The sequence below is a fragment of the Panulirus ornatus genome, chromosome 15, assembly GCF_036320965.1.
Source record: "Panulirus ornatus isolate Po-2019 chromosome 15, ASM3632096v1, whole genome shotgun sequence".
Lineage (NCBI taxonomy): Eukaryota > Metazoa > Arthropoda > Malacostraca > Decapoda > Palinuridae > Panulirus > Panulirus ornatus.
Genome location: NC_092238.1, coordinates 21,989,517 through 22,197,466, shown reverse-complemented (window position 1 = coordinate 22,197,466; position 207,950 = coordinate 21,989,517). Strand labels below are relative to the sequence as shown.

The 207,950-nt window shown below is 41.7% G+C and overlaps 2 protein-coding genes across 7 annotated transcripts; both read right to left on the bottom strand.

Annotated features, from left to right (window-relative positions):
• Positions 1 to 38,238: 38,238 nt before the first annotated feature.
• Sfxn1-3 (Sideroflexin-1-3) lies at positions 38,239 to 122,813 on the bottom strand. Of its 6 annotated transcripts, XR_011713758.1 has the most exons (10): positions 122,696 to 122,813; positions 114,141 to 114,293; positions 110,452 to 110,619; positions 107,480 to 107,578; positions 93,298 to 93,373; positions 83,435 to 83,520; positions 70,037 to 70,164; positions 64,296 to 64,426; positions 39,852 to 40,036; positions 38,239 to 38,918 (listed from the first exon to the last, which is right to left on the bottom strand). XR_011713758.1 is itself a non-coding variant. In XM_071670549.1 (9 exons), exons 2-9 carry the CDS (start codon positions 114,287 to 114,289, stop codon positions 38,859 to 38,861), a joined length of 951 nt encoding a protein of 316 aa, XP_071526650.1. In that variant the 5' UTR covers positions 114,290 to 114,293; positions 122,696 to 122,813; the 3' UTR covers positions 38,239 to 38,858. The 6 variants fall into 6 exon arrangements, 5 of the variants coding, with proteins under 5 accessions (XP_071526650.1, XP_071526646.1, XP_071526647.1 ...); XM_071670549.1 differs by lacking the exon at positions 64,296 to 64,426; XM_071670545.1 differs by lacking the exon at positions 70,037 to 70,164.
• A 4,634-nt stretch (positions 122,814 to 127,447) lies between these two features.
• Positions 127,448 to 172,391, bottom strand: LOC139753622 (globin-like). The gene is made up of 5 exons (XM_071670238.1): positions 172,321 to 172,391; positions 166,033 to 166,230; positions 155,150 to 155,255; positions 135,611 to 135,730; positions 127,448 to 129,705 (listed from the first exon to the last, which is right to left on the bottom strand). The coding sequence occupies exons 1-5, from the start codon at positions 172,389 to 172,391 to the stop codon at positions 129,556 to 129,558; spliced, it is 645 nt and encodes a 214-aa protein (XP_071526339.1). The 3' UTR covers positions 127,448 to 129,555.
• Between the last annotated feature and the right edge of the window lie 35,559 nt (positions 172,392 to 207,950).

Here is a 207,950-nt window from a genome sequence, read left to right as displayed (position 1 = left end):
TTGTCCCAGGCAGGAAAGGCCAGTATTCTTGCTTGTAAACAAGAAAACATGTCTACAAAATAAATTTCAAGACAGTCTGGCGGTGTCAACTTCATCACTTAAACACTTTTTCTTCCTTCTAATGTCATCCATCCACGAAAAGTTGGGTCTGGTCAGCTTAGTCTGACCAATGAGGCTTCTGATAACCTGATAGAGATGGGTTTTTCAACACTTCATGCTCATCAGGTTATCAATCTTCTTATTGGTCTTCCTATTCTGAGCAAACCCAGCTTTTTGGGGAGGGATGATGTCAGAAGGAAGAAAAAATGTATGTCTGCATGGTGCACTTATCCTTGCCAGCATGTCTTGAAATCTCACCTGTAGACATATTTCCTTGCTGCCAAATAAGAATACAGGAAGAGCTCTTCAAGAGATGGAGCATGCACTAGAGTAACCAGAGGCCAAAAGAAAGAGCTGGGTAAAATGCTAGTTAGAGAGGATATCAAGAGGTACTGGTATAATGTTAGGGTGGTGGTAATTGGAATAAACCAACCAAAGTGACAGCAAGGGCCACTTGTTGAAAAAGAAAGATCAGAAGATGGGGCCCCACAGGTGTAGAAATATCTCCTGATAATGTACAAAATAGGTAATTGTGGGCCATTTCTTCCTAAAACAACTTCTTAGGACCCATGGTCAGCTACTGTAGAGAAAATATATCACCCAGAGCAGAAAAAGTGAGAGTATCACTTAACATGTTGATAATGAATAAATGCTACATCCTTCCACTCTTTATACCGTTGGGTAACTGAGATGGCAAATTACGTCATCTGTCTTCTAAGGCTTGTTGCCAGACAGGATATCTCCATTATAAATGGGTAACAGGAGTATATTTTGTGAAGAAAACCTGGTGCATGAGAGCTTATATCAAATGGTAATGATTGGATTTTTTTTGCAAAGACTGTACTATCCGTTATTTCTGTTTACATTCAAACACCAAAATTTACCACAAATTAGTGTCATTTTAGGTACAGCTTTACCCAAAGTGTAGGAATGAAGGGTCAGTGGCATGATGTAGTGACTGAGTGGATTTCTTTGGCTCACTGAAATGTTCATATGAACTGTGAAAAGAATGAAGTGTTGCATTTCATATATTTCAGTAACTCTGCTTTTAAGGTGTTGCACATTAGGGATATAAATCATTTTTACACAAGAGTAGTTTGTGTGCTGATGCATTGGTTATTATCTATTGTTGATCTTTCATCTCTGCTTTCCTATTTATATTGTTGCCATAACCATTCACCACATACTCAGGGGCATGCATGAGGCAGCAACCACTTTCTGCCTAGCTGCTTCATTTCTTCATACATAGGGATAACCCCAGTTATCGGGATTAGGATTTTCGTCCAGATTAGGTGCAAATTTTGATGATCCCGATCACTGGCCAGATAGTGTGATTAACTGAATTATGCATGTCTTATATCTCCTGAGAACACATTTGAATTGCTTTAGGGTTTACACCTAAACCACTTGTGAATTATAAAATTGGCCTCAGTGATTACAGAGTAATAGTGGTTGTTGACATCAGTACTGGCAGCTCTTTTTATCCAACAACTTTCTGCTCTCTCTCTACAGCCTTCAGTGAGCCCAGGTTATTATGTGCAGATTAAACCACAGCAAGTTTTGCTTCCCTGTTAAAGGTTATTCATTTGTTGAGATGTAAAAAGTGGAAGTGACAATATTATCAATACATTTTGTGAGAATTTGAGTAGACAGTCATATGCAAATGGAATTTTTTTTTCAGTTTGTGTTGTATAGGAAGTCATGTGACCACAATGCTGTGAAAAATTTTGTAAAATGTAAATGTCAATAGTAAATGGTGAACTTAACCAGGATAACCTGCATCCTGCATACTGTACACATATATCCTGGTATTTGAACAGTGCTGTCACCATGGTCCATTGTTAGTGAGCCTTCAGCACTTGGATAAGATGAATGCTAAGAAATAAGGAGTAGAAGAGGGTTTGATTCCAAGACTGAGGACTTACACTGATTTTTGAATGACCATGGACTGAAATGGTCATGAAGCAGTTTCTTGCCAGTGCTATTTACGCATCATTGACCCCTTCCCCCCAAAAAGTACCAGAATGAATTCTACAAATGAGGCAAAGTAATGCAATCCATAAGGAATTTGAAGTAATATTTATTAATCAACACAGATTAATGAAGTTAATCACATATCAAAACTGAATACTGTTGCTCATTATTTCAGTGTGTTGCATAATTGACTTTCCTAAGGTAGTTAAAACAGAATTCCTCAGCATAGTGTAAAGGTTAGCACTAATCTAGGGAGAAACACAAGATTTGTTGTGATGTCTGTTGTTAGATCAGGTTCCTGGATGTTGGTGCCTGAAGCCCAGAGTTGCTGACCTTGATTAGCAGTCTCATTCATGGAAAATATTAACAAGACGGACTACCTCATTCTTGCACACTGTTATTGGGCCATAACTACCATACTTGTATTCTTATTTGAAGAAATGGGACCTTCCTACATACTATGATGCATTTTCTTTCCCTACTAAGGAAGATATTTATATACTATCTTGATAGTATTTTATATAGATGATTTATAGATTAAGCGTATATAACTGAATTTTACTCAGTACAGAATTCATTTTATCATAAGTATTATTCAGATATGTGGGTGTTTTTGAATCTATTGGATGGAGAATTCTTATATATGTATATAATCATTTATATATTTATTCATTATACTTAACCACCGTAGATTTATGTGCTGAAAAAAGACTGATGATTGGGAATACCTGATATAAAAAGCGAGATATACATAAGTATACTTATGTAAGTAGGAGAGATGGCCAGAGAGCGTTATTGGATTACGTGTTAATTGACAGGCGCGCAAAAGAGAGACTTTTGGATGTTAATGTGCTAAGAGGTGCAACTGGAGGGATGTCTGATCATTATCTTGTGGAGGCTAAGGTGAAGATTTGTATGGGTTTTCAGAAAAGAAGAGTGAATGTTGGGGTGAAGAGGGTGGTGAGAGTAAGTGAGCTTGGGAAGGAGACTTGTGTGAGGAAGTACCAGGAGAGACTGAGTACAGAATGGAAAAAGGTGAGAACAATGGAAGTAAGGGGAGTGGGGGAGGAATGGGATGTATTTAGGGAATCAGTGATGGATTGCGCAAAAGATGCTTGTGGCATGAGTAGAGTGGGAGGTGAGTTGATTAGAAAGGGTAGTGAGTGGTGGGATGAAGAAGTAAGAGTATTAGTGAAAGAGAAGAGAGAGGCATTTGGACGATTTTTGCAGGGAAAAAATGAAATTGAGTGGGAGACGTATAAAAGAAAGAGACAGGAGGTCAAGAGAAAGGTGCAAGAGGTGAAAAAAAGGGCAAATGAGAGTTGGGGTGAGAGAGTATCATTAAATTTTAGGGAGAATAAAAAGATGTTCTGGAAGGAGGTAAATAAAGTGCGTAAGACAAGGGAGCAAATGGGAACTTCAGTGAAGGGCGCAAATGGGGAGGTGATAACAAGTAGTGGTGATGTGAGAAGGATATGGAGTGAGTATTTTGAAGGTTTGTTGAATGTGTTTGATGATAGAGTGGCAGATATAGGGTGTTTTGGTCGAGGTGATGTGCAAAGTGCGAGGGTTAGGGAAAATGAGTTGGTAAACAGAGAAGAGGTAGTAAAAGCTTTGCGGAAGATGAAAGCCGGCAAGGCAGCAGGTTTGGATAGTATTGCAGTGGAATTTATTCAAAAAGGGGGTGACTGTATTGTTGACTGGTTGGTAAGGTTATTTAATGTATGTATGACTCATGGTGAGGTGCCTGAGGATTGGCGGAATGCGTGCATAGTGCCATTGTACAAAGGCAAAGGAGATAAGAGTGAGTGCTCAAATTACAGAGGTATAAGTTTGTTGAGTATTCCTGGTAAATTATATGGGAGGGTATTGATTGAGAGGGTGAAGGCATGTACAGAGCATCAGATTGGGGAAGAGCAGTGTGGTTTCAGAAGTGGTAGAGGATGTGTGGATCAGGTGTTTGCTTTGAAGAATGTATGTGAGAAATACTTAGAAAAGCAAATGGATTTGTATGTAGCATTTATGGATCTGGAGAAGGCATATGATGGAGTTGATAGAGATGCCCTGTGGAAGGTATTAAGAATATATGGTGTGGGAGGCAAGTTGTTAGAAGCAGTGAAAAGTTTTTATCGAGGATGTAAGGCATGTGTACGTGTAGGAAGAGAGGAAAGTGATTGGTTCTCAGTGAATGTAGGTTTGCGGCAGGGGTGTGTGATGTCTCCATGGTTGTTTAATTTGTTTATGGATGGGGTTGTTAGGGAGGTGAATGCAAGAGTTTTGGAAAGAGGGGCAAGTATGAAGTCTGTTGGGGATGAGAGAGCTTGGGAAGTGAGTCAGTTGTTGTTCGCTGATGATACAGCGCTGGTGGCTGATTCGTGTGAGAAACTGCAGAAGCTGGTGACTGAGTTTGGTAAAGTGTGTGAAAGAAGAAAGTTAAGAGTAAATGTGAATAAGAGCAAGGTTATTAGGTACAGTAGGGTTGAGGGTCAATTCAATTGGGAGGTGAGTTTGAATGGAGAAAAACTGGAGGAAGTGAAGTGTTTTAGATATCTGGGAGTGGATCTGGCAGCGGATGGAACCATGGAAGTGGAAGTGGATCATAGGGTGGGGGAGGGGGCGAAAATTCTGGGAGCCTTGAAGAATGTGTGGAAGTCGAGAACATTATCTCGGAAAGCAAAAATGGGTATGTTTGAAGGAATAGTGGTTCCAACAATGTTGTATGGTTGTGAGGCGTGGACTATGGATAGAGTTGTGCGCAGGAGGATGGATGTGCTGGAAATGAGATGTTTGAGGACAATGTGTGGTGTGAGGTGGTTTGATCGAGTAAGTAACGTAAGGGTAAGAGAGATGTGTGGAAATAAAAAGAGCATGGTTGAGAGAGCAGAAGAGGTTGTTTTGAAATGGTTTGGTCACATGGAGAGAATGAGTGAGGAAAGATTGACCAAGAGGATATATGTGTCGGAGGTGGAGGGAACGAGGAGAAGAGGGAGACCAAATTGGAGGTGGAAAGATGGAGTGAAAAAGATTTTGTGTGATCAGGGCCTGAACATGCAGGAGGGTGAAAGGAGGGCAAAGAATAGAGTGAATTGGAGCGATGTGGTATACCGGGGTTGACGTGCTGTCAGTGGATTGAATCAAGGCATGTGTATGGGGGTGGGTTGGGCCATTTCTTTTGTCTGTTTCCTTGCGCTACCTCGCAAAGGCAGGAGACAGCGACAAAGCAAAAAAAAAGAAAAAAAAACTTAACCACCGTCTCCCACATTAGTGAGGTAGTGCAAGGAAACAGACGAGGAAATGGCCCAACCCATCCACATACACATATGTATATATATAAACACCCACACACACACATATACATACATATACATGCAAAGACATATATACACATGTACATATCCATACTTGCTGCCTTCATCCATTCCCATCGCCACCCTCCAACACACGAAATAGCATCACCCCCTCCCCTCCAGTGAGGCAGTGCCAGGAAAAGACAAAAAAGGCCACATTTGTCCACACTCAGTCTCTAGCTGTCATTCGTAATGCACAAAACCACAGCTCCCTTTGTACATCCAGACCTCACAGACCTTTCCATGATTTACCCCAGATGCTTCACATGCTCTGGTTCAATCCATTGACAACATGTTGACCCCGTTATACCACATCGTTCCAATTCACTCTATTCCTTGCACGCCTTTCACCCTCCTGTATGTTCAGGCCCTGATTGCTCAAAATCTTTTTCACTCCAACTGTCCACCTCCAATTTGGACTCCTGCTTCTACTTCTTCCCTCCAACTCTGACACATATATCCTGTTTTTCAATCTTTCCTCACTCATTCTCTCCATGTGTGCAACAAAAATCCTCTTTTTCAGTCTTTCCTCATTCATTCTCTCCATGTGTGCAAACCATTTCAACACACCCTCTTCTGCTTTCTCAACCACTTTTTTTTTTATTATCACATATCTCTCTTACCCTTTCATTTCTTGCTCGATCAAACCATTTCACACCACATATTGTCCTCAAACATTTCATTTTCAACACATTCTCCCTTCTCTGTACAACCCTATCCATAGCCCATGCCTTGCAACCATATAACATTGTTGGAACCAATATTCCCTCAAACATACCCATTTTTGCTTTCCGAGATGACATTCTCGCCTTCCACATATTCTTCAACCCTCCCAGAAGCTTCACTCCCTCCCTCACCCTGTGACTCACATCTGCTTCCATGGTTCCATTCGCTGCTAAGACCACTCCCACTCTAAAACACTTCCTTCAGTTTTTCTCCATTCAAATTTACCCCCCAATTGACTTGTCCCTTAACCTTACTGAACCTAATAACCTTGCTCTTATTCCTGTTTACTCTCAACTTTCTTCTTTCACACACTTTACCAAATTCAGTCACCAACTTCTGCAGTTTCTCTCCCGAATCAGCCACCAGCGCTGTATTATGATTGAACAACAACTGACTCACTTACCAAGCCCCCTCATCCACAACAGACTGCATACTTGCCCCTGTTTCCAAAATTCTTGCATTCACCTCCCTAACCACCCCATCCATAAACACATTAAACAACCATGGAGGTAAATATAGTGCATAAGACAAGAGAACAAATAGGAACTTCAGAGAAGGGGGCAAATGTGGTGGAAATAACAAGTAGTGATGAAGTGAGGAGATGAAGTGAATATTTTGAAAGTTTGTTGAAGGTGTTTGATGATAGAGTGGCTGATATAGGGTGTTTTGGTCAAGGTGGTGTGTGAAGTGAGAGGGTCAAGGAGAATGGTTCGGTGAACAGAGAAGGGGTAGTAAAAGCTTTGTGGAAGAAGAAAGTTGGCAAGGCAGCGAGTTTGGATGGTATTGCTATGGAATTCATAAAAAAGGGGGTGACTGTGCTTTTGATAGGTTGGTTAGGATATGCAACATATGTATGGATATTGGTAAAGAGCCTGAACATTGGCGGAATGCATGCATAGTGCCATTGTACAAAGGCAAAGGGGATAAAGTGAGTGTTCAAATTACAGAGCCATAAGTTTGTTGAGTATTCCTGGAAAATTATATGGGAGGGTATTGATTGAGAGGGGTGAAAGCATGTACAGAGCATCAGATTGGGGAAGAACAGTATGGTTTCAGAAGTGGTAGAGGATGTGTGTATCAGGTGTTTGCTTCGAAGAATGTATGTGAGAAATACTTAGAAAAACAAATGGATTTGTATGTAGCATCTTTGGATCTGGAGAAGGCATATGATAAGAGTTGATAGAGATGCTCTGTGGAAGGTATTAAAAGTATATGGTGTGGGAGACAAGTTGCTAGAAGCAGTGAAAAGTTTTTATCAAGGATGTAAGACATTTGTAAAAGTATGAAAGAGAGGAAAGTGATTAGTTCCCAGTGAATGTCGGTTTGCAGCAGGGTTGTGTAATGTCTCCATGGTTGTTTAATTTGTTTATGGATGGGGTTGTTAGGGAGGTGAAGGCAAGAGTTTTGGAGAGAGGGGCAAGTATGCAGTCTGTTTTGGATGAGAGGGTTTGAGAGGTGAGTGAGTCACTTGTTGTTCGCTGATGATACAGCGCTGGTGCTGATTCGTGTGAGAAACTGCAGAAGCTGGAGACTGAGTTTGGTAAAGTGTGTGAAAGAAGAAAGTTAAGAGTAAATGTGAATAAGAGCAAGGTTATTAGGTACAGTAGGGTTGAGGGTCAATTCAATTGGGAGGTGAGTTTGAATGGAGAAAAACTGGAGGAAGTGAAGTGTTTTAGATATCTGGGAGTGGATCTGGCAGCGGATGGAACCATGGAAGTGGAAGTGGATCATAGGGTGGGGGAGGGGGCGAAAATTCTGGGAGCCTTGAAGAATGTGTGGAAGTCGAGAACATTATCTCGGAAAGCAAAAATGGGTATGTTTGAAGGAATAGTGGTTCCAACAATGTTGTATGGTTGTGAGGCGTGGACTATGGATAGAGTTGTGCGCAGGAGGATGGATGTGCTGGAAATGAGATGTTTGAGGACAATGTGTGGTGTGAGGTGGTTTGATCGAGTAAGTAACGTAAGGGTAAGAGAGATGTGTGGAAATAAAAAGAGCATGGTTGAGAGAGCAGAAGAGGTTGTTTTGAAATGGTTTGGTCACATGGAGAGAATGAGTGAGGAAAGATTGACCAAGAGGATATATGTGTCGGAGGTGGAGGGAACGAGGAGAAGAGGGAGACCAAATTGGAGGTGGAAAGATGGAGTGAAAAAGATTTTGTGTGATCAGGGCCTGAACATGCAGGAGGGTGAAAGGAGGGCAAAGAATAGAGTGAATTGGAGCGATGTGGTATACCGGGGTTGACGTGCTGTCAGTGGATTGAATCAAGGCATGTGTATGGGGGTGGGTTGGGCCATTTCTTTTGTCTGTTTCCTTGCGCTACCTCGCAAAGGCAGGAGACAGCGACAAAGCAAAAAAAAAGAAAAAAAAACTTAACCACCGTCTCCCACATTAGTGAGGTAGTGCAAGGAAACAGACGAGGAAATGGCCCAACCCATCCACATACACATATGTATATATATAAACACCCACACACACACATATACATACATATACATGCAAAGACATATATACACATGTACATATCCATACTTGCTGCCTTCATCCATTCCCATCGCCACCCTCCAACACACGAAATAGCATCACCCCCTCCCCTCCAGTGAGGCAGTGCCAGGAAAAGACAAAAAAGGCCACATTTGTCCACACTCAGTCTCTAGCTGTCATTCGTAATGCACAAAACCACAGCTCCCTTTGTACATCCAGACCTCACAGACCTTTCCATGATTTACCCCAGATGCTTCACATGCTCTGGTTCAATCCATTGACAACATGTTGACCCCGTTATACCACATCGTTCCAATTCACTCTATTCCTTGCACGCCTTTCACCCTCCTGTATGTTCAGGCCCTGATTGCTCAAAATCTTTTTCACTCCAACTGTCCACCTCCAATTTGGACTCCTGCTTCTACTTCTTCCCTCCAACTCTGACACATATATCCTGTTTTTCAATCTTTCCTCACTCATTCTCTCCATGTGTGCAACAAAAATCCTCTTTTTCAGTCTTTCCTCATTCATTCTCTCCATGTGTGCAAACCATTTCAACACACCCTCTTCTGCTTTCTCAACCACTTTTTTTTTTATTATCACATATCTCTCTTACCCTTTCATTTCTTGCTCGATCAAACCATTTCACACCACATATTGTCCTCAAACATTTCATTTTCAACACATTCTCCCTTCTCTGTACAACCCTATCCATAGCCCATGCCTTGCAACCATATAACATTGTTGGAACCAATATTCCCTCAAACATACCCATTTTTGCTTTCCGAGATGACATTCTCGCCTTCCACATATTCTTCAACCCTCCCAGAAGCTTCACTCCCTCCCTCACCCTGTGACTCACATCTGCTTCCATGGTTCCATTCGCTGCTAAGACCACTCCCACTCTAAAACACTTCCTTCAGTTTTTCTCCATTCAAATTTACCCCCCAATTGACTTGTCCCTTAACCTTACTGAACCTAATAACCTTGCTCTTATTCCTGTTTACTCTCAACTTTCTTCTTTCACACACTTTACCAAATTCAGTCACCAACTTCTGCAGTTTCTCTCCCGAATCAGCCACCAGCGCTGTATTATGATTGAACAACAACTGACTCACTTACCAAGCCCCCTCATCCACAACAGACTGCATACTTGCCCCTGTTTCCAAAATTCTTGCATTCACCTCCCTAACCACCCCATCCATAAACACATTAAACAACCATGGAGGTAAATATAGTGCATAAGACAAGAGAACAAATAGGAACTTCAGAGAAGGGGGCAAATGTGGTGGAAATAACAAGTAGTGATGAAGTGAGGAGATGAAGTGAATATTTTGAAAGTTTGTTGAAGGTGTTTGATGATAGAGTGGCTGATATAGGGTGTTTTGGTCAAGGTGGTGTGTGAAGTGAGAGGGTCAAGGAGAATGGTTCGGTGAACAGAGAAGGGGTAGTAAAAGCTTTGTGGAAGAAGAAAGTTGGCAAGGCAGCGAGTTTGGATGGTATTGCTATGGAATTCATAAAAAAGGGGGTGACTGTGCTTTTGATAGGTTGGTTAGGATATGCAACATATGTATGGATATTGGTAAAGAGCCTGAACATTGGCGGAATGCATGCATAGTGCCATTGTACAAAGGCAAAGGGGATAAAGTGAGTGTTCAAATTACAGAGCCATAAGTTTGTTGAGTATTCCTGGAAAATTATATGGGAGGGTATTGATTGAGAGGGGTGAAAGCATGTACAGAGCATCAGATTGGGGAAGAACAGTATGGTTTCAGAAGTGGTAGAGGATGTGTGTATCAGGTGTTTGCTTCGAAGAATGTATGTGAGAAATACTTAGAAAAACAAATGGATTTGTATGTAGCATCTTTGGATCTGGAGAAGGCATATGATAAGAGTTGATAGAGATGCTCTGTGGAAGGTATTAAAAGTATATGGTGTGGGAGACAAGTTGCTAGAAGCAGTGAAAAGTTTTTATCGAGGATGTAAGGCATGTGTACGAGTAGTAAGAGAGGAAAGTGATTAGTTCCCAGTGAATGTCGGTTTGCAGCAGGGGTGTGTAATGTCTCCATGGTTGTTTAATTTGTTTATGGATGGGGTTGTTAGGGAGGTGAAGGCAAGAGTTTTGGAGAGAGGGGCAAGTATGCAGTCTGTTGAGGATGAGAGGGCTTGGGAAGTGAGTCAGTTGTTGTTCACTGATGATACAGTGCTGGTGACTGATTCAGGTGAGAAACTGCAAAAGATGGTGACTGAGTTTGGTAAAGTGTGTGAAAGAAGAAAGTTAAGAGTAAATGTGAATAAGAGCAAGGTTATTAGGTACAATAGGGTTGAGGGACAGATAGAACCATAGCAGCGGATAGAACCATGGAAGTGGAAGTGAGTCACAGGGTGTGGGAGGGGGCGAAGGTTCTGGGAGCGTTGAAGAATGTGTGGAAGGCGAGAACATTATCTCGGAAAGCAAAAATGGGTATGTTTGAAGGAATAGTGGTTCCAACATTGTTATATGGTTGCAAGGCGTGGGCTATAGATAGGGTTGTGCGGAGGATAGTGGATGTGTTGGAAATGAGATGTTTGAAGGCAATATGTGGTGTGAGGTGGTTTGATCGAGCAAGTAATGAAATGGTAAGAGAGACATGTGGTAATAAAAAGAGTGTGGTTGAGAGAGCAGAAGAGGGTGTATTGAAATTGTTTGGTTACATATAGAGAATGAGTGAAAGAAGATTAACAAAGAGGAATTATGTGTCAGAAATAGAGGGAACGAGGAGAAGTGGGAGACCAAATTGGAGGTGGAAGGATGGAGTGAAAAACATTTTGAGCAATCGGGGCCTGAACATGCAGGAGGGTGAAAGGTGTGCAAGGAATAGAGTGAATTGGAAGGATGTTCTCTATTGGCTCAACGTGCTGTCAATGGATTGAACCAGGGCATGTGAGGCATCTGGGGTAAACCATGGAAAGTTTTTGTGGGGCCTGGATGTGGAAAGGGAGCTATGGTTTCGGTGCACTATACATGACAGCTAGAGACTGAGTGTGAACGAATGTGGCCTTTGTTGTCTTTTCCTAGCGCTACCTCTCATGTGTGCAGGGGGAAGGGGGTGTCATTTCATGTGTGGCGGGGTGGCGACGGGAATGAATAAAGGCAGCAAGTATGAATTATGTACATGTGTATATATGTAAATGTCTGTGTATGTATATATTTGTATACGTTGAAATGTATAGGCATGTATATGTATGTATATATGTATATGTATAGAGTGGCTGATATAGGGTGTTTTGGTCAAGGTGGTGTGTGAGGTGAGAGGGTCAAGGAGAATGGTTCAGTGAACAGAGAAGGGGTAGTAAAAGCTTTGTGGAAGAAGAAAGTTGGCAAGGCAGCGAGTTTGGATGGTATTGCTATGGAATTCATAAAAAAGGGGGTGACTGTGTTGTTGATTGGTTGGTTAGGATATGCAACATATGTATGGATATTGGTAAAGAGCCTGAACATTGGCGGAATGCATGCATAGTGCCATTGTACAAAGGCAAAGGGGATAAAGTGAGTGTTCAAATTACAGAGCCATAAGTTTGTTGAGTATTCCTGGAAAATTATATGGGAGGGTATTGATTGAGAGGGGTGAAAGCATGTACAGAGCATCAGATTGGGGAAGAACAGTATTGTTTCAGAAGTGGTAGAGGATGTGTGTATCAGGTTTTTGCTTCGAAGAATGTATGTGAGAAATACTTAGAAAAACAAATGGATTTGTATGTAGCATCTATGGATCTGGAGAAGGCATATGATAGAGTTGATAGAGATGCTCTGTGGAAGGTATTAAAAGTATATGGTGTGGGAGACAAGTTGCTAGAAGCAGTGAAAAGTTTTTATCGAGGATGTAAGGCATGTGTACGAGTAGTAAGAGAGGAAAGTGATTAGTTCCCAGTGAATGTCGGTTTGCAGAAGGGGTGTGTAATGTCTCCATGGTTGTTTAATTTGTTTATGGATGGAGTAGTTACGGAGGTGAAGGCAAGAGTTTTGGAGAGAGGGGCAAGTATGCAGTCTGTTGTGGATGAGAGGGCTTGGGAAGTGAGTCAGTTGTTGTTCACTGATGATACAGTGCTGGTGACTGATTCAGGTGAGAAACTGCAAAAGATGGTGACTGAGTATGGTAAAGTGTGTGAAAGAAGAAAGTTAAGAGTAAATGTGAATAAGAGCAAGGTTATTAGGTACAATAGGGTTGAGGGACAGATAGAACCATGGCAGCAGATAGAACCATGGAAGTGGAAGTGAGTCACAGGGTGGGGGAGGGGGCGAAGGTTCTGGGAGCGTTGAAGAATGTGTGGAAGGCGAGAACATTATCTCGGAAAGCAAAAATGGGTATGTTTGAAGGAATAGTGGTTCCAACATTGTTATATGGTTGCAAGGCGTGGGCTATAGATAGGGTTGTGCGGAGGATAGTGGATGTGTTGGAAATGAGATGTTTGAAGGCAGTATGTGGTGTGAGGTGGTTTGATCGAGCAAGTAATGAAATGGTAAGAGAGACATGTGGTAATAAAAAGAGTGTGGTTGAGAGAGCAGAAGAGGGTGTATTGAAATTGTTTGGTTACATATAGAGAATGAGTGAAGGAAGATTAACAAAGAGGAATTATGTGTCAGAAATAGAGGGAACGAGGAGAAGTGGGAGACCAAATTGGAGGTGGAAGGATGGAGTGAAAAACATTTTGAGCAATCATGCTGGAGGGTGAAAGGTGTGCAAGGAATAGAGTGAGTTGGAAGGATGTTTTCTATTGGCTCAACGTGCTGTCAGTGGATTGAACCAGGGCATGTGAGGCGTCTGGGGTAAACCATGGAAAGTTTTTGTGGGGCCTGGATGTGGAAAGGGAGCTATGGTTTCGGTGCACTATACATGACAGCTAGAGACTGAGTGTGAACGAATGTGGCCTTTGTTGTCTTTTCCTAGCGCTACCTCTCATGTGTGCAGGGGGAAGGGGATGTCATTTCATGTGTGGCGGGGTGGTGACGGGAATGAATAAAGGCAGCAAGTATGAATTATGTACATGTGTATATATGTAAATGTCTGTGTATGTATATATTTGTATACGTTGAAATGTATAGGTATGTATATGTGCGTGTGTAGATGTGTATGTATATGCATGTGGATGTGGGTGGGTTGAACCATTCTTTCGTCTGTTTCCTTGTGCTACCTCGCTAACGTGGGAGACAGCGACAAAGCATAATAAATGAATAAATATAAATATATTTATATTTATTTATCTTATTTTGCTTTGTCGCTGTCTCTCATGTTAGCGCAAGGAAACAGATGAAAGAATGGCCCACCCCACCCGCATACACATGTATATACATACATGTCCACACACGCAAATATACATACCTATACATCTCAACATATATATATATATACACACACAGACACATACATATACACATGTACATAATTCATACTGTCTACCTCTATTCATTCCCATTGCCACCCCGCCACACATGAAATAACAACCCCCTCCCCCCCTCATGTGTGCGAGGTATCGCTAGGAAAAAACAAAGGCCACATTCGTTCACAATCAGTCTCTAGCAATCATGTAATAATGCACCGGAACCACAGCTCCCTTTCCACATCCAGGCCCCACAGAACTTTCCATGGTTTACCCCAGACGCTTCATATGCCCTGGTTCAATCCATTGACAGCACATCGACCCGGGTATACCACATCGTTCCAATTCACTCTATTCCTTGCACGCCTTTCACCCTCCTGTATGTTCAGGCCCCAATCACTCAAAATCTTTTTCACTCCATCTTTCCACCTCCAGTTTGGTCTCCCACTTCTCCTCGTTCCCTCCATCTCCGATACATATATCCTCTTGGTCAATCTTTCCCCTCTCATTCTCTCCATGTGACCAAACCATTTCAAAACACCCTCTTCTGCTCTCTCAACCACACTCTTTTTATTACCACACCTCTTTCTTAACCTATTATTACTTACTCGATCAAACCACCTCACACCTCATGTTGTCCTCAAACATCTCATTTCCAGCACATCCACCCTCCTGCGCACAACTCTATCCATAGCCCACGCCTTGCAACCATATAACATTGTTGGAACCACTATTCCCTCAAACATACCCATTTTTGCTTTCTGAGATAATGTTCTCGACTTCCACACATTCTCCAACGCTCCCAAAATTTTCGCCCCCTCCCCCACCCTATGATTCACTTCTGCTTCCATGGTTCCATCCGCTGCCAAATCCACTCCCAGATATCTAGAACACTTCACTTCCTCCAGTTTTTCTACATTCAAACTTACCTCCCAATTGACTTGACCCTCAACCCTACTGTACCTAATAACCTTGCTCTTATTGACATTTACTCTTAGCTTTCTTCTTTCACACACTTTACCAAACTCAGTCACCAGCTTCTGCAGTTTCTCACATGAATCGGCCACCAGTGCTGTATCATCAGCGAACAACAACTGACTCACCTCCCAAGCTCTCTCATCCACAACAGACTGCATACTTGCCCCTCTTTCCAAAACTCTTGCATTCACCTCGCTACCAACCCCTTCCATAAACAAATTAAACAACCATGGAGATATCACACACCCCTGCCGCAAACCTACATTCACTGAGAACCAATCACTTTCCTCTCTTCCTACATGTACACATGCCTTACATCCTCGATAAAAACTTTTCACTGCTTCTAACAACTTGCCTCCCACACCATATATTCTTAATACCTTCCACAGGGCATCTCTATCAACTCTATCATATGCCTTCTCCAGATCCATAAATGCTACATACAAATCCATTTGCTTTTCTAAGTATTTCTCACATACATTCCTCAAAGCAAACACCTGATCCACACATCCTCTACCACTTCTGAAACCACACTACTCTTCCCCAATCTGATGCTCTGTACATGCCTTCACCCTCTCAATCAATACCCTCCCATATAATTTCCCAGGGATACTCAACAAACTTATACTTCTGTAATTTGAGCACTCACTCTTATCCCCTTTGCCTTTGTACAATGGCACTATGCAAGCATTCCGCCAATCCTCAGGCACCTCACCATGAGTTATACATACTTTAAACAACCTTACCAACTAGTCAACAATACAGTCACCCCCCCTTTTTTAATAAATTCCGCTACAATACCATCCAAACCCACTGCCTTGCTGGCTCTCATCTTCCGCAAAGCTTTTACTACCTCTTGTCTTTTCACCAAATCATTCTCCCTAACCCTCTCACTTTGCACACCACCTTGACCAAAACACCCTATATCTGCCACTCTGTCATCAAACACATTCACCAAACCTTCAAAATACTCACTCCAAGTCCTTTTCACATCACCACTACTTGTTATCACCACTCCATTAGTCCCCTTCACTGAAGTTCCCATTTGTTCCCTCATCTTACGCACTTTATTTACCTCCTTCCAAAAGATCTTTTCATTCTCCCAAAAATTTAATGATACTCTCTTGCACCAACTCTCCTTTGCCCTCTTTTTCACCTCTTGCACCTTTCTCTTGACCTTCTGCCTCTTTCTTTTATACATCTCCCACTCATTTGCATTATTTCCCTGCAAAAATCGTCCAAATGCCTCTCTGTTTCTCTAGTAATCTTACTTCTTCATTCCACCACTCACTACCCTTTCTAATCTGCCCACCTCCCACGCTTCTCATGCCACAAGCATCTTTTGCGCAAGCCACCACTGCTTCCCTAAATATATCCCATTCCTTCCCCACTCCCCTTACCTCCTTTGTTCTCACCTTTTTCCATTCTGTACTCAGTCTCTCCTGGTACTTCCTCACACAAGTCTCCTTCCCAAGATCACTTACTTCACCCCAACATTCTCTCTTCTTTTCTGAAAACCTCTACAAATCTTCACCTTCGCCTCCACAAGATAATGATCAGACATCCCTCCAATTGCACCTGTCAGCACATTAACATCCAAAAGTCTCTCTTTTGCGCACCTATCAATTAACACATAATCCAATAACTTTCTCTGGACATCTCTCATACTTACATACATATACTTATGTATATCTCTCTTTTTAAACCAGGTATTCCCAATCACCAGTCCTTTTTCAGCACATAAATCTACAAGCTCTTCACCATTTCCATTTAGAACACTAAACATCCCATGTACACCAATTATTTCCTCAACTGCCACATTACTCACCTTTGCATTCAAATCACCCATCACTATAACCCGGTCTCGAGCATCAAAACTACTAACACACTCACTCAACTGCTCCCAGCACACTTGCCTCTCATGATCTTTCTTCTCATGCCCAGGTGCATATGCACCAATAATCACCCATCTCTCTCCATCCACTTTCAGTTTTACCCATATCAATCTAGAGTTTACTTTCTTACACTCTATCACATACTCCCACCACTCCTGTTTCAGGGGTAGTGCTACTCCTTCCCTTGCTCTTGTCTTCTCACTAACCACTGACTTTACTCCCAAGACATTTTCAAACCACTCTTCCCCTTTACCCTTGAGCTTCATTTCACTCAGAGCCAAAACATCCAGGTTCCTTTCCTCAAACATAATACCTATCTCTCCTTTGTTCTCATCTTGGTTACATCCACACACATTTAGACATCCCAGTCTGAGCCTTCGAGGAGGATGAGCACTCCCCGCGTGACTCCTTCTTCTGTTTCCCCTTTTAGAAAGTTAAAATACAAGGAGGGGAGGGTGTCAAGCCCCCACTCCCGTCCCCTTTAATCACCTTCTACGACACGTGAGGAATGCGTGGAGGTATTCTTTCTCCCCTATCCCCAGGGATAAATATATATATTATATTTTTTCATACATATTTGCCATTTTCCATGTTAGAGAGGTAGCATTAAGAACAGAGGACTGAGCCTAAGAGGGAAGATCCTTACTTGGCCCCCTTCTCTGCTCCTTCTTTTGGAAAAGTAAAAACTGTAGGGGAGGATTTCCATCCCTTCGCTTTCTCCCCTCTTAGTTGCCTTTTTCAACACACACAGAATACGTGGATAGCATTTGTTCTCCCTCGTCCCCAGGTATATGTATATTTATCATATTTATCATACTTGATCACCATTTCCTGTGTCAGCGAGGTAGCACCAGGAAACAGACGAAGAGTCATCCTCCACTCATATACACATGTATATATCTAAATGCCCATACATGCACACATACATAAACATACATATCAATATATACACACATACAGACATATACATATATACACATATTCATACTTGCTTGCCTTCATCCATTCTGGTGCTACCCCCTCCTACACACACACACACACACACACACACACACACACACACACACACAGGAAACAACATCGCTACCCCCTGCTTCAGCTAAGCAGTGCCAGGAAAACAGACAAAAAAGGCAACACTCATTCACACTCAGTCTCCAGTTGTCATGTGTAATGCACCAAAGCCACAGCTCCCCATCCACATCCAGGCCCCACAGACCTTTCCATGGTTTACCCCATTGACAGTATGTCAACCCTGGTATACCACATCAATCCAATTCACTCTATTCCTTGCATACCTCTCACCCTCCTGCATGTTCAGGCCCCAATTGCTCAAAATCTTTTTTTACTCCATCCTTTCACCTCCAGTTTGGTCTCCTGCTTCTCCTTATTCCCTCCACCTCTGACACATATATCCTCTTTGTCAACCTTTCCTCACTCATTCTTTCTATATGTCCAAATAATTTCAACACACCTGCTTCTGCTCTCTCAACCACACTCTTTTTATTGCCACACATCTCTCTTACCCTTTCGTTACTTACTCGATCACCACCTGACACCACATACTGTCCTCAAACATTTCATTTCCAACACATCCACCCTCCTTTGTACAACCCTCTCTACAGCCAATGCCTCACAGCCATATAATATTGTTGGAACTGCTATTCCTTCAATTGCTCCGAGATAATATTCTCTTTCCACACATTATTGATTGCTCCCAGAACTTTGCCTCCTATCCCACCCTTTGACTCACTTCCCCTTTCATGATTCCATTCACTGCTAAGTCCACTCCCAGATATCTAAAACACTTCACTTCCTCCAGTTTTTCTCCATTCGAACTTACATCCCAACTAACTTGTCCCTCAACCCTACTGAACCTAATAACCTTGCTCTTATTCACATTTACTCTCAACTTTCTTCTTTCACACACTTTTCTGAACTCAGTCACCAACTTCTGCAGATTCTCAATCGAATCAGCCACCAGTGATGTATCTTTGGCAAACAACTGACTCACTTCCTGGTCCCCTCATCTCCAACAAACTGTGTATTCATCTCTCTCCAAAACTCTTGCATTTACCTCCCTAACCACCCCATCCAAAAACAAATTAAATAACCTTAGGGACATCACATACCCCTGCTGCAGACCGACTGTCACTGGGAATCAATCACTTTCCTCTCCTCGTACTCATACATATGCCTTACGTCCTTGATAAAAACTTCTCACTGCTTCTAGCAGCTTACCTCTCACACCATATACTCTTAAGACCCTACCATATGCCTTCTACAGATCCATAAATGCTGCATACAAATCAATCTGTTTTTCTAAGTATTTCTCATACAAATTCTTCAAACCAAACACCTGATCCACTCATCTACCATTTTTGAAACCCCACTGCTCCTCTCCAAACTGATGCTCTGTATATGCCTCTTTCCTCTCAATCAATACCCTCCGATACAATTTTCCAAGAATACTCAAGAAACTTATTCCTCTATAGTTTGAACACTCACCTTTAACCCCTTTGTCTTTGTACAGTGGCACTTTACATGCATTCTGTCAATCCTCAAAGACTTTGCCATGATCCATACATGCATTGAATATCCTTACCAACCAATCAACAACATCGTCACCCCCTTTCTTGATATAATCAACAGCAGTAACATTGAAACCTACTGCCTTGTATGATTTCACCTTTTGCATGGCTTTCACTACCTCTTCTCTCTTCACTAAAGGATTCCTGACTCACTTCTCATACCGCCCCAACCAAAACACCCTACATCTGCAACTCTATCATCAAACACATTTAACAAACCTTCAAAATACTCACTCTATCACTACCTGTTATCATCTACCCCTTGCCCCCTTCACTCATGTTCCCATTTGTTCTCTTGTCTTACGCATGTTATTTTCCTGCCTCCAAAACATCTTTTTGTTCTCCCTAAAGTTTAATGATACTCTCTCACCCCAACTCTCCTTTGCCCTCTTTTGCAGCCCTTGAAGCTTCCTCTTGACCTCCTGCCACTTTCTTATACATCACCCTTTCATTTGCACTACTTCTTTTTAAGTATATTCCAAATGCCTCTCTTTTCTCTTTCACTAACAATTTGACATCTTCATCCCACCACTCACTACCCTTTCTAATCAGCCCACCTCCCACCTTTCTCATGCCACATGCATCTCTTTCACATGCCATCACTGCTTCCCTAAATACATTCCATTTCTCACCTACTCCCCTCATGCCATTTGCTCTCACCTTTTGCCATTCTACATTCAGTCTCTCCTGGTACTTCCTCACACTATTCTCCTTTCCAAGCTCACTTACTCTCTTCTCTCTGACATTCTCTCTCTCTTCTTTTTTGGAAACCTCTACAAATCTTCACCTTCGCCTCCACAAAATAGTGATCAGATATCCCATCATATATGTCCCTATCAGCACATTAACATCCAAAAGTCTCTCTTTTACACACCTATCAATTAACACACAATTCAATAATGCCCTTTGACCATCTCTCCTATTCATGTACATATACTTATGTATATATCTCTCTTTTTAAATCAGGTATTCCCAGTCACCAGTCTTTTTTCAGCAAACAAATCCTCAAGCTCTTCACTATTTCCATTCACACTGAATACACCATATACACCAATTATACTCTCAAATGCCAAATTACTCACCTTCACATTTAAATCTTCCATCACTAATAACTGGTCTCATGCACCAAAACTACTGACACACCCACTCAGCTGCTCCCAAAACACTTGCCTCTCAAGATTTTTCTTATCATGACCAGATGCATAAGCACCAATAATCACCCATCTCTCTCCATCTTTTTTCAGTTTTACCCACATAAATATAAAATCTTATCCCTGGGGATAGGGGAGAAAGAATACTTCCCACGTATTCCCTGTGTGTCGTAGAAGGCGACTAAAAGGGGAGGGAGCGGGGGGCTGGAAATCCTCCCCTCTTGTTTTTTTTTGTTTTTTTTTAATTTTCCAAAAGAAGGAACAGAGAAGGGGGCCAGGTGAGGATATTCCCTCAGAGGACCAGTCCTCTGTTCTTAACGCTACCTTGCTAATGCAGGAAATGGCGAATAGTTTGAAAAAAAAAAATATAAAATCTACTTCCTTACACTCGATCACACACTCCCACAACTACTGCTTCAGTAATGCTACTCCTTCCTTAGCTCTTGTCCTCTCACCAACCCCTGAATTTACTCCCAAGACTTTTCCAAACCATTATTCCCCTTTACCCTTGAGCTTCATTTCACTCAGAGCCATAACATCTAGGCTTCTTTCCTCAAACATACTACCTATCTCTCCTTTTTCTCATCTTGGTTACGTCCACACATATTCAAACACTCTAATCTGAACCTTCAAGGAGGATGAGCACTCCCCGCTTGACTTCTGTTTCCTCTTTTATGAATTACCTTCTTGCCCCAGGAGTCCCTTCTGTCCTTATGAGGCTCCCACAGCACTAAGGAAGCTAGCCATGACCTGTGGTCAGGACCACAGGTTATGCACTATTGTGACGTATGCATATCTGTTTGCATGATATCTGTTTGCAGAAAGGGCAGGACAATTAAGTCATAAATGCTGAATGTCTTCTTTGTGATAAATGTATCATGGGCATGAAGGGTCTTGAGGTATGCTGAAATGGTGTTTCCAATGCTTTATTGATGGGTGATGTCTGGGGAGCGTGGTTTTTGATAGGTGCATGCGTGGTGGGTTGGAGTTTGAGACTGATTTGGGGGCTGGTTGTATAGTGCTTGCTGGGTTATTTCAGTGTGTATTTGTTTTGTCTGAGATGCATTTGTTGGGGATGGGGTAAGCTTTTTTTTTCTACTTGGGGGTTGGTGGTTAGTTATAAAGTGTTTTGGGCAGGAGGGGTCTATCGCAATTGCATAGATCTGAGTGCTGAGCATGTTGAAACAACTGTATTGGAAGAACCTTTGTTCCACTGTGAAGATATTGAGTGTTTGTGGTTGCTGGGCAGTCAATTATTGTTCTAAGTGTACCATTATGTTTGGTGTGCAGCTTTGTTATATTTGCTTTTGAGAGGGTGGAACACCATGTAGATGAGGAACAGTTTAAAGTGGAATGGATGAACTGTTTTTATAGGATGTTGAGGGATTCTTTTTTGTCCAAATCTTGTGCCAGATAGTGTTCTGGAGGTGTTTAGTTTGTGCATTGCTTTTTTGGTAATACCATTGGTGTGGGGAGTAAATCACCACCTAGAATGGGTGGTGATTTCTAAAGTGGGAGAGAGAACCCATTCAGAGTGATTGGAAGGTGTGAGCTGGAGTCTGTTTGGGGTTAAAAGAGTGACTGAAGATTTCTGTGATGCTGACATTCTGTTCTGGATGAACCATCATTCCAGTGTGTAACATAGTGCTACATGTTTGATGTTGCTACTGTGGTTTCAGGTTTTTGTGATTTGATTGTGAGGTTGTCTGCATATGAAGGAACCTTCATGGTGAGGTTTGCTTGAGGTAATGGGGTGCCATATAGGAGGAGATTGAAGAGGTGGAGGATGAATTGCTCCTTGGAGAACCCCATTGTAGAGTTTTAAGTATTATATTGTGAATGACTCTGGCATGGTAGCTAGCTATGAAGTTAGCCAATCACTTTTTGTCATAGTTGTGACAGGTGGTGTCAAGTATTTTTTGCATTTTATATTTTTTGTATGTATACATGTACACTTACTGACTTCCAGCTATAAAGTTGACGTATCACTTTTTGCCATTGTTGTGTAGGTTGTTGACTTGTATTTTTTGTTCATATACAAATACACTTCCTGACTTCTTGCAAGAGTTGCTTCTATATTTATGATGCTCTTGCACTGCTCAGGAAGTTGCACTCATGGGGACTCCTTCTCTTGAATATTATACATTCTTGAATTCATGTATGCTGTCTGCATTAACCATGTCCTTACTCATTCTATTCCATTTACCTACCACTCTTATACTATAAAAGTACTTCTTTACATTTTTAACAAGTTTCCTGCTTAATTCATGTTATGTCCTTTGGTTGCTCTAGCTATCCTTACCCCCACAAATAACAGTTCACTGTCCATTATTGTTTGTTTAGAAAACTTAAATGTTATGATCAGGTCACTCCTTACTCTTTCAAATTTAAAGCCTGAAGCCTTTCCCTGTAACTTGGCTCTCTTAATTCTGGTGTCATCTTTGTTACCCTCCATTGGACCTTCTTTGTGTTTCTATAGTTGAGGTGACAAAACTTGTGAAGCATACTCTAATTTTGGCCTTATGTATGATACAAACAGCTTGCCAAACATTTTCTTATCCATATACTTGAAGCTATTCTGATATTTGCCAGAAGACTGTTTGTTGCTTTTACTGTTCTCCTAATGTGGGACTCTGGTGATAGGTTAGGGATGATGCTGACTGCCAAGTCCTTCTCACACACAGAATGATGAAGCTTATGCCCTTCAAGGTTCTGTGTGAGAGAACTTGGGAGTCTGCATCATCCCTCACCTATCATCACATTCCCACATTAAGGCAGTGGTAAAGTAGATAAGCTGTCTTCTAGCAAATATCAGAATAGCTTTCAAGTGTCTGTGTGCACCAATGTGCAGAGAATGCAGACAACTGAGTAGTATGTGCTTGGTGTCTTCATTATGGTAGTTGCACCATGGGCATGAAGGTTCTTGGATTATGTTGAAATGGTGTTTGTACTGTTAAAGGGATAGGTAATGTCCAGAGAATAGATGGAAATGTGTGACTCATATATGTCTGAGGAGTGTTCCTCCTGATGGGTTGGAGTTTAAGATTTTGAGTGCTTGTCAAGTTTTCAGTGTATATGTGATGTCAGCGTTATATTTGTTGAGAGCCGGGGAGATCTGCAAGTAAAGGTTGTGGAAGGGCAGGGCAGGGGTTTCCTTTTTATTTCTACTTGGGACAAGTTATTAGTTAAGGAGTGGTTAGGGTGGGAGGGGTTTTGTACTGTTGCATAGAACTGAGTGCAAAGCAAGGTGAGGTGGGATTGAATTGTGTAGGTGTGGAGTATTTGTGGTTGCTAAGCTGCCAGTGATGTTTCTGAATGCACTGTTTTGTAAATTTTGTAGCTTTGTTATATTTGCTTTTAAGAGGGTGGAAGACCAGGCAGGTGAGGTGTAGTTTAGTTAAGCAGATGACTTTTTTTGTAGAGGATGTTAAAGGGTACTTTCTCTTGTCCACAATTGGTGCCTGTTAGTGTTCTAAGAGCATGTAGGTTGTGGGTTACTTTTGTGTTGATGTTACTGAAGTGGGAATTGAATGTAATGTGTGTTATATATGCGATATATGAAATGCTTCGAGTTTTGTTTAGTGGGAGTAATTATCCATTCTAGGTGGCCTGAGGGTGTGAACTGGGTTCATATCCATCTTAGGTTAAAAGAGTGATTGAAGAGATGCAGATAATCTGTTCTTCATGAGCTGCTTTTCCAGTTTTGTAATGAATTGCCACATGTTTGTTGTTGCTACTAGTGTCAAGATGTTATGATGTGATTTTGCGGTCATCTGCATATGAGAGGACCCTCATGGTGTGTTTTGCTAGAGGTAATGGGAGGTTGTGTATGAAGAGACTAAAGAGGGTTGGAGAAAGAATCGCTCTTTGGGTAAGTCTGCTACAAGGTTTATGGTTATTTAGAGCTGAAGGCACTGTGAATGACTGGCATGGTAGCCAGCAATAAAATTAGCCAACAACTTTTTATATTGGTGTGGAATGTAGTGTCAGTGTTATTTGTGTGAGGATGAACTGGAGACAGTGTAAATGCTTTGTTGATGTCTATTGCCAGTAGTTGTGGTTGGTTGATGCTATCAAGGATGTATTATGTGTAGTCAGTATGTAGAGTAGTGGTGGAATGTTTGAGTCTGAAGCCATGTTGTGTACAGAGAGTGGGATATTTTGATTCATTCTCTTGTGTATCAGATTTTCACAGAGTTTGGATACTGAATACACAAGTGATACAGGGTGGTAGGAGGAAGGGAGTTGGGTGGTTTGGAGGGCTTTAGGAACACTATCATGTCTGCATGTTTTAAGTGTCTGCAAGTTTGGTATTTAATGTTTTGACTGTTGGCAAAAACTTTTTGTTTTTGTATGCCTATCTAATATTTGTGGGAATATGTTTCGACTTCTTGCAGATTCACGGTTAGGTTTTCAATTTTTCACATTACTAGCCTCCATCAGTTACCATGAATATTATGTACTTTGTAACCTATCAAAGTGTTTTACTTGTGTTCTGATGTCTTCTCTCTAGTTCATGCCTCCTAAAAGTGTGTACTACAGTGTTAGATGTAAGTGTAATATAAGAGCACACAAGAAGACTGTATAAAAGGTGGCAAAAGCATTCACTAGTAGAGGCAGACACAGATGGATGTGTTGGGTCATGTGGAGTTTTAGTGGGAGTATAGAGATGCTAGTACTGCTGGATTTACTGGTGTTAATTGATGGTGCTAATTTCTTATTAGTACTACTTTTAGTGCCTGTAATTTTCAAATCTTTGAAGGGAACTGGTAGTGGCAGTAAGGATTTTAGAGAAAGTCAGTTGCTAATTGCTAGCTCGTCAAAACCACTTATACTTAAATTTAGTTTGCAAGTTGTGATCTTCATTATAAGAATGGAGGCAGCACTACCTGAGCTGATCATGACACCAGCATGAGGAGGCTGTAAACTATAAATTGTATGTCCACTGCTCTGCATATAGTGAAAATTTTGTTGTTTGTTATGGACAGAATGTCACTGCATATGTCTAGTGTGTATATGTAATAGCTGCTTTTAATGTATGGGAAGGCAGTTGTAAACTTGTAGGATCCCATCTCTTGAACTTTCTCTACTATCAAACACATTCTTAAATTTATTTATGCTTTTTGCATTAACCATGTCCCCAGTCACCTTATTCCATTCATCCAGCAATATTATAAAAATAATTCTTTACATCTTTTTTAATTTAGTTATCTATTTTGCTTTGTTGCTGTCTCCCGCGTTTGCGAGGTAGTACAAGGAAACAGACCAAAGAAATGGCCCAACCCACCCCCATACACATGTATATACATACACGTCCACACACGCAAATATACATACCCATACATCTCAATGTACACATATATATACACACACAGACACATACATATATACACATGCACACAATTCACACTGCCTTTATTCATTCCCATCGCCACCTCGCCACACATGGAATAACATCCCTCTCCCCCCTCATGTGTGCAAGGTAGCCCTAGGAAAAGACAACAAAGGCCCCATTCGTTTACACTCAGTCTCTAGTTGTCATATAATAATGCCCGAAACCACAGCTCCCTTTCCACATCCAGGCCCCACAGAACTTTCCATGGTTTACCCCAGACGCTTCACATGCCCTGATTCAATCCATTGACAGCACGTCTACCCCGGTATACCACATCGATCCAATTCGCTCTATTCCTTGCCCGCCTTTCATCCTCCTGCATCTTTTTTAATAAGTTAATTAATTTCATGTGTTGTCTGGTTACTCTATCCCTACATCTCTCAAAGAAGAGTTTACTGTCCACATAATTGGTTTTAAAAACTTGATGGTTGTAATATGGTCACCTCTTACACTTCTCCCTTCCAAGATGGGCAAATTTAAAGTTTCTAATCTTTCCTGAAACTCGCCTATCTTAATTTTGGTACCATCTTCGTTGCCCTCCTCTGGACCTTCCCTATTAGCTCTTTGTGTTTAATTAGGTGATGACTAAACCTGGAAAACATGGTTTTATGTAGGACATGAACAGCTTGTTAAAAATTTCCTTGTCTTTGTACTTAAAAGCTATTCTGCTACTTTCCACCAGACACTTTCTCCTAAACAGAAATATTCTCCTAATGACAGGTTAGGGTTGTCAACTCCAAAGTCCTTCTCACACACAGAATTCTGAAGGTTATTCCTTACTAGGTAATAATTATAATGAGGCCTTCTTTCACTTTGTTGCATCTTCATTACTTTACATTTATTTGAGTTGAATTTCTTCAGTCATGGATCAGACCAACTGTGAAGTCTGTTTAGATCCTCTTGCAAGTTCAAGTAATCTGCCTCACTTTTCACATCCCTGATGACCTTTGCATCATCTGCAAACATATTCAGGTGGGAGTCCATACCATCAAATAAGTCATTTACTTAAATACAGAAGAGTAATGGTTCCAGAACAGAACCCTGTGGCTATCAGCTGGTCACCTCAACCCATTTGGAGAGGGCTCCTCTGACATGCATCCTTTGTTCCCTTATATTAAGATAATCTATCCATTGAAAGATTTTTCCCCTTATTCTTACCAAGTGATCCAGCTTAATCAGTCTCCCATGTGGAACAGTATCAAATGCTTTTGGTGGCCCAAAAAAACCAATACACACAACTTTCAATATTGTGTAAGACAGAGCTCATTCTCTAATAGAAATCTAAGAGGCTTGTTACACATAACCTCCTTTCCCTAAAACTGTGCTGTCTCTCACTGTAGAAAGTCATACATTTGCTTTTGAATCATCTTTTCCAGAACCTTACAGACCACTCTCTTCAGTGAGACCAGTCTATTATAGATCAGTGCCCATTCCTAATATATTTTCTTGTGGGTAGGTATGAAATTTGGCCTTTTCTATCCCCATAGCACTTTGCCTTTCCACTGACATACTGACCAGTATTTCAAGAGGTTTACCAAGCACATCTGCACAAATCTTCAGCACTGTAGTTGAAATTCCACTAGGATCATGAGCCTTATGTGGGCCAAGACCTTCTAGTAGTCAGTTAATATCCACTTTAGGTATGTCAATGTTTCATAAAGCCTCCACCCCAGTTATTTTCGTCATGGCTGTTGTGTCTTCTACTGTAAAAACACTATTGAACTTGTTATTAAGTTCATTTCATATCTTTACATCAACCTCAACAATTCTTCCCTCAGAGTCCCTTAGCTTGATTAACTAAAACTGACAACTGACTACTGATGAATATATGGAAAAGGTTTGGATTTTCCTTAGCCTTGTTCACAATATCCTTTTCAAATTTTCTTTGCCCTTCTTTTTTATCCTGGTATACCAGTGCTAATCTCAACGCTCCTTGCCTTCTGACATCTTCTATTAAACTATTTTTTCCTCTTTCTTAAAAGGTACCCACATCCCTACTTCTTCACTATAACTTACACAGTACCTCTGACCACAAAATCCTGATTCCTAGCTACTGAACTCGAGTTCCCAATCTATATTACCAAAGAATTTTTTGAGGTTTCTGTAGTTTGCACAATTATATCTCCTCCTCAGCTGTTTCCGTAGTCTACCTGCTCAAGGAAACACTACAAGTGAAAAGTCATCTTTGGTGAGGGCGCAAAGTCTTGTCAAAGTACTTCTCATTTCAAAGAAGTCTACATTTCCCTGCTACTGGAAGTGGCATAGCCCTAGGCTGCAGGAACCTTTAGAAAGGTCCCGAATAACACCAGGACTCTTTCATAGAACTTGGTCCTAAGGTAATTGTAAATAAATAAATGTATCCTCTTTACGTCATACCTCTGCTTATTTAAACTTTGTAGACTATGATGTAAATTTATGTGCTAAGGACTTATAGACTATAACATATATTTATGGTCTGTATTTTGCACCTGTGTTTAAATAGATAAATGTGGTATAGGCATCATAAGTTGCTAAACATCATTATCATTCTGAACTGCCAATGCACACTCAATGCAGGTATTACATTTGTCAATTACCTGAGAGACAGGGTTGTAATGGAATATATTACTTTTAATTAAAAACTTCAAATTGACAATGATGAAGAGGTTCAACAAAATGATATAACAAAAATAATAATGGTTCTGAATCTTACAAAATGAATATCGAGTCTAAAGACAATAGTGAGGATGAAGAGGGAGCACCTTACCCTGTGCACATGGGTGAATGAAGTAATTTGAAGTGGAATTCACAATGAATGTTATATTCCTAATCTATATAGTTCTGATGCCACAACAACAGGAATCAAAGCAGCATGTTTATTTATGGAGAACTACAGTGCCAATGACTGTTTTGATTTTTCTAATCCTGACCTAATGGATATACTTTTGATCAAAACAAATAGTACCATACTAAGATTGTGAGAGATGTGGAGCTTGCTAGAATGTCTTCAAGGTGTAAATGAAAAAATGCAAGTGTTAGTGAACTGTATGTTTCTTGCATTATCTATGCTTATGAAACTTATATACACTGTAGCACAAACCCTCTAATTCAGGTGGAAATTCAAGGAAAAACTACATCACATGACTACAGCCCTTTTTCTTAGTACATTGCTGTTTGTAGACAATAATGTTAGCTGGGGAGGAGATACACTTTTCAAGATAAGGCCTGTATTGATTAATCTGACTTAGATAAATCAATTATTTTTTTCATCCACTCTAAAAACTTGGTGCTTGACAAATAAGAAACAAACAAAAAGATAGTGAGGAAAATTAGTGAATTTACAAGCATATGGATTGTCAAATTATATAATACAGTGGAAAATATGACCATATAATTATGAGCAAATGAGAGTTGGGGTGAGAGAGTATCATTACATTTTAGGGAGGATAAAAAAAGATGTTTTGGAAGGAGGTAAATAAAGAGGAGGGGGCAAATGGGGAGGTAATAACAAGTACTGATGAAGTGAGAAGGAGATGGAGTGAGTATTTTGAAGGTTTGTTAAATGCGTTTGATGATAGAGTGGCAGACAGAGGGTGTTTTGGTCAGGGTGGAGTGAGAGGGTCAGGGAGAACGGTTTGGTAAACAGAGAAAAGGTAGAGAAAGCTTTGCGAAAGATGAAAGCCAGCAAGGTGGCGGGTTTGGATGGTACTGCAGTGGAATTTATTAAAAAAGGGGTGATTGTGTAGTTGTTTGATAGGTGAGGATATTCAATGTATGTATGGCTCATGAAGTGCCTGAACATTGGCGGAATGCATGCATAGTGCCAGTGTACAAAGGCAAAGGGGATAAAGGAGAGCGTTCAAATTACAGAGACATAAGTTTGTTCGAGGATTCCTGGGAAACTTTATGGGAGGGTATTGATTGAGAGGGTAAAGGTATGTACAGAACATCAGATTGGGGAAGAGCAGTGTGGCTTTAGAAGCGGTAGAGGATGTGTGGATCAAGTGTTTACTTTGAAGAATGTATGTGAGAAATACTTAGAAAAACAGATGGATTTGTATGTAGCATTTATGGATCTGGAGAAGGCATATGATAGGGTTGAGAGAGATGCTTTGTGGAAGGTTTTAAGAGTATTTGGTGTGGGAGGTAAGTAGCTAGAAGCAGTTAAAAGTTTTTACCAAGGATATAAAGCATGTGTACGAGTAGGAGAAGAGGAAAGTGATTGGTTCCCCATGAATGTTTGTTTGTGGTAGGGGTGCATGATGTCTCCATAGTTGTTTCATTTGTTTATGGATGGGGTGGTTAGGGAGGTAAATGCAAGGGGCAAGTATGCAGTCTTTTGTGGATGAAAGGGCTTGGGAAGTAAGTCAGTTGTTGTTCGTTCAGGATACAGTGCTGGTGGCTGATTTGGCTGAGAAACTGCAGAAGTTGGTGACCGAGTTTGGTAAAAGTGCGAAAGGAGAAAGTTGAGAGTAAATGTGAATAAGAGCAGGTTAATAGGTTCAGTATGGTTGAGGGACAAGTTAATTGGGAGGTAAGTTTGAATAGAGAAAAAGTGGAGGAAGTGAAGTGTTTTAGATATCTGGGAGTGGACTTAGCAGCGGATGGAACCATGGAAGTGGAAGTGAGTCACAGGGTGGGGGAGGGCTCGAAGGTACTGGGAGCGTTGAAGAATGTTGGAAGGTGAGAACATTATCTCGGAGAGCAAAAATGGGTCTGTTTGAAGGAATAGTGGTTCCAACAATGTTATGTGGTAGTGAAGCATGGGCTATAGATAGGGTTGTGTGGAGGAAGGTGGGTGTTGGAAATGAAATGTTTTAGGACAATATGTGGTGTGAGGTGGTTTGATTAAGTAAGTATAGGTTATGAAAGGGTAAGAGAGATGTGTGGTAATAAAAAGAGTGTGGTTGAGAGAGTAGAGGAGGGTGTGTTGAAATGGTTTGGTCATATGGAGAGAATGAGTGGGGAAAGATTGACAAAGAGGATTTATGTGTCAGAGATGGAGGGAAGAACGAAAAGTGGCAGACCAAATTGGAGGTGAAAGAATGGAGTGAAAAAGATTTTGAGCGATTAGGGCCTGAACATACAGGAGGGTGAAAGGTGTGCAAGGAATAGAGTGAATTGGAACGATGTGGTATACTAGGGTCGACATGCTGTCAATGGATTGAACCAGGGCATGTGAAGCATCTGGGGTAAACCATGGAAAGGTCTGTGGGGCTTGGATGTGGAGAGGGAGGTGTGATTTCGGTGCATTACACATGACATCTAGAGACTGAGTATGAATGAATGAGGCCTTTTTTTGTCTTTACCTGGCACTACCTTGTTGTAGGGGGGATGATATTTCATGTGTGGCATGGTGGTGACGGGAATGGATGAAGCCTCTAAGTATGAATATGTTATCCCTGGGGATAGGGGAGAAAGAATACTTACCATGTATTCCCTGCGTGTTGTAGAAGGCGACTAAAAGGGGAGGGAGCAGGGGGCTGGAAATCCTCCCCTCTCATTTTATTTTTTTTCAAATTTTCCAAAAGAAGGAACAGAGAAAGGGGGCCAGGTGAGGATATTCCCTCAAAGGCCCAGTCCTCTGTTCTTAACGCTACCTCGCTAATGCGGGAAATGGCGAATAGTTTGAAAGAAAGAAAAGGAATATATATGTACATGTCTGTGTACGTATATGTATGTATACGTGTGTGTATGGGTGTTTATGTATATACATGTGTATGTGGTTGGGTTGGGCCATTCCTCGTCTGTTTCCTTGCACTACCTTGTTGACACAGGAGTCAGCGATTAAGTATAATAAGGAAAAAAAATAATAATGAGCATATGCAAAATTAATTTATAGAGTTGTGCGCAGGAGGATGGATGTGCTGGAAATGAGATGTTTGAGGACAATGTGTGGTGTGAGGTGGTTTGATCGAGTGAGTAACGTAAGGGTAAGAGAGATGTGTGGAAATAAAAAGAGCGTGGTTGAGAGAGCAGAAGAGGGTGTTTTGAAGTGGTTTGGGCACATGGAGAGGATGAGTGAGGAAAGATTGACCAAGAGGATATATGTGTCAGAGGTGGAGGGAACAAGGAGAAGAGGGAGACCAAATTGGAGGTGGAAAGATGGAGTGAAAAAGATTTTGTGTGATCGGGGCCTGAACATGCAGGAGGGTGAAAGGAGGGCAAGGAATAGAGTGAATTGGAGCGATGTGGTATACCGGGGTTGACGTGCTGTCAGTGGATTGAATCAAGGCATGTGAAGCGTCTGGGGTAAACCATGGAAAGCTGTGTAGGTATATATATTTGCGTGTGTGGACGTATGTATATACATGTGTATGGGGGGGGTTGGGCCATTTCTTTCGTCTGTTTCCTTGCGCTACCTCGCAAACGCGGGAGACAGCGACAAAGTATAATAAAATAAATAATAATTATTATTATTATACTTAGTCGCTGTCTCCCGCATTAGTGAGGCAGCACAAGGAAACAGACGAAAGAATGGCCCAACCCACCCACATACGCATGCATATACATAGATGCCCACACACGCACATATACATACCTATACATTTCAACGTATACATATATATCTATATACATACATACACAGACATACACATATATCCATATGTACATATTCATACTTGCTGCCTTCCTCCATTCCCGTCACCACCCTGCCACACATGAAACAGCACCCACCTCTCCCTGCGCATGCGCGAGGTAGTGCTAGGAAAAGAATTTATTGTGTTGAAAGTATGTGGAACTGCAAAGTATGCATAGGTATGTGTATATGCACCTGTGAATATGAAAACTGTGTGAGGTATGGATGAAATAAAGCATTTCTGGAGAAACTTGAATGACTAAAAATACGTTTGAGAAGGAGAGGAAGGTGGTTGTAAGGAGTAATATGAATGCAAAGGTGGGATGTGATGAAATTTGTGAGATAGATGGTAAATGGGGAAGTGCCCGGATTATATGAGAATGGAAGTTATCTTGTGGATGACTGTGCTGAAAGGGGTTTATTTCCTTCAAATACCTTTCTTTCAACACAAGATCATTCACAAGCATACATGGATGAGAAATGATGGAAGAGAAGAGCAAAAAGGTGTGACTTATTATGTGGTAGTAGATGAAAGGCTGAGAAAGGTTGTGGTGGATGATATAGTTGTAAGAGGATTCTTTGAAGATCGTGACTATTTTGCAGTTCTTGTTGAGGCGAGGATCGAGAGGAAGTGGAGGTATGGTGTAAGGAAGAATGGAGAGGTGAAAGTGTTGGCAGATGAAGAATCAGAAACCATTCAAGGAGTATGAAAAAAGGGTGACTGAAAGTTTAGATAAAACCAAAGTAAATGTAGGGGTTATGTGTGAATGAAGTGTTTAAAATGTTTTGAGAAAGACCCAAAGGTTGTAGTATTAGTAGATGGTTATATGGTTGTGAGATATACAAATAAAAGTGTAAATGCATGGTGGACAGATGATAAAGGAAATGCTATGGAAGAGAAGAAAAAGGCATATCAACTGATCGAAAGTAATGTAGCAGTGGAAGTTCAGCAAGGGAGGGAAAAATATAAGATGTATAAGTGGAATGTTAAGAGGCTGATACAGGAAAGCAAAAGAAAAAGTAGATGAAGACTTTGGAAGAAAGTTGAGTGAAAAATAAGAAATTTTACAAAGAGGAAGTGAAAGAAAAAAGAGGTGAATGTAAGTGTGGAAATGAGAAGCTAGAAAGGGTAGTTGCAGAAACAAAATGAGGAAGTGAAAGGAAGATGGAATGAGCATTTTGAAGAACTGATGAATGTAGGAGGTGAGGTGGCAGTTGTTACATGCATGGGTATGGAGGATGGAAGGAAAAGGATACAAGTTCAGGGCCTATAGTGAGAAGGGAGGTATAAAGGGTGATAATTAGGTTGAAGGTGGGAAAGGTACCTGGAGCAGATGGGATTACAGCTGCAATGTCAAAGTATGGAGGAGAAATAGTGAAAGAGTGGATACATTTGATATGTAATTTACATTGTGTCTGAGGACTGGGTGAGAGCCGTCATTGTTCCTCTATTCAAAGGAAAAGGTGCTAAGGGTGTATGTAGCAATTATAGGGGAATTAGTTTGTTAAGCATACCAGGAAAAATGTATGCAAGAGTGTTATCTGATAGCGATGGACGTGGCTGAATGCAGAATGAGTGAGGAGCATGGGGTTTTTAGGAAAGGTTAGGGTGTGTTAATCAGATTTATGGGGTAAGAATGATGTGGAAAAGTATGTAGCAAAAGATATGAAGCTGCATGCAGCTTTTGTGGATCTGGAGAAAGCTTAATACAGAATCGAGGAATGCTTTAAGGGTTGTGTTAAGGATATAAGGGGTATGGGGACAACTGTTGGCGGTGTAAAATCCTTCTATAAAGGAGCAAATGCATGTGTAAGAGTGGATGAAGAGTTGAGTGAAAGTTTTGGTATACATGTGGATGTGAGGCAGGGCTGTGTGAAGTCACTATGCCTTTTTAACATATATATATATATGGATGGAGTGATACAAAAGATGAAAGAAAAACAAGGGAAAAAGGATGTACAGACCAAGTATGGTGGCTAGTGACAAGCTTGTTTGTAGATGATAATATGTTGTCTGCTGAGACTGAAGAGGAGTTGCAGAAGGTTGTAAGTGTGTTTTCTGATGCAAGTAAGCATAAGTGATTGAAGGTAAATGCAAATGAAAGTAAAGTCATGGTGTTTGAAAGGAAACACAGTGAAAGTATATATTTTGCAAAGCCCTATAGAATGAGAAAAGAAATTGTACTAAACTGTGTTATAGATATGGGAGGAGAAAGACTGGAAGGTGTAACAGAATTTAAGTATTTGGGAGCTATCTTGGGTAAGTTTGATGATAAGGAAGGAGAGATAAGGGATAGAGCAGTACAGGGTATAACAGTCACTTAGTTCCTTAATAGAATAATGAAGGGTAGAGGTGTAAGTATGAAGTGAAGAAAGGATTAAGGGACAGCAAAGTCCTCTTGATCCTGACATATGCCACTGAAGCATGGACATGGCACACGGTCAAGAATGAGTTATTTCAGAAGAGCATGTGGTATGACTAGACGGAATGAAGAAAGTAATGAAGGGATGTAGGAGAGATTTGGTATGGCAAGGAATGCAAGGTGAATGAATAGTGGAGTGGTAGAGTAGGAAGATAATACTTTATGGTGGTTTGGGGACATGGAAAGAATGCAAGATGGGAAGTTTACAAGGAGAGTTTATGATAATATGATTAAAGGGGTTGATGTGAGAAGAAGACCACCAGTGACATTGGGAAATAGAGTGGAAGAGTATGGGAGAGAGAGAAATGGGAGAAGAATGCCCAAATTGGTGTATGTGAGAAGGCATGCAAGGAGAGGGATTAGTGGAGACTTTTGCCATGGCATCTCCTTGATGGGAGTTCCCATAGGGAACAGGCATAAGAGATACAGATATATGCAGACAGAAAATATACAACTTAGTAAAGAAAAAACAATAAATGGTAACAATAAATCTATTGCAAAGGTAGTATGTTGGTGAAAATTCACTTCAGCAACATTCCTTCTTTCTTTATAGAAATGCCTAATACTTTGTTAATGCAAAACTTACTTGGCAAATGCATAGTACTATCTTTGGCAGCTCATACATGTGGTGAGCATGAAACATTATTATATTTCTCTTGTAACCTATTTCCTTCAATTCTACTAGAAAAAAAATTAAATTTTGAAATTCCCCAATTCTCAGTCTAATTGGTGGGGCCTTGGGAGGTGAGTCAGTTGCTGTTTGCTGATGACATGGCTCTGGTAGCAAATGCAAGAAAGAAATGCCAGAATCTGATTTCTGAGTTTGGGATTATGAGAAAGGAAAGAGTTGAGAGTTAATGTAAATAAAAGTAAGGTTACTAAGTTTAATAAGAGAGAGAGAAGTTGGTTGGAGTGTGAGTCTGATGAAAGGGACTTTATTAGATACCTGGGAGTGAATTTGACATTGGATAGATTCATGGGAGCTGAATTGCCATGCACTGAGAGTGTGGAAAGAGAGGTCACTGTCTTTGAGGGTAAAAATGGGTATGTTTGATAGTACAGTAGTTCTGACAGTGTTCTATGGATGAGAGACATAGGCCCTAGAAGTAAAAGTACAGAAGAGGTTGCTTGTGTTGGAAATTAAATGTTTGAGGACAATTTGCAAAGTGAGGATGGTTGATCATATAAGAAATGGTTGGGTATGAGATTGGTGTGGTCACAGGAAAAGTATGTATGAGAAAGTTGAAAAGCTGTGCTGAAATAGTTTGAAGATATAGAGAGGACGAGTGCAGAGAGGCTGACTTAAGATGCTATGCATGTTGGGCTTGGAGGGAAAAAGATTGGGGGAAACTGAGAGTGAAGTTCAAGGATGGAGTGAGAAACGCTTCTAACGTTTGGAGCCTGAATCTACAGGAGGGTGTGTGGCATGTATGGGACAGAGCAAACTGGAGCTATGTGGTATACAGTGGGTGATGTGCTGTCAATAGGCTGAACTAGGGTATATGAAATTGTTAGAAAATACCACAGAAAGGTCTGTGGGGCTTGGCTGTGGAACAAATGGAACCATTCTTCATCTGTTCATGGCACTACCTTGCTATGTGGAAAATGGCAAGCAAGCATGAAAAAAGAATAAAATACAGGTCACTGGGGCTAATCAAACCCACGTGCCATCAACAAAGGGAGTGGACCGTGCATAAGCTTTTATCTTCTCTATATTCTTGTTCTCATGGTAAATATAGCCAACTGCAACTCATGACCCACATCCATCCGATGCTCATCTTCCCTGGCCAGCATTATCACTTGCAATTTAACTTCCAATGTGATATTTTACAGGACGCTTTGGTCAAATTTCCAGCACTAACACTTATAAGCCTTTTTACAGACATTGTTTAAAATGCTATAAATTGTTTTTTCATTCTTTTTGTAAAATTTTCTCCAAAAGAGCACTATAACAAATCAATAACCTATGGGTTTGCACCAATTGGGGTCCCAGTGTATTTGCTAGCAACTTGTAACAAAAGAGTGTCATTAAAAGTAACACCTGCCACTGAAGACTACTTGAGGGAAAAACATGCTAACTTCAACAGTAACATCCTATTAAGAGTGTCATTGAATCTGCATGATTTGTATTTAGATGTCATCGATACTAAAGTCTTTGGGTTAAAAAAGAGCATTGAGATACCTTAGCATTAATAGGAAATAGTGTAATTTGTCTAAACAATCTCTGCTTGGATGCTACAGTATTAAAAAACAGCATATACAAAGTTTAATGAGTAAGAGAAATGTAAAAGGGAAGTCCAGCAACAATAGCTTAATGCCAAATTTTGATATGAGGATTTTGACATAATTTAATTAGGGAATGATTCTTGAGTTATTAACATCACAGTTGAAGCTACATGTAATGAAACTGATTAGGAATAGATCAAAATGCCTAAAGTGAAAGCCAAAGTGTCAAAAGTTAACTTCTAAGAAAACTTCTCTCAAGATAATGGTTTAATGTTTTGGCAGTTTCCAAGACTAGAGATGACTGAGTAGAAGGTTACAGGTCTTGTAGCATGCTGAAAAGATTTCCAAGTGGCAGGTAAATATGCAGTAGGCAGAAAGAGCACAAAACGTGTAGAAAGATTGAGGATAAATCTACAGGATTATTTCTTTAAAACTTGTAAAGAATTTCACTCAGGCCATGAGCTTTGTTGAGTACCAAATATCAAGTATGAGAATGTAAGTCAGCCATAGACTTTAAGGAGCTAACCTTTAGGTTTAAGGGGTGAAAGTGAACCAAGAAGGGAAACTATTATTTGAATCATGGAATTAACTGTCTTAAAAACATTGAATAAAGGTTTATCTTGAAGGATTATAATATGCAATGATTACACTGCATGCTATTATAGGTATATCGAGAGCAATTAAAGTTAAACAGACCTGCCCTAGTGAAAAACTATAAAGCACCTTTACATGTGTGGGAGTTTGTTTTACATGAACAGAATGGACATGGGTTGAGGATATGGGAGTAATCCAAGAGATTGTACGTACAAAACCTGATCCATATAACAGAGTTGGCAATGGATTTTATGTATGATTAAGATACACAGAGAAATCTGTCACAGAATCACTTTTAATGCCACTGGAGTAGGTGTGAATGAGTTTTGAAAAACAAACTTTATGTATAATGTTTCTTTCTCTAACTCCCTAGATATCTTTTAATACCTAACTGCCTTCCCTTCTTTAGTAAAGTAGCAATAGGAATATATAAACAGTGGCCTTATTTGCATACATCCAGTTTGTTGCTGTCTTTTACAGTGCATCAAAAACAGATTATCATTTACAGCCAAACCCAACAGGCTACACAAGGTTTGCCTTGAATGCTTTTATATGCTCTGGTTCAGCTTATTTATCTACATTAATAAGTTGCCTTTGGTGAGCTTTTAACAAATACAAGGATTTACAATTCTGTTACTTTATGACTAAAAATTACTGAGCACTTGGTTTTATAATTTCTGTGTTAGACAACATAATCTGTATATTAATGTAAGGAAAATATGAACCTTACTTATGTGGTAAAAGATAACTCTTCCCTGTAATGAGAATTTACCATAATTTACATCTTTGCAAATCAATGCCTTACATTAGTCACGTATATACAATATAATATTCCTGGGCAGTACATTGTGGTACATACAATGTTTAACACTGTATGAATTAGTAGTAAAGGGGAAAAAATGTGAAAATTCCTTTTATTTACCAATACAACACTAATAAACAAAATTACCCATTTACAATACTGTAACTTACACAATTTTGCATTCGGGAAACATGAGTCAAGTGAGTTTCAACTGAGGAAAAGCTCTCATAATTCTTACAACACCTGCTATGTGGATTCTCTACAGCCCCTTGTTGTAATATACAGTCTTAGGCATACTTGGATTTTGGTGAATCTTATCCTGGAAACAAAAAAGATAATTAGCAGAGATACTAAGTGAAAGGGGCTAAGCGGAGGAAAATAGATGACAGGAAGGTAGAGAGAGGTGAGAAAGGGGAAGGTGGAGGATATGGAAGAAGGACATATGGACAAGCTGACTAAGAGGGTATATTGTTTGTATTTGGGAAATGAGTAAGTATTGTGGTAGGAAGTAGTTGGTAGGCAGCCATCGATCAGGGAGGTATATTACCAGTATTACCCACCTGAATATCAAAAGGGATATGAAGGCTGTGTAGTGAGCCAACACTTCAGTGATGATCAAGTTGAACTCCTCTGACCCAGGTAGCAGTCTTTTCTTTCTACCTCACTCATGAATGGACTGCTGACATTCTGTCCAAAAACACACAATCTCTCCTTATACATAACACCTGACAACACTTCACTCACAAAACTCATTCTTCATAACTCTATATTTTCCTGTGGTGAGCACTATGTGCTAACCCTGCCATTTGGTAAAATGGTAGGAGCAATATATAGTAACAGAAAGGAATATTAGGCAGGAGTATTAGGTAGAAACATTAAGTAGAAGTAATGGGTAAGAATATCAGGCAAGAGCATTACATAGGGTAGTATGTTGGAACATTCAGCAGGAACATTAAGTACACTCATTAAGTAGTAGTCAGTTGGAATATTAAGTAGGAACCTCTAGATAAACTGCTAGAGTTGCCCTGTGCAAGTGACCTGTTAAGGGTGAGGCAAGGCTAAAAAGCAGTATTTGAGTTCATCAGTTATGGAGACTCTTTTGCTGTGGCCACTCCCTTGAGGGAGTCCCTGGAAGGAATGGGCTTTGTTGATATAGACAGACAACAAAAATTATTGGTAGAGTGATTTCTAATTTTCACTATGATAATTAATGCTGCAGATGAAAGCAGGCCTGTCCAAGCAGATTACTCACCTGTACCTCTGGCTCCAAACTAGACACAGCAATTGATGACTTCTGTGGGAAGAGTGCACAGCAAGCTGGGGTGGCAAATGTGAGGCACACACCACATAATGCTACTTGTAATGGGGCAGCTATCCATGGCATACGACGCAATGTGCCTCGCTTTTCAAGGATATTCATCACAATTGGTGGCAACACTGGAAGAACAGTAAAACTCTTAGTGCTTGATGAAAAGTCATACTGTAAGAAATTCATGGTACAGTATGTAACTTGTTTAGCGTCTACATCTAAATCATCTATTTCTATACTGTTTGTGCTTTTCCACACTGAAGGAGATGAGTTGCATATGCAGACTTTCCTAAAACATTTTGGTTGCATAGCATATCTACATCTCTAGGTGTCAACAAATATTAAAAGTATTTGTGCTGGATTTATGCATGTTGGTAGGGATTCCATTCAGGTGAATCAATTATTTTGGTTTATACAATAAAGAAAACAAAGTGCGGGTAATAATGAAGGTTGCCTGAGCAAATATACATTCTTGATATTCTTGTGGAAATAAGTAGAGAAGTTTTAATGGGAAAACAAATTTACAGAGATTACAAAAGGCAGACATATGAGGGCACAAAGCATTTAAAAAACAAGGTAAAGTTTGTGAGTATGCATTAATATGGATGATGAACATGGCCAAAGAAAATAATCAACAATGGGAGAAGGGGCAAATCCTCAGCATCTCCTACAGTCATGCTCTAACTACACTGAGACCTCATACAGCAATGGCTTGTATAGCAGCATTTCGCAGTTGTGACATATGAAAATCCGGGTACAAATCCACTTACGACATGTAAGCCTTAATATCTACTACCTGTAAACTGAACAATTTACCACAGACACTAACTCGCCCAGGCTTGCTAGTATTCCTTTGCTCAACGTCTGTTCTGTATTTACCACCCATTTTTTCCAGAATTTTTTCATCTGACATTAATCAGTCTGTGAGATTGGTACCAACATACTAAAAAATTTGAAAGAACTGTGAAGAAAAAATATAAAAATACAATTCACCATATTACTACCTGAGTGTAAATAAGCTGAACATTCAGCCAAGCACTAGTTTCTCTTGCTAGTATTCCTCTGTGATAGCTATTCGATCTCTACTATCCATTTTCCCCATCATTTTTTGTGATTATCTAATGATTATCAGTTCGTGAATAGGTAACAAAATATTGAAGGAAAATCACCGATTTCTCAATCTTGTGTCAACATGCATCAGTCTTTGGCAATTTTTGTATTCTTTTAGTCAATATAACAAATGCATTTATCCAACATGAATGACTGGTTATGATCTAATTTGAGTTTAACTGCTGGCTTATTCCCATATTTGTTGATGGATCAACAGCATCCCTCGGTTTTCTATCCTGTCTTGCAATATTCCTCCTTTTCATCAATAATTTTCTTTTTTCAACAGATAACCAAACTCATATGCTGATGACTCAAAAATGCATTCCTCCACTTCCTTCAAGTCTGCTCCATCTTCTATTGTGTGTTCTGCATCTCGTCTCAACAGAAATCACTTCATAAACTCAGACTTGGACAGGATATCTCTGTGGGACAGATGCAACCTGGTTAAGTTTAATGCCCCCAAAAGCAATTCCTACCCATCTCTCTAAAACCCCCTCACGCCTTTCCCATCTCTTTAGATGGATCTGTAGTTCCAGCATTCAACACAAAGAACATTCTTGGTATCACAGTAACCTCTAGCCTTTCTTGGAAGCCTCACATTACAAAAATATCTAAGTTGGTCCTGATGAATTTGAGAGTCCTGTACAGATGCCATAATGTATTTCCTTCTAAATATTTGCTCTGATTATACAAAGGATTGATCTATCCTTGTACAGAGTACTGGTCTCACATCTGGGGAGGTTCTGGCTCTACATATTTACCATACAGAGTCAAGTCTAGTGCAAGTTCTAGTCTCCCAGTCTGACCTTGGAACTTGTCCCAACTGTCCTACACCACAATGTTGGTTCACTTGTTCTCTTCTACAGATATTGCTTTGGTTTCTGCTCCCAGAAGTTGGCTGCTTGTATGCAGGAGTGTATCCATGGGGAGCAATGGGGGGGTGATCCCCCCCCTTGAGATATAGAGTGTACAGTACTGTACTGTGCAATATACTTGACGACAAAGGGGATTTACACAGGCGACCAATGTGTAAAATGTGTAAAATATTGAAGGAAAATCACCGATTTCTCAATCTTGTGTCAACATGCATCAGTCTTTGCCAATTTTTGTATTGTGATTTACACAGGCGACCAATGGAAAACTTTTGTCCATTTCACCACCTTCCTAAAATAATGATGTACGTTTATCATCTCTATCAGCAAAAGCACATAAATTTGTTTCATCAAACAAGACTCCCTTGATCACTGCTACCAGCTGCTTTATGTTCTCAAACAACAAATTTGTTTTCATTCAATAATGGTCACCAGTCTCATAATAAACTCATTTCTTTACAAAAGTTTCAATCAGTATGATTTATAGCAGTGAATGAATTTAACATCCAAATAACTTAAAAAATGCTAGGTTCTCTAGTCTTTCTTTCTTTCAAACTATTCGCCATTTCCCGCTTTAGCGAGGTAGCGTTAAGAACAGAGGACTGGGCCTTGGAGGGAATATCCTCACCTGGCCCCCTTCTCTGTTCCTTGTTTTGGAAAATTAAAAAAAAAAACGAGAGGTTCTCTAGTATGTGCCCTTATATATCACTCTTACTTTGAGTTTATCATTATCTTGGCATGTTAATAATCCCTGCCAACCTACACCCACCCCTGGATCAAATCTTGTATGTGCAATGCTCTTACTGTTAACAAAACCTTGTAATATTCGTAAGCCTGTGCATCACATGCCTACTGCATGACCCCTAGCAGCTCAAGGGAAAGCTGCTGTGAAATCTTTTTCTTCCCTACATCTTGAAGCTCTGGAAGTCCCTTATATCCTTTCAAACAAATCTAACTTGAGACTGAGTGAACAAATGTGGCATTTGTTGTCTTTTCCTAGTGCTACCTTGCGCGCATGCAGTGGGAGGGGGTTGTCATTTCATGTGTGGCGGGGTGGTGACGAAAATGAATAAAGGTAGCAAGTATAAATTATATACATGCGTATATATGTATATGTCTATGTATGTATATATACATATATATATATATATATATATATATATATATATATATATATATATATATATATATATATATTTTTTTTTTTTTTATCCCTGGGGATAGGGGAGAAAGAATACTTCCCACGTATTCCCTACGTGTCATAGAAGGCGACTAAAAGGGAAGGGAGCGGGGGGCTGGAAATCCTCCCCTCTCAATTTTTTTAATTTTCCAAAAGAAGGAACAGAGAAGGGGGCCAGGTGAGGATATTCCCTCCATGGCCCAGCTCTCTGTTCTTAACGCTACCTCGCTAACGCGGGAAATGGCGAATAGTTTGAAAAAAAAAAAAAATGTATATTTTTTTTATTTTTTATTTTGCTTTGTCGCTCTCCCGCGCCTGTGAGGTAGCGCAAGGAAACAGATGAAAGAAATGGCCCAACCCACCCCCACACACATGCACAAACACACACGTCCACACACGCAAACATACACACCCACACATCCCAACGTACACACATATATACACACACAGACACACACATATACACACATGCACACTGTCTGCCCCTACTCACCCCCATTGCCACCCCGCCACACATGGAATAGCATCCCCCTCCCCCTCATGTGCGCGAGGCAGCGCCAGGAAAAGACAACAAAGGCCCCATTCGCTCACACTCAGTCTCCAGCTGTCATGCAATAATGCCCGAAACCACATCTCCCTTTCCACATCCAGGCCCCACAGAACTTTCCATGGTTTACCCCAGACACTTCACATGCCCTGATTCAATCCATTGACAGCACGTCGACCCCGGTATACCACATCGATCCAATTCACTCTATTCCTTGCCTGCCTTTCACCCTCCTGCATGTTCAGGCCCCGATCACTCAAAATCTTTTTCACTCCATCTTTCCACCTCCAATTTGGTCTCCCACTTCTCCTCATTCCCTCCACCTCCGACACATATATCCTCTTGGTCAATCTTTCCTCACTCATTCTCTCCATGTGCCCAAACCATGTCAAAACACCCTCTTCTGCTCTCTCAACCATGCTCTTTTTATTTCCACACATCTCTAACCTTTACATTACTTACTCGATCAAACCACCTCACACCATATATTGTCCTAAAACATCTCATTTCCAGCACATCCACCCTCCTGCGCACAACTCTATCCATAGCCCACGCCTCATAACCATACAACATTGTTGGAACCACTATTCCTTCAAACATACCCATTTTTGCTTTCCGAGATAATGTTCTCGACTTCCACACATTCTTCAAGGCACCCAGGATTTTCGCCCCCTCCCCCATCCAATGACTTACTTCCGCTTCCATGGTTCCATCCGCTGCCAGATCCACTCCCAGATATCTAAAACACTTTACTTCCTCCAGTTTTTCTCCATTCACTCTTGCCTCCCAATTGACTTGACCCTCAACCCTACTGTACCTAATAACCTTGCTCTTATTCACATTTACTCTTTAACTTTCTTCTTTCACACACTTTACCAAAATCAGTCACCAGCTTCAGCAGCTTCTCACGTGAATCAGCCACCAGCGCTGTATCATCAGCGAACAACAATTGACTCACTTCCCAAGCTCTCTCATCCCCAACAGACTGCATACTTGCCCCTCTTTCCAAAACTCTTGCATTCACCTCCCTAACAACCCCAACCATAAACAAATTAAACAACCATGGAGACATCACACACCCCTGCCGCAAACCTACATTCACTGAGAACCAATCACTTTCCTCTCTTCATACATGTACACATGCCTTACATCCTCGATAAAAACTTTTTCACTGCTTCTAACAACTTGCCTCCGACACCATATATATATATATATATATATATATATATATATATATATATATATATATATATATGAAAAAGGAGAGATAGGTAGTATGTTTGAGGAAAGGAACCTGGATGTTTTGGCTCTGAGTGAAACGAAGCTAAAGGGTAAAGGGGAAGAGTGGTTTGGGAATGTCTTGGGAGTAAAGTCAGGGGTTAGTGAGAGGACAAGAGCAAGGGAAGGAGTAGCACTACTCCTGAAACAGGAGTTGTGGGAGTATGTGACAGAGTGTAAGAAAGTAAATTCTAGATTGATATGGGTAAAACTGAAAGTTGAAGAAGAGAGATGGGTGATTATTGGTGCATATGCACCTGGGCATGAGAAGAAAGATCATGAGAGGCAAGTGTTTTGGGAGCAGCTGAATGAGTGTGTTAGTGGTTTTGATGCACAAGACCAGGTTATAGTGATGGGTGATTTGAATGCAAAGGTGAGTAATGTGGCAGTTGAGGGAATAATTGGTATACATGGAGTGTTCAGTGCTGTAAATGGAAATGGTGAAGAGCTTGTAGATTTATGTGCTGAAAAAGGACTGGTGATTGGGAATACCTGGTTTAAAAAGCGAGATATACATAAGTATACGTAAGTAAGTAGGAGAGATGGCCAGAAAGCGTTATTGGATTACGTGTTAATTGATAGACGCACGAGAGAGACTTTTGGATGTTAATGTGCTGAGAGATGCAACTGGAGGGAGGTCTGATCATTATCTTGTGGAGGTGAAGGTGAAGATTTGCGGGGGTTTTCAGAAAAGAAGAGAGAATGTTGGGGTGAAGAGAGTGGTGAGAGTAAGTGAGCTTGGGAAGGAGACTTGTGTGAGGAAGTACCAGGAGAGACTGAGTACAGAATGGAAAAAGGTGAGAACAAAGGAGGTAAGGGGAGTGGGGGAGGAACGGGATGTATTTAGGGAAGCAGTGATGGCTTGTGCAAAAGATGCTTGTGGCATGAGAAGCGTGGGAGGTGGGTTGATTAGAAAAGGTAGTGAGTGGTGGGATGAAGAAGTAAGATTATTAGTGAAAGAGAAGAGAGAGGCATTTGAACGATTTTTGCAGGGAAAAAATGCAAATGAGTGGGAGAGGTATAAAAGTAAGAGGCAGGAGGTCAAGAGAAAGGTGCAAGAGGTGAAAAAGAGGGCAAATGAGAGTTGGGGTGAGAGAGTATCATTAAATTTCAGGGAGAATAAAAAGATGTTCTGGAAGGAGGTAAATAAAGTGCGTAAGACAAGGGAGCAAATGGGAACTTCAGTGAAGGGGGCTAATGGGGAGGTGATAACAAGTAGTGGTGATGTGAGAAGGAGATTGAGTGAGTATTTTGAAGGACTGTTAAATGTGTTTGATGATAAAGTGGCAGATATAGGGTGTTTTGGTCGAGGTGGTGTGCAAAGTGAGAAGGTTAGGGAAAATGGTTTGGTAAATAGAGAAGAGGTAGTAAAAGCTTTACGGAAGATGAAAGCCGGTAAAGCAGCAGGTTTGGATGGTATTGCAGTGGAATTTATTAAAAAAAAGGGGGTGATTGTATTGTTGACTGGTTGGTAAGGTTATTTAATGTATGTATGATTCATGGTGAGGTGCCTGAGGATTGGCGGAATGCTTGCATAGTGCCATTGTACAAAGGCAAAGGGGATAAGAGTGAGTGCTCAAATTACAGAGGTATAAGTTTGTTGAGTATTCCTGGTAAATTATATGGGAGGGTATTGATTGAGAGGGTGAAGGCATGTACTTAGCATCAGATTGGGGAATAGCAGTGTGGTTTCAGAAGTGGTAGAGGATGTGTGGATCAGGTGTTTGCTTTGAAGAATGTATGTGAGAAATACTTTGAAAAACAAATGGATTTGTATGTAGCATTTATGGGTCTGGAGAAGGCATATGATAGAGTTGATAGAGATGCTCTGTGGAAGGTTTTAAGAATATATGGTGTGGGAGGCAAGTTGTTAGAAGCAGTGAAAAGTTTTTATCGAGGATGTAAGGTATGTGTACGTGTAGGAAGAGAGGAAAAGTGATTGGTTCTCAGTGAATGTAGGTTTGCAGCAGGGGTGTGTGATGTCTCCATGGTTGTTTAATTTGTTTATGGATGGGGTTGTTAGGGAGGTGAATGCAAGAGTTTTGGAAAGAGGGGCAAGTATGCAGTCTGTTGTGGATGAGAGAGCTTGGGAAGTGAGCCAGTTGTTGTTCGCTGATGATACAGCGCTGGTGGCTGATTCATGTAAGAAACTGCAGAAGCTGGTGACTGAGTTTGGTAAAGTGTGTGAAAGAAGAAAGTTAAGAGTAAATGTGAATAAGAGCAAGGTTATTAGGTACAGTAGGGTTGAGGGTCAAGTCAATTGGGAGGTAAGTTTGAATGGAGAAAAACTGGAGGAAGTAAAGTGTTTTAGATATCTGGGAGTGGATTTGGCAGCGGATGGAACCATGGAAGCAGAAGTGAATCATAGGGTGGGGGAGGGGGTGAAAATTCTGGGAGCCTTGAAGAATGTTTGGAAGTCGAGAACATTATCTCGGAAAGCAAAAATGGGTATGTTTGAAGGAATAGTGGTTCCAACAATGTTGTATGGTTGCGAGGCGTGGGCTATGGATAGAGTTGTGCGCAGGAGGAAGGATGTGCTGGAAATGAGATGTTTGAGGACAATATGTGGTGTGAGGTGGTTTGATCGAGTAAGTAATGTAAGGGTGAGAGAGATGTGTGAAAATAAAAAGAGTGTGGTTGAGAGAGCAGAAGAGGGTGTTTTGAAATGGTGTGGTCACATGGAGAGAATGAGTGGGGAAAGATTGACCAAGAGGATATATGTGTCAGATGTGGAGGGAACGAGGAGAAGTGGGAGACCAAATTGGAGGTGGAAAGATGGAGTGAAAAAGATTTTGAGTGATCAGGGCCTGAACATGCAGGAGGGTGAAAGGCGTGCAAGGAATAGAGTGAATTGGAATGATGTGGTATACCAGGGTCGACATGCTGTCAATGGATTGAACCAGGGCATGTGAAGCGTCTGGGGTAAACCATGGAAAGTGTGTGGGGCCTGGATGTGGAAAGGGAGCTGTGGTTTCGGTGCATTATTACATGACAGCTAGAGACTGAGTGAGAACGAATGGGGCCTTTGGTGTCTTTCCTAGTGCTACCTCACACACTTGAGGGGGGAGGGGGTTGTTATTCCATGTGTGGCGAGGTGGCGCTGGGAACAAATAAAGGCAAACAGTATGAATTATGTACATGTGTATATATGTATATGTCTGTGTGTGTATATATATGTGTACATTGAGATGTATAGGTATGTATATTTGCGTGTGTGGACGTGTATGTATATACATGTGTATGTGGGCGGGTTAGGCCATTCTTTCGTCTGTTTCCTTGCGCTACCTCGCTAACGCGGGAGACAGCGACAAAGCAAAATAAATAAATAAATACATATATATATTTTTTCATTTTTTCATTCATTTCAAGCTAGAAGTTTCAGTTTTCTAAATTGTTTCTTACATTTTTCATATGTATATATATGTATGTGTGTGTGTGTGTGTATATATGTGCGTATGTATGTGTATGTGTGTGTATGTGTATATGTATATATATATGTATATTATCCCTGGGGATAGGGGTGAAAGAATACTTCCCACGTATTCCTCGCGTGTCGTAGAAAGCGACTTGAGGGGACGGGAGCGGGGGGCCAGAAATCCTCCCCTCCTTGTATTAACTTTCTAAAATGGGAAACAGAAGAAGGAGTCACGCGGGGAGTGCTCATCCTCCTCGAAGGCTCAGAGTGGGGTGCCTAAATGTGTGTCGATGTAACCAAGATGTGAAAAAAGGAGAGATAGGTAGTATGTTTGAGGAAAGGAACTTGGATGTTTTGGCTCTGAGTGAAACGAAGCTCAAGGGTAAAGGGGAAGAGTGGTTTGGGAATGTCTGGGGAGTAAAGTCAGGGGTTAGTGAGAGGACAAGAGCAAGGGAAGGAGTAGCAATACTCCTGAAACAGGAGTTGTGGGAGTATGTGATAGAATGTAAGAAAGTAAATTCTCGATTAATATGGGTAAAACTGAAAGTTGATGGAGAAAGGTGGGTGATTATTGGTGCATATGCACCCGGGCATGAGAAGAAAGATCATGAGAGGCAAGTGTTTTGGGAGTAGCTGAATGAGTGTGTTAGTGGTTTTGATGCACGAGACCAGGTTATAGTGATGGGTGATTTGAATGCAAAGGTGAGTAATGTGGCAGTTGAGGGAATAATTGGTATACATGGGGTGTTCAGTGTTGTAAATGGAAATGGTGAAGAGCTTGTAGATTTATGTGCTGAAAAAGGACTGATGATTGGGAATACCTGGTTTAAAAAGCGAGATATACATAAGTATACTTATGTAAGTAGGACAGATGGCCAGAGAGCGTTATTGGATTACATGTTAATTGACAGGCGTGCGAAAGAGAGACTTTTGGATGTTAATGTGCTGAGAGGTGCAACTGGAGTCTGATGTCTGATCATTATCTTGTGGAGGCTAAGGTGAAGATTTGTATGGGTTTTCAGAAAAGAAGAGTGAATGTTGGGGTGAAGAGGGTGGTGAGAGTAAGTGAGCTTGGGAAGGAGACCTGTGTGAGGAAGTACCAGGAGAGACTGAGTACAGAATGGAAAAAGGTGAGAACAATGGAAGTAAGGGGAGTGGGGGAGGAATGGGATGTATTTAGGGAATCAGTGATGGATTGCGCAAAAGATGCTTGTGGCATGAGAAGAGTGGGAGGTGGGTTGATTAGAAAGGGTAGTGAGTGGTGGGATGAAGAAGTAAGAGTATTAGTGAAAGAGAAGAGAGAGGCATTTGGACGATTTTTGCAGGGAAAAAATGCAATTGAGTGGGAGATGTATAAAAGAAAGAGACAGGAGGTCAAGAGAAAGGTGCAAGAGGTGAAAAAAAGGGCAAATGAGAGTTGGGGTGAGAGAGTATCATTAAATTTTAGGGAGAATAAAAAGATGTTCTGGAAGGAGGTAAATAAAGTGCGTAAGACAAGGGAGCAAATGGGAACTTCAGTGAAGGGCGCAAATGGGGAGGTGATAACAAGTAGTGGTGATGTGAGAAGGAGATGGAGTGAGTATTTTGAAGGTTTGTTGAATGTGTTTGATGATAGAGTGGCAGATGTAGGGTGTTTTGGTCGAGGTGGTGTGCAAAGTGAGAGGGTTAGGGAAAATGATTTGGTAAACAGAGAAGAGGTAGTGAAAGCTTTGCGGAAGATGAAAGCCGGCAAGGCAGCAGGTTTGGATGGTATTGCAGTGGAATTTATTAAAAAAGGGGGTGACTGTATTGTTGACTGGTTGGTAAGGTTATTTAATGTATGTATGACTCATGGTGAGGTGCCTGAGGATTGGCGGAATGCGTGCATAGTGCCATTGTACAAAGGCAAAGGGGATAAGAGTGAGTGCTCAAATTACAGAGGTATAAGTTTGTTGAGTATTCCTGGTAAATTATATGGGAGGGTATTGATTGAGAGGGTGAAGGCATGTACAGAGCATCAGATTGGGGAAGAGCAGTGTGGTTTCAGAAGTGGTAGAGGATGTGTGGATCAGGTGTTTGCTTTGAAGAATGTATGTGAGAAATACCTAGAAAAGCAAATGGATTTGTATGTAGCATTTATGGATCTGGAGAAGGCATATGACAGAGTTGATAGAGATGCTCTGTGGAAGGTATTAAGAATATATGGTGTGGGAGGAAAGTTGTTAGAAGCAGTGAAAAGTTTTTATCGAGGATGTAAGGCATGTGTACGTGTAGGAAGAGAGGAAAGTGATTGGTTCTCAGTGAATGTAGGTTTGCGGCAGGGGTGTGTGATGTCTCCATGGTTGTTTAATTTGTTTATGGATGGGGTTGTTAGGGAGGTAAATGCAAGAGTTTTGGAAAGAGGGGCAAGTATGAAGTCTGTTGGGGATGAGAGAGCTTGGGAAGTGAGTCAGTTGTTGTTCGCTGATGATACAGCGCTGGTGGCTGATTCATGTGAGAAACTGCAGAAGCTGGTGACTGAGTTTGGAAAAGTGTGTGGAAGAAGAAAGTTAAGAGTAAATGTGAATAAGAGCAAGGTTATTAGGTACAGTAGGGTTGAGGGTCAAGTCAATTGGGAGGTGAGTTTGAATGGAGTAAAACTGGAGGAAGTGAAGTGTTTTAGATATCTGGGAGTGGATCTGGCAGCGGATGGAACCATGGAAGTGGAAGTGGATCATAGGGTGGGGGAGGGGGCGAAAATCCTGGGGGGCCTTGAAAAATGTGTGGAAGTCGAGAACATTATCTCAGAAAGCAAAAATGGGTATGTTTGAAGGAATAGTGGTTCCAACAATGTTGTATGGTTGCGAGGCGTGGGCTATGGATAGAGTTGTGCGCAGGAGGATGGATGTGCTGGAAATGAGATGTTTGAGGACAATGTGTGGTGTGAGGTGGTTTGATCGAGTGAGTAACGTAAGGGTAAGAGAGATGTGTGGAAATAAAAAGAGTGTGGTTGAGAGAGCAGAAGAGGGTGTTTTGAAGTGGTTTGGGCACATGGAGAGGATGAGTGAGGAAAGATTGACCAAGAGGATATATGTGTCGGAGGTGGAGGGAACAAGGAGAAGAGGGAGACCAAATTGGAGGTGGAAAGATGGAGTGAAAAAGATTTTGTGTGATCGGGGCCTGAACATGCAGGAGGGTGAAAGGAGGGCAAGGAATAGAGTGAATTGGAGCGATGTGGTATACCGGGGTTGACGTGCTGTCAGTGGATTGAATCAAGGCATGTGAAGCGTCTGGGGTAAACCATGGAAAGCTGTGTAGGTATGTATATTTGCGTGTGTGGACGTATGTATATACATGTGTATGGGGGGGTGTTGGGCCATTTCTTTCGTCTGTTTCCTTGCGCTACCTCGCAAACGCGGGAGACAGCGACAAAGTATAATATAAAAAAATATAAAATAAGTTTGTTGAGTATTCCTGGTAAATTATATGGGAGGGTATTGATTGAGAGGGTGAAGGCATGTACAGAGCATCAGATTGGGGAAGAGCAGTGTGGTTTCAGAAGTGGTAGAGGATGTGTGGATCAGGTGTTTGCTTTGAAGAATGTATGTGAGAAATACCTAGAAAAGCAAATGGATTTGTATGTAGCATTTATGGATCTGGAGATGGCATATGATAGAGTTGATAGAGATGCTCTGTGGAAGGTATTAAGAATATATGGTGTGGGAGGAAAGTTGTTAGAAGCAGTGAAAAGTTTTTATCGAGGATGTAAGGCATGTGTACGTGTAGGAAGAGAGGAAAGTGATTGGTTCTCAGTGAATGTAGGTTTGCGGCAGGGGTGTGTGATGTCTCCATGGTTGTTTAATTTGTTTATGGATGGGGTTGTTAGGGAGGTAAATGCAAGAGTTTTGGAAAGAGGGGCAAGTATGAAGTCTGTTGGGGATGAGAGAGCTTGGGAAGTGAGTCAGTTGTTGTTCGCTGATGATACAGCACTGGTGGCTGATTCATGTGAGAAACTGCAGAAGCTGGTGACTGAGTTTGGTAAAGTGTGTGGAAGAAGAAAGTTAAGAGTAAATGTGAATAAGAGCAAGGTTATTAGGTACAGTAGGGTTGAGGGTCAAGTCAATTGGGAGGTGAGTTTGAATGGAGAAAACCTGGAGGAAGTGAAGTGTTTTAGATATCTGGGAGTGGATCTGGCAGCGGATGGAACCATGGAAGTGGAAGTGGATCATAGGGTGGGGGAGGGGGCGAAAATTCTGGGGGCCTTGAAGAATGTGTGGAAGTCGAGAACATTATCTCGGAAAGCAAAAATGGCTATGTTTGAAGGAATAGTGGTTCCAACAATGTTGTATGGTTGCGAGGCGTGGGCTATGGATAGAGTTGTGCGCAGGAGGATGGATGTGCTGGAAATGAGATGTTTGAGGACAATGTGTGGTGTGAGGTGGTTTGATCGAGTGAGTAACGTAAGGGTAAGAGAGATGTGTGGAAATAAAAAGAGCATGGTTGAGAGAGCAGAAGAGGGTGTTTTGAAGTGGTTTGGGCACATGGAGAGAATGAGTAAGGAAAGATTGACCAAGAGGATATATGTGTCGGAGGTGGAGGGAACGAGGAGAAGAGGGAGACCAAATTGGAGGTGGAAAGATGGAGTGAAAAAGATTTTGTGTGATCGGGGCCTGAACATGCAGGAGGGTGAAAGGAGGGCAAGGAATAGAGTGAATTGGAGCGATGTGGTATACCAGGGTTGATGTGCTGTCAGTGGATTGAATCAAGGCATGTGAAGCGTCTGGGGTAAACCATGGAAAGCTGTGTAGGTATGTATATTTGCGTGTGTGGACGTATGTATATACATGTGTATGGGGGGGGGGTTGGGCCATTTCTTTCGTCTGTTTCCTTGCGCTACCTCGCAAACGCGGGAGACAGCGACAAAGTATAATATAAAAAAATATAAAATAAGTTTGTTGAGTATTCCTGGTAAATTATATGGGAGGGTATTGATTGAGAGGGTGAAGGCATGTACAGAGCATCAGATTGGGGAAGAGCAGTGTGGTTTCAGAAGTGGTAGAGGATGTGTGGATCAGGTGTTTGCTTTGAAGAATGTATGTGAGAAATACCTAGAAAAGCAAATGGATTTGTATGTAGCATTTATGGATCTGGAGAAGGCATATGATAGAGTTGATAGAGATGCTCTGTGGAAGGTATTAAGAATATATGGTGTGGGAGGAAAGTTGTTAGAAGCAGTGAAAAGTTTTTATCGAGGATGTAAGGCATGTGTACGTGTAGGAAGAGAGGAAAGTGATTGGTTCTCAGTGAATGTAGGTTTGCGGCAGGGGTGTGTGATGTCTCCATGGTTGTTTAATTTGTTTATGGATGGGGTTGTTAGGGAGGTAAATGCAAGAGTTTTGGAAAGAGGGGCAAGTATGAAGTCTGTTGGGGATGAGAGAGCTTGGGAAGTGAGTCAGTTGTTGTTCGCTGATGATACAGCGCTGGTGGCTGATTCATGTGAGAAACTGCAGAAGCTGGTGACTGAGTTTGGTAAAGTGTGTGGAAGAAGAAAGTTAAGAGTAAATGTGAATAAGAGCAAGGTTATTAGGTACAGTAGGGTTGAGGGTCAAGTCAATTGGGAGGTGAGTTTGAATGGAGAAAAACTGGAGGAAGTGAAGTGTTTTAGATATCTGGGAGTGGATCTGGCAGTGGATGGAACCATGGAAGTGGAAGTGGATCATAGGGTGGGGGAGGGGGCGAAAATTCTGGGGGCCTTGAAGAATGTGTGGAAGTCGAGAACATTATCTCGGAAAGCAAAAATGGCTATGTTTGAAGGGATAGTGGTTCCAACAATGTTGTATGGTTGCGAGGCGTGGGCTATGGATAGAGTTGTGCGCAGGAGGATGGATGTGCTGGAAATGAGATGTTTGAGGACAATGTGTGGTGTGAGGTGGTTTGATCGAGTGAGTAACGTAAGGGTAAGAGAGATGTGTGGAAATAAAAAGAGCGTGGTTGAGAGAGCAGAAGAGGGTGTTTTGAAGTGGTTTGGGCACATGGAGAGAATGAGTAAGGAAAGATTGACCAAGAGGGTATATGTGTCGGAGGTGGAGGGAACGAGGAGAAGAGGGAGACCAAATTGGAGGTGGAAAGATGGAGTGAAAAAGATTTTGTGTGATCGGGGCCTGAACATGCAGGAGGGTGAAAGGAGGGCAAGGAATAGAGTGAATTGGAGTGATGTGGTATACCGGGGTTGACGTGCTGTCAGTGGATTGAATCAAGGCATGTGAAGCGTCTGGGGTAAACCATGGAAAGCTGTGTAGGTATGTATATTTGCGTGTGTGGACGTATGTATATACATGTGTATGGGGAGGGGTTGGGCCATTTCTTTCGTCTGTTTCTTTGCGCTACCTCGCAAACGCGGGAGACAGCGACAAAGTATAATAAAAAAAATAAATAATAACATATATATATATATATATATGTATACGTTGAAATGTATAGGTATGTATATTTGCGTGTGTGGACATGTGTGTATATACATGTGTATGGGGGGGGGTTAGGCCATTCTTTCATCTGTTTCCTTGCACTACCTTGCTAACGCGGGAGACAGCGACAAAGTATAATAAAAAATATAGAAATAAAAAATATTTTCAAAAGGTAGATTTTTCATTCCTCCAAACATGTAACAATATTTTTCCCTTTTATGAACCCTTTTATATTTCAATTAAAACCTGGCCTGTGTGTGGATTTCTGTTCATGACTGGATTCTTTTACATAATGAAAAAGTGTCAAATATGAAAGAAATGTAAAATATCTTCTGAAAGAAATGACTGAGTAGCATATTGTTTTTAAGCTATATTGTTTCACATATTTTTTTTTTTTTCATACTTTTCGCCATTTCCCGCGATAGCGAGGTAGCATTAAGAACAGAGGACTGGGCCTCTGAGGGAATATCCTCACCTGGCCCCCTTCTCCGTTACTTCTTTTGGAAAATTAAAAAAAAAACGAGAGGGGAGGATTTCCAGCCCCCCGCTCCCTCCCCTTTTAGTCGCCTTCTACGACACGCAGGGAATACGTGGGAAGTATTCTTTCTCCCCTATCCCCAGGGATTCTCCCCTATCCCCAGGGATATATACTTCCTACAAAAGAGTTTGATACAGATTTTTTTCCCCTTAAGAATTTAGCCAACCTATACTGCATTAAAACTGCTCATAAAATGACTGATTGCATGGTGACAGGAATATCGCCTCTGCTAAGTGGGGACAGGGTGTAGTCTGCTTTCCATTTATTGTACTCATATTGAGAATAAAAACTTCAGTATCTTTGTATGTAAACAAAACAGCACATTGATTAATCAGACAAGCATATCAACAGCAACCAAAGATTATACTTCCAGATCTACCAGAGGAATTGATATTTCATCAACTAATCTTTTTCCTCCAAAACAATTTATGCATATATTATGCAATTTACATTATTTCAAACACTTTCACAGCATTACTTTTTTCTAGGGGGAGGGGGTCCAGGTATTATCTAAATATCCACTGAAAATTAGAAGTCCTTGTTTGATATTTATTCATAATTTGTAAGTTAACTTTATCTACATTTTTACAAATATGATATTAGAAACACTTTGAAATCACCAAAAAGACATTAAAATTGCATATTTTAGGAAAAGAAAATGTGGATTTTAAAAGTTGGAAAACAGTTTCTCTCTGAGACAAGATCTCATAAGCATGAGAGATATTGAGAATACATGGGTCAGTATTCAGCCAACATCCTTACATGAATGACCAAGGTATTCACAACCAATGCTTGTTTAATGGGTCTGCCCTCAGCCAATCAAAAAATGCCACAGGGCTTTCATAAATTTGCAACGCCAACAACTACCAGGAGCTCATATTTCACAGATTGTGAGCACCAACTCAAAGTGGCCATTTAAGGTCAAGAGAAATTGTTTTTCAAAAAAGGAAGGGAAAATTAGGCAGGGTACAAAAACCAGAAAAAAATGCTTTTAGGGCAGAGTCTAAGAATGAGAAGAATTTTCAACAGTCAAAACCTACATTTTCCTCCTTATAGTCTAATCTATGAGCAGAAAAGCATACCTATATAAAAGAGGGGGTTGGAGAGAGAGCTTCTAAGACAAGAACTAATCCTACAGTGAAAAGAAAGAACCCTTCATTGGTTAATCAAAGGAACTTTGAAAACTGATTCTCTTCAAGGAGGAATCCCATAACCATGCAGGGCAAGTCACTCATCCCCAAACTAAAGTACTATTTGACAAAGGTGGGAGAAGAGTGCCAAAATCCCTTCCACAAAACCTTTTGAACAAAAGGATCTGAGAAAGCAAAGGAATACGCCATCTTCTCACAACATGTGTACTAGCATTCAGCCTATTATCATAAATGAATGAAACAGTCTGAAGTTCATGTAACAAAAGTAAAATACATTATGAATTTGTCTTCACAGTACAAGGGCCTGCTAATCTTTTGCACTGTTCTGATAGCATTTGTACTGTTTAGCAGTAATAATGGCATCAGACATTAAAAAGCATTTGACACTGTTCCATAACACCTCCTCACACAAACAGTACTTAATGTCACCCTCCATAACAATAACAAAATATGGTTGGCCAATTTAACAGTTGGCTACCATTCCAGTCACTCAAAATGGCTTCACTTCTACTCATACATATACATACACATGTACATATTCATATTTGCTCGCCTTTATCTATTCCTGGTGCCACCCCACTCCACAGGAAACAGCATTGCCACCCCCTGCAACAGTAAAGTAGTGCCAGGAAGCATATGAAGAAAGGCCACATCCACTAACATTCATTCTCTAGCTGTCATGTGTGATGCACCGAAACCACAGCCCCCTCTCCACATCCAGGCCCCACACACCTTTCCATGATTAATCCTGGAAGCTTCACATGCCCCAGTTCAGTCTATTGATGGCACACTGACCCCAGTATACCACACTGTTTCAATTCACTCTATTCTGTGCGAGCACCTTTCTGCATGTTAACTCAAAATCTAATTCACTCCATCCTTCCACCTCCCATTGGGTCTCCTGCTTCTCCTTGCTCCCTCCATCTCTGATGAATACATCCTCAAAGTCAATCTTTCCTCAATCATTCTCTCCATGTGTCCAAACCATTTCAACACACCCTCTTCTGCTCTCTTAACCACAATCTTTTTATTACCACACCTCTCTCTTACCCTTTCATTATTTACTCGTTCAAACCACTCACACCACATACTGTCCTCAAACATTTCATTTCCAACATATTATGTATGTGTATATGTTTCAGAAGTAGTAGAGGATGTGTGGATCAGGTGTTTGCATTGAGGAATGTGTGTGAAAAATACTTTGAAAAACAGATGGATTTGTATGTAGCATTTATGGATATGGATAAGATGTAGGATAGGGTAGACAGAGATGCTTTGTGGAACGTCTTAAGAGTATATGGTGTTGGAGGTAAGCTGCTAGAAACGATGAAAAGTTTTTACTAAGGATGTAGGGCATGTGTATGAGTAGGAAGAGAGGAAAGTGATTGGTTCTCAGTGAAGGTCGTTCTGTGGCAGAAGTGTGTGATGTCCCAATGGGTGTTTAATTTGCTTATGGATGGGATGGTTAGGCAGGTAAATGCATGAGTTTTGGAGAGAGGAGCAAGTATGCAGTCTGTTGTGGATGAGAGGGCTTTGGAAGTCGGTCAGTTGTTGTTCGCTGATGATACAGCGCTGGTGGCTGATGTGGGTGAGAAACTGCAAAGGTTGGTGACTGAGTTTGGTAAAGTGTGTGAGAGAGAAAGATGAGAGTACATGTGCATAAGAGTAAGGTTATTAGGATGTTAATTGGGATGTAAGTTTGAATGGAGAAAAATTGGAGGATGTAGAGAGTTTTAGACATCTGGGGGTGGACATAGCAGCGAATGGAACCAAGGAAGTGGAAGTGAGTCACAGGGTGGGGGAGGGGGCAAAGGTTCTGAGAGTGATGAAGAATGTGTGCAAGGAGAGAACATTATCTTGGACAGTAAAAATGGGTATGTTTGAAGGAATGGTAGTTCCAACACTATTATAGGTTGCGAGGCTTGAACTAAAGATAGGGTTGTACAGAAGAGGAAAGATGTGTTGGAAATGAAATGTTTGAGGGCAACATGAGGTGTGAGGTGGTTTGATCGAGTAAGTAATGAAAGGGTAAGAGAGATATATGGAAATAAAAAGAGTGCGGTTGAGACAGCAGAAGAGGGTGTGTTGAAATGTTTTGGACTTATGGAGAGAATGAGAGAGGAAAGACCGACAATAACGCTTTCTGGCCATCTCTCCTACCTACATACGCATACTTATGTATACCACATCATTCCAATTCACTCTATTCTGTGCGAGCACTTTCTGCATGTTAACTCAAAATCAATTCATCCATCCTTCCACCTCCCATTGGGTCTCCTGCTTCTCCTTGCTCCCTCAATCTCTGATGAATACATCCTCAAAGTCAATCTTTCCTCAATCATTCTCTCCATGTGTCCAAACCATTTCAACACACCCTCTTCTGCTCTCTTAACCACAATCTTTTTATTACCACACCTCTTCTTACCCTTTATTATTATCGTTCAACACCACTCACACCACATACTGTCCTCAAACATTTCATTTCCAACATATTATGTATGTGTATATGTTTCAGAAGTAGTAGAGGATGTGTGGATCAGGAGTTTGCTTTGTAGATGTATCGTGAAAATACTTAGAAAAGAAAATGGAATTTTATGTAGCATTTAGGATCTGAGTGGAACGCATTTGATTGAGTTGAAGAGTTGCTCTGTGGATGGTATTTAGATTCTTTGGTGCTGCGAGGTTAGTTGTTAGAAGCAGTAAGAAGTTTTTTATCGTGGATGTAAGCATGTGTAGGTTCAGTGAATGTAGGTTTGCGGAGGGGTGTAGTGATGTCTCCATGTTGTTTTATTTGTATATGGATGGGGTTGTTAGGCTGCGTGAATTCGCATTGTCGTTTCGGTAAGGGGGCAAATATGCAGTTTCTGTGTGGATGAGAGAGCTTGGGATTGTGTCAGCTTGTCTGTTCCGCTGTTGATACAGAGCTGGAGGGCTGATTAATGTGGAAAACTGCTGAGCTGTGTCTGAGTTTGGTAAGTGGTGATAGTAGAAAGTTGAGAGTAAATGTCAATAAGAGCAAGTTATTAGGACAGTAGGGGTTGAGGGTCAAGTCAATGGGAGGTAAGTGTGATGGAGAAGAACTGGCGGAAGTGAAGTGTTTTGATATCTGGGATTGAGGATTTGGCAGCGGATGGAAACATGGAATGCCAGAAGTGTGTCATAGGGTGGGGGAGGGGGCAAAAATTCTGGGAGGTTGTAAAGGAATGTGTGGAAGTCGAAAACTTTATCTCGGAGAGCAAAATTGGGTATGTTTGAAGGATCTTGTGGTTCCTACAGTGCTGTATGGGTGCAAGGCGTGGCTATGGTTTGAGTGTGAGGAGGAGGGTGGATGTGGCTGGAAATGAGATGTTTGTGGACAATATGTGGTGTGAGGTGGTTTGATCGAGTAAGTATGTAAGGGTTAGAGAGATATGCGGTATAAAAAGAGTGTTGTTGCGAGAGCAAAAGAGGGTGTTTTGAAAATGGTTTGGTCACATGGAGAGAATGAGAAAGAGAGATTGAAAAGAGGATTAGGTGTCGGAGAGTGGAGGGATCGAGGAGAAGTGGTAGACCAAATGGAGTGGAAGGATGGAGGTGTGAAAAGACTTGATGTGATCGGGGCCTGTACATGAGGAGGGTTGAAAAGGAATGCAAGGAATGAGTGAATTGGAATGATGTGGTATTCCGGGGTCGACGTGCTGTTAATGGGATGAACCAGGGCATGTGAGCGTATGGTGTAAACCATGGAATGTTCTGTGGGGCCTGGAGTGGAAATGGAGCTGTGGTTTGGTGCATTATTACATGTCAGATAAGAGACTGTGTGTGTGAACGAATGTGGCCTTTATTGTTTTCTCCTATCGCTACTCCACACATGAGGGGGGGAGGGGGTTGTTATTTCATGTGTGGCGCGGGGGCGATGGGTGGCGTGTGATTAATAAGGGCAGACAGCATGAAGTAAGTACATGTGTATATATGTATAGATCTGTTGTGTGCATATTTTTGTATACGGTGAGATGTATAGGTATGTATATTTGCGTGTGTGACGTGTATGAATATATATGTGTATGTGGGTGGGTTGGGCCATTCTTTCTTCTGTTTCCTGTGCTACTTCGTAAACGTGGGAGACAGCGACAAAGCAAAGTAAAAATAAAAATAAAATATTATTATATATATTTATATGATATATATATTATACTTTACCTGTAGGCAGGGGTGCCATGATTGTCTCCATGGTTGTTTAATTTGTATATGGATGGGGTTGTTAGGCAGGTGAATGCAAGAGTTTCGGAAAGGGGGCAAATATGCAGTCTGTTGTGGATGAGAGAGCTTGGGAAGTGTCAGTTGTTGTCCGCTGATGATACAGCGCTGGCGGCTGATTCATGTGAGAAACTGCAGAAGCTGGTGACTGAGTTTGGTAAAGTGTGTGAAAGAAGAAAGTTGAGAGTAAATGTCAATAAGAGCAAGGTTATTAGGCACAGTAGGGTTGAGGGTCAAGTCAACTGGGAGGTAAGTGTGAATGGAGAAAAACTGGAGGAAGTGAAGTGTTTTAGATATCTGGGAGTGGATTTGGCAGCGGATGGAACCATGGAAGCAGAAGTGAGTCATAGGGTGGGGGAGGGGGCAAAAATTCTGGGAGCGTTGAAGAATGTGTGGAAGTCGAAAACTTTATCTCGGAGAGCAAAAATGGGTATGTTTGAAGGATTAGTGGTTCCAACAGTGCTGTATGGGTGCAAGGCGTGGGCTATGGATAGAGTGTGCGGAGGAGGGTGGATGTGCTGGAAATGAGATGTTTGAGGACAATATGTGGTGTGAGGTGGTTTGATCGAGTAAGTAATGTAAGGGTAAGAGAGATATGCGGTAATAAAAAGAGTGTTGTTGAGAGAGCAAAAGAGGGTGTTTTGAAATGGTTTGGTCACATGGAGAGAATGAGAAAGGAGAGATTGACAAAGAGGATATATGTGTCGGAGGTGGAGGGAACGAGGAGAAGTGGGAGACCAAATTGGAGGTGGAAGGATGGAGTGAAAAAGATTTTGAGTGATCGGGGCCTGAACATGCAGGAGGGTGAAAGGCATGCAAGGAATAGAGTGAATTGGAATGATGTGGTATACCGGGGTCGACGTGCTGTTAATGGATTGAACCAGGGCATGTGAAGCGTCTGGGGTAAACCATGGAAAGTTCTGTGGGGCCTGGATGTGGAAAGGGAGCTGTGGTTTGGGTGCATTATTACATGACAGCTAGAGACTGAGTGTGAACGAATGTGGCCTTTATTGTCTTTTCCTAGCGCTACCTCACACACATGAGGGGGGAGGGGGTTGTTATTTCATGTGTGGCGCGGTGGCGATGGGAATTAATAAGGGCAGACAGCATGAATTATGTACATGTGTATATATGTATATATCTGTGTGTGCATATATATGTATACGGTGAGATGTATAGGTATGTATATTTGCGTGTGTGGACGTGTATGTATATATATGTGTATGTGGGTGGGTTGGGCCATTCTTTCTTCTGTTTCCTTGTGCTACTTCGCTAACGTGGGAGACAGCGACAAAGCAAAATAAAATAAAAATAAAATATATATATATATATATATATATATATATATACATATACCTGTGGCAGGGGTGCATGATGTCTCCATGGTTGTTTAATTTACAGATGGGGTTGTTTGGGAGAAGAATGCAAGAGTTTTGTAGAGTGGGGCAAGTATGCAGTCTGTTGTGGATGAGAGGGGTTGGAAAGTGACTGAGTTGTTGTCTGCTGATGATACAGCGCTGGTGGCTGATTCGGGTGAGAAACTGCAGAAACTGGTGACTAAGTTTGACTAAGTTTGGTAAAGTGTGTGAATGAAGAAAGCAGAGAGTGGATGTGAATAAGAGCAAGGTTACTAGCTACAGTAGGGTTGAGGGATAAGTCAATTGGGAGGTAAGTTTGAATGGAGAACAACTGGAGGAAGTGAAGTGTTTTCGATATCTGGGAGTGGATTTGGCAGCGGATGGAACCACGGAAGCGGAAATGAGTCGCAGGGTGGGGGAGGGGGTGAAGTTTCTGGGAGCGTTAAAGAATGTGTGGAGGGCGAGAACATTATCTCGGAAAGCAAAAAGTGGTTCCAACAAAATCATATGGTTGTGAGGCATGGGCTATAGATAGGGTTGTTTGGAGGAGGGTGGATGTGTCGGAAATGAGATGTTTGAGGACAATATCTGGTATGAGGTGGTTTGATCGAGTAAGGAATGAAAGGGTAAGAGAAATGTGTGGTAATAAAAATGGTTTGGTTGAGAGAGCAGAAGAGGGTGTGTTGAAATGGTTTGGTCACATGGAGAGAATGAGTGAAGAAAGAATGACAAAGAGGATATATGTGTCTGAGAAGGAGGGAATGAGGAGAAGTGGGAGACCAAATTGGAGGTGGAAGGATGACGTGAAAAAGATTTTGGGTGATCGAAGCCTGAACATGCAGGAGGGTGAAAGGCGTGCAAGGAATAGAGTGAATTGGAATATGGTAGAGTGGTATACTGGGGTTGATGTGCTGTCAAAGGATTGAAGCAGTGCATGTGAAGCATCTGGAGTAAACAATGGAAGGTTTTGTGGGGCCTGGATGTGGAAAGGGAGCTGTGGTTTCGGTGCATTATACATTACAGCTAGAGACTGAGTGTGAATGAATGTGGCCTTTGTTGTCTTTTCCTAGTGCTACCTCGCGTGCGTGCAGGGGGAGGAGGTGTCATTTCATGTGTGGTGGGGTGGTGACGGGAATGAATAAAGGCAGCAAGTATGAATTATGTACATGTGTATAAATGGATATGTCTGTGTATGTATATATATGTATCTGTTGAAATGTATAGGTATGTATATGTAAGTGTGTGGACGTGTATGTATATACACATGTGAGTGCGTGGGTTGGACCATTCTTTCGTCTGTTTCCTTGCGCCACCTCACTAATGTGGGAGACAGCGACAAAATATGAAAAATAAAAATGAGATGTATGAGGACAATATGGGATGTGAGGTGGTTTGATTAAGTAATGAATGGGTAAGAGAGATGTGTGGTAATAAAAAGAGTGTGGTTGAGAGAGTAGAAGAGGGTGCTTTGATATGGTTTGCTCACATGGAAAGAATGAGTGAGGAAAGATTGACAAAGAGGATATATGTGTCAGAGGTGGAGGGAACGAGAAGTGCGAGACCAAATTGGAGGTGGAAAGATGGAGTGAAAAAGATTTTGAGTGATCGGGGCCTGAACATGCAGGAGGGTGAAAGGCGTGCAAGAAATAGAGTGAATTGGAACGATGTGGTATACCGAGGTTGAGGTGCTGTCAATGGATTGAACTAGGGCATGTGAAGCGTCTGGGGTAAACCATGGAAAGTTTTGTGGGGCCTGGATGTGGAAAGGGAGCTGTGGTTTCGGTGCATCATACATGGCAGCTAGAGACTGAGTGTGAACAAATGTATTTACATGTATATACATATATATATATATATATGTGTATATGTATGGGTTAGGCCATTCTTTCGTCTGTTTCCTTGCGCTACCTTGTTAATGCAGAATACAGCGACAAGGAATAATAAAAATGTATATAAAAATATATGTATATGATCATTCCTTCTGTTTCCTTGCGCTACCTCAATGACGTGGGAGGCAGTGACTAGGTATAATAAATAAAAAAATAAATGATCAATCCTGTAAAATAACTCAATTACACAGCACAAAATATCAGTATAGCACTACACGGAAAGAATAAGTCATATTAACGTTTCTAGTCAAACTGGGTCAATAATATTATCTAGTCTAAAGAACTATCATCCTTCTACATTAACTGAATTAGAATTACTTTGACATGCTTCCTAATGCCTTGTCTATCTTACCAAAATGTACATCACACCTTTATGATCAAACTGTCTTACCACAGCTAGGAATAGCCATGAGGATTCGAGAAAAGGTGACCAAGGCTACTCCTTGTTGTGCTGCTTTCTTACTCTTCCCCACCACGTTGTTGTTCTTGTCCAGAAGTACAACACCCATTTCATGCCACTCTCTAAATCATTCAAGGAATGGCACCATACATCAATCAGCAATAATCCAAAATGAAATCTTTCTTAAAGTTTAAGTAGATTAATTAAACTATGTATATACATTTGAAAGTGAATTATGGGAGGGGATGACTGTCAGAACTTTTGCCTCTATTTGTAAAAGAAGACGGAAGAGTCTTTTGGGAAGACCTGAGAAAGTGCTTCACCAGTTTTGATGCAAGGAATCAAGACTTATTGATGGAGATATAAATGCAAAACCTAATAACCTTGCTCTTATTCACATTTACTCTTAACTTTCTTCTTTCACACACTTTACCAAACTCAGTCACCAGCTTCTGCAGTTTCTCACATGAATCAGCCACCAGCGCTGTATCATCAGCGAACAACAACTGACTCACTTCCCAAGCTCTCTCATCCCCAACAGACTTCATACTTGCCCCTCTTTCCAAAACTCTTGCATTCACCTCCCTAACAACCCCATCCATAAACAAATTAAACAACCATGGAGACATCACACACCCCTGCCGCAAACCTACATTCACTGAGAACCAATCACTTTCCTCTCTTCCTACACGTACACATGCCTTACATCCTCGATAAAAACTTTTCACTGCTTCTAACAACTTGCCTCCCAAACCATATATTCTTAATACCTTCCACTGAGCATCTCTATCAACTCTATCATATGCCTTCTCCAGATCCATAAATGCTATGTACAAATCCATTTGCTTTTCTAAGTATTTCTCACATACATTCTTCAAAGCAAACACCTGATCCACACATCCTCTACCACTTCTGAAACCACACTGCTCTTCCCCAATCTGATGCTCTGTACATGCCTTCACCCTCTCAATCAATACCCTCCCATATAATTTACCAAGAATACTCAACAAACTTATACCTCTGTAATTTGAGCACTCACTCTTATCCCCTTTGCCTTTGTACAATGGCACTATGCACGCATTCCGCCAATCCTCAGGCACCTCACCGTGAGTCATACATACATTAAATAACCTTACCAACCAGTCAATAATACAGTCACCCCCTTTTTTAATAAATTCCACTGCAATACCATCCAAACCTGCTGCCTTGCCGGCTTTCATCTTCTGCAGAGCTTTTACTACCTCTTCTCTGTTTACCAAATCATTTTCCCTAACCCTCTCACTTTGCACACCACCTCGACCAAAACACCCTATATCTGCCACTCTATCATCAAACACATTCAACAAACCTTCAAAATACTCACTCCATCTCCTTCTCACATCACCACTACTTGTTATCACCTCCCCATTTGCGCCCTTCACTGAAGTTCCCATTTGCTCCCTTGTCTTACGCACTTTATTTACCTCCTTCCAGAACATCTTTTTATTCTCCCTAAAATTTAATGATACTCTCTCACCCCAACTCTCATTTGCCCTTTTTTTCACCTCTTGCACCTTTCTCTTGACCTCCTGTCTCTTTCTTTTATACGTCTCCCACTCAACTGCATTTTTTCCCTGCAAAAATCGTCCAAATGCCTCTCTCTTCTCTTTCACTAATACTCTTACTTCTTCATCCCACCACTCACTACCCTTTCTAATCAACCCACCTCCCACTCTTCTCATGCCACAAGCATCTTTTGCGCAATCCATCACTGATTCCCTAAATACATCCCATTCCTCCCCCACTCCCCTTACTTCCATTGTTCTCACCTTTTTCCATTCTGTACTCAGTCTCTCCTGGTACTTCCTCACACAAGTCTCCTTCCCAAGCTCACTTACTCTCACCACCCTCTTCACCCCAACATTCACTCTTTTTTTTCTGAAAACCCATACAAATCTTCACCTTAGCCTCCACAAGATAATGATCAGACATCCCTCCAGTTGCACCTCTCAGCACATTAACATCCAAAAGTCTCTCTCGCGCGCCTGTCAATTAACACGTAATCCAATAACGCTCTCTGGCCATCTCTCCTACTTACATAAGTATACTTATGTATATCTCGCTTTTTAAACCAGGTATTCCCAATCATCAGTCCTTTTTCAGCACATAAATCTACAAGCTCTTCACCATTTCCATTTACAACACTGAACACCCCATGTATACCAATTATTCCCTCAACTGCCACATTACTCACCTTTGCATTCAAATCACCCATCACTATAACCCGGTCTCGTGCATCAAAACCACTAAAACACTCATTCAGCTGCTCCCAAAACACTTGCCTCTCATGATCTTTCTTCTCATGCCCAGGTGCATATGCACCAATAATCACCCATCTCTCTCCATCAACTTTCAGTTTTACCCATATTAATCGAGAATTTACTTTCTTACATTCTATCACGTACTCCCACAACTCCTGTTTCAGGAGTACTGCTACTCCTTCCCTTGCTCTTGTCCTCTCACTAACCCCTGACTTTACTCCCAAGACATTCCCAAACCACTCTTCCCCTTCACCCTTGAGCTTCGTTTCACTCAGAGCCAAAACATCCAGGTTCCTTTCCTCATACATACTACCTATCTCTCCTTTTTTCACATCTTGGTTACATCCACACACATTTAGGCACCCCAATCTGAGCCTTCGAGGAGTATTAGGTTATTAGGTACAGTAGGGTTGAGGGCCAAGTCAATTGGGAGGTGAGTTTGAATGGAGAAAAACTGGAGGAAGTAAAGTGTTTTAGATATCTGGGAGTGGATCTGGCAGCGGATGGAACCATGGAAGCGGAAGTGGATCATAGGGTGGGGGAGGGGGCGAAAATTCTGGGAGCCTTCAAGAATGTGTGGAAGTCGAGAACATTATCTCGGAAAGCAAAAATGGGTATGTTTGAAGGAATAGTGGTTCCAACAATGTTGTATGGTTGCGAGGCGTGGGCTATGGATAGAGTTGTGCGCAGGAGGATGGATGTGCTGGAAATGAGATGTTTGAGGACAATGTGTGGTGTGAGGTGGTTTGATCGAGTAAGTAACGTAAGGGTAAGAGAGATGTGTGGAAATAAAAAGAGAGTGGTTGAGAGAGCAGAAGAGGGTGTTTTGAAATGGTTTGGGCACATGGAGAGAATGAGTGAGGAAAGATTGACCAAGAGGATATATGTGTCGGAGGTGGAGGGAACGAGGAGAAGAGGGAGACCAAATTGGAGGTGGAAAGATGGAGTGAAAAAGATTTTGTGTGATCGGGGCCTGAACATGCAGGAGGGTGAAAGGAGGGCAAGGAATAGAGTGAATTGGAGCGATGTGGTATACCGGGGTTGACGTGCTGTCAGTGGATTGAATCGGGGCATGTGAAGCGTCTGGGGTAAACCATGGAAAGCTGTGTAGGTATGTATATTTGCGTGTGTGGACGTATGTATATACATGTGTATGGGGGTGGGTTGGGCCATTTCTTTCGTCTGTTTCCTTGCGCTACCTCGCAAATGCGGGAGACAGCGACAAAGCAAAAAAAAAAAAAAAAAAAATAAATGCAAAAGTAGGTGATGTAGCAGATGAGGAGCATGGGATGCTGGGTGCAAATGAAAATGATAAATATCTTGTTGATGTGTGTGCTGAAAAGACTATTCACTGGGAATCCTGGTTTAACTAAAAAGATACATACATAAACATGCATGGATGGGAAGGTTGGGGGTCAATGGGCATTATTGGATTATGTTCTAATTGACAGATGCCCAAAACAGAGACTATTTGATGTGCATGTACCGAGAGGGGGAAATTGTGTCTGATTATATCTTGGTGGAGATAAGAGTGAAAATTATGTAGTGGCTTTAAGAACAGAGGAATGACATGGGTGAGAAGAAGGTAGTGAAAGTAAGTGAACTTGAGGAAAAAGCCTGCATTCAGAAGTTCCAACAGAAACTGACGGAAGAGTGGCATATGGTGAGAGCAAATAAAACATGAGGAGTGAGTAAGGAGAGGAAGGAGTGCTTATGTGTGTGGGTGAAGACCAGAAGTATGAGGAAGGTGGGATGTGGGCATACAAGAAAGGGTAGACAGTGGTGGGAGGAGTAAGTTAAGTTACAAATGAGAGAAAAGAGAGGTGCATTGGCAGTACCTGTTAGGAAGCAGTGCAAGAGACTGAGGTGTACAAGAGAAATGGAGGAAGGTCAAAGAAGTGGGTGCAGGGGATGAGAAAGTGGGCAGATGAGAGATAGAGTGAGAGAGTATTGGCAAATGTCAGGAACATTAAAAAAAATGTTTAGGAAAGAGATGATTAGTGTGTAGAGAACAAGAGAACAAATGTGGGAAATCAGTGAGGGTGAGTGGATGGGGAAGAGATAAAATCAAACAAGAGGTGAAGAAAAGATGGAGTGAATATTCCAAGGACTGTTGTGAGTGTTAGGTGAATGAGAGGGGTATGGTGGGCATTTGAGATAAGATGATATGCAGAGTAAGAGAGTCATGACCAACCGTTTGATGAAAAGAGAGATGGCAAAAGCCTTACATAAGACAATGGATGGCAAAGCAGCTTGAGTGGATGGAGATGCAGTTGAATTTCTCAAAGAAAGGGGGTAATACTGTTGTTGACTGGGTAGTCAGGATTTTCAAAGACTGTATGTGGTCCAAGGTGAGGTGCCTGAAGACTGGCAGAATGTCTTTATAGAGCCATTATATAAAAGCAAGGGGGATAAGACTGTAAGTCTGTTGAATACACCAGGTAAGTTGTAAGGAAGAGTGGCAAGAGAGAGGGTAGTGACAAGCACATATCATCAGCTTGGGGTGGAGCAATGTGGCTTCTGGAGTAGTAAAGGATGTGAGGAACATAAGGTTGCTTTGAAGAATTTATGTGAGAAATACTTGGAAAAAGAAAAGGATTTGTAAATGGCATTTCTGGACCTTTAAGTGCGAATGATAGGGCTGACAGATAGGCCTTGTGGAAAGTGTTATGAAAATATGGTATGGAAGAAAAGCTACAAGATGGAGTAAATATCTACTGGGAGATCAAGGTATGTGTATGAGCAGTTAGGGAGGAAGGTGAGTGGTTCCAAGTGCAGGTGGGTTTACACCAAGGGTGTATGATTTCATTAAGGGTATTTAACACTCATTTCTGTTGATATCAATACACATCCTCCCTAAAACCTATGCAAGTGAAGTATAGACAGAATAAGCTTCCAAAACTTTATAATTTTACCATAAAACCAAGTTAGGGCTTTTAGACACGTTTCATGGTTAGAAATGTACTCCAACCTTTCCAGTACATTATCTGGTCATACCAAGCATATCAACTTCAGTGGGGTTCTTCCCTACAGAGCCACACATCAGTATCCATTACATACATTTACATACATGTTATTCATATATCATATTTTACCCATACGTCAAAATCTTTCATACACCAGCTTCTCTTTTTAAGGGTCTTAATGCACTTTTATTATCTGTAAGGAATTCTGGCAAAATGTTAAAACAAAATAGTTTCTCAATCATTTCTTGTCTGAGAAAAACAGTAAACTATTCTGCACCTACCACAATACTTTCAACACACTATCTAAGTAACCAAAGGTATCCTATTTACTGCCTAATGAAAGATTCTTCCTAAGGTTCCCTAGAATACCACCATTAGACTTTCTGAAGGTATTGCTTATTCTTGCTAAATTCTTTGCACTCATTTTCTTTGAGCATACAGTTTTAAAATTAGAGTATATACCAACCCATGCCAGGTGAAGCCATCAAGATTCGGGAAACACAAACGGCTGCAATGCCCCACGTGGCTGCTTTCTTGCTCTGGCCCACTTTGTTGCCATTCTGGTCTAGGAGAGACACTCCTTCCTGAAGTTCCCTATATGGTAATGCAAACATTCTGGATGCAATGAAAACTGAATCACAGCTAATAAGCTGATTTTCTCTTTAAAATACACAAAATCAACTATAATAATGTAATTCTGTTTTAAGATTGTTAATCAAAGCATTATGTTCTTTCTCCATCCAAATAGATACATGATGTCTTCAGTAAATGATGTATTTCTCCTGTTCCAGAAGACGTGAGCTGAGAGAGTATGTCATAACAATGAAAAACTGACCACAAAAATTTGACATACATGAGTAACCATAAAAAGACAAACGACTGGGATCCAACTACAAGTCGGAGATAGTCATCATCCTTTTCACTCATTTTCATTCATCAAACAACTTACTTTACTGAAACAATCATGACAACATGCAAAACTGAACATGCATATATCAGATAATCCTGAAGATCAGTTGGTCTTATGAGATGAGACAAGATGATCTGAATGTGTTCAACTGCACTTGAATATCATCCAGTTTAGTTACTTAACTCCATCATTCCAATTACTTTGAAGAATATAAAAACAAATGCTCTTTTATCTCGTTACTGTTTCTTCATCAGAAAAAGTATGTAATCAAGTAAATGAACATAATTTTTTCAAAACAGTGATATTTTCCACATTAGAATTCATTTCAGCACATTAGATACAAGTTGGAGATGTATGTATGAGCTGAGACACTGCACTTGGCTCACCACATATAAAATGGGAAGAGAGTTTTATACATAACACAAATGTACTCAAATCTAAATGCCTCCACATCTAAACTATGACACATCACAAAATAAAAATCTAAAAATAATGAAAAGACTTAACTAATGAGGTTCCTGATTCTTGTTATTTTTTTTATAATGATTGACATGGCAAGGGCAAAACATGCCCTAAATCATGGCCATTTTGGGGGAAAGAAAATAAGGTAAGAAAAAGGGGTTGATAAACTCACTAAATATATCTACATACAACTAAATACTTGTTCTATTGATTAACTGTCTAATGATCTGTTATGGAGAATGTATGGGTAAGGTATAATGCTTTACCTATGGTTACACCAACTGCCTTACTGTTTTATCACTTTAACCTTCATTCAAATAAGTCATCTATAACTGTTATCACTGATGCAAAACACTAACTTTAGGTCAGCCAAAAAAAAAAAAGGCAGCGTTCATCAAAAAGAAGCTAAACTATGCTGGAAATCATCTCTACTTAACACCTTTTGACGTGTGAGATGGTCACTTCAATTACATTTTGTTAAAAAATGTTTAGTGTTGATTCCAGACCAGCAGTATGAAGCTTGCTGTACCATTTTCTTTTTCAACAAAAAGGAGCACTTAAAGTTTGGTCACATGGAGAGAATGAGTGGGGAAAGATTAACAAAGAGGATATATGCGTCAGAGGTGGAGGGAATGAGGAGAAGTGGGAGACCAAATTGGAGGTGGAAGGACGGAGTGAAAAAGATTTTGAGTGATTGGGGCCTGAACATACAGGAGGGTGAGAGGCATGCAAGGAATAGAGTGAACTGGAACGATGTGGTATACTGGGGTCGATGTGCTGTCAACAGATTAAACAGGGCATGTGAAGCATCTAGGGTAAACCATGGAAAGCTTTGTGGGGCCTGGATGTGGACAGGGAGCTGTGGTTTCGATGCATTACACATGATAGCTAGAGACTGAGTGTGAACAAATGTGGACCTTGTTGTCTTTTCCTAGCGCTATCTCATGCATGCAAAGGAGAGGGGTTGCGTGAGTGCTGTTATTCATGTGTGGTGGGGAGGCGCCGGGAATGGATAAAGGCAGCAAGTATGAATATGTACATGTGTATATATGTATGTGTCTGTGTATGTATACAATGAAATGTATAGGAATGTATATGTGCGTGTGTGGGCGTTTATGTATATACGTGTATACTGGGGTCGACGTGCTGTCAGTGGATTGAACCAGGGCATGTGAAGCATCTGGGGTAAACCATGGAAAGTTTTGTGGGGCCTGGATGTGGAAAGGGAGTTGTGGTTTCGGTGCATTACACATGATAGCTAGGGACTGAGAGTGAACGAATGTGGCCTTTGTTGTCTTTTCTTAGCGCTACCTCCTGCACATGCATGGGGAGGAGGGTTGCCATTTCATGTGTGTTGGGGTGGCAACGGGAATGAATAAAGGCAGCAAGTATGAATTATGTACATGTGTATATATGTATATGTCTGTGTATGTACATATATATGTATACGTTGAAATGTATAGGTATGTATATGTGCATGTGTGGACATGTATGTATATACATGTGTATGTGGGTGGGTTGGGCCATTTCTTTCGTCTGTTTCCTTGCGCTACCTCACAAACGCGGGAGACAGCGACAAAAAAATATATATATATATTTTGCTTTGTTGCTGTCTCCCGCGTTAGCGTGGTAGCGCAAGGAAACAGACATAAATGGCCCGACCCATCCACATACACATGTATATACATATATGTCCACACATACAAATATACATACCTATACATCTCAACGTATACATATATACGCACACAGACATATACATATATACACATGTACATCATTCATACTGTCTGCTTTTATTCATTCCCATCACCACAAAGTATAATAAAAAAACAAATATATTTTCATTATCATTATTATTATTATTATTATTATTATTATTATTATTATTATTATTATCTTTCTTTCTTTCTTTCAAACTATTCGCCATTTCCCGCGTTAGCAAGGTAGCGTTAAGAACAGAGAACTGGGCCTTTGAGGGAATATCCTCACCTGGCCCCCTTCTCTGTTCCTTCTTTTGGGGAAAAAAAAAAAAAAAAAAAAATAAAAAAAAATAATGAGAGGGGAGGATTTCCAGCCCCCCGCTCCCTCCCCTTTTAGTCGCCTTCTACGACACGCAGGGAATACGTGGGAAGTATTCTTTCTCCCCTATCCCCAGGGAGGATATATATATACTTTGAGAAGCATTTGGACGATTTTTGCAGGGAAAAAATGCAATTGAGTGGGAGAAGTATAAAAGAAAGAGACAGGAGGTCAAGAGAAAGGTGCAAGAGGTGAAAAAAAGGGCAAATGAGAGTTGGGGTGAGAGACTATCAGTAAATTTTAGGGAGAATAAAAAGATGTTCTGGAAGGAGGTAAATAGGGTGCGTAAGACAAGGGAGCAAATGGGAACTTCAGTGAAGGGCGTAAATGGGGAGGTGATAACAAGTAGCGGTGATGTGAGAAGGAGGTGGAATGAGTATTTTGAAGGTTTGTTGAATGTGTCTGATGACAGAGTGGCAGATATAGGGTGTTTTGGTCGAGGTGGTGTGCAAAGTGAGAGGGTTAGGGAAAATGATTTGGTAAACAGAGAAGAGGTAGTAAAAGCTTTGCGGAAGATGAAAGCCGGCAAGGCAGCAGGTTTGGATGGTATTGCAGTGGAATTTATTAAGAAAGGGGGTGACTGTATTGTTGACTGGTTGGTAAGGTTATTTAATGTATGTATGACTCATGGTGAGGTGCCTGAGGATTGGCGGAATGCGTGCATAGTGCCATTGTACAAAGGCAAAGGGGATAAGAGTGAGTGCTCAAATTACAGAGGTATAAGTTTGTTGAGTATTCCTGGTAAATTATATGGGAGGGTATTGATTGAGAGGGTGAAGGCATGTACAGAGCATCAGATTGGGGAAGAGCAGTGCGGTTTCAGAAGTGGTAGAGGATGTGTGGATCAGGTGTTTGCTTTGAAGAATGTATGTGAGAAATACTTAGAAAAGCAAATGGATTTGTATGTAGCATTTATGGATCTGGAGAAGGCATATGATAGAGTTGATAGAGATGCTCTGTGGAAGGTATTAAGAATATATGGTGTGGGAGGCAAGTTGTTAGAAGCAGTGAAAAGTTTTTATCGAGGATGTAAGGCATGTGTACGTGTAGGAAGAGAGGAAAGTGATTGGTTCTCAGTGAATGTAGGTTTGCGGCAGGGGTGTGTGATGTCTCCATGGTTGTTTAATTTGTTTATGGATGGGGTTGTAAAGGAGGTAAATGCAAGAGTCCTGGAAAGAGGGGCAAGTATGAAGTCTGTTGGGGATGAGAGAGCTTGGGAAGTGAGTCAGTTGTTGTTCGCTGATGATACAGCGCTGGTGGCTGATTCATGTGAGAAACTGCAGAAGCTGGTGACTGAGTTTGGTAAAGTGTGTGGAAGAAGAAAGTTGAGAGTAAATGTGAATAAGAGCAAGGTTATTAGGTACAGTAGGGGTGAGGGTCAAGTCAATTGGGAGGTGAGTTTGAATGGAGAAAAACTGGAGGAAGTGAAGTGTTTTAGATATCTGGGAGTGGATCTGTCAGCGGATGGAACCATGGAAGCGGAAGTGGATCATAGGGTGGGGGAGGGGGCGAAAATTTTGGGAGCCTTGAAAAATGTGTGGAAGTCGAGAACATTATCTCGGAAAGCAAAAATGGGTATGTTTGAGGGAATAGTGGTTCCAACAATGCTGTATGGTTGCGAGGCGTGGGCTATGGATAGAGATGTGCGCAGGAGGATGGATGTGCTGGAAATGAGATGTTTGAGGACAATGTGTGGTGTGAGGTGGTTTGATCGAGTAAGTAACGTAAGGGTAAGAGAGATGTGTGGAAATAAAAAGAGCGTGGTTGAGAGAGCAGAAGAGGGTGTTTTGAAATGGTTTGGGCACATGGAGAGAATGAGTGAGGAGAGATTGACCAAGAGGATATATGTGTCGGAGGTGGAGGGAACGAGGAGAAGAGGGAGACCAAATTGGAGGTGGAAAGATGGAGTGAAAAAGATTTTGTGTGATCGGGGCCTGAACATGCAGGAGGGTGAAAGGAGGGCAAGAAATAGAGTGAATTGGAGTCATGTGGTATACAGGGGTTGACGTGCTGTCAGTGGATTGAAGCAAGGCATGTGAAGCGTCTGGGGTAAACCATGGAAAGCTGTGTAGGTATGTATATTTGCGTGTGTGGACGTGTGTATGTACATGTGTATGGGGGGGGGGGGGGTTGGGCCATTTCTTTCGTCTGTTTCCTTGCGCTACCTCGCAAACGCGGGAGACAGCGACAAAGTATAAAAAAAAAAAAAAAAAAAAAAATATATATATATATATATATATATATATATGGTTGTTTAATTTGTTTATGGATGGGGTTGTTAGGGAGGTAAATGCAAGAGTCTTGGAAAGAGGGGCAAGTAAGAAGTCTGTTGGGGATGAGAGAGCTTGGGAAGTGAGTCAGTTGTTGTTCGCTGATGATACAGCGCTGGTGGCGGATTCATGTGAGAAACTGCAGAAGCTGGTGACTGAGTTTGGTAAAGTGTGTGGAAGAAGAAAGTTAAGAGTAAATGTGAATAAGAGCAAGGTTATTAGGTACAGTAGGGTTGAGGGTCAAGTCAATTGGGAGGTGAGTTTGAATGGAGAAAAACTGGAGGAAGTGAAGTGTTTTAGATATCTGGGAGTGGATCTGTCAGCGGATGGAACCATGGAAGCGGAAGTGGATCATAGGGTGGGGGAGGGGGCGAAAATTTTGGGAGCCTTGAAAAATGTGTGGAAGTCGAGAACATTATCCCGGAAAGCAAAAATGGGTATGTTTGAAGGAATAGTAGTTCCAACAATGTTGTATGGTTGCGAGGCGTGGGCTATGGATAGAGTTGTGCGCAGGAGGATGGATGTGCTGGAAATGAGATGTTTGAGGACAATGTGTGGTGTGAGGTGGTTTGATCGAGTAAGTAACGTAAGGGTAAGAGAGATGTGTCGAAATAAAAAGAGCGTGGTTGAGAGAGCAGAAGAGGGTGTTTTGAAATGGTTTGGGCACATGGAGAGAATGAGTGAGGAAAGATTGACCAAGAGGATATATGTGTCGGAGGTGGAGGGAACGAGGAGAAGAGGGAGACCAAATTGGAGGTGGAAAGATGGAGTGAAAAGGATTTTGTGTGATCGGGGCCTGAACATGCAGGAGGGTGAAAGGAGGGCAAGGAATAGAGTGAATTGGAGCGATGTGGTATACAGGGGTTGACGTGCTGTCAGTGGATTGAATCAAGGCATGTGAAGCATCCGGGGTAAACCATGGAAAGCTGTGTAGGTATGTATATTTGCGTGTGTGGACGTGTGTATGTACATGTGTATGGGGGGGGTTGGGCCATTTCTTTCGTCTGTTTCCTTGCGCTACCTCGCAAATGCGGGAGACAGCGACAAGGTATTAAAAAAAAAAAAAAAAAAAAAAAAAAAAAAAAAAAAAAAATTATCCCTGGGGATAGGGGAGAAAGAATACTTCCCACGTATTCCCTGCATGTCGTAGAAGGCGACTAAAAGGGAAGGGAGTGGGGGGCTGGAAATCCTCCCCTCTCGTTTTTTTTTTTTTTCTTTTTTTTTTTTAATTTTCCAAAAGAAGGAACAGAGAAGAGGGCCAGGTGAGAATATTCCCTCAAAGGCCCAGTCCTCTGTTCTTAACGCTACCTCGCTATCGCGGGAAATGGCGAATAGTATGAAAAAAAAAAAATATATATATATATATATATATATATATATATAGATATATATATATATATATACACACATATATATATTTTCTTTTTCTTTCAAACTATTCGCCATTTCCCGCATTAGCGAGGTAGCGTTAAGAACAGGGGACTGGGCCTTTGAGGGAATACCCTCACCTGGCCCAATTCTCTGTTCCTTATTTTGAAAAAAAAAAAAAAAAATCATTATTATCATATTTTTTCATTCTTTTTTTATTTTTTTTCCGCTGTCTCCCGCGTTTGCGAGGTAGCACAAGGAAACAGACGAAAGAAATGGCCCAACCCACCCCCATACACATGTATATACATATGTCCACACACGCAAATATACATACCTACACAGCTTTCCATGGTTTACCCCAGATGCTTCACATGCCCTGATTCAACCCACTGACAGCACATCAACCCCGGTATACCGCATCGATCCAATTCACTCTATTCCTTGCCCTCCTTTCACCCTCCTGCATGTTCAGGCCCCGATCACACAAAATCTTTTTCACTCCATCTTTCCACCTCCAATTTGGTCTCCCACTTCTCCTCGTTCCCTCCACCTCCGACACATATATCCTCTTGGTCAATCTTTCCTCACTCATTCTCTCCATGTGCCCAAACCATTTCAAAACACCCTCTTCTGCTCTCTCAACCACACTCTTTTTATTTCCACACATCTCTCTTACCCTTATGTTACTTACTCGATCAAACCACCTCACACCACACATTGTCCTCAAACATCTCATTTCCAGCACATCCATCCTCCTGCGCACAACTCTATCCATAGCCCACGCCTCGCAACCATACAACATTGTTGGAACCACTATTCCTTCAAACATACCCATTTTTGCTTTCCGAGATAATATTCTCGACTTCCACACATTCTTCAAGGCTCCCAGGATTTTCGCCCCCTCCCCCACCCTATGATCCACTTCCGCTTCCATGGTTCCATCCGCTGCCAGATCCACTCCCAGATATCTAAAACACTTTACTTCCTCCAGTTTTTCTCCATTCAAACTTGCCTCCCATTTGACTTGACCCTCAACCCTACTGTACCTAATAACCTTGCTCTTATTCACATTTACTCTTAACTTTCTTCTTTCACACACTTTACCAAACTCAGTCACCAGCTTCTGCAGTTTCTCACATGAATCAGCCACCAGCGCTGTATCATCAGCGAACAACAACTGACTCACTTCCCAAGCTCTCTCATCCCCAACAGACTTCATACTTGCCCCTCTCTCCAAAACTCTTGCATTCACCTCCCTAACAACCCCATCCATAAACAAATTAAACAACCATGGAGACATCACACACTCCTGCCGCAAACCTACATTCACTGAGAACCAATCGCTTTCCTCTCTTCCTACACGTACACATGCCTTACATCTTCGATAAAAACTTTTCACTGCTTCTAACAACTTGCCTCCCACACCATATATTCTTAATACCTTCCACAGAGCATCTCTATCAACTCTATCATATGCCTTCTCCAGATCCATAAATGCAACATACAAATCCATTTGCTTTTCTAAGTATTTCTCACATACATTTTTCAAAGCAAACACCTGATCCACACATCCTCTACCACTTCTGAAACCACACTGCTCTTCCCCAATCTGCTGCTCTGTACATGCCTTCACCCTCTCAATCAATACCCTCCCATATAATTTACCAGCGGGAGCGGGGGGCCAGAAATCCTCCCCTCCTTGTATTAACTTTCTAAAATGGGAAACAGAAGAAGGAGTCATGCGGGGAGTGCTCATCCTCCTGGAAGGCTCAGAGTGGGGTGCCTAAATGTGTGTCGATGTAACCAAGATGTGAAAAAAGGAGAGATAGGAAGTATGTTTGAGGAAAGGAACCTGGATGTTTTGGCTCTGAGTGAAACGAAGCTCAAGGGTAAAGGGGAAGAGTGGTTTGGGAATGTCTGGGGAGTAAAGTCAGGGGTTAGTGAGAGGACAAGAGCAAGGGAAGGAGTAGCAATACTCCTGAAACAGGAGTTGTGGGAGTATGTGATAGAATGTAAGAAAGTAAATTTTCGATTAATATGGGTAAAACTGAAAGTTGATGGAGAGAGGTGGGTGATTATTGGTGCATATGCACCTGGGCATGAGTAGAAAGATCATGAGAGGCAAGTGTTTTGGGAGCAGCTGAATGAGTGTGTTAGTGGTTTTGATGCACGAGACCGGGTTATAGTGATGGGTGATTTGAATGCAAAGGTGAGTAATGTGGCAGTTGAGGGAATAATTGGTATACATGGGGTGTTCAGTGTTGTAAATGGAAATGGTGAAGAGCTTGTAGATTTATGTGCTGAAAAAGGACTGATGATTGGGAATACCTGGTTTAAAAAGCGAGATATACATAAGTATACTTATGTAAGTAGGAGAGATGGCCAGAGAGCGTTATTGGATTACGTGTTAATTGACAGGCGTGCGAAAGAGAGACTTTTGGATGTTAATGTGCTGAGAGGTGCAACTGGAGGGATGTCTGATCATTATCTTATGGAGGCTAAGGTGAAGATTTGTATGGGTTTTCAGAAAAGAAGAGTGAATGTTGGGGTGAAGAGGGTGGTGAGAGTAAGTGAGCTTGGGAAGGAGACCTGTGTGAGGAAGTACCAGGAGAGACTGAGTACAGAATGGAAAAAGGTGAGAACAATGGAAGTAAGGGGAGTGGGGGAGGAATGGGATGTATTTAGGGAATCAGTGATGGATTGCGCAAAAGATGCTTGTGGCATGAGAAGAGTGGGAGGTGGGTTGATTAGAAAGGGTAGTGAGTGGTGGGATGAAGAAGTAAGAGTATTAGTGAAAGAGAAGAGAGAGGCATTTGGACGATTTTTGCAGGGAAAAAATGCAATTGAGTGGGAGATATATAAAAGAAAGAGACAGGAGGTCAAGAGAAAGGTGCAAGAGGTGAAAAAAAGGGCAAATGAGAGTTGGGGTGAGAGAGTATCATTAAATTTTAGGGAGAATAAAAAGATGTTCTGGAAGGAGGTAAATAAAGTGCGTAAGACAAGGGAGCAAATGGGAACTTCAGTGAAAGGCACAAATGGGGAGGTGAAAACAAGTAGTGGTGATGTGAGAAGGAGATGGAGTGAGTATTTTGAAGGTTTGTTGAATGTGTTTGATGATAGAGTGGCAGATATAGGGTGTTTTGGTCGAGGTGGTGTGCAAAGTGAGAGGGTTAGGGAAAATGATTTGGTAAACAGAGAAGAGGTAGTGAATTAAACAACCATGGAGACATCACACACCCCTGCCGCAAACCTACATTCACTGAGAACCAATCACTTTCCTCTCTTCCTACACGTACACATGCCTTACATCCTCGATAAAAACTTTTCACTGCTTCTAACAACTTTCCTCCCACACCATATATTCTTAATACCTTCCACAGAGCATCTCTATCAACTCTATCATATGCCTTCTCCAGATCCATAAATGCTACATACAAATCCATTTGCTTTTCTAAGTATTTCTCACATACATTCTTCAAAGCAAACACCTGATCCACACATCCTCTACCACTTCTGAAACCACACTGCTCTTCCCCAATCTGATGCTCTGTACATGCCTTCACCCTCTCAATCAATACCCTCCCATATAATTTACCAGGAATACTCAACAATCTTATACCTCTGTAATTTGAGCACTCACTCTTATCCCCTTTGCCTTTGTACAATGGCACTATGCAAGCATTCCGCCAATCCTCAGGCACCTCACCATGAGTCATACATACATTAAATAACCTTACCAACCAGTGAATAATACAGTCACCCCCTTTTTTAATAAATTCCACTGCAATACCATCCAAACCTGCTGCCTTGACGGCTTTCATCTTCCGCAAAGCTTTTACTACCTCTTCTCTGTTTACCAAATCATTTTCCCTAACCCTCACTTTGCACACCACCTCGACCAAAACACCCTATATCTGCCACTCTATCATCAAACACATTCAACAAACCTTCAAAATACTCACTCCATCTTCTCACATCACCACTACTTGTTATCACCTCCCCATTTGCGCCCTTCACTGAAGTTCCCATTTTCTCCCTTGTCTTATGCACTTTATTTACCTCCTTCCAGAACATCTTTTTATTCTCCCTAAAATTTAATGATACTCTCTCACCCCAACTCTCATTTGCCCTCTTTTTCACCTCTTGCACCTTTCTCTTGACCTCCTGTCTCTTTCTTTTATACATCTCCCACTCAATTGCAATTTTTCCCTGCAAAAATTGTCCAAATGCCTCTCTCCTCTCTTTCACTAATAATCTTACTTCTTCATCCCACCACTCACTACCCTTTCTAATCAACCCACCTCCCACTCTTCTCATGCCACAAGCATCTTTTGCGCAATCCATCACTGATTCCCTAAATACATCCCATTCCTCCTCCACTCCCCTTACTTCCATTGTTCTCACCTTTTTCCTTTCTGTACTCAGTCTCTCCTGGTACTTCCTCACACAAGTCTCCTTCCCAAGCTCACTTACTATCACCACCCTCTTCACCCCAACATTCACTCTTCTTTTCTGAAAACCCATACAAATCTTCACCTTAGCCTCCACAAGATAATGATCAGACATCCCTCCAGTTGCACCTCTCAGCACATTAACATCCAAAAGTCTCTCTTTCGCGCGCCTGTCAATTAACACGTAATCCAATAATGCTCTCTGGCCATCTCTCCTACTTACATACGTATACTTACGTATATCTCGCTTTTTAAATCAAGTATTCCAAATCACCAGTCCTTTTTCTGCACATAAATCTACAAGCTCTTCACCATTTCCATTTACAACACTGAACACCCCATGTATACCAATTATTCCCTCAACTGCCACATTACTCACCTTTGCATTCAAATCACCCATCACTATAACCCGGTCTCGTGCATCAAAACCACTAACACACTCATTCAGCTGCTCCCAAAACACTTGCCTCTCATGATCTTTCTTCTCATGCCCAGGTGCATATGCACCAATAATCACCCATCTCTCTCCATCAACTTTCAGTTTTACCCATATTAATCGAGAATTATTATATTATTATATTATTATATTATCTATTTAATTATACATAATCACTGTTTCCTGCATCAGCGAGGTAGCTCCAGGAAACAGATGAAGAATGGCCGATCCACTCATATACACATATGTATATACATTAAACGCTCACAGACAGACATATACATATTATACTTTGTCGCTGTCTCCCGTGTTAGCAAGGTAGCGCAGGGAAACAGAAAAAAGATCCACACATCCTCTACCACTTCTGAAACTACACTGCTCTTCCCCAAACTGATGCTCTGTACATTCCTTCACTCTCTCAATCAACACTCTCCCATATAATTTTCCAGGAATACTCAACAAATTTATACTACTGTAATTTGAACACTCACCTTTATCCCCTTTACTTTTGTGCATTGACACTATGCATGTACTCCACAAATCCTCAGGCACTTCACCATGAACCATACATACACTGAATAACCTTACCAACCAGTCAACAACACAGACACCTCTTTTTAATAAATTCCACTGCAATACCATCTAAACCCACTGCCTTGCCAGCTTTCATCTTCCGCAAAACTTTCACTATATATATACTTTTCTTTGTTTCCTTCTTGTACGTGTTTCCCCTAAATTAGAAAGGTACACCAGGAAAAGAGGACAACTAGCCATATTCACCCACATTTTCTCTTTGATGCAATTTACTTCTTTTGACTGTGATATAAATCGTAACAATCAAAGGTTGAATTTTCTTTAAAGTTAAATAGTAAGATTGGTTTAACACTGAATTGCCCTCAAGTTATGAGTTAAGTATGGCTAAAATGTCAATGTCAAATATACTTAAAGTTTATAAGGCAGGTTAAATCAAATGTTAAACATTTCTATAAGTGGCATGACTTTGAGCAAAAGCTGAAGTATTGTTATGGGTCCTATATCTTTTTTATTATACTATGTCGCTGTCTCCCACGTAAGCGAGGTAGTGCAAGGAAACAGACGAAAGAATGGCCCAACCCACCCACATGTATATACATACACGCCCTTACAAACACATATACATCCCTATACATTTCAATGTATACATACATATACATACACAGACAAATACATATATACACGTGTACATATTCATACTTACAGCCCTCAGCCATTCCCATTGCCACCCCGCCACAGATGAAATGACACCTTCCCTCCCCCCCCGCACACACACGAGGTAGTGCTAGGAAAAGACAACAAAGGCCACATTTGTTCACACTCAGTCTCTAGCTGTCATGTGTAATGTACCGAAACCACAGCTCCCTTTCCACATCTAGGCCCCACAAAACTTTCCATGGTTTACCCCAAACACTTCACATGCCCAGGTTCAATCCAGTGACAGCACATTGTTATGGGTCCTATGCCATTCAATTCTTTACATGCAATGAAACAAGAAAATAAATCTTAATGAGTATCTGATTTAGAGTTCTCAAGTTAAAACCAAGGTTACTGTTAAGGTTTAAACAATTTTGATGACAGATAAATGGACAATGATAGACAAAATCATTCCTATATGTACGCTGTGCTACATAGACAATACAGTAAACCTGCTTGAAACACATACTTAAAGAATTATGTTTCACCTTAAATGAATTCACATGGTAAATAGATTAAACACTTAATTCATGACTAAAACAAGTAGGCTTTTCAATTATTACAATTAATGAAAGCTCCCTAATTTCACTGCATAAGATATAATGGAGAATTCAGACAAGCCAAAAATTTCAGAACACATAATATAACTTACTTCATTCTCATCATGGGAATGTTGACACAGTTTGCAGCTGCTACAGCTGTGAAGGGCACCAGTCGTCCAATCAAAGGAGGCATAGACTGGGTAAAAAAGCATATAATAGATGAAAATTAAATCCTGTATCATCAATTAGTTGAAATGATCATAAAAATATTCCTTTTCATTTGTTCGCTGTTAACATCTTCAGTAAGGAAGTATTAGAAGCAGATAACAACCTGCGATGATAAATCTTCTCAGCTTCTTCCTATGCTCCTATTTCTGGAAAGTAATAACACAGGAGGTACAAGAGGGGAGGAATTTCAGTTCCACACTCCTGCTACTTAGTTGCCTTCTATGACATGAAAGAGATATATGGGTTTTTAAGAATGGGAATCATCCTGACAGTTTGCCACTTTACCCTCTCTGTTCTGTCTTCATCTCTTCTGAAGACGGGTGACCAAAACTGACATTAACATTCAAAGTGAGGGGTTGAGCCAGTAAACAGTCAAGAGTGAGCATTACTTTCTTGGACCTTGATTTACATGACACTTATGAATCCTAAAATTTTATATGCCTCTCTCACTGCTTCTAAGCGCTAGGGTTGATAGAGATGCTTTGTGATAGGTCTTAAGAGTATATGGTGTAGGAAGTAAGCTGTTAGAAGCAGTGAAAAGTTTTTATCAAGGATGTACGGAATGTGTGCGAGAAGGAAGAGAGGAGAATGATTCCCAATGAAGGTCGGTCTGCGGCAGGGATGTGTGATGTCTCCATGGTTGTTTAATTTGCTTATGGATGGGGTGGTTAGGGAGGTAAATGCAAGTTTTGGTGAGAGGGGCAAGTATGCAGTCTGTTGGGGATGTGAGGGCCTGGGGAGTGAGTCAGTTGCTGTTCGATGATGATACAGCACTGGTGGCTGATTCAAAAGAGAAACTGCAGAAGTTGGTGATTTGAGTTTGGAAAAGTGTGTGAGAGTGAGATGATGACTGAGTTTGGAAAAGTGTGTGAGAGGAGAAAGTTGAGAGTAAATGTGAATAAGAGCAAGGTTATCAGGTTCAGTGGGGTTGAAGGAGAAGTTAATTGGGATGTAAGTCTGAATGGAGAAAGGTTGGAGGAAGTGAAGTGTTTTGGATATCTAGGAGTGGACTTGGCAGTGAATTTAAACAATGGAAATGAAAGTGAGTCACAAGGTGGGAGAGGGGGAGAAGGTTCTGGGAGCGATGAAGAATGCGGGGATGGAGAGAACATTAACTCAGAAGGCAAAAATGAGTATATTTGAAGGAATAATAGTTCCAACAATATTGTATGGTTACGAGGCATGAGCAATATATAGGGTTGCACAGAGGAGGGTGGGTGTGCTAGAGATGAAATGTTTGAAGACAATGTGTGGTGTAAGGTGGTTTGATTAAGTAATGAAAGGGTAACAGAGATACGTGGTAATAAATAGAGTGTGGCTGAGAGAGCTAAAGAGGGTGTGTTAAAATGGACTGGACATATGGAGAGAAAAAGTTAGGAAGGATTGACAAAGAGGATATATGCATTGGAGGTGGAGGGAACAAGGAGAAGCAGGAGACCAAATTGGAGGAAGCATGGAGTGAAAAAGATGTTGAGTGATCAGGGTCTGAACAAACGGGAGGGTGAGAGGCATGCAAGGAATACAGTGAACTGGAACGATGTGGTATACTGGGTTGGATGTGCTGTCAATGGACTGAACCAGGGTATGTGAAATGTCTGGGGTAAACCATGGAAAAGTCTGTGGGGTCACATTTGTGCACACTCAATCTCTAGCTGTCATGTGTAATGCACTGAAACCACAGCTCCCTATCCACATCCAGGTCCCACAGAGCTTTCCATGGTTTATCCCAGATGTTTCATATGCTCTGGTTCAGTCTATTGACAGCATGTCAAACCTGTTATATAATTCACTCTATTCCTTGCATGCCTCTCATCCTCCCATATGTTCTTGCCTCAATCGCTCAAAATCTTTTTCATTCCATCCTTCCACTTCCAATTTGGTCTCCCACTTCTCCTTGTTCCCTCCACCTCTGACACATGTATTCTTCTTCTTCTTCTTCTTCTTATTATTATTATTATTATTATTATTATTATTATTATTATTATCATTATTATTATCATTATCATCATTATTATTATTATTATTATCATTATCATTATTTTATTTTATTAATTTATTTCGCTTTGTTGCTGTCTCCTGCATTAGCGAGGTAGCGCAAGGAAACAGACGAAAGAATGGCCCAACCCACCCACATACACATGTATATACATACACGTCCACATACGCAAATATACATACCTATACATCTCAACGTATACATATACATACACACACAGACATATACATATATACACATATTCATAATGTCTGCCCTTATTCATTTCCATTGCCACCCCGCCACACATGAAATGAAAAACCCCCTCCCCCTGCATGTGCGCGAGGTAACGCTAGGGAAAAGACAACAAAGGCCACGTTTGTTCAAACTCAGTCTCTAGCTGTCATGTATAATGCACTAAAATTATGTGAATTATCATTGATTATTTTTCATTTATTAAACTTTGTCGCTGTCTCCCGCGTTAGCGAGGTAGCACAAGGGAACAGACGAAAGAATGGCCCAACCCACCCACATACACATGTATATACATACACGTCCACACATGCACATATATATACCTATACATCTCAATGTATACATATATATACACACACAGACATATACATATATACATACACATGTACATAATTCATACTGTCTGCCCTTATTCATTCCTGTTGCCACCCTGCCACACATGAAATAACAACCCCCTCCCCCTGCATGTGCGTGAGGGAGCGCTAGGAAAAGACAACAAAGGCCACATTCGTTCACATTCAGTCTCTAGCTTTATTTTCATCTTTATCATCATTAATATTACCATCAATTTATAAACTCAAGGAACCCTTTTCCGTGGGTTCCTGCAGCACTAAATCTATCCTAAAATATGAAGTAAGGAAAGAATGGACACCTCTTCAGTGATAAGTTCTTTGATGATACTGTACTCTAATGATACAAGCCCTTCAGTGTTAACCTTTCACTTGCAGCACACCCAGAAGTAGATGGAAGTGGCATGTGGGGGCAATTTGCTGTCTGTGGACTGAAGCAGGGTATGTAAAGCAGTTAGGGTAAATAATGGAATTATTCAAGGGGCCTGGCAGTGGATGGTAAACTCTGGTCTCAGAACATTATACATGACAGCTGAAGAGTGGATCTGTGCAAGGTCAGTATTTGTTAGTTCCTGATGTGAACTCGCTAATGTGGGAGAAATAAATGTCTTTAAAAAAAAAAAGACAGAGTGGTGGGATGAAGAAGTAAGATTATTAGAGAAAGAGAAGTGAGAGGCATTTGGACGATTTTTGCAAGGAAATAATGCAAATGAGAGGGAGATGTATAAAAGAAAGAAGCAGGAGGTCAAGAGAAAGGTGCAAGAGGTGAAAAAGAGGGCAAATGAGAGTTGGGGTGAGAGAGTATCATTAAATTTTAGGGAGAATGAAAAGATGTTTTGGAAGCAGGTAAATAAAGTGCATAAGACAAGGGAGCAAATGGGAACTTCAGTGAAGGGGGCTAACGGGGAGGTGATGGAGTGAGTACTTTGAAGGTTTGTTGAATGTGTTTGATGATAGAGTTGCAGATATAGGATGTTTTGCTCGAGGTGGTGTGCAAAGTGAGAAGGATAGGGAGAGTGATTTGGTAAACAGAGAAGAGGTAGTAAAAGCTTTGAGGAAGATGAAAGCCGGCAAGGCAGCGGGTTTGGATGGTATTGCAGTGGAATTTATCAAAAAAGGGGGTGACTGTATTGTTGACTGGTTGGTAAGGTTATTCAATGTATGTATAACTCATGGTGAGGTGCCTGAGGATTGGCGGAATGCTTGCATAGTGCCATTGTACAAAGGCAAAGGGGATAAAAGTGAGTGCTCAAATTACAAAGGTATAGGTTTGTTGAGTATTCCTGGTAAATTATATGGGAAGGTATTGATTGAGAGGGTGAAGGCATGTACAGAGCATCAGATTGAGGAAGAGCAGTGTGATTTCAGAAGTGGTAGAGGACGTGTGGATCAGGTGTTTGCTTTGAAGAATGTATGTGAGAAATACTTAGAAAAGCAAATGGATTTGTATGTAGCATTTATGGATCTGGAGGAGGCATATGACAGAGTTGTTAGAGATGCTCTGTGGAAGGTATTAAGAATATATGGTGCAGTAGGCAAGTTGTTAGAAGCAGTGAAAAGCTTTTATCGAGGATGTAAGGCATGTGTACGTGTAGGAAGAGAGGAAAGTGATTGGTTCTCAGTGAATGTAGGTTTGCGGCAGGGGTGTGTGATGTCTCCATGGTTGTTTAATTTGTTTATGGATGGGGTTGGTAGGGAGGTGAATGCAAGAGTTTTGGAAAGAGGGGCTAGTATGCACTCTGTTGTGGATGAGAGAGCTTGGGAGGTGAGTCAGTTGTTGTTCGCTGATGATACAGCGCTGGTGGCTGATTCATGTGAAAAATGCAGAAACTGGTGACTGAGTTTGGTAAAGTGTGTGTAAGAAGAAAGCTGAGAGTAAATGTGAATAAGAACAAGGCTATTAAGTACAGTACGGTTGAGGGACAAGTCAATTGGGAGGTAAGTTTGAATGGAGAAAAACTGGAGGAAGTGAAGTGTTTTAGATATCTGGGAGTGGATTTGGCAGCAGATGGAACCATGGAAGTGGAAGTGAATCATAGGGTGGGGGAGGGGGCAAAAGTTCTGGGAGCGTTGAAGAATGTGTGGAAGTCGAGATTATTATCTTGGAAAGCAAAAATGGGTATGTTTGAAGGAATAGTGGTTCCAACAATATTATATGGTTGCGAGACGTGTGCTATAGATAGAGTTATGCAGAGGAGGATGGATGTGCTGGATATGAGGTGTTTGAGGACAATATGTGGTGTGAGGTGGTTTGATTGACTAAGTAATAATAGGGTAAGGGAGATGTGTGGTAATAAAAGGAGTATGGTTGAGAGAGCAGAAGAGGGTGTTTTGAAATGATTTGGTCACATGGAGAGAATGAGTGAGGAAAGATTGACCAAGAGGATATATGTGTGAGAGGTGGAGGGAACGAGGAGAAGTGGGAGACCAAATTGGAGGTGGAAAGATGGAGTGAAAAAGATTTTGAGTGATCGGGGCCTGAACATGCAGGAGGGTGAAAGGCGTGCAAGGAATAGAGTGAATTGGAACGATGTGGTATACCGGGGTCGACGTGCTGTCAATGGATTGAACCAGGGCATGTGAAGCATCTGGGGTAAACCATGGAAAGTTCTGTGTGGCTTGGATGTGGAAAGGAAGCTGTGGTTTCTGTGCATTATTACATGACAGCTAGAGACTGAGTGTGAACGAATGTGGCCTTTGTTGTCTTTTCCTACCGCTACCTCGCCCACATGAGGGGGGAGGGGGTTGTTATTTCATATGTGGCGGAGTGGCTATGTGAATGAATAAAGGCAGACAGTATGAATTATGTATATGTGTATATGTTTGTGTGTGTAAATATATGTATACGTTGAGATGTATAGGTATGTATATTTGCATGTGTGGTCATGTATGTATATACATGTGTATGTGGGTGGGTTGGGCCTTTCTTTTGTCTGTTTCCTTGCACTACCTCGCTAACACGGGAGACAGCGACAAAGCAAAATGAATATATAAATAAAAAAAAAGATAAGGAAATGCTTCAATTGCTTTATGTAAAACTTTTTTAGTAAATGCTCTGAGTGTTACTGCCATGATGCAATCAAAAGATGTGAGAAGTGTGGTGGCTTCCATGTTCTTTGAAGGATACTCCATGTACGTCTGATTTACTTTGAAGAAACACCTTGCTAGATGCAATGGATGGACAGAAATAATGAGGACATCAATGAAAATAACCTTATTTCAACAGACTATCAAAATCATTTACATATACATATGAATACAGTGAAACGAAGCTCAAGGGTAAAGGGGAAGAGTGGTTTGGGAATGTCTTGGGAGTAAAGTCAGGGGTTAATGAGAGGACAAGAGCAAGGGAAGGAGTAGCAGTACTCCTGAAACAGGAGTTGTGGGAGTATGTGATAGAATGTAAGAAAGTAAATTCTCGATTAATATGGGTCAATTGGGAGGTAAGTTTGAATAAAGAAAAACTGGAGGAAGTAAAGTGTTTTAGATATCTGGGAGTGGATCTGGCAGCAGATGGAACCATGGAAGCGGAAGTGGATCATAGGGTGGGGGAGGGGGCGAAAATCCTGGGAGCCTTGAAGAATGTGTGGAAGTCGAGAACATTATCTTGGAAAGCAAAAATGGGTATGTTTGAAGGAATAGTGGTTCCAACAATGTTGTATGGTTGCGAGGCATGGGCTATGGATAGAGATGTGCGCAGGAGTATGGATGTGCTGGAAATGAGATGTTTGAGGACAATGTGTGGTGTGAGGTGGTTTGATCGAGTAAGCAACATAAGGGTAAGAGAGATGTGTGGAAATAAAAAGAGTGTGGTTGAGAGAGCAGAAGAGGGTGTTTTGAAATGATTTGGGCATATGGAAAGAATGAGTGAGGAAAGATTGACCAAGAGGATATATGTGTCGGAGGTGGAGGGAACGAGAAGTGAGAGACCAAATTGGAGGTGGAAAGATGGAGTGAAAAAGATTTTGTATGATCGGGGTCTGAACATGCAGGAGGGTGAAAGGAGGGCAAGGAATAGAGTGAATTGGATCGATGTGGTATACCGGGGTTGATGTGCTGTCAGTGGATTGAATCAGGGCATGTGAAGCGTCTGGGGTAAACCATGGAAAGCATTGTAGGTATGTATCTTTGCGTGTGTGGACGTATGTATATACATGTGTATGGGGGTGGGTTGGGCCATTTCTTTCGTCTGTTTCCTTGCGCTACCTCGCAAACGCGGGAGACAGCGACAAAGCAAAAAAGAAAAAAAAAAAAAAAGGGTAAAACTGAAAGTTGATGGAGAGAGATGGGTGCATATGCACCTGGGCATGAGAAGAAAGATCATGAGAGGCAAGTGTTTTGGGAGCAGCTGAATGAGTGTGTTAGTGGTTTTGATGCACGAGACCGGGTTATAGTGATGGGTGATTTGAATGCAAAGGTGAGTAGTGTGGCAGTTGAGGGAATAATTGGTATACATGGGGTGTTCAGTGTTGTAAATGGAAATGGTGAAGAGCTTGTAGATTTATGTGCTGAAAAAGGACTGGTGATTGGGAATACCTGGTTTAAAAAGCGAGATATACATAAGTATACGTATGTAAGTAGGAGAGATGGCCAGAGAGCGTTATTGGATTACGTGTTAATTGACAGGCGCACGAAAGAGAGACTTTTGGATGTTAATGTGCTGAGAGGTGCAACTGGAGGGATGTCTGATCATTATCTTGTGGAGGCTAAGGTGAAGATTTGTATGGGTTTTCAGAAAAGAAGAATGAATGTTGGGGTGAAGAGGGTGGTGAGAGTAAGTGAGCTTGGGAAGGATACTTGTGTGAGGAAGTACCAGGAGAGACTGAGTACAGAATGGAAAAAGGTGAGAACAATGGAAGTAAGGGGAGTGGGGGAGGAATGGGATGTATTTAAGAAATCAGTGATGGATTGCACAAAAGATGCTTGTGGCATGAGAAGAGTGGGAGGTGGGTTGATTGGAAGGGGTAGTGAGTGGTGGGATGAAGAAGTAAGATTATTAGTGAAAGAGAAGAGAGAGGCATTTGGACGATTTTTGCAGGGAAAAAATGCAATTGAGTGGGAGATGTATAAAAGAAAGAGGCAGGAGGTCAAGAGAAAGGTGCAAGAGGTGAAAAAGAGGGTAAATGAGACCTGGGGTGAGAGAGTATCATTAAATTTTAGGGAGAATAAAAAGATGTTCTGGAAGGAGGTAAATAAAGTGCGTAAGACAAGGGAGCAAATGGGAACTTCAGTGAAGGGCGCAAATGGGGAGGTGATAACAAGTAGTGGTGATGTAAGAAGGAGATGGAGTGAGTATTTTGAAGGTTTGTTGAATGTGTTTGATGATAGAGTGGCAGATATAGGGTGTTTTGGTCGAGGTGGTGTGCAAAGTGAGAGGGTTAGGGAAAATGATTTGGTAAACAGAGAAGAGGTAGTAAAAGCTTTGCGGAAGATGAAAGCCGGCAAGGCAGCAGGTTTGGATGGTATTGCAGTGGAATTTATTAAAAAAGGGGGTGACTGTATTACTGACTGGTTGGTAAGGTTATTTAATGTATGTATGACTCATGGTGAGGTGCCTGAGGATTGGCGGAATGCGTGCATAGTGCCATTGTACAAAGGCAAAGGGGATAAGAGTGAGTGCTCAAATTACAGAGGTATAAGTTTGTTGAGTATTCCTGGTAAATTATATGGAAGGGTATTGATTGAGAGGGTGAAGGCATGTACAGAGCATCAGATTGGGGAAGAGCAGTGTGGTTTCAGAAGTGGTGTGGTAGAGGATGTGTGGATCAGGTGTTTGCTTTGAAGAATGTATGTGAGAAATACTTAGAAAAGCAAATGGATTTGTATGTAGCATTTATGGATCTGGAGAAGGCATATGATAGAGTTGATAGAGATGGTCTGTGGAAGGTATTACGAATATATGGTGTGGGAGGCAAGTTGTTAGAAGCAGTGAAAAGTTTTTATCGAGGATGTAAGGCATGTGTACGTGTAGGAAGAGAGGAAAGTGATTGGTTCTCGGTGAATGTGGGTTTGCGGCAGGGGTGTGTGATGTCTCCATGGCTGTTTAATTTGTTTATGGATGGGGTTGTTAGGGAGGTGAATGCAAGAGTTTTGGAAAGAGGGGCAAGTATGAAGTCTGTTGGGGATGAGAGAGCTTGGGAAGTGAGTCAGTTGTTGTTCGCTGATGATACAGCGCTGGTGGCTGATTCTTCTGAGAACCTGCAGAAGCTGGTGACTGAGTTTGGTAAAGTGTGTGAAAGAAGAAAGTTAAGAGTAAATGTGAATAAGAGCAAGGTAATTAGGTACAGTAGGGTTGAGGGTCAAGTCAATTGGGAGGTAAGTTTGAATGGAGAAAAACTGGAGGAAGTAAAGTGTTTTAGATATCTGGGAGTGGATCTGGCAGCGGATGGAACCATGGAAGCGGAAGTGGATCATAGGGTGGGGGAGGGGGCGAAAATCCTGGGAGCCTTGAAGAATGTGTGGAAGTCGAGAACACTATCTCGGAAAGCAAAAATGGGTATGTTTGAAGGAATAGTGGTTCCAACAATGTTGTATGGTTGCGAGGCGTGGGTTATGGATAGAGTTGTGCGCAGGAGGATGGCTGTGCTGGAAATGAGATGTTTGAGGACAATGTGCGGTGTGAGGTGGTTTGATCGAGTAAGTAACGTAAGGGTAAGAGAGATGTGTGGAAATAAAAAGAGTGTGGTTGAGAGAGCAGAAAAGGGTGTTTTGAAATGGTTTGGGCACATGGAGAGAATGAGTGAGGAAAGATTGACCAAGAGGATATATGTGTCGGAGGTGGAGGGAACGAGGAGAAGTGGGAGACCAAATTGGAGGTGGAAAGATGGAGTGAAAAAGATTTTGTGTGATCGGGGCCTGAACATGCAGGAGGGTGAAAGGAGGGCAAGGAATAGAGTGAATTGGATCGATGTGGTATACCGGGGTTGACGTGCTGTCAGTGGATTGAATCAGGGCATGTGAAGCGTCTGGGGTAAACCATGGAAAGGTGTGTAGGTATGTATATTTGCGTGTGTGGACGTATGTATATACATGTGTATGGGGGTGGGTTGGGCCATTTCTTTCGTCTGTTTCCTTGCGCTACCTCGCAAACGCGGGAGACAGCGGAAAAAAAAAAAAAATGAATACAGTCACCATTACATGATAATCTTAAGATATGTCACCGTACCTTGACTAAACTATTCAGGCCGAGTGCTGTAACCAAAGCTCCACTGGTGGCAAGAATATATGATGTCCCAAGTTGCCTGAAAGAAAACGCAACAATCAGAAGGCAAGAATAATATCACTTAGAGTACAGTTATACTGCTACTTCTAACCCAAGAAAATTTAATTTACTTTTAAGAGAGAATAGATCTAGCAGATCTGTCAATTTTCTCTTTCATCAGAAGTCTAAATACAAGTATTCTTTAACCTTCCAAATGCCTTCTCTGACTTTTGTCAAAATACACTCTTATACAATCTGGGGTCTAATTCAAATTTAGGCCACTACAGCAGAAAATTTCTTGGTCCTCACTGCCTTATTCATCTTTCATTTCTGTGATGAAATGCATGTTATTTTCTCCTCTGATGTTCTGGTGGTTATCTCCCAAATTTTGTATGTAAGCAACAGCTGCTTTGACCCTGAGGATCTGCAGGTTTCTACAGAATCAACCACAACAGCATTATATTACATATACTTTGACAACATAATTGGATCATGGAATGTATACAGCATGGAAAAATGCATAAAGTATGGGAAAGTCCTTGTAAATATCAGGAATATAATCATTTCTTTATGAGTTCTTGATGATAAAATCATTTTTTGCATGAAGTGATCCCTACAAATAACTAAAGAATCCCCACAATACAGATTCTCCTGGATTTACAATGGGGTTACGTTCTGATAAACCCATCGTAAGTTGAAAGTATTGTCAGTCAAAAATACATTTAATACTGTCTACCTAACCTACGAACATCATAGCTTAGCTACAGTTGGACCAAATCATGTTACACAAAATCTATTTTATAAAAAAGTGTTGAATATCACACCATTGTAAAGTCGAAAAATCATAAGTCAAGTCATTGTAAGTTGGGAGCATCTGTAGTGGTAAGTGACATACTTTGAGACCATAGCTGGATTACTGAATGCAAACAGCATGGAATATAGTATACAAGAATCTCCTTGTAATGGTCAAAATTAAGAGTGTCTTTATGAGTTCTTGAACAAGATAATTCATGTGTGCATGAACTAATGATTTTCTGTACACCAGGAGGGCCCTTATATGCTGATACCTCATATAGCAATATTACACTATGGTTACACTTGAGGATAAAGGTACAAACTCTTAAGGAGTATCACTAAAGCTTTGCAGCAGCAACAGATTGGAAAAGAAAAAAAAAAATACCATTTTGACTATTCTTTTTGTTCAATAATGAAATATTTAAAGATTCTATACAGTTACACATTCATTATGTTTTCATAATGATGTCAAACAAAATAATACTATTTTTTCATGCAACATGCACAGGAAGATTGACATGAAATCTTATTCCTTCCACTGATGATAATTTTCTTGGCAACACCAAGTCTTCAATTGTAATTCTAAATATTTTGCAAGGTTTTTTTTTTTTATTATACTTTGTCGCTGTCTCCCGCGTTTGCGAGGTAGCGCAAGGAAACAGACGAAAGAAATGGCCCAACCCCCCCCCATACACATGTATATACATACGTCCACACACGCAAATATACATACCTACGCAGCTTTCCATGGTTTACCCCAGACGCTTCACATGCCCTGCTTCAATCCACTGACAGCACGTCAACCCCGGTATACCACATCGCTCCAATTCACTCTATTCTTTGCCCTCCTTTCACCCTCCTGCATGTTCAGGCCCCGATCACACAAAATCTTTTTCACTCCATCTTTCCACCTCCAATTTGGTCTCCCTCTTCTCCTTGTTCCCTCCACCTCCGACACATATATCCTCTTGGTCAATCTTTCCTCACTCATCCTCTCCATGTGCCCAAACCACTTCAAAACACCCTCTTCTGCTCTCTCAACCACGCTCTTTTTATTTCCACACATCTCTCTTACCCTTACGTTACTCACTCGATCAAACCACCTCACACCACACATTGTCCTCAAACATCTCATTTCCAGCACATCCATCCTCCTGCGCACAACTCTATCCATAGCCCACGCCTCGCAACCATACAACATTGTTGGAACCACTATTCCTTCAAACATACCCATTTTTGCTTTCCGAGATAATGTTCTCGACTTCCACACATTCTTCAAGGGAGCGGGGGGCCAGAAATCCTCCCCTCCTTGTATTAACTTTCTAAAATGGGAAACATTTTGCAAGGTATTCTGTCATAATTCAATCTACATTCTAGGTATTCTTTTCCATTAATAATAAAACATTTCAAGATTCTGTAAAGCTTCACAGTCATAAAATTTTCATAATGATGTCAAAGCTAAATACAGGTGCACCACCGATTTTCCGGCAACTGATGGTTCGGCATCCCCTTTAGTCCACACAAAATTACATGAGGGAACTTGAAATTACCGCAGCCACCAGACTAGTTTACTGGACGGCTACAGATGGCGTTGTGTGTAGGGCATGCTTATCTACATTCTTTACACCTTTACACTGCACTTGTTGATGGTGATACCACAATTCTGTGAGATTCTTAGCTTATTTTGCTTAAATTTAACCCAAGCTATGGCTTCTAAGACTTATGAGTGTCAGTTATGGTGTCAAATGTAAACACCAGTCCATATCGATCCAAGATAAAGTAGAGCTGTTGAAAAAAATAGGCCATGGTGTTTCAGTGTGTAAGCTGTGTGACATCTACAGTATTGGTTCATCAAGGTTTTATGATATAAAGAAGCAAAGGGAGAAAAAATTGAAATTCTATGCAGACAGCAAGTCCAAGAAGCAAATGACGATTAGAAAAACTATGAAAGATGGTAAGAGCACTGAGCACAGTTGAGTGATGATGAAATGGTTTCGACAGCATCGGAGTGATGGAGTGGACTTGTCAGATAGCATGATAATGGACCAGGCTAAGTTGTTCCATAAAGAACTTATCTACAACATAAGCATGACCATAGTGAAGGATGGCTTCAAAGATTCAAGAAGTGTCATGGAATTTTCGTGAAAAAAGTGTGCCAAGTATGTGGACGAATTTGCGAAACTCATGGCTGACGAGCATCTCAATCCGGAGGAGGTGTATAATGCAGACGAAACTGCATTATTCTGGTGATGCACACCTAGGAAAACTAACAATAGAAGACAAAGAAAACCCCACAGGATTCAAACAATCAAGGGACAGACAAGGTGCTCAAACATTTAATATTTGTTTCATTTAAATTTCTAGCAGTCCATGGTATACTTTAGAGACATGGGAGATGTATAATTAGTGGTCAGAGGTGTGTTGATAAATCATTATTACATGACCACGGTTGGTCCGTCAAAATGGTTAATCCGGCAAGGCTTTGGAATCAAGAGTGCCGGAAAATAGGTGGTGTATCTGTAATACTATATTGCTATCCCACAAGTACAGGCAAATTTACCTAAAATCATGTTCCAACTGCTGATGGTCATTCTGCTGGCAACAGTGAGTTTTCACATGTAATTTGTAATATCCTGAAAAGTTTTTCAGACAAAATACTTTCAACACTTATTTCAAACCTGAATACTACTAAATGCCTGTCCCATCAGCACTGGAAAAATTGTTTGAAATTACATTCCACCTACTGATGGTCATTTTGAGTGAAACTTCAGGTTTACATTTAGTAATGCTGTATATCTAATGTGCCATAAATGGCAACTGACTTAAAACAGTTAAAAAACATACTATTTTATACCATAAAACAGTAGTTCTATATCATAGGCAAAAGCCTATGAGAATGGCAGAGACTGTTGTATAAACTTTTAGAGTACTTCTTCTGGGATATGGATCTAAATTCATTTCAGCAATGGTCATGGGAGATGATTTTTACAGTACTTTGCTCTGCCATTATTATAAAATATCTATATTTATTTTATTTATTTTGCTTTGTCGCTGTCTACCGTGTTTGCGAGGTAGCGCAAGGAAACAGACGAAAGAAATGGCCCAACCCACCCCCATAAACATGTATATACATACACGTCCACACATGCAAATATACATACCTATACATCTCAATGTACACATATATATACACACACAGACATATACATATATACACATGTACATAATTCATACTGTCTGCCTTTATTTATTCCTATCGCCACCTTGCCACACATGGAATAACATCCCCCTCCCCCCTCATGTGTGCGAGGTAGCGCTCGGAAAAGACAACAAAGGCCCCATTCGTTCACACTCAGTCTCTCGCTGTCATGTAATAATGCCCGAAACCACTGCTCCCTTTCCACATCCAGGCCCCACAGAACTTTCCATGGGGTATTATACAATAAATGACTAAAAATCCTAAAATATTTTTTGATTTATTGATATTTTATCATTAAAGGTGAAAACCAGTACATTAGAGTTAGTGGAATACAAACAGATCAATGAAGTTCATATTTTCAATATGCTGTATAAAATATCCAGTTTTCTTTTCCTTTAACAGCAAAATAATTAAAGAGAACATACAAAGAGACAGGAGGTCAAGAGAAAGGTGCAAGAGGTGAAAAAGAGGGCAAATGAGAGTTGGGGTGAGAGAATATCATTAAATTTTAGGGAGAATAAAAAGATGTTCTGGAAGGAGGTAAATAAAGTGCGTAAGACAAGGGAGCAAATGGGGAGGTGATAACAAGTAGTGGTGATGTGAGAAGGAGATGGAGTGAGTATTTTGAAGGTTTGTTGAATGTGTTTGATGACAGAGTGGCAGATATAGGGTGTTTTGGTCGAGGTGGTGTGCAAAGTGAGAGGGTTAGGGGAAAATGATTTGGTAAACAGAGAAGAGGTAGTAAAAGCTTTGCGGAAGATGAAAGCCGGCAAGGCAGCAGGTTTGGATGGTACTGCAGTGGAATTTATTCAAAAAGGGGGTGACTGTATTGTTGACTGGTTGGTAAGGTTATCTAATGTATGTATGACTCATGGTGAGGTGCCTGAGGATTGGCGGAATGCGTGCATAGTGCCATTGTACAAAGGCAAAGGGGATAAGAGTGAGTGCTCAAATTACAGAGGTATAAGTTTGTTGAGTATTCCTGGTAAATTATATGGGAGGGTATTGATTGAGAGGGTGAAGGCATGTACAGAGCATCAGATTGGGGAAGAGCAGTGTGGTTTCAGAAGTGGTAGAGGATGTGTGGATCAGGTGTTTGCTTTGAAGAATGTATGTGAGAAATACTTAGAAAAGCAAATGGATTTGTATGTAGCATTTATGGATCTGGAGAAGGCATATGATAAGAGTTGATAGAGATGCTCTGTGGAAGGTATTAAGAATATATGGTGTGGGAGGCAAGTTGTTAGAAGTGAAAAGTTTTTATCGAGGATGTAAGGCATGTGTACGTGTAGGAAGAGAGGAAAGTGATTGGTTCTCAGTGAATGTAGGTTTGCGGCTGGGGTGTGTGATGTCTCCATGGTTGTTTAATTTGTTTATGGATGGGGTTGTTAGGGAGGTGAATGCAAGAGTTTTGGAAAAAGGGGCAAGTATGAAGTCTGTTGTGGATGAGAGAGCTTGGGAAGTGAGTCACTTGTTGTTCGCTGATGATACAGCGCTGGTGGCTGATTCATGTGAGAAACTGCAGAAGCTGGTGACTGAGTTTGGTAAAGTGTGTGAAAGAAGAAAGTTAAGAGTAAATGTGAATAAGAACAAGGTTATTAGGTACAGTAGGGTTGAGGGTCAAGTCAATTGGGAGGTAAGTTTGAATGGAGAAAAACTGGAGGAAGTAAAGTGTTTTAGATACCTGGGAGTGAATCTGGCAGCGGATGGAACCATGGAAGCGGAAGTGAATCATAGGGTGGGGGAGGAGGCGAAAATCCTGGGAGCCTTGAAGAATGTGTGGAAGTCGAGAACATTATCTCCGAAAGCAAAAATGGATATGTTTGAAGGAATAGTGGTTCCAACAATGTTGCATGGTTGCGAGGCGTGGGCTATGGATAGTGTTGTGCGCAGGAGGGTGGATGTGATGGAAATGAGATGTTTGAGGACAATATGTGGTGTGAGGTGGTTTGATCGAGTAAGTAATGTAAGGGTAAGAGAGATGTGTGGAAATAAAAAGAGCGTGGTTGAGAGAGCAGAAGAGGGTGTTTTGAAATGGTTTGGGCACATGGAGAGAATGAGTGAGGAAAGATTGACCAAGAGGATATATGTGTCGGAGGTGGAGGGAATGAGGAGAACTGGGAGACCAAACTGGAGGTGGAAAGATGGAGTGAAAAAGTTTTTGAGTGATCGGGGCCTGAACATGCAGGAGGGTGAAAGGCGGGCAAGGAATAGAGTGAATTGGATCGATGTGGTATACCGGGGTCGACGTGCTGCCAGTGGATTGAATCAGGGTATGTGAAGCATCTGGGGTAAACCATGGAAAGTTGTGTGGGGCCTGGATGTGGAAAGGGAGCTGTGGTTTCGGGCATTATTGCATGACAGCTGGAGACTGAGTGTGAACGAATGGAGCCTTTGTTATCTTTTCCTAGCGCTACCTCGCACACATGAGGGGGAGGGGGATGGTATTCCATGTGTGGCGAGGTGGCGATGGGAATGAATAAAGGCAGGCAGTGTGAATTGTGTGCATGGGTATATATGTATGTGTCTGTGTGTGTATATATATGTGTACATTGAGATGTATGGGTGTGTAGGTTTGCGTGTGTGGACGTGTGTGTATATACATGTATATGGGGGTGGGTTGGGCCATTTCTTTCTTCAGTTTCCTTGCGCTACCTCGCAAATGCGGGAGACAGCGACAAAGCAAAATAAATAAATACATAAATATATACAAATGTTTTTCTTATTCCTCAATCTTTCATAATAATGGCAGAGGGATTAAGAAAATAACATTCATAATCAACTGGAAGGAAGAGTAACATGGCTTGTAAACACAAGCACATTTTCCAATCTTCCATTTAAGTAAAAAGCCATTTGTGTGTGGATATTAGTCCTTACTGAGGTATCATTATTTCAGTAAGTGTGTGTGAACATTTGGTTTTTCTTAAAAGGATGGCGGCTGGGATATGATTCGACTGATTTTGCCAGAGCTTTTACATGCAAATTCATTCGTAGGATTGGCTGATTACTTATTCTTTCCCAGTGACAATAACAGTAATGTAATCCTAAGTTTGGTAAACTTCTAGTTTAGGGGCATCTTACCTAACTTCCCATGGCAACATATATTTCTTTTTTCATATAACTTCAAAAATACAGTAAAATATGTTTCTATGTGAAGTTAAGTGAGATTTTCATAGGTTCTGTCAATTTTTCAAAGAATTTAGTGGCAAATGAGTTTTAATATCAATAAATATAAAGTTTTACATATCAGCGGTAAAAACAAAAAGGCAAGCTACGACATAAACTCTGTTGATCTGCAAAAGGTTAATGAAGAAACAATTTAGACATGATTATCTGTAGTAAAACCTGTAACCAAGTAAGCAGAGCACAGAAGAAATTAAAAGAGCAAACAAAACTTGCCCTGGTTCAGTTCAATGACAGCATGGTGACACTTGTGTACCACATCATTCCAATTCACTCTAACCTAAGCATGCCTTTCACTCTCCTACAAGTTCACTCCACCCTTCTATCTCCAACTTGGCCTCCCAATTCTCCTTCTTCCCTCTACTTTAGACACATGCATCCTCTTCGTCAACTTTTCCTCACTCATTCTCTTCATATATTCAAACCTTTTCAGCACACCCTCCTCTGTTCTCTCAACCACACTCATTTTATCACTACATATCTCTCTTACTTACTTGATCAAACCACCTCACTTTACATATAATCCTCAAACATTTCATTTCCAACACATCCATCCTCCTCTGCACAGCATTATCTATAGCCATGCCTTGCATCCATATCATAATGCTGGGACTACCATTCCTTCCAACACACTCATTTTTGCCCTTCTAGATAACGTTCTCTCTTTCCACACATTCTTCAGTGCTCTCAGAACCTTCCCCAACTATGACTCATTTTCACTTTCATGATTCCAATCACTGCCATGTCCACTCCCAAGCACTTCCTTTAATCTTTTCCCTTTCAAACTTACACTCCAGTAATCTGTCCCTCAACCCTGCTAAACCAATACCTTTGCTTTTATTCACTTTCACTCTCAACTTTCTCCTTTCACACACTCTTCTAAACTCAGTCATCAACTTCTGCAGCTTCTCACTCGAATCAGCCACCAGTACTGTATCATCAGCAAACAACAACTGGCTCACTTCCCATGCCCTCTCATCCCTAACAGAATGCATCCTGGCCCCTCTCTCCAAGACTCTTGAATCTAAATCCCTCACCACCCGATCCATAAACAAACTAAACAACCATGGTGACATCACACAACTCTGGCAAAAACCAGCCTTCACTTGGGACCATTCACTCTCCTCTCCTACTTGTATACAAGACTTACACTCTCGGTGAAAACTTCTCACTGCTTCTAGAAGCTTTCCTTGTACACCATATATTCTAAGACCTTCCACAAAGCATTTCTATCAACCCAGTCATGTGCTTTCTCCAGATCCATAAATGACCCATACAAATCCATCAGTTTTTCAAAGTATTTCTCACACACATTCTTCAAAGTAAACACCTGCTCCATACATCCTCTACTACTTCTAAAACCACACTGCTCCTCCCCAATCTGATGGTGTGCACATACCTTCAGACCCTCAATCAACACGTCCCACATAACTTACCAGGTATACTCAAAAAATTTATACCTACAGAGTTTGAACACCTGCTTTATTCCTCTCACCTTTATGAAATGGCACTATACATGCTTTCTGCCAATTCTCAGGGACATCACCATGATCTATAAATACACTGAAAATAATTTCCAACCAAACAACAATACAGTCACCCCCTTTCTTCATAACTTCAACTGTAGTAACATCCACTCCAGCTGTCTTGCCACACTTCATCTGAGGCAAAGCTTTCATCACTTCTACACTCTTCACCTAACTACTCTCCATGACTCTCATCACCAAACACATTTAACAGTCCTTCAAAATACTCACTCTATCTCTTCCTCGCTTCATCACTACCTGTTATCACTTCCCCTTCACCAATGTTCCCATTTGTTCTATTGTCTTTCAACATTATTTACCTCCTTCCAAAACACTCCCTAAAATTTACTGATAGGGGTTCATTCCAACTCTCATTTATCCACTTTTTCAACCCCCTGCACCTTCCTCTTGACATCCTGCTGCTTTCTCTTATACATCTCCCAATCATATCATGTGTACTCCTATGGTGTAAGTACCATCAAACACCTCTCTTTTTTCTTGCACTAGCAACTTTATTTCTTCATCCCACCGCTTACTGCCCTTCTCTGATCTGCCCAACTGCCACCTTTCTTATGCCAAATGCATCTCTTGCAAATATGAGCACTGTTTCTCTAAACACTTCCCATTCCTTACACACTCCCCTTGCTTAATTCATTCTTGCCTTCTGCCAATCTACATTCAATCTCTCCAGGTATTTCTTCACACATATCTTTTCCTAACTCATTCCCACCAGCTGTCCCTCTCAGCACATTTACATTCAAAAGTCTCTCTTTTACATGCCTATCAATTAATATTTCTATATATTTCATTATACTTAATTACTGTTTCCTGCGTCAGCAAGGTAGAGCAAGGAAACAGATAAAGAATGGCCCAACACTCATACACACATATATATCCATAAACACCCATATACACATGTACATACATATACATTTAAACGTATACATACATATATATACATTTTTTTTTCATACTATTCACCATTTCCCACGTTAGCGAGGTAGCGTTAAGAACAGAGGACTGAGCCTTTGAGGGAAATCCTCACTTGGTCCCCTTCTCTATTCCTTCTTTTGGAAAATTGAAAACGAGAGGAGAGGATTTCCAGCCATCCGCTCCCTCCCCTCTCAGTCACCTTCTACGACACGCAGGGAATACGAGGGAGGTATTCTTTCTCCCCTATCCCCAGGGATATAAATATACATATGCAGATTATATTTATTTATTTATTTTGCTTTGTCGCTGTCTCCCGTGTTAGCGAGGTAGCACAAGGAAACAAACAAAAGAATGGCCCAACCCACCCACATACACATGTATATACATACACGTCCATACACGCAAATATACATACCTATACATCCCAGGGGATAGGGAAGAAAGAATACTTCCCACGCATTCCTCACGTGTCGTAGAAGGCGACTAAAGGGGATGGGAGCGGGGGGCCAGAAACCCTTCCCTCCTTGTATTTTAACTTTCTAAAGGGGGAAACATATGCAGATATATACATATATACACATGCACACATTCATACTTGCTGCCTTCATCCATTCCCATTGCCATCCCAACACACATGAAATAGCATCCCACCCCCCTCCCTTCCAGCAAGGTAGTGCCAAGAAAAGACAAAAAGGCCATATTCATTCACACTCAGTCTCTAGCTATCATGTGCAATGCACCGAAACCACAACTCCCTTTCCACATCCAGGCCCCACAGATCTTTCCGTGGTTTACCCCAGACGCTTCACATGTCCTGGTTTAATCCATTGACAGCACATCAACTTCAGTATACCACATCGTTCCAATTCACTCTATTCCTTGTATGCCCTTCACCTTCCTGTATGTTCAGGCCCCAGTCGCTCAAAATCTTTGTCACTCCATCCTTTCACCTCCAATTTGGTCAACAGCTTCTCCTTCTTCCCTCCACCTCTGACACATATACCCTCTTTGTCAATCTTTCCTCACTCATTCTCTCCATATGTCCAAACCATTTCAACACACCCTCTTCTGCTCTCTCAACCACATTCTTTTTATTATCACACATCTCTCTTATCCTATCATTACATACTCGATCAAACCACCTCACACCACATATTGTCCTCAAACATTTCACTTCCAACACATCCACCCTCCTCCACACAACCCTCTCTACAGTCCATGCTTTGCAACCATATAACATTGTTGCAACCACTATTCCTTCAAACATACCCATCTTTGATCCTTGAGATAATGTTCTTGCCTTCCACACATTCTTCAACACTCCCAGAACCTTTGCCCCATCCCCCACCCTGTGACTCACTTCTGCTTCCATAGTTCCATTTGCTGCTAAGTCCACTCCCAGATATCTAAAACACTTCACTTCCTCCAGTTTTTCTCCATTCAAACTTACCTCCCAATTAACTTGTCCCTCAACCCTACTGAACCTAATAACCTTACTCATATTCACATTTACTCTCAACTTTCTCCTTTCACACACTTTTCCAAACTCAGTCACCAACATCTGCAGTTTCTCACACGAATAAGCCACCAGAACTGTATCAGCAAACAACAAATGATTCACTTCCCATGACATCTCATCCAAAACAGACTTCATACTTGCCCCTCTCTCCAAAACTCTTGCATTCACCTCCCTAACTAAACCATCCACAAACAAGTTAACCATGGAGACATCAAGCACCCCTGCCACAAATCAACATTCACTGGAAACTACATTTTCCTCTCTTTCTACTCGTACACATGCCTTACATACATCCTTGATAAAAACTTTTCACTGCTTCTAGCAACTTAACCTCCCACACCATATACTCCTAAAACCTTCCACAAAGCATCTCTATCCATCCTATCATATGCCTTCTCCGGATCCATAAATGCTACGTAAAAATCCATTTGTTTTTCTAAGTATTTCTCACATACATTCTTCAAAGCAAATAACTGATCCACACATCCTCTACGACTTCTGAAACCATGCTGAAACCCCAATCTGATGCTCTGATGCTCTATACATGCCTTTACCCTCTCAATCAATACCCTCCCATATTATTTCCCATGAATACTCAACAAACTTATTCCTCTTTATCCCCTTTGCATTTGTACAAAGGAACTATGCATGCATTCTGCCAATCCTCAGGCACTTCACCATGATCCATACATACATTGAATATCCTTACCAACCACTCAACAACACAATCATCCCCTTTTTTAATCAATTCCACTGCAATACCATCCAAACCTGCCACCTTGCCGGCTTTCATCTTCTGCAAAGCTTTCACTAACTCCTCTGTTTACCCTGGCCCTCTCACTTCGCACACTACTCCGACCAAAACACCCTATATCTACCGCTCTATCATCAAGCACATTTAACAAACCTTCAAAATACTCACTCCATCTCTTCACTTCATCACTGCTTCTTACTGCCTCCCCATTTGCCCCCTTCATCGATGTCCTCATTTGTTCTCTTGTCTTTCGCATGTTATTTACCTCCTTCCAAAACATCTTTTTATTCTCCCTAAAATTTAACAATACTCTCTCACCCTAACTCTTGTTTGCCCTTTTTTTCACCTCTTGCATCTTTCTCCTGACTGCCTGCTGCTTTCTTTTATACATCTCCCACTCATTTGCACCACTTCCCTGCAAAAAGTTGTCCAAACGCCTCTCTCTTCTCTTTCACTAACAATCTTACTTCTTCATCCCACCACTCACTACCCTTCCTAATCTGCCCACCTCCCACCTTTCTCATGCCACATGCATCTTCTGCACACGCCATCATTGCTTCCCTGAATACATTCCATTCCTCCCCTACTCTCCTTACCTCATTTGCCATCACCTTTTGCCATTCTACACTCAATCTCTCCTGGTACTTCCTTACACAAGTCTCCTTTCCAAGCTCACTTATTCTCACCACTCTCTTCTCCCCAACATTCTCTCTTCTTTTCTGGAAACCTCTAGAAATCTTCACCTTCGCCTCCATTAGATAGTGAACAGACATCCCACCAGCTGCCCCTCTCAGCAAATTAACATCCAAAAGTCTCTCTTTCACACGCCTATCAATTAACACGTAATCCAATAACGCCCTTTGCCCATCTCTCCTACTCACATATGTATACTTATGTATATCTCTTTTTATCCTCTTTTTTATCCCTGGGGATAGGGGAGAAAGAATACTTCCCATGTATTCCCTGCGTGTCGTAGAAGGCAACTAAAAGGGGAGGGAGCGGGTGGCTGGAAATCCTCCCCTCTTGTTTTTTTTTTTAATTTTCCAAAAGAAGGAACAGAGAAGGGGGCCAGGTGAGGACATTCCCTCTAAGGCCCAGTCCTCTGTTCTTAACACTACCTCGCTGATGTGGGAAATGGCGAATAGTATGAGAGAAAAAAGACCTCTTTTTAAACCAGGTATTCCCAATCACAAGTCCTTTTTCAGCACACAAATTCACAAGCTCTTCACCATTTCCATTCACAACATTGAACACCCAATGTACACCAATTATACCTTCGACTGCCACATTACTCACCTGTGCATTTTAATCACCCATCACTATAATATGTAATCCAATAATAATGCCTGCTGACCATCTCTCCTATTCATATACATAAACTTTTTAAACCAGGTAGTCCCAATCACCACTCTTTTTTTCAGCACACAACTCCACAAGCTGTTCACCATTTCCATTTATAACACTGAGTACCCCATGCACCCTAACCATATATGTACCTCATACGCCACATTACTTGCCTTCATATTTACATCATCAATCACTAATACCTGGTCTCTTATATCAAAACTGCTGACACACTCACCTTGCTGTTCCCAAAACACTTGCCCAAGGTGCATAAGCATGAATGGTCACCCATCTTTTGCCATCCACTTTCAATTTTACCCACAACAACCTAAAATTAACTTTACCCTATCACACACTCCCTAAACTCCTTCTTCAGGAGTAATGCCACTCCTTCCTTAGCTCTTGTCCTCTCACCAACCTCTGACTTTACCCTTGAACTTTGTTTCACTCAAAGCCAGAACATCCAGGTTTTTTTCATCAAAAATACTACCTTTCTCTCCTCTCTTCTCATCTTGGTTACATCCACATGCATTCAGACACCCCAGACACCTTAGTGGAGAATGAGCACTCCATGCTTGGCTCTTTCTTTTGTTACTTCTTTTAGAAACTGAAATACAAGAAAGGGTGAGGTTTCCTGTCATCAACTCCTACCCACCTTTAGTCACCTACGATATGCAGGGGGATGGAGGTAGAGTTCTTTCTCCACTCTCCCGGACAAAATACTATCTGAATTCCTCCTTTATTCAACTTGTTTGATTATTCCTCAACAAACTAGCTTACCTTACACTCAAAAACTCTCTATACTTACTACTTTACAGATTGCCTCTATCAATAAGTCTGAGAAAAAACTTTATATAAAATTTCATTAACGCTTAAAAATCATATCAACTTACTTCACACTAACTGGTGAATCCCCAGAACGGTTAGTGTAATTGACAACAGCATTGAATGACTGATTGATCCACTGCCAGAATACAACTGCTGGAGTCGTCCTGGAAATTTAAAACATGTTACAGGAATCTAACAATTTCTTTTCTTTACCAATAAGTACCACCTGGAGAGGTACAAACAATGATTAATAGATAAGCAAAATTTGATTTGCAATTTATGGGAAGTCAACATAATATCTACTTTTAACAGCTTCAAGTTACAAAAGTGCAGAGAGGTAGATCTACAAAAGAGAGGCTCTAGGATTAAAAAATAAAACAGATATACAAGGTTTAAAGGTGAATTCTAAATGAGTGTAACAGCAAGTACAAGATCCAAAGTTCAGATGCAAGATTTTGTAATCTGAATTTCAAAAAGTGCTGATCAAGAAAGTAACAATAAAATGAAGCTAAGATAAGGAATAATGGATATGATAAAAGTAAGCTACAGGGAAAGGTTAAGTTGCTGAAAGTTGCTAATATAACCTTAATCTATAAAAAAATTACACCAAGTACACAAAGCATGCATAAAAGGTAAACAAATGTAGTGTAAGACAAACAAAAAACTCTTCTGCCAAGTTTTTCTGTGGCATTTTTGTTACATGAAGTACTAATTCTAAGACAAACAGCAGTTTGTGTATGGTCCGAGTATAATGATATGGGATGAGGTTTCCCAATGAAGTACTACCAAGATTATGGACCCCTGGTGTAGTAAGCCTTACTGACCATGACTCATTTTTTGGCCACCTGGGGTTGGGTGCATAAGTTCTAATTCTGGTTGTTGCAGTTGGCTGGTCCACAGTCAACCCAGGCGATGGGTAATAAAAACTAAACTGGGCAAGGCAGCAAGAGAGAATCTTACTGCAGTTGAATTTGAGAAGAAAGGGGGTGAATGTGTTGTTGATTGCTTGGTAAGGACATCAAATACATGTATGGATCATGGTGAAGTGCCTGAGGATTGGCGAAATGCATGTATAGTGCCAATGTACAAAGGCAAAGGTGAGTGTTCACACTACAGAGGCATGAATTTGTTGAGTACACCAGGAAAACTGTATGGGAGGGTATTGACTGAGAGGGTGAAGGCATGTACAGAGCATATTATTGGAGAGAAGCAGAGTGATTTCATAAGTGGTAGAGGATGTGTGGATCAGATATTTGCACTGAGGAATGTGTGTAAAAAAAAATTATAAAAACAAGAGGATTTGTATGTGGTATCTATGGATCTGGAGAAGGCATATGATGGCATGGATAAAGATGCTTTGTAGAAGTTCATAAGAATATATGAAGTGGGAGGTAAGCTGCTAGAACCAGTGAGAAGTTTTCATCAACAGTGTAAGGAATGTGTATGAGTAGGAAGACAGGAGAGTGATTGGTCCCAGTGAAGGTCGGTCTGTGGCAGGGGTGTGTGATATCATCATGATTCTATAATCTTGTTTATGGATGCAGTGGTTAGGGTGGTAAATGCAAGACTTTTGGAGAGATGGGTGAGTATGCAGCCTGTTGGGGATAAAATGGCCTGGGAAGTGAGTCAGTTTTTGACTGCCGATGATACAGCACTGGTAGCAGATTCAAGTGAGAAACTGCAGAAGCTAGTTTGTAAAAGTGTGTGAGAGGAGTAAGTTGAGAGTAAATGTGAATAAAAGCATGATTATTAGGTTCAGCAGGGTTGAGGGACATGTTATTTGGGATGTAAGTTTGACTGGAAAAAAAATTGGAGGAAGTGAAGCGTTTTAGATATCTGGGAAAGGACTTGACAGCGAATGGAATTACGGAAGAGGAAGTGAATCATAGGGTGAGGGAGGGGCAAAGGTTCTGGGAGCAATGAAGAATGTGCAGGAGAGATAGTTAACTTGGAGAGGGAAAATGGGTATGTTTGAAGGAATAGCAGTTCCAACAATATCATATAGTTGTGAGGCTTGGGCTATGGATAAGGGTAGGCAGATGAGGGTAGATGTGATGGAAATGAAATGTCTGAGGACAATATGCGGTGTGAGGTGGTATGATTGAATAAGTAATGTAAGGGTAAGAGAGATGTGTGATAATCAAAAGAGTGTGGTTGAGAGAGCAGAAGAGGGTGTGTTGAAATGGTCTGGTCAAATGGAGAGAAAGAGTTAGGAAAGATTGACAGAGAGGATATATGTGTGTCAGAGGTGGAGGGAACAAGGAGAAGTGGGAGACTAAACTGGAGGTGGAAGGATGGAGTGAAAAAGGTTTTGAGCGATTGGGGCCTGAACATACAGGAGGGTGAAAGGTGTGCAAGGAATACAGTAAATTGGAACTATGTGGAATACCAGGGTTGATGTGCTGTCAATGGATTGAACCAGGGCATGTGAAGCATTAGGGGTAAACTATGGAAAGGTCTTTGGGGCCTGGATGTGGAAAGGGAACTGTGGTTTTGGTGTATTACACATGACAGCTAGAGACTGAATGTGAACAAATGTGGCCTTTTTGTCACCCCTTTTTCTATAAATCCCACTGCGATACCATCCATATGTACATGTGTATATATGTATATGTCTAAGCATGTATATGTGTTTATGCTGATATGTATATGTATGTATATGTGTGTGTATGGGCCATTATGTATATATATGTGTATATGAGTGGATGGGCTATCAGTGCCCACACACACACATTTACACTTCAACGTATACATACATATACCTACACAGACATATATATATATATATATATATACACATGTACATATCCATACCTGCTGCTTTCATCCATTCCCGTTGCCACCTCGCCACACACGAAATGGCATCCCTCCTCCAGCAAGGCAACGCCAGGAACGGACAAAAAAGGCTACATTCATTCACACACAGGAAATTCCAAATCATATGAAACAATCCGAGTGTAACAGAAAAGGCCCATGTTTGTGAAGCACACACAGGTAACCTAAAGCAAAAATGAAATACATGACACGATAAACAAACCTATAAAAAGTGAGCATGCAGCCAGTGATGGTCATGTTCATAGGAACCTGTGCAGACATTCGTCCAATCAGCATCATCTTTTCCCCAGTTTCTGGGTGGAAAGCAGAGTCATATACATTCTTCGCCTCCCATATCTCACTTTCAGTTAAATTCAATTCATCACCCCTCCTGGAAAAGATATACTTCAATAGATAAATTAAAATATTATGTGATGCATAGACACAGAAGATATGAAATGAAAATAGATTCTGAAAAACAAGTTTACATGAATAACAAGAAGCACTATTAGCCAATCAGATGAAGTCTCCCTATCCTCAGTATCCATTTACAGGTTACCTTCCACTCTTACAATGCTCTGGACCCCATATGATAAATCAACAAAGACTGCTATGGACCTCATATGAGGATTTAATAGTTCCTGCCCTCATTTGAATTCCCAGCTGATGTTTGATTCCATCATTCATCCATGGATGTCACAAGCAGCTCAACACCAAAACTGACACAAGTATCATGCATCTCTGTCATCGAAAGATTGTCGAAGAGAGAGAATGCACACGTAGTGCTTCCTCTTGGCGTAATGCTATATTTATATGCCTAGTACTGGAATCCTTTTAGAACAAAGGATGATGTCCCTTGTTATTCATTTTCATCTTTATTTTGCTTTGTCACTGTCTCCCGTGTTAGCAAGGAAGTGCTAGGAAACAGACGAAAGAATGGCCCAACCCACCCACATACACATGTATATACATACACATCCACACACGCAAATATACATACCTACACATCTCAACGTATATATACATATATATATACACACACAGACATATACATATATACACATGTACATAATTCATACTGTCTGCTTTTATTCATTCCCATCGCCATCCCGCCACACACGAATATAACAACCCCCTCCCCCATCATATGTGCAAGGTAGTGCTAGGAAAAGACAACAAAGGCCACATTCATTCATACTCAGTATCTAGCTGTCATATAATAATGCACCGAAACCACAGCTCCCTTTCCACATCCAGGCCCCACAGAACTTTCCATGGTTTACCCCAGACGCTTCACATGCCCTGGTTCAATCCACTGACAGCACATCGACCCCGGTATACCACATCATTCCAATTCACTCTATTCCTTGCACGCCTTTCACCCTCCTGTATGTTCAGGCCCCAATCACTCAAAATCTTTTTCACTCCATCTATCCACTTCCAATTTGGCCTCCCACTTCTCCTCGTTCCCTCCACCTCTGACACATGTATCCTCTTGGTCAATTTTTCCTCACTCATTCTCTCCATGTGACCAAACCATTTCAAAGCACACTCCTCTGCTCTCTCAACCACACTCTTTTTATTACCACACATCTCTCTTACCCTATCATTACCTACTCGATCAAACCACCTCACACCACATATTGTCCTCAAACATCTCATTTACAGCACATCCACCCTCCTCCACACAACTCTATCTATAGCCCATGCCTCGCAACTATATAACATTGTTGTAACCACTATTCCTTCAAACATACCCATTCTTGCTTTCCGAGATAATGTTCTCGACTTCCACACATTCTTCAACGCTCCCAGAACTTTCGCCCCCTCCTCCACCCTATGATTCACTTCCGCTTCCAGGGTTCCATCTGCTGCCAAATCCACTCCTAGACATCTAAAACACTTCACTTCCTCCAGTTTTTCTCCATTCAAACGTACCTCGCAATTGACTTGTCCCTCAACCGTACTGTACCTAAAAACCTTGCTCTTATTCACCTTTACTCTCAGCTTTCTTCTTTCACACACTTTACCAAACTCGGTCACCAGCTTCTGCAGTTTCTCACCCAAATCAGTCACCAGCATGGTACCATCAGCGAACAACAAAACTGACTCACTTCCAAAGCTCTCTCATCCACAACAGATTGCATATTTGCCCCTCTTTCCAAAACTCTTGCATTCACCTCCCTAACAACCCCATCCATAAACAAATTAAACACATACTTGCCCATCCTTCCAAAACTCTTGCATTCACCTCCCTAACAACTCCATCCATAAACAAATTAAACAACCATGGAGACATCACACACCCCTGCCGCAAACCTACATTCACTGTGAACCAATCACTTTCCTCTCTTCCTACACGTACACATGCCTTACATCCTCGATAAAAACTTTTCACTGCTTCTAACAACTTGTCTCCCACACCATATATTCTTAATACCTTCCACAGAGCATCTCTATCAACTCTATCACATGCCTTCTCCAGATCCATAAATGCTACATACAAATCCATTTGCTTTTCTAAGTATTTCTCACATACATTCTTCAGAGCAAACACCTGATCCACACATCCTCTACCACTTCTGAAACCACACTGCTCTTCCCCAATCTGATGCTCTGTACATGCCTTCACCCTCTCAATCAATACCCTCCCATATAATTTCCCAGAATACTCAACAAACTTATACCTCTGTAATTTGAACACTCACTTTTATTCCCTTTGCCTTTGTACAATGGCACTATGCAAGCATTCCGCCAATCCTCAGGCACCTCACCATGAGTCATACATACATTAAATAACCTCACCAACCAGTCAACAATACAGTCACCCCCTTTTTTAATGAATTCCACTGCAATACCATCCAAACCCGCTGCCTTGCTGGTTTTCATCTTCCGCAAAGCTTTTACTACCTCTTCTCTGTTTACCAAATCATTTTCCCTAACCCTCTCACTTTGCACCCCACCTCGACCAAAACACCCTATATCTGCCACTCTGTCATCAAACATGTTCAACAAACCTTCAAAATACTCACTCCATCTCCTTCTCACATCACCACTACTTGTTATCACCTCCCCATTAGCCTCCTTCACTGAAGTTCCCATTTGTTACCTTGTCTTCTGCACTTTATTTACCTCCTTCCAAAACATCTTTTTTTTCTCCCTAAAATTTAATGATACTCTCTCACCCCAACTCTCATTTGCCGTCTTTTTCACCTCTTGCACCTTTCTCTTGGCCTCCTGCCTCTTTCTTTTATACATTTCCCAGTCATTTGCATTATTTCCCTGCAAAAATTGTCCAAATGCTTCTCTCTTCTCTTTCACTAATAATCTTACTTCTTCATCCCACCACTCAATAATGCTAAATCAAACCTCAAGCAGAGTAGCTGAGACTTGCAATTGTAAGATGAACACATGATTAACAGACTAACCGACTACCATGCATCATGGAGCTTTAAACAAATATCAAAGCACTTAAAATCTGTGTTAGGAAGTTTGCACGTAAAAAATGTTAACAAAGGAATGACAAGAGTTCTCGACAAGGAGGTTGCACCTCAGTGTCATGTGCATGATGTCAAAGAACTGGATAGGTTACTGTATGATTGTTGGGTCTCTCTGAATGAGCTTTAGCCAGCCTCACAAATATAATGGTGATTGAAGAGGGTGAAATCCTGGCAGATACACCCTATTCTGTGGAGTAAATGATGTCATGATTGTGGGCAAGTACTCTCTCTGATGCTTATAGAGCTCTCTCAAAAGGTTAGAAAAAGGGCTTCATGCTGTTGTTATTCTTCCATTAAAGATCTAAGTTCAATTTAGATGTCAAGACTATATAACTTGTGGTATATAATCAATTATAAGCTGCAGAAAGAACTTTTAACCAGTACTATAATGTAAAAATATATCATTGCTTACCTGTATATGGTAACAATATCTCTGGCTCTTTCTAACTGAGCTGGAGTACGCAAGAGGTTTAATGGGTTGGTAACGGTGAAAAAGTGCTTGACACGACCTTCATATGTACTTTGGTCCCACCTTGGCTCATCAATGTTAATGCGGTTCATCTCTCTGAAATTTGAGTAATCATCATTACTATCTGTCTATCTATATCTCTGATTCTGTTCCTCTGGGAACTCCCATCAAGGGGTGGCAGTGTTAAAAGAGTCTCCACGTATCCCTCTCCTTACATACCTTAATCACATACACTATTCCATGCATTCTTCCACCATTTCTCTCCCTCCAGTATTCCTCCACCCTACTTGCCTATGTCACAGGACATCTTCCTCTCACCCCTTTAATTGTACTAGCATACACTCTCATTGTAAACTCCAAGTCTTACAATCTTTCCACATGCCTAAACCACCTAAAAGTATTATGTTTAACCCATTCTACCAATCCAAAATTCATTCCTTGCCATACCACATCTATCATACACCCCCTCATTTCTTTCTCCATTCCATCTAGTTACACCACATGCTCTTCTCAAATAGCTCATTTCCACAGCCTGGATTCTTGACCTCTGTGCCTCATTCCATGTCCATATTTTGGCTACATAGATCAGGGATGGGAGGCCTATGCTATCCCTTAATCCTTTCTTCACTTCCATACTTACACCTTTACCCTTCACTATCCTATCCTTCACTATCCTATCAAGGGAACCAATGATTCTTCTACCTTGTAGTGCTCTTTCCCATATCTCTCCTTCTATATCACCAAACTTACCTAAGACAGCTCCTAAATACTTACATTCTCTCACTTCTTTAAGTCTTTCTCTCCCCAATATCTAAAGCACATTTAGTACACATTCTTCTTTCGCTCTGTCTTACAAATCTATACTTTCACTCTGTTTCCTTTCAAGCACCATTACTTTACTTTTACTTGCATTCACCTTTGTATACACACATCATAAAACACACTTACAATCTACATTAAAGACAATCTTTATACACAAATCTCTTTCTTCTTGGTGTCAAGGTTTTACAACTGAACACATTTAGTACTATGATAAAAATCTAACAGAAATACAGTACTAAGCTTTTTCCTTACTTCCATATCCCTGCTGTACATTTTTAGTATTCCAACTCAATTCACCATACATGTAATATATCATTTAAAATTTTCATCTCACTGATATCAATTCCAACCATCATAGAAAGTTTACACAATAATCATAATGGCTTCTTTTATGTACATCCAAACTCTAGTTGTCATGTATAATTCATCAAAGACATAGCACATTATCTACAAACAGGCCCAAGTGACTATGCATGTGCCCTGATTCAGCCCACAGACAGCATATCATTCCCTGTGTGTTACATCAATCCTCTCATCCTCCTGAATGTTCAGATCCTGATACCCTTAACTTCATCCTTCTATCTCCCCCTTGCTCTCTTGGCTACTAATGTCATATAAGTAAATGAGAAAATGAAAGTAAGTTCACGCAACCTTAAAGCATAGACAAACAGATATTTGCTTTTATTATATGAATGTCAAAGAGCATAAGAAAAAGGATAAATGTAGATTTAAACATCCAATAACAATGAAATATTAGGAAATTACAAAAATCTATATTGAGAAAAGAGAAAGGTTGGGATGGAAAGGAAGTGACACACAACATAGAGATGAAGATAGACAATGGAAAGGCATGACAAAGATGGAGATCATTTAATGAAAACCAAACTAATGAAATACTGGAACAAATATAGTCTAGAAAACAGATGGAGGAAAATGGAAATTAACAGATGCCAAACAAAAATGTAACCAAGAGCTGAAATGTGAATACTATGATAAAAATCTATCAGAAATACAGTACTAAGCTTTTTCCTTACTTCCATATCCCTGCTGTACATTTTTAGTATTCCAACTCAATTCACCATACATGTAATATATCATTTAAAATTTTCATCTCACTGATATCAATTCCAACCATCATAGAAAGTTTACACAATAATCATAATGGCTTCTTTTATGTACATCCACTCTCTAGTTGTCATGTATAATTCATCAAAGACATACAAATATAAAGATATACAAACACTGAAAAGAAAAGTACATTGGAATAATGGCTTGAATCAATACTGGCAAGAGTACGAAAAACAAAGGACTAATCAAAACAGGAGAACAAGGTGGAAAGGGAACTAGAACAATTACAAGACAGATTATGACTAATATAGAAACCCACCAGATCAGCACAACTTTCTTATTTGAAATCCAAATAAGGACATTCTTAGAAGAAACAGGAGCAGAACAGCAGTGAAACTATACAAAATGACTGACACAAAGAACAACCTTTTTGAAAAGCAAAACCGAACTAGCTATACATAAGAAATTAAACAATATGAGTTGACACAATATCAAAAATCAGATAAGGAGAAAGAATCCTTGAAGGATACTGTATAAAAAAAAAGATGAAGTCTAATGTGTGAGTACTCCATAATAAAAGGTGAAATATTTCAATAAGTACACTGGGGACAACAAAAAGGCTCAATCAACATGTTAGGAAGTTAGCTCAATGAAAAAGTGAAAGATGAAGAAAACCTGGAACAACTGAAATGTTCACAGAAGACTAGACCCAACAAAAAGAAAGGCATAGCAACATACTAAGCCAGAAAGAAAGCGGATAATGATAATGTAACAATAATTGTAAATTAGTCAAAGTAATTATCCCAGCCATAACTACAATAAATTTCGTGTCATACAGATCATTAAAAACGACAGTATATCTATACTATAATTTCTGGCTAACAGGTGTATGGTACCAAGGTGAGGTGTTGTTATATCTTTACCACCATTTTTGATACCAGGTATATGGTACCAAGATGTGGTGTTGGTATATCTATTCTATCATTTTTGGTTACCAGGTGTATGGTACCAAGATGAGGTGTTGGTATATCTATTCTACCATTTTTGGCTACCTAGTATATGGTACCAAGATGTGTTGTTGGTATATCTAATCTACCATTTTTGGCTATCAGGCATATGGTACCAAGATGAGGTGTTGGTACATCTATTCTACCATTTTTTGGCTACCAGGTGTATGGTACCAAGATGAGGTGCTGCTATATCTATACTACCATTTTTGGCTACCAGGTGTACGGTACTAAGATGAGGTGTTGGTATAACTATTCTACCAGTTTTGGCTACCCAGTGTATGGTACCAAGATGTGGTGTTTGTATATCTATTCTACCATTTTTAGCAACCAGGTGTATGTTACCAAGATGTGGTGTTGGTACATCTATTCGACCATTTTAGGCTACCAGGCATATGGTATCAAGATGAGGTGTTGGTATATCTATACTACCATTTTTGGCTACCAGGCATATGGAACCAAGATGTGGTGTTGGTATATCTATTCTACCATTTTTGGCTACCCGGCATTTGGTACCAAGATGAGGTGTTGATATATCTATTCTACCATTTTTGGCTACCAAGCAAATGGTACCAAGATGTGGTGTTGGTATATCTATTCAACCATTTTAGGCTACCAGGCATATGGTATCAAGAGGTGGTGTTGGTATATCTATTCGACCATTTTATGTTACCAGGCATATGGTACCAAGATGAAGTGTTGGTATATCTATTCTACCATTTTTGGCTACTAAAAGTATGGTACCAAGATGAGGCATTGGTATATCTATTCTACCATTTTTTCCTGCCAGGTATATGGTACCAAGATGAGGTGTTGGTATATCTATTCTACCATTTTTTCCTACCAGGTGTATGGTACCAAGATGAGGTGTTGATATAGCTATTCTACCATTTTTGGCTACTAAAAGTATGGTACCAAGATGAGGCATTGGTATATCTATTCTACCATTTTTTCCTGCCAGGTATATGGTACCAAGATGAGGTGTTGGTATATCTATTCTACCATTTTTTCCTACCAGGTGTAAGGTACCAAGATGAGGTGTTGATATAGCTATTCTACCATTTTTGGCTACTAGGTGTATGGTACCAAGATGAGGAATTGGTATTTTTATTATACCATTTTTGGCTACCAGGTGTATGGTATCAAAGTGAGGTGTTGATATATATCATGTTTATAGCATGCGTTGATCATACTAACTACAGTGATCAACCTCTATGTTATAACCCCAGTGATCAACTTCCATGTTATAACCTGTGATCAACCTTCATGTTATAACCACAGTGATCAACCTCCATATTATAACCACAGTGATCAACCTCCATGTTATAACCACAGTTATCAACCTCCATGTTATAATGTATTATTTCTGTACATTAAGAGTGTCGGAGTACACCTTAGATTCATGATAGCCATATATCAAGTTAACATTATAATAAATGTTTACACAATAGTGAATGTTACCTAACATATTGATCCTTCCCAAAATTCAATATATGTTGTCATTACTACAATCACAACAATGCTAGAGATAATCAAGATATGTACCATACTACAATCACAACAATGTACCATCCTACAATCACAACAATGTACCATATTACAATCACAACAATGTACCATCCTACAATCACAACAATGTACCATACTACAATCACAACAATGTACCATACTACAATCACAACAATGTACCCTACTACAATCACAACAATGTACCATACTACAATCACAACAATGTACCCTACTACAATCACAACAATGTACCCTACTACAATCACAACAATGTACCATATTACAATCACAACAATGTACCCTACTACAATCACAACAATGTACCCTACTACAATCACAACAATGTACCCTAGTACAGTCACAACAATGTACCATACTACAATCACAATGTACCATACTACAATCACAACAATGTACCATACTACAATCACAACAATGTACCATACTACAATCACAACAATGTACCATACTACAATCACAACAATGTACCCTACTACAATCACAACAATGTACCATACTACAACCACAACAATGTACCCTAGTACAGTCACAACAATGTACCCTACTACAATCACAACAATGTACCATACTACAATCACAACAATGTACCATACTACAATCACAACAATGTACCCTACTACAATCACAACAATGTACCATACTACAATCACAACAATGTACCCTAGTACAGTCACAACAATGTACCATACTACAATCACAACAATGTACCCTAGTACAGTCACAACAATGTACCATACTACAATCACAACAATGTACCCTACTACAATCACAACAATGTACCATACTACAATCACAACAATGTACCCTACTACAATCACAACAATGTACCCTACTAAAATCACAACAATGTACCATACTACAATCACAACAATGTACCATATTACAATCACAACAATGTACCCTACTACAATCACAACAATGTACCCTACTACAATCACAACAATGTACCATACTACAATCACAACAATGTACCCTACTACAATCACAACAATGTACCATACTACAATCACAACAATGTACCATACTACAATCACAACAATGTACCATACTACAATCACAACAATGTACCATACTACAATCACAACAATGTACCATACTACAATCACAACAATGTACCATACTACAATCACAACAATGTACCCTACTACAATCACAACAATGTACCATACTACAATCACAACAATGTACCCTACTACAATCACAACAATGTACCCTACTACAATCACAACAATGTACCATACTACAATCACAACAATGTACCATACTACAATCACAACAATGTACCATACTACAATCACAACAATGTACCATACTACAATCACAACAATGTACCCTAGTACAGTCACAACAATGTACCATACTACAATCACAACAATGTACCATACTACAATCACAACAAGTACCCTAGTACAGTCACATCAATGTACCCTACTACAATCACAACAATGTACCATACTACAATCACAACAATGTACCCTAGTACAGTCACAACAATGTACTCTACTACAATCACAACAATGTACCATACTACAATCACAACAATGTACCCTACTACAATCACAACAATGTACCATACTACAATCACAACAATGTACCATACTACAATCACAACAATGTACCATACTACAATCACAACAATGTACCCTACTACAATCACAACAATGTACCATACTACAATCATAACAATGTACCATACTACAATCACAACAATGTACCATACTACAATCACAACAAGTACCCTAGTACAGTCACAACAATGTACCCTACTACAATCACAACAATGTACCATACTACAATCACAACAATGTACCATACTACAATCACAACAATGTACCCTAGTACAGTCACAACAATGTACCATACTACAATCACAACAATGTACCATACTACAATCACAACAATGTACCCTAGTACAGTCACCTCAATGTACCCTACTACAATCACAACAATGTACCATACTACAATCACAACAATGTACCCTAGTACAGTCACAACAATGTACTCTACTACAATCACAACAATGTACCATACTACAATCACAACAATGTACCCTAGTGCAGTCACAACAATGTACCCTACTACAATCACAACAATGTACCATACTACAATCACAACAATGTACCATACAACAATCACAACAATGCACCATACTACAATCACAACAATGTACCCTAGTACAGTCACAACAATGTACCCTACTACAATCACAACAATGTACCATACTACAATCACAACAATGTACCCTACTACAATCACAACAATGTACCATACTACAATCACAACAATGTACCCTACTACAATCACAACAATGTACCCTACTACAATCACAACAATGTACCATACTACAATCACAACAATGCACCATACTACAATCACAAGAATGTACCCTAGTACAGTCACAACAATGTACCCTACTACAATCACAACAATGTACCCTACTACAATCACAACAATGTACCATACTACAATCACAACAATGTACCATACTACAATCACAACAATGTACCATACTACAATCACAACAATGTACCATACTACAATCACAACAATGTACCCTAGTACAGTCACAACAATGTACCCTAGTACAGTCACAACAATGTACCATACTACAATCACAACAATGCACCATACTACAATCACAACAATGCACCATACTACAATCACAACAATGTACCATACTACAATCACAACAATGTACCATACTACAATCACAACAATGTACCCTACTACAGTCACAACAATGTACCATACTACAATCACAACAATGTACCATACTACAATCACAACAATGTACCATACTACAATCACAACAATGTACCCTAGTACAGTCACAACAATGTACCATACTACAATCACAACAATGTACCATACTACAATCACAACAATGTACCCTACTACAATCACAACAATGTACCATACTACAATCACAACAATGTACCATACTACAATCACAACAATGTACCATACTACAATCACAACAATGTACCCTACTACAGTCACAACAATGTACCATACTACAATCACAACAATGTACCATACTACAATCACAACAATGTACCATACTACAATCACAACAATGTACCCTAGTACAGTCACAACAATGTACCATACTACAATCACAACAATGTACCATACTACAATCACAACAATGTACCCTAGTACAGTCACAACAATGTACCCTACTACAATCACAACAATGTACCATACTACAATCACAACAATGTACCCTAGTACAGTCACCACATGTACCCTACTACAATCACAACAATGTACCATACTACAATCACAACAATGTACCCTAGTACAGTCACAACAATGTACCCTACTACAATCACAACAATGTACCATACTACAATCACAACAATGTACCCTAGTACAGTCACAACAATGTACCCTACTACAATCACAACAATGTACCATACTACAATCACAACAATGTACCATACAACAATCACAACAATGCACCATACTACAATCACAACAATGTACCCTAGTACAGTCACAACAATGTACCCTACTACAATCACAACAATGTACCATACTACAATCACAACAATGTACCCTACTACAATCACAACAATGTACCCTACTACAATCACAACAATGCACCATACTACAATCACAACAATGCACCATACTACAATCACAACAATGTACCCTACTACAATCACAACAATGTACCCTAGTACAGTCACAACAATGTACCCTACTACAATCACAACAATGTACCATACTACAATCACAACAATGTACCATACTACAATCACAACAATGTACCATACTACAATCACAACAATGTACCCTACTACAATCACAACAATGTACCATACTACAATCACAACAATGTACCATACTACAATCACAACAATGTACCATACTACAATCACAACAATGTACCATACTACAATCACAACAATGTACCATACTACAATCACAACAATGTACCCTAGTACAGTCACAACAATGTACCATACTACAATCACAACAATGTACCCTAGTACAGTCACAACAATGTACCATATTACAGCCTACATAAAAGAAAATATTGCCTGGTATCACTACGTTACGTACGTGGCTGTGCCGAGTGTCGTCTGCACCGGTCTTGGTTGTCACACTAAACTACAGCATCACAAAACACCTCACTAAACTTAGCCAACTTCATAAACTTTGCCAACTTCATAAACTTACCCAACTTCATAAACTTAGCCAACTTCATAAACTTACCCAACTTCATAAAGTTAGCCAACCGTAAACTTCATAAACTTAGCCAACTTCATAAACTTAGACATTAAACTTCATAAACTTAGCCAACATTAAACTTCATAAACTTAGCCAATATTAAAGTTTACAAGGTTAGCCAACTTTAAAGTTTATAAAGTAAGCAAACATTAAAGTTCATAAAGTTAGCCAGGATTAAAGTTCATAAAGTTAGTCGACATTAAAGTTCATGAAGTTAGCCAGCATTAAAGTTCGTAAAGTTAACCAACATTAAAGTTTATAAAGTTAGCCAATATTAAAGTTTATAAAGTTAATCAACATTAAAGTTCATAAAGTTTGCCAACATTAAAGTCCATAAAGTTAGCTGACATTAAAGTTCATAAAGTTAGCCAACATGAAAGTTCATAGAGTTAGCCAATATCAAAGTTCATAAAGTTAGCCAACATTAAAATTCATAAAGTTAGCCAACATTAAAGTTCATAAAGTTAGCTACATTAAAGTTCATAAAGTTAGCCAACATTAAAGTTTATAAAGTTAGCCAACATTAAAGGTTATAAAGTTAGCCAACATTAAAGGTTATAATGTTAGCCAACATTAAAGTTTATAAAGTTAGTGAGCATTTAAGTTCATAAAGTTAGCCACATTAGAGTTCAATAAAGTTAACCAACATTAAAGTTTATAAAGTTAGCCAACATCAAAATTCATAAAGTTAGCCAACATTAAAGTTCATAAAGTTAGTCAACATTAAAGTTTATAAAGTTAGCCAACATTAAAGGTTATAAAGTTAGCCAACATTAAAGTTTATAAAGTTAGCCAACATTAAAGGTTATAAAGTTAGCCAACATTAAAGGTTATAAAGTTAGCCAACATTAAAGTTTATAAAGTTAGTGAGCATCTAAGTTCATAAAGTTAGCCACATTAGAGTTCAATAAAGTTAACCAACATTAAAATTTATAAAGTTAGCCAACATCAAAATTCATAGTTAGCCAATATTAAAGTTTATAAAGTTAGCCAACATTGAAGTTTATAAAGTTAGCCAACATTGAAGTTCATAAAGTTAGCCAACATTAAAGTTCATAAAGTTAGTCAACATTAAAGTTCATAAAGTTAGTCAACATTAAAGTTCATAAAGTTAGCCAACATTAAAGTTCATAAAGTTAGCTAACATTAAAGTTCATAAAGTTAGTCAACATTAAAGTTTATAAAGTTAGCCAACATTAAAGTTCATAAAGTTAGCCAACATTAAAGTTCATAAAGTTAGTGGACATTAAAGTTCATAAAGTTAGCCAGCATTAAAGATCATAAAGTTAGCTGACATTAAAGTCCATAAAGTTAGCTGACATTAAAGTTCATAAAGTTAGCCAACATTAAAGTTCATAAAGTTAACCAACATTAAAGTTCATAAAGTTAACCAACATTAAAGTTCATAAAGTTAGCCGACAATAAAGTTCATAAAGTTAGCCGACATTAAAGTTGATAAAGTTAGCCAACATTAAGGTTCATAAAGCTTGCGGACATTAATAATGTATTGTCAGTGCTGTTTGTTATTGGACTTGAATACAATGAGGTAAATCCTCGGTTTCCAACAATTGCTACAAAAATAGGAAGTTACTTATCTTCTAGTTGTCAATTCCTTTGTAATACATCTTATCACATTAACTAAGTGAATTCTAAGACAACCATAGAAAACTGATACTTATTAAAGGCAAGTTTAATTCTAGAAAAAACTTGTGAATGCATACCAACTGACTCTAAAGAGAGGCAAAGTATAGTAGTAATGATGTAATACTATTTTCTAATAAGTTATGATTGTCTAATAATATCTGACGACTGCGAGGAGGATCCAAAGGACAGTTAGAAAATAAAAAGGTCTCTAGACTTATTGGAGTCCTTGCCCATGCAGTAAATTCCTGGCAGATCACCAGTGGGCAGGCCTAACCAGCTTCCCCAGACAAAACAAAACAAAATACAAACTTTTTTGAAGAACGTCACTCATAATTTTCAACATTTACAACTCATTTGAATAAAAGAAAACAAGATTATAAGCAACAGATTAGTCTGGCTGACAGTAAAAGAAGAAATAATGATGTAGCAACAATGGTCATTAAGCTTTCCTACTAGGTCAACCATATCAACCAACATTTGCTTAACATCTTCTTCAAGGGTTCAAAATATTGCTGATATGACACACACTACGTATGCATAAGGTTATAACAGCATCTTTACTAAAGTATAAGGATATATAGCAACAAGCATTTGCCATAAAGTCATAATTTAGACTGAAATTCAACCAATAGTTAGTAGCCGAAAAAATGTAGGCCTCGAAGAATCTTCAGTTTTTCACAGCAGAGGAAAACATAAATACATTCCATTACTCTTGTGGATGCATGATTATGTGAGCTACCAAAAATTTAGTTTTGCATTTAACTAGAATTTGTCAAACATTTTACTTTTTAAGACTGATAGGTAAGTGTTCCTGACCAGTGACACTGATTTTGTTTTCAATATACTATTTCAATCTTGGTTTTGGGCATATTACATACCAGTTCACACCAGTCGGCATTGTCACTATTGTCCTCCATTGTACCTGACCTGCAATTCATTTTTTTACTACCCTGATGAAGATTTTATTTCATGGAAAACAGGACCTGTTTGTGTCAACTCACACTCTATCCCAACCTACAAGGGTGTACACAGCTCCAAGGGTGTACACACCTCCAAGGGTAAACACACCTCCAAGGGTGTACACACCTGCAAGGGCAAACACACCTCCAAGGGTGTACACAGTTCCTAAAGAAGTCCTTCGCGATCATGGGTCATAGTTGCTGCTTGTGGTGGTGGCATTTATCTGCCTGGCCTTTATGTCCATTTTTGTCCCTCACTAGAGCCTCCAACATTATATATATATATTTACTTTGCTTTGTCGCTGTCTCCCGCGTTAGCGAGGTAGCGCAAGGAAACAGACGAAAGAATGGCCCAACCCACCCACATACACATGTATATACATACACGTCCACACACGCAAATATACATCCCTATACATCTCAATGTATACATATATATACACACACAGACATATACATATATACACATGTACATGATTCATACTGTCTGCCTTTATTCATTTCCATCACCACCTCGCCACACATGGAATAACAACCCCCTTCCCCCTCATGTGTACGAAGTAGCGCTAGGAAAAGACAACAAAGGTCCCATTCGTTCACACTCAGTCTCTAGCTGTCATGTAATAATGCACCGAAACCACAGCTTCCTTTCCACATCCAGGCCCCACAGAACTTTCCATGGTTTACCCCAGACGCTTCACATGCCCTGGTTCAATCCATTGACAACACGTCGACCCCGGTATACCACATCCTTCCAATTCACTCTATTCCTTGCAGGCCTTTCACCCTCCTGCAAGTTCAGGCCCTCAGGCCCCGATTGCTCAAAATCTTTTTCACTCCATCCTTCCACCTCCAGTTTGGTCTCCCACTTCTCCTTGTTCCCTCCACCTCTGACACATATAAACTGTAAAAAACAAGTGATTCAAAAATGTGTTACTAGTCAGACGAAAAGTTAAACACGAAGACTTGAGCACTTTTGTGATAATTCACATCTTCAGGAATACAAAGATAAACAAATATAGGCTTTGTAGACACGTATATGACATGTAAGGCCCGTGGACTTGTCAGGTGAAGGTCAAATAAGAAGCATGAACACCAGAGACTTGGGTCAGGTCACTGAAGACAATGGTTGGGTAACCAAAGCTATATGTCAGATGACCATGGGCAAGGGTCAGGTGATCAAAGACAAGTGTAGGTTCATAGATTAGCTCACAAACTTGGAAATGTTAACAGTTCTTTTGCTTATGAAGGAATCTAAATTGCACTGCCTTGATTAATGTTGAGATTACTATTGAAGCTATGTTTAATAAGGCTGGATTCTATATTTCTATTAACTACTAAATGATAAGATGCAATCTTCTGAGCATGATTCCAATCAACAGGTTGGCTGTTGTCTTGCATATGCAAGAGCAGAGCATTGGAGTTTTGCCAAACACAAATACTGTGATGTTGCTGCTTCATCTTAAATTCAGTTCTTTTCCATCTTGTTTAAGCAAACATACTGCAATCCTTGCATGATATCTGGTAAAGACAAACAGCTAAATTTTCAGGTGAGTTTCTATGAGCCAAGTTTTTCAGTGTATTGCTGTTCTTCAATACAACGTTGATATCAAAGTAGTTGGGGCTGTTCTAGAAGTTGTGATACAGTGGTACCGAAGATTTTAGTGCTATAAGGTTCCTCGACTCTTTAGTTGAAAAATATCTATCTGGCACTATGCAAAGATTTGACAAATCTGTAGAATTACAATTTGGTAAGAACTTTCTTGGTAAGTTCTTAAACTTTTGATGTATGTTGATATTCTATGGCTTATTCCCCGTGTCAATGATGAAGGATAAACGAAAATTTTTAGCTTTTTTTTTTTGGTTTACTAAACTAATTTTGGTTCCACTGATATACTGCTGATAATGAAATTCAAACTCATATAGTTCACAACTTTGGAATTCAAGTTACATATATAGATGAAGGATGAAATAAATCTAATTATGCAAGGATATATAAATATTGTTTATTGTACTACCATTTGAATTTTCCATGCAGCAATACATTCTATAAGCCTTTGTGCACTTCTGCCATAATCAGGATATTAACAAAAAAAATGGCTTCTCTACACAGTCGGTGCAGAAGTATGTCCTTTGCTTGCTTCCACATGCATTTAACTCCTCCATTTTTGTTTATTTACAAAAGTTTGCTTTACTTCACATCAAATAAGGCTGTTTTTTAAGTTATGAAAAACATAGAATCACTATACCTTGGTTGTGCTTTACCCAAAGAGCAGTAAAAGGGTAAAAGTAACTTGTACAGGATATTTGTAATTGGACAACAGGATATCCAGAGCCCTTGGGACATAGCAAAGTTTTGTGGAACTAGACTGAAATGTCACAGTAAAAGACGGAAGAAAAATTTTTGAATGTGGTTTAAAGTAAATTCTACAATTATTAGTCATAAATGTTCTCTTAGCTTGTGTAAAAAATGACAGTGAAAGGTTTAATAACACTTCAAGTGGCCTGTCAAAAGTTCCTTTACAGTCCATCAATATGTAGGTAGTTACATATCATGTCATGTGTTTTATACTGATGTCATTACTTCATGTGCTTGCTGCATGTTTCTACTCTAAAAATATTAATATTCTATTCTGGTCTGATTACTTCAGGAACCTGCTGAATGTTTCTTGTCTAACAATATTCATGTTTTCAGGATGTCTTCTCCAACTCAGTGCAGTCGCTACCATGAGTGGATTGTAAACACAACTTAAAAACTAGAAATTAGTTCCTCACACATATCCTTTTGTTGCAATAACTTGCCATTATAATCTTTTACTCAAATAGCTTGCTTTTTATTGATGAGAACACTTGACAAAAGTTTAGGATATGTTTGGATGAACTAAGGGGATATTTGATCCATCCCATCTTCATACATGAAAATAGGGCTAAAGATAATAGAGAAACTTGGGGTTATACTTCTGATTAACATATGAAACACTTCTGGATACTTGCTACAAATATTCTTATTCATAATCTCATCTCACTATCAAAGACTTCTCTCTATTTCACTTATTTTCTCTAATGAAATTTGAGCATTACATGGCTGTTGCTAGTGGGACACTATTCATGGTAATTTCTGCTTCAGATATTATTGAAGATTGGAAGGGTGATCAGAGTTACAATATTGTACACAGTAAACATAAAGGAATTCATGGTTGTGTGCGAGCATAGGAAAGAGAGATTGTAAAGCACCTTTTCATGAGAAAAAGAAAGATCAGATCAGAAAGAGGGTTTGCAAAGCACTTGTTAATGAGAAAAAGAAAGGTCAGATAAATAAGACAGTGTAAAGCACCTTTTAAAGATAAAAAGAAGGATCAGATAAGGAAAAAGGGTTTATAAAGCACATTTCAATCAGAAAAAGGAAGGTCACATCAAGAAGATGGCCTTTAAGCATCTTCTGATGAGATAAAAAAGGATTAGATCTACAAGAAGATGAAGACAAAGACTAGAGCCAGTGTTCAGAGAGTTTTAAGTACTCAGAAAACAGTAAGGATCCTACAATAATTGTAGAAAAAACTGTACTTCATGTCATAGTATGCATAAGATGTCTGATGTACAGTTGCAAGGTAACACATTCAAGTTACTGTATGTAATGATGGTGAGTGCTCATAATCCATGAAGTTCCCATTTTAAGAGAAAATAACAATAAAGTTTCTCAAAATCTATCTCATACTGACAACAAAATGTCAAGGGCACTAAAGTCAGTTCATAACAAAGGTAAGAATTACAAAATGGATCTAACATTCGTACGAGAGAAATCTTTAGTGCAGGCGAGTAGAAAGTCCACCTACTGGAGGAACTCATCTGGCCATGGTCAGACTGCAGGCAGAGGCCATCCTGTCTATACAATAAATCTTCATAAGGGCTAGATTCATATTTGCACTTGACTCACCCTGCCATGTAAGTCATAAATGGAAAGATATATTGTAGAAGTTTAAACATTTGGTATAATATGCATCAATAATATATGTGATAAAAATACATAACTATGTCTTGCAAACAATGATAACAGATATCAAAGTATTACACATGAAATGCATCCAGTGTTCAAGACTGTTGTGATTCAGGAGCTTCATAGGTGGAGAAGGTCACACTTACGATGACCTTAAATGCCTGAGTCCAGGCTTCCTCAGCCAGAGGTGTCCAAGCTGATCCCAGATTGTCTCGAAGATAGTTGGTCAACACGGGGGACAACAGCTGGTGACAGGCAAAATGCGTTAAAATATACAGGAGAGACACATTATGACTTTTATAACATTAAATCCCACTTGGAAGGATCAGATGAACTAAAATTATAATATAACTGAACCCAAACAGATCAGTTCATATATTTGTATTTACTAGTCTAATACAGGTGAAGGAAGGGGACCTGGAATCTGCTCAGGAAAAATCCCCAAATCCTTCCTAAGCAAAACCTATGCACACTGTTTTTATCTGCTTGGATTATATTGTAGCAAGGCTGCTTTTGACACACTCAATTCCTCCATCTATCTATATCTCTGACACCCGTTCCCTCGGGAACTCCCATCCAGGGTGGGTGGCAATGGCAAAAGTCTCCAATTATCCCTCTCCTTACACACCTCCCTCGCATACACTATTCCATGCATTCTTTCACTATTTCTCTCCCTCCAGTATTCCTCCACCCTACTTGCCCATGTCACAGGACATCTTCCTCTCACCTCTTTAATTGTACTACCTTACACTCTCCTTGTAAACTCCCAGTCTTGCAATCTTTCCACATGCCTAAACCACCTGAAAGTATTACAATTCACCCATTCTAAGAATCTAAAATTCATTTCTTGCCATACCACATCTCTCATACACCCCCTCATTCCTTTCTTTATTCCATCTAGTCACATCACATGCTCTTCTCAAATAGCTCATTTCTACAGCCTGGATTCTTGACCTCTGTGCCTCATTCCATGTCCATGTTTTGGCTGCATAGATCAGGGGTGGAAGGCCTATGCTGTACCTCAATCCTTTCTTCACTTCCATACTTACACCTCTACCCTTCACTATCCTATCAAGGGAACCAATGATTCTTCTATCTTGTAGTGCTCTTTCCCTTATGTCTCCTTCCATATCACCAAACTTACTAAAGACAGCTCCTAAATACTTAAATTCTCTCACTTCTTTGGGTTCACCCCCTCCAATATCTACAACACAATTTAGTTCACTTTCTTTTTTCACTCTATATGGTTTACAAAATCTATACTTTCACTCTGTTTCCTTTCAAACACCACTACTTTACTTTTACTTGCATTTACCTTCAATCTCCTCCACTTACACCATAAAACACACTTATAACCTTCTGTAACTCCTTCTTACTCTCAGCAAACAACACAGTATCATCCACAAACAGGCCTGCCACTAGCCACCATATCTCACTATTACATTCCATCTCTGCACCCCTTTTTCCTAGTTTTGCTTTCATCTCTCTTATCACTCCATCCATCCATATATAAATTTATTCAATTATTATACTTAATTGCTGTTTCCCATGTCAGCAAGGAAGTGCCAGGAAACTGACAAAGAATGGTCCATCCACTCGTACACACACAAATATATGAATATATTTATTATACTTTGTCGCTGTCTCTCTCGTCAGTGAGGTAACGCAAGGAATCAGACAAATGGCCCAACCCACCCACATACACATGTATATACATACACGTCCACACACGCACATACTTCCCACGCATTCCTCATGTGTCATAGAAGGCAACTAAAGGGGACAGGAGTGGGTGCTGGAAACCCTCCCCTCCTTGTATTTTTACTTTCTAAAAGGGGAAACAGAAGAAGGAGTCACGCGGGGAGTGCTCATCCTCCTCGAAGGCTCAGATTGGGGTGTCTCAATATATGTGGATGTAACCAAGATGAGATAAAAGGAGAGATAGGTAGTATGTTTGAGGAGAGGAACCTGGAAGTTTTGGCTCTGAGTGAAACGAAGCTCAAGGGTAAAGGGGAAGAGTGGTTTGGGAATGTCTTGGGAGTAAAGTCAGGGGTTAGTGAGAGGACAAGAGCAAGGGAAGGAGTAGCACTACTCCTGAAACAGGAGTGGTGAGAATATGTGATAGAGTGTAAGAAAGTAAACTCTAGATTGATATGGATAAAACTGAAAGTGGATGGAGAGAGATGGGTGATTATTGGTGCATATGCACCTGGGCATGAGAAGAAAGATCATGAGAGGCAAGTGTTTTGGGAGAAGCTGAGTGAGTGTCAGTAGTTTTGATGCATGAGACCGGGTTATAGTGATGGGTGATTTGAATGCAAAGGTGATTAATGTGGCAGTTGAGGTAATAATTGGTGTACATGGGGTGTTCAGTGTTGTAAATGGAAATGCTGAAGAGCTTGTAGATCTATGTGCTGAAAAAGGACTGGTGATTGGGAAGTATACGTATGTAAGTAGGAGAGATGGCCAGAGAGCATTATTGGATTACGTGTTAATTGATAGGCACGCGAAAGAGAGACTTTTGGATGTTAATGTGCTGAGAGGTGCAACTGGAGGGATGTCTGATCATTATCTTGTGGAGGCGAAGGTGAAGATTTGTAGAGGTTTTCAGAAAAGAAGGGAGAAAGTTGGGGTGAAGAGAGTGGTGAGAGTAAGTGAGCTTGGGAAGGAGACTTGTGGGAGGAAGTACCAGGAGAGACTGAGTACAGAATGGGAAAAGGTGAGAGCAAAGGATGTAAGGGGAGTGGGGGAGGAATGGGATGGATTTAGGGAAGCATTGATGGCTTGCGCAAAAGATGCTTGTGGCATGAGAAGCGTGGGAGGTGGGCAGATTAGAAAGGGTAGTGAGTGGTGGGATGAGAAAGTAAGATTATTAGTGAAAGAGAAGAGAGAGGCATTCGGACGATTTTTGCAGGGAAATAATGCAAATGAGTGGGAGACGTATAAAAGAAAGTGGCAGGAGGTCAAGAGAAAGGTGCAAGAGGTGAAAAAGAGGGCAAATGAGAATTGGGGTGAGAGAGTATCATTGAATTTTAGGAAGAATAAAAAGATGTTTTGGAAGGAGGTAAAAAAAGTGCATAAGAAAAGGGAACAAATGGGAACTTCAGTGAAGGGGGCTAATGTGGAGGTGATAACAAGTAGTGGTGATGTGAGAAGGAGATGGAGTGAGTATTTTCAAGGTTTGCTGAATGTGTTTGATGATAGAGTGACAGATATAGGGTGTTTTGGTCGAGGTGGTGTGCAAAGTGAGATGGTTTGGGAGAATAATTTGGTAAACAGAGAAGAGGTAGTAAAAGCCTTGTGGAAGATGAAAGCCGGCAAGGCAGCAGGTTTGGAAGGTATTGCAGTGGAATTTATTAAAAATGGGGGTGACTGTATTGTTAACTGGTTGGTAAGGTTATTTAATGTATGTATGATTCATGGTGAGGTGCCTGAGGATTGGCGGAATGCTTGCATAGTGCCACTGTTCAAAGGCAAAGGGGATAAGAGTGAGTGCTTAAATTACAGAGGTATAAGTTTGTTGAGTATTCCTGGTAAATTATATGGGAGGGTACTGATTGTGAGGATGAAGGCATGTACAGAGCATCAGATTGGGGAAGAGCAGTATGGTTTCAGAAGTGGTAGAGGATGTGTGGATCAGGTGTTTGCTTTGAAGAATGTATGTGAGAAATATTTAGAAAAGCAAATGGATTTGTATGTAGCATTTATGGATCTGGAGAAGGCATATGATAGAGTTGATAGAGATGCTCTGTGGAAGGTATTAAGAATATATGGTGTGGGAGGCAAGTTGTTAGAAGCAGTGAAAAGTTTTTATCAAGGATGTAAGGCATGTGTACGTGTAGGAAGAGAGGAAAGTGATTGGTTCTCAGTGAATGTAGGTTTGCGGCTAGGGTGTGTGATATCTCCATGGTTGTTTAATTTGTTTATGGATGGGGTTGTTAGGGAGGTGAATGCAAGAGTTTTGGAAAGAGGGGCAAGTATGCAGTCTGTTGTGGATGAGAGAGCTTGGGAAGTGAGTCAGTTGTTGTTCACTGATGATATAGCACTGGTGGCTGATTCATATGAGAAACTGCAGAAACTGGTGACTGAGTTTGGTAAAGTGTGTGAATGAAGAAAGTTAAGAGTAAATGTGAATAAGAGCAAGGTTATTAGGTACAGTAGGGTTGAGGGTCAAGTCAATTGGGAGGTAAGTTTAAATGGAGAAAAACTGGAGGAAGTAAAGTGTTTTAGATAAAAATCTGGGAGTGGATCTGGCAGTGGATGGAACCATGGAAGCGGAAGTGAATCATATGGTGGGGAGGGGGCGAAAATTCTGGGAGCCTTGAAGAATGTTTGGAAGGCGAGAACATTATCTCGGAAAGCACGATAAGATCCCAAGTGCACTTGTGTGTAATAATCACATCATCGGGTAGACAAAAGGGAGAAATATCAGTCAGTTGATATACATCGAAGAGACAAAGCTAGGACGCCATTTGGTAAACATGTGATTGTCCATAACATACAACGAGTGTTCATAAACTTATCATTTTACAAATCTTATCAAATGCACAAATCTTTGTGCATTTAATAATAGAAGATTCAATGATATTTCTCTTGGCAATAGAGTTAGAGTTAATAAATGAGATGGCATTACTCCAGTCAATACAATAATCATAGTTTTTAACGTGATTAAAGAAGGCATTTTATTCTTGTCCCGTTCTTATACTATATTTATGTTGCTTAAGTCTAACAGAAAGATCCTTACCAGTCTGACCAACATTATATTTATCACAATATCCACAAGGCACTTTACAGATGCATCCAAGAGAATTTTCTGGTGAATTCCTAATTAAGATAACAATAATACTATGAAGAATATGATAAAAAGGTACATGGGTAAAGTCTACAAACTATAAAGGATAGAAAGGTACATGGATAAATCCTACAAACTATAAATGATAAAAAGGTACATGGGTAAAGCCTACAAATTATAAACAATAAAAAGATACATGGATAAAGCCTACAAAGTATAAATGATAAAAAGGTACATGGATAAAGCCCAGAATTATGAATGAAAAAAAGGTACATGGATAAAGCCTACAAAGTACAAATGATAAAAAGGTATATGGATAATGCCTACAAAGTATAAATGATAAAAAGGTACAAGCATAAAGCCTAAGAAGTACAAATGATAAAAAGATACATGGATAAAACCTACAAAGTATAAATGATAAAAAAGTACATGGATAAAGCCTACAAAGTACAAATGATAGAATGATACATGATTAAAGCCTACATAGTATAAATGATAAAAAGGTACATGGATAAAGCCTTCAAAGTACAAATGATAAAATGGTACATGGGTAAAGCCTACAAAGTTTAAATGATAAAAAGGTACATGGATAAAGCCTACAAAGTATATAAGATAAAAAAGGTGCATGAATAAAGCCTACAGAGTATAAATGATAAAAAGGTACATGGATAAAGCCTACAAAGTATAAATGATAAAAAGGTACATGGATGAAACCTACAAATTGTGAATGATGAAAAGGTACATGGATAAAGCCTACAAAGTATAAATGATAAAAAGGTACATGAATAAAGCCTATAAAAGATGAATGATAAAAAGGTACATGGATAAAGCCTACAAACTATAAATGATAAAAAAGTGCATGGATAAAGCCTACAAACTACAATTGAAAAAAGGTAATTGGATAAAGCCTACAAACTATAAATGATAAAAAGGTACATGGATAAAGCCTACAAACTATAAATGATAAAAAGGTACATGGATAAAGCCTACAAACTATAAATGATAAAAAAAAGTGCATGGATAAAGCCTACAAACTATAAATGATAAAAAGGTGCATGGATAAAGCCTACAAACTATAAATGAAAAAAAGGTGCATGGATAAAGCCTACAAAATATCAATGATAAAAAGGTGCATGGATAAAGCCTACAAACTATAAATGATAAAAAGGTGCATGGATAAAGCCTACAAACTATAAATGATAAAAAGGTGCATGGATAAAGCCTACAAAGTATAAATGATAAAAAAAAAGTACATGGATAATAAATCAGTGATGATATTTGAACAACCTGGGTTCATGCGCAAAACAGTAACAGTTTTAGGAAGAATTATTAACTTAACAAGGGGTACATCTCCATACCTCGAAATCCTGTTTAGGAATTCCTCTCCGTTTGTGGTTTGCGGCAATGTTCTTGACGAGCTCTACCAGCACCAAAACATCGTCTAAGTTCTCCACCAGTGATGTTATACTCATAAAAACCTGCAAAATACAAGATCTTTTAGAGATAAAGTAACAAAGTTTCTGCAGAGCATCATAAGTAATTGGAAAGACAGAGTACATATCCACCAACCACGAGACTTGCTAGTGCCATACTCTCACCACACATCTTACTTTATCGATAAGACTCTTCTTCTCAGTTGTCACCCACCTGCATTACATGATTATTTACTCAGATTCACTGCCAAGATTATCTCTTTTACACGCCTATCAGTTAATGCATAATCCAGAAGTACCGCCGTTCCTACTCTGCGTACACCCGCGCACATCCCTATTTTTAAACAAGGTATTCCCAATCCCCAGTTCTTTCTCATCGCATGACTCCACAAGCTGTTTACAATTTTCATTTACACCAAGTACCCCATGCCCCCAATTATACCCCACCATATTTCCCCCTCTCGCAATTAAATCACTCATAAAAAATATTAGATAGCGCATCAAGTTGTGACTGATAAACATATTCAGCTTTCCCAAAGTCTCTTCACTCCTCTCGGGTTCTGGTGCATATGCACTAATCATTACCCAACTTTCGGAATCTACTTATATTTTTACCTACATCTGTCTGGAGTTCACTTGCCTCAGCAGAAGTGTCACCATTTTATTAGCTTTCTTCCTCACACTAACATCTGACTTTACTCCTAAGACATTTCCAAACCATTCTTCCTCCTTACCCTTACACACAGTTTTCATCAGAGCCAGAACATCCAGGTTCCTCACCTCAAATATGCTACCTGTCTTTCACATCCTATTTACATCAAAATGCAGCGACATTCCAGCCTGAACTTTCGATGAGGATGAACACTCCTCGCCTGGCTCCTTTTATGAATTAAGAATAAGGAGGGGAGGATGTCTATCCCAACCGCTCCCGTCCATTTTAGTCGCCTTGCGCTACATACAAAGGATACATGGGAATCATTTTCTCTCTCCCGTTCTCCTTGTTCCCTCCACCTCTGACACATATATCCCCTTTGTCAACATCTCCTCACTCATTCTCTCCATATGTCCAAACCATTTCAACACACGCTCTTCTGCTCTATCAACCACACTCTTATTTCCAATCTCTCTTACCCTTTCATGTCTTTCACGATAAACCCACCTCACACTATGTATTGTCTTCAAACATTTCATTTCCAACACATGCACCTTGCTCCGTACATTCTCATGTAAAACCCACGCCTCGCCTCCATACAACATTGTCGGGACTGCTATAACTTCAAAGATACCTATTTTCGCCCTCTCAGTGGCTTTTTTTTTTTTCCACAGTCCTCAATGCTCCCAATTCCTTCGTCTCCTGACCCACCTCATGACTCATCTCTGCTTCATTGTTTCCATTCGCTGCCATGTCCACTCCCCGGAACCTAAAACAACTTCGTTTCCTCTAAGGTTACTCCATTCAAGCTCTGCTAAACCTAATAATCTTGCCTTTATTTACATTTACTCTCAACTTTCTACCTTCCACGCAGTCTCCCTAACTCAGATACCAACATCTGTAGTTTCTCACTCGAATCTCCCACCAGCGCCGTGTCATCAGCGAACAACAACCGACTTACTTCGTATGCCCCCTCTTACCTACAGACAGCGCATCTGCCCCTGCCGCAGACCAACCTTCACCTGAAACCACTCACTATATATATATATATATATATATATATATATATATATATATATATATATATATATATATATAAATTTTTTCTTTTTTTTTCTTTTTTGCTTTGTCGCTGTCTCCCGCGTTTGCGAGGTAGCGCAAGGAAACAGACGAAAGAAATGGCCCAACCCACCCCCATACACATGTATATACATACGCCCACACACGCAAATATACATACCTACACAGCTTTCCATGGTTTACCCCAGACGCTTCACATGCCCTGATTCAATCCACTGACAGCACGTCAACCCCGGTATACCACATCGATCCAATTCACTCTATTCCTTGCCCTCCTTTCACCCTCCTGCATGTTCAGGCCCCGATCACACAAAATCTTTTTCACTCCCACTTCTCCTCGTTCCCTCCACCTCCGACACATATATCCTCTTGGTCAATCTTTCCTCACTCATTCTCTCCATGTGCCCAAACCATTTCAAAACACCCTCTTCTGCTCTCTCAACCACGCTCTTTTTATTTCCACACATCTCTCTTACCCTTACGTTACTTACTCGATCAAACCACCTCACACCACACATTGTCCTCAAACATCTCATTTCCAGCACATCCATCCTCCTGCGCACAACTCTATCCATAGCCCACGCCTCGCAACCATACAACATTGTTGGAACCACTATTCCTTCAAACATACCCATTTTTGCTTTCCGAGATAATGTTCTCGACTTCCACACATTCTTCAAGGCTCCCAGAATTTTCGCCCCCTCCCCCACCCTATGATCCACTTCCGCTTCCATGGTTCCATCCGCTGCCAGATCCACTCCCAGATATCTAAAACACTTTACTTCCTCCAGTTTTTCTCCATTCAAACTTACCTCCCAATTGACTTGACCCTCAACCCTACTGTACCTAATAACCTTGCTCTTATTCACATTTACTCTTAACTTTCTTCTTTCACACACTTTACCAAACTCAGTCACCAGCTTCTGCAGTTTCTCACATGAATCAGCCACCAGCGTTGTATCATCAGCGAACAACAACTGACTCACTTCCCAAGCTCTCTCATCCCCAACAGACTTCATACTTGCCTCTCTTTCCAAAACTCTTGCAAGAGGTGAAAAAGAGGGCAAATGAGCGTTGGGCTGAGAGAGTATCATTAAATTTTAGGGAGAATAAAAAGATGTTCTGGAAGGAGGTAAATAAAGTGCGTAAGACAAGGGAGCAAATGGGAACTTCAGTGAAGGGCGCAAATGGGGAGGTGATAACAAGTAGTGGTGATGTGAGAAGGAGATGGAGTGAGTATTTTGAAGGTTTGTTGAATGTGTTTGATGATAGAGTGGCAGATATAGGGTGTTTTGGTCGAGGTGGTGTGCAAAGTGAGAGGGTAAGGGAAAATGATTTGGTAAACAGAGAAGAGGTAGTAAAAGCTTTGCGGGAGATGAAAGCCGGCAAGGCAGGAGGTTTGGATGGTATTGCAGTGGAATTTATGAAAAAAGGGGGTGACTGTATTATTGACTGGTTGGTAAGGTTATTTAATGTATGTATGACTCATGGTGAGGTGCCTGAGGATTGGCGGAATGCGTGCATAGTGCCATTGTACAAAGGCAAAGGGGATAAGAGTGAGTGCTCAAATTACAGAGGTATAAGTTTGTTGAGTGTTCCTGGTAAATTATATGGGAGGGTATTGATTGAGAGGGTGAAGGCATGTACAGAGCATCAGATTGGGGAAGAGCAGTGTGCTTTCAGAAGTGGTAGAGGATGTGTGGATCAGGTGTTTGCTTTGAAGAATGTATGTGAGAAATACTCAGAAAAGCAAATGGATTTGTATGTAGCATTTATGGATCTGGAGAAGGCATATGATAGAGTTGATAGAGATGGTCTGTGGAAGGTATTACGAATATATGGTGTGGGAGGCAAGTTGTTAGAAGCAGTGAAAAGTTTTTATCGAGGATGTAAGGCATGTGTACGTGTAGGAAGAGAGGAAAGTGATTGGTTCTCAGTGAATGTAGGTTTGCGGCAGGGGTGTGTGATGTCTCCATGGTTGTTTAATTTTTTTATGGATGGGGTTGTTAGGGAGGCGAATGCAAGATATATATATATATATATATATATATATATATATATATATATATATATATATATATATATATATATATATATATATATATCTTTTTTTTTCTTTCAAACTATTCGCCATTTCCCTCATTAGCGAGGTAGCGTTAAGAACAGAGGACTGGGCCTTTGAGGGAATACCCTCACCTGGCCCAATTCTCTGTTCCTTCTTTTGGAAAATTAAAAAAAAACCGAGAGGGGAGGATTTCCAGCCCCCCGCTCCCTCCCCTTGTAGTCGCCTTCTACGACATGCAGGGAATACGTGGGAAGTATTCTTAATCCCCTATCCCCAGGGATAATATATATATATATATATATATATATATATATATATATATATATATATATATATATATATATATATATATATATATATTTTTTTTTTTTTTTTTTTTTTTTCTTTCTTTTTCTTTCAAACTATTCGTCATTTCCCGCATTAGCGAGGTAGCGTTAAGAACAGAGGACTGGGCCTTGAGGGAATACCCTCACCTGGCCCAATTCTCTGTTCCTTCTTTTGGAAAATTAAAAAAAAAACGAGAGGGGAGGATTTCCAGCCCCCCGCTCCCTCCCCTTTTAGTCGCCTTCTACGACACGCAGGGAATACGTGGGACGTATTCTTTCTCCCCTATCCCTAGGGATAATATATATATATATATATATATATATATATATATATATATATATATATATATATCCCTGGAGGTGGGGGAGAAAGAAGACTTCTCTCGTATTCCTCGAGTGTCGTTGAAGGGAAATAAAAGGGGCGGGAGCGGGGAGCTGGAAACCCTCCCCTTCATGTATTTCAATTCACAAAAGAGGAAACTGAAGGAGTCAAGTGGGGAGTGCTCATCCTCCTTGAAGGCTCAGTTTGGGGTGTCTACATGTGTGTGGATGTAACCAAGATGAGAAGAAAGGAGAGACAGGTAGTATATCTGAGAAAAGAAACCTGGATGTTCTGGCTCTGAGTGAAACGAAGCTCAAGGGTAAAGGAGGAAAATAATTTGGAAAAGTCTTGGGAGTAAAGTCAGGGGTTGGTGAGAGGACTAGAGCTAAGGAAGGAGTAGCTCTACTGTTAAAGCAGGAGTTCTGGGAGTGTGTGACAGCGTGTAAAGAAGTAAATTCTTGATTGATGTGGGTAAAACTAAAATTGGATGAACAGAGATAGGTGATTATTGGTGCTTATGCAACTTGTCATGATAGGCAAATGTTTTGGGAGCAGCTGAGTGAGTGTCAGCAGTTTTGATGCACGAGACTGGGAATTAGTGATGGATGCTTTAAATGCGAAGGTAAGTAATGTGGTAGTTGAGGGTATAATTGGTGTACAAGGGGTATTCAGTGTTGTGAATGAAAATGGTGAAGAGCTTGTAGATCTGGGTGCTGAAAAAAGACTGGTGATTGGGAATACCTGGTTTAAACAGAGATATACACAAGTGTACGTATGTGAGTAGGAGAGATGGTCAAAGGACATTATTAGATTATAATTCATTGGTAGGTGTGCAAAAGAGAGAGGGTCAGCTGGTGGGATGTCTGATCACTATCTTGTAGATGCGAAGGTGAAGATCTGTAGAGGTTTTCAAAAAAGAAGAGAGAATGTCGGGGAGAAGAGAGTGGTGAGAGTAAGTAAGCTTGGAAAAGACTTGTGTGAAGAAGTACCAGGAGGGATTGGGTGGAAAATGGCAAACGGTGAGAGCAAATACCCGAAAGGAGTGGTGAGGAATGAGATGTACTTAGGGAAGCAGTGATGGCATGTGCAAGAGATGCTTGTGGCATGAAAGAGGTGGGAGGTGGGCAGATTAGAAAGGGTAGAGTGGTGGGATGAAGAAATAAAGTTGTTAGTGAAAGAGAAAAGAGAGGCGTTTGGATGATACTTGCAAGGAAGGAGTGCAAATGGCTGGGGGACGTATAAGAGAAAGCGGCAGGAGGTCAAGAGGAAGGGGCAAGGGTTGAAAAGGAGGGCATAAGAGAGTTGGGTTGAGAGAATATCATTAAATTTTGGAAGAATAAAAAAATGTTTTGAAAAGAGGTATATAACGTGCGTAAGATAAAAGAACAAGTGGGAACATCGGGGAAGGGCCAAGTGATAGCAGGCAGTGATGAAGTAAGGAGATGGAATGAATTTTTGAAGGTTTGTTGAATGTATTTGATGACAGAGTGGCAGATGTATTTGATGACAGAGTGGCAGATGTAAATTGTTTTGGTCGGGTTGGTGTGCGAAGTGAGAGAGGAAGGGAGAGTGGTTTAGTGAAGAGAGAAGAGGTGGTGAAGGCTTTGCGGAAGATGAAATCCAGCAAGGTGGCGGGTTTGGATGGTATCGCGGATGAATTTATTAAGAAAGGGGTGAGTGTGTTGTTGACTGGTTGGTAAGGATATTCAATTTCTGTATGGTTCATGGTGAAGTGTCTGAGGATTGGGGGAATGCATGTACAGTGCCATTGTACAAAGACATAGGGATAAAGGTGACGTTCAAACCATAGAGGGATAAGTTTGTTGATTATTCCTGAAAATTTGTATGGGAGGGTACTGATTGAGAGGAAGAAGGCATGTACAGAGCATCAGACTGAGGAAGAGCAGTGTGGTTTCAGAAGTGGTAGAGGATGTGTGGATCAGGTGTTTGCTTTGATGAATGTGTGTGATAAATACTTATAAAAACTGATGGATTTGTATGTGGTATTTATGGATTTGGAGAAAGCACATGATAAGGTGGATAGGGATGCTTTGTGGAAGGTCTTAAGTGTATATGGTGTGAGAGGTAAGCTGCTAGAAGCAGTGAGATGTTTTTACCAAGGAGGTAAGTCATGTGTACGTGTAGGAAGAGAAGAGAATGATTGGTTCCCAGTGAAGGTTGGTGTGCGGCAGGGGCGTGTGATGTTTCTATGGTTGTTTAATTTGCTAATGAATGGGGTGGCAAGGGAGGTAAATGCAAGAGTTTTGGAGAGAGGTGTGAGTATGCAGTCGTTGGGGATGAAAGGGCCTGGGAAGTGAGTCAGTTGTTGTTCGCCGATGATACAGCACTGGTGGCTGATTCAAGCGAGAAACTGCAGAAGTTGGTGACTGAGTTTGAAGAAGTGTGTGAAAGGGGAAAGTTGAGAGTAAATGTGAATAAGAGCAAGGTTATTAGGTTCAGCAGGGTTGAGGGACATGTTAGTTGGGATGTGAGTTTGACTGGAGAAAAATTGGAGGAAGTGAAGTGTTTTAGATATCTGAAAGTGGACTTAGAAGCGAATGGGGCCATGAAAGTGGAAGTGAGTCACAGGGTGGGGGCGGAGAAGAAGGTTCGAGGAGCGATGAAGAATGTGTGGACAGAGAACGTTATTTCAGAGGCAAAAATGGGTATGTTTGAAGGAATAGTGGTTCCAACAATGTTATATGGTTGCGAGACATGGGCTGCGGTTGTGCGGAGGAGGATGGATGTGTTGGAAATGAAATGTTTAAGGACAATATGTGGTGTAAGGTGGTTTGATCGAGTAAGCAATGAAAGGGTAAGAGAGATGTGTGGTAATAAAAAGAGTGTGGTTGAGAGAGCAGAAGAGGGTTTGGACATATGGGGAGAATGAGTAAGGAAAGGTTGACAAAGAGGATATATGTGTCAGAGGTGGAGGGAGCAAGGAGAGGCGGGAGACCAAACTGGAGGTGGAAGGATGGAGTGAAAAAGACTTTGAGCGATCAGGTCCTGAACATACAGGAGGGTGAGAGGCGTGCAAGGAATTGGAACGATATTATACTGAGGTCGACGTGCTGTCACAGGACTGAAACCGGGCATTTGAAATGTCTTGGGTAATCCATGGAAAGGTCTATGGGGCCTGGATGTGGATAGGAAGTTGTGGTTTCGGTGCATTACATATGACAGCCAGAGACTGAGTGTGATCGAATGTGGCCTTTTTTGTCTTCCTGACGCTACCTCGCTGACGCAGGAGGTGTCGATGCTGTTGCCTGTGGGGCGGGGTGGAATGCCACTAAAGGGGGTAGGAGCGGGGAACTGGACACTACCCCCCCCCCCCCTTTCTTGTATTTCAATTTCTAAAAGAGGAAACAGAAGGAGCAGGAAGGGAGTGCTCATCCTCCTTGTAGGCTCAGGTTGGAGTGTCTGAATGTGTGTGTATGTAACCAAGTTGAGAAGAGACGAAAGATAAGTAGTATGTTTGAGGAAAGAAACTTGGATGTTGTGGCTCTGGGTGAAAAGAAACTCAGGGGTTAAGGGGAAGAATAGTTTGGAAATGTCTTAAGAGGAAGGTCAGGGGTTGGTGAGAGGACAAGAGCTAAGGAAAGAGTAGAACCACTCTTGGAGCAGGAGTTGTGGGAGTGTGTGAATGAAAGTAAGGAAGGAAATTCTAGGTTGATGTGGGCAAAACTGAAAGTGGATGGCGAGAGATGGGTGATTATTATTGCTTATGTACCTGGTCATGAGGAGAAAGATCATGAGAGGCAAGAGTATTGGGAGCAGCTGAGTGAATGTGTTAGCAGTTATGATGTTAGAGATCGGGCATTTGCGATGAGTGATTTAAATGTGAAGGTAAGTAATGTAGCAGTTGAGGGTGTAACAGGTGTACATGGAGTATTTAGTGTTATGAATGGAAATGGTGAAGAGCTTGTGGAGTTTGCTGAAACACGACTGGTCATTGGGAATACCTGGCTTAAAAAAGGGTATACACAAGTATACATTGAGTAGGAGAGATGGTCAGCGTGCATTACTGAATGACATATAACTGATAGGCGTGTAAAAGAGAGACTTTTGGATGTAAATGTGCTGAGAGGGGCAGCTGGTGGAATATCTAATCACTATCTTCTGCAGGCGAAGGTGAAGATTTGTAGAGGTTTTCAAAAAAGAAGAGAAAATGTCAGAGAGAAAAGAGTGGTGAGAGTGAGTTTGGAAAGGAGACTTGCGTGAGGAAGTACCAGGAGAGATTGAATGTAGAATGGCAAAAGGTGAGAGCAAATAACGTGAGGGGAGTGGGTGAGCAATGAGATGTACTTAGGGAAGCAGTAATGGCGTATGGAAGAGATGCATGTGACATGAACAGAGCATCTGATTGAGGAGGAGCATGTGGTTTCAGAAGTGGTAGAGGATGTGTGGATCAGGTGTTTTCTTTGAAGGATGTATGTGAGAAATACTTAGAAAAACAGATGGATTTGTATGTAGCATTTATGGATCTGGAGAAGGCATATGATAGGGATGACAGAAGGACTTAAGCATACATGGTGTGGGAGGAAAGCTATAATCAGAAGTTTTTATCAAGGGTGTAAGGCATGTGTACGAGTAAGAAGAGAGGGGAATGAATGGTTCCATGGGAAGGTTGGTCTGCGGCAGGGGTGTGTGATGTCACCATGGCTGTTTAATTTGTTTATGGATGGGGTGGTGAGGAAGGTAAATGTAAGTCTTGGATTGAGGGGCGGGTATGCAGACCGTAGGGAAGGTAAGGGCCTTGTGAAGTGATTCACTTGTTTGCTGATGATACAGCGCTGGTGGCAGATTCGAATGAGAAACAGCAGAAATTGGTAACTGAATTTGGAATGTCTTAATTGGTAATACTAAAAACTTTAATTTGCCCCCAGACAATTTTAAAGCCTATCCTAGCATTAAACAAAGCATTATGAGAGAATTGACAAAACAAGAAACAAAAACATTTTCAAGACACCCAGCAACCCAGGTCATGTGACCCCCTCCCCCTCCCTTAATCACTCTCCCTTACAACGGTTACGGCCAGACAAAGCAGACAGTGCTTGGTCTATAAAGACTGGGGCTGGACGGCGGAACTCAAATATGATGTCGTGCCACATGTATAGAAAAATCACACGTTAAATAAAACTGTATGAATTCCAAATGAAGTGCGATTTCACCTTCATACTATCATCGCGGACAAGTGATCACCATATCTATCTATCTAACTATATATATATATATATATATATATATATATATATATATATATATATATATATATATATATATATATATATATATTTGCTTTGTCGCTGTCTCCCGCGTTTGCGAGGTAGCGCAAGGAAACAGACGAAAGAAATGGCCCAACCCACCCCCATACACATGTATATACATACGTACACACACGCAAATATACATACCTACACAGCTTTCCATGGTTTACCCCAGGCGCTTCACATGCCCTGATTCTATCCACTGACAGCACGTCAACCCCGGTATACCACATCGATCCAATTCACTCTATTCCTTGCCCTCCTTTCACCCTCCTGCATGTTCAGGCCCCGATCACACAAAATCTTTTTCACTCCATCTTTCCACCTCCAATTTGGTCTCCCACTTCTCCTCGTTCCCTCCACCTCCGACACATATATCCTCTTGGTCAATCTTTCCTCACTCATTCTCTCCATGTGCCCAAACCATTTCAAAACACCCTCTTTGCTCACTCAACCACGCTCTTTTTATTTCCACACATCTCTCTTACCCTTACGTTACTTACTCGATCAAACCACCTCACACCACACATTGTCCTCAAACATCTCATTTCCAGCACATCCATCCTCCTGCGCACAACTCTATCCATAGCCCATGCCTCGCAACCATACAACATTGTTGGAACCACTATTCCTTCAAACATACCCATTTTTGCTTTCCGAGATAATGTTCTCGACTTCCACACATTCTTCAAGGCTCCCAGAATTTTCGCCCCCTCCCCCACCCTATGATCCACTTCCGCTTCCATGGTCCCATCCGCTGCCAGATCCACTCCCAGATATCTAAAACACTTTACTTCCTCCAGTTTTTCTCCATTCAAACTTACCTCCCAATTGACTTGACCCTCAACCCTACTGTACCTAATAACCTTGCTCTTATTCACATTTACTCTTAACTTTCTTCTTTCACACACTTTACCAAACTCAGTCACCAGCTTCTGCAGTTTCTCACATGAATCAGCCACCAGCGTTGTAGCATCAGCGAACAACAACTGACTCACTTCCCAAGCTCTCTCATCCCCAACAGACTTCATACTTGCCCCTCTTTCCAAAACTCTTGCATTCACCTCCCTAACAACCCCATCCATAAACAAATTAAACAACCATGGAGACATCACACACCCCTGCCGCAAACCTACATTCACTGAGAACCAATCACTTTCCTCTCTTCTTACACGTACACATGCCTTACATCCTCGATAAGAACTTTTCACTGTTTCTAACAACTTGCCTCCCACACCATATATTCTTAATACCTTCCACAGAGCATCTCTATCAACTCTATCATATGCCTTCTCCAGATCCATAAATGCCACATACAAATCCATTTGCTTTCCTAAGTATTTCTCACATACATTCTTCAAAGCAAACTCCTGATCCACACATCCTCTACCACTTCTGAAACCACACTGCTCTTCCCCAATCTGGTGCTCTGTACATGCCTTCACCCTCTCAATCAATACCCTCCCATATAATTTACCAGGAACGCTCAACAAACTTATACCTCTGTAATTTGAGCACTCACTCTTATCCCCTTTGCCTTTGTACAATGGCACTATGCACGCATTCCGCCAATCCTCAGGCACCTCACCATGAGTCATACATACATTAAATAACCTTACCAACCAGTCAATAATACAGTCACCCCCTTTTTTAATAAATTCCACTGCAATACCATCCATACCTGCTGCCTTGCCGGCTTTCATCTTCCGCAAAGCTTTTACTACCTCTTCTCTGTTTACCAAATCATTTTCCCTAACCCTCTCACTTTGCACACCACCTCGACCAAAGCACCCTATATCTGCCACTCTATCATCAAACACATTCAGCAAACCTTGAAAATACTCACTCCATCTCCTTCTCACATCACCACTACTTGTTATCACCTCCCCATTTGCGCCCTTCACTGAAGTTCGCATTTGCCCCCTTGTCTTACGCACTTTATTTACCTCCTTCCAGAACATCTTTTTATTCTCCCTAAAATTTAATGATACTCTCTCACCCCAACTCTCATTTGCCCTCTTTTTCACCTCTTGCACCTTTCTCTTGACCTCCTGTCTCTTTCTTTTATACATCTCCCATATATATATATATATATATATATATATATATATATATATATATATATATATATATATATATATATATATATATATATATATATATATTCATTTGTTATACTTAAAGGAAACAGACGAGGAATGGCCCAACCCACCCACATACACATGAATATACATAACCGCCCACAAAAGCACATATACATACCTATACATTTCAACCTATACATACATATACATACGTAGACATATACATATATACACATGTACATTTCCGTACTTGCTGCCTTCATCCATTCTCGTCGCCACCCCGCCGCACACGAAAGAGCATTCCTCTCCCCCTCCCCACCTCTCCTCCAGCGAGACAGCGCCAGGAACAGACAAAAAAGGCCACATTTGTTCACACTTAGTCTCTAGCTGTCATGTGTAATGCACCGAAACCACAACTCTCTTTCCACATCCAGGCCCCACAGACCTTTCCATGGTTTACCCCAGACGCTTCAAATGCCCTGGTTCAATCTAGTGCCAGCACGCCGACCCCAGTATACCACATCGTTCCAATTCACTCTATTCCTTGCACGCCTTTCACTCTCCTGTATGTTTAGGCCCCGATCGCTCAAAATCTTTTTCACTCCATCCTTCCACCTCCAATTTGGTCTCCTGCTTCTCCTTCTTCCTCCACCTCTGACACATATATCCTCTTTGTCAATCTTTCCTCACTCATTCTCTCCATATGTCCAAACTATTTCAACACATCCTCTTCTGCTCTCTCAACCACACTCTTTTTATCACCACACATCTCTCTTACCCTTTCATTACTTACTCGATCAAACCACCTCACACCACATACTGTCCTCAAACATTTCATTTCCAACACATCCACCCTCCTCCGCACAACCCAATCTATAGCCCATGCCTCGCAACCATATAACATTATTGGAACCACTATTCCTTCAAACATACCCATTTTTGCTCTCCGAGATAACGTTTTCGCCTTCCACACATTCTTCAACGCTCCCAGAACCTTCGCTCCTTCCCCAACCCTGGAATTCACCTCGCTTCCATGATTCCATCCGCTGTTAAGTCCACTCCCAGATATTTAAAACACTTCACTTCCTCCAGTTTTTCTCCATTCAAACTTACATCGCAAGTAACTTGTCCCTCAAACCTACTGAACTTAATATCCTTGCTCTTATTCACATTTACTCGCAGCTTTCTTCTTTCACACACTTTACCAAACTGTCACCCGAATCAGCCACCAGCGCTGTATCATCAGCGAACAACAACTGACTCACTTCCCAAATCCTCATCCACAACAGACTGCATAATTGCCCCTCTCTCCAAAACTCTTGCATTTACCTCCCTAACCACCACATCCATAAACAAATTAAACTACCATGGAGACAACACGCGCCCATGCCGCAAACCGACATTCACTGGGAACCAATCACTTTCCTCTCTTCCTACTCGTACACATGCCATACGTCTTTGGTAAAAACTTTCCACTGCTTCTAGCAACTTACATCCCACACCATATACTCTTAAAACCTTCCACAAAGCATCTCTATCAACCCTATCACATTCCTTTTCCAGATACATAAATGCTACATGAAAATTCATCTGTTTTCCTAAGTATTTTTCACATACATTCTTCAAAGCAAACACATCCTCTACCACTTCCGAAATCACACCGCTCTTCCCAATCTGATGCTCTGTACATTTCTTTACCCTAAATCAATACCCTCCCATATAATTTCCCAGGAATACTCAACAAACTTATACCTCTGTAATTTGAACACTCACCTTTATCCCCTTTGCCTTTGTACAATGGCACTATGCCAAAGAGTGAAAGATTGGCAAAAGATGGACATTATGAAATACAAATATAGAAAAATAGATGACATGCAGCTTTACTGAAAACTATGGCAGGAAAAAGAGAATGTAATCCATACTGACCGTGGTGTATGTCATCCATACTGACCGTGAGTATGTGATCTATACTGATCGTGATGTATGTGATCCATACTGATCGTGGAGTATGTGATCCATTCTGACCGTGATGTATGTGATCCATACTGACCGTGGTGTATGTGATCCATGCTGATCGTGATGTATGTGATCCATACTGACCGTGATGTATGTGACCCATACTGACCGTGGAGTATGTAATCCATACTGATAGTGATGTATGTGATCCATACTGACCGTGGTGTATGTGACCCATACTGACCGTGGAGTATGTAATCCATGCTGATCGTGATGTATGTGATCCATACTGACCGTGGTGTATGTGACCCATACTGACCGTGCAGTATGTGATCCATACCGACCGTGCAGTATGTAATCCATACTGACCGTGGTGTATGTGACCCATACTGACCGTGGAGTATGTAATCCATACTGATCGTGATGTATGTGATCCAACTGACCGTGGAGTATGTAATCCATACTGACCGTGACGTATGTGATCCATACTGACCGTGCAGTATGTGATCCATACTGATCGTGATGTATGTGACCCATACTGACCGTGGAGTAGGTAATCCATACTGATCGTGATGTATGTGACCCATACTGACCGTGGAGTATGTGATCCATACTGATCGTGATGTATGTGATCCATACTGACCGTGGAGTATGTAATCCATACTGATCGTGATGTATGTGATCCATACTGACCGTGGAGTATGTAATCCATACTGATCGTGATGTATGTGATCCATACTGACCGTGGAGTATGTAATCCATACTGACCGTGATGTATGTGATCCATACTGACCGTGGAGTATGTGATCCATACTGATCGTGATGTATGTGATCCATACTGACCGTGGAGTATGTGATCCATACTGATCGTGATGTATGTGATCCATACTGACGGTGATGTATGTGATCCATAATGACCATGATGTATGTGATCCATACTGACCGTGGAGTATGTGATCCATACTGACCGTGATGTATGTGATCCATAGTGACCATGATGTATGTGATCCATACTGACCGTGATGTATGTGATCCACACTGACCGTGGAGTATGTGATCCATATTGACCGTAATGTATGTGATGCATACTGACTGTGATGTATGTGATCCATACTGACCGTGATATATGTCATCCATACTGACCGTGGAATATGTAATCCATACTGACAGTGATGCATGTGATCCATACTGGCCGTGGAGTATGTGATCCATACTGGCCGTGGAGTATGTGATCCATACTGACCGTGATGTATGTGATCCATAATGACAGTAGTGTATGTGACCACTACTGACAGTAGTGCAGGTGATCCAAGCTATCCGTAGTGTATTTGATCCATACTGTCAAGTGTGTGATCCATACTGACCGTGGTGCATATGATCCATTCTGACCATAGTATATGTAATCCATACAGACTGTAGTGTATGTGATCCATCCTGATCGTGGCGTATGTGATCCATACTAACTGTAGCATAAGTAATCCATACTGACAGTAGTATATGTGATCCATACTGACCGCGATGTATGTAATCCATACTGACCATGGTTTATGTGATCCATACTGACCATGGTGTATGTGATCCATACTGACTGCAGTGTATGTGATCAACACTGACTGTAGTGTATGTGATCCATACTGGCCATGGAATATGTGATCCATACTAACCGTGGTATAAGACATCCATATTGACCATGGTGTATGTGATCAATACTTACCATGGTGTATGTGATCCTTACTGACCACAGTGTATGTGATCTATACTGACCGCGGTGTGATCCATAATGACTGTGGTGTACATGATCCATACTGACCGTAGTGTAAGCGATCTATACGGACCGTAGTGTACATGATCCATACTGACCGTAGTGTACATGATCCATACTGACCATAGTGTACATGATCCATACTGACCGTAGTGCATGTGATCCATACTGACCGTAGTGTACATGATCCATACTGACCGTAGTGTACATGATCCATACTGACCGTAGTGTACATGATCCATACTAAACGTAGTGTACATGATCCATACTGACCGTAGTGTACATGATCCATACTGACCGCAGTGTACATGATCCATACTGACCATAGTGTACATGATCCATACTGACCGTAGTGTATGTGATCCATACTGACCGTAGTGTACATGATCCATACTGACCGTAGTGTACATGATCCATACTGACCATAGTGTACATGATCCATACTGACCGTAGTGTATGTGATCCATACTGACCGTAGTGTACATGATCCATACTGACCGTAGTGTACATGATCCATACTGACCGTAGTGTATGCGATCTATACTGACCGTAGCGTATGTGATCTATACTGACCGTAGTGTACATGATCCATACTGACCGTAGTGTATGTGATCCATACTGACCGTAGTGTACATGATCCATACTGACCGTAGTGTACATGATCCATACTGACCGTAGTGTACATGATCCATACTGACCATATTGTACATGATCCATACTGACCGTAGTGTATGTGATCCATACTGACCGTAGTGTACATGATCCATACTGACCGTAGTGTACATGATCTATACTGACCGTAGTGTATGCTATCTATACTGACCGTAGTGTATGCGATCTATACTGACCGTAGTGTACATGATCCATACTGACCGTACTGTACATGATCCATACTGACCGTAGTGTATGCGATCTATACTGACAGTAGTGTATGCGATCTATAAAGACCGTAGTGTATGTGATCCATACTGACCGTAATGTACATGATCCATACTGACCGTAGTGTATGCGATCTATACTGACCGTAGTGTATGCGATCTATACTGACCGTAGTGTATGTGATCTATACTGACCGTAGTGTATGCGATCTATACTGACCGTAGTGTATACGATCAATACTGACCGTAGTGTACGTGATCCATACTGACCGTAGTGTACATGATCCATACTGACCGTAGTGTACATGATCCATACTGACCGTAGTGTATGTGGTCCATACTGACCGTGGAATATGTGATCCATACTGACCGTAGTGTATGTGATCCATACTGACCGTAGTGTATGTGATCCATACTGACCGTAGTGTACATGATCCATACTGACCGTAGTGTACATGATCCATACTGACCGTAGTGTATGTGGTCCATACTGACCGTAGTGTATGTGATCCATACTGACCGTAGTGTACATGATCCATACTGACCGTAGTGTATGTGATCCATACTGACCGTAGTGTACATGATCCATACCTTGACCGTAGTGTACAGATCGTAGTGTCTGTTCATACTGACCGTAGTGTACTGACCGTAGTGTATGTGGTCCATACTGACCGTAGTGTATGTGATCCATACTGACCGTAGTGTATGTGATCCATACTGACCGTAGTGTACGTGATCCATACTGACCGTAGTGTACATGACCCAAACTGACGGTAGTGTATGTGATCCATACTGACCGTAGTGTACATGATCCATACTGACCGTAGTGTATGTGATCCATACTGACCGTAGTGTACATGATCCATACTGACCGTAGTGTATGTGATCCATACTGACCGTAGTGTATGTGATCCATACTGACCGTAGTGTACATGATCCATACTGACCGTAGTGTATGTGATCCATACTGACCGTAGTGTACATGATCCATACTGACCGTAGTGTATGCGATCTATACTGACCGTAGTGTATGTGATCTATACTGACCGTAGTGTATGTGATCCATACTGACCGTAGTGTATGTGATCCATACTGACCGTAGTGTATGTGATCCATACTGACCGTAGTGTACATGATCCATACTGACCGTAGTGTATGTGATCCATACTGACCGTAGTGTACGTGATCCATACTGACCGTAGTGTATGTGGTCCATACTGACCGTAGTGTATGTGGTCCATATTGACCGTAGTGTATGTGATCCGTACTGACCGTGGAATATGTGATCCATACTGACCGTAGTGTATGTGATCCATACTGACCGTAGTGTATGTGATCCATACTGACCGTAGTGTACATGATCCATACTGACCGTAGTGTACATGATCAATACTGACCGTAGTGAATGTGGTCCATACTGACCGTAGTGTATGTGATCCATACTGACCGTAGTGTATGTGATCCATACTGACCGTAGTGTACATGATCCATACTGACCGTAGTGTATGTGGTCCATACTGACCGTAGTGTACATGATCCATACTGACCGTAGTGTATGTGATCCATACTGACCGTAGTGTACATGATCCATACTGACCGTAGTGTATGTGATCCATACTGACCGTAGTGTACGTGATCCATACTGACCGTAGTGTATGTGGTCCATACTGACCGTAGTTTATGTGATCCATACTGACCGTGATATATGTGATCCATACTAACCGTGGAATATGTGAACCATACTGACCGTAGTGTATGTGATCCATACTGACCGTAGTGTATGTGATCCATACTGACCGTAGTGTATGTGATCCATACTGACCGTACTGTGCATGATCCATACTGACCGTAGTGTACATGATCCATATTGACCGTAGTGTATGTGGTCCATACTGACCGTAGTGTATGTGATCCATACTGACCGTAGTGTACATGATCCATACTGACCGTAGTGTATGTGATCCATACTGACCGTAGTGTACATGATCCATACTGACCGTAGTGTACATGATCCATACTGACCGTAGTGTATGTGATCCATACTGACCGTAGTGTACGTGATCCATACTGACCGTAGTGTATGTGATCCATACTGACCGTAGTGTACATGATCCATACTGACCGTAGTGTATGTGATCCATACTGACCGTAGTGTACGTGATCCATACTGACCGTAGTGGATGTGATCCATACTGACCGTAGTGTACGTGATCCATACTGACCGTAGTGTATGTGATCCATACTGACCGTAGTGTACATGATCCAAACTGACCGTAGTGTATGTGATCCATACTGACCGTAGTGTACATGATTCATACTGACCGTAGTGTATGTGGTCCATACTGACCGTAGTGTATGTGATCCATACTGACCGTAGTGTACATGATCCATACTGACCGTAGTGTATGCGATCTATACTGACCGTAGTGTACGTGATTCATACTGACCGTAGTGTATATGATCCATACTGACCGTAGTGTATGTGGTCCATACTGACCGTAGTGTACATGATCCATACTGACCGTAGTGTATGTGGTCCATACTGACCGTAGTGTATGTGATCCATACTGACCGTAGTGTATGTGATCCATACTGACCGTAGTGTACATGATCCATACTGACCGTAGTGTATGTGGTCCATACTGACCGTAGTGTATGTGATCCATACTGACCGTAGTGTACATGATCCATACTGACCGTAGTGTATGCGATCTATACTGACCGTAGTGTACGTGATCCATACTGACCGTAGTGTACATGATCCATACTGACCGTAGTGTATGTGGTCCATACTGACCGTAGTGTACATGATCCATACTGACCGTAGTGTACATGATCCATACTGACCGTAGTGTATGCGATCTATACTGACCGTAGTGTATGTGATCCATACTGACCGTAGTGTACATGATCCATACTGACCGTAGTGTATGTGGTCCATACTGACCGTAGTGTATGTGATCCATACTGACCGTAGTGTATGTGATCCATACTGACCGTAGTGTACATGATCCATACTGACCGTAGTGTATGTGATCCATACTGACCGTAGTGTACATGATCCATACTGACCGTTGTGCCGTGAGCTGCCAGTCTCTTGTTACTCAATAGCTCCTCATTCGTCTTGTTGGCAAACCCCTTAAATCTGGTCTTAAGACTTGGCTCACTGCGGAAAAGTCTGCAAGAATGAGAGCTACCGTCATGGACGGTCACTTAACCTGGTCTGGTTCACATGTTTAGTTAGTGTAGGAGGTCGTGATAATGAGAGCTACCGTCATGGACGGACACTTAACCTGGTCTGGTTCACATGTTTAGTTAGTGTAGGAGGTCGTGATAATGAGAGCTACCGTCATGGACGGACACTTAACCTGGTCTGGTTCACATGTTTAGTTAGTGTAGGAGGTCGTGATAATTGGCCTAAAGAACATATGGTGGAGGACTGTCATAACATTGACCACAGTAAAGTTGTTTTTACTGTAGATGTTGTGGGTTATGTTGTTATGTGTTTACCTGAGAAAGATAGGCAACTGGAGGCCTGATTGGTCCACGACTGGGTTGTGTTGTAAAGAAAAAATAAAAAAAGATTTTAACGTGACAACAAAACGTAATTCCACTCAACAGTATTTTTTTTAAGCTAACACCGACACTTCGCTACTTTGCATTTGACTTCTACTGTCCACATTAATGCTGTCATTTATACAATTTAATTCTGATATTTTTCTCAGGGTATACCTAGATTTATAAAATATTTGTCTATAAGAATTTTGGAAAGGTCCTTATAGTCTTACCATTCACTACGTCTGATGGTAACTTATTCCAGTGTTCAACACAAAAAAAAGTTTTCCCAAGTCCGTACTAAGTCTTTATATACATACTCTATTGTTCTCAGCTATAATATCCCTTTATTATATGTAGTGTTCTCAGCTATAATATCCCTTCATTATATGTAGTGTTCTCAGCTATAACGTTCCCTCAATATGTGTTGATTCTTATATATATATATATATATATATATATATATATATATATATATATATATTTTTTTTTTTTTTTTTTTTTATACTTTGTCGCTGTCTCCCGCGTTTGCGAGGTAGCGCAAGGAAACAGACGAAAGAAATGGCCCAACCCACCCCCATACACATGTATATAAGTACGTCCACAACCGCAAATATACATACCTACACAGCTTTCCATGGTTTACCCCAGACGCTTCACATGCCCTGATTCAAACCACTGACACCACGTCAACCCCGGTATACCACATCGATCCAATTCACTCTACTCCTTGCCCTCCTTTCACCCTCCTGCATGTTCAGGCCCCGATCACACAAAATCTTTTTCACTCCATCTTTCCACCTCCAATTTGGTCTCCCACTTCTCCTCGTTCCCTCCACCTCCGACACATATATCCTCTTGGTCAATCTTACCTCACTCATTCTCTCCATGTGCCCAAACCATTTCAAAACACCCTCTTCTGCTCTCTCAACCACGCTCTTTTTATTTCCACATATCTCTCTTACCCTTACGTTACTTACTCGATCAAACCACCTCACACCACACATTGTCCTCAAACATCTCATTTCCAGCACATCCATCCTCCTGCGCACAACTCTATCCATAGCCCACGCCTCGCAACCATACAACATTGTTGGAACCACTATTCCTTCAAACATACCCATTTTTGCTTTCCGAGATAATGTTCTCGACTTCCACACATTCTTCAAGGCTCCCAGGATTTTCGCCCCCTCACCCACCCTATGATCCACTTCCACTTCCATGGTTCCATCCGCTGCCAGATCCACTCCCAGATATCTAAAACACTTTACTTCCTCCAGTTTTTCTCCATTCAAACTTACCTCCCAATTGACTTGACCCTCAACCCTTACTGTACCTAATAACCTTGCTCTTATTCACATTTACTCTTAACTTTCTTCTTTCACACACTTTACCAAACTCAGTCACCAGCTTCTGCAGTTTCTCACATGAATCAGCCACCAGCACTGTATCATCAGCGGACAACAACTGACTCACTTCTCAAACTCTCTCATCCCCAACAGACTTCATGTGATATATATATATCACATGTTTACCAAATGGGGTCATAGCTTCGTCTCTTCGATGTATATCAACTGACTGTTATATTTCTCTCTGGTGTCTCCCCTGATGATGTGATTATTACACGAAAGTGCACTTGAAACTTTTCGTGTTTCATTTTCCCCGTGGACTCATAGGAATATCTTGATCGCGCGCAAAATTGTGATCCTTTCCAATATATATATTTTTTTTTTTTTTTTTTGCTTTGTCGCTGTCTCCCGCGTTTGCGAGGTAGCGCAAGGAAACAGACGAAAGAAATGGCCCAACCCACCCCCATACACATGTATATACATACGTCCACACACGCAAATATACATACCTACACAGCTTTCCATGGTTTACCCCAGACGCTTCACATGCCTTGATTCAATCCACTGACAGCACGTCAACCCCGGTATACCACATCGCTCCAATTCACTCTATTCCTTGCCCTCCTTTCACCCTCCTGCATGTTCAGGCCCCGATCACACAAAATCTTTTTCACTCCATCTTTCCACCTCCAATTTGGTCTCCCTCTTCTCCTCGTTCCCTCCACCTCCGACACATATATCCTCTTGGTCAATCTTTCCTCACTCATTCTCTCCATGTGCCCAAACCATTTCAAAACACCCTCTTCTGCTCTCTCAACCACGCTCTTTTTATTTCCACACATCTCTCTTACCCTTACGTTACTTACTCGATCAAACCACCTCACACCACACATTGTCCTCAAACATCTCATTTCCAGCACATCCATCCTCCTGCGCACAACTCTATCCATAGCCCACGCCTCGCAACCATACAACATTGTTGGAACCACTATTCCTTCAAACATACCCATTTTTGCTTTCCGAGATAATGTTCTCGACTTCCACACAGTCTTCAAGGCTCCCAGAATTTTCGCCCCCTCCCCCACACTATGATCCACTTCCGCTTCCATGGTTCCATCCGCTGCCAGATCCACTCCCAGATATCTAAAACACTTCACTTCCTCCAGTTTTTCTCCATTCAAACTCACCTCCCAATTGACTTGACCCTCAACCCTACTGTACCTAATAACCTTGCTCTTATTCACATTTACTCTTAACTTTCTTCTTTCACACACTTTACCAAACTCAGTCACCAGCTTCTGCAGTTTCTCACATGAATCAGCCACCAGCGCTGTATTATATATATATACATATATATATATATATATATATATATATATATATATATATATATATATATATATATATATATATTTTTTTTTTTTTTTTCTTTTTTGCTTTGTCGCTGTCTCCCGCGTTTGCGAGGTAGCGCAAGGAAACAGACGAAAGAAATGGCCCAACCCACCCCCATACACATGTATATACATACGTCCACACACGCAAATATACATACCTACACAGCTTTCCATGGTTTACCCCAGGCGCTTCACATGCCTTGATTCAATCCACTGACAGCACGTCAACCCCGGTATACCACATCGCTCCAATTCACTCTATTCCTTGCCCTCCTTTCACCCTCCTGCATGTTCAGGCCCCGATCACACAAAATCTTTTTCACTCCATCTTTCCACCTCCAATTTGGTCTCCCTCTTCTCCTCGTTCCCTCCACCTCCGACACATATATCCTCTTGGTCAATCTTTCCTCACTCATTCTCTCCATGTGCCCAAACCATTTCAAAACACCCTTTTCTGCTCTCTCAACCACGCTCTTTTTATTTCCACACATCTCTCTTACCCTTACGTTACTTACTCGATCAAACCACCTCACACCACACATTGTCCTCAAACATCTCATTTCCAGCACATCCATCCTCCTGCGCACAACTCTATCCATAGCCCACGCCTCGCAACCATACAACATTGTTGGAACCACTATTCCTTCAAACATACCCATTTTTGCTTTCCGAGATAATGTTCTCGACTTTCACACATTCTTCAAGGCTCCCAGAATTTTCGCCCCCTCCCCCACCCTATGATCCACTTCCGCTTCCATGGTTCCATCCGCTGCCAGATCCACTCCCAGATATCTAAAACACTTCACTTCCTCCAGTTTTTCTCCATTCAAACTCACCTCCCAACTGACTTGACCCTCAACCCTACTGTACCTAATAACCTTGCTCTTATTCACATTTACTCTTAACTTTCTTCTTCCACACACTTTACCAAACTCAGTCACCAGCTTCTGCAGTTTCTCACATGAATCAGCCACCAGCGCTGTATCATCAGCGAACAACAACTGACTCACTTCCCAAGCTCTCTCATCCCCAACAGACTTCATACTTGCCCCTCTTTCCAAAACTCTTGCATTCACCTCCCTAACAACCCCATCCATAAACAAATTAAACAACCATGGAGACATCACACACCCCTGCCGCAAACCTACATTCACTGAGAACCAATCACTTTCCTCTCTTCCTACACGTACACATGCCTTACATCCTCGATAAAAACTTTTCACTGCTTCTAACAACTTGCCTCCCACACCATATATTCTTAATACCTTCCACAGAGCATCTCTATCAACTCTATCATATGCCTTCTCCAGATCCATAAATGCTACATACAAATCCATTTGCTTTTCTAAGTATTTCTCACATACTTTCTTCAAAGCAAACACCTGATCCACACATCCTCTACCACTTCTGAAACCACACTGCTCTTCCCCAATCTGATGCTCTGTACATGCCTTCACCCTCTCAATCAATACCCTCCCATATAATTTACCAGGAATACTCAACAAACTTATACCTCTGTAATTTGAGCACTCACTCTTAACCCCTTTGCCTTTGTACAATGGCACTATGCACGCATTCCGCCAATCCTCAGGCACCTCACCATGAGTCATACATACATTAAATAACCTTACCAACCAGTAAACAATACAGTCACCCCCTTTTTTAATATATATATATATATATATATATATATATATATATATATATATATATATATATATATATATATATATATATATATATTGGAAAGGATCACAATTTTGCACGTGATGAAGATATTCCTACGAGTCCATGGGGAAAATGAAACACGATAAGTTCCCTAGTGCACTTTCGTGTAATAATCACACCATCAGGCGTGAACATGGAGGAGGGTGACAGGCGTGCAAGGAATAGAGTGAATTGGAACGATGTGGTATACCGGGGTCGACGTGCTGTCGGTGGATTGAACCACGGCAAGTGAAGCGTCTGGGGTAAACCATGGAAAGTTTTGTGGGGCCTGGATGTGGAAAGGAGGCTGTGGTTTCGGTGCATTATTACATGACAACTAGAGACTGAGTGTGCACTACCTCGCGCACGTGCGAGGGGAAGGGGTGTCATTTCATGTGTGGCGGGGTTGCGACGGGAATGAATAAAGGCAGCAAGTATAAATTATGTACATGTGTATATGTGTATATGTCTGTGTATGTATATATATGTATACATTGAAATGTAGAGGTATGTATATGTGCGTGTATGGACGTGTATGTATATACATGTGTATGTGGGTGGGTTGGGCCATTCTTGTCCTTCTCAATACTCCTGCTGCTGCTGTTCTTCACAAAGTCTAGTCCGTAAGTCTTGTGTAAACGTAGTTGCTTTATAAGTTACGTTATCGGCCACAACTTGTTAAAGGGAGAGTTGTAAAATGTATAAAGAAGGTAACGTTCTAATATTATATAATAATTCTTAATATATGTAAGTTGTCACCTTCAGCTTGACTGGATTCATAATGTCCTCGTGACAAATTTATCAAACAGTTTGGGTGATCTTCCAATGTTATGTTCATCATTAATGTTTCTTATTATATTTACTATGTTCTTTAACTATCATGCTCTTACTTACCTCCACAAACTTGCCTACTGAAACTGTTTTCTATTACCCGTATTACTTGTATCATTGTTTTTCTGAAAGGAGCTTAGGTTTGTTTTCATGTGTATCACATGTACAAAATGTTATTTTCATATGAGTATCACATGTACATAATGTTATTTCAATATGTGTATCACATGTACATAATGTTATTTCAATATGTGTATCACATGTAGGTTTGTTTTCACGTGTATCATATGTACAAAATGTTATTTTCATATGAGTATCACATGTACATAATGTTATTTCAATATGTGTATCACATGTAGGTTTGTTTTCATGTGTATCACATGTACAAAATGTTATTTTCATATGAGTATCACATGTACATAATGTTATTTCAATATGTGTATCACATGTAGGTTTGTTTTCATGTGTATCACATGTACAAAATGTTATTTTCATATGAGTATCACATGTACAAAATGTTATTTTCATATGAGTATCACATGTACATAATGTTATTTCAATGTGTATCACATGTAGGTTTGTTTTCACGTGTATCATATGTACAAAATGTTATTTTCATATGAGTATCACATGTACATAATGTTATTTCAATATGTGTATCACATGTACATAATGTTATTTTGATGTGTATCACATGTATATAAGTACATAATGTTATCTAAATATGTGTATCACATTATATAACTAACATAATGTTATTTTAATGTGTATCATATGTGTATAAGTACATAATGTTATTTCACTATGTGTATCACATGTACATAATGTTAACTTAATGTGTATCACATGTACATAATGTTATTTTGATATGTGTATCACATATATATAAGTACATAATGTTATTTAAATATGTGTATCACATTATATAAGTTTTTTTTTTTTTTTTTTTGCTTTGTCGCTGTCTCCCGCGTTTGCGAGGTAGCGCAAGGAAACAGACGAAAGAAATGGCCCAACCCACCCCCATACACATGTATATACACACGTCCACACACGCAAATATACATACCTACACAGCTTTCCATGGTTTACCCCAGACGCCCACATGCCCTGATTCAATCCACTGACAGCACGTCAACCCCGGTATACCACATCGCTCCAAATCACTCTATTCCTTGCCCTCCTTTCACCCTCCTGCATGTTCAGGCCCCGATCACACAAAATCTTTTTCACTCCATCTTTCCACCTCCAATTTGGTCTCTCACTTCTCGTTCCCTCCACCTCCGACACATATATCCTCTCGGTCAATCTTTCCTCACTCATTCTCTCCATGTGCCCGAACCATTTCAAAACACCCTCTTCTGCTCTCTCAACCACGCTCTTTTTATTTCCACACATCTCTCTTACCCTTACGTTACTTACTCGATCAAACCATCTCACACCACATATTGTCCTCAAACATCTCATTTCCAGCACATCCATCCTCCTGCGCACAACTCTATCCATAGCCCACGCCTCGCAACCATACAACATTGCTGGAACCACTATTCCTTCAAACATACCCATTTTTGCTTTCCGAGATAATGTTCTCGACTTCCACACATTCTTCAAGGCTCCCAGAATTTTCGCCCCCTCCCCCACCCTATGATCCACTTCCGCTTCCATGGTTCCATCCGCTGCCAGATCCACTCCCAGATATCTAAAACACTTCACTTCCTCCAGTTTTTCTCCATTCAAACTCACCTCCCAATTGACTTGACCCTCAACCCTACTGTACCTAATAACATTGCTCTTATTCACATTTACTCTTAACTTTCTTTTTTCACACACTTTACCAAACTCAGTCACCAGCTTCTGCAGTTTCTCACATGAATCAGCCACCAGCGCTGTATCATCAGCGAACAACAACTGACTCACTTCCCAAGCTCTCTCATCCCCAACAGACTTCATACTTGCCCCTCTTTCCAAAACTCTTGCATTCACCTCCCTAACAACCCCATCCATAAACAAATTAAACAACCATGGAGACATCACACACCCCTGCCGCAAACCTACATTCACTGAGAACCAATCACTTTCCTCTCTTCCTACACGTACACATGCCTTACATCCTCGATAAAAACTTTTCACTGCTTCTAACAACTTGCCTCCCACACCATATATTCTTAGTACCTTCCACAGAGCATCTCTATCCACTCTTTCATATGCCTTCTCCAGATCCATAAATGCTACATACAAATCCATTTGCTTTTCTAAGTATTTCTCACATACATTCTTCAAAGCAAACACCTGATCCACACATCCTCTACCACTTCTGAAACCACACTGCTCTTCCCCAATCTGATGCTCTGTACATGCCTTCACCCTCTCAATCAGTACCCTCCCATATAATTTACCAGGAATACTCAACAAACTTATACCTCTGTAATTTGAGCACTCACTCTTATCCCCTTTGCCTTTGTACAATGGCACTATGCACGCATTCCGCCAATCCTCAGGCACCTCACCATGAGTCATACATACATTAAATAACCTTACCAACCAGTCAACAATACAGTCACCCTCTTTTTTAATAAATTCCACTGCAATACCATCCAAACCTGCTGCCTTGCCGGCTTTCATCTTCCGCAAAGCTTTTACTACCTCTTCTCTGTTTACCAAATCATTTTCCCTAACCCTCTCACTTTGCACACCACCTCGACCAAAACACCCTATGTCTGCCACTCTATCATCAAACACATTCAACAAACCTTCAAAATACTCACTCCATCTCCTTCTCACATCACCACTACTTGTTATCACCTCCCCATTTGCGCCCTTCACTGAAGTTCCCATTTGCTCCCTTGTCTTACGCACTTTATTTACCTCCTTCAAGAACATCTTTTTATTCTCCCTAAAATTTAATGATACTCTCTCACCCCAACTCTCATTTGCCCTTTTTTTCACCTCTTGCACCTTTCTCTTGACCTCCTGTCTCTTTCTTTTATACATCTCCCACTCAATTTCATTTTTTCCCCTTGCAAAAATCGTCCAAATGCCTCTCTCTTCTCTTTCACTAATACTCTTACTTCTTCATCCCACCACTCACTACCCTTTCTAATCAACCCACCTCCCACTCTTCTCATGCCACAAGCATCTTTTGCGCAATCCATCACTGATTCCCTAAATACATCCCATTCCTCCCCCACTCCCCTTACTTCCATTGTTCTCACCTTTTTCCATTCTGTACTCAGTCTCTCCTGGTACTTCCTCACACAAGTCTCCTTCCCAAGCTCACTTACTCTCACCACCCTCTTCACCCCAACATTCACTCATTATATAAGTACATAATGTTATTCTAATATGTGTACCATATGTGTACAAGTACATAATGTTATTTTAATATGTGTATCACATGTACATAATGTTATTCTAATATGTGTATCAAAAGTATATGAGTACATAATGTTATCTAAATATGTGTATCACATGTATATAAGTACATAATGTTATCTAAATATGTGTATCACATTATATAAGTACATATGTTATTTTAATATGTGTATCATATGTATATAAGTACATAATGTTATTTCAATATGTGTATCACAGGTCTACAAGTACATAATGTTATTCTGAGTATGGCATGTACATAATGTTATTTTGATAAGTGTATTACATGTATATAAGTACATAATGTTATTTAAATATGTGTATGACATTATAAAAGTATATAATGTTATTTTAATATGTATCATATGTGTATAAGTACATAATGTTATTCTAATATGAGTATGACATGTACATAATGTTATTTTGATAAATGTATCACATCTATATAAGTACAAAATGTTATCTAAATATGTGTATCACATTATATAAGTACATAATGTTATTTCAATATGTGTATCATATGTGTATGAGTACATAATGTTATCTAAATATGTGTATCAGATATATAAGTACATAATGTTATTTAAATATGTGCATCACATTATAAAAGTACATAATGTTAATCTAATATGTGTATCATATGTGTATAAGTACAAAATGTTATCTTAATATGTGTATCACACGTATATGAGTACATAATGTTATTCAAATATGTGTATCACATTATATAAGTACATAATGTCATTTTAGTATGTGTATCATATGTGTATAAGTACATAATGTTATTCTAATATGTGTATCACATGCATATAAGTACATAATGTTATTCTAATATGAGTATGACATGTACATAATGTTATTTTAATATGTGTATCACATGTACAAAATGTTATTTTGATATGTGTATCACATGTATATAAGTACATGATGTTATTTAAATATGTGTATCACATTATATAAGTACATACTGTTATTTCAATATGTGTATCATATGTGTATAAGTACATAATATCATTCTAATATGTGTATCACATGTATATAAGTACATAATGTTATTTATATATGTATATCACATTATATAAGTACATAATGTTATTTTAATATGTGTACCATATGTGTATAACAATGTTATTTTGATATGTGTATCACATGTATATAAGTACATAATGTTATTTATATATGTATATCACATTATATAAGTACATAATGTTATTTTAATATGTGTACCATATGTGTATAACAATGTTATTTTGATATGTGTATCACATGTATATAAGTACATAATGTTATTTTGATATGTGTATCACATGTATATAAGTACATAATGTTATTTAAATATGTGTATCACATTATATAAGTACATAATGTTATTTCAATGTGTATCATATGTGTATAAGTACATAATGTTATTTTAATATGTGTATCACATGTATATAAGTACATAATGTTATTTAAATACGTGTATCACATTATACAAGTACATAATGTTATCTTAATGTGTATCATATGTGTATAAGAACATAATGTTATTTCAATATGTGTATCACATGTATATAAGTACATAATGTTATTTCAATATGAGTATCACATGTATATAATGTTATTTTCATATGTGTATCACATGTATGTTCACGTATTTTTATTTGGCATGTATGTTAATGTATTTTTATATCGCGCATGTATGTTAATGTTATTTACATGTGTAAGATAAAATAATTATGGTTAAGTTAGGCAACAAAATAGACCTGACCTTACGAAGAAGTTGGCACCATGTTCCTTCAGGTCAGGTCGAACCAGGTTCCAGGTTCGAAGCATAGCTGTGCGGTGACGTAGGGTCAAGCCTGTGGTGGGGTCTGGCACATCTGCCTCAGATCCCAAGTCTCCATACTCAGCATGTGTGACTGCTCCACCCTGATCACATAACAAGGATGAAATATCATTAAGATAACTGTGTAACAGATAATGATAGTAAGAACAATATAATGATGTAACAAAGCAAAATTAATGTACACTACACCATTACCTTGCAACAGAGCCAGGGAGTGTTAAGAACAGAGGACTGAGACTTTGAGGGAATATCCTCACTTGGCTCCCTTCTCTGTTCCTTCCTTTGGAAAATTAAATACATGAGGGGAGGATTTCCAGTCCCCCCCCCCCCCGCTCCCTCCCCTTTGGGTTGCCTTCTACGACACACAGGGAATACGTGGGAAGTATTCTTCCTCCAACATCCCCAGGGATGAGACGAAAGACTGGCCCAACCCACCCACACACACATGCATGTAAATACACGTCCACACACGCACATATACATACCTACAAATTTTAACGTATACATATATACACATACACAGACATGTACATATATACACGTACATAATTCATACTTGCTGCCTTTATTCATTCCCGTCGCCAGCCCGCCACACATGGAATGACAACCCCCTCCCCCTGCATGCGCGCGAGGTAACGCTAGGAAAAGACAACAAAGGCCCCATTCGTTCACACTCAGTCTCTGGCTGTCATGCAATAATGCCCGAAACCACAGCTCCCTTTCCACATGCAGGCCCCACAGAACTTTCCATGGTTTACCCCAGACGCTTCACATGCCCTGATTCAATCCATTGACAGCACGTCGACCCCGGTATACCACATCGATCCAATTCACTCTATTCCTTGCCCGCCTTTCACCCTCCTGCATGTTCAGGCCCCGATCACTCAAAATCTTTTTCACTCCATCTTTCCACCTCCAATTTGGTCTCCCACTTCTCCTCGTTTCCTCCACCTCCGACACATATATCCTCTTGGTCAATCTTTCCTCACTCATTCTCTCCATGTGACCAAACCATTTCAAAACACCCTCTTCTGCTCTCTCAACCACGCTCTTTTTATTTCCACACATCTCTCTTACCCTTACATTACTTACTCGATCAAACCACCTCACACCACATATTGTCCTCAAACATCTCATTTCCATCACATCCACCCTCCTGCGCACACTATCCATAGCCCACGCCTCGCAACCATGCAACATTGTTGGAACCACTATTCCTTCAAACATATCCATTTTTGCTTTCGGAGATAATGTTCTCGACTTCCACACATTCTTCAAGGCTCCCAGGATTTTCGCCCCCTCCCCCACCCTATGATTCACTTCCGCTTCCATGGTTCCATCCGCTGCCAGATCCACTCCCAGATATCTAAAACACTTTACTTCCTCCAGTTTTTCTCCATTCGAACTTACCTCCCAATTGACTTGTCCCTCAACCCTACGGTACCTAATAACATTGCTCTTATTCACATTTACTCTTAACTTTCTTCTTTCACACACTTCACCAAACTCAGTCACCAGCTTCTGCAGTTACTCACATGAGTCAGCCACCAGCGCTGTATCATCAGCAAACAACAACTGATTCAGTTCCCAAGCTCTCCCATCCCCAACAGACTTCATACTTGCCCCTCTTTCCAAAACTCTTGCATTCACTTTCCTAACAACCCCATCCATAAACAAATTAAACAACCATGGAGACCTCACACACCCCTGCCGCAAACCTACATTCACTGAGAACCAATCACTTTCCTCTCTTCCTACACGTACACATGCCTTACATCCTCGATAAAAACTTTTCACTGCTTCTAACAACTTGCTTCCCACACCATATATTCTTAGTACCTTCCACAGAGCATCTCTATCAACTCTATCATATGCCTTCTCCAGATCCATAAATGCTACATACAAATCCATTTGCTTTTCTAAGTATTTCTCACATACATTCTTCAAAGCAAACACCTGATCCACACATCCTCTACCACTTCTGAAACCACACTGCTCTTCCCCAATCTGATGCTCTGTACATGCCTTCACCCTCTCAATCAATACCCTCCCATATAATTTACCAGGAATACTCAACAAACTTATACCTCTGTAATTTGAGCACTCACTCTTATCCCCTTTGCCTTTGTACAATGGCACTATGCACGCATTCCGCCAATCCTCAGGTACCTCACCATGAATCATACATACATTAAATAACCTTACCAACCAGTCAACAATACAGTCACCCCCTTTTTTAATAAATTCCACTGCAATACCATCCAAACCTGCTGCCTTGCCGGCTTTCATCTTCCGCAAAGCTTTTACTACCTCTTCTCTCTTTACCAAATCATTTTCCCTAACCCTCTCACTTTGCACACCACCTCGACCAAAACACCTTATATCTGCCACTCTATCATCAAACACATTCAACAAACCTTCAAAATACTCACTCCATCTCCTTCTCACAACACCACTACTTGTTATCACCTCCCCATTAGCCCCCTTCACTGAAGTTCCCATTTGTTCCCTTGTCTTACGCACTTTATTTACATCCTTCCAGAACATCTTTTTATTCTCCCTTAAATCTAATGATACTCTCTCACCCCAACTCTCATATATATATATATATATATATATATATATATATATATATATATATATATATATATATATATATATATATATATATATATATATATATAATATATATATATATATATATATATATATATATATATATATATATATATATATATATATATATATATATATATTGGAAAGGATCACAATTTTGCGCGTGATCAAGATATTCCTATGAGTCCACGGGGAAAATGAAACACGAAAAGTTCCCAAGTGCACTTTCGTGTAATAATCACATCATCAGGGGAGACACAAGAGAGAAATATAACAGTCAGTTGATAAACATCGAAGAGACGAAGCTAGGACGCCATTTGGTAAACATGTGACTGTCCAAAACATGTGTGTGTGAGTTGAGGTTGGGTCACACGTATTTCGTAATCCTGGTGTATGAGTTGAGGTTGGTTCACACGTATATTGTCATCCTGGTGTATGAGTTGAGGTTGGTTCACACGTATATTGTAATCCTGGTGTGTGAGTTGAGGTTGGGTCACACGTATATTGTAATCCTGGTGTATGAGTTGAGGTTGGTTCACACGTATATTGTCATCCTGGTGTGTGAGTTGAGGTTGGGTCACACGTATATTGTAATCCTGGTGTATGAGTTGAGGTTGGTTCACACGTATATTGTAATCCTGGTGTGTGAGTTGAGGTTGGGTCACACGTACATTGTAGTCCTGGTGCGTGAGTTGAGGTTGGACCACATGTATATTGTAATCCTGGTGTTTGAGTTGAGGTTGGGTCAAACATATTGTAATCCTGGTGTTTGAGTTGAGGTTGGGTCACACGTATATTGTAATCCTGGTGTGTGAGTTGAGGTTGGGTCACACGTATATTGTAATCCTGTTGTGTGAGTTGAGGTTGGGTCACACGTATATTGTCATCCTGGTGTGTGAGTTGAGGTTGGTTCACACGTATATTGTAGTCCTGGTGTGTGAGTTGAGTTTGGGTCACACGTATATTGTAATCCTGGTGTGTGAGTTGAGGTTTGGCCACACGTATATTGTAATCCTGGTGTGTGAGTTGAGGTTGGGTCACACGTATATTGTCATCCTGGTGTATGAGTTGAGGTTGGTTCACACGTATATTGTCATCCTGGTGTGTGAGTTGAGGTTGGTTCACACGTATATTGTAATCCTGGTGTGTGAGTTGAGGTTGGGCCACACGTATATTGTCATCCTGGTGTGTGAGCTGAGGTTGGTTCACACGTATATTGTAATCCTGGTGTTTGAGTTGAGGTTGGGTCAAACATATTGTAATCCTGGTGTTTTGAGTTGAGGTTGGGTCACACGTATATTGTCATCCTGGTGTGTGAGTTGAGGTTGGTTCACACGTATATTGTCATCCTGGTGTATGAGTTGAGGTTGGTTCACACGTATATTGTAATCCTGGTGTATGAGTTGAGGTTGGGTCACACGTATATTGTCATCCTGGTGTATGAGTTGAGGTTGGGTCACACGTATATTGTAATCCTGGTGTATGAGTTGAGGTTGGTTCACACGTATATTGTAGTCCTGGTGTGTGAGTTGAGGTTGGGCCACATGTATATTGTAGTCCTGGTGTGTGAGTTGAGGTCGTCATAAAGCCAACATGTGGCATCATGCCGGCCATAACATGTGGTATCTAGCCGGCCACAACATGTGGCATCATGCCGGCCATAACGTGTGGCATCATGCCGGCCACAACATGTGGCATCATGCCGACCACAACATGTGGCATAATGCAGGCCCACAACATGTGGCATCATGCAGGCCACAACATGTGGCATCATGCCAGCCACAACATGTGGCATCATGCCGGCCACAACTTGTGGCATCATGCCGACCACAACATGTGGCATCATGCCGGCCACAACATGTGGCATCATGCCAGCCACAACATGTGGCATCATGCCGGCCACAACTTGTGGCATCATGCCGGCCACATGTGGCATCATGCCGGCCACAACATGTGGCATCATGCCGACCACAACATGTGGCATCATGCCGGCCACATGTGGCATCATGCCGGCCACAACATGTGGCATCATGCCGACCACAACATGTGGCATCATGCCGACCACATCATGTGGAATCATGCCGACCACAACATGTGGCATCATGCCGACCACAACATGTGGCATCATGCCGGCCACAACATGTGGCATCATGCCGGCCACAACATGTGGCATCATGCCGACCATAACATGTGGCATCATGCCGACCACAACATGTGGCATCATGCCGACCACAACATGTGGCATCATGCCGGCCATAACATGTGGCATCATGCCGGCCACAACATGTGGCATCATGCCGGCCATAACTTGTGGCATCATGCCGGCCACAACATGTGGCATCATGCCGGCCACAACATGTGGCATCATGCCGGCCATAACATGTTGCATCATGCCGACCACAACATGTGGCATTATGCCGACCACAACATGTGGCATCATGCCGACCACAACATGTGGCATCATGCCAGCCATAACATGTGGCATCATGCCGGCCACAACATGTGGCATCATGCCGGCCACAACATGTGGCATCATGCCGACCACAACATGTGGCATCATGCCGGCCACAACATGTGGCATCATGCCGGCCACAACATGTGGCATCATGCCGACCACAACATGTGGCATCATGCCAGCCACAACATGTGGCATCATGCCGGCCACAACATGTGGCATCATGCCGGCCACAACATGTGGCATCATGCCGGCCACAGCATGTGTCATCATGCCGGCCATAACATGTGGCATCATGCCGGCCACAACATGTGGCATCATGCCGACCACAACATGTGGCATCATGCCGGCCACAACATGTGGCATCATGCCGGCCATAACATGTGGCATCATGCCGGCCACAACATGTGGCATCATGCCGGCCACAACATGTGGCATCATGCCGGCCACAAAATGTGGCATCATGCCGGCCACAAAATGTGGCATCATGCCGACCACAACATGTGGCATCATGCCGACCATAACATGTGGCATCATGCCGGCCATAACATGTGGCATCATGCCGGCCACAACATGTGGCATCATGCCGGCCATAACATGTGGCATCATGCCGGCCACAACATGTGGCATCATGCCGGCCATAACATGTGGCATCATGCCGGCCACAACATGTGGCATCATGCCGGCCATAACATGTGGCATCATGCCGACCACAACATGTGGCATCATGCCGGCCATAACATGTGGCATCATGCCGGCCACAACATGTGGCATCATGCCGGCCATAACATGTGGCATCATGCCGGCCATAACATGTGGCATCATGCCGGCCACAACATGTGGCATCATGCCAGCCACAAAATGTGGCATCATGCCGGCCATAACATGTGGCATCATGCCGGCCACAACATGTGGCATCATGCCGGCCATAACATGTGGCATCATGCCGGCCATAACATGTGGCATCATGCCGACCACAACATGTGGCATCATGCCGACCATAACATGTGGCATCATGCCGACCACAACATGTGGCATCATGCCGGCCACAACATGTGGCATCATGCCGACCACAACATGTGGCATCATGCCGGCCACAACATGTGGCATCATGCCGGCCACAACATGTGGCATCATGCCGGCCATAACATGTGGGCATCATGCCGGCCACAACATATGGCATCATGCCGGCCATAACATGTGGCATCATGCCGGCCACAACATGTGGCATCATGCCGGCCATAACATGTGGCATCATGCCGGCCACAACATGTGGCATCATGCCAGCCACAAAATGTTATCAACCAAGCTACAGAAGCAAGATGTGACATCAGTCCCGCCAGAGGGACAGTATCAACCTGTCCACAAAGGCGTGAACCCGGTCACAGAGACAGCATCGACCCGACCACAGAGGCAGCTAAAACCTGGCCAGAGAGGCAGCATCAACCCGACCACAGAGGCAGCAACAACCTGGCCAGAGAGGCAGCATCAACCTAGCCAAAGAGACAAAATCAATCAGGCCACAGAGACAGCATCAACCTGGCCACAGAGACAGCATCAACCCGACCACAGAGGCAGCATGAACCTGGCCAGAGAGCCAGCATCAACCTAGCCAACGAGACATGCATCAACGCGTGGCACAGAGACAGCATCAAGCCTGAGCACAGACAGTAGCACCTGGCCACAGAGACAGCATCAACCTGGACAACAGAGACAGCATCAACCTGACCACAGAGACAGCATCAACCTAACCACAGACAGCATCAACCGGACCACAGAGACAGCATCAACAGGACCACAGGGACAGCATCAACCTGGCCACAGAGACAGCATCAACCTGGCCACAGAGACAGCATCAACGTGACCACAGCGACAGCATCAACGTGACCAGAGACAGCATCAACCTGGCCACAAAGACAGCATCAATGTGACCACAGAGACAGCATCAACGTGACCACAGAGACAGCATCAACGTGACCACAGAGACAGCATCAACGTGACCAGAGACAGCATCAACGTGACCACAGAGACACCATCAACGTGACCACAGAGACAGCCTCAACGTGACCACAGACAGCATCAACGTGACCAGAGACAGCATCAACGTGACCACAGAGACAGCATCAACGTGACCATAGAGACACCATCAACGTGACCAGAGACAGCATCAATGTGACCACAGAGACAGCATCAACGTGACCACAGACACAGCATCAACGTGACCACAGAGACAGCATCAAAGTGACCACAGAGACAGCATCAATGTGACCACAGGGACAGCATCAACGTGACCACAGAGACAGCATCAACGTGACCACAGAGACAGCATCAATGTGACCACAGAGACAGCATCAACGTGACCACAGAGACAGCATCAACGTGACCACAGAGACAGCATCAACGTGACCACAGAGACACCATCAACGTGACCAGAGACAGCATCAACGTGACCACAGAGACAGCATCAACGTGACCACAGAGACAGCATCAACCTGACCACAGAGACAGCATCAGTCTGGTCACAGAGACAGCATCAACCTAACCACAGAGACAGCATCAACCTGGCAACAGAGACAGCATCAACATGACCACAGAGACAGCATCAACCTGACCACAGAGACAGCATCAACCTAACCACAGACAGCATCAACCGGACCACAGAGACAGCATCAACCGGACCACAGGGACAGCATCAACCTGGCCACAGGGACAGCATCAACCTGGCCACTGAGACAGCATCAACCTAACCACAGAGACAGCATCAACCTGACCACAGAGACAGCATCAGTCTGGTCACAGAGACAGCATCAACCTGACCACAGAGACAGCATCAACCTGGCCACAGAGACAGCATCAACCTGACCACAGAGACCGCATCAACCTGACCACAGAGACAGCATCAACCTAACCACAGACAGCATCAACCGGACCACAGAGACAGCATCAACCGGACCACAGGGACAGCATCAACCTGGCCACAGAGACAGCATCAACCTGGCCACAGAGACAGCATCAACGTGACCACAGCGACAGCATCAACGTGATCAGAGACAGCATCAACCTGGCCACAGAGACAGCATCAATGTGACCACAGAGACAGCATCAACGTGACCACAGAGACAGCATCAACGTGACCACAGAGACAGCATCAACGTGACCAGAGACAGCATCAACGTGACCACAGAGACACCATCAACGTGACCAGAGACAGCCTCAACGTGACCACAGACAGCAGCAACTTGACCAGAGACAGCATCAACGTGAGCACAGAGACAGCATCAACGTGACCATAGAGACACCATCAACGTGACCAGAGACAGCATCAATGTGACCACAGAGACAGCATCAACGTGACCACAGAGACAGCATCAACGTGACCACAGAGACAGCATCAAAGTGACCACAGAGACAGCATCAACGTGACCACAGGGACAGCATCAACGTGACCACAGAGACAGCACCAACGTGACCACAGGAACAGCATCAATGTGACCACAGAGACAGCATCAACGTGACCACAGAGACAGCATCAACGTGACCATAGAGACACCATCAACGTGACCAGAGACAGCATCAATGTGACCACAGAGACAGCATCAACGTGACCACAGAGACAGCATCAACGTGACCACAGAGACAGCATCAAAGTGACCACAGAGACAGCATCAACGTGACCACAGGGACAGCATCAACGTGACCACAGAGACAGCATCAACGTGACCACAGGAACAGCATCAATGTGACCACAGAGACAGCATCAACGTGACCACAGAGACAGCATCAACGTGACCACAGAGACAGCATCAACCTGACCACAGAGACAGCATCAGTCTGGTCACAGAGACAGCATCAACCTAACCACAGAGACAGCATCAACCTGGCAACAGAGACAGCATCAACGTGACCACAGAGACAGCATCAACCTGACCACAGAGACAGCATCAACCTAACCACAGACAGCATCAACCGGACCACAGAGACAGCATCAACCGGACCACAGGGACAGCATCAACCTGGCCACAGAGACAGCATCAACCTGGCCACTGAGACAGCATCAACCTAACCACAGAGACAGCATCAACCTGACCACAGAGACAGCATCAACCTGACCACAGAGACAGAATCAACCTGACCACAGAGACAGCATCAACCTGGCCACAGAGACAGCATCAACCTGACCACAGAGACCGCATCAACCTGACCACAGAGACAGCATCAACCTAACCACAGACAGCATCAACCTGGCCACAGAGACAGCATCAACCGGACCACAGGGACAGCATCAACCTGGCCACAGAGACAGCATCAACCTGGCCACAGAGACAGCATCAACGTGACCACAGCGACAGCATCAACGTGACCAGAGACAGCATCAACCTGGCCACAGAGACAGCATCAATGTGACCACAGAGACAGCATCAACGTGACCACAGAGACAGCATCAACGTGACCACAGAGACAGCATCAACGTGACCAGAGACAGCATCAACGTGACCACAGAGACACCATCAACGTGACCAGAGACAGCCTCAACGTGACCACAGACAGCATCAACGTGACCAGAGACAGCATCAACGTGACCACAGAGACAGTATCAACGTGACCATAGAGACAGCATCAACGTGACCAGAGACAGCATCAATGTGACCACAGAGACAGCATCAACGTGACCACAGAGACAGCATCAACGTGACCACAGAGACAGCATCAAAGTGACCACAGAGACAGCATCAACGTGACCACAGGGACAGCATCAACGTGACCACAGAGACAGCACCAACGTGACCACAGGAACAGCATCAATGTGACCACAGAGACAGCATCAACGTGACCACAGAGACAGCATCAACGTGACCACAGGAACAGCATCAATGTGACCACAGAGACAGCATCAACGTGACCACAGGAACAGCATCAACGTGACCACAGAGACAGCACCAACGTGACCACAGAGACAGCATCAACGTGACCACAGAGACAGCATCAACGTGACCACAGGAACAGCATCAACGTGACCACAGAGACAGCACCAACGTGACCACAGGAACAGCATCAATGTGACCACAGAGACAGCATCAACGTGACCGCAGAGACAGCATCAACGTGACCACAGAGACAGCATCAACGTGACCACAGAGACAGCATCAACGTGACCAGAGACAGCATCAACGTGACCACAGAGACAGCATCAACGTGACCACAGAGACAGCATCAACGTGACCACAGAGACAGCATCAACGTGACCACAGAGACAGCATCAACGTGACCACAGAGACAGCATCAACGTGACCACAGAGACAGCATCAACGTGACCACAGAGACAGCATCAACGTGACCACAGAGACAGCATCAACGTGACCACAGGAACAGCATCAACGTGACCAGAGAGACAGCATCAACGTGACCACAGAGACAGCATCAACGTGACCACAGAGACAGCATCAACGTGACCACAGAGACAGCATCAACGTGACCACAGAGACAGCACCAACGTGACCACAGGAACAGCATCAACGTGACCACAGAGACAGCATCAACGTGACCACAGAGACAGCATCAACGTGACCACAGGAACAGCATCAACGTGACCACAGAGACAGCATCAACGTGACCACAGAGACAGCATCAACGTGACCACAGAGACAGCATCAACGTGACCACAGAGACAGCATCAACGTGACCACAGAGACAGCATCAACGTGACCACAGAGACAGCATCAACGTGACCACAGAGACAGCATCAACAGTACTGCTCTGGTCAGTCCTGTCCCTCGGTTATCCCAGGCAGGAAGGTCTCATTAACGGAAAAGCCTCTCAGAAAGTTTGTGTGTAGACAGTTGGTGGGTCGGTCTGCCACCAGTTGACGGTAGACAGGTTGGGTTGGTCTGCCACTGGCTGACGGTAAACAGCGGGTGAGTCGGTCTGCCACCAGATGACGGTAGACAGAGATTGGGTTGGTCTGCCATCAATTGACGGTAAACAGCGGGTGAGTCGGTCTGCCACTAGTTGACGGTAGACAGATGGTGAGTCGGTCTGCCACCAATTAACGGTATAGAAAGGGTGAGTCTGTTTGCCACCAGTTGACAGTAGACAGACAGCGAGTCGGTCTGCTACCAGTTGACGTTAAACAGAAGTTCAGTTGGTCTGCCACCAGTTGACGGTAGACAGAGGGTAGGTCAGTTTCCCATCAATTAACGGTAGACAGAGAGTGAATTCGATCCGCCATCAGTTGACGGTAGACAGAGGGTGAGTCGGTCTGTCACCAATTCACGGTAGACAACGGATGAGTCCATTTGCCACCAGCTGACAGTAGACAGATAGCGAGTCGGTCTGCCATCAGTTGACCGTAAACAGAGGGAGGGTCGGTCTGCCACCAGCTGACGGTAGACAGAAGGCGAGGTGGCCTGTTTCCAATTGAGGATGGGTCGGTCTGCCACTAGTTGATGGATAGGATGAGTCGGTCTGCCATCAGTTCACAGCAGACTGAGGGTAAGTTGGTCTGCCACTAGTTGATGGATAGGATGAGTCGGTCTGCCATCAGTTCACAGCAGACTGAGGGTAAGTTGGTCTGCCACTAGTTGATGGATAGGATGAGTCGGTCTGCCATCAGTTCACAGCAGACTGAGGGTAAGTTGGTCTGCCACTAGTTGATGGATAGGATGAGTCGGTCTGCCATCAGTTCACAGCAGACTGAGGGTAAGTTGGTCTGCCACTAGTTGATGGATAGGATGAGTCGGTCTGCCATCAGTTCACAGCAGACTGAGGGTAAGTTGGTCTGCCACTAGTTGATGGATAGGATGAGTCGGTCTGCCATCAGTTCACAGCAGACTGAGGGTAAGTTGGTCTGCCACTAGTTGATGGATAGGATGAGTCGGTCTGCCATCAGTTCACAGCAGACTGAGGGTAAGTTGGTCTGCCACTAGTTGATGGATAGGATGAGTCGGTCTGCCATCAGTTCACAGCAGACTGAGGGTAAGTTGGTCTGCCACTAGTTGATGGATAGGATGAGTCGGTCTGCCATCAGTTCACAGCAGACTGAGGGTAAGTTGGTCTGCCACTAGTTGATGGATAGGATGAGTCGGTCTGCCATCAGTTCACAGCAGACTGAGGGTAAGTTGGTCTGCCACTAGTTGATGGATAGGATGAGTCGGTCTGCCATCAGTTCACAGCAGACTGAGGGTAAGTTGGTCTGCCACTAGTTGATGGATAGGATGAGTCGGTCTGCCATCAGTTCACAGCAGACTGAGGGTAAGTTGGTCTGCCACTAGTTGATGGATAGGATGAGTCGGTCTGCCATCAGTTCACAGCAGACTGAGGGTAAGTTGGTCTGCCACTAGTTGATGGATAGGATGAGTCGGTCTGCCATCAGTTCACAGCAGACTGAGGGTAAGTTGGTCTGCCACTAGTTGATGGATAGGATGAGTCGGTCTGCCATCAGTTCACAGCAGACTGAGGGTAAGTTGGTCTGCCACTAGTTGATGGATAGGATGAGTCGGTCTGCCATCAGTTCACAGCAGACTGAGGGTAAGTTGGTCTGCCACTAGTTGATGGATAGGATGAGTCGGTCTGCCATCAGTTCACAGCAGACTGAGGGTAAGTTGGTCTGCCACTAGTTGATGGATAGGATGAGTCGGTCTGCCATCAGTTCACAGCAGACTGAGGGTAAGTTGGTCTGCCACTAGTTGATGGATAGGATGAGTCGGTCTGCCATCAGTTCACAGCAGACTGAGGGTAAGTTGGTCTGCCACTAGTTGATGGATAGGATGAGTCGGTCTGCCATCAGTTCACAGCAGACTGAGGGTAAGTTGGTCTGCCACTAGTTGATGGATAGGATGAGTCGGTCTGCCATCAGTTCACAGCAGACTGAGGGTAAGTTGGTCTGCCACTAGTTGATGGATAGGATGAGTCGGTCTGCCATCAGTTCACAGCAGACTGAGGGTAAGTTGGTCTGCCACTAGTTGATGGATAGGATGAGTCGGTCTGCCATCAGTTCACAGCAGACTGAGGGTAAGTTGGTCTGCCACTAGTTGATGGATAGGATGAGTCGGTCTGCCATCAGTTCACAGCAGACTGAGGGTAAGTTGGTCTGCCACTAGTTGATGGATAGGATGAGTCGGTCTGCCATCAGTTCACAGCAGACTGAGGGTAAGTTGGTCTGCCACTAGTTGACGATAGAATGAGTGAGTCGGATTGCCACAGATTGACTGTAGATCAAGAGGGAGTTGGTCTGCCACCAGTTGACGGCAGATCGAGGGAGTTGGTCTGCCACCAATTGACGGTAGACTAAGAGGGAGTTGGTCTGCCACCAGTAGACTAGGTGGGAGTTGGTCTGCCACCAGCTGGCGGTGGAGTCGGGTAGACCTAAAAGGAGTTACTGTGCCAACAGTTGACGGTTGTAAGAGGGAGTCGGTCTGCCACTAGTTGATGGTAGACAGCAGAAGATGGGTCAGTCTGCCACCAGTTGACGGCAGACAGTGGTTGGTCGGTCTGCCACCAGTTGATGACAAACAGTTGGTGGGTCCGTCTGCCACCAATTGAGGGTAGACAGCTAGTGGGTCTGTCTGCCACGGGCTGAGGGAGACAGTTGATAAGTCCATCTGCCTCTAGTTGACGGTAGACAGTTATTGGGTCGGTCTGCCACCAGCTGAGGGTAGACAGTTGGTGGGTCTGTCTACCACCAGTTGACGCCATTTTGATTTCTTTTTCCTAATCATTCTTCAGTTTGACAGAAAATTGGTTTTTCCCTGGGAGGAAGGTTCCCTTAGTGCTAACTTATTCATGACTGAAGATCAATCAGAAATTATGCCAAAATCGGGTTTCTTTCACTACGTACATAATGCCATGATTTCTGGGATGAATGAACCCGCATAAAACACACCTTCAAAATGGAATGGTAAAATGAAGACATAATTTCTTGATGATGACTACTAGTTCTTCATTATGTAGATGAAGACTACCAAATCTGTGAGCTATATTCATTAAGTACAAGATTCTTGTACAAAAATGTCTGTAGTTAAGTTTATGTTTTTAAGATCATTACATAAATCTTGCAGAAGAATATCAAAAAACGTATATCTAGGCACTTATGTTATCCTAAGTGAACCACACTTACTGGAAAGCAAAGAATTACCTCTAGTAACAAAATGTCGAAATGTTTAATGTTACACAATTCTCCTATTGTAAGACAGGTTGCCTTCCACTACAATAACTTCACAATAAATATTATCTGAAACTCTATAGAAGTGTTTATGACCTTCAATGTAAGCCATGCAAAGATGTAGACACTGTCTACAGTGGTACAACAGACATGGCACCGTTGTTTGTCTACACTAGTACAACAGAGATAGCACTGCTGTCTGTCTACACTGGTACAACAGACATGGCACCCTTGTTTGTCTACACTAGTACAACAGAGATAGCACTGCTGTCTGTCTACACTGGTACAACAGACATGGCACCCTTGTTTGTCTACACTAGTACAACAGAGATAGCACTGCTGTCTGTCTACACTGGTACAACAGACATGGCACCCTTGTTTGTCTACACTAGTACAACAGAGATAGCACTGTTGTTTGTCTACACTGGCACAACAGACATGGCACCGTTGTTTGTCTACACTGTTACAACAGAGATAGCACTGTTCTTTGTCTACACTGGTACAACAGACATGGCACCCTTGTTTGTCTACAATGGTACAACAGAGATAGCACTGTTGTTTGTCTACACGGGCACAACAGACATGTCACCGTTGTTTGTCTACACTGGTACAACAGAGATAGCACTGTTGTTTGTCTACACTGGTACAACAGACATGGCACCCTTGTTTGTCTACACTGGTACAACAGAGATAGCACTGTTGTTTGTCTACACGGGCACAACAGACATGTCACCGTTGTTTGTCTACACTAGTACAACAGAGATAGCACTGTTGTTTGTCTACACTGGCACAACAGACATGTCACCGTTGTTTGTCTACACTGGTACAACAGAGATAGCACTGTTGTTTGTCTACACTGGTACAACAGACATGGCACCCTTGTTTGTCTACACTGGTACAAGAGATAGCACTGTTGTTTGTCTACACTGGTACAACAGACATGGCACCGTTGTTTGTCTACACTAGTACAACAGAGACAGCACTGTTGTTTGTCTACACTGGCACAACAGATATGGCACCGTTGTTTGTCTACACTAGTACAACAGAGATAGCACTGTTGTTTGTCTACACTGGCACAACAGAGATAGCACTGATGTTTGTCTACACTGGCACAACAGACATGGCACCGTTGTTTGTCTACACTAGTACAACAGAGATAGCACTGTTGTTTGTCTACACTGGCACAACAGATATGGCACCGTTGTTTGTCTACACTAGTACAACAGAGATAGCACTGTTGTTTGTCTACACTGGCACAACAGATATGGCACCATTGTTTGTCTACACTAGTACAACAGATATAGCACTGCTGTTTGTCTACACTGGTACAATAGACATGGCACCGTTGTTCAGTACACAGAAATGACCACAAAAATGTGACTGTTAAACAGTGACATGTATAGTATCATGATGTACACCTTCAGAAAGCAGTCCCGTCTCTTTTGATTATGTTAGCCGTAATAATATTACGTCTGTCTTAATTGCTAATACTAAGAACTTTGATTTGTTCCCAGGTAACTTGAAAACCCGTTCCATTATCAACCAAAACACGATAACATAAGAAAAATAGTTGAACACACGTGTATCTTGTTACCCGGGCCACGTTGGAGGTTTGTATGTTATATGGAAGTGCCCGTTCATATGCACTATATTCGTGTATATATATATATATATATATATATATATATATATATATATATATATATATATATATATATATTCATATACTTATTCTATATATTCATATTTTATTATACTTTGTCGCTGTCTCCCGCGTTAGCGTCTATAGCGCAAGGAAACAGACGAAAGAATGGCCCAACCCACCCACATACACATGTATATACATAAACGCCCACACATGCACATATACATACCTATACATTTCAACGTATACATACATATACACACACAGACATATACATATATACACATGTACATATTTATACTTGCTGCCTTCATCCATTACCATCGCCAACCCGCCACACATGAAATGACACCCCCTCCCCCCTCATGTGCGCGAGGTAGCGCTAGGAAAAGACAGCAAAGGCCACATTCGTTCACACTCGGTCTCTAGCTGTCATGTGTAATGCACCGAAACCACAGCTCCCTTTCCACATGCAGGCCCCACAGAACTTTCCATGGTTTACCCCAGACGTTTCATATGCCCTGGCTCAATCCATTGACAGCACGTCGACCGCAGTATACAACATCCTTCCAATTCACTCTATTCCTTGCACGCCTTTTACCCTCCTGTATGTTCAGGCCCCGATCGCTCAAAAACTTTTTCACTCCATCCTTCCACCTCCAATTTGGTCTCCCACTTCGCCTCATTCCCTTCACCTCTGACACATGTATCCTCTTGGTCAATCTTTCGTCACTCATTCTCTCCATGTCCCCAAACCATTTCAAAACACCCTCTTCTGCTCTCTCAACCACGCTCTTTTTATTTCCACGCATCTCTCTTACCCTTACATTATTTACTCGATCAAACCACCTCACACCACATATTGTCCTCAAACATCTCATTTCCAGCACATCCATCCTCCTGCGCACAATTCTATCCATAGCCCACGCCTCGCAACCATACAACATTGTTGGAACCACTATTCCTTCAAACATACCCATTTTTGCTTTCCGAGATAATGTTCTCGACTTCCAAACATTCTTCAAGGCTCCCAGAATTTTCGCCCCCTCCCCCACCCTGTGATTCACTTCCTCTTCCATGGTTCCATCCGCTGCCAGATCCACTCCCAGATATCTAAAACACTTTACTTCCTCCAGTTTTTCTCCATTCAAACTTACCTCCCAATTGACTTGACCCTCAACCCTACTGTACCTAATAACCTTGCTCTTATTCACATTTACTCTTAACTTTCTTCTTTCACACACTTTTCCAAACTCAGTCACCAGCTTCTGCAGTTTCTCACATGAATCAGCCACCAGCGCTGTAGCATCAGCGAACAACAACTGACTCACTTTCCAAGCTCTCTCATCCACAACAGACTGCATACTTGCCCCTCTTTCCAAAACTCTTGCATTTACCTCCCCAACAACCCCATCCATAAACAAATTAAACAACCATGGAGACATAACACGCCCCTGCCGCAAACCTACATTCACTGAGAACCAATCACTTTTCTCTCTTCCTACACGTACACATGCCTTACATCCTCGATAAAAACTTTTCACTGCTTCTAACAACTTGCCTCCCACACCATATATTCTTAGTACCTTCCACAGAGCATCTCTATCAACTCTATCATATGCCTTCTCCAGATCCATAAATGCTACATACAAATCCATTTGCTTTTCTAAGTACTTCTCACATACATTCTTCAAAGCAAACACCTGATCCACACATCCTCTACCACTTCTGAAACCACACTGCTCTTCCCCAATCTGATGCTCTGTACATGCCTTCACCCTCTCAATTAATACCCTCCCATATAATTTACCAGGAATACTCAACAAACTTATTCCTCTGTAATTTGAGCACTCACTCTTATCCCCTTTGCCTTTGTACAATGGCACTATGCAAGCATTCCGCCAATCCTCAGGCACCTCACCATGAATCATACATACATTAAATAACCTTACCAACCAGTCAACAAGACAATCACCCCCTTTTTTAATAAATTCCACTGCAATACCATCCAAACTGCTGCCTTTCATCTTCCGCAACGCTTTTACTACCTCTTCTCTGTTTACCAAATCATTTTCCCTAACCCTCTCACTCTGCACGCCACCTCGACCAAAACACCCTATATCTGCCACTCTATCATCAAACACATTCAACAAACCTTCAAAATACTCACTCCATCTCCTTCTCACATCACCACTACTTGTTATCACCTCCCCATTAGCCCCCTTCACTGAAGTTCACATTTGCTCCCTTGTCTTACGCACTTTATTTACCTCCTTCCAGAACATCTTTTTATTCTCCCTAAAATTTAATGATACTCTCTAACCCCAACTCACATTTGCCCTCTTTTTCACCTCTTGCACCTTTCTCTTAACCTCCTGCCTCTTTCTTTTATACATCTCCCACTCATTTGCATTTTTTCCCTGCAAAAATCGTCCAAATGCCTCTCTCTTCTCTTTCACTAATAATCTTACTTCTTCATCCCACCAATCACTACCCTTTCAAATCAACCCATCTCCCACGTTTCTCATGCCACAAGCATCTTTTGCGCAAGCCATCACTGCTTCCCTAAATACATCCCATTCCTCCCCCACTCCCCTTACCTCCTTTGTTCTCACCTTTTTCCATTCTGTACTCAGTCTCTCCTGGTACTTCCTCACACAAGTCTCCTTCACAAGCTCACTTACTCTCACCACTCTCTTCAACCCAACATTCTCTCTTCTTTTCTGAAAACACCTACAAATCTTCACCTTCGCCTCCACAAGATAATGATCAGACATCCCTCCAGTTGCACCTCTCAGCACATTAACATCCAAAAGTTTCTCTTTCGCTTGCCTATCAATTAACATGTAATCCAATAACGCTCTCTGGCCATCTCTCCTACTTACATACGTATACTTATGTATATCTCGCTTTTTAAACCAGGTATTCCCAATCACCAGTCCTTTTTCAGCACATAAATCTACAAGCTCTTCACCATTTCCATTTACAACACTGAACACCCCATGTATACCAATTATTCCCTCAACTGCCACATTACTCACCTTTGCATTCAAATCACCCATCACTATAACCCGGTCTTGTGCATCAAAACCACTAACACACTCATTCAGCTGCTCCCAAAACACTTGCCTCTCATGATCTTTCTTCTCATGCCCAGGTGCATATGCACCAATAATCACCCATCTCTCTCCATCAACTTTCAGTTTTACCAATATCAATCTAGAATTTACTTTCTTACACTCTATCACATTCTCCCACCACTCCTGTTTCAGGAGTACTGCTACTCCTTCCCTTGCTCTTGTCCTCTCACTAACCCCTGACTTTACTCCCAAGACATTCCCAAACCACTCTTCCCCTTTACCCTTGAGCTTCGTTTCACTCAGAGCCAAAACATCCAGGTTCCTTTCCTCAAACATACTACCTATCTCTCCTTTCTTCTCATCTTGGTTACATCCACACACATTTAGACACCCCAATCTGAGCCTTCGAGGAGGATGAGCACTCCCTGCGTGAATCCTTCTTCTATTTCCCCTTTTAGAAAGTTAAAATACAAGGAGGGGAGGGTTTATATATATGTATATATATATATATATATATATATATATATATATATATATATATATATATATATATATATATTTTTTTTTTTTTTTTTTTTTTTTTTTTTTATACTTTGTCGCTGTCTCCCGCGTTTGCGAGGTAGCGCAAGGAAACAGACGAAAGAAATGTCCCAACCCCCCCCCCCCATACACATGTACATACACACGTCCACACACGCAAATATACATACCTACACAGCTTTCCATGGTTTACCCCAGACGCTTCACATGCCTTGCTTCAATCCACTGACAGCACGTCAACCCCTGTATACCACATGACACCAATTCACTCTATTTCTTGCCCTCCTTTCACCCTCCTGCATGTTCAGGCCCCGATCACACAAAATCTTTTTCACTCCATCTTTCCACCTCCAATTTGGTCTCCCTCTTCTCCTCGTTCCCTCCACCTCCGACACATATATCCTCTTGGTCAATCTCTCCTCACTCATTCTCTCCATGTGCCCAAACCATTTCAAAACACCCTCTTCTGCTCTCTCAACTACGCTCTTTTTATTTCCACACATCTCTCTTACCCTTACGTTACTTACTCGATCAAACCACCTCACACCACACATTGTCCTCAAACATCTCATTTCCAGCACATCCATCCTCCTGCGCACATCTCTATCCATAGCCCACGCCTCGCAACCATACAACATTGTTGGAACCACTATTCCCTCAAACATACCCATTTTTGCTTTCCGAGATAATGTTCTCGACTTCCACACATTTTTCAAGGCTCCCAAAATTTTCGCCCCCTCCCCCACCCTATGATCCACTTCCGCTTCCATGGTTCCATCCGCTGACAGATCCACTCCCAGATATCTAAAACACTTCACTTCCTCCAGTTTTTCTCCATTCAAACTCACCTCCCAATTGACTTGACCCTCACCCCTACTGTACCTAATAACCTTGCTCTTATTCACATTTACTCTCAACTTTCTTCTTCCACACACTTTACCAAACTCAGTCACCAGCTTCTGCAGTTTCTCACATGAATCAGCCACCAGCGCTGTATCATCAGCGAACAACAACTGACTCACTTCCCAAGCTCTCTCATCCCCAACAGACTTCATACTTGCCCCTCTTTCCAGGACTCTTGCATTTACCTCCCTTACAACCCCATCCATAAACAAATTAAACAACCATGGAGACATCACACACCCCTGCCGCAAACCTACATTCACTGAGAACCAATCACTTTCCTCTCTTCCTACACGTACACATGCCTTACATCCTCGATAAAAACTTTTCACTGCTTCTAACAACTTGCCTCCCACACCATATATTCTTAATACCTTCCACAGAGCATCTCTATCAACTCTATCATATGCCTTCTCCAGATCCATAAATGCTACATACAAATCCATTTGCTTTTCTAAGTATTTCTCACATACATTCTTCAAAGCAAACACCTGATCCACACATCCTCTATATATATATATATATATATATATATATATATATATATATATTTTTTTTTATTTTGCTTTGTCGCTGTCTCCCGCGTTAGTGAGGTAGCGCAAGGAAACAGACGAAAGAATGGCCCAACCCACCCACATACACATGCATATACATACACGTCCACACACGAAAATATGAATACCTATACATTTCAATGCACACACATATATATACACACACACAGACATATACATATATACACATGTTCATAATTCATACTGTCTGCCTTTATTCATTCCCATCGCCACCTTGCCACACATGGAATAACAACCCCCCCCCCCCCCCTCATGTGTGCGAGGTAGCGCTAGGAAATGAAAACAAAGGCCCCATTCGTTCACACTCAGTCTCTAGGTGTCATGTAATAATGCACCGAAACCACAGCTCCCTTTCCACATCCAGGCCCCACAGAACTTTCCATGGTTTACCCAAGACGCTTCACATGCCCTGGTTCAATCCATTGACAGCATGTCGACCCCGGTATACCACATCGTTCCAATTCACTCTATTCCTTGCACGCCTTTCACCCTCCTGCATGTTCAGGCCCCGATCACTCAAAATCTTTTTCACTCAATCTTTCCACTTCCAATTTGGTCTCCCACTTCTCCTCGTTCCCTCCACCCCTGACACATATATCCTCTTGGTCAATCTTTTCCTCCATGTGACCAAACTATTTCAAAACACCCTCTTCTGCTCTCTCAACCACACTCGTTTTGTTTCCACACATCTCTCTTAACCTTACATTACTTACTCGATATATATATATATATATATATATATATATATATATATATATATATATATATATATATTTTTTTATTGTCGCTGTCTCCCGCGTTTGCGAGGTAGCGCAAGGAAACAGACGAAAGAAATGGCCCAACCCACCCCCATACACATGTATATACATACGTCCACACACGCTAACATACATACCTACACAGCTTTCCATGGTTTACCCCAGACGCTTCACATGCCCTGTTTTAATCCACTGACAGCACGTCAACCCCGGTATACCACATCGATCCAATTCACTCTATTCTTTGCCCTCCTTTCATCCTCCTGCATGTTCAAGCCCCGATCACACAAAATCTTTTTCACTCCATCTTTCCACCTCCAATTTGGTCTCCCACTTCTCCTCGTTCCCTCCACCTCCGACACATATATCCTCTTGGTCAATCTTTCCTCACTCATTCTCTCCATGTGCCGAAACCATTTCAAAACACCCTCTTCTGCTCTCTCAACCACACTCTTTTTATTTCCACACATCTCTCTTACCCTTACGTTACTTACTCGATCAAACCACCTCACACCACATATTGTCCTCAAACATCTCATTTCCAGCACATCCATCCTCCTGCGCACAACTCTATCCATAGCCCACGCCTCGCAACCATACAACATTGTTGGAACCACTATTCCTTCAAACATACCCATTTTTGCTTTCCGAGATAATGTTCTCGACTTCCAAACATTCTTCAAGGCTCCCAGAATTTTCGCCCCCTCCCCCACCCTGTGATTCACTTCCTCTTCCATGGTTCCATCCGCTGCCAGATCCACTCCCAGATATCTAAAACACTTTACTTCCTCCAGTTTTTCTCCATTCAAACTTACCTCCCAATTGACTTGACCCTCAACCCTACTGTACCTAATAACCTTGCTCTTATTCACATTTACTCTTAACTTTCTTCTTTCACACACTTTTCCAAACTCAGTCACCAGCTTCTGCAGTTTCTCACATGAATCAGCCACCAGCGCTGTAGCATCAGCGAACAACAACTGACTCACTTTCCAAGCTCTCTCATCCACAACAGACTGCATACTTGCCCCTCTTTCCAAAACTCTTGCATTTACCTCCCCAACAACCCCATCCATAAACAAATTAAACAACCATGGAGACATAACACGCCCCTGCCGCAAACCTACATTCACTGAGAACCAATCACTTTTCTCTCTTCCTACACGTACACATGCCTTACATCCTCGATAAAAACTTTTCACTGCTTCTAACAACTTGCCTCCCACACCATATATTCTTAGTACCTTCCACAGAGCATCTCTATCAACTCTATCATATGCCTTCTCCAGATCCATAAATGCTACATACAAATCCATTTGCTTTTCTAAGTACTTCTCACATACATTCTTCAAAGCAAACACCTGATCCACACATCCTCTACCACTTCTGAAACCACACTGCTCTTCCCCAATCTGATGCTCTGTACATGCCTTCACCCTCTCAATTAATACCCTCCCATATAATTTACCAGGAATACTCAACAAACTTATTCCTCTGTAATTTGAGCACTCACTCTTATCCCCTTTGCCTTTGTACAATGGCACTATGCAAGCATTCCGCCAATCCTCAGGCACCTCACCATGAATCATACATACATTAAATAACCTTACCAACCAGTCAACAAGACAATCACCCCCTTTTTTAATAAATTCCACTGCAATACCATCCAAACTGCTGCCTTTCATCTTCCGCAACGCTTTTACTACCTCTTCTCTGTTTACCAAATCATTTTCCCTAACCCTCTCACTCTGCACGCCACCTCGACCAAAACACCCTATATCTGCCACTCTATCATCAAACACATTCAACAAACCTTCAAAATACTCACTCCATCTCCTTCTCACATCACCACTACTTGTTATCACCTCCCCATTAGCCCCCTTCACTGAAGTTCACATTTGCTCCCTTGTCTTACGCACTTTATTTACCTCCTTCCAGAACATCTTTTTATTCTCCCTAAAATTTAATGATACTCTCTAACCCCAACTCACATTTGCCCTCTTTTTCACCTCTTGCACCTTTCTCTTAACCTCCTGCCTCTTTCTTTTATACATCTCCCACTCATTTGCATTTTTTCCCTGCAAAAATCGTCCAAATGCCTCTCTCTTCTCTTTCACTAATAATCTTACTTCTTCATCCCACCAATCACTACCCTTTCAAATCAACCCATCTCCCACGTTTCTCATGCCACAAGCATCTTTTGCGCAAGCCATCACTGCTTCCCTAAATACATCCCATTCCTCCCCCACTCCCCTTACCTCCTTTGTTCTCACCTTTTTCCATTCTGTACTCAGTCTCTCCTGGTACTTCCTCACACAAGTCTCCTTCACAAGCTCACTTACTCTCACCACTCTCTTCAACCCAACATTCTCTCTTCTTTTCTGAAAACACCTACAAATCTTCACCTTCGCCTCCACAAGATAATGATCAGACATCCCTCCAGTTGCACCTCTCAGCACATTAACATCCAAAAGTTTCTCTTTCGCTTGCCTATCAATTAACATGTAATCCAATAACGCTCTCTGGCCATCTCTCCTACTTACATACGTATACTTATGTATATCTCGCTTTTTAAACCAGGTATTCCCAATCACCAGTCCTTTTTCAGCACATAAATCTACAAGCTCTTCACCATTTCCATTTACAACACTGAACACCCCATGTATACCAATTATTCCCTCAACTGCCACATTACTCACCTTTGCATTCAAATCACCCATCACTATAACCCGGTCTTGTGCATCAAAACCACTAACACACTCATTCAGCTGCTCCCAAAACACTTGCCTCTCATGATCTTTCTTCTCATGCCCAGGTGCATATGCACCAATAATCACCCATCTCTCTCCATCAACTTTCAGTTTTACCAATATCAATCTAGAATTTACTTTCTTACACTCTATCACATTCTCCCACCACTCCTGTTTCAGGAGTACTGCTACTCCTTCCCTTGCTCTTGTCCTCTCACTAACCCCTGACTTTACTCCCAAGACATTCCCAAACCACTCTTCCCCTTTACCCTTGAGCTTCGTTTCACTCAGAGCCAAAACATCCAGGTTCCTTTCCTCAAACATACTACCTATCTCTCCTTTCTTCTCATCTTGGTTACATCCACACACATTTAGACACCCCAATCTGAGCCTTCGAGGAGGATGAGCACTCCCTGCGTGAATCCTTCTTCTATTTCCCCTTTTAGAAAGTTAAAATACAAGGAGGGGAGGGTTTATATATATGTATATATATATATATATATATATATATATATATATATATATATATATATATATATATATATATATTTTTTTTTTTTTTTTTTTTTTTTTTTTATACTTTGTCGCTGTCTCCCGCGTTTGCGAGGTAGCGCAAGGAAACAGACGAAAGAAATGTCCCAACCCCCCCCCCCCATACACATGTACATACACACGTCCACACACGCAAATATACATACCTACACAGCTTTCCATGGTTTACCCCAGACGCTTCACATGCCTTGCTTCAATCCACTGACAGCACGTCAACCCCTGTATACCACATGACACCAATTCACTCTATTTCTTGCCCTCCTTTCACCCTCCTGCATGTTCAGGCCCCGATCACACAAAATCTTTTTCACTCCATCTTTCCACCTCCAATTTGGTCTCCCTCTTCTCCTCGTTCCCTCCACCTCCGACACATATATCCTCTTGGTCAATCTCTCCTCACTCATTCTCTCCATGTGCCCAAACCATTTCAAAACACCCTCTTCTGCTCTCTCAACTACGCTCTTTTTATTTCCACACATCTCTCTTACCCTTACGTTACTTACTCGATCAAACCACCTCACACCACACATTGTCCTCAAACATCTCATTTCCAGCACATCCATCCTCCTGCGCACATCTCTATCCATAGCCCACGCCTCGCAACCATACAACATTGTTGGAACCACTATTCCCTCAAACATACCCATTTTTGCTTTCCGAGATAATGTTCTCGACTTCCACACATTTTTCAAGGCTCCCAAAATTTTCGCCCCCTCCCCCACCCTATGATCCACTTCCGCTTCCATGGTTCCATCCGCTGACAGATCCACTCCCAGATATCTAAAACACTTCACTTCCTCCAGTTTTTCTCCATTCAAACTCACCTCCCAATTGACTTGACCCTCACCCCTACTGTACCTAATAACCTTGCTCTTATTCACATTTACTCTCAACTTTCTTCTTCCACACACTTTACCAAACTCAGTCACCAGCTTCTGCAGTTTCTCACATGAATCAGCCACCAGCGCTGTATCATCAGCGAACAACAACTGACTCACTTCCCAAGCTCTCTCATCCCCAACAGACTTCATACTTGCCCCTCTTTCCAGGACTCTTGCATTTACCTCCCTTACAACCCCATCCATAAACAAATTAAACAACCATGGAGACATCACACACCCCTGCCGCAAACCTACATTCACTGAGAACCAATCACTTTCCTCTCTTCCTACACGTACACATGCCTTACATCCTCGATAAAAACTTTTCACTGCTTCTAACAACTTGCCTCCCACACCATATATTCTTAATACCTTCCACAGAGCATCTCTATCAACTCTATCATATGCCTTCTCCAGATCCATAAATGCTACATACAAATCCATTTGCTTTTCTAAGTATTTCTCACATACATTCTTCAAAGCAAACACCTGATCCACACATCCTCTATATATATATATATATATATATATATATATATATATATATATTTTTTTTTATTTTGCTTTGTCGCTGTCTCCCGCGTTAGTGAGGTAGCGCAAGGAAACAGACGAAAGAATGGCCCAACCCACCCACATACACATGCATATACATACACGTCCACACACGAAAATATGAATACCTATACATTTCAATGCACACACATATATATACACACACACAGACATATACATATATACACATGTTCATAATTCATACTGTCTGCCTTTATTCATTCCCATCGCCACCTTGCCACACATGGAATAACAACCCCCCCCCCCCCCCTCATGTGTGCGAGGTAGCGCTAGGAAATGAAAACAAAGGCCCCATTCGTTCACACTCAGTCTCTAGGTGTCATGTAATAATGCACCGAAACCACAGCTCCCTTTCCACATCCAGGCCCCACAGAACTTTCCATGGTTTACCCAAGACGCTTCACATGCCCTGGTTCAATCCATTGACAGCATGTCGACCCCGGTATACCACATCGTTCCAATTCACTCTATTCCTTGCACGCCTTTCACCCTCCTGCATGTTCAGGCCCCGATCACTCAAAATCTTTTTCACTCAATCTTTCCACTTCCAATTTGGTCTCCCACTTCTCCTCGTTCCCTCCACCCCTGACACATATATCCTCTTGGTCAATCTTTTCCTCCATGTGACCAAACTATTTCAAAACACCCTCTTCTGCTCTCTCAACCACACTCGTTTTGTTTCCACACATCTCTCTTAACCTTACATTACTTACTCGATATATATATATATATATATATATATATATATATATATATATATATATATATATATATATATATTTTTTTATTGTCGCTGTCTCCCGCGTTTGCGAGGTAGCGCAAGGAAACAGACGAAAGAAATGGCCCAACCCACCCCCATACACATGTATATACATACGTCCACACACGCTAACATACATACCTACACAGCTTTCCATGGTTTACCCCAGACGCTTCACATGCCCTGTTTTAATCCACTGACAGCACGTCAACCCCGGTATACCACATCGATCCAATTCACTCTATTCTTTGCCCTCCTTTCATCCTCCTGCATGTTCAAGCCCCGATCACACAAAATCTTTTTCACTCCATCTTTCCACCTCCAATTTGGTCTCCCACTTCTCCTCGTTCCCTCCACCTCCGACACATATATCCTCTTGGTCAATCTTTCCTCACTCATTCTCTCCATGTGCCGAAACCATTTCAAAACACCCTCTTCTGCTCTCTCAACCACACTCTTTTTATTTCCACACATCTCTCTTACCCTTACGTTACTTACTCGATCAAACCACCTCACACCCCACATTGTCCTCAAACATCTCATTTCCAGCACATCCATCCTCCTGCGCACAACTCTATCCATAGCCCACGCCTCGCAACCATACAACATTGTTGGAACCACTATTCCTTCAAACATACCCATTTTTGCTTTCCAAGATAATGTTCTCGACTTCCACACATTCTTCAAGGCTCCCGGGATTTTCGCCCCCTCCCCCACCCTATGATCCACTTCCGCTTCCATGGTTTCATCCGCTGCCAGATCCACTCCCAGATATCTAACACACTTTACTTCCTCCAGTTTTTCTCCATTCAAACTTACCTCCCAATTGACTTGATCCTCAACCCTACTGTACCTAATAACCTTGCTCTTATTCACATTTACTCTTAACTTTCTTCTTTCACACACTTTACCAAACTCAGTCACCAGCTTCTGCAGTTTCTCACATGAATCAGCCACCAGCGCTGTATCATCAGCGAACAACAACTGACTCACTCCCCAAGCTCTCTCATCCACAACAGACTTCATACTTGCCCCTCTTTCCAAAACTCTTGCATTCACCTCCCTAACAACCCCATCCATAAACAAATTAAACAACCATGGAGACATCACACACCCCTGCCGCAAACCTACATTCACTGAGAACCAATCACTTTCCTCTCTTCCTGCACGCACACATGCCTTACATCCTCGATAAAAACTTTTCACTGCTTCTAACAACTTGCCTCCCACACCATATATTCTTAATACCTTCCATAGAGCATCTCTATCCACTCTTTCATATGCCTTCTCCAGATCCATAAATGCTACATACAAATCCATTTGTTTTTCTAAGTATTTCTCACATACATTCTTCAAAGCAAACACCTGATCCACACATCCTCTACCACTTCTGAAACCACACTGCTCTTCCCCAATCTGATGCTCTGTACATGCCTTCACCCTCTCAATCAATACCCTCCCATATAATTTACCAGGAACACTCAACAAACTTATACCTCTGTAATTTGAGCACTCACTCTTATCCCCTTTGCCTTTGTACAATGGCACTATGCACGCATTCCGCCAATCCTCAGGCACCTCACCATGAGTCATACATACATTAAATAACCTTACCAACCAGTCAATAATACAGTCACCCCCTTTTTTAATAAATTCCACTGCAATACCATCCAAACTTGCTGCCTTGCCGGCTTTCATCTTCCGCAAAGCTTTTACTACCTCTTCTCTGTTTACCAAATCATTTTCCCTAACCCTCTCACTTTGCACACCACCTCGACCAAAACACCCTATATCTGCCACTCTATCATCAAACACATTCAACAAACCTTCAAAATACTCACTCCATCTACTTCTCACATCACCACTACTTGTTATCACCTCCCCATTTGCGCCCTTCACTGAAGTTCCCATTTGCTCCCTTGTCTTACGCAACTTTATTTACCTCCTTCCAGAACATCTTTTTATTCTCCCTAAAATTTAATGATACTCTCTCACCCCAACTCTCATTTGCCCTCTTTTTCACCTCTTGCACCTTTCTCTTGACCTCCTGTCTCTTTCTTTTATACATCTCCCACTCAATTGCATTTTTTCCCTGCAAAAATCGTCCAAATGCCTCTCTCTTCTCTTTCACTAATATATACATATATATATATATATATATATATATATATATATATATATATATATATATATATATATATATATATATATATTATCCCTGGGGATAGGGGAGAAAGAATACTTCCCACGTATTCCCTGCGTGTTGTAGAAGGCGACTAAAAGGGGAGGGAGCGGGGGGCTGGAAATCCTCCCCTCTTTTTTCTTTTTAATTTTCCAAAAGAGGGAACAGACAAGGAGGCCAGGTGAGGATATTCCTCTCAGAGGCCCAGTCCCCTGTTCTTAACGCTACCTTGCTAACGCGGGAATGGCGAATAGTTTGAAAGAAAGAAATATATATATATATATATATATATATATATATATATATATATATATATATATATATATATATATATATATATATATATATATATATATATTCAGAACTTTCATTTCACAGTGAAGAAATATATGCAACAATCAGCAATGTAAGGAGAAAATAAAAACGGTGAGTACTGAGGATGTATTAAACGGTGAATACTGAGCATGTATTAAACGGTGAGTACTGAGAATGTATCAAACGGTGAGTACTGAGGATGTATCAAACGGTGAGTACTGAGCGTGTATTAAACGGTGAGTACTGAGCATGTATTAAACGGTGAGTACTGAGGATGTATCAAACGGTGAGTACTGAGCATGTATTAAACGGTGAGTACTGAGCATGTATTAAACGGTGAGTACTGAGCATGTATTAAACGGTGAGTACTGAGCATGTATTAAACGGTGAGTACTGAGGATGTATCAAACGGTGAGTACTGAGGATGTATTAAACGGTGAGTACTGAGCATGTATTAAACGGTGAGTACAGAGCATGTATTAAACGGTGAATACTGAGCATGTATTAAACGGTGAGTACTGAGGATGTATTAAACGGTGAGTACTGAGGATGTATTAAACGGTGAGTACTGAGGATGTGTTAAACGGTGAGTACTGAGGATGTTTTAAACGGTGAGTACTGAGGATGTGTTAAACGGTGAGTACTGAGCATGTATTAAACGGTGAGTACTGAGGATGTATTAAACGGTGAGTACTGAGCATGTATTAAACGGTGAGTACTGAGGATGTATTAAACGGTAAGTACTGAGGATGTATCAAACGGTGAGTACTGAGGATGTATTAAACGGTGAGTACTGAGCATGTATTAAACGGTGAGTACTGAGCATGTATTAAACGGTGAGTACTGAGCATGTATTAAACGGTGAGTACTGAGCATGTATTAAACGGTGAGTACTGAGGATGTATTAAACGGCGAGTACTGAGCATGTATTAAACGGTGAGTACTGAGGATGTATTAAACGGTGAGTACTGAGGATGTATCAAATGGTGAGTACTGAGGATGTATTAAACGGTGAGTACTGAGGATGTATTAAACGGTAAGTACTGAGCATGTATTAAACGGTGAGTACTGAGCATGTATTAAACGGTGAGTACTGAGCATGTATTAAACGGTGAGTACTGAGCATGTATTAAACGGTGACTACTGAGGATGTATCAAATGGTGAGTACTGAGGATGTATTAACCGGTGAGTACTGAGGATGTATTAAACGGTGAGTACTGAGCATGTATTAAACGGTGAGTACTGAGCATGTATTAAACGGTGAGTTCTGAGGATGTATTAAACGGTGAGTACTGAGCATGTATTAAACGGTTAGTACTGAGCATGTATTAAACGGTGAGTACTGAGCATGTATTAAACGGTGAGTACTGAGGATGTATTAAACGGTAAGTACTGAGCATGTATTAAACGGTGAGTACTGAGGATGTATCAAACGGTGAGTAATGAGCATGTGTTAAACGGTGAGTACTGAGGATGTGTTAAACGGTAAGTACTGAGGGTGTGTTAAACGGTAAGTACTGAGGATGTATCAAACGGTGAGTACTGAGCATGTATTAAACGGTGAGTACTGAGCATGTATTAAACGGTGAGTACTGAGGATGTATCAAACGGTGAGTACTGAGTATGTACTAAACGGTGAGTACTGGAGATGTGTTAAACGGTGAGTAATGAGCATGTATTAAACGGTGAGTACTGGAGATGTGTTAAACGGTGAGTACTGAGCATGTATTAAACGGCGAGTACTGAGGATGTATTAAACGGTAAGAACTGAGCATGTATTAAACGGAGAGTACTGAGCATGTATTAAACGGTGAGTACTGAGCATGTATTAAACGGTGAGTACTGAGCATGTATTAAACGGTGAGTACTGAGCATGTATTAAACGGTGAGTACTGAGGATGTATTAAACGGTGAGTACTGAGGATGTGTTAAACGGTAAGTACTGAGGATGTATTAAACGGTGAGCACTGAGGATGTGTTAAACGGTGAGTACTGAGCGTGTGTTAAACGGTGAGTACTGAGGATGTGTTAAACGGTGAGTGCTGAGGATGTGTTAAACGGTATGTACTGAGGATGTATTAAACGGTGAGTACTGAGCGTATGTTAAACGGTGAGTACTGAGGATGTGTTAAACGGTGAGTACCGAGGATGTGTTAAACGGTGAGTACTGAGGATGTATTAAACGGTGAGTACTGAGGATGTATTAAACGGTGAGTACTAAGCATGTATTAAACGGTGAGTACTGAGGATGTATTAAACGGTGAGTACTGAGGATGTATTAAACGGTGAGTACTGAGGATGTGTTAAACGGTGAGTACTGAGCGTATGTTAAACGGTGAGTACTGAGGATGTATTAAACGGTGAGTACTGAGGATGTGTTAAACGGTGAGTACTGAGGATGTGTTAAACGATGAGTACTGAGGATGTATTTAACGGTGAGTACTGAGCATGTATTAAACGGTGAGTACTGAGCATGTATTAAACGGTGAGTACTGAGCATGTATTAAACGGTGAGTACTGAGCATGTATTAAACGGTGAGTACTGAGCATGTATTAAACGGTGAGTACTGAGCATGTGTTAAACGGTAGCAAGTATCCAGAAGTGTTTCATATGTTAATCAGAAGTATAACCCCAAGTTTCTCTATTATCTTTAGCCCTATTTTCATGTATGAAGATGGGATGGATCAAATATCCCCTTAGTTCATCCAAACATATCCTAAACTTTTGTCAAGTGTTCTCATCAATAAAAAGCAAGTTATTTGAGTAAAAGATTATAATGGCAAGTTATTGCAACAAAAAGGATATGTGTGAGGAACTAATTTCCAGTTTTTAAGTTGTGTTTACAATCCACTCATGGTAGCGAGTACCCTAACTCTCATTTGCCCTCTTTTTCACCTCTTGCACCTTTCTCTTGACCTCCTGTCTCTTTCTTTTATACATCTCCCACTCATTTGCATCATTTCCCTGCAAAAATCGTCCAAATGCCTCTCTCTTCTCTTTCACTAATAATCTTACTTCTTCATCCCACCACTCACTATCCTTTCTAATCAACCCACCTCCCACACTTCTCATGCCACAAGCATCTTTTGCTCAAGCCATCACTGCTTCCCTAAATACATCTCATTCCTCCCCCCACTCCCCTTACCTCGTATGTTCTCACCTTTTTCCATTCTGTACTCAGTCTCTCCTGGTACTTCCTCACACAAGTCTCCTTCACAAGCTCACTTACCCTCGCCACTCTCTTCACCCCAACATTCTCCCTTCTTTTCTGAAAACCTCTACAAATCTTCACTTTCGCTTCCACAAGATAATGATCAGACATCCCTCCAGTTGCACCTCTCAGCACATTAACATCCAAAAGCCTCTCGCGAGCCTATCAATTAACACGTAATCCAATAACGCTCTCTGGCCATCTCTCCTACTTACATACGTATACTTATGTATATCTCGCTTTTTAAACCAGGTATTCCCAATCACCAGTCCTTTTTCAGCACATAAATCTACAAGCTCTTCACCATTTCCATTTACAACACTGAACACCCCATGTATACCAATTATTCCCTCAACTGCCACATTACTCACCTTTGCATTCAAATCACCCATCACTATAACCCGGTCTCGTGCATCAAAACCACTAACACGCTCATTCAGCTGCTCCCAAAACATTTGACTCTCATGATCTTTCTTCTCATGCCCAGGTGCATATGCACCAATAATCACACATCTCTCTCCATCAACTTTCAGTTTTACCCATATCAATCTAGAGTTTACTTTCTTACCTTCTATCACATACTCCCACCACTCCTGTTTCAGGAGTAGTGCTACTCCTTCCCTTGCTCTTGTCCTCTCACTAACCCCTGACTTTACTCCCAAGACATTCCCAAACCACTCTTCCCCTTTACCCTTGAGCTTCGTTTCACTCAGAGCCAAAACATCCAGGTTCCTTTCCTCAAACATACTACCTATCTCTCCTTTCTTCTCATCTTGGTTACATCCACACACATTTAGACACCCCAATTTGAGCCTTCGAGGAGGATGAGCACACCCCGCGTGACTCCTTCTGTTTCCCCTTTAAGAAAGTTAAAATACAAGGAGGGGAGGGTTTCCAGCCTCCGCTCCCTTTAGTCGTCTTCTACGACACGTGAGGAATGCGTGGAAATCTCCTCACTTGGCCCCCCCTCTGTTCCTCTTTTGGAAAATTAAAAATCGAGAGGGGAGGATTTCCAGCCCCCCGCTCCCTCGCCTTTTAGTCGCCTTCTACAACACGCAGGGAATACGTGGGAAGTATTCTTTCTCCCCTATCCCCAGGGATGTGGACGGGTACCCTTGCCAATATCTTTTTACCACTGGAGGAAGCGGGGGATGGACGGGTACCTGTGACAGTAGTGTCCTACCACTGGAAGAAGCGGAGGATGGACGGGTACCTGCGACAGTACTGTCCTACCACTGGAAGAAGCGAGGGATGGACGGGTAAATGTGACAGTAGTGTCCTACCACTGGAAGAAGCGGGGGATGGACGGGTACCTGAGACATTACTGTCCTACCACTGGAAGAAGCGAGGGATGGACGGGTAAATGTGACAGTACTGTCCTACCACTGGAAGAAGCGAGGGATGGACGGGTACCTGTGACAGTACTCTCCTACCACTGGAAGAAGCGAGGGATGGACGGGTAAATGTGACAGTACTGTCCTACCACTAGAAGAAGCGAGGGATGGACGGGTAAATGTGACAGTAGTGTCCTACCACTGGAAGAAGCGGAGGATGGACGGGTACCTGTGACAGTACTGTCCTACCACTGGAAGAAGCGGGGGATGGACGGGTAACTGTGACAGTACTGTCCTACCACTGGAAGAAGCGGGGGATGGACGGGCACCTGAGACATTACTGTCCTCCCACTGGAAGAAGCGGGGATGGACGGGTACCTCTGACAGTACTGTCCTACCATTGGAAGAAGCGAGGAATGGACGGGTACCTGTGACGGTGGTGTCCTTCCACTGGAAGAAGCGGGGGATGGACGGGTAACTGTGACAGTACTGTCCTACCACTGGAAGAAGCGGGGGATGGACGGGCACCTGAGACATTACTGTCCTCCCACTGGAAGAAGCGGGGATGGACGGGTACCTCTGACAGTACTGTCCTACCACTGGAAGAAGCGGGTGATGGACGGGTAACTGTGACAGTACTGTCCTACCACTGGAAGAAGCGGGGGATGGACGGGCACCTGAGACATTACTGTCCTCCCACTGGAAGAAGCGAGGGATGGACGGGTACCTGTGACAGTACTCTCCTACCACTGGAAGAAGCGAGGGATGGACGGGTAAATGTGACAGTACTGTCCTACCACTGGAAGAAGCGAGGGATGGACGGGTAAATGTGACAGTTGTGTCCTACCACTGGAAGAAGCGGGGGATGGACGGGTACCTGAGACATTACTGTCCTACCACTGGAAGAAGCGGGGGATGGACGGGTAAATGTGACAGTAGCGTCCTACCACTGGAAGAAGCGGGGAATGAACGGGTACCTGTGACAGTACTGTCCTACCACTGGAAGAAGCGGAGGATGGACGGGTACCTGTGACAGTACTGTCCTACCACTGGAAGAAGCGAGGAATGGACGGGTACCTGTGACAGTAGTGTCCTACCACTAGAAGAAGCGGAGGATGGACGAGTAAATGTGACAGTAGTGTCATACCACTGGAAGAAGCGGGGGATGGACGGGTACCTGTGACAGTAGTGTCCTACCACTGGAAGAAGCGGGGGATGGACGGGTAAATGTGACAGTAGTGTCCTACCACTGGAAGAAGCGGGGATGGACGGGTACCTGTGACAGTAGTGTCCTACCACTGGAAGAAGCGAGGGATGGACGGGTAACTGTGACAGTGCTGTCCTACCACTGGAAGAAGCGGGGGATGGACGGGCACCTGAGACATTACAGTCCTCCCACTGGAAGAAGCGGGGATGGACGGGTACCTCTGACAGTACTGTCCTACCACTGGAAGAAGCGAGGAATGGACGGGTACCTGTGACGGTGGTGTCCTACCACTGGAAGAAGCGGGGGATGGACGGGTACCTGTGACAGTACTGTCCTACCACTGGAGGAAGCGGGGGATGGACGGGTACCTGTGACAGTAGTGTCCTACCACTGGAAGAAGCGGAGGATGGACGGGTAAATGTGACAGTACTGTCCTACCACTGGAAGAAGCGGGGGATGGACGGGTACCTGTGACAGTAGTGTCCTACCACTGGAAGAAGTGGGGGATGGACGGGTACCTGTGACAGTAGTGTCCTACCACTAGAAGAAGCGGAGGATGGACGAGTAAATGTGACAGTAGTGTCCTACCACTGGAAGAAGCGGGGGATGGACGGGTACCTGAGACAGTAGTGTCCTACCACTGGATGAAGCGGGGGATGGACGGGTAAATGTGACGGTAGTGTCCTACCACTGGAAGAAGCGGGGGATGGACGGGTACCTGTGGCAGTAGTGTCCTACCACTGGAAGAAGCGGGGGATGGACGGGTAAGTGTGACAGTACTGTCCTACCACTGGAAGAAGCGGGGGGTGGACGGGTACCTGTGACAGTAGTGTCCTACCACTGGAAGAAGCGGGGGATGGACGGGTACCTGTGACAGAAGTGTCCTACCACTGGAAGAAGCGGGGGATGGACGAGTAAATGTGACAGTAGAGTCCTACCACTGGAAGAAGCGGAGGATGGACGGGTAAATGTGACAGTAGTGTCCTACCACTGGAAGAAGCGGGGGATGGACGGGTACCTGTGACGGTAGTGTCCTACCACTGGAAGAAGCGGGGGATGGACGGGTACCTGTGACAGTACTGTCCTACCACTGGAAGAAGCGGGGGATGGACGGGTAAATGTGACAGTACTGTCCTACCACTGGAAGAAGCGGGGGGTGGACGGGTACCTGTGACAGTAGTGTCCTACAACTGGAAGAAGCGGGGGATGGACGGGTACCTGTGACAGTACTGTCCTACCACTGGAAGAAGCGAAGAATGGACGGGTACCTGTGACAGAAGTGTCCTACCACTGGAAGAAGCGGGGGATGGACGAGTAAATGTGACAGTAGAGTCATACCACTAGAAGAGGAGGATGGACTGGTAAATGTGACAGTACTGTCCTACCACTGGAAGAAGCGGAGGATGGACGGGTACCTGTGACGGTGGTGTCCTACCACTGGAAGAAGCGGGGGATGGACGGGTACCTGTGACGGTGGTGTCCTACCACTGGAAGAAGCGGGGGATGGACGGGTAAATGTGACAGTAGTGTCCTACCACTGGAAGAAGCGGGGGATGGACGGGTACCTGTGACGGTGGTGTCCTACCACTGGAAGAAGCGGGGGATGGACGGGTACCTGTGACAGTACTGTCCTACCACTGGAAGAAGCGGGGAATGGACGGGTACCTGTGACAGAAGTGTCCTACCACTAGGAGAAGCGGAGGATGGACGAGTAAATGTGAAAGTAGTGTCCTACCACTGGAAGAAGCGGGGGATGGACGGGTACCTGTGACAGTAGTGTCCTACCACTGGAAGAAGCGGGGGATGGACGGGTATCTGTCACGGTAGTGTCCTACCACTGGAAGAAGCGGAGGATGGACGGGTATCTGTGACGGTAGTGTCCTACCACTGGAAGAAGCGGGGGATGGACGGGCAAATGTGACAGTAGTGTCCTACCACTGGAAGAAGCGGGGGATGGACGGGTACCTGTGACAGTAGTGTCCTACCACTGGAAGAAGCGGGGGATGGACGGGTACCTGTGACAGTACTGTCCTACCACTGGAAGAAGCGGGGGATGGACGGGTATCTGTGACGGTAGTGTCCTACCACTGGAAGAAGCGGGGGATGGACGGGTACCTGTGACAGTAGTGTCCTACCACTGGAAGAAGCGGGGGATGGACAGGCAAATGTGACAGTAGTGTCCTACCACTGGAAGAAGTGGGGGATGGACGGGTACCTGTGACAGTAGTGTCCTACCACTGGAAGAAGCGGGGGATGGACGGGTATCTGTGACGGTAGTGTCCTACCACTGAAAGAAGCGGGGGATGGACGGGCAAATGTGACAGTGTCCTACCACTGGAAGAAGCGGGGGATGGACGGGTACCTGTGACAGTACTGTCCTACCACTGGAAGAAGCGGAGATGGACGGGTACCTGTGACAGTAGTGTCCTACCACTGGAAGAAGCGGGGGATGGACGGGTATCTGTGACGGTAGTGTCCTACCACTGGAAGAAGCGGGAGATGGACGGGTACCTGTGACGTTGGTGTCCTACCACTGGAAGAAGCGGAGGATGGACGGGTAAATGTGACAGTAGTGTCCTACCACTGGAAGAAGCGGGGGATAGACGGGCAAATGTGACAGTAGTGTCTTACCAATGGAGGAAGCGGGAGGATGAGGTGGGGGGGGGGGGAGGCTGAAGGAAACCTGTAGAGTGTTTGGGGGGGATTGTGGAGGGGGATTGTGGGGGGGGATGATCGATAAGGCGTGGGAGTGAGGGAGGCGCGAAGATAGACAATGGCGAGGCAAGACGTACAGCCTCTCCACTCCCATCTCCTCAACATACCATCTGAACCTCCCAACACACCACCTGTACCTCCCAACACACCACCTGCACCTCCCAACACACCACCTGTACCTCCTAACATACCACCTGCACCTCCCGATACAACACCTGTACCTCCCACCACACGACCTGCACCTCTCAACACAACCCTGCACCTCCCCAACATACCACCTGCACCTCCCAACACACCACCTGTACCTCCTAACACACTACCTGTGCCTCCCAATATACCACCTGCACCTCCCAACACACCAACTGCACCTCCCATCACACCACCTGTACCTCCCAACACACCACCTGCACCTCCCAACATACCACCTGCACCTCCCAACACAACACCCGCACCTCCTAACACAAGACCTGTACCTCCCAACACAATACCTGCACCTCCCAACATATCACCTGTACATCCTGACACAACACCCGCACCTCCTAACACAAGACCTGTACCTCCCAACACAATACCTGCACCTCCCAACATATCACCTGCACCTCCCAACACACCACCTGTGCCTCCCAACACAACACCTGCACCTCCCAACATATCACCTGCACCTCCCAACACACCACCTGCACCTCCTAACATAGCCTTGCACCTCCCCAACATACCACCTGCACCTCCCAACACACCACCTGTACCTCCCAACACACCATCTGTACCTCCCAACATACCACCTGTACCTCCCAACACATCACCTGTACCTCCCAACATAAAACCTGCACCTCCCAACACACCACCTGCACCTCCCAACACAACACTTGTACCTCCCAACACATCATCTGTACCTCCCAACATACTACCTGTACCTCCCAACACATCGCCTGTACCTCCCAACATAAAACCTGCACCTTCCAACACACCACCTGCACCTCCCAACACACCTCCTGCACCTCCCAACACAACACTTGTACCTCCCAACACACCATGTGTACCTCCCAACATACCACCTGTACCTCCCAACATAAAACCTGTACCTCCCAATACACAACCTGTACCTCCCAACATACCAACACACCACCTGCGCCTTCCAACAAACCTCCTGCACCTCCCAACACTCCTTCATCTCCCCAACATACCATCTGTATCTCCCACCACAACATCTGTGCCTCCCAACATACCACCTGCACCTCCCAACACAACACTTGTACCTCCCACCACACCATCTGCACCTCCCAACACACTGCCTGTACCTCCCAGCATACCAACACACCACCTGCACCTCCAAACACACCAACTGCACCTCCCAACACATCAGCTGTACCTCCCAACACACCACCAGCACCTCCCAGCACACCGCCTGCATCTCCCAACATACCACCTGCACCTCACAACACATCACCTGTACCTCCCAACACACCACCTGCACCTCCAAACACGTCACATGTACCCCCAACATACCACCTGCACCTCCCAACACCACCTGCACCTCCCAACACACCTCCTGCACCTCCCCACACACAACCTGCATTACCCAACTTACCACCTGTACCACCCAACAAACTACCTGTACCTCCCAACACACCACCTGCACCTCCCAACATACCATCTGCACCTCCCAACACACCACCTGCATCTCCCAACACACAACCTGTACTACCCAACATAACACCTGTACCATCCAACAAACTACCTGTACCTCCCAACACACCACCTGCACCTCCCAACATACCATCTGCACCTCCCAACACACCACCTGCATCTCCCAACACACAACCTGCACTACCCAACATAACACCTGTACCATCCAACAAACTACCTGTACCTCCCAACACACCACCTGCACCTCCCAACACACAACCTGCACTACCCAACATACCACCTGTACCACCCAACAAACTCCCTGTACCTCCCAACACACCACCTGTACCACCCAACAAACTCCCTGTACCTCCCAACACACCATCTGCACCTCCCAACATACCATCTGCACTTCTCAACACACCACCTGTACCTCCCAACACACTACCTGCACCTCCTAACATACTACCTGCACCTCCGAACACACCACTTGTACCTCCCAACACACTACCTACACATCCCAACACACTACCTGTACCTCCCAACACACCACCTGTACCTCCCAACACATCACCAGTACCTCCCAACAAAACACTTGCGTCTCCCAACACACCACCTACACCTCCGACATACCACCTGTACATCCTCAAACACCACCTGTAGCTCCCAACACAACACTTGCACCTTCCAACATACCACATGTGCCTCCTCACACACCACCTGTACCTCCCACCATACCACCTGCACCTCTCAACACACCACCTGCATCTCCCCAACACAAAACTTGCACCTTCCAACATACCACCTGCACCTCCCAATACAACACCTGTACCTCCCAACACACCACCTGCACCTCCCAACACAACACCTGCACCTCCCCAACAAACCACCTGCACCTCCCAACGCACCAACTGCTCCTCCCAACACACCACCTGTACCTCCCATCACATCATCTGTACCTCCCAAGATATCACCTGCACCTCCCAACAAACCACCTGCACCTCCCAATACCCACCGATAACATACACATTATGAACCAATAAACCTATGATAAAATTACACATTAGGAACCAAAAATACCTATGATAACATACACATTATGAACCACTAATACCTATGATAACATACACATTATGAACCACTAATACCTATGATAACATACACATTATGAACCACTAATACCTATGATAACATACACATTATGAACCAATAAACCTATGATAAAATACACATTAGGAACCAATCATACCTATGATAAAATACACCTTATGAACCAATAATACCAATGATAAAAACACATTAGGAACCAATACTACCTATGATAAAATACACCTTATGAACCAATAATCCTATGATAAAATACACCATTAGGAACCAATAATCCTATGATAAAATACAACATTAGGAACCAATAATACCTATGATAACCAATAATACCTATGATAAAATACACCTTATGAACCAATAATACCTACGATAAAATACACCTTATGAACCAATAATTCCTATGATAAAATACAACATTAGGAACCAATAATACCTATGATAAAATACCCATTAGGAACCAATAACACCTATGATAAAATACACCATTAGGAACCAATATACCTATGATAAAATACACATTATGAACCAATAATACCTACGATAAAATACACCTTATGAACCAATAATACCTATGACAAAATACACATTAGGAACCAAAAATACCTATGATAAAATACACCTTATGAACCAATAATACCTACGATAAAATACACCTTATGAACCAATAATACCTATGATAAAATACACCTTAGGAACCAATAATCCTATGATAAAATACCACATTAGGAACCAATAACACCTATGATAAAATACACCTTATGAACCAATAATACCTATGATAAAATACAACATTAGGAACCAATAATCCTATGATAAAATACACCTTATGAACCAATAATCCTATGATAAAATACAACATTAGGAACCAATAACACCTATGATAAAATACACCTTAT

What these genes read in the sequence shown, in the direction of transcription:
- Sfxn1-3 (XM_071670545.1), bottom strand. Translation starts at nt 114,289, where the DNA reads ATGAACCGCATTAACATTGATGAGCCAAGGTGGGACCAAAGTACATAT. An exon ending in GATATTGTTACCATATACAG is followed by an intron (nt 110,620 to 114,140) that starts GTAAGCAATGAT and finishes TATCTTTTCCAG; the next exon opens with GAGGGGTGATGAATTGAATT. An exon ending in TGCATGCTCACTTTTTATAG is followed by an intron (nt 107,579 to 110,451) that starts GTTTGTTTATCG and finishes TTAAATTTCCAG; the next exon opens with GACGACTCCAGCAGTTGTAT.
- LOC139753622 (XM_071670238.1), bottom strand. Translation starts at nt 172,391, where the DNA reads ATGATGCCACATGTTATGGCCGGCATGATGCCATATGTTGTGGCCGGC. An exon ending in GGTGCCAACTTCTTCGTAAG is followed by an intron (nt 155,256 to 166,032) that starts GTCAGGTCTATT and finishes TCATTCTTGCAG; the next exon opens with ACTTTTCCGCAGTGAGCCAA. An exon ending in TTCCTAAACAGGATTTCGAG is followed by an intron (nt 129,706 to 135,610) that starts GTATGGAGATGT and finishes GCCTGTCACCAG; the next exon opens with CTGTTGTCCCCCGTGTTGAC.